Raw genomic sequence first — 236,425 nt, forward strand, 5'->3', positions numbered from 1 at the left:
CAAACACCAAATAACATCCCAAATATGGTCTATGGGAGAATGTTCTTTGTGCTGCTGCGCCCAGGCACATGGGCAGCCTATGCAGGGGGGCAGGGTGGTCATTGTACCCACCCCCATGTGCTTAGGCGCAGCCTGTGCTGCGGCACAGAAAACAGCACCCCATGGTTTATATATGACTTTTGGGAGATTGTTTTCTGTGTTGGGAGCGCAGGCTGTGCCCAAACACATGGGGGTAGGCAAAATGACCACCCTGCCCCTTGAATGGCAGGCCCATGTGTCTGGGCATTGGCTGTGCTGCGGCACAGAAAACATTTGGCCATGGCTTTTAAATGGTCTAGACAATTCTAATTCTAGATCGGGTTCTCGCCGGTTATTCAGTTCTGGAACCATTGGGATTCCCTGACCAATCTCGGCTCTAAATCCAAACCCATAATTGTCCCCATAAATTAATGTGTGAGACGATTCCGATATTCCTAGCAGGTCGGTTCCCGTCTGATTCCTAATTTTAGTACCAAATTTACACCTTTGTTTGGAGTATTAAATCCTTGGCATCTTTAAGGGTGAAGGAATTTCCTATCCCTCAGTTTGGTGACCTCAAGCATTTTTTAGAATAAGACTTACTCTCATTACTCCATTAGGAAATGGTTTTCTAGGTGATCCATTAAAGGAAGCCTTCCTCTGGGCTCTATTTCTACCACGCACAAGGTGGAACAGATGAAATTCAAATTTTATAAACAAATAAAGCAGAGCATTCACTATTTGAATTCAACCACAATGAAAATTTTGGATTGGTTTCCCAAATGGAAAGAATAATTAATGAAAGCTTGTTCATGACTTCTGGAAGCTCACTTGATATAATAAAACTCTAAAAATCCAAAAGAACATTAAAATTTGAAAAAAAAAAAAATGCATTGTTGAATGCAAAAGGAAAATGAAAATCATGAAAAGGATTGAGTTCTAATCTAAAATTTGTCATATAACCACATTGCACCCTTTCGTAAGGCAAAACTTGATGGATAACATGAAGTAAGTAAGGATTTATCCATTAGAAGTTTAATTGTGCATCTTGTTGTCATCAAATAAGTGAATTAGGAAGTTGTACCTTACCTAATTTGCTCCTTATTTTATTCTCAAAAAAATATAGTTATAATCTTGTTATAACCATCTTGATTGTAATAAGATTTTCAAGTTTAATATATTATGTATGAGATTTTCTTATTGACAACCCTTATTATCATTGGTGTTGTTGTTGTTGTTGTTGTTGTTGTCGGGTCTTTTAGCATATTATAACAATTTTTTTTCAATAGAAATAATGATGTCATTTCATGTATACTTGAAAAATGTGTATGACAATTACATCTTTTGGTAATAATGTAATGATATGTCATTTTAATTTATTTTCTTAAGATCTTATATGCCTCTATTGTAAAGGACTTTTGAGAATAAAAAGAAGGCGACAAAATTTTAAATGCGCCTATAGACTTCCATGCATTATGTATTTCCGGCCAATAACATATTGTCAATTTGGGAGTTGAGATGTGAAAATTGATTTGTAAAAAGGAAATGCGTATTTTTCCAATAAGAAAAAGATCCCCATGAGACCAGAGTGAGAATTTTTTTCCCATAATGACCCATAGAACCCAAATTGACACTCTTTCAACAAAATCAATTTGTGAGACCCTACAAAGTGGATCTGTCTCCTGCTATCTCATTGTTGGGGCTACCCACTCTATGTCTTGTGGGAAATGACTAAAGAAACAGAAGCTACTGTGGTTGTCAATTGTCATCTTCAGTTACAAATATTTACAGAAATACCCCTCAAATTCTTATATCAGATTCGATATTCAAATGTAAAATATTTTCCCTGATTTGAATATTATGCTTTATATTTTTATTTTCTCTCTTAATGCCACTTTTTCTACTAACTCCCTCTTTTAAAATTTAATAGAAAAAGACTAATCTCACTTTCTCAATTTAGCAATTAAGATAGTCAAGGTCTCCTTATTAATTTATACACTTAAAGACAATCAAAAGGACTAATATCACTCCCCACCACTCCCACCCCACTCAATGTTGGCTTTCGTAATTTTTATGTTTCTTAATGGGATTCGGGTAGAAATCACCTATAAAAGTTAATGGTTTTTTATAAATCTTTACTCATATTATTCACATCCAATGTGAGATCATTGCTTTTGTGTGAAACCTGAACTGTCGTGAACTAATAAGGTATTGATCTATGTACGTCAACCAACTACTTAATAACTACTTTTCACCTTATTGGAGAAAATGGATTCAATTTTCTTATATTTTTCTTCTCCCCATCACTCTTCCCAAGATTAGAAATCTTACTTACCAATGTGTTCTATTTTTTTTTTAAAGACAAATTTCATTAAAAGTAAACATTAAAGTTTTTGCAATGGAGAGTGAAGACTACTATCTAATATTCAAAAATTGTGAAAAAGTTGCAAGAAGTAAAATAGCTCAATTCGATCACTGAGTCATGACACAAATCATAGCTTCCTTGAATGGACTATTTAGAGAGTGGAAATCGTTCACAATTGATATTTTCACCATTTAGGGGAAAAAAAGCCTGAAAGGCAGCGTGGCCCGACACCCATATACAACGGGAATAAAATGACCATTTTACCTCTCGTGAAAGGCAGAATTCATGCCCTTGTTGATGCTTATGCGTGAATTCCCATTGGCCTCTGTGTTGACATAGAACCACAATGCCTTTTAGAGAACCCTCTCTCCCTTTCATTTATTCATATTATTAAAATAAGTAGATTTTGAGGTTGTAATTTCCAGTTTGACCCACCAACTAAACTTAATCCATAAGGTTTTTCTAGGATATGACGGCAGCATAATTAGTGGCAAAGAAAAAAATTATTAGCCTTCGGTCACAACTGTTCATCCATCTGTCATGACCTCAGTAGTGGAAACTAGGAGATAATGAAGTTTACTAATTTCTATTTGGGCAAGAGATAACTGTCAAGTAGTGTGGCCCTTGCACCAGCGTGGGGCCTAATGAGACTCTCAAGATAGAATATTTGATTTTATGGTGGCAGAACCATAATTTTGCCCGCTCCTATGTCTGGCGCAGGATCCACATGTACAAGCAGTAGCATTCTTTTTCCCTTTCAAGTTAACTTATTGGAAAAAAAAACTCTGTTCGGGAGTGTGTGTCTAGACACATGGGGAAAAATGACCACCCTGCCCCTCATGAAATATGTAATAACACCCCGTTTAATGTCCCACACATACAAAAACCATGCTCCCTGACAAAGAATACTTCCCCTTATTTTTTATAGGTGAGAGAACTCTACCTTAGCGCACACACAAGCAGTGATTTGGGAGGGATTTTCATTTTTCCAAGGGCAAGGCAATACTTTCCATGAGGACAAAATGGTACTGTGTCTAGACGTAGGAGCCATGCTGGCCACTCGACCAGATAGCATTCTTTTTCCCTTTATTTATTTATTTGCTACTCTATCTAGAAATTCTTGATCCCATGGTATAATTCCCGGAGAAGATGGTTTTGAATTTCCCAACTTGTACACTTAAACCTGCAAGGCTGCAAAACGGTAAGACCCAACCACAAACCTATTAGGCAGGTCCGGTCACCCACGACCCATCGACCTGCCCCATTGCAATCACAACCAGGATTGAGTCTGGATCAGTTCCCTTCATGCTACAATTAAAAAAGCATTTAGACCGACTTGTGCCGTTCATATTTAGTTTTAAAAATGCAGTATCGGATCGGATGTAACGATCAATTCATATCGGTTCCAATAACTGCCCGATCATATGTTGCTGGAACGTTTTGTGATAAATCTTTCTAAAAATTTATTTTTTTTAGGGGTGCTGTTCTCTGCTTGGGAGCGGGGGCGGGGCGCAGCGATCATTTTGGCCATCCGAGAGGTGATCATCTCACCCATCCCATGTGTTTAGGCTCATCTTGCATCCAGAGTGGCAGAGAACATTTCCCATTCTTTTTTAATAAAAAATGAGGGCAAAATCATCCGACCCATACAGATTGCCACAACAATTTATGAAATTATGAAATCTGCTTTCAAGTTTCTGATGCTTCAAAAGCAATCTCAGGAATGTGAATGGGCCCAGTTGGGTTGATGCTCCTACTTCAAGTGTAAGAACTAAGAACAAGTTCACATGGATTCTGAGGCTCAAACTAGACTCCCATGACCCTTAGGTGAGAGGTCTTCTTCTTCTAACCTCCAAATCCCAATCTCTCTCTCTCTCTCTCTCTCTCCATTGGAGTTTGAAGTATAAGCAAAGAAACTCCAAAGCCCATCATATATCTAATAGTCTCATTTCTTGTTTCATCTTTCACAATGATAATATTCACTAAGTCTCAACACCCCCACCCTTATTCAACCCTGCAAACACTCATGGAACCCTTATCCCCTCCTAGTGAGAAGAGAATCACTATTGATCACTCCAGCACCGTCGACACTTCTCGCCCTTTCCGGTCCGTCAAAGAGGCAGTCGTACTATTCAGTGAGAGGTTTCTAGCCGGTGACATCTACACTAACAAGGCTTACACCAGTTCTAGAGATGATGAACATGCACTAGGGAATACCTTGAAGAAGATAGAAGCTGAATTGGAGGAGACTAAGAGAGAATTGAAGTTATTAAAGGAGAAGGAATCAGAGACAGAGATAGCATTGGCTTCACTAAATGCTGAGCTTCACAAGAACATGTCTAAGATGGCCCAAGCAGAAGCAACCGCAGCGGCGGCCATGGCGAAGGCAGTTACAACAAGAACTCTAGTTGTTAGGGAGAATAGGGAAGATGACATCATTGAGGAGGAAGAGGAGAGGGAAAAGGACCCAATAGTGAGGACACAGAGCTCTGTAACAATAGCTCAACTACTGAGTCATGGGGAGCAAGAAAGTTATTACCATGGAATCACAAAGAAGCAAAAGAAGATGATGAAGAAGAAGCCTATAATTCCTCTTGTGGGAAATTTACTGTTCTCAAGGAAGAAAGGTTCCTCCACCACCCTCCACAATCCTCTCTATTCCTCCTCCATAGTATAGTTGAGTTTGTGTTCAATTTGTACCCATTTTTATCAATTAAGATTGTCAAATAATGGGCCAACTTCAATGACTGAAGATGGTTTCAAGATCAAGCTAACACAAGGTCTTCAACATCAGAATGGGAGGAAGGAAGAGTGTTTGGTGTGCTTGAGGTTAATAATTTTTGTTGTTGATAAAAGTAAGTTAAACCTTTGGTCTCTTTCATTATTTTCCCTAATGATAATGTCTTACAACGTATGCCCAAATCCGGGTTGGTGGAATGCATTCCTGCAACATGGAGAACCATCTAGCCATTCCAGCTGCTGAACAAGTAGGTGACCCTAATTAGCCATGTCATATTTGGTGATCCAACTCATCATATTACCAACAAGATATATTTTCCTTGTATTATCAGTCTTTCATTTTTTTTTTTTAAACATTGAATTTTGGGCATGGATTTTATTCATGCACGATCATGAACAAAACCATTGGATGATAGATGAGGGTCTACGATGCACCCCCTCAATCCCATCCGACGGTTGTGTGCATTGTCGGGCACCATGCACAACCTTTTGCTTTGATTTTTTTTATTACTTTTCGAAACTTAATTTTGTTACTTGGTGAAAACATACCAAGCTAGGTTTTTATTAGGATTCTAAACCTTTATTTTGTCACTTGGTGAATTCTTTCTTAACTGAAACTTACCAAAGAGGATAATGGCTCAAATAAACTGTGTATACAAAATTCTAGCTCAAGTTAAACTGGTAGGTTTCATCAATTTCTTCAATAGTCCTACAGATGAGAAAGTAACCTCTTGCCTAAAGAGGCTGAAGCATCAACATAAAATAATGCATCAAAGGAGCCATGGATAATAATGATATTTATATGAATCCTTTCCCTAAAATACTTCATGTGGGTATTTAAAGATTTTTATAGACTGCTGATCCCTTCCCTCTCCTCCATGAAAGGGTTTTTTTTCCCCCCTTATTGGGACTGTTCTTTCTGCCTTGGATTTGATTTTTTATTTATTTTTATTATGGATCTTCTATTTATGATTTTTTACACACCAAACCAATAAGGAGAAGCAAAAGAGAAGATTTCAATGGACGGCTCACATCTTTAATGAGAGTACTAATATTTGTGACAAAGGCGTGTAGGGCATGCCCTTCCTTTTCCCTTAACCAATATAGTGCCACAGGGGCAAATAAAGCTCTAGAAAATGTTGAAAATATCGATAAATCTTAATAAACTTTAGTTTATTCATTTCAAGTACCATTAATGATTAATATCCATGTGTGGAGTAGCTGTATGTGTACTTCCTTTAAAGACTGTTGTTAACCTGTTTAGGTCGTATATTTAATGAATTTCTATTTTTTCTTTTGGTAAAAATGAATTTCTATTTACATATAAAAAAAGGCAAGAGGACATTAACTAATCATGTAGCCCCTGCACCAACACAATAGCCAATGAAAGTGCCCCAGACACATTGCCTTGGATTCAATTCTCACTGGGGGCTGAATGGTTTTTACACATACGAAGCATTGGTTTATGTGCAGGTGCAGGAACAATGCGACTCGATCTTTTTCCCATAAAAAATATATGGGAAGTAGTTTTCTGTCCGGGAATGTGGCCTACGCCAACACTCCCATGTGTCTCTCTCTCTCCTCAAAACAAGAGGGTAGAAGTGTCTTTTCAAATGGAGAAGAGAGAGATAGACTCATGGAAGTGCTGGCATAGGCCACACTCTCGGACAGAGAACTTTCTCCCAAAATATATAGATAACTATGATTCAGTGCAAGTTCCAACCTTGTTTCAATGTTACTTTATCATGAAAAAATTTTCCACTATTTTGCAGGAAAAAAAAAAGGGCCTACAGGTTAGGAGAGACATTTCATGATTGGAAAATAAAGTACAATCATGGAACAAATAAAATTGATATAAAAAAATGATATCCAGGCCCCCTGGACACCTTCCACCTCTAAGGACAAGCTGCTGCAAAGTAAAAATAAAGAAAATACAGAAAATGTTAAAATGGCAGCTAGAACACAAAAAGACAACAATACGCACTGAATAGACAAAACTTCAAATAAATACACCCACTCCCCCCTTTTGACTAATCAGTGGATTACAGAATAAAACCTATCCACTGACATGGAATAAACATTAACTATGTGAGCAGAAAATGATGAACCAACAGGATTGTGATTTATGTCATTCTTATTAATACATACAACTCAATTGGGCAAAGAATATCTTCAGAGGCAGTTGAAGAGCCGCATATCTGGACTTTCTATCCCCTCTTCACTCTTGAACTCAGCTTCTCCTGTTTCCTAGTGTTTCTTGCATCTCTTAAATCAACAATGTTTCAATGAGGCCAGTCTTCAGCTTCCGGCTTGCACGAGGACCTATGATTGTAGCACCCCCAACAATTTTTTCCTAACCTAAAACTAGTTCAACTACACCATCCCAAGATGCAGAAAATAACATCATCAATAGAGATCTGAAGAAGACTGGAAACTATCACCAACAAAAAAAAAAAAAATCCCACCCATTGGCTGATTACCATTATACAAGATACTTCGATAACCGATCCTTCACCGGAGGATCCAAAGCAGACATGCACTGCTCCCATGCTCCATTACCAAGCATCTGTGAAAAATTGTAGCAATTACATTGTATTGACACCAAGTATAATCACCTTTCTCATTTTTGCTGCAAAATGGAATTAGAAAAAGAATCCACTTTGACAGAAGGGGGGGGGGGGATGATCATAATCAAATAATAAATAGCAATAAATTACGCTTTTGATATCTTTCAGAAGGAGAGCAAGGCAGTTAGTACAATTGCGCAAGGATAGGTCCCCAGCCCAGGCAGAAAGCTTGGGCACCGACATGTGGTAACTGTTTTTCTTTTGTGGGAGACATCGGGTAACTTTACCAACTCAACAAGCATCCTCTAGCTGAGTTGTCTTCTCCTTGGGTGATCCTGGCAAAGTGCTTACCCATTTTTGATAGGCTGCTGCCGCACAAGCATGAATTCTGGCCCAACTCCTACTTTGGGCTCAGTTAAAGCTAACTTTGGCCAATGATTAATGACTAGAAGATATATTATCTGATAGAATTTCTGGATCACCCAAATCATGCCTCTACATGATTGACATAGGAGTAGCCAAGAACAAGAAACATATTTAGGTCCAAAATGTAGAAAATATCCAGTGGTTTTCAACAAGATTATATAGATTTTTTTAATGGACTTGTTACATACACAAAGCTTAGTTAATATTTAATATAATTTCCTGGCTGACAGTAACCCACCCCCTCAAAAATAAAAAATAGACAAATAGTTTCCTTGCTGACACCATGTCACTAATCCATACATATACAATATATCAAAACCTTCAGTTTCCTTGCAATTAGCTGTAATTACAACCTCATACACAACACATGAAAAAAAGAGTTCAGGCTGGCCTAGCCCACCCCACCCCAAGTCAGTTATACATAGATGAGCTGGATTTGAGTTCAAAGGCTTGGGCAGAGATCAAGACTTGGCCCAATCGAAACCTGCAGGGAAAACAGGTAGGCTGGGCCCATCTCAGCCCAGCCAAACCCAACTAAGAAATTAAGTTGATTTTCGTTTTTGGGTCCTGATGGAAAATGAATTATTTTGATGACTATAACGAATTTTATCAAAATATGAATCTGTTGGATCTAGCCCAGTTACAGTTTCTACTCCAGAAGCTAGCAAAACTGAGCTCATGACAGCCACACGACCCACACCTGTAGATTGACAGTCAGCACCGTACTATATTACTACCTAAAAAAAAACCTTTTCTATCAAATACCAAAAGTTTTTAATGTTTTTCTTAAATTAGTAAGTGTTTCCTTCACAGCTCTATCTGCCATATCACAGCTGTGCTGGTTACCAAAATTTATGAAATGTTGCCCACCCAAAGCCAAAAGAAATTTTCCAGAAAAGCTTTGAAAAAATATTCAACTATTCAAAAGTCAACATTGTGGACTCCCTGGTATAACCACTGAAAACATAAGGGTGATACTTCAATACATCTCAGGCCACATGATTGGTGTGAGGCCCCGAAATTGCTCTTATAACGTAGAGGCTGCCCCATGGCCCCCACCTAATTAATTGTCAGATTGGAGAGATTAATACCCCATGTGGCCAAAACAGGTGCACCATGAAGGCAAGTTCGCATTCAAAGGGCCATGCCGACAATTTTTTCCACCTTGCAATTTACATGTTGATTTGACAGGCTAACGCATAAGAAGGCACTTCTAACTTTCTCATGCTAAAAGCTTCATCACCAAACTTGAGATATAAAATAATAAAAAGGAATATAAGTTGGTCCAAAAGAGTACTACGAATCAATTTCTTTTCACAAACCATTTATATCACAAGATTAAATGTCAATTCCCATTCTTTAGCCTGTTAAACCACCAACCCCCCCCCCCCCCTAATGTAAGACTAGAGTGCTAGTCCCAAAAAACCCACAAAATTCAAACAGGAACAGAACCAGAATTCGGAACTTAGGGTTATGATCAAACCATCCAAGTGGGGTTCACCCCACTTGGATCGAGTGTAGAGAACGGTAGGGAAAAGCTTGCCTCAAAAAATTGGTTCAATAATGATGGTTTGATGTAGAGATATCAAATAGTTACCAAAATAGAAGGTTTGGAGAAACCTTCCAAAAGAGTGTTGTTTTGGGCTTCCAGCAGTAACCGAGTGTAAGGCTTGGTGAATGAGGCCTGGTCTGCAAAATTGGACCAATTCTGATGGTTAGAATTGGAGATGGGCGGATGAGAATGAAAATAGAAAGTGAGGGAATTATGGAAATTCCAGGCAGTGGGATGGAGTGGAAGTGGCAATTGAGTGGAGGAAATGGAAGGGGGAGACTGAGTTTCAAAACCCAGCAGAGTTGGTATTGATTTGAAGGTGTTTTAGAATTAGAAGGTTGCAGCCAAAAGAGTTGCAGAGGTGCAGCACAACTCCAATCGATGGATCTCCCAGCAGCAGCAATCATAGTGAATGAGAGAAGTCTTCAGCCTTGAATATTGTTCGCCAGGAATGCAGCAACACACTCGAGTAGCTTTCTGGGCAGAGGGATGGTCACCCAGCAGTCCTGGCTCGATGGAAAAGAAAAAAGAATATACAAAGTGGCAGTGGAGGGGTTGGGATAGATGGATTTGGCTCTCTCAGCCAGGCTCTTTCAGCCCTTCAAGTCACACAAAACTTGAGAAGTAAAATCATACTTGCAGCAAAAAGCTTTTCTCATTCAACTAGTAAAATTGTGGGGAGTGGCAACAACAGCCTTACAATTAATAGAAGGCAAAACTTGCTTCTCAAGAAAATAAGACTACAGAAACTTGACTTATTAACTCAATCTAAAAATTAAAAACTACTCTAATTACTGACTGAACTAAAATAGGAATATAATAGATACTTCACTCCTTCAAGTGGGGACCACTATAAGTGAATATCGGCCCACACTTGAGGTTACAAAATATTGTCAATACTTTGACAATTATGCCCCCACGATTCTGGGTTTGAGAGACCCAGCAACTCTCAGCCCTATTGGCCTGGCCCAACTTAAAGTCAGTTGGCCCTATGGCCCATTGGGTTGGTCCAGCAGTTGGTGCAGTGAACCAGCCCTTCTCCCATGTGTCCCCTTGGAGTATTTCTTGCCAAACAACTTGGCTTCTGCATCACCCCACACCCCCCCCCCCCCGCCCCCAAAGTCTTTTTTTTTTGGCCCTGCACAAATTTGTTGAGCTTCAAAATTCCAACTATTGTTGCTAAAGCATCCCATCCTATATGAAGAAACTGCAATAATCTACTCATTAAAGGAAACTTTCTATGGGTGATTCTAATAGTCAGTTCCTGCCATATTATTACTTAATTTTGAAAGAAATCAGTTCCTGCCATTTTTTTTTTTTTTAATGAATTACTATAGGCTGTGAGTTCTAGAATATACACTAGGGGACACCTCACAACGAGGCCTACAGTAAGAACCCCAGCTTTTTAATATTTGCAACTTTGCCACTTATTCTTTCAAGAATTTCCAGGCACCCACCAAAGTTTCCATAAATGAAACATAAAAAAATAATATAAAAAGCAAAATGTATTACAATTAAAAACAAATTTAAACATTCAAGTTCTCAACTATAACACTATTACTTCTATAATCATATGCATAACTAAATTTTCTCTTCAACAAAAAAAATTTAAGAACGGTAATTCACAAAGCTCTCACAAAGACAAAAGTAATATTAAAAATAAGTTGCAGAGAGTAATGAACTTCCTACTGGAGCATATTGTTACTGAGGTAATATAGGAAGTTCAAACTTTCCTGAAGTAGAAAAGAAAACCACATTTGCCTGCTGCACAAAGAACAGATCTTACCTGTTTATACCCATTTAGCACCTGGCAAACTTCATTATGTAGATCCTGACTCCTTATTTCCTGAAAGACACATACAAAATAAAAAATAAAAAAACAAGAGGAAGGATGAAATCATTTAGAGAATAAATAAAAGTTTTTCGATATTCGTACATGCCAACTTGCAATAGCTTTGCACATATAAACAAGTGAGTTCAAAGCCCCTGATGGATTTGCTCTAACCTGCGACAGTGTGAATATGAACATGTAAGAAATTGCAGGTATTGACTGTCATCTACCTAAGAATCAAGCAACATCTATACCATTGCACATAGACCCCTGAAAGCATCCTCTTTCTCAATATCATCACGTATCCTGTCACATTTGATTCATCATGAGAAGCTGTTTATAGGATTTAGCCCATCTTTTCCAATATCAAATCTATATTTTGAACAAAAAAAGTAAACCCCAAAGCCACAAAAAGGTGCATAAAAACATATGCATACAGAAGACCCCAAAGATGTGAGCCTTAGTGCAGTTGTGATAAGTACCAAGGCTATCAGGCACATGGGGTGAGCTCCACGACATAAGAAAAAAGGCACGTGCCTAAGCACAGAGCCTTCATGGAGTTTCTCCCAGTTACAATGCCCAGATCATATAAACCAATAGACAGGAATAATTATTTATAAATGGATTAGGAGCATATTAGCCAGTACCAGTGCGATCCCAATCCTTGAAAGTGCCCTACATATGGTGCACATTGACAATTAGACTATAGAGAATATTTAAAACAAATTATATAGAAATCTTTCGCCCAAGTGGTCACAGGTTTGAGTCTGGAACAGCCTCTCTGAGAAAGCTGGGGTAAGGCTGCGTACATTATAACCCTCCCTAGACCCCGTAGTGGCAGGACCCTCGTGCACTGGGTACGCCCTATTTTTTATATAGAAAATTTTCGGCCAAAAGATCTCAGAGGCAGGAGACATCAAAATGTAATCACAATCCCTGAACAGGCACCACTTCTACCACTAGCCATTGATAAATCGACAAATTTATAACACCAAAACGAATACCTTCAGAATAACTAATCAAAAGCTTATTTAGTGAATGATCTTGACAATAAAAACCCATTTTTGGAGAAGGGAAGAAGAAAACCTTACATGGATAAAGCAATACACCATGCTTGCATGAAATGCTCCATATGCGGGGAAACAAGCTCTGGACATACCCAGGCAAGTCTTCCAAGAGTGATGGCACTATTTTCAATGAGCGACTTGTTGAGCCCCTGGGCAGAAGGAAGATGATAAAAACCCAGAAGAGAGAAGGACTGAGGATTAGATTGATGCAGGAAGATTACCTCCGCATGTTGGAGAATTGGGACCAAGCATGAAACAACAGTCATCACAATGGGAGATATTTCTTGATGAACCTGAGATTTTGCCAACACAGTCGCATGGTTCAATCATGAAATTAACAAAGTAGCAAAATAAACAGTAAGTACAGCAAACAATGTATATGCTCAAATAAAAAAAAATGGGCATGAGAAGCACTGCAAATGATTACAGATGCCGACAGTATGCTAACATTGCACATATATTTTTGAGAATTTACAGAATCCAAGGTCTTAAATCCATTGATATGAAGACAGATGACTATCCTGCCTATACAATAGTTACCTTTATCATCCAATTCACCATTCTGTTATTAGGTGTCAGTGCATACTTTTTCTTAGTTTATATTATTTTGACCAGCAGCATTTTATTATAAAAAAGAGAAACATATGAGATACAAACAAGGGAACTCCAAACCAAAAGAATCAAACAAACAAAGCTAATCAGGGATGGGGAATCCCCATTTACATAGAAACTTTATGTCCAATCCTCAAAAGGCCTGTCAACATGCACGTTTCCAGACCTTGGAGCCCACAGGAATCAGATATACAACACATTGGCCAGGTATCTATCATGCCTGATCAAGCACTGAAGACACGAGCAACCCTATCATTAGATGAAAACAGATAACAACTCTTGAGTCGCACTCAACAACCAGCCCTAAAGGTGAAAGCTAGCTCGAGACCCTGCTTCAGAATTTGCAACTCGGCCCCTGTAGAGTCAGCAACACTTATGGGGGCAGAAAAGAAAATTATGACCTCATCACTATAGTTTCTAATAATCTTCCCAACTCACTGCTTGCCGAAGGTTACCAAGGGAACAACTATAAAAAAATAAAAATAAAAAAGTCTAAACCAATCCCTAGTAGGGGGATCCGAAATTCTGCATACCTTAAAGCTGTGAGGTCATATGTTTGCTACATCTCTCTAATTTCTTATCACCATAGTTCGAGAACTCGTTTTGTTTCGGTATTTCGAGCTGACCGAAATATCCGAAATATTCGAAATTTCGGATATTACGGTCAAAATATTGTATTTTTTCTGGTATGTTTCGATAGGTCATTTTGGTGGGTTTTAGGCCAAGTTAAGGCCTGAAACTTCATGGAAACCCTATTTTAGGCTATATAAATACATTTAAATGTTCAAATTGCAAAAATAGTCACCCAAAATGGTGTTTTGGATGTGCACCATTGATTGGCAACGTACGGTCGAACCCTAATGTATAACTTAGTTAATTACACATTTACACATACACATTGTACATTAAACAAGTAAATTGACTTGGAACTAAGTTGGAAACATAATGACTCATAAGTTAAGTCATAAATCATAATATTAAGTACAAAAGACATCAAGTCGATAACAAGTTAACAAATAACAACTAAAGAGTTAAGATTTAAGAAGATGATATCAAACATTCCAAATCACAATATGTCAATATCCCCAATTGTCCCCTACAAGGCTATAAGTCAAGTAGTCAACTAGTCATCATTCATCTCAAATGTTTACAAATTTGCTAATAATAACTACTCCGCCGTCCAGGATCAACCCCACTCATGGTCCGCCGGAGCCGACGTGTATTGCTCTCCGACTGTAGGACAAATGCATGCCACGTCATAGTCTGGGAGAAGAAGCGAGTGTAGTCATCCACAGTGGCCATGTAAACTGCATCATCAACATGCTGAAGATAACCTATCCTAGGATATAGGTCACCAAACTGTGAAGAAGTACTACCCACTGATCCACTATGATATGAGTCATATGACGGCTCTGGGAGCATGTACGGGTTGTACGGCTACGGCTGGTGGGTTGGGTAGCCAGTGTAGGAAAAGAAGTCATCCACAAAAGACGATCCACTATATCCTTGTGAGTGGGAGTCATACTCAAAACTGGGAATGGATGGAGAAGATATAGGCTGCTGCCCCCAAGGGTACTGCCCAGGATGCCCTTCGCCACATGGATGTGAATGAGATGAACCATGTTCTGATTGTGCTGGAGATGGACTGCTGTCTACATGAAAAGATGGGGCACGGAAATACCCACTCGATCTACTGTCTCTATCGCTAATACTCAGTCCACCAACAGAGCCAGATAGGGCATCAATGTCCATAAGACTATTATTCAATGGTGTCTAACATATATTTAATTCATCACCATACAATATACTTAACCCCTATTATTTTTTTATTTTTGTTGTAAATAAATCCAATTTTTGAAGTAGAAAAATAAATAAATAATATATATACCAAAAAAAAATTTCGACACCGTGAAGTCGTAGATCGGCTTCCGGTGTCTTAACATATATTTATTTCATCACAAACAAACATGTTGATCAAGCATTTCCCTAAAAAAAATCAATTTTGAGAATATGGTTTTACCTGAAATAGTGGAAAGGCTTCACAAATGTGCTAAGAAGTTTGTTCTCCAAGTGATTCCGGCGTAGATGCGGCAAGGATTCAAGTGGGAAGTGGAAGATTAAAGAAGAAATAAGCTAAAACCTTCAAAAACCAAGCAAAAGAGGAAAAATGCTCTCTATTTCTCAGTCTCGGTCGAAACATGGTATTTTATATAAAGCATTTTCTCGAGATTTTCAAAATCTCGCGAGATTTTGAAAAAATCTCAAAATATCTCGAGAATTTTGATCGAAATTTAGTATTTTTTTTATTCGAGGGGTCATTTCGTTTTGAGCAGGTCGAAATTCTTGAAATCTCGATCAAGATTTCGCGAGATTTTGAACTATGCTTGTAACCATAGTTCGAGAACTCGTTTCGTTTCGGTATTTCGGTCAAAATATTGTATTTTTTTTGGTATGTTTCGATAGGTCATTTCGGTGGGTTTTAGGCCAAGTTAAGGCCTGAAACTTCATGGAAACCCTATTTTAGGCTATATAAACACATTTAAATGTTCAAATTGCAAAAATAGTCACCCAAAATGGTGTTTTGGATGTGCACCATTGATTGGCAACGTACGGTCGAACCCTAATGTATAACTTAGTTAATTACACATTTACACATACATATTGTACATTAAACAAGTAAATTGACTTGGAACTAAGTTGGAAACATAATGACTCATAAGTTAAGTCATAAATCATAATATTAAATACATAAGACATCAAGTCAATAACAAGTTAACAAATAACAACTTAAGAGTTAAGATTTAAGAAGATGATATCAAACATTCCAAATCACAATATGTCAATATCCCCAATTGTTCCCTACAAGGCTACAAGTCAAGTAGTCAACTAGTCATCATTCATCTCAAATGTTTACAAATTTGCTAATAATAACTACTCCGCCGTCCAGGATCAACCCCACTCATGGTCCGCCGGAGCCGACGTGTATTGCTCTCTGACTGTAGGGCAAATGCATGCCACGTCATAGTCTGGGAGAAGAAACGAGTGTAGTCATCCACAGTGGCCATGTAAACTGCATCATCAACATGCTGAAGGTAACCAATCCTAGGATATAGGTCACCAAACTGTGAAGAAGTACTACCCACTGATCCACTATGATATGAGTCATATGACGGCTCTGGGAGCATGTACGGTTTGTACGGCTGCGGCTGGTGGGTTGGGTAGCCAGTGTAGGAAAAGAAGTCATCCACAAAAGACGATCCACTATATCCTTGTGAGTGGGAGTCATACTCAAAACTGGGAATGGATGGAGAAGATATAGGCTGCTGCCCCCAAAGGTACTGCCCAGAATGCCTTCGCCATATGGATGTGAATGAGATGAAACATGCTCTGATTGTGCTGGAGATGGATTGTTGTCTACATGAAAAAATGGGGCACGGAAATGCCCACTCGATCTACTGTTTCTATTGCCAATACTCAGTCCACCAACAGAGCCAGATAGGGCATCAATGTCCATAAGACTATTATTCAATGGTGTCTAACATATATTTAATTCATCAACATACAATATACATAACCCCTATTATTTTTGATTTTTGTTGTAAATAAATCCAATTTTTGAAGTAGAAAAATAAATAAATAATATATATACCAAAAAAAAATTTCGACACCGTGAAGCCGTAGATCGGCTTCCGGTGTCTAACATATATTTATTTCATCACAAACAAACATGTTGATCAAGCATTTCCCTAAAAAAAATCAATTTTGAGAATATGGTTTTACCTGAAATAGTGGAAAGGCTTCACAGATGTGCTAAGAAGTTTGTTCTCCAAGTGATTCCGGCGTAGATGCGGCAAGGATTCAAGTGGGAAGTGGAAGATTGAAGAAGAAATAAGCAAAAACCTTCAAAAACCAAGCAAAAGAGGAAAAATGCTCTCTGTTTCTCAGTCTCGGTCGAAATTTCGACCGAGACTATCGAAACATGGTATTTTATATAAAGCATTTTCTCGAGATTTTCGAAATCTCGCGAGATTTTGAAAATATCTCGAAATATCTCGAAATCTCGAGAATTTCGATCGAAATTTAGTATTTTTTTTATTCGAGGGGTCATTTCGTTTTGAGGGGGTCGAAATTCTCGAAATCTCGAGATTTCGCGAGATTTTGAACTATGCTTATTACAGCCCCAATAGATACCCCTCTAAAGATAACAAAGTAGAGGCCCACAAAGCTGCCTGACAAATCATTGAATAAAACACCTGATTCATCTCTTTGTAGACATTAATTATGAAAGAGTATTGTTTCTTTCCATCCAAAGACCCCAATCCACTTAAAGGAGAAATTAGCTCCACAATAATCTTCATCTTTGGGACACAGGAGGTGGATGCCACTCCCTAATGAAGTCAGCAACATCTGGGGGCAAACATCAATATACCAAAAAGATCAAGAAATTAGTTCCAAACCTGTCTAGCAAAACTACTGTACAAGAACGGGAGAGAGACTCACTTACTCTCCCTCAAGCATATTAGACGCTGTTCAGTGTAGAGGATTGTTTGCTACCGTTTCATCTAAAAGCTCGAACTGTTAGGGAAGGGCAGCATCAATGTATACATCATCACTCCTCCGCACATGCAGGCCAAGATCCCATGATCCTTGCACGTGGAGCTCATGCAACATTTCCTTTGCATGGCACCGAGGGAGAAGAAATGTCGGGAATACTCTTCTGGTGCACTTCACAGGAGTCGAACACTTGACCTCCCTACTCTGACACCATGTTCACTACCATTTCACCTAAAAGCTCGAACTGTTGAGGAAGGGCAGCATCAATGTATACATCAACAAGGATAGATCCCATCTCTCAGAAAGGTTATCCTAAGAGTGCAAATTTTGAAGACTCCCCTCCCAAAGTAGAGGCTTATACTGGAGGGGAGCAGATATGCACCAGATTCTTCTAAAAGGGGAAAGTTGGGGAAGAATGGGTGGTCTGCCATCAGACAGGAAGATTTAATGAGAATATGAAAGTAAGCAGTGGCCTCTATTGAGAAGATACAATCATTTAACAATCTCAAATTCTCTAACGGATCTTCTAAAACCAAGCGACCATGACAGGCCACCAGCCCACCACTACTCAACAACACACAGTGCAGCTGTGGAAAAAATTACAAAAAGATTCCCCCCCCCCCCTCCAAAAAAAAAATAAATTTAAATCCTCCCAAAGCATCCCTCTCTCCCCATTGCCGACTTGAAACTTAAAGCACCTAACCATCTTTGGTCCACCACTAGAGATGCTTTTACAGAAACTAGATAAAGTGGCCCTCCAATTACAGACCATATCCCATCCATTCCCATTTCTGTCATGTCTCGCCTTAATGACTCTGCGCCAAAGGAATTAGGCTCTCTAGGGAACCTCCAAGCTCATTTGGCAAGAAAGATATCATTCCTCACCCTCAAATTGCCTGGTCAAACCCACTTCCTCCAGATCATTTCAGAGCCAACAAGGTGAAGCTCTTATGGACAGACTAAGGAAGGCTGTTTCCAACTGAAGATCATTCTCCTGCGACTAAGGAAGGATTGCAACAATTCCCCTTCCTTTCTGAAATTTGATTGGACTTATAAAGAAGTTCAATACCACCTGGTTGAGTCAGGTGTTTTAAAGAAGTTAATATCCAGCTGGTATGTGGAACATCTAGGGGTAAAAAAATACAGTGAAGTGAATTTGTTTGGTTTTTTTTTTTTTGTTGGGGGGGGGGGGTTTGGTGGGTTGGAGGATGAAAAACAAACAGTTAATCTATCATGGGTTTGGAAGTATGGTTAATTTGATTAAATAATTCTTCCACAGGAAAGTGACATGTTTAGGAATAAAAGCTAATAATAATGTCCCGTCTAGGAGATAATTCTATGTTAAAGAATCTGTTCAAGTCATAATTTTTTAACCTGGGAAGTGTTACATCTCTAGTAGTTTGTTTCAAGTAATCAAGTTGTTCATAAAAAGTTGTCTTCTGCCTTAGAAAATTGGAAAGGATAAGTGGATACTTTTAGGAGCTATTTGATGTTCTTTGGGACCAGCAATGGCAATATAGACGAGTTAGCCTTGTATTATGAGGTAGACAATGGAAATATGAAAATCTTCCATATCAAAAAAATAGAGAAGAAAACTTTTGATCAAATCGGATTCCACAATTGCCCATCGATCCCTGTCAAAAACAAACAATTTCAGTGGAAGGTCCACATCTTTTTTTTTTTAGAATTAGTCTGGTTTTCTCTCAAAGGAGACAGCAAGCCATCACTGCTTATATACGCCTAGTATTATGAGGTAGAGAATGGAAATCTGAAAATCTTCCCCATCCTTGAAGCGTGACTAATATTTGTATTATGAGGTAGGGAATGGAAATCTGAAAATCTTCCACATCCTTGAAGGGTGACTACTTTCTTTTCTTATCATCAACAATGAAATTCATTTCATTTGTTGTAATATCCTTTAAGCTTTTGGTCATAACTCAGCAGTTACAGCACTGAGAGACAGTTCGACACTACAGCTTTGTTTGACGGCAGTGTCAAAGCATGAACATACCTTAACTGCTAATTCCCCAATTGCCCAGCATGCATTGTTTGCCACCGAAACAGTCTTCTTCATCTCAGGGGTACTCTGCACAAATCACATACCTTGTCAGACAACCAACAATGATGTTTTGAAACATGAAAATAAATTCTGCATACCAGTTGCTTCACTGCAACATTGAGAAATTCTGCCAAATGTGGATGCAAATGTACAGCACAAACCTGGCCATTAATTATCACAATCCCACAGGTTATTTTACAAGCAAGTAAGAATATAACACTAAAATCATATCTAAGCCTAAAATTATAGATGTTTCAACTAACTCTTGCAAGGTCTCCTAGAAGAGCAAAGGCACTTTGCCGAACATCAAGAATGTCATCCATGCAACATTGTAGAAGTAGATCCATCAAATTGCAGTTTGCAACCTACAAAACAACTTCTATCAGAATGGGAGCACTTTTGTTGAGAGAGAATAAAGTGTGAAAAGAATAAGTACCACAATTTTCAGCACTCTTATCAAGGCGACCCAAGGCACCCGCTTAGGCGCATTAGGCTTAAAATATATGTGTTACCCTAAAACCCCTAAACCCCTGCATTTGCCTAAACCCCTAAACCCCTACATTTGAGTCAAATTACCCTAACATCCCTAAAAATGACTTAGACCCTTTAACCAAATGCTGAAGGAGGTACTGCTCACCTTCCCCAATCACAGCGGTCCCGCGAGCCAGTTAGCAGGCCGTGGGGGTCTAGGGGGCAGGCAGCCGCCCTGCGGGGGGGGTGTAAGGTGGCTGACGGAGCCCCTACAAAAAATTTTATGGACAATCAAAAGGGAGAAAAATATCCCAAAAACCAGCCTAATTGGCCCAAACTGGCCCAGAAAAGCTAAAAAATGCTTAGTGACGTCATGCCCAGAGCACAACGTCGTGGTAACCTATCACGGCACCATGCAAAAGGACAGATGTCAGCAAAGTGACATCATCCACGACACCATGTAAAACCCTTCCACGACGCCATGATCAGTGGATAACCACCTATAAATAGGGAGACCCCCCTCCATTTTGAAGCAAGAGATGACTAGGAAGAGGGTCCCAACCCGTTTTTTTTTGCCTCCATTCAAATCCCTTTGAGTGATTTTTGTGAGGTTTCTCTCAAGTTGCGGGAAGATCCTTCGATTACCTTATTTGAAGAGGGAGTGCTCCTGTTATACCCGCACCCGAGAGCCTATTTGTTTATTATTTATTCTTGTGGTGTGTAGACTATGCTGCCTTGTTTGTCGGTGAACCTTGCATTATGATGGTTAACTGATAAGTTACTAAACCTATTTTATTGCTTGTTTCCTTCCTCTCAAAGTCCAGGTAAACTAATTGTAACTATACAGATTTTACCACAGGTCATTTTATGCAGTTGATTCATGTAATTTGAATTAGCTCCATATTTTAACTTCTAACAGTTTATTATAATGACTTGGATGAAGTACTCTACCAAACCCCCCCCCAACGAGTCAGAGAATGTACCATATTGCCTCAATTCAGTGTCCACAAGGGCTTACCATATTGCCTCAATTCAGTGTCCACAAGGGCTTAACATGGTACTGGTTGCTACTATGGGTGAATAGGATAACTAATTTAGTGTTTTGTAATTTAATGATGTCTCCAGTCACAGAGGTAGAAGGCTTTTCCAAACAACTTCACTGTATCAGTGAACTGAATGCTATACCAATCTTGAATAATCTTAAACATGAATATTTCCGATACAGAGGAAAAAACGAAGGTCAAAATGGTTCAGTGAAGCTATATTTGCTCTCATTTCTATCATGTGTTAGCTCTGGATCTTGATCTGGCAGAGAAGAAACTTCCGGAAGCTTCTTAACTGAATGCTGAAGACAGAGCATCACGTGAGTCCACCTTCATCTGCAAACCAGAGAAAACAACAGAAATCTTATATACTTGCAGAAGATTAAGTTACATATGAATAAGAAACATGTTTAAAAAAAACATGAATGAAAGGAGCATATACTACTGTAAGATGGTTCAACCTTTAAGTGAACTGAAAGGTTGAACCATAGGTAGAAGGCTTTTCCAAACAACTACACTGTACCAGTGAACTGAATGCTATACCAATCTTGAATAATCTTAAACATGACCATTTCACCAGATTTCTACTAGAGTTCCATGAGCTATTTCCAATACAGTGGAAAAAACAAAGGTCAAAATGGTTCAACCTTTAAGTGAATCTATATTTGCTCTAATTTCTATCAAGTGTTAGCTCTGGATCTTGATCCAGCAAAGCAGAAACTTCCTGAAGCTGCTGAAGACAGGGCATCATGTGAGTCCACCTTCATCTGCAAACCAGAGAAAACAACAGAAATCTTATATAATTGCAGCAGACTAAGTTACATATGAATAACTTAAAAAATTTACCAGAAAAAGAATAACTTAAAAAAAAAAATGAATGAATGAAAGGAGCATATACTAGTGTGAGATGGTTCAATAGAGCTCCATGTAGCAGCTTCTTGAGTGTGTCACATTGATCATTCATCATTTGGCCTGCATTGCTCAACTCTTCCAGGTGGCACCACAGGCGCTCAACCGCTGTGTATGGGAACCAAACAGCAGATATCTTTTTCCGTTTAATTATATCTGCTGGTCTCTGTAAAGATTAATAGCAGCATCTTCCTTTAGTACATGTTGGAGAAACAGAGCCCATATAAAATGAAGAAGTAATAGAGATAAGAGAACAAGCAGAGAGTAAACATGTTTGCTTAGTAGTGAAGTAATAAAATCTTAGGTCTTTCACATTAACTTTTAGGGAAAATATCATCCCCCTCCCCTCTAAGTTTGCCTAATATCAATCCAGTACCCAAGTTTTGAAAAATATCTACCCCCTCCCCTACTTTATAAAGATTCTATCAACCGTACCCTAACCGTTAAAAAATGCCATTAAGGGATGATGTGGCATGTACAAAATTTGTAAAACCCCAAAATACCCTTAACCCAACCCTAACCTAACCTAACATTCTCTCTCCTCTCTCACTCCTCCCCATCCCTCGTTTCTCTTTCCTTCTTTCTTCTCCGATGAACACCACCACCTTCACACCTGCAACTCTTCTTCTTCAGCAAAACCAGTGAAAGAATCACATAATCAAAATAAATAGAAGCAAAGTGGAAGTCCTAGTTGCATTTGAAGGGCCTCTGAAGTAACTAGTTGCAGAAAATAAAAGTAAACGAAATTGAATTTTGAATAGTTAATTAATCCTCTATATCCAGTTCGTGGATATTCGACAATGAAATCTCAGGAGAAAAGTTAGACAGTGCAGAAAATCTATTGTTTTTTTTCCAGAATTTCTCCTCCGTTCTATAGTTCTATTACGAACAGTTGGATTTTCAGAGAAAGAAAGACTGTTCTTCCCTTTTTTTCTCTTACAAATAGTTTTTCTCTCCGTGGATTCCAGAGAAAGAAACTCTACCAAAACCCAAATGACCCAACTGGTACAACTCCATCCAGACACTTTCAGCTTCAATTCCCGCACAGAAATTTTCTTTCTGCTCTGTTTCATCATCAATTTGGAATTGACAGTTTCCCTCTTCCATTGCCCTTTCTTGCCTAAAATTTCCATTTCTCTCAATCAGTCCATCCCTTTCTCTCCCTTTCCTTCTCTCTTCCCTTTCAGATTTGTGACCCTTCTTTTTCTTTTTCTCTAACCCCAATCTTGTTCTACTTACAGGGGGTGGGAAAAAAAACATTCTTTTAAGTTCTAGTAAGTGTTGGTTGGGCTGTTAATCTAACTTTGTAGAGTGAACAAGAAGAGAAAGAAATATCAGGGATTCGTGAAACAAACCAATCAACAGTAGTCCTTCCATTGGATCCAGTATTGAAACATGAAGAAAATCCCAAGATCGGGATGACCACCATAGCTCCTCCTGCGGCTGATGAATTGGAATCCACCCCCGTCTTTGTCGACGGTGCTTCTGAAGAACAGTCATTGAAAGCCGCAGCTGTTGATCAGACGGGAAACATAGAGAATTATCAGAAGGAAGAGAGAAAAGAAAAGTTCTAGGTGTGACGGTGGTGGTGTTCGCCGGAGAAGAAAGAAGGAAAGAGAAACAAGGGATGGGGAGGAGTGAGAGAGGAGAGAGAATGTTAGGTTAGGGTAGGGTTAAGGGTATTTTGGGGTTTTACAAATTTTATAAATGCCACATCATCACTTAATGGCATTTTTTAACGGTTAGGGTACAGTTGATATAATCTTTATAAAGTAAGGGAGGGGGTAGATATTTTTCAAAACTTGGGTACTGGATTGATATTAGGCAAACTTAGAGGGGAGGGGGATGATATTTTCCCTAACTTTTATGTATTATTATGGACCTGCAACAGATTATGAAGGATTTGAATGAAAGAAAGTAGACTACTGTATAGTGCCTCACAAAATCGTTCAAGTAATCATGCAACTAAACTGACCTACATCAACAAAAATTCCTCATCACCCACCAAACACAGACCCCCAAAAACGACAACACCCCTCCCCTTCACCCAAAAAAGGGGGGGGGGGGGAAGTAACTCATCCCACCATGAGTAAAATATTCTCTTAGTGCAAATTAAGGTATTTAATCTTTTTTTTTGGTGGTTAAATAATAAACTACCAAAACGAGGAAAAGATAGGGGGGGGGGGGGGAATATACAAGGGGAAAGCAGAAAGGGAGGGGGGGGGAGAAAAAAGCCCCAAACCAAACTAAGAAAGGGCGTGGGACCGTAAAAGAGCACTATCTAAACCCTAGGAAACACCAATACGCCTGTTCCTTAGGGAGTCACAAAAGGCCTTATGGGGGAGAAGAGTCAACTTACAGGAAACATCCAAAGAGATGGCTTTCCAAATCTGATCATAGGACCGAGAACTGGAGGTCCATCTCTTAAGGTTCCTCTCCATCCAGATGTGGTACAGGGCAGCACCAAACACAAGCTTACCAACAATGTCGCAGACAGAACATCCAGGGAAGGTCATGACTATCCAGAGCCATTCTCTAGCGAAGGGGAGGGGTCTCCTGCTGCGAGGCCAAATAGAAGAAAAGGATTTTAGCCAGATGGTAGAAGAAAATGGGCAAGCAAAGAAAAGGTGGTCAATGTGTTCAGAACCGTTCCAACAAAGGATGCAAGAAGGGGAGACTGGGATTCTACGGTGAAGGAGAAAGACTTGGGTGGGAGGCAAAGGTTTAGGGTTCTCCAGGCTAAGAAGTTATGGCGAAGGGTGTAACCTTTGAACCAGACTAGCTTATGCCAAAGGAAAGAAGGGGCCTGAGTTCTAACAAAGTTCCAAGCGGATCTAAAGCTAAAAAGGCCGTTAGGGGAGGGGAGCCAAATAACCTTGTCTAATCGAGAAGGGGGGGGGGGAGGGGGGGACCAGGAGCCATGAGAGATAATGGAGGAAAGGGGAGCGGACTTGGGGATGTCGGTGGAGTAGATAGATCTAGCCCCAAAGAAGTTGTAGAGGATCCATTAGGGTGCCAGGGGTCAAGCCAGAGAGAGATGGAGGATCCATCAACAATAGAGGAGGAGGTGGCCCTAAGAGCCAAGGGCGGAGGAGGATCTTGCGCCAGACCCAGGAGGAATCATAAGGAGTGGAGATGGTCCAAATGGAGTCATTCTTGAGGAGATGGGAGTAGACCCAATGAACCCAAATGGAGTCAAAGGAGATTTTTCCAAATAAGCTTCAGAGTTCCAGGCATATTGGAGTCATGGATACGGCGGATGCTAAGGCCTCCTTCAGATTTGGGAAGGCAGATGGATTTCCAGCTAATTGGGTGGAGGAATTTGGAAGTTTCCTTCCCTTGCCAAAGGAAAACACATAAAAGGTTCTCCATGGCTTTGATGGTGGTTTTAGGGAGGCCAAAGATACCACACCAATAAATGTAGGAAGATTGAAGGACTGATCTAATGCATTTGAGCTTACCTGCATAGGAGAGAAGTTTGCCTTTCCAGAGTTGGAGGCGATTGTGGATATTGTCAAGCATGAGGGTGCAGTGGTGACCAGAGAGCCTAGCAAGGATGAGGGGGAGGCCTAGGTATTTCATTGGTAGGGAGCCCAGGGAAAAGCCTGTCAGGCGCAGAAGGTAGTCTTTATCGGAATTCGAGATCCCAGAGAGAAAGAGCTTGGATTTAAGGAGGTTGATTTGGAGGCCAGAAAGACTCTTAAAGAGATGAAGGGAAGACATGATGGCAGAGATAGAAGAGGGAGAGGCCTTGGAAAAGATCATTAAATCATCCGCAAATGCCAGGTGGATTTGATTGAGGTGCTTACACTTGGGAATAGGGGAGATGAGGTGGAGGTTAGTTTTGGCTTGGATGCTCCTCGTGAGGACTTCCAGGGCCAGAGAGAAGAGGAAGGGAGAGAGGGGGCAGCCTTAACGGATCCCGACTTGAGAGTGGAAAAAACCTGCGGGGGAGCCATTGACAATAATAGAGAAAGAGGGGGAGGAGATGTAGGCAAAGATCCACCTGATGAAAGCCTGGGGGGGAGGGGAAGCCCATTTTGGGCAAGCACATCGCAGATGAAGTCCCATATGAGGGAATCAAAAGCTTTGTGGAGGTCAATTTTCATAAGGGCAGCGGGCGAGTGGGATTTTCGATCAAAGCCGCGCACAATTTCAGAGCAGAGAACGATATTGTCCGCAATGCTCCTACCAGAGATGAAAGCCGATTGATTTGAGCTGACTAAGGAAGGGATGACAAGTTAGATTCGGTTAGCCAAGATCTTTGCAATGAACTTGTAAAGAAGATTGCAGAGAGAGATAGGCCGAAAATCAGATAGAGAGGAGGCTCCATCTTTTTTAGGGATGAGGCAGAGAAAAGTCTGATTAACCTGGGCAAACTGGCTAGGATTAAAGAAGAAGCTGCAGACAGCTTTGAAGAGGTCCTCTTTGATATGATCCCAGCAGCTTAGGAAGAACCCCATACTAAACCCATCAGGGCCCGAGACCTTGTTGGATTTATGGGAAAGGATGGCCTTGGAGATCTCAACGTCCGAAGGGAGGGCAAGGAGAGAGCTAGCCAAGGAGGGGACAAATTTGTTGATTAAGCCAGGGGGAAGGGGGGGGCTTAAAGAGGGAGGTGAAAAAGGAGGCAACCTCAGACTTTTTTTTTTTTGATGAATAAATATATTACCATACCCCAGGGGGGGCAGGGAGAAAAAAAGGGGGGGGGGAATGTACAAAGAAGAAGGAAGGAGAGAAGGGGGGGAGAAACAAACACCCAACCCAGCCTACGCAGAGGAGGGGGAGCGTAAAATAGACAAATCAAGACCCCAGGAGACAACAATATGCCTGTTCCTTGGGGAGTCCAAAACCGTACCCAAACGGCCGCAACTAATCTTTAGAAGAAACGTCAAAGAAGAAGGCTTTCCAAATCAGGTCAAAAGAACAAGAGTTGGAAGTCCATCTCCTAAGGTTCCTCTCCATCCAGATATGATAGATAGTAGCACAGAAGGTCAGCTTACCAATAGTGTCACAGACAGAATTCCCAGGAAAAGTAGAATTCAACCAGAGCCATTCATGATCAAAGTCCAGGTGTCTCCTACTTCTGGTCCAAATGAAGGTAAGGGCTTTTTCCCAGATGGTGGAGGAGAAGGGGCAAGCAAAGAAAAGGTGGGCTATGTCTTCAGCACCATTCCAACAGAGGGCGCAGGAGGGGGAGATAGGGATATTGCGGTGAAGCAAAAATGGTTGGGTAGGGAGGCTAAGCCTTAAGGATCTCCAAGCGATGAAACTGTGACGAGGGATATGGCCCTTGAACCAGATGATCTTGTGCCAGGGGACAGAAGGGCTAGGGTCTCTAATAAAATTCCAAGTTGATCTGGAGGAGAAATACCGGTGGGGGAGGGAAGCTAAATAACCTTATCAACTAAGGGGGGGGGGGGGGAGGAAGGAGGGGGAGGGGCGGGAGAGTCTGCCAAAAAAGGGGGAGGATAGAGGGGTTAAGATCAGTGGGAGGGGACCAGGAACCAGAGGCAATGAGGCAAGAAAGGGGAGCGGCTTTTGGGAGACCAGAAGAGTAAATTGCCCTAGGCCCGAGGAGATTGTAGAGGATCCCAAGGGGGTGCCAAGGGTCAAGCCAGAGAGAGATGGAGGAGCCATCAACAATGGAAGAAGAGGTGCCACAGAGGGCAAGAGGCCGAAGAAGGATGATTTTGCGCCAGATCCAGGAGCAGTCTGTGGGAATCTTGACAGTCCAAAAGGAATCCGATTTGAGAAGATGGGAGTATACCCAATTTACCTAGATTGAATCTTGACGGGAGGAGATTTTCCAAATAAGCTTAAGGATGCCCGCAGTGTTGGAATCGCGGATACGACGAATGCCCAAACCCCCTTCGGATTTGGGAAGGCAAATGGATTTCCAGCTAAAAGGATGGAGGAATTTGGATGAGTCAGAACCTTTCCAGAGGAAGGCACAGAAGAGACGCTCCATTGCCTTGATGGTGGCTTTAGGGATGCCGAAGATGCCACTCCAATAGATGTAAGAGGCTTGGAGGACAGACTTGATACATTCCAGTCTGCCAGCATAGGATAGGAGTTTACCCTTCCAAAGTTGGAGCCTTTTGCGAATGTTGTCAAGCATGGGAGCGCAGTGGTGGCTGGACAATCTTGCAGGAATAAGGGGAAGGCCAAGATAATTAACAAGGAGGGAGCCAATAGAAAACCCTGTCAGGTGTAGAAGAGACACTTTAACCGACTCAGGGATGCCAGTGAGGAAGATTTTGGATTTGAGGAGATTGATGCGGAGTCCCGACAGGGATTCAAAGAGGTAGAGAGAGTCCATGATGGCAGAGATAGAGGAGGGGGTGGTCTTTGAGAAGATCATCAGATCATCTGCAAAGGCCAGGTGGGTCAGATTTGAGTGCTTGCATTTGGGGATAGGGGAGATAAGGTGGAGATCCGTTTTGGATTGAAGGCTTTTAGAGAGGACTTCCAGAGCCAGAGAGAACAGGAAGGGCGACAAAGGGCAGCCTTGATGGATGCCCACTTTGGAATGAAAGAAACCGGCCAGAGAGCCATTGACGAGGATAGAGTAGGAGGGGGTAGAAATGCAAGCATAGATCCATCGGACAACAGCAGGGGGAAAGCCCATTTGGGCAAGCACATCACAAATAAAGTCCCAACGAAGGGAATCGAACGCCTTGTGGAGGTCAATTTTCATGAGGGCCACCGGGCAGTGAGTTTTGCGGTCAAAACCTCAAACAATTTCAGAGCAAAAGATGATATTGTCTGCAATGCTTCTGCCAGAGATGAAGGCGGACTGATTAAGGCTGACAAGGGAGGGGATGACTGCCTTAATCTTGTTAGCAAGGATCTTTGCAATGAATTTGTAAATGAGGTTGCAAAGGGAGATAGGTCTAAAGTCAGATAGGGAGGTAGCTCCATCATTTTTAGGGATGAGGCCGATAAAAGTCTGATTGACCTGAGCAAGCTGGCAGGGTCTGAAGAAGAAGCTACGAATGGCTTTAAGAAGATCACCTTTGATCTGATCCCAACAGCTAAGGAAAAAGCGCCTACTGAAACCATCAGGCTCCGGGGCCTTATTGGATTTATGGGAGAGGATTGCCTTAGTGATTTCGTCATCAGAGGGGATGGCAAGGAGCAAATCCGCAAGATGAGGGGGAACAAATTGGTTGATGAGGCCAGGGGGGAGGGGAGCAGGGGAGAAGGGAGGAGGATTGAACAGGTTTGAAAAGAAAGAACTGGAAGCCTCATTGATGTCAGTGACAAAGGTGAGAGGGGTCCCATCAGGGGAGAGCAAAAGAGCATAGTTAGAGAACTTGCGAGATCTCGCCGAGTTTCCCGGTTTTTGGAAAAGCCGAGCCGAGACTGCCTATGAGTCTCAAAAGTGTAATATCTCGGCAAGATCTCGGTGAGATCTCGGATCTTGGTTGGATCTCGGTTGGATCTCAGTTTCGACCCATTATTTTAACCCACCTACCACTTAAATACCTTACCTAATTGGACAAAACTCGACATATCTCGACGAGATCTCAGGTCCAGATCTCGGGTTGACCCAAAGTTGAGGCTTCGAGTTGAAAAAAAAAAATGCACCAACTCGGCGAGATCTCGACTCGTCTCGGTTTTTCCAAGAGTCGAGTTGGTACCGAGACCCGAGTTTTAGTACCTTGCAAAAGAATGATGGAGTTGGAGTTAAGCCTAGCTTTCAACGATCTATGGAAATAGGCAGAATTGGAATCTCCAAGATCCAGCCACTTGATGCGGGATTTTTTGCGCAAGTAGCTTTCCTCAAGGGAAGAGAGGGAGGAGAGCTCATCGGAGAGCTTCTTCTCCTCAAGAGCAAGCCCGGGGTTGAGGGGATCCGACTGGAGCCTAGATTGGACAAGGGAGAGATTGGACCTGTAGGAGGAGAGTTGGGAAGGGATGTTGCCAAAGGTGGAGGTATTCCAACTTTTAAGGGCGGACTTGGTGTGGCAGAGTTTCCTGGCGAGGGCAATAAGGGGAAGAGAGGGGGAAGAGAGTGGGATGTGCCAAGCTTTCTAGATGGTGGGGGGTATAGAGGGTGGGAGGTCCACAACCTAACCTCAGACTTGATGTCAAGGACAGAGGAAAGTTGGGATCCATCACGGGCAATGAGAAAGGTGATGGAATTGGAGCTCAATCTGGCTTTTAAAGAATGATGGAAGAAAGCTATGTTTGAATCTCCAAGCTCCAGCCACTTAATACAGGATTTTTGGTAGAGAAAACTTTCTTCATTAGAGGCGGGGGAAGAGAGTTCTTTAGAAAGCTTTTTCTCCTCAGCAGCGAGCGAGGGATTGAGTGGATCTGATTGAAGGCGAGATTACACACTGGCCAGGTCGGATCGGCAAGAGGAGACCTAGGAAGGGATATTGCCAAAGGTGGAAGAGTTCCAAGATTTGAGGGCAGATTTGGTAAGACGAAGCTTTTTGGCGAAAGCAATGAGAGGGAGGGAGGGACGGGAATTTAGTGGGGTTCTAGGCTTTGAGGATGGTCGGGAGGTAAAGGGGATGAGATGTATACATGTTGAAAAATTTAAAAGGCTTGGGGCCAAAGGAGTACTGTTGAATAAGGAGGTGACAAGGGCTGTGGTTAGACAGACCTTGAAGAAGAAAATTGGCATGGGAATGGGGAAAGGTGAGAGCCAAGCTTCATTGATGAGGAAGCGATCTAGCTTGCAAGCAATTTGGTCTGGGCCCCCTCTGTGATTGTACCAAGTTAGGGGGGCTCCAGACCATCTAAGATCATCAATACTAGCTTCCTCAATGCAGTCATTGAAAGCATTGACAGAAAGGGAATCAGGAGGGCGACCTCCAATTTTCTCAGATTGAAATCTGACGACATTGAAGTCACCCCCAATCCCCCAAGGAAGGGATCCGGATCTGGCTTTAAGGAGAACTAAGTCATCCCAAAGGGAAGAACGGTCAGCAGCACGGTTGAAGCCATAAACCACTGTGAGGAAGAAGGAGAGGGAGGAGTTAGGGATGGAGTAAAAGAAGTGAATAAACTGTGGGGAGGAGTGGGAAAAGGAGATATGGATCTTGGAGGGGTCCCAAAGGATCCAAATACGCCCATTAGGAGAGTGGTTGTAGTTGGAGATGAAGGACCAAGAGGGGGCTATGGAAGCGACAATGCGAGGGGCATTGGCTTAGAGGACACGAGTTTCAAGAAGGGCGCAAAAAGATGAATGACAAGACTTGAAAAGGGTTTTAATTCCATGATGTTTGGCCAGGGAATTGAGATCTCTGACATTCCAAAAGAATCCTGCAGACATGGAAAACTAAAGGGGGTAGGGCGCCGAAGTCCTAGGGGGGATACTTTTGTACCTCCTGCGAAAGTACGCAAGGGTAGGGCGATGACGGGCAATGATGATGGCGTCAGAGGAGTTGACCAGCTCACAATGGGAAAGCAAAGGGGGAGGGGAAGGAGAGATCTGACCAGAAACAGGGGGGAGGGGGCTCTCATCTAACAAGGCAAGAAGGGAAAAGGGGTTTGAACAGGCGAAGGGGGGGAGTCAACGGGTAAGTTAGTGTTAAAGTTGTGGGGAGAGAGTCGGGTTGGGTGTTGAGACCCGTTGATGGTGTTGGTGGAAGAGGTGGATGGGTTGGGGTTAAGGATACGGTTGGGATAAAGATATTTTGGGGGGGGGTAGGATGGGGAGATTATAGGTAAAAAAAGAAGGGGCAGGTTTGGGTAAAGGTTGGGCCAGGTTAAAAGGGGTTAGGATTAGGGAAGTCAAAGGAGTAGATCGGTCAGGGTGTGCTGTGGGACCAGGGTTAAGGTGGGACCCAAGGTTAAGTGGAGGATTAGGTAATAGGGGTGGTAGGTGAGATCTGGGGATTGAAGAGGGGTGGTCGTAACAGGTAGAGAAAGAGGGCCTAACTTCAGATTGGCTTCGCGTATTCTCGAGGCTCCCAGCTAGAGAGGAGCATCTGGGGTTAAGACAAAAATGATCCCTTTTAAGATCTGCGACCAAGGAAGCCAGGGGTGGCAGAGCTCTAATCGTCAAAACATCCAGGCATGGAGAGGATATCTCGCTGGCAGTAGGTTCAACTGTGGAAAACTCAGCATTGCGACAAGGCGAATTGATCAGCCGAGATTCAGGTTCTACCGTCAGAGAACTTGATCGAAAACAGGGAGCAATCGATCTTGAAGATCTTGAAGTAACTAGAGGAGCCAGCCCATGGAGACCAAGGATCGAAGTTCCATCGGGATTTGCAGACTGAGAAGGAGCATTGCAGGTTGTCAGCGTAGATTCAGGCACAGGAATCGAGACTTCCCTACGCAACGGAGACTCAGAAATTGGAGCACAGTGTCAGTGGCGACGTCGATGGCGGAGGCGCACCTTGACCCTTCCTCTGCTATGGGTTCTAGAAAATCCAGAAGATGGGGGAGGAGTAGGGTAACAGGCGGCACCAGGAGAGCGACCAGGAGATGGAGTGGCGAGAGACTGAGGTATATCCAAGGTAGCATCAGGCGAAGGTCTTGAAGATGATGGAGCTTGAACCGATGATGGTTGAACCGAAGGAGCCAGGGGACTTGTAGGGGTGTGAACAGTAGTATCTTGATCTGAATGAACCAAATCATCTTTAGGGGAGACAAGAGGAGCTTTGCCAGAGCAGTCACGAGAGTTGTATCCAAACACCTTGCAATGGAGGCAGTGAGGAGGTAACCCATCAAACTTGATAGGCTATTCAAAGCAAAACCCATCTTCTTCCACGATGGAGATGGAGGAAGGCGGTGGGCAAGCAACAGAGACACCAACGCAAATTCTTGCGAAAGAGAGTCAATCCATTTTGAGAGTGCATACGTTAGAGTAAAGGGGGTGTCCCAGGACTGAACCAATTCTACTGAGGCATTCTTGACTCCAGTAGTGAAACGGTAGACTTGGCAAGGTAATCCCCAAGGGAATGGAGCTGAGGTCGACCTTGTGGAGCTGGATGTAGGGGCCATTGGCGGAGGAAGATAGGCTTGGAACCGAATAGCCACGGAGCGCCGTTCAGAGCTCGAGCTTTTGTTTCCTCAGAGAAGAATTTGAAAACAAAGACACCATTGTCAAGTAGGAAGATATCAAGGGAGCCATGAGCTTTCCACTGCTTAGAGAGAGAAGCCTTGACAATGTTGAATGAAGGCCTTGAGCCAAGGAAGTGTCCCATAAGGCACGATTGCCATTTGGAAATTTCTGGAGAGAGCAGGTTACTAGGGCAAAGAGTAAAGGAAACACCATCTTCAACAGAGGGCTATACAAATTGGAGGGAGAGGCCTGAGCTCGAGGAGGGAGGGTGAGAGAGAAGGGATGACCAGGTTTTTGGACCACCGGGAGGGGGTTGCTAAGGTGGCGAGGGTGGTTGAGGTGCTGGCGATGGTGGTGGCGGAGTCTAAGTTGGTGGCGGGGATAGTTGTAGTGTTGGAGATGGTGGCGAAGTCTAAGTTGGTAGCGGGAGCCGAGGGGATGGTGGTGGAGAGAGTGGAGGGTTCGGTGATGGTAGAGGGGGTGTGGAGGTTGGAGGTGGAGGAGGAGGTGAGGAGCTCATGGAGGAGGTTTCGTCAGAGTTAAGGTATTTAATCTTCAATCCTCCTTATCCCAATCACCTAAAATCTATATCTTAAACCAGCAAGGATCTTAGATCTCTGCTCGTCTAAGAAAATCAATGAAAAACTCATTCCCTTCTGAAAAAAGAACCACCAACCTACTTCCCCACTTCATGTGTAGGCCAAACCTACTTGAGTAATTGTCCTTTCTCAAGGAAGTTTGCCTCCATATTCTCATTATGGTTCAAACTTTTCACCACCAGTTGCTTGAAACTATGTTGATAATAGGTAAGAATCGTTGTCTATTTGGCAACTCCTAAATCATTTAATAGAGAATGAATAAAACAAAGTACTATTTGCAGACATTGGGTAACAAAACAATGAAGGAGACTCTATGCATCCCATAGCCATCTAAAACACTAGGTTATGCCTCCATCTTATCATTCTGGCTCCTTAAGAGAGATTTGCTAGTACCCGAGAGTGGCTTTGGATGGTCATGACTTTCACTGGCGACACTACCTACAACACCATAGGCAAGCTTGTATTCGGTGCTACCCTCGACCACATTTGGATGGAGAGGAACCTTAGGAGATGGACTTCCAACTCTCGTTCTTTTGCCCTGATTTGGAAACCCATCTCTTTGGAGGTTTCCTCTAAGCTCAGCCTTTGCCCCTTAAGGCCTTTTTAGACTCCGCAAGGAACAGGCATATTGTTGTTTCCTGGAGCCTAGATAGCACTCTACTGCGCTCCCGTTAGTGGGGCCCGGAGCTTCCCCCCCCCCCCTTGTATCTTCCCCTCCCCTGCTTTTCCCTTTCGCCCACCTCGGGCTTTGGTAATATACATTTTATTCACCAAAAAAAAAAAAAACCCCATTGAAGTCTCTAATCTTCTTATCTTCAACATTGATAATAGGTAAGAATCAGCATCCTTTTGGTCCCTCCAAAATGATTTAATGGAGAATGAATAAAGTGAATGGGGACTTAACTGTGGAGATATTAACAGAAAAGTGGAGGAACCTATGTATCCCATAGCCATCTAAAGCAATAGGTTTTGCCATCAAACCTTGAAGCAAAGAACAATTCTCTTTATTCCAAATCAGAAGCATTCCATAGTATATTAAAAAAAAAAAAAAAAAAAAAAAAAAGAAGAGAAACTAATCACAAACACTAGTTTGTAACCCGCTGGAAACCAAGGGTCACTTCTACTCAAACTAGGAAATCTTGTTAGGACTTAGGAATCCAACTAAAGTAAAATAAAAGAAGAAAACTCAAATCCTAAATCCCATTTTGTCTCTTTAACCCATTCCTACTATATTTGGGACTGAACTTAACACTTAAATTCCTAAAACATATAATATTCTAATCCTAGTCCAACTAAAACCACAAAAAACTAAACTGTAAAAGCAATAGAAAGATGTCCCATATGTAGAAACCGCTAGCCAGAAATCTGTCCAAGAGTGGATAGAGTTTCTCTGGCCTTCATCACATTGATAAAGTTCAATTATTCAAGTTCATAGAATATTTGTTGAAGAGGTTAAAGTATTTCTCTGCATCATCAAGAAAACATCGACATATAAAATGAGAAGACTATAGGAGAAACATGATAGCGAAATCAAATTTATTGCAAACCACTCTTATTTTCCCCTATGCTAAGCAACAGTAAACAATGATTTGACTGGAAGCATAAAAGATGGTAGTTACAACTTACAAGAAATGCAAGGGACTCTATGAACTCAAGGACCAGATTTGTAGCTTCTGCATATCGGGCATAATCAACATATAGTCGAAATAAAGATGCAGGGTCTGCTTCCTGTCCAGTCATCCCCCAACAAGTTGCCTTTCTTCCACCCTGTTACATCACATGAGCAAAAAGTATAAATGATGAAACCAGAAAATACAATAGAGAGAGAAGGGTTTTTTTTTATTTTTTTTTAAAGTACAGAAATTGCACATTACTAAGGCAGCATTCATCACGTTCCTGCAAATCTGAAACATAATTTGGTTATGCAGATTCTAAGCAGAGAAATTTACCTTGAACATATGTACTAGCCAAAGAGGCAATTCAATCTGAGGGTCCGTTTGTAGAAGGGTTTCAGCAACAATGACAGGTAATCGTGGGTGCAACTTCTTATATTTTTCCTGAAAATAATGATTATCACAGTGAAAACAATTAAGAGTGCAACTTGCCAAAAAAAAAAAGCAGAAATAGATAAGAAAGTCCATAATTCCACCAACTAGAAGTTCCAAGTTAACCCCCTTTTTAATATATGATGATATCCAGAGTCATCTTATAATAAAGTAATAATTTTATGGTCAAAACCATCGACCAAGGGATGCTGACCAATGCAAGGTCACACTTAGATGTTAGTCCCTTAACTATTTGGGGTTTTTCAGTCTATGAACCACTGCATTACAATTTCATGCTTAGCCTTTCTTGATTGATTCAGAGGGCCTAACCATGTCGATTGCATGATAGGCCTCACCAGAACTGTAGATCGATATTATCAGTGATCACAAACTAAATAGGAATTTTGGATCATTACATAGAGTAACAAGGATTATGAGATTATCTAGCGATTCGTCAATGAAAAAAAGTCTCAGATTATAAAACCATTTTGGATCTTAAAATATGATAAATGTACGCTCAATATCAGTAATTAATATATAGTTATCATGCTTGACAGAAAACATTCTTAATAATTTCATCTATTACTGAAGTTAGCAAAGCGAGGTGGCATGATGATTGCACCGGTTGAACAATCAACCAGCCAAGAAGCCAGGCTGATTCACACATCCAAACAGTGTCCACCTGGTTTTGAAAGCCATCTAACATTTCTTTTAAAAAGGAGCATTTTTGGAAGAGAAAATCAGATACAACCTCTTCAATATCATGATTCTAATCTACACAACAATACTATAACAGAAGCTGTTACATATGACACATGAACAATGTAAATATCACCAAAACATGTGCGGAAACCGATCGATTACTTTCAATTAGACATACTTGTGGTCAGATTGGATGGCATGGACCTAGACCAAAACGTACGAATACATCGGAATCTATAACTATACTGTTACTTCATATTGCAAACTTTGGCATGACAAATCCATATACAAAATGGACCCCACACCAAGTCATAGACACATCTGTTAGTAGATGAAGTAACAGAATAATATCCACATCATATCCGACACAGTACTTGAAATGTCAACCTCTTGATAACATACTCAGAAGTCAGAGACATGAGGAGACATTTTGCAGCAAAAACTTTTTAAAGCCCAACCAGGAGTACTATGTTTCTTATTGAGGCTAAAGGCTTCAAATAATCCAACAGAGTAATCTGCAAGCTTACATTTGTAGATACTATTCCAGAGGCTGGAGTAAGTTTAATGTAAGGGTATCAACCGGTACGGTTTTGGTAATACGGTACGGTACAGAAAATAAGTACCAGATACCGATACTGTACCGTACCGCATAATATGTATATTTCTAATACCGATAGGTACGATATATATATATGGTATAGAAAACAGTATGGATTCGGTATCAAAAACGGTTTCAAATTCGGTATTGAAAAAGGATCGTTATTAGAAAAGGATCGGTATTAGAAATACATAACCTGGTGGCTTTTGAGCAACCCAGACAGAATATTTGCACTACAAACTGGTTAGACCAGCAACAAATGACTAAAGCAGACTAAGCAGCCTTTAAAGATTAAGCAATTTCGACTATAACATGAAAAAGGATCCAAACAACTAAAACAAATCCACCAAATAACAAGTAGAAGAAGGATTGAAAGGTAAACAGAAGCTTCATACATCAATATTCTGGGTTATAATCATACTCGCAGGCTTAGTCGTTCTGGTTATCTACCTCTCATTCAAGCCTCAAATCCTCCATTTCGACGTCTCAAGTGTCACCCTCAATGCAGCTTACATCGACACAGACTCTTCACTTAACGCTGATCTCACCCTCCTCACCAATTTCACCAATCCAAACAAGAAGGTAAACGTGGACTTCAATTATATGGTCCTTCAGCTATACTACGAAAACACCCTCATCACCACTCGAGCCATCGATCCTTTCTCCTCGTCAAGGACAGAGTCAAGGTTTCACACCGTCGAGATGATCTCTATCCAAGTTGTTCTGCGGTTCTGCCAATGGAAGTCATGCAGAAGCTGAGGAAATTGTATGAGAAAGGGATTAGCGGCAGAGATCAGAGTTCAGAGTTCAGAGAGAGAGATTGAGAGGAAAAGGGCACATCTTAGCCGCAGAGAGAGAGAGAGAGAGTCACAATGAGCCGAAAGGAAGGGGAAAGGCCAAAAGGATGATTCGATGATGGCATTAGGGTTTTGGTTTTCCACTTTTCCAGTTTTCCGTTTTCAATTTCATATCCCTTAAGTTATAATTTCAATTTTACAATCTTACCCTCCAATACGGTATGTGTAAAACGGACAGCATCGGTACATACCGACGGTTTCAGCTTAGAAACCGATACCGTACCATAGGGAGGACAATACCGTTTTCTCAAACCGTACCGTACCGAATTTGTAACAGTACGGTTTGGTACAGTTTTATGCGGTTGGTTTCGGTTTCAGTATACAGTTTCAGTTTCAAATTGACACCCTTAGTTTAATGACCCTCTTCAGTACCACGATTGTCCACACTCTGAGGAATTCAATGGATTTGGTATACCGCATCTCATTGCAACAATTCTAAGGTTGATATGGATTGACAGTGAGCATTGCAGAAATTTGAAAATGAGAAAATTATACTCGAATCAAATCAAGCCTTCGGCAGCACTGAAGTAGAGAAATATAATGGGCACGGAAAGGTGATGTAGTTCAAAAGAACAAGGCCAGCAGCAAACCAGGCCATCAAATTGGGCCAAGAATGGACTACTATGTTTAATTTTGAGTGTCCAATGGGATATATGGGCCATGGGTTTAATATTTTTGGGGTTTATTATTGTAATAAGCCAGAGGACGGGCCTTCGTGCAACGATTAAGATTGCTCCATTGTGACCAAGAGATCATGGGTTCGAGTCTGGAAACCATAGTTGTCACGGCGGTTAGGTGACCCAAGGCGGTGGAGAGGGTAAAAAAGCAACGCGACATCAAGTAGGCGAACTAGGCGTCCACTAGGCGACCAAGATGCCAAAGTCGACCAAAGTGCCTGGACACCTAGGCAGCGCAGCGCCTAGGCGACGCCTTGACAACTATGCTGGAAACAGCCTCTCTGCGAAAGTAGGGCTAAGGCTGCGTACATTATGACCCTCCCTAGACGCTGCAGTGGTGGGAGCCTCATGCACTGGATACGCTCTTTATTATTGTAATAAGCCAATTCTATAAGCCCAAATACGAGAGATTTGAGTGATATACGGAACTGTAACAAACCCATCTTCCTCCGCCAGTGAGAACCCTACCTGCAACTCCACAAGGTTGACCTCAGTTCTATTCTCCTGTGTGTTGCTCTGCCTGGTCTTCCCCTTCACTACTGGAGCCCTGAACAACAACGACAACAACAAACGCAGTCTTATCCTAACTTAATGGGGTCGGCTACATGGATCCAAACAAACCAAATAAGGAAAACTGAGTTCCAACCAAAAAAACAAAAAAAAATAAATAAATAAAGAAATGATGGGAAAGAGAAGAGAAATGAAAAAAGAAAGATGAAATGTCTAGGTACAATTGGTTCAGTCATCGGGTTTCCTCTCTACTTTGATATGCGCACTAAAAGGATGGATCGTCTCCCCTTTGCAAGGATTCGACATCTCTGCTGATTCCCCCCCTTGTCCATCACCATTATTGAAGATGATGGGTTTAGCTTTGAGCAACCCATTAGTTATGATTGGCTTCCCCATACTGCAAGACCTTCGGCCACTCCAAATCCTGCTCCGATAAGGCCCCACTTGCTTCACCAATTACAAAGGAAATCCCTGATGCCTCTGCTGAAGCCCAGCCTGATGTCTCTGCTGGTACTCAGCCTAATTCGCATCACTCCATTGGTACCCCTTGTTAATGCTGTCTCCCAGCTCTATACCCGTCGCCTCATCTCCCACCTGCCTCTTACCATTGTAGACCGGGTCCTCGTACGAGGTCGGTCTTTGGGAATAATTGGCAAGCATTGATAATTATGTCTTATATATTACCATTGTAGATCGGGTCCTCGTATGAGTTGTGTAGGAATAATTGGCAAGCATTGATAGAGCTACAACAACAAAGGGATCCTATACAAGACTGAAAGAGTTGCATCAGCATGCTCTCCAGTATTCGATAATTATGTCTCATTTATTAAGACTTTACAATCTTGGCCCCCCAAAACTGCCTGTTAAAGCACTACTAAGTTATTAAACTTTGAAGAAAATAAACTCCAAAACCATGGAATTCAGGTGAAAATATATCCTTAAGTTCTGCAGCCTTTCCCCCCCACCGTTTTTCTGGGACTGCTAACAACAGAATATTTTATTTCAAAGGAAGAGGGATTCAAGTATTCAAGCAGAGGGCAATAAAAAAGAATCAAGAGTACAGAACAACAGAAATAGGGCCACCCAACCCAACACTCATCATATAGAAACAAGGCCTACACAAAAAGGTAGATCTCAAGTGAAATATAATCCCACCATTGCATTCAAACTTATTTGTGAGCACCAAAATCCTCATTTTTTTAACCCTTATCACATGTTTGAATGCTCTCAGATGCACTACTATCCCATCCTTATCCCTTTCTTTTTTACTAGGCCTCTGTAACTCCGGCAACTACTCATACTAACTTTTGTTTTGTGCCAATATTATCATCATCTTTATTATTCCTTATTGCAACATGATGTTGAGAGGGAGACCTCGGCGCAACGGTAAGGTTGCTCCATTGCGACCTAGTGGATGCGAGTTCACGTCGGGAAACAGACTCTCCACGAAGAGGGGGTAAGGCTGAGTACATTATAACCATCCCCAGACCCCGCAGTGGCGGGAGCCTCGTGAACTGGGTACGCCCTCTTTATTATCATGATGATGACGATTTAAATTGTTGTTGTGACCTTTATTGGTACTACTCTACTACTAATGCTATTAACTACCTGCTGGATGGTTTTTCTTTTTCCTCAGAAAGCTGCTCTCTCATGAATGTAAATGAAACTTTGAGTGGTTAGTCCGCCCTATTGGTTGTTCTATAAGCATATTTTAGGATGGCGAAACTTCAATGAGACTACATTATTTACGCACCAGATAAACTTCAAGTGCTTCCCACTGACAGTTCACACTCAACTGATGAGTAGAATGGCTTGATACAAAAGGACTGTGAGTAAACGTTTCATCTTCTGATGATGCCAACAAAAGACCATGTGTTCTGATATCATTCCTGAACATGAGCACAAAAAATTCCAATTATTGTCATGATCCCTGCGGGCAACCTGGTTTCAAAAATATTTACTAAAAAAATTATTCAGATATGAACTGGCCAGACAGAGAGCATCAAACACACATGGAACCTCTTTCATACCCTTTATATGGGGAACCTACTCCATTTGGGCAACATTTTTTTGATATAGCAACGAAGACTCGTTCAAGCTCCCTGCATGAATCAATTATAAATTTCAGACATAGATAAAGTAAATAAACACTACAAAAGTAAGGCATGGACTTGTAAAGCTTGCACACTAAATTCAAACCTTTTCAATCCTGAACCCTTTCGAAACTTCAGAAGAACTGTAAATGCCATATCATATAAGTCTGTCTGGACTAGCATATCCACTACATCTGATGGAAGTACTTGATTTCCTGAAGGCACAGAAACGTTTAAAGCATTGTGGATTGAATAGTCAGAAATATTATGAAAGGAACCCCCTTTTTTTTTCCAGGTGGAGATTGAAAATTTTAAACGAACCTGTAAATGTTGATTTCATATTTGCATGACAAAGTAAATATTGGGCTGATGTCAACAAAAACTCCTTTTCCATCTTCTCAATATCGATATAATATTGCAGGCCCTGAGCTTGAAAACCATTGCTGTCCATCGCTGCAAATTTGTAACATAACAAATTCACACAATTGTGTGATGAAAAAATATTTTGAACCAATTAAAGAATAGTATATTATGGAGGCAACCAACATATTCCCATGGTGACTACTAGAACAATTATGGAATCAAAGAATGTTCACACTTACAGCTCTCGTCCACAAATTTTCTAGGTCTTTTACTTGGATGGTGCTCATCCAGGCAAGAGTAATCTTCAATCTGAGGGTCAATCCAAGAATATGCAATATGAACAAGATGCAGAGCATTGATAGCTGCAGAGAGTCCATTAAGCCTCTCCTGCAGAGCCATGGGAATCTGCTGGTGCGCTTTTAAGGTTGCTTCACTTCTCACACGGTCTGAATATCGGTGTATGTAACTAGCTGCCCTCCGAAAGTTGTTTCGATGCATTTCAAAAGCATAAAGCAATTTGTATGGGTTTGGGTTTGCAGCAGAATCCGAGCGCTCCGCCTGCAGAGTTAAAAAGATGTCCATAAGGCTTTCACGGGATTTAAAATAAGGGGACAAATAAACAGCACTAGGGCTTGTGAACTCTGTTGCAAGATTACAGACCTTAGACATATCACAGACATTGAAAACATGGGCAAACGAGGGTGGGTGATGCAGATTCCCCCTGCGGGCTTAGCCCTCAAAGCTGGCCAAGCCTAAGCCTGCGACTTTCTTTACTGGTGGGGCCCTCGTAGGCTAGCCCAAGAAGTCACTAGAATATTTTAATGTGTCTTTTAGTATTCCTAAGTCTTTATTTGTTTTTAGCACTTGTCTTTTCCAACTCCTAAGCTTAGTTATTGAGTTCTTTTGAGTTTCTAGGTGCGTTAAAGAGTCTTTTTCAGTTTTCTATGATAGTCAAAGAGTCCATGGCTAAGTAATTAATGTTTTATTGTGGCTAAGTAATTAATGCTTTATTGTTTTTAGTTTCTAGGCCTTTATTACTTCAAGAGTTACCTTTTCTTTAAATACTACCTTTGTAGCCAACAAAGGTAACATTGAGATTGAATTGAAGAAATGAAACTGAAGCCTTGCTGGCCCAGTTATGCGTTGAGCATCCCCTCCCCCTCTCATGTTTTGGTGAGTTCTGTCTGTCTCCTACCCTCTCTCTCTCCCGTATTTTCTTCCCCTTATCTTCTTTAACTTTCAACCCATCATCTTCTTCTTCTCTTCTTGAATTTGACACTCCATCTTCCACCTGACCCATCATCTTTCCTCATCCCTACGGCACCCCTTTGCTACCCCTAAACCAAAACCTGATCTATTTCAGATCTTAGCCTTTCAACCTGCGCCAGTGGGTCCAAGTGATAGAGGACCCTCAAATTTAAGCGCAAACAAGCTCATGGAGTTTAAAGTTTCATATAATTACAAAAAACACTACTTCATAATAATGGAATGAATTTAGTGAACTTCTTGTAACATATTCCATCACTTAGGGATACTTTCCCTACTTGTTTGGTGCTGAAACTAGACAAATAAGATGGGGGTGGCTTCCATCCAGGGGTAGAGCCAGTAATTTTTTGTTCCTTTGGGGGTGGAGGGGGGGGGTTCAACAAATGCTCATCAATTGGTTTAAGACCTATTCAAGTCTGGTTCAAATTTGAATTTGGGCTAGTATTTAATGTTATCTTTTGTTGGATTTGTTATATACTCTTACCATTCAAAGGGCTAATGCAATCAATCCAACCACTGGATGGATGGATAATTTACGGTCAAATATCTTTGTCCATCTCAACATGGTCAGATGGTCTACTATTTATTGGATTTTCTCCTGTTGTACTTTTAGTTAGTATTTCATGAATGGAGAGCCAATGTGACAATTGTTACCATTATATATAAATGAGATTCTGCTAGCTGGCAATGGAGTAAATTTCGAAGCCAAATCCATCATATGACCTACCAAGTATTGAAAATTACCCCTTGCTAAATTAGTTGTTGCGGAAACCTTGTCCAAAATTATGTGCCGCTTGTGCCATAAGGCGTAACACTTTCGGGTTGAACCTTAGTGAAGGTGATGCGGGCGACCTGCCTACAAATTGTGAAATCCAACTCTCTGTCCATGAGGCAAATAAAAGCATGCACTTACCTACTCTTGCAAGCAATATAGAAGCATGCCCTCTTGGGTGAGACCCTCCCCCCCTCTCCCCCTTTCGGTTGCAATCCCCCTGGCTCGTTGCTATCTTCTTACCTACTCTCGCAAGCGAAATAGAAGCATGCCCCCTCAGGTATCGCCGCTCAACCCCTTCTAGTTCTCCATGTGTGTAAGAATTATTTGGAATATCAGGGATCTTAATTCCTTGGCCAAACATGCTGAGATTCGCTCTCTCATTAAATCCAAAAATGCTTCTTTTTGTGCCCTTCTCGAAACTAGAGTCCTCCAAGAAAATGCCCCCCCGCATTGTTTCTTCCATCGCCCCCTCTTGGTCCTTCCTTTCCAACTATGATCACTCCCCTAATGGTTGTATTTGGATCCTTTGGGACCCTGCAAAAATTCACATCTCTTCCTCATTCTCCTCTTCCCAAATTCTGCACCTGCATTTCTCCCTCCTCAATCCCTCGTCCTCTCTCTTCCTCTCGGTGGTCGCCCCCTTGATCTCCCCTTGGTCAATGCCTTTAATGATTACATCGACGATCTTGGGATCAAGGTAGTAAAACTCGGGTCTCGGTACCAACTCGGCTCTTGGAAAAACCGAGTTGAGTGGAGATCTCGCCGAGTTGGTGCATTTTTTTTTCCGTCAAGTTAGGTAAATACATAGTAGATGGGTCATTTCCATGGGCCAACCTGAGATCCGAGATCTCACCGAGATATGTCGAGTTCTATCGAGTTAGGTGAGGTATTTAAGTGGTAGGTGGGTTAAAAAATGGGTCGAAACCGAGACCCGAACCGAGATCCGAGATCTCGACGAGATATTGCACTTTTGAGACTCGCAAGCAGTATCATCTTGGTTTTTTCAAAAACCGAGAAACTCGGCGAGATCTCGAACTATGCTTGGGATCAATGATCTTAGATGGTCGGGTTCTCCCTTTACCTGGCAGAATAAGAGAGTTGGACCAGATAGGATTGCATGTAAAATTGATCGTTTTCTCACTAATCATGCTTGACTTTCCCTTTTCCCGAACTCTCATGCCTCCTTCCTCCTTCCTGGTATGTCTGATGACAGCCCTTGTCACCGTCTCATTCAACCCTATACCTCCTTTGGCCCAAAGCCATTCAAATTCTTTGACATGTAGTCTTCCCATCCCCTCTTCCTCCCCTCCGTCAGTGAGGCCTGGTCCAAGCCTGTTCATTGCTTCTCTCTCCCTCTCCTTGCTTTTGCAAAAAAGCTTCGTAATACCAAAGCTGCTCTCAAAGTTTGGATTTCCTCCATCTTTGGCAACATCTCCTCCTGTCTTTCCTCTTGCCGTTCTGATCTCTCCCCTGTCCAATCCCAGCTCTAGCTGGACATGCTCAACCCTCTTCTCGCGGAGGAAGAGAAAAGGCTCTCATCTGAGCTGTCCTCTCTCTACACCCAAGAAGAGAGTTTTCTCTGCCAGAAATCCCACATTAAATGGCTTGAACTTGGAGACTCCAATACGGCTTACTTCCACCGTTCTCTGAAAGCCCGCTCCAATTATAACTCCATCACCATGCTCCTGGCTTCGGATGGCACCCCCATCACTAATGCCTTAGACATTACAAATCAAGCCATCTCATTTTTCTCCTCTCCTCTGCCCCCTCCCTCCTCCCTCCTCCCTCCTCCTCCCCCATCCCCCTAACCTCATCAATAAATTTGTCCCCTCTTCCTCTTCGGATCTCCTCCAATCCATTCCCTCGGATGAGGAAATCCTTGCTGCAGTCCTCTCGCATAAACCCAATCGAGCTCCAGGTCCTAATGGGTTTAGTATGGGTTTCTTCTCGGCTAGTTGGGACATCATCAAAGATGATCTCATTAAAGCCATCCACAACTTCTTCTATAATCCCAACCAGCTCCCCCATATTAACCAAACTTTTCTTTGCCTTATCCCCAAAAAAGAGGGAGCCTCTTCCCTGTCTAATTTCCGGCCTATCTCCCTTTGCAATCTTCTCTCTAAATTCATAGCCAAAATCTTGACCAACCGGCTTCAGTTGGTGTTTCCTTCTTTAGTTAGCCCGAACCAATCGGCCTTCATCTCGGGTAAAAGCATTGCCGACAATGTTCTGCTTTGTGCGGAGATTGTCCAGGGTTTTGACCGCAAATCTCACTCCCCCGCTGCCCACTTGAAAATTGACATCCATAAAGCCTTTGACTCCTATAGGTGGGATTTCATTTGTGATGTCATGACTCAGATGGCCTTTCCTCCTGTCTTTGTCCGCTGGATCCATTCCTGCATCTCTTCACCCTCCTTCTCGGTCATCGTCAATGGCTCCCCCGGGGTTTTTTTCCCCTCCAAAGTGGGAATCCGCCAAGGCTGCCCCCTTTCTCCTTTCCTCTTCTCCCTTGCTCTAGAGGTCCTCTCTAGAAGCATCGAAGCTAAAACTGACCAACACCTTATCTCCCCCATCCCCAAATGCAAAAGCCACCTTGCCTTTGCAGATGATCTTATGATCTTCTCCAAGGCTTCCCCCCTCCTCCATCTCTTCCATCATGTCTTCCCTCCACCTCTTTGAATCTCTCTCGGGTTTGCGCATTAACCTCTTAAAATCGCAAATCTTTTTTTCCGAGGTCTCCAATCAGGTCAAAGCCTCTCTCCTCGGCTTGTCTGGGTTTTTTCATGGTTCCCTTCCCATGAAGAACCTTGGCCTTCCCCTTATTCCTTCAAGATTGACCGGCCACCACTGCAACCCCATGTTAGCTCTCATCCGCAAGAGGCTTTAACTTTGGAAGGGCAAATTCCATTCCTATGAGGGTAGGATAGTTCTAATCAAATCCGGTCTCCAATCCTCCTACATCTACTGGTGTGGGATCTAGGGGCTTCCTCAATCCTCAATCGGAGATATGAAATCTCTTTTCTGTGGTTTCTTTTAATTCCTCCACACAATCAGCTGGGCAGCAATCTACCAACCCAAATCTGAAGGAGGCCTGTGCATCCGTCGTATTCGTGATTACAATATTGCAGGCCTCCTCAAGCTAATCTGGAAAATCTCCTCCAAGCAGGACTCTATTTGGGTTAATTGGGTTTACTCTGACCACCTCAAAAATGATTCAATCTGGACTGTTCCCCAGCCTGCGGACCCCTCTTGGGTCTGGTAAAAAATTCTTCTCCTTCGTCCCCTTGCCCTTAGTGCCACCTCCTCTATGATCGTTGATGGTACCTCCATCTCTCTCTGGCTTGATCCTTGGCATCTGGCTGGAGTCCTTTTCAACCTTCTTGGCATGATTTGGAAAGCCATCTTTTTTTATGTTAGCTCTAGGCTTCATTTGCTTCCCCATAGATCTCTTTTAGACTCCCCAAGGAACAGGCACACTGTTGTTTTTTTTTGGTGAATAAATAAATTATCGAACCCCAGGAGGGGGCAAGGAGGAGAAAGAGGGGGGGATATACAAGGGGAAGGAGGGGGGAGGGGGGGGGGAAGGAAACACAAAATCAGGCCATCCTTAATGAGGTAGGAGGCTGCGAAAGAGAGCTGTCTAAACCCCAGGTAACAACAATATGCATGTTCCTTGGGGTGCCAATAATGGAACGATAGGGGATAGAGCTTAGCTTGGAGGAGACATCAAAAGAGATGGCTTTCCAAATCAAGTCAAAGGAACGAGATTTGGAAGTCCATCTCCTAAGATTCCTTTCCATCCATATGTGGTAAACAATGGAGCCAAAAACAAGCTTTCCTACAGTGTCACAGAAAGTGCTACCTTTGAAGGTCTTGTCCGACCAGTGCCACTCTCGATCAAAGGGCAAGTGTCTCCTGCCACGGGGTCAAATGGACAAGAGGGCTTTTTTCCAGATGGTGGATGAAAAGGGGTAGGTAAGGAAAAGGTGGTTAGTGTCCTCAAAACCATTCCAACAAAAAATGCAAGAGAGGGGGGGGGGGGGAGGGGACAGAGATATGGCGATGCAGGAGGAAGGCTTGGGTTGGGAGGCAAAGGTTGAGGGATCTCCAGACCGTGAAGCTATGGTAGGGGATGAGGCCTTTGAACCAGACTAGATTGAGCCAAGGTACATGAGGGCAAGGGTTACGAGTAAAGTTCCAAGCTGAGCTAAAGCTAAAGCGGCCGTTGGGGGAGGGGAGCCAAATAACCTTATCCGCAAGAGCCGGGGGGGAGGTAAGCAGGGGGAGGGTTGACCAGATCTGGGAGAGTATAGGGATATGGGGGGAGGGGGGAGACCAGGAGCCAAGGGAGATGATGGAGGAGAGGGGGGCAAATTTGGGGATGCCAGAGGAGTAGATTGATCTAGCTCCAAAGACGTTGTAGAGAATTCCTAGGGGGTGCCAGGGATAGAGCCAAAGAGAGGTGGAGGATCCATCTGCAATAGATGTGGAGATGGCTCTAAGGGCAAGAGGCCGAAGGAGGAGAATCTTGCGCCAGACCTAAGAAGAGTCGGAGTGAGTGGGAACAGTCCAAATGGAATCATTTTTGAGAAGATGGGAGTAAACCCAGTTGACCCAGATGGAGTCATGCCTAGAGGAGATTTTCCAGATGAGCTTCAGGATTCCGGCGGTATTGGAATCGAAGATGCGGCGAATGCCTAAGGCCCCTTTAGCCTCGGGGAGGCAGATGGATTTCCAACTGATTGGATGCAGGAATTTGGAGGCTTCTTTCCCTTTCCAGACGAAGGCACATAAGAGGTTTTCCATGGCTTTGATAGTGGCATTGGGGAGCCCATAGATGCCACACTAGTAGAAGTAAGAAGATTGGAGAACCGATCTAATGCATTCAAGCCCATAGGCATATTGTTGTTACCTGGGGTTTAGATTCTTCTCTCCTTTGCTCTCCTAGCCAGGCCCTCTAGGTCTGTGGCTTTGTTTTGTATAGCTCACCCCCCCTCCTTTTCCCCCGTGTATTTCCCCCCCCCCTTCTTTCCCCTCCCTTGCCTTTGGAGTTTTGGTAATGAATTTTTATTCACCCCAAAAAAAAAAAAAAAACATGCACTTAGTGATATAGATATTCCACTTTAGGAGCTCTTCTAGACAACCACACCCTATGTTACTATAATATAGTTATATTACTCTAGGATCCACCAAACAAGCTTCTTTAATAACTCATAAGCTACATTAAACATTTTTCCCCTCATCTGACATCTGAGGGCATATTTTCAGTCCACTTACTATAATACAAAAAATTCCAAAATACTTTTTTTTTGGGGGGGGGGGGGGGTGGGGAGGGATACCTTTTAGGTTATAAATATGGGCCCCACCCTCCCACCACTACCCTATTATATCCTCTGAACTTGGGGGGCCATGGCTCCCCTTAGCCCCCTTGGCTCCACCCCTGTTTCATCATCACAAGGAGTCAAGGAGCCATCCCTATGTTGTAATGTGGCAAGTTGGCATAAGGCAAAGTTCACAAATCCTAGGACATTAAAAACCTTCCAAATAAATAATAGATCCAATAAGAGAAGCTCATAAAGGATACATAAAAACTTGTAACCTGGACATACCTTCCACACAAGCTCTTGTCTCACCTTTTCTGCTAACCCAATAAATGGTAGTTGACCATCACAAAGAGTCTGCAACAAATAAAAAATGCAGTGCTCTTACATGTCAAACTAGTAAACAAGGTTTGGTTCAACTTTTCATAATATATCGAAGGAATTAGTGGCAAGGCAATTAAATGGTATCCTTGTCACTAGACAAACTGTTTGAAACACAAACTCAGACGACATAGCAATCACAAATCTTCCCATGAAAAAAGAAGACATTCAGGTTGCTATAACAAATATACATTCAATTTGCAGGCACGTAAACACTACAGTCCTATTATAACCTGCAATGTCTGTTCCCACTTACTAATTTTTTTTCTTAAGGCAAAAAGAAAGTAAGAATTTTTCATTCAAAAGAATGAGTATAATTACAATTAATATTGGATCCACCAAACCCCAAGTACTTATAAATCATGAACTCAACTATAAAGAAGACGGAAAATCTAGAAAATCCCAATCATGCAGCAAAGAAGCCACCTGGAAGCAAAACTATTCCACAAGTTCTTTACATGTGGGAGCTTAATTGATTATATACACCTGTAAATAGCAGCAAGAATTCTGGAGGAATCTTTAGGTTCGTCTACAGAAACCATTCTATTCTCCTTGCATAGGCACCAAATCACACCTTCTTGTAAAAATTCAAGACACACTGCCTCTATCACCAAAGGGACTCTTTGGCCACCAAATGAACAACCTCTTAACACTTGCAGGCCAAGCCATAAGTACACCAAGAAAACATAAAGCATATATCCACATCTTTCATGGTACTTCTAAATAACAGATGTAGCATCTATTAGCTAGGTGCCGACACTTATTGAGGCTAACACGCAAGCAATGGACCAATAGTAGCTACTGTTGGAGGAGCTTTTTTTCTTCCAACCTGTTGGCAGTATCGTGGGTTAAAAAGAGAGAATGAGAGAATGAGAGAATGAGAGAATGAGAGAAAATAATGTGTTGTATTCATTGATAGGCAAGCCCCTCTATTTATAATCGAGGGGAAATTACAAAGAGACTAAACTAGGTGATGTGGGACTAAAACCCACATAGCCCACTTGCACTTAATAACATAAGAAGAATAAAACTACCCCAACAAGACCAGAATACCCCCACAGTTTTCTGGATTACATATTCCAACACTCCCCCTCAAGCTGGATTATACAAATAAGCAAAGAAAGAAGATCCAACTTGAACTAAAGCAAAAATAACTCCTAATAATGCGAACACTCCCCCTCAAGTTGGCGTATATAAAGTACTAATGCCCAACTTGAACAAAAAAAGGGGAAAAAACGAAGTTGTAGCAAAATCCAGCTTAACAGATGAATGCAGCTCCCAAATAAACCTACAAGAACTTGAAAAAAATAGGTCTTCAAAACCTGGGCAGACTTGAACAGCAAACTTTCACCAATCTTTAACAGCTGTCCAGTGATGAATCTCTGACTGATAATCTTGAAGATAAGCAACTAGGGCAGCAAGCAGATGAATCAAGCAGCAGAAAAGATCAAGCAGTGGAAAAAATCAACCCAACTGTAGAACCTCATATAGGCAGGCAATAACCAAACATCTTCAATACTTTAATACTTCAATCTCCCCCTTACGGCAAACTCAACCCAATAACAAAGTAGCTACCCATTGGCAATGGTGAAAACTTTGATCTTCTATGTTTTGCACCAAGTGTTTCTGCAAGTTCTGCTTCTACAATGTCTGCAGGTGTACTGTACATAATCCCCCCCTCACGTGTAGTACACGTGAACATAACAGAGATTGTGTAAGAGATAGGGCAAAAACATAATATTCCAGAATTTTCCAAGAGGTGCTAAAGGTAATGGAAAAGAAAGAAATGACAAATTAGAGAATACCATTAACTTCCAAAGGGGTTATAGGTATATGCTAAAGGTATGTTTTGGGAGGTAGTGAAGTGAAAAGAGCAGCAGGATAATGAACCATGGACAAAAACAATGCAACAAAGTAATCTTCAACCTTATTTAATCGATCCAACTAATTCCAAAACACCAATCTCTAATGATCATATCTGAATTATAAAAAAAACAGGTCTGATTTTTAAAAGGAGAAGGCACTATTCTTCAAAAACTTGATCGATCTTTACACAAGGAAAGTGTGCAAAACTCCAACTTATATACTCCCACATGCTAAATAGAACTGACGAAGATATCTGGACAGAATTGATGTAATAAACTTCAACAAAAACTTGGATCAGATCTTAATTAGTGAACAATGCTAGGATCAAGCTCCCAATGTAAGCCGGATATGAACCAAAAAAGCTTCACATAACTGAATAGGGTCGTAGTTGCAACCAATAACCTTGGAACACATTGTTGTAATACCAAATAAGCTGATCTCTAGGGTAGTAGATTCAAGTCTTCAATAATGAAAGAAATTTGATCTCCAATAGTAGGATACTCAGTTTCAATAATAGGGCAACAGTAGTCCACATGAAGGCAGCAGTAACATGTCAACCAGTCATGCTTACAGAAGCCAATCAATAGAACCAGCAAGGTAGGTAGTAAAGCTCAACAGAACCAGCAAATATAAGATAATCACTCAATAGATCCAATAGGTAGCTGAAGTAGCCAGCCACATAAAAACAAGGAAAATACATTGATAATTGGAAAAATCGAGCCATACGAATGAACCTGAATTTTTTTCCAAAAATAACTGATGAATGATGCTGAAATATGGGTTGAATACTCCTCTGATATGTATAAGACTCTCCTCAAAATATGAGCTTGCTAGGAAAACCCTAACCCTAAAATCGATTGTTGTCTAAAACCCCGAAATTGAGATCTATTTAGGGAAAGAGGGCTATAATTGTTGATGTAAACATGTAATAGATACTGACCAAGGCTGCTAGAATGGAACCTCCAAGGTGAACAATCAATCTCCAGTAAGAGTGAGACCTGATCTTCAAAGGGGAGAGACTCCAAAAAATCGCAGAAGTAGAGCAGGGCAGCATTACAACACTACACCAGCATAAAGGATCTTCTTCAAGCCTTGAACTGATGTAGGAGGTTCTCTTTTAATGTTAGAACCACCTCCAAAGCACTCAAACAGCAACAAACATCCCTAGCCCAAATCGATTTTTATCAGGGTTTTGGAAAACCCTAAAAAGAAGAGATCGATTAGGGTAGGGGTCTTCAAAAAACTTGGATAGGTGCAATATTGAGGTCGATTGGTCCTTCAAGTGGGAGTAATCAGCCCTCCAAAAATTAGCAGGTTAAGGACTTTTTGCTGTCGAAACAAATCCAGCCATCAGAAAGGGTCCAAACTTAGGTTGAGTAGGGCTTGTAGTAATAGGGAATCACCCCCAAAAGATCAACTGCATCTGAAAAAGGAAACACCAAAATCAATTGGAGTCAGGGTTTTGAAAAACCCTGACAAGTTGAGATCGATTAGGATATGGTGGCTGGACTTAATTAAAGCTTGGAGAAAAAGGAAATAGGGAATCAGGACAACGGAATAGGGTAGAAAGGGGCTGGAGAAGGGTGCATAGGGAGCTCCAATGGTGAAAGGTCAGCCTTCAATAGTAATAGGAAGTCGATCTCCAAAAAATTCTGGAAAACCCCAAATCGCAAAGATGATTCCTGCAGTATATTACTATAAAAAAATTAGATAAAATGGAGGAGGGCAGCAACTAAATCATTGGTCAGGGATTTTACCTCATTAGTGCTGCCCCCTTACAAGGAGAAGAAGAAGAAAACCAGAGAAAGAGAAGCCGAGAGAGAGAGAGAAGGAGAGGTCGATTGGAGAGATGGAATAGGGTTTTTTCTCTTTTTCTAACCGAGATCAAACCAGCTCTGATACCATGTTGGCAGAATCGTGGGTTAGAGAGAGAGCAAGAGAGAATGAGAGAAAATAATGTGTTGTATTCATTGATAGGTAAGCCCCTCTATTTATAATAGAGGGGAAATTACAAAGAGACTAAACTAGGCGATGTGGGACTAAAACCCACATAGCCCACTTATACTTAATAACATAAGAAGAATAAAACTACCCCAAAATGACCAGAATACCCCCACAGTATTCTGGATTACATATTCCAACACTCCCCCTCAAGTTGGATTATACAAATAAGCAAAGAAAGAAGATCCAACTTGAACTAAAGAAAAAACAACTCCTAATAATGCGAACACAAACCTACCCACATAAAATAGTTTTCTCTTTCTCATCCACGTCCCTAGTAAGAAATCTATAGTATGAAGCCACTGTAAAACATTCCCCAGACCCATCACCCTATATTCTTCCATCTTCTTCCCCAGTGTATCATCAATGGTGGAGAAAATTGATCTTCTATGTTTTGCACCAATGTTCCTTTAAGTTCTGCGTTTTGCAATGTCTGCAGGTGTATTGTACATAATCCCCCCCTCACGTGTAGTAGTACACGAGGACAAATAACAGAGATGATGTAAGAGATAGTGCAAAAGTATAAACTTCCAGAATTCTCCAAAAGTGCTATAGGTATGAAAAAAAATGAAGAAATGGCAAGTTAGAGTATACCATAAACTTCCAAAGGGGTTATGGATAAATGCCAAATGTATGGGATATGAAGGGAATTAGAATTATTACAATGGAATGGAGTTGGAAAAAGGATGGCATGGCTCTAATTTGGTTGAAATCCCTTTTTAAATACAAACCAAGCCAAAGGGCAAACTGGTAATAAACCAGAATTTTCAAGGGTCAATTGGGTAGTCAAATAGGGGAATGTATTAAAACGTAATGCCAGTTCCATAAATAACCAGAATTTTGCAAGGGATTTTTGGTAAACAAAAAGCAATGGGATGCAATAGGTAAAATAATGGCTATGGAGAGCGGCAATCTTGTAAATAATGTAAATTTAAAAACCCATTACGAAAATTGTAACAAAACAAGGATATAATGGGTATTAAATTCAAGAGGGAGTTTTGGAATTGAAACAATTAAATTGGGGTAAACAAAGTAACATCAGAAAAAGAAGGGGGTTTTGTGTGAATAAGACAATCGGCCCTTACTTGCAAATTGACAAACTTCCTTCTTCTTCAACCTTCGACAAAATTAGAAACCAGAAAAGAGCAGTAAACCCAAGGCTGTTCTAATCCTTCGAACTCCCTCTCTGGTTGTCCATTCGAAATGCAACTTTGGGAGAAAGATCGTTAATGAAACCCCTCTTGATTCCAACCAGCATTAGACCAGATTAACAAGCCCTAACTTCAAGAAAAATTCTGCAACCAGTTCTAAATCTGAGTTGTAACTCACCACCTATGAACTGATTGAAGCAGGGATCCAGGAGATAAATCGCCCTAAGAAAGAGAACCTGTGACTTGAATCTTAAGACCAATCGACCTGTGTTAATAATCTGGTGAAGTTTTCGCTGAATTTGAAGTACCGCCCAGAAAGAAGAACTCAGAAACCAGTATTATAATGGGGAGACAAGAAACGAACTCCACAAACTGAAGAAAAAACTTCAAATCTGAACAACCACGATCGATGAACCAAGAACTAGCAGCACCATCTCCAACCTCCAGCGTGAATCAGAGGCAGAAAATAGGGAATATAACAAAAGTAGAACCTCCAGCGACAAAAGTAGGTCGTAAGAGATGAACTAACTTGCAGAAATCGATCTTCAAGAGGGAAGAATCGATTCTTGATAAGGCAGAATAATCTTAAAAAAAAACTTGCTTTTAATCTCCCCAAAAGGGAAGAATCGATCTTCAAAACAACGAGAACTTGTAACAAATCGAATCAGCAACTCAATGTACGAAACCCTAGTTCTTCTTCTTCTTCGATGAACTAGGGTTTCTTTCAAAAAACAAGAAACCCTAAACGACTCTCAAAACGACAATCTTGGAGAGAATCAATCACTGGTTGCCTAGCTCTGATACCATGTAGAAAACCTAAGACCTGTAACCAGTAACTTCAGAGAAGAGAAAAGAGAGAAGAGAAGATGGAAGAAGACTATTGAGAGAACGAAATAGCTTAGTTTCATTGATAGGTAAGCCCCTCTATTTATAACAGAGGGGAAAGTTACAAAGGGACTGAAATAGGCGATGTGGGACTAAAACCCACATAGTCGACTTAAACTTAATAACATAAGAATAAAGTTTCCCCAAAAGGACTAGAATACCCTCACGGTATTCTGGATTACATATTCCAACATGGGAAGAGGTTAGCAACACTGAAATTTGGAATTTTTATGAGTCCCAGAGAAACCAGAGGCGGCTGTTTGGGTGGTGAGAGTAATTTGTGCAAAGGGACCAGGAAGGAGCAATAATGGAAACAATACGAGCAGCAGCATCATCTTTGATTCTAGTTTCAATGAGGCAGCAGAAGGTGGCATGTTGAGCTCTGATGTGAACGCAAAATTCAACATGTTTGGGAGAGAGATTAGAATTCAGATATTCCATAACACCCCATCATTCATCGAGAAGTGAGGGGGCCAGCAAGAACCTCATAGGGGTGGGGCTCAAAGAGAAAAGGTGAGATGAAGAAGAATTGATCTTGTCAAGCCTACGGTATTCACAGATTGGGGTGGAGTGTCCAACAATAGGGAGGGAAGGTTGGGGAAGCAGCACGACACTCTGCTGGAGGGTAGAAGGCCCCTACGCAGGCTCAGAAGCAGGAGAGGAAGCAGTGGGATCGGGCGGCAGAGAAGGTTGATATTGATGGGCTGGGTGGTAAATCAAAGTATCAAACATGGGTCCGAACCCACAATCAAGATGTGGATAGTGGGGAGGCTGGAAGGAGAGAGATGGGGACTGGTCCGGGGGGCTGGATGGACCAGCACAAGGGCAGTATGAAAGGGCAAAACTGGATGGGCCAAGCTAGATGCATTGGAGGTACTAAGTAAAAGTGGTATGGCCTGAGGGCGATGAGCAAAAGGAACTAATGAGGGTGCTAAGTCGGCTTAGCTGAGGAATAACTAAACAAGGCCATCAAGGGCAGCGGGACAAAGAGTCAGTGAAGAATTGAGATGAGAAGGCGACGTGTCCTTAGGGGGCCCCACCCCAAACTTTGAGGATGGAAGAGGTAAAAGGGGGAAGGGAGGGGCAAGAGACCAATAGATTTTGCTAGAGGGTTTTTGCCATGTACAAATGGGTGACCAGCAGAGAAGGAGCAGAGGGAGGATGGGAGGAGGGTTGCAGGAGCTGTCGAAGTCACAATAGGGATTATCAAAGGATGGCGACCATTCGAGAGGCAGGCAGGAGAGTTATTGACAGAACTACAACAGGGCCTGTCATCATCTCAGGAGGAGGGGCAATACTACCATTGACAGCCAGACTGTTGTCATGAGTTTGTAGGGAGGAGAACTAGTTGTTTCCAATGGTCCTAGTAAGGCGGGACTATTAACCGATGGTCGAGGTGGGAACAATGTCATGGCCAGGAGGGGACCTTGAGGCAAGTTGTTCATGAAGACGAATACGACGCCGATGACGGCTTTTCCGACGATGTCGGTTAGGGGAGCAATGTACAGGGGAGAAAAAAATTGCAAGGATGAGTTACAGAAGGTGGGGGAGGGGGTAGTAATGTAGTCTTAGATTGCTAGGAGACCAACTAGGAGCCAATTAACCATGATCTGTTATGAACAGGTGAATCGGCTAGGTCAAAAATAGGTTTTTGGTGAAATTAGGGTTAGGGTTTGATGTATGGGTTATGTCAAGTTGAGGTAGGGGAGTCTATCAGTGAAGGTCTGAGATGTTTTCATGGAGTTAGGTATGTAAACTTGAAACGGTAGCAAGGTTAGGGTTAGAGTTTTTTAACAGAGGAAAAGATGGATTTTTAGGATTTATGATGGTCTGATGAGGGAGCAACTTTGATCGAGTTTTCCTCATGGTGAGAGGAGAGCTCGATCAGAAAAAAAAAAAAGGAGAGATTTTGCTGGCTGGTTTGGTCTGGCAAGAATTTGGGTATTGGGAAAAGTGAAAACAAAAAGGGGGCAAGTTAGGGTTTTGTGGTTTAGAGGATTAGAAGAAGAAAGGTTAGGGTTGGGATGATTCAACCTTACTGTTGTCGCAAAATTCCCTTGGCAGCAGTTTGCTTGATTGAGAAACTTGAATAAAAATTCAATCTTTAACTAGAGTTTGAAGGAGATTTTCAAAGAACTTGAAGAGAGCTTCAAAAGAACCACCGGGCTTCACACCGCAAGGTGTCGATTGGATCAAACATCAATCCAACCAATGAACCACCCAGGATTCCCATCGAAAGGTGTCAATCGGATAAAACACCGATCCCACCAGCCTTGATCAAACACAAGACAAAAATCTTCAATGGAGAAGAAGAGCAGCAAAAACTTTTCATTAATATCAAAATTCGTGTTCCATACTTGCCCTCCTTACAACCTTATATAAAAGACTCAAAAATAGACTTCTACACTAAAAAGGAAAAGCCTAACCCAATCCTTAACCTATTAGGTTACCTAAACTGAAATAACAAAAGAAATAGACTCAAAACATGGCTGGACTTATAGAGTTTTAATCCAGCCCAACTTAAATAATCACATGACCACTTAAGTTGTCACATGACCACTTAACCAAGTCACACGATCACTTAAGTGATCACATGACCACTTGTTACATATAAATAAAACGAAGTAAATAATCCCGTATGCAACCTAATTACCCATATTTTAGGCCCATAAAAGTGACCTATTACATAGAAAACCCATCGGTTTAAAGGCCCAAGTGCCCAACACATATATAACCCAACCCTAGATTTATTCTTAATAAAAAAAGCTTATTTTGGTGATGAATCTGCATCAATGGTCCTCTACTTCTAGATCCTATGAGCAAATTTGGAAGTTCATTTCTTTTGAAGTCTCTAGCAACCTATTGTTGGTCTCTTCTCGTAGTGTAGTTCATTCCCCAAGGAAAAGGCTTAATGGTGTTTCCTGGGGTTTGCCGATTTCCTTATTGCAGTCCTCAGTCGCCACTCCTTAACGGTTTTTGGGTTTTGCTATCCTTTGCATAGCTTTCCTGTATTGTTTTTCTTTTCCCCTTCTTTAGGGCCTCCTTGTACCTTTTTCTCCTTTTGGTAATGAATTATTTATTCACCCAAAAAAAAAAATGTTACAACCCTGAATCTACCCTTATAACTCCAGCAGGAAAAAAGAGCCCTAACTGAATGTGCACCAACCATAAGAAGAAATGAACAACAAAAGAGAGAAGAGAAGAAAGGCTCAACGGGGGGAAAAAAGGAATCACTCTTCACCCCCCCCCCCGGGTCCTCAGCCCCTACCCTCACCCTAGAAGGTCAGATGTCTCCCGAAACACAAATGCATCAAGAAACACAAACATCATCCAATTCATGAGAAAAATACAATTTCAACAGCATACGAATATAGAAGAGAAGAGTGGTTTCTTATTATAACCTTAGTACCTTACAGGCAAAACGCTCACAAAGAACAATTATTAAACGCCTCAGACAGACGTATTTGCTATCTTCATCTGGGTTGGAAATAATCGCACAATATGCATCATGATAGTTGTTCAGATCTAATGTAAATTTGAAGATATTTGCCCAGAGCCTCCCTCTAATAGCAGTTGCAGGCTCAGAAAGATTGTCTTCAGAAGTATCATTACCCAATCTAAGTGCTTCATCAACTTGCTCCAGGGCAGCAAAAGCAAACTGGCAAGCACCCTCACTAAGATTATAGTGCTCAAAAGTCTGCATCGCCCATTGATAATAATGAAGCTTCCATGCTGCAGCAGAGTCACAACCTGATGAAATAGGAAAAGGAACAGAAAATAAATGTCATTTTCAAAAAGGAAAGAAGCACAATTCAAACAGTCACTCACTGAAACCAGGATGAAAGCCTGTTTGCAAGGACAGACTACGCAAGGCCCGGTAAGCCCCTTGTCCACACGAAGCTCTGAATTCAGAGATTATTATGATGATCAGAAACAGAAACGATAGAGTAGTACAGATGTGAATATGCACTTAGAAAAACAATGCAGTAATCAAAGTGAACACAGATTTCTGCAGTTAAACAAGAGTACAAATAGATTTCTTATCGAAATTCAGAATACTGATGCTAATGTAAAAGTAATCATGCAAGACCATTGGGCGGGAAAAAAAAGTGTTATTTCTACATTCTGGACAACTGACTCAATACCTAAAGAAACAGCGAACAGCTTCATGAATTTTCCTTTGTTTTGAACTTTCTTGTAATCCAAATTGTGCCCTTGCAAGAAGACAACATCCAAGGAGATGAAGATGCATACACCATTCACCATCGGCAGTCTGAACACTCTGGGATATCGTCTCTTTTCGTGAATGTGCCTCGATAATTGCAAGCAGGTTCTTAAAGTACACACAGCACACGTCATATTCTATTTAAAAGCTCAAATATGTAAAAAATATAATACAAGAATGAAAGAAGAAATAAACCTCGACAGCTTCACATTGGCCATGCCTAAGGAGTACAACCGCGAGTTCAGAAATACGGCTGAACATGGAAGTTTTTTGTTCTCCAGTCCTGCCCCATATAATCCAGCTGCAGAAGTTCCGCATTGAACTGATGATTTTTTCGGGGCTAGTAAAATATCTTGAAGAAATATAGCCATGCTCCTCAAAGGAACTACTGAAATTAGGTATGAGAATACAAGCTAGTGTAAAGTCGCAGGTACCAAGCATTTCGTTCCATGAATTTGTATCATTGTGGCTACCTGGAGAGATGAATTCTGATAAAGATAAATAGGATGCCATAATGTCTCGGTACTTTTTATTAAGACAAAGAAATCAAAGCCTCTGAGAACCTACAATATGGTTTGGTTGTATGCATGACTATGCAGATAATGTCCATTAATAAATCATAACATTAATAAATCATAACAATCTATGGAGATATCAGCATGATCATAACATTCTGTGATGATATCAGCATGATCTCACCAATGTGCAGTGATGAAAGTCGAGAACTGAAATCTTCCAAGGCTGGTGATTCTGAAGGAGTAGTTCCCAAGAAATAAAGGATAAGCCACTCAGCAAGAGTTTCATTTATCATTGGAATCAGTTCAAGTTGAATTCTGGAGATATCACTGTTTGACATGAGGACCTGCAATCAGAGAAGAGAGAAAATGAAGCAAATAACACTTGCCAAATCATGGAAATAACAACAAAACTAAGACACCTGGACAATTGCAAAACAAACTTATGATTAAAATTTAAGAAATCTCTAAAAAACAACCATACTGGAGAAGATAAATTCAGGTAAACCAAAATAACAACTTGCTTCTGCATCCCAAGAAATTTTCCATGTAAGATTGTCTAATGTACACCAGTCACTAGTGAACAGTGATAACCAGTGCATAAGAGGATTGCAAACTTCAGGTCCAACAACAGTAAATACTTCAATTGGTTCTCAGATTTGCAGGAAATTTCAGAACAATAAAATAAATAAATAAATCAAAGAAGGGAAGAAGAAGCTAGAGTAGTCTCTCTTAGACTCGGGTCTCTCACCCACAGCCTCTCACTGTATTTTGGTTTCTCAACAATGGCATCTCACCATACTCTCTCACAAAGCTATGTTTTTTTCTCAATCTCATTAATCAAATTTGTTGAAGTCTCGAGTATTAGGGGCAGAATTGTCCACTGCCCTTATTACTTATTTTATTCTCTGTTTTGTATTTTTTTTTTGGTATATGAATATATTACCGAACCCCAAGGGGGGGCAAGGAAAGAGAACCATATACAAGAAAGGAAAGCGGGGAACGAAGGGGGGGAAGGGGAAAGGACGACCACCCAGCCTACGCAGAGGAGGGAGGCCGCAAAAGGCCTACATCAAGGCCCCAATAGGACAAAATATGCCTGTTCCTGAGGTTATCCAAGGAATGCCTCTGACGGATACACCTGAGCTTGGAAGAAACATCAAAGGAGATGGCTTTCCAAATCACGTCAAAGGATCTAGATTTGGAAGTCCATCTCCTGAGATTTCTTTCCATCCAAATATGGTGAATAGCAGCGCTAAAAACCAGCTTCCCAATAGTGTCACAAATCGAGTTTCCCGGAAAAGTCTTAAGCAACCAAAGCCATTCTCGGTCAAAGCTTCGGGCCCTTCTGCTTCGCGGCCAAATGGAGGACAAGGCTTTGTTCCAGATGGTGGAGGTGAAGGTGCATTCTAAGAAAAGGTGGGGGGTATCTTCTCGGCCAATCCAGCAAAGGGTACAAGAGGGGGGAGCGGGGATGGTGCGGTGGATGAGAAAGGCTTGGGTAGGCAGGCAAAGTCTGAGGGCTCTCCAAACAATGAGGCTAGGGCGAGGGATGTGGCCAGTGAACCAGACTAAATTGTGCCAGGGAATAGAAGGGCTAGGGTCTCTGGAAAGGTTCCAAGCGGAAGAGGAGGTGAAAATACCAGTGGGGGAGTGAAGCCAGATAACCCTGACCGCACGAGAGGATGAGGTGGGCTGCAAGGGGGGGAGGGTAGTCCAGATCTGGGAGATGATGGAAGGGTTAAGCGAAGGGGGCGGGGACCAAGCACCAGAGGAGATAAGGGCAGAGACAGGAGCATACTTAGGAAGCCCAGAGGAATAGATGGCTCTGGGGCCAAGGAGGTTATAGAAGATTCCAAGAGGGTGCCAGGGGTCGAGCCAAAGGGAGGTGGAGGTGCCGTCGGCTATGGAAGAGGAGATCCCAAGAATAGCAAGGGGTCGAAGGGAGAGGATCTTACGTCAGATCCAAGAGGAGTCGGCAGGGGTTTTGACGGTCCAAATGGAGTCAGACTTAAGGAGGTAAGAATGGACCCAGGTAACCCACATAGAGTCCTGGTTGGAAGAGATTTTCCCGAGAAGCTTAAGAATGCCCGCCTTGTTGGAGTCGCGGATGCGACAGATGCCCAAACCGCCCTCGGATTTTGGGAGGCAAATAGATTTCCAGCTGGCAGGGTGTAGAAATCTGGGGGTGTCTTTTCCTTTCCAGAGGAAGGCACAGAGGATTCGCTCAATGGCCTTGATGGTTGAATTAGGTATGCAGAAGATACCTGTCCAGTATAAGTAGCAGGCCTGGAGGACAGAGCGGATACATTCCAGTCTGCCAGCATAGGATAAAAGCTTGCCTTTTCCAAAGCTGGAGGCGCTTGCGGATGTTGTCAAGCATAGGGGTGCAATGGTGGCTCGACAACCTGGCAGGAATCAGTGGAAGGCCAAGATAGGTGACTGGAAGGGTGCCAATGGAGAAGCCAGTGAGCTGGAGAAGGGTCTCTGTTTTGTATTAGTGTTTAAGTACAGGGGTAGTTCTGTACTTTTCATGTTTTTTTAGTTTTTAATATATTTAGGGAGAGGCAGACACAATAGAGATTAAGATCTCTTTACCGCAGGCTGCCTCCTCCCTTGGGATCGCAGCTCCATTTCTCCTCTTCTCTTTTCTGATGCAGGATGTTTGGGGGCTGCTCCTACTAGCCCTAGCCCAGGCCCAATTAGATACTCCAAGGAATACCATCGCAGAGGCCCAAGCCCAAGCCCTACCAGCCTTGCATTTAATTTATTTATGTTTTATCTTTTTATTTTTAGAGTTATTTGGCAGTTATTGCTGTAGAAGTAGTTATTAGGGGACAGTTATTGCTGTAGAAGTAGTTGTTAGGGAGTTTATTTTCTTCTCTTTTTTTATTGAGTTTTAAAAGACTGTATTTTGAGAAGGAAGAGAAGGAATGATGAACAGAATTGAATAAAGGAAGAATGAATTGAGTTTGTGGCTATGTGTGTGTGCACACTTCTCCCCCCCCCTCTCTTCTTCTTCTTCTTCTTCTTCTTCTTCTCATGGTTTCTTCTCTCCCCTCCCGTCCCCCCTGCAATTCTGATTTCTTTCTGGATTCTCTTTTCTCCTTTCCGGTCCCCCATCATTTTCTCTTGTCTTCTCTTTTCTTTAAGTCTGGTTATAGGATTCTGGTTCTCTAACATGGTATCAGAGCAACTGTAATCAGAATTTTCTTTTTCCTTCCACTCTGCTGGTCTTCTTCTTGGTTTCCTCTCCAGTGGTGTGCAGCCACCTACTGCTGTCTCTATCATGAAGTGAGCACTTCTCATATTATTCATGAAGTGCTATTTACCTATCTACTACAGTAACAATGTCTGGTGATTGAAGATTTTTCTATCAAAACCCTGAGACGGATTTTCATGAAAACCATGATAGTGAAATCGATATTTTGGTTTTTGTCTGGTTGATGACTAATGTGCCACGCTAAGTGGATCAACTTGTTGGTCTTTTTTTTGCTGCCTACTACACTATCTGAAGATTGAGGAGCCTCTCTTTCAAGTTCATCGATTTTTGGTGATTCTCTCAAAACCCTGACCAATCGATAATTGGAGGTTGATGCTATTCTTTTTGGATTCATTACTTTCTATTGCGGCTGCTTCTACTGGTTTTTCTGGCTCTTCATCTATTCGGGTTTCTTCTCCATCCTATCTGGTATTGGTTTTTGCTGCTGCTGTTGATTGGGTTTTTTGGTGATCTTATTTGGTCTTTTCTCTTACTCTGGACTCAAGCTGTCCGAATTTATATTATTGCCAAAGATAAGCTACGTTACTTTACTGCTGATCCTCTTGCTTCTGATTCAAAGGATTACAATGAGTGGGTCAAGGATATTGCTATTCTGCAGATTTGTTATGGAATAGTATGGAGCCAGATGTGGCTGCCAACGTCATGTTTCACACCACAGCCAAGGGTGTGTGGGATGATCTTAAGGAGATATACTCTCAGGAGAAGAATATGACCCCCATTTATGACCTGTATGAGAATATGTTCTCATTTCGACAATCGGACAAGTCTCTACAGGAATACTACAGTATCTTTAAGGGTATGAACGAGGAGCTGAATGTATTTCAGCCAATTACAACGGATGTTCAGAAACTCAAGTCTCAAAGGAATGAGTTCTATGTATCTCTCTTCCTTGCTGGTCTGAATCCTACTTTGAAGGCTGTAAAGGGCCACTTGTTAGCTGGAGAGACTGTTCCCACTCTTAATGACATTTCTCCTGGCTGCTTCGCATGGGTCCTCCTGCAAAATCCGAATCCTTACCTGAGGATAATTCTGCATTTAATGCTGGTCGTGATCGTGATCGTGGTTGTTCTTATGGTGGAGGCCATGGTCCAGGAGGGCGTAGTAATGATGGGCAGCAAGGTGATCATCCTCCTAGACAGTGCTCCTATTGTGGCAAGCCCAATCATACCATTGAGACTTGTTGGGCCAAGCATGGCAAACCCGAATGGGCTGAACAACTGGCCAATCATGCCTACTCTAAAGATGGTTCTGATATCGTACCTCCTAGTGACTCTAAGTCTGGTCCACCTACTAGTGATGGTTCTACCTCCAACCTTCGTGATGAGGTTCAGCAATTGATATGCCGTTTACAGAGTCTTGAGACGTCCACCTCCACATCCACTGGGGCATCTTCTTCCTCTGCTACTTTGGCCCATGCAGGTACACCGACTTTCCTCACTACTACTTCTACACCTTAGATCATTGATTCAGGTACCTCTACTCATATAACTGGTAAGTCTTCTTGTTTTAGTTCCCTTTCCCCTAATTCCTACGCTTCTCTCGTTATTCTTGCTGATGGTACCCCTACACCAGTCACTGGTCATGGTACAGTTTCCATTAACTCTTCTCTCAATCTCTCCTCTGTGTTGCATGTTCCTAAATTTCCGATTACCCTCTTGTTTGTTAGGCAGCTGACTAAGTCTCTCAACTGTTTAGTAACCTTTTTTCCTTCATATTGTGTTTTTCAGGATCTTCACATGAGGAAGACGATTGGTGGAGGGTGTGAAAAAGATGGATTGTACTACCTCTCTAGTGCTACCCCTACTGTTTCCACTGCTGCTACAACTGTTGATGGGGTGTTTGCCTTTCAGAGGCATTGTCGGTTAGGTCATTTGTCGTTATCTAGGTTAAAACTTTTGTTTCCGCATTTTAAGTATTTGGTTAGATTAGAGTGTGAGGGTTGTGAGTTGGGAAAGCACCATCGTGCTTCATTTCCCTCTCGCCATAGTTGTCATGCCGTCGCCTAGGAGTCCAGGCAGTTTTGTTGGGGCCTAGGCGACAACCGCCTTTTTGTAAGGCGCCTTGCACTGATTTTAATTGGTATCGAACCCGGTATTATTCCTTATTTATGCCAAATATCATGTAAGTAAATGTTTTACTTAAGATATTATTCATAAATAAGCAAATACCCCTTATTTGGAACCAATAAAAATAGTTAAAAATCAATTTCCAAACGGATAAAAAGTCAACCCCCCAAATCAAGAACAAAAACTGGATTTTCGACGGTAGGTGAAAATTTCAACTTTCAAATGTTGGGGTTTTTCTCAAATCTAAAAATTCTATAAATCTTAATATGGTAAAACATTGCTAAAAAAACAAAAGTATGGTAAAATATTCATTTTTCTTGATATATAAAACATTATTTTCATTCAGAGCAATTTTGACACACAAACCCAATAAGGGTTGATCGGAACATATCTTCTTCAATATAAATCAGATTTAAGCAATTTTGAATTTGTTGGAAAGCTGGTTTTGTGCTCTTACTAATACTAGTCTTCCTCGCGCTTGGTTCGAGAAATTTAATGCTACTGTGAGCGCATGTGGATTTTCTCCGTGCTATTCTGATCATTCGGTCTTTGTGTGCCGGCGTGTTAACAAGCTGATATTATCATTGTAATAGGCGATGATGACGTTGGCATTGTAGAAGTCAAGGTTTATTTACAACAACATTTTCAAACTAAGGATTTAGGCCAACTTCATTATTTTTTGGGTATTGAGGTGATCAGAAGCAAAAAGGGGATCAGCTTATCCCAAAGGAAGTACGTATTAGATCTACTGTCAGACACTGGTATGCTTGCTTCAAACCCAGTGGATGTTCCTATGGATCCTCATCAGAAATTGGACTTAATTATGGTGAACTTCTCAAGGACGTATACTCTTATAGGAGCTTGATTGGGAAGTTGATTTACCTGACCGTCACAAGACCGGACATATCCTTTGTTGTTGGGGTACTCAGTCAGTTTATGTAGTCTCCTCAGAAGGCATATTGGGAAGTTGTCGTTCATATTCTTCGTTACTTGAAAGGTGCTCCGGGTAAAGGACTTATTTATCGTCCTAATAGGCATATGGAGTTGGTGGCGTACTGTGATATTGATTGGGCTAGTTCGGCTAGTGATCATTGTTCTACTATAGGGTATCGTACCTTTGTAGGGAGTAACCTGGTTACATGGCGTAGTAAGAAACAAACTACCATTGCCAGGTCTAGTGCAGAAGTAGAGTACAGAGCAATAGCGCATACTACTGCTAAATTAATGTGAGTTCGCTCCTTACTTCTTGAGATGGGCCTTCCTATGCGAACACCAATGAAGATGTACTGTGATAACCAAGCAGCCACATATATTGCTAGTAACCCCGTCTTCCAAGAGAGGACTAACACATTAAAGTGAATTGTCATTTTGTTTGAGATGCTGTCTTCAAGAAGCTGGTCGAAACTCCTTTTGTATCTTCATCAGTTCAACTGGCGGACATGTTTACCAAGTCTTTGTTTGCTCCTACTTTTCGTGTGTCTTGTAACGAGCTAAGCATGGGTGATACATATGCTCCAGCTTGAGGGGGAGTGTTGAAGTCTCGATTATTAGGGGCAGAATTGTCCACTGCCCTTATTACTTATTTTATTCTCTTCTTATTCTCTGTTTTGTATTAGTGTTTAAGTATAGGGGTAGTTCTGTACTTTTCATGTATTTTTAGTTTCTAATATATTTAGGGAGAGGCAGCCATGATAGAGATTAAGATCTCTTTACCGCACGCTACCTCCTCCCTTGCGATCGCAGCTCCCTTTCTCCTCTTTTCTCTTTTCTCTTGTCTTCTCTTCTTCTCTTCTCTTTTCTTGGAGTCTGGTTACATGATTCAGGTTCTCTAAAAAAATTTCTGTACAGGCTGTACCCCTTACTGCCAAATTGCTGTCACTCCGTCTTGCTGCATCTGCTCGAATGCCATGGAAACAATTGACCATCTATTCTTTGCTTTCCCCCTCTCCTTGTCAATTTGGAAAGGGGTGCTAGCTAGATGATAGCCCCACCCTAGACGAATTTCACCCTTTCAAAGAGAATGGATTTGGATGTAAATGACTTTTCCCTGGTCATCTATTTGCAACACTGTGGGAAAGCTCACCTTTGCTGCCACCAGCACAAACAACAAATAAAAACTCAGCCTTATCCCAACTTAATGGGGTTGGCTACATGGACCCAAACAAACAAAGTAGGTAAAACTGAGGAGTGAAAAATGGACAATGACAAATGAACGATGGGAAATAAATGAAAAGTGAAAGATAAAAGTGATAGATAAAGTAAGAGGAAAGAGGTACAACCTAACAAGTGAGGAGTCAGCTAGATAGGGTCTGCTACATGGATCCTTGCCCTCCAATAGGCTCTGTCCGAGGTCATACTTGGTACAAGACCTAGACTATGCATGTCCTTCCACACTCTCCTACGGTCATTTTAGGCCTGCCCTTAGCTCTTTTAGCTCCTTCAATCGAGATCATATCACTCCTCCTTACTAGGGCATCCCTAGGCCTCCATTGGACGTGACCATACCCCCTCAAACAACTCTCTCGGAGCTTGTCATTGATTGAGGGAACTCCCAAGTCAGCTCTAATACTTTCATTCCTTGCTTTATCCTTCCTAGCTTTTCCGCAGATCCATCTTATAATCCTCATCTCAGCTACACATAGCTTCTCAATATGACATTTCTTAACTGCCCAACATTCTGCCACATACATCATAGCCGGTTGTACAACAGTCCTATAGAACTTTCCTTTAAGCTATAAAGAAATATGTCGGTCAAAAGCACTCAGGACGCACCTCTCCACTTCATCCATCCCAATTTAAGTCTCTGTGAAACATCATCCTCTATGTCACCTTCTTTATTTACGATCGACCCAATATATCTAAAATAGTCACTTTGTGTTATCTCTCTTTCCTCAATTCGTACCATGTCACTATGCTTTAGTCCACCTCAATACCTCAAATAGATCTCCTAATGATAGACAACATATAAGGCCAATTGTTTAACTTTATCATCAAAGATAAAAACTGTCCCTTCTTTCAAAATGCATCATGAGATGCCATAAGGGAACAGACTCCATAGCATTTTGGATATACGATTGAGATATATATGAGGCCAGTTGATTACAATCATCTCAATTTCAGGATAGGAAGTCCAATCCTTACTGAATAAACCAAGGAAGCATGACACCATATCCATGTCAACATAAACAAGTTCCCAATTGTCTCCATGTTGCAATTACATAAAAAATACCTGATAGGCAGTTTGAAACTTCTACGCTGAAGCACTTTTAGAGTCAAGACCGTATAAAGACTAAGAGCCCAAGTAAAAACAGATTCAAGGTGGAGCTTTAGATTTCCAAATTACTGCTCTGTCATGGAAATCAGGTCTTGGAAAGCATAAAGAATAATCACAAGCTTTTAAAAAGACATTCCTTTGACAGCATTTTTCTAAATTCTACGATCAGGGGACAGCACATTCATTGAGGAGTTTGAAATCAGTTTTAATAATTCTGCCACATGATCTATTTCCCAGTGCTCAGCTCATCTCAGCATAAAAAAAAACTGTCCAAATATTGCTGTATCAATGCATGTTTGCTCAGACCAGATTTTTAAAGTAAGGGAAAACCACAGCCAGGGGTAAGTCTCCAATACATTTATCTTCTCAAAACGTCATTTTCTATCATTCCCAAACTTTAAATGGTCAAATTTATTCTTGATATTCTTTCAAACACCTATACCATGTGAGACATGAAATTCGTAGAATCCCAACCTGAATTTTGATTCCTATGCTTACTTGCCACAACTGATCTCCAAAGAGAGCACTTCTGCACTAAACCTCCATAACCATTTAGCCAGTTGAGGCTTATTCTAATGCAGTTAAGGGTGTCCAAACGGGCCCATTGGTCCTTGGAATAATTTATTTTGGTCCATGCTCGGGCCTTGGGCATAATATTTTTCAGTTTTCTGTTTTAATTGTAATAGGCCACTGTTATAACTTATAAGTTCAAAAGTTAAGATTTAAGGAGGTACACGGGATTAAGTATATGGATCTTAGCAAGGATCCATGTAGGCAACCCCATTTAGTTGGGATAAGGCTCAGTCGTTGTTGTATAAGACAGTGCGAGTCCAATGTGCCATTCAAGTTAGTTTAAACTAAGAGTCGTTTTAAGTGTTCAAATTAGTTCAGGAAGGTCAGGAGTCATTAGTGGAATATTTTATTTCTGTTTTTATAAATATTAATGTAACCAACCCAACCCCTCCACGATTTGAATGGCATAAAAACCTGTTTAAATTTAATTGAAGTGAGATTGTGATCTCTCATCCCTCCTCTCTCACACCAGCGATCTAATTTCTCTTCCCTTCTTTCATTCCCTATCTTTCCTTACCGTCAACCTCCTCTTTTCCTCTTCTAGTCTTCCCTTCAATACCTACTTTTCTCTCCTATGATCTCTTCTTCTTCTCCCCATTATCCTTCCCTTCTCCTCTAACCAATAGCCGATGTTTCCCCTTTCTTTGCTGCTGCCAGGCGCTCTGAAAGCATAGTTATCAAGGCAGGAAGGCGACCACCTAGGCGCCCAAGGCATCCAAGGAGCCTGGACACTATGGCGTCGCCTTGATAACTATGTTTAAAATAGTACTAATCTGTTGTTTGTTTTCTCTCTAACAGCAGACCATCTTGACTTGATCTGCATTATTTGGTATCAGAGTCGAACTTGAAGCTCTTCACCTTGATGATTGATAAATGTATCTACAAACTATTACTTTTGGTGAGAGATGAAATTCGTACAATCCAAGAGAGTATGAAGAGACTGTTAATATTTGAATATTCAAGGCCAAGAACCATAGTTGAGTGTTATGATCCTAGTTCTCCTTATCTTGATCAACCCAATTATGATCCTAATGACGAGATTGAATCAGAGGAATTGATTAACGATCCGATAGTACATGTGAAGCCCCAAAAAACCGATCCCAATCGGAGAGACACAACTTGGCCTTTTTTATAAGGAGATCGAGACAGTTGATTCTTTTTTTCTCCTCAATTCTTGAGTATGAGAAAGACAAACAATGCTGATTTCGATCGTGAGATGTGTTGGATCATCGTACCATCAAAATAGCAATAATGGTTGTCGATCGAATGTTGATTCTCCCTACAATAAAACTCAAGAACCAGTTTTTTTTCGAACATTGGGGGAGTTGATGTAGTCAAGGGTGTCCAATCGGGCCTCAAAATAATTTATTTGGCCCATGGTTGGGTTCTGTGGCCTTGAACTTGCAATTTTTGAGTTTTTTTTCTTATAATGGGCCTCTTACGTTCTTTTATTCTCTACATTTTGTTCCCGTCTATCTCCTCTTTTCCTCTTCTCTTCCTTTCGATACTCTGCCTTTTCTCTCCTCCGAACTTTTCTTCTCCTCCCTATTATCCACCCTTTCTCCTCCAGCTGATAGCCTACTTTTCTCTTTTCTTTGCTGCTGTCAGTCTTTAAAATAGTGCTATACAGTTTCTAGTTTTCTCTGTAACAGCAAATCCATCTCTACTACATGATCTGCATTATGTTCAGTGTAACAGGTATGATTCCAAGGCCTCCCAGTTTTTCATGTCTAAATAACCATTTCCAATTCACAAATGAGAGTTTTCTCCTTTTATCTCCTGCGTCATCCCATCCCACAGAAAATTCCAGATAATTCTTTCCATCTTCCTAAAAACTTAGGCAGGAGCATGAAGGATAGACATTAAGATATGGAGATACTAACTAAAGTGTCATGAATCGAAGTCCGCCGGCCTCCCATAGACACATATCCTCTCTTCCAAACATCCAATCTTTTCTCAATGATAACAAAGGCAAATCTTTGAGGATGTGGCATCGCCTCGAATGAGAAAAAATGGGAACAGATATTTCCCAACAGTGGAAACAGGAAACCTAAGTATCATCAATTACCATAGGTAATATTTTACAAGGTGTCTCGTTCAAAGGGCTTTTGTTTTTTGCTTGGCATGAAAAAAAACACAATGTGATATCCCAAGAAAGAAGATGTTAATCTTGTGCTTGCTTTAAATCAGATGTACACGAAATTCCTCCTCCGCTTTTCCCTCTAATATCCAGTAACCATAGTTGTTAAGGCGCTTAGGCGAACTAAGGCGATGGAAGGAGCTAAAAACCAAGGTGACACCAACAAGCCGACAAGGCGACACCAGAAACCAAGGTGAGAGGAAGTCCCCTTGACAACTATGCCAGTAACAACAATGAAATTCAGTCAAGGGAACAAGACTGCAATGCATTTCAAAGAAGGGTAAACCAAAACTTTGGCAAGAAGAAAAAGAAATGCAAAAAAGTGAATAAATCAACAAACATCAAACCCACACCACCACCGGTGCCACCAACTCCAATAAAACAGCCAAATTAAAATAGAAAAACACCCTATCAAAATGGATTGTGCACAGCCACAGCAACTAGCAAAAGCACTTACCCCAATCCACCCTAGACAAACTGCACCAATCACTAAGCAAAAGACAAAAGTAGATAACTAAAAAAAATAGCAGTGTAGAGAGCGAAGTGTCTTGACAAAGAACCAGAGTTCGAAAATTCCACAGAGATCCTTGAAGCAGATCGAGACGGAAGAAAATGGCCTTGATGTGGATCATATGGAGTAGTTCCAGGCCAGAGTGATGGGACAAATCAAGCAGAGATTCGAGATATGGAGAGGAAATATCCTAATGTGGCTATTCTTCAGAGCTGATCTACTCTGTGTACGTCTCCAAGAAGATTGATCAACAATCGGGTTTCCTAAGCAAGAGGAACTCTCAATGTTGTCTCTCCTTCAAGAACTCAATATTGTTTTCTGATTTGAACCTCAATTCTAGTAGTAATTCAATAATACCCCCACAAGTTAGTCTTTTTTTTTTTGGGTGAATAAAAATGTATTACCTTACCCCCGGGGGGGGGGGGCAGGGAAAAGAAAGAATATACAAGGGAGAGGGGCGGAGGAAAACAACCAACCTACACAGAGGTGGCCGAAAAAAGGGAGGGCAGATCAAAGCCCCAGTAGACGGCAATGTGCCTATTCCTAGTAGTATCCCTGACAGCGCAAAGATGAGCACGGCTGGGCTTGGAAGAGACTTCAAAGGAGATGGCTTTCCAAATCAGATCAAAGGATCGAGAGTTGGAAGTCCATCTCCTAAGGTTGCGCTCCATCCAAATGTGGTGAATAGCAGCTCCAAAGACAAGCTTACCAATGGTGTCACAAATCGAGGACCCAAAGAAGGACTTAGCCACCCAAACACATTCTTTGTCAAAAGGAAGGGGTCTCCTGTTACGGTGCCAGATGGAGGAGAGGGTTTTTTTCCAGATGGAAGAGGTAAAAGGGCAGTCAAAGAAGAGGTGGGGGATATCCTCAAGACCATTCCAGCAAAGGGAGTAGGCACAGGAAACAGGGATGTGTCGGTGAATGAGGAAGGCTTGGGTGGGGAGGCAAAGGCGAAGGGCTCTCCAGAAAGTGAGGCTATGGTGGGGTGTGTGGCCTTTGAACCAGATTAGTTTGTGCCAAGGGACGGAGGGGGCGGTGGGACAGAAAGTTCTAGGCAAAGCTCGTACTAAAGTGGCCTTTGGGGGAGGGCAACCATAGAAATCTGTCACCAAGGGGGGGGGGGAGGGGAGGGAGAGCAGGCCAAATCCGAGAGACTATGGAGGGATTAAGGTAGGAGGGGGGGGACCAGGAACCAGAGGAAATGAGACAGGAAAGGGGGGCATTTTTTGGAAGACCAGAAGAGTATATAGACCTAGGACCGAGGACACAAAAAAGGATTCCAAAGGGGTGCCAAGGGTCGAGCCAGAGGGAAAAGGAGGTTCCACGAGCAATGGAGAAGGAGATACCACGGAGGGCCAGGGGACGGAGGGCAAGGATCTTTCTCCAAATCCAGGAGGCATCAGAGGGGGTGGAAACAGTCCATAAGGAGTCAGACTTGAGAAGGTGAGAGTAGACCCAGTTGACCCAGATGGAATCATGGCGGGAGGAGATTTTCCAGATCAACTAAAGAATGCCAGCAGTATTGTAATCTTTAATGCGGCGGATCAAAAGACCTCCCTTGGATTTAGGGAGACAGATGGACTTCCAGCTAACAGGGTGGAGGAATCTGGAAGTATCTGCCCCTTTCCAGAGGAAAGCACAGAAGAGGCGTTCTATTTCCTGGATAGTGGCTTTTGGCAAGCCAAAGATCCCGCACCAAATAGATGTAAGAAGCTTGGAGGACTAAGCGGATACAAACTAGGCGGCCAGCGTAGGAAAGGAGTTCGCTTTTCCAGAGCTAGAGGCGCTTGCGAATTTTATCCAGCATAGGAGTGCAGTGGTGCTTGGAGAGCCAAGCCGGAATGAGGGGAAGGCCAAGGTATTTGACTGGGAGGGAGCCAATGGAGAAGCTGGTCAGGTGCAGGAGGGAGTCTCACTCCTGGTCAGAGATACCAGAGAGGAAGATTTTGGATTTGAGGAGATTGATGCGAAGACCGGAGAGGGTCTCAAAGAGATGCAGGGAACCCAAAATAGCGAAGAGAGAGGAGTGAGAGGCCTTGGAGAAGATCATCAGATTGCCTGCAAAAGCGAGGTGGGTGAGATTGGTATGCTTACATTTAGGGATGGGAGAGACTAGGTGGAGGTACGTTTTGGATTGGAGGCTGCGGGAAAGGACTTCCAAGGCGATGAAGAAAAGGAGGGGGGAGAGGGGACAGCCTTGGTGGATACCCACTTTGGAGTAGAAGAATCCAGTCGGAGAACTATTGACCAGAACGGAGACGGAGGGGGAGGAAATGCAAGCGTGAATCTAGCGGACAAAGGCAGGGGGGAAGCCCATTTGAGAGAGCACGCCACAGATGAAGTCCCAACGGAAAGAGTCAAAAGCTTTATGGAGGTCGATTTTCATAAGGGCGGCAAGAGAGTGGGATTTGCGATCAAAACCCCGCACGATCTCGGAGCAAAGGATAATGTTATCCGCAATGCTATGCCCTGAAATGAAGGCGGATTGGTTGGGGCTAACCAGAGAAGGGATCACAGCCTTGATTCTGTTGGCAAAAATTTTGGCAATGAATTTGTAGATGAGGTTGCAGAGGGAAATGGGCCTGAAGTCCGAGAGGTAGGTGGCTCCCTCTTTTTTAGGGATAAGGCAGATGAAGGTCTGGTTGACCTGGGCCAGCTGACTAGGCTTATAAAAGAAGCTACGAATGGCTTTGAAGAGGTCTCCTCTGATGGAATCCCAGCAACTCAGGAAGAATCCCATACTAAACCCATCAAGACCCGGAGCCTTGTTGGATTTATGGGAGAGGATGGCCTTGGAGATCTCATCATCAGAGGGAATACTAATGAGGGATTCCGCAACAAGGGGGGCAGAAACTTATTGATGAGATCTGGGGGGATCGGGGGGGCAAAAAAGGAGGGGGATTGAACAAATCAGAGAAGAAAGAGATAGAGGCAGATTTGATGTCAGGGATTGAAGTGAGGGGGGATCCATCAGAGGAGTGCAGGAGAGTGATGGAATTGGAGTTTAGCCTAGCTTTCAAAGACCTGTGAAAGTAGGCAGAGTTGGAGTCGCCCAGCTCGAGCCACTTGATGCAGGCTTTTTGACGCAGAAAACTTTCCTCCAGAGAGGAGAGGGAATGCAATTCCTCAGAGAGGAGTTTTTCCTCAAAGGCAAGAGTAGGATTGAGAGGGTCAGCTTGAAGCCTGAACCGAACGGAAGAGAGGTTGGATTTGCAAGAGGAGAGTCTGGAGTTGATGTTTCCAAAGGTGGAGAGATTCCACCTTTTCTGGGCAGCTTTGGTATTGCGGAGTTCCCTGGTAAGGGCAGTGAGGGGGAGGGAAGGGGAGGAGACCAGGAGGCGCCAAGCCTTAAGGACGGTGGGGAGGTGAAGATGGTGAGAGGTCCACATGTCAAAAAATTTGAAAGGCTTAGGACCAAAGGAATAATAAGGATGGATAAGGATGTGACAAGGGCAATGGTCAGAGAGACCCTGAAGGAGGAAGTTGGCAAGAGAGTGGGGGAAGGAGGAGAGCCAAGCCTCGTTAGAGAGAAAGCGATCTAGCTTACAAGCGATGCGGTCAAAGCCAGCACGGCGTTTTCCAAGTGAGGGGGGAACCGGTCCAACGAAGATCCTCAAGGCCAAGATCTTCCAAACACTCATTAAAAGCAAGGACGGAAGGAGAGTAAATTGGTCTACCTCCCAGCTTCTCATCTTGGGAACGGACCACATTGAAGTCACCGCCTAGACCCCAAGGGACGGAGTCCAAAGAGGGCTTGAGGAGGGAGAGGTCATGCCAAAGAGACAAGCGGTCGGCAGCATGATTACAAGCATAGACAACCGTCAGGAGGAAAGAGGAATGGGAATTGGGAGTGGAAAGGCTAAGATGGAGGAATTGGGAGGAGGAGTGAAGAAGAGAAATATTGATTTTAGAAGGGTCTTAGAGAAACCAAATCCGACAGAGGGGGGAGTGATTGTAGTTAGAAAGAAGAGACCAGGAAGGGGCAATAGAGGCTGCAATGCGGGAGGCATTGTCTTGCAAGACACAGGTTTCAAGGAGGGCACAAAAGAAAGAATGGGTGGGCTGGATGAGAGATCGGATGTCCTGATGTTTGACCAGGGAGTTAAGACCCCTGACATTCCAAAGGAAACCAGCAGACATGAGCACTAAATGGGGAATGGCAGGGTGGCACCAGAGGGGTGCTGCAATAGCGACGACGAGAGAAGACAAGAGCCGGGCTGCGGACAAGAGGCCTGCAGGGGGGTGGGGGAGGGGGGAAGATGGAACCGGGGGAGGGTGGGGGACGGGGGAGGGTCCAAGAGGGAACGGGAAGAGGAGGACCTGGTGAGGGATTGGGAAGGGGGGCTGGGGAAAAGTTTATGGTATAGGTAGGCAGGGGGTTGACAGATAGGTAGGTTGTAGGTAAAAAAGGTTTAGGTTTGGGCTTGGGCTGGGGGGGGGGGGAGGGATAACAGGGGAGCATTGAGAGGGAGGAGCTGGGTGGGGGAGAATTGGGTAGAAATGGGGGCAGAGGGTAATACGGCCTGGGATGTGGTGGGTTGGGTTAAGAGGGGGACGGTGGTGAGAATTGGGCTATTGGGCCGAGAGAGGGGAAATAACTGGACCGGGGCCAGGGTTAAGAGAGGAGGGGGGAAATGGGCCGTGACGCTGGGCCTTCGGAGAAGAGGGGGGTCATGAGTAAGGGTAGTGGGCCCAAAGGGGTTAGAAGAAGGTTGGATCGGGAAGACAGCGCCGTTAAAGGAGGGTGAGGTGGAGGGACAAGAAGGGGTGGGGAGCAGGGGGGTAGAGAAGGTAAAAAGTTTGCAAAGTGGAGGGCAATAATGGAAACCCAGGGTAATTAAAGCGTAAGGGAGGGGCCAAAGAGGGGGGTGTCCAAAAGGGGTGATGAATCAGGCTAGGATGTCACGGAGGCAGGGAGAGAAGCAAGAGAAAGGAAAGGGGGGCAGGTCATCGTCAGGGATTCGACAGGGGCACCTTCAGAGGGACCGAGCTCGTCATTAGTTGGGGTTACATGGTCCTGTGGTCATAATTAATTGCAACGGACAGAGGGGAGGAATACACAGGGGAAAGAGGGGGGCTATACAAAAGTGGCCCTAGGAAGGGCCGGAAGGAAGAAGCAGAGAAACGGGAAAGCCCCAGGTAATAACAATATGCCTCTTCCTTGGGGAGTCTACAATAGATCTATGAGGTAACAAGTGAATCTTAGAGCTAACATAAAAAAAAAGATGGCTTTCCAAATCATGTCAAGGGAATGGGAGTTGGATGTCCATCTTCGAAGATTCTGCTCCATCCAAATATGAGATATAGCAGCACCGAACACAAGATTACTAACCACGACACAGACAGTACCTCTGGAGAACGTCATATCCATCAAAAGCCACCTCCTAGAAAAGGAGAGAGGTCTCCTCCAGCAGGACCAAAATGAGGCTAAGGCTTTTTTCCAAACTGAGCAGGCAAAAAGGCAAGAGAAGAAGAGGTGGTAGATGTCCTTAGTGCCATTCCAACAGAGGATACATGAGGGGGGGGGGGGGCAGAATGATGGCGGTGAAGGAGGAAAGCTTGGGTGGGGAGACAGTGATTAAAGACTCTCCATAGGGTCATGTCGGAGGAGATATGGGGGGGAGATGGGGAAGGGAGGCCCAAACCGAGGAGAGACTCGGGAGGAGGGAGAGAGGAGGACCAAGAGCCATGGGAGATAATGAAGTATACATTGGCAGATTTAGGGATATCCAAGCAGTAGACCGTGCGAGCTCCCACAACCAAGAAGAGAACTCCTAAGGGGTGCTAGTGATCGAACCAGAGGGAGTTTGAATTCCCATCGGCAATCTTAGGAATGGTAGCTCTAAGGGCAAGGGGGCGAAGGTGCAGAATTTTGCGCCAGACCCAAGAAAAGTCGGCAGGAATGAGGGCAGTCAAAATTGACTCCGATTTAAGGAGGTAGGAATAAAAACCCAAGTGACCCAGATGGAGTCATGCTTCGTGGAAATTTTCCCGAGCAACTTGAGAATTTCAATGATATTAGAATCACGGATTTTGCGGATGCCAAGACCACCCTCTCTTTTGGGCAGGTAGATGGATTTTTAACTAGGGGGGGGGGGGGAGAAGAAATTTGGAGCACTGTTTTCCTTTCCAGAGGAAGGCACAAAATAGGGATTCCACAACTTTAATAGAAGATTTAGGTGTCCATAAATACCACACTAGTAGATGTAGGAGGATTGGAGAACTGATCTAATCACCTCAACCCTCCCAGCATAGGAAAGGAGTTTTCCATTCTAGAGTCGAGCCTCTTGCGAATTAGGTCAAGCATGGGGGTGCAGAGGGCTTGTCAGCCTAGCGGTGCCACTGCACCCCAAGGAGAGTAGCCTTTTCAGCTTCAGAAATACCTAAAAGAAATATATGAGATTTCAAAAGATTAATTTTGAGACTCGAGGGATTCAAAATGGTCCAGGGAGGACATGATCGCAAGGAAGGAGGAAGGGGATGCCTTGGAGTAGATCATGTGATCGTCAACAAAAGCAAGGTGGGAGAGCTTCATGGCTTTGAATTTGGGAATGGGGGATGTAAGAAGTTGATCCGTTTTAGACTGAATACGTTTGGAGAGGACCTCAAGGGCAAGGGAGAAGAGAAGAGGAAACAGGGGACAGCCTTGACGAATGCCAATCTGAAAGGAGAAGAAACCCGTCGGGGATCCATTGAAGAAGACAAAGAAACGGGGGGAGGAGATGCAAGCATGGATCCAACGAATGAAGGGAGGTGGAAACCCCATATTGGTCAAGTCATCGGTTATGAAGTCCCAACGTTGGGAATCAACAGCTTTGTGGATGTTAGATATATGGCCAGAATACCGTGGGGGTATTCTGGACCTTTTCTTTGTTACTTTGTTAGTTTTTGTATTATGTGGTTTAGTCCCACATTGCTCATGTACATATTTTACTATTCAATTATTCTTATAAATAAGAATGTGCTTGGGATGGATTAATCATCCAAGCATCGAGGCCTTTGCAACCAGACGTGCCTTATATCGATCCACGAACCATCACCTACCGTTTGACCACGAAGACCCATCTACATCCAATCGGTTTCTTTCCCGGAGGAAGAGTCACAAGCTCCCATGTATTATTTTTATGTAGTGCTCTCATTTCTTCCAACATTGCGCTTGCCTTCCACTTTCCATCCGTAGATGCTTCCCGCAAGTTTTAGGAATCGAAAGAAGAAAGAGAGGATCAAAAGCACGAAAAGATGGAGAAAGAGAGCTATAAGAAACAACACGAGATATGGGATGTAAAGTACAAGTCCTAGTACTCTGGGTGAGCAATAGGTAGGTCGGATGAAGAGGGATTACCAGGAGATGGAGGATCCGGATCTGAGCCGGCAATTGGATGGGTATTGGTGCTAAAGGGGATTCGCAATCGCCTCTCTGTTGGTTCGCCCCTCGTGTAGGTGAGTATGTTGGAATTGTCAATTCTCTTCACGAAATGCACCAATAGTTCTGCTCGGATCGAGTCGCTCGAAGAGGAACATTAACAACACTATTTTCGATGGTCTCCCCCGAAAGGATTCCCATTAGGTGAGGGAGGAACAGCGGAGGAGTTGGGACATCATCCAAAGGAGGTTGGGCATCGATCAAGGAGGTGGGCAGGCGACGCAGAGGAACCTCTAGTGGAGGAATCTCAAAGGGCACATCTTCACTAGAACTCTCCCCTCAAGAGGTGGTGAAGAATAATAAGAAAGGGTCTCATGGAAAACAACATCCATACTACCAAGGCACGACGGGAAGGGGGATGGTAACACTTATAACCCTTCTGGGTTGGAGAATAACCCAAGAAAATACAACGGAGCCCACGAGGCTCAAGCTGCCTGGAGATCTGGTATCCTAAGCATAACACCGCACCCAAATACTTTGGGAGGGACAATAAAGGAGGAATGACCCAAAAAAATATCGGAGGGGGTACGGGAATTAAGAACCCGAGAAGGGAGCCTATTGATAAGATAGGCGGCGGTGAGAACCGCATCCCCGATATTGAAGGAACATTCCTCCCAAACATCAAAGCCCGGCCATTTCCAACAAATGACGGTTTTTCCTTTCGCCACACCATTCGGGCGGGGGTATCAACACAACTAGTTTGGTGAATGATGCCATGATCAGCCAAATATTTTGAAATTGTGATTGATAGAACTTCGGTTCCATTATCACTTCTCAATATTGGAGAGTAGCCCGAACGAGTTTGAATCGAAACTTTATGAAAATCTTCGAAAACATGAGAAAACCTGATTTTTAGTGTAAAAAGATATACCCAAGTGTTCCGAGAATGACAATTTCAGCCTCCACAGTCATTTTCCAGGCCTCATATCATCTTATCGATTTCAGCAATTTCGGTTTTTTTCAAAACCACGAAAATATCGATCTCAAGGTTTTCTCACTGCTTGTTGCGATTCTTGGAGACACTTATTCCTTTATTATTAGAGGGCTTTCATCCTTGTTTCAGCCCTTAACTTGAGGTGTTCTTGGCTTTCTCTTCACAACAGCCCTCTTCTCCGATTGGGATTCTTGCTGTCTCCATGGGTGACTCTATGGATTCGATCGCTACTTATGTTGGTGATGGAAACAGCAGAGCAGTATCATACTTTCTCTCCAAATCCAATCAAGTTGGATGGCACCAATTACCTACTTTGGTCTGAAGTCGCCTCCTTTGCCATTGCGGCCGTGGCCTTCTGGTCATATTAGGGGATCCACTCCTATGCCACTCGAGGTTGGGCTGCTCAAGACAAGTGGCTTGCCAACAATGGAGTTCTTATGTCCTACTTGATTGGTTCTATGGTTACGAGATCTACAACACAATTTTCTTCTTCTTGATCGACCTCGAGAAATTTGGGCTGCTTGCAGGAGACTTATGGACAACTTGCGCAATGATGCCCGGTATATGAAATCGGGAAGAAGGTCCTTCACACTACTCGGGGGAGAATTGTGGTCTCAAATACTATGCTACCTTGCGCAGCCTTTGGCAACAATTGGACCATTTTTCCGATTTTCACCCAAGCACACCGAGATATTACTTCTTATAAGCAACACATGGACAAGATCGGGGTTTATGATTTCTTGGCGGGATTAAATATGGAGTATGATCAGATTCGGGTTCAAGTGTTGGGTCACAAGCCTTTTCCCACACTTGAACAGTCCTATGCCCTCGTCTCCTCGAAGAAAACCGTAGGGCTGCCATGTTGCACCCTCCTATGCATCGTGATCGCTCTCCAAGCGCTGCCCCGCCACTCCTACACCTAGTGGCATTGCTTCTCTTGGTGATTCTACTACGAGTGCGTTGTTTGTGAGCTCGTCACAAACCTTACCACACCAAGGAGAAGTGTTGGAAACTTCATGGGAAACCCGCTGATTTTGAAACTAAAAGGGCTGCCAAGACAAAGATAAAGACAAAGACCAAGGCCCATCGGACCGAGATCCATCGCAACTGCAAGCTCGACACTCTGTGCCTGGTCTATCCCAGGATGATCTACAGGCCCTCCTTCGTATGCTCAGGACTTCACGCTGCTTGCCGCCTACTACATCGCTCATCGCCAATTCCTCAGCTCCTTCGAGTTCACACTTTGCCCGGTCAGGTATTCCATTTGTAGGTCATTGTGCTTCGTGGCTTCCCATCCTTGGATCATAGATTCCGGAGCTACAGATCATATGACCGGTTCCTCTAGTCCATTTCCTCAGATATTCTCCCACTCGGGAAAGATAAGGTCAAAGTGGTGATGGGTCCCTTTCTTAATATCCGGAAAAGGACTCATCAACTCGCACTTCCTCTCTTCCTTTGTCTTCTGTTTTACATATTCCTAATTTTACTACTAACCTTCTTTCCATTAGTAGTATTACTCGTGATCTTAACTCGCAAAGTCACTTTTTTCCCTCTCATTGTGTGTTTCGAGGATCGGCCTCTGGGAAGACGATTGGATTGGGTAAAGTGCATGGTGGCTTGTACGCTTGATGACGGTCGCTTCTCTCCACCACCTTTGCCTTCTCCATTGCATCGAACTCCTTGGTCTCTTCGAACTTTACCAGTGGCACTCTCGGTTAGGTCACTTCCCCCTTTAGGAATTTTAGCTCATTTATTTCCTCGTTTGGTCACCCTACATACTAAGGATGACTTTTTTGTGAGGCTTGTGTTCTCGGCCAAAGCAGACACGTTCAAATTATCCTATTTCAAATAAAAGGAGTTCTTCTTGCTTTAATTTGGTACATTCGATGTTTGGGGCCCTAGATCGCGAAGCCCTCTATTACGGTCATATTGGTTTGTCTCTTTTATTGATTGTCATCCTTCGGATACTCCTATGGAAGCTACTACAAAACTTAGGAGAAAGAGGGTGAGCTTTGTGTGACAAGGTATTTATCGGTTAGTGGGCAAGTTAATCTACCTTTCTCACACACGACGACATTGCGATTCTTTGTGAGTTTGGTGAGCGATTCATCACATGATCCCTATTCCTCTCATATGGATGCGATCCGTCGTATTTTGAGATATTTGAAGTCCGCTCCCGGAAAGGGAATCCTTACATCTCCCACGGGTCACCTTAATATTGAGGCCTATCGATGCCGATTGGCTGGTTCTCCGAGGAAATCTATCTCGTTCTTGTTCCTTTGTTGGTGGGAACCTTGTCACGCATGGCGTAAAAGAAGCGAGAATGTTGTGGCGAGTCAAGCTTGAAGCGAGTTTCGTCACGATGGCCGAAGGAATTTGTGAACTTCGTGGCTTAGAGGATTATTACAGGATATCGGTATCCTTATTCATCTTCCCACGATGCTTTATTGTGACAATAAAGCAGACCATTAGCATTGCTCATAACCCCGTCAGCATGATCGTACTAAACACGTGGAGGTTGCCGACATTTCATCGAGGAGAAGCTTGAGGCGGCCTCATTTGTGTTCCTTTGTGAAGTCTCTTGATCAACCGGTGATGTGTTCACCGAGGTGAAGTAGCAAGTTGTTTCATCCTATCTTAGTCAAGTTGGGCATGCATGATATATATGCTCCAACTTGAGGGGAGTGTTAGATATATGGCGGAATACCGTGGGGGTATTCGGACCTTATCTTTGTTACTTTGTTAGTTTTTGTATTATGTGGTTTAGTCCACATTGCTTTCGTGTACATATTTTACTATTCAATTATTCTTATAAATAAGAATGTGCTTGGGATGGATTAATCATCCAAGCATCGAGTTCTAAATCTGGTCCTCTTAACAGTGGATGTCTATTTTCATGTGGGCAGCTAGGGATCGAGATTTACGGTCAAAGCCTCGAACTATTTCAGAGCAAAGGAGGATGTTGTCCGAAATACTTCTTCCCGAAATGAAAGCCAACTGATTGGGGCTTACGAGGGAAGGTATCACCTACTAGAAACGATTGGCCAAATTTTTGGAAATGAATTTGTAGAGAAGGTTGCACAAAGAGATTGGGTAAAAGTCGGACAAGCAGGAAGCCCCATCTTTGAAATACCCCAGAATTTTGAAAGCCTGAAAGTGTTGATATATAATTAATTATCTATGCCCAGAGGTATTTTCACAATTTCACACATCAGGGGCATTTTCATAATTCATAATTTGTAATTTTTCCTTGCTACCATTGTGTGTAGAATTTAATTCTAGAGGTAACCTACATAATGATATTTAAGAATTAAAGAGTGCCTTAGTTCTTTATTTAAAGGGTTAAATACACATGCTCCCCTAAAATGTACCCAATATTCCTCATGCACCCGTAAGGTTTTGACATTCCCCCGACTTTTCAACCTAAAGTCATTTAAGTCCACACTGTTAATTTCAGACGTTAAATGCTAACGGATCTGAAATTGAAGAATGTAATGTACAGTTATACCCTTGCTAGGGCATAATTACCAAACTGCCCTCATCTTCCCCAAATAGTTTAGGGTTTGAGACCCTTCAATCCTCTCTTCAAACTCTTCTGGCATCCACCTCTGTTCACCCTCATCCTTCGATCTCACAACCCAAATGAATGGTTAACCTAAAGCCCCATCACCACCAACGCCGCTGCCGAAAGGCAGTATCCGTGAAGCCACAGGCTGGAAATAAGTCTTCGAAATCCCTCAGCACTTTCGCCTCCTCAGGCTCTTAGCTCATTCCTCTTCAATATGGGTTGTGCTTTCTTCTTCCCATAAGTTCCTTACAGTGACGAGAGAAGAGACAAGGCTCGTGGTTCTTCCGCTAGATTTCTTTCGGTGACAAGCAAAGAACTCTTGTGCATATTCCCTTGCTGACAACGTACCAGCACTCGGTAATTCTGCATTGGAGATACTGATAGGTCTGCTTCATTCCTTTCTCTAATTTTTTGTTGGTCTGGCTGAACTTAATCAGGAATCTAATTTGTTTTGGTTATGCTTAGAGGTTTCTATTGCTTCTAAATTTATTTATTTTTTAATCTGATTGTTTATTCTATTCCTTGCTTTTCTGTGTTGAATCATTTTTTTTTGGGTGAATAAAAATTTCATTACTAAAAGAAGAACAGCCCTCAAATAGGAGGGAGGAAAACAAGAACCAGCAGCAGAGGCTCAAACAGGGGAGCCCGCTGGAATAAGGGAGATAGAGGAAAGGCCCCAGGATACAACAATGAGTCTGTTCCTTGGGGTGTCAATACAAGTAGAGGGAGCAACTAAACTAAGTTTAGAATTGATTTCGAAGGAGATGGAATTCCAAATCTGGTTGGAAGATCTAGATTTGGAGGTCCACATCTGAAGGTTGCGCTCCATCCAAATGTGGTTGATGGCCGCAGAGAAAGCCATTCTCCCAATCACATCACAATGAGTAGAACCACCAAAGGTCATATCAACCCAAATCCATTCTCGTTCAAAAGGAAGGATCCTCCTGTTTCTCAGCCAGCATTTGTAAAGGATACCCTTCCAGATAGAGCGGGCGAAGGGGCAGTCAAAGAAAAGATAATTTGCATCCTCAATCCCAATCCAACAAAGGCCACAATTGGGAGAGACCATGATGTGGCGGTGTCTGAGGAAAGCTTGCGTTGGGAGGCAGTTGGAGAAGACTCTCCAGACCGTGAAGCAATTGGGAGAGACCATGATGTGGTGCTTGCACCAGACAAGTTTCCTCCAAGGAACAAGCGGGAGGCTAGTTCTAACAAGATCCCAAGCTGATTTAGTGCTGAACTTTCCCAAAGTGCTAGGCAGCCAAGAGACACAATCGTCCCTAGTGAAAGGTCTTCTGGAAATAGATGGCAGTAAAGTCCAGATAGAAGTAAGAGCAGGGTTAGAGGAATCAGGGGGATCCCAACCATCGGCATTAAGACTATCAACCACCAAGGCATTTCTAGGCAGCCCTGAGTCATAGATCATTCTAAGGCTGACATGGTGAAGCAGAATACCCAAAGGATGCCAGTGATCTAACCAGAGCAGGGTGGAGTTCCCATTACCAATGTGAGATTGGATAGATCCAAGAACCAATGATCTATTATCAAGAATCTTGCGCCAGGTCCAAGAAGCATCCGAAGCTATGTGGACAGTCCGAATAGAGTTCGAACGGAGAAGGCCCGAATATATCCAGTCCACCAAAATACTTTTAGCCTTTGACACAATCTTCCATAATAATTTGATAATGCCAGCTGAATTCACATCTTTTATCCTTCTGATACCAAAGCCTCCTTCCACTAATGGATGACAAACTGAGCTCCAACTAATAGGTCGGAGGAATCTTGTGGCATCAGAGCCTTTCCAAAGGAAAGAAGACATGAGGGACTCCAAAGACTTAATGATGGACAAAGGCAACCTGTAGATACCGGACTAGTAGATGTAGGAGGCTTGGAGAACAAACTTGACAAGCACCAAGCGACCTACATAAGAGAGAAGTTTGCATTTCCAAAGTTGAAGATGTTTCCTGATAAGATTCAGCATAGGAGTGCAGTGATGAGCCGATAATCTTGCTGGGATCAAAGGAAGGCCCAAATATTTCACAAGAAGCTGACCAATACTGAAGCCACATATACCCTTCAAAGCAGCCTCAACATCATCAGGAACCCCGGCTAGGAAGAGAAGAGATTGAGGGGGTTGATGTGAAGCCCCAATAAAGCTTGAAAGTGCTGCAAACAGTTCCTGATAGACTCAAAAGAGGTGATGGAGGCCTTGGAGAAGATCATGAGATCATAAGCGAACGCCAAATGAGAAAGCTTGAGGGCTTTGCATTTGGGAATAGGGGAGATGAGGTGCTGATATGTGCATAATTGAATTTCCCTAGATAGGATTTCCAAAGCTAACATGAAAAGGTAGGGGGAAAGAGGGCAGCCTTGACGCACACCTACAATAGAGCCAAAGTAGCCTGCTGGGCTGCCATTAACAAGCACAGAGAACCTGGGCGTGGAGATACAGCAATGAATCCAATGAATGAAGACTGAAGGAAACCTCATTTTGATCAAGACTTTGGCTATAAAATCCCATCTCAGAGAATCGAAGGCTTTGCGGATGGCAATCTTCATAAGAGCAGCCGGGGAATGGTTATCCCTTTCAAAGCCTCTTACAATCTCATTGCACAAGAGGATATTGTCACAAATACTTCTACCCGGGATAAAGGCAGACTGGTTTTCACTGACTAGAAGATCCACCATAGTCTTGAGCCTGGAAGCAAGGATCTTAGCTATGAACTTGTAGATCAGGTTGCAAAGGGCAATGAGCCTGAAATCAGTCATCACAGAGGCTCCCTCCTTCTTAGGAATGAGGCAAAGAAAAGTGTGGTCCACCTCGGAGATCTGGCTAGGGTTGAAGAAAAACTTCTGATTGCTTTGATGCGGTCATCCTTGATGATATCCCAAGCTACTAAGAAGAACCCCATATTGAATCCATCTGGCCCAGGTGCCCGATTCAGCTTAATAGAGTGAATTGCAGCAATAATTTCCTCCTCATTGGGAATAGCACTAAAAGACTGAATGAGCTCATTTGGGATGAACTTGTTGAGCACATTATCAGGGATTTGATCAGCCTCATCCAATGGACCCGAGAAGAGATTCTTAAAGTAGTTCACAGCCATATCTTGGATATCATTCACATTAGTAACTGGAGAACCATCAGGAGCTTCCAACCGAAGAATGGAGTTGTAGTTGGTTCTAGATTTCAAGGAGCGATCGAAGTAGGCTGAATTAGAATCCCCTAGTTCTAGCCACTTGATCCTGGACTTTTGCTTCAGGAAACTTTCTTCTTGGTTGAGGAGCAGAGTTAATTCAAGAGCAGTAGCTTTTTCATCGACAGCCAATTGGGTATTGCGATTGTCCAATTGAATTTGCAGCTGAATATTTGCAAGCTTTTCCTTGCAGTCCTTTACATTTTGAGAGACATTGCCAAATGTGCTAGAATTCCAGACTTTGAGGGCAGATTTCACATTCCTAAGCTTTCTTGCCAAAGTAGGGAGTGGGGAGGAGAAAGCATGGACAGGTTTGTCCCAAGCATCCTTGACAGTAGTCAGAAAAGAGGGGTGGGTAGACCACATGTGAAAGTATTTAAATGGTTTTGGACCAAAGGAGTTATAAGGTTGAATGGATAAAGCTATGGGGCTGTGATCAGATATACCAGGGGTGTCAAAATTGGCAAAGGAGGATGGAAAGGAGGACAGCCAAGTTTCATTAACTAAAACCCGATCCAATTTGCAGGCTATTCTGGAAAGACCAGCCCTTTTATTGCTCCAGGAGAAAGGGGGACCTGTCCATCGGAGATCATCCAAACCCAAGTCATCGATGCATTCATTGAAATCAGCCATTGAATCAAGGTCCAAGTGGTCACCTCCCTGTTTTTCAAACCCAAATCTGATGACATTAAAATCACCACCAATACCCCAGGGGAGAGAGTCTATGGGGCCAGCAAGGTTACGAAGATCTGACCAAAGAGACTGCCTTAGCACAGGACAATTGAAAGCATAAGTAACACTAAAGAAGAAGGAAATTTGGTTTAAGCAATCCGAGAAGTTTAGGTGGATGAATTGGGCTGAAGAGGATACCAAGGAAATTTTGATTTTAGTGGGATCCCAAAGCACCCATATACGGCCATCAGGGTGGTGAGAAAAATTGGATAAGAAAGACCAGCCGGGGGCAATGGAGTTGGAGATTCTAGCAGCATTTGGCTCTTTGACATGGGTCTCAAGCAAGCAGCAAAAAGAAGCTTGAAGTTGGCGGATATGGGAACGAACAGCAGCGTGTTTACAAGGGGAATTGAGACCCTGAGTATTCCACATAATGCCAAGATTCATTAAGGAAGATTTGAGGATTGCAACTCAGTCCCAAGAAGCCGGGACAAGACACTAGCGCTACGAGAAGCAGAGGAGCTGCGGTGCCTTCGGTTATAAGAGGAGGCAGGGGGATTAAACTTTGCAGAGACCAAAGGAACAGGGGAGTTGCAGGGGATACTGGTAGGAGGGGAAGCGGGTAGGGACGAAGGGGAAGTGAAACAATTAGAATTTGAAACTGGATAAGGTAAGCAAGTACCCGACCCAGATAGGTTAAGAGAAGAGTTGGGCGAGAGAGAGGAGTGGGTCCCAGAGAAGGAGACAGACGACTTTCTACTTTTCTTTTTCTTCTCTTTCGCTTTCTTATCTTTCTTTTTGGATTTGCCTTTTTTAGTGGAGGGCACAATGGGTATTTCGGTATTAAGAGATGGGGAAAGGGACAAAAGAGTGGACTGGTCCGTCAAGAGAAAAGGAGGAGGATTATCATTAGAAAGGGAATTTTCGGGAAGAGGAGGGGAAAGAAGGGAAGCAGAGGGGCAAACCAGAGGGGAGGCGAGATCCTTCTCAAAGGAGGGCAGACCAGAATCAAGTTGCAGAACCTGCAAAGCCATCGACAGAGTGCCTAGAGGAGGCTCTTCCTCAGAGATGGTAGGGCAGATATCTCCAACTATCGAAGACATGCAAGAACGACTTCGAGGAATAGCAGAATCGATGATCTGCTCAGAGCAAGTGCCAGTATCAGTAGGGATGTCATCACGTAAAGCTGCAAATCGATTTTGACAGCTGGATAAAGGGGGGGAGCCAAGAATGCTGCCATGATTGACCTGAACATTCCGGTGCTGGCGAGCTCTCGATCGGGTGCGACCTCTAGAATGAAAAAATTCCGAGCGTTGGGGGTGCTCAGAACTTGGCTCCGGCACAATCTCCGATGGGTGAGAAGGGACAGTTGGAGCACAAAGTGATGATTCATGCCCAAATTTCTTGCAGAACAAGCATTGGGGAGGCTTCCAATCAAAGTGAACTTCCTGTTCGAACGAGTGTTCCTCCCCATCATTCATGGTGATAAAAGTTGGCAGGGGTTCATCAACGGAAACTTCAACACAAATGCGAGCGTAAGCTAGGCGCAACTTCCTCATAGTTCGCATATCCGAGAACAATGGTTTCCCCAGCACCGATCCTACTGCACTAAGACCATCAATGCACCAGAAGTGAAGGGGGAGCCTAGGGAGAGACACCCAGAGAGGGATGGAAGAGAGGTCAACTCGGCGTAGCTATAAGTGACGATGCCACTGCCATAGAAAGATGGGCTTCTTCCTTACTTGCCATGGCCCACCTTCAAGAACACGATTCTTATCATTTTCATCAGAGAACTTGAAAATGAAGAAACCAATATCCAGAAGGTAGATATCAAGAGTGCCAAGGGTTTGTCGAGAAAGGGAGGATTTGACAATATGGAAGGAGGGTCTGGAGCCCAGAAAATGGCCCACTAAACAAGATTCCCAGATCTTGGCTTCATTGTCCAGGGCACCAGAGAAGCAAGAAGCTAGTTTGGAAGACCCAACAACTAAAGGAGCAACAAATGTAGAGGGAGATGTGGGCATGATTTTCTCAGATTCTTCAAATTTGTTGAAAATGGAAAGCTTCCACGAACCATTTGAAGGGGTCATTAATGATTTCAAGGGAAGAATGTCATTCTACAAGAAAGATTGGACTTCTGGACTTGGTTCATTCCAGATATTTGCTCCGACTACCTACATTTTCTTTCCTTCTACTCCCTCACAGTATCGAGTAGATATCCGGGCGCTTGTACATTATCAGAATTTCTGGGGGCCTTGAGTTCCAGGTCATCTTCAATTAGACCAAAAATCTGGGGTGGGTTTGAGATTTTGGTTGTGGAAAGCTTGATAAAACCATTAATGGATTGGAGTGGATTTGCAAGTTTGGGGAAGATGAGTTGCAGGTTAAACCAATTAGGGAAGATGAGGGTTGGGCAAAAAGGTCTTTTCAAATTACAGGGGTGGTTAGAAGAAAGGGTAGTTTGGTCAATAAAAAAGATTTAACGTCTAACACCTGAAATTAACGGCGTGGACTTAAATGGCTTTAAGTTGAAAAGTAGGGGGTGTACGTGGAATTTTCAAAGGGTGCATGTGGAATTGTACAAACCTTAGGGGTGCATGAGGAATATTTGGTACATTTTAAGGAGGTATATGTATTTAACCCTTATTTAAATTTGACTTGGGAAATTAAGAAACAAATGACCATCTAGCCTAGTGGTTGAGACACTAATTTATTAATAAGTCCCAAGTTCAAATCTTATAAGCATTAATAAGGGGAGTATTTTATTTATATTCTTTTCTTATTGGATCTAAGTCAATGGTGGCCCCACCCTATCAAATAGATCGTGTAAAACGAGGGGGGGGAGGATTTCTGATTTGCCCAAGAATGGGCTAATACACCCATAAGTGGAAGAGTTGGATTGTTAGTCAATCTAAATTAGCAACTAGAGATTAAATAGGAGACTATGCTTGAACTTTGAAGATAAAAATAAAAATAAAAAGGGAGGGGGGCAGAATAGAATTGTGGGAGCTAGAGAGGGAGAGAGAGAGATAAAAGGGACAGAGAACGAGAGAAAGAGATAGAGGTAAAAAAAAAAAGAGAAAGAAAATAAAAAACGTGAGAGAGAGAAGAAGAACACAAAAAAAAAAGAGTGGGAAACAGCAAACCGAGAAGAAGAGAAGGGGAACTTGCGAGTTGCTGCAACGGCTGAAGATTAAACTCAGTGCTGCCAAGGATGTTTTGTCCTTTTCTCTGCTGCAATTCCAGCCAACTATTCTGGGCTTATCCTAGTAATTTTCTTCAACCTGATTTGATTAAAATCACTAGTGTTTTATGCTTGTAAGCATCCAATCTGTTACCCATTTTTCTCTTGGTTCCCCCACATTACCCATTGTTCTCTTGGTACCCCCACATTGAATTTCTTGCAAGGTTCTAAAACTCGGATCTCGGAACCAACTCGGTTTTGGGAAAAACCGAGTTGAGTCGAGATCTCGGCGAGTTGGAGCCTTTTTTTTTTTTCCGACTCGAAGCCTCATCTCGGTGAGTCAGTGGGTTTTAGACCTAGCTTGGGTTTGACTTGGTATTAAGCCTATTTTAGGTCATTTAAACACAATGGCACTATCAGATTTTGCAAAAACAAATTCCAAATATGAGTTTAACTTCGGACCATAGGTTAGTAGGCGTCGAGGGTGACGACGTACTAAAATACCCTACTCTACAAATAGTTTATTAATAGAAAGCAATCAAAACATTCAATGTAAAACAACTTAAATAAGCATTAGAAATGTTAAAGTGTACAATACATCAATCTTTAAACAAATGTTACATAAAATGTGATATGTTAATGTATTCAACGTTCTAAAACTCGGACCTCGGAACTTATGTGGGCATTAAAATGGTAGATGGGCCATTGAAAGGGTAGATGGGCCATTAAAAGGGTAGATGGGAATTAGAATGGATCAAACCGAGATATCGACCCGAGATCCGATCAGCGAGATATGGACAAGATGCCTCATAAAAATGGTTCAAAACGAGATCTCAGATCTCGGTGAGATCTCACACTTTTGGGACTCGCCTAAGGTCTCGTCTCGCTTTTTCCAAAAACCGAGAAACTCGGTGAGATTTGGCGAGTTCTCGAACTATGCTTTTCACATGTGAGTTTTTCTTGAAAAAAGAAAAAAAAGGGGTGATTGTATGTGAGTATGATTTTAAAAGGTGAAACAAACGGAGATTTTGGGGGTAAATAGGCTACCCCGGACCAGCACCAGAGAGATTGTGTATTCCGTGGAGCCGCAGAAGCATATCCACCGTACACATAAGAGTTGTCGGTGGCATATGATAATAATTGGAGACAATTGGAGATTGGTCGTGTTTCTCTCTCGTGTTATGGGCGGTGGCAGCCTGTTTCCTTCAGTGTCGGCTAAAGAATGATAAAAAGGAGATGATTTTTTTTTATGACAATAGTTTATTGAAAGTTTTATTTGAGGATAACTAAAAATATTTGTTCTAACTATTGATTTTGGTTGATGGTTGTTCTGTGTTGTACTTTTATTATATTTTGTCTTACTGGGCTGTTTAGCTCACCCCATTTTTACATCACAGAGGATTGAGACAGAGGTATGCTTTTGGTGGAGAGTTCGAGGGTAACTCGAAGATTTATTTTCATTACTCACTATTTTATTTCATTAGATGGATGTAATAGAAAGCAATTTGAGAGGTAAACTCTGATAGATTGGAATCTAAGATTTTTAGTTTGGACAACCTTTAGACTGCCACCAGTAGGAGTTTTTATGGGATTTAAGGCTGTTCTTTGAATATTTTGTGCTTGAGCTTTGAATTTGATGATTTTTTTTGAATGACTCCGCATGATTTTAGAGATCGTTTGATTAGCACCTGTGAGGGCTGTACCTTTACATGCATCTGGATTTGGGTCATGACAATCTTTTTTAGGGATGAGGCAGAGAAAAGTGTGGTTGATCCTAGAGATCTGGCTTATAACCCCTTCCTTCCGGTCTTTCCATTGAATTAGGCCCTATCATCATCAACTTGATAGGAGTAGGGGCTTTCCCGACCAGCACATCTATCTTTGATCGTCTCGCCGCTGGAAAAACAAAGATTCCATTTCACTTTCTTCTCCTGGCTCTGCTTTTTCCTCGGACTTTGCCATTTTATCCCCCCTTCGTGGATTTTTTTCTTGTTGTTTGGGGTGTGGTGACCAGCTTTGAAACCTACTATTCTTCACGATGGTTTGACCCATTTCTTGGGGCCCATGAGCTCTACCTGCATCACACACAATGATGCGACAGGAAGAAATAACGTTAGAAGAATGTACTTCAGAATACCGTGGGGGTACTCTGGTCCTTTGGGGTTATTTTTATGTTATTTAGTGTTATTAGCTTATGTCGGCTATGTGAGTTTTAGTCCCACATCGCCTAGCTTCTATTATTTGTAACTTCCCCTCTATTATAAATAGAAGGGCCTTTCCCTCATTAATACAAGCAATTCCATTATTTTCTTCCCCCTCTCTAACCATGGTTCAACCAACATGGTATCAGAGCCGGTCTGATCAAGGTTAGAGAGAAAAACCCTAATTTCTCCCTCCTTTCCTTCCAATCGATCTCTCCTCTTCTTCTCCCTTTTCTCGTTTTTTCCTACTCCTGTTTTTCTGTTTTTCAGCCCAAAAACAGGGGCAGCACTAATGAGGTAAACATCATATCCATGATTTAGTACTGCCCCCTTTCTCTCCTATCGTTTTTTATTAAAAAACAGCTGGAAGCCTCTTCTACGATTTTGGGGTTCCTCGTTCTTTGAGATCAGATCTCGATAAACCTGATCCTCTAATAGAGGAACACCCTATGCAGCCTTTTTCCAGCCCTATGTTACCCTATTCCTACACCTAACTTCCCTCTTTTCTTTCTCTCCATTAATTATTATTTTTTCCAGCCTAAATCCTAATCGATCTCAACTTGTCAGGGTTTTTCAAAACCCTGACTCCAATCGATTTTGGTGTTTCCTTTTTCAGATGCAGCTAATTTTTTGGGGGTGATTCCCTATTACTACAAGCCCTACTCGACCTAAGTTTGGACCCTTTCTGATGGCTGGATTTGTTTCTACAACAAAAATTCCTTAACCTGCTAATTTGGTTACCTGCCAAAAACCCTGACTTTCAGGTTTCAGTTTTTGCTAATTTTTTTAGGGCTGATTACTCCTACTTCAAGGACCAATCGACCTCAATATTGCACCTATCCAAGTTTTTTGAAGACCCCTACCCCAATCGATCCTTCTTTTCAGAGTTTTTTTAAAAACCCTGCCCATATCAATTTTGGGTTAGGGTTGTTTGCTGCTTTTGGAATTTTTTGTTGGTGTTTCTACCAGCACGAAGGACATTCTACTTCAACTATTTATGGCTTGAAGAACGTCTACTACCCAAGATAGCTGCTGCCCTCATTATCTGCGATTTTTAGGTATTTCTCCCATGTGAAGATCAAGTCTCAATTACCAAAGAGATTGGTCATTCGAACTGGAGATCCATTCCAGCAGTTTTTGGTCAGCAAGTATTACAATAAGCAAGCACCTTTGACATGTCAGCCTCACCTTTGTTGAAGACCCCTTCCCTACAATCGATATTCACTTTCAGGGTTTTTTACAAAACCCTGGCTATAATCGATCCAAGGGGTAGGGCAGTCCACAGTTGCTAATTGTTTGAGGAGAGTTTTATCAACATCAGAGGAGTATACAGCCCATTATTCAGCATCTTACAACAGGTTTTTTAATAAAAAAAATTTCCAGTTCATTCTGTTGGCTTGGTTTCTTCAATTATCAAGCTGTTTTTCTTGTTCCTATATGGCTGGCTGCTTCAACTACCTAGGGATTTGTCTGGTTATTTATCTTATTTGGCTGGTTATTATGAGCTTCACTAGCTACCTGGCTGGTGTTATTGATTGGCTTCTTTAAGCATGACTGGTTGATGTGTTACTGTTGCCTTCATGTGGAATACTGCTGCCCTATAATTGTGGCTGTGTTTCCTCTTATTGGAGATCGAATTTCTTTCATTATTGAAGACTCGAATCTGCTACCCTGGAGATCAGCCTATTTGGGATTACACCAGTGTTTCACGATTTTTTGGTTGCACCTACAAACTTATTCAGTTATGTGAAGCTTCTCTGGTTCAAATCCAGCATACTTTGGAGCTTGAATACTAGCATTGTTACTGATTCAGATCTGATCCAGTTTTGTTGAGGCTACTTCCATTCATTGCTGTCCGGATATCTTCTTAGTACTGTCTAGCATGTGGGAGTTTCTACCATGAAATCTTTTGCACAATTGCTCCTCCCTGTTTGAAGATTGAACAAGCCTTGACAATTGGAGCATTTCCTTACTTTGAATCAAATCTGTATATTTTTCAGATCTGAATTTTGGAGTTAGGAGTTTCTCCCCCGTAGGGGTTTCCATTCAAAGTGTTTGGTTGATTGATGGAAGATGGTTGGAGCTTTCTATGTTACCCAAGTTAATCCTACTCCATTATCCCACTGCTGTTTTTCTTTCACCACCTCCCAAAACATACCTTTGGCATTACCCATAACACCCTTGGAAGTTAATGGTATTCTCTTCTTTACCATTTCTTCTTTTTCCATTACACTTGGCAGCCATTGAACCATTCTGGAATGTTATGTTTGGCCCTATCTCAAACCTAATCTCTCTTATGTCCACGTGCACTACACGTGAGGGGAGGATTATATACAGTATACCTGCAGCCATTGCAGAGAGCAGAACATGTAGGGACACTTGGTGCAAAACATAGAAGGTCAAAGGTTTCACCATTGCCAATAAGTATCTACCTTGTTATTCGGTTACGTTTTCCTTAAGGGGGAGGCTGGTGTTAAAAGTTTTGAAGATGTTTGGTTATTGCCTGCCCATATGAGATCCTACAGTTTGGTTGTTTCCGCTGCTTGATCTTTATTGCTGCCTGACTCATCTGCTTGCTACCCTAGTTACTTACCTTCAAGATCATCCGTCAGAGATTCACCCCTAGACAATTGTTGAAGTTTGGTAACAATTGATCAAGTCTGCCCAAGTTTGAAGGTCTATTTTTTTTCAAGTTCTTGAAGGTCTATTTGGGAGCTGCATTCCTTTTGGAGCTGGATTCTGCTACAACTTATTTTTCCCACTTTTCATTCAAGTTGGGCATTAGTACCTAGTATGCGCCAACTTAAGGGGGAGTGTTAGCATTGTTATGGAGAGTGTTTTTTCTTTTAGAGTTTTTTTCTTCTTTTAGTCCAAGTTGGATCTTCCTCTTTCTTATTTGTACAATCCAACTTGAGGGGGAGTGTTAGAAGAATGTACTCCAGAATATCGGGGGGGTATTCTGGTCCTTTTAGGGTTATTTTTATGTTATTAAGTGTTATTAGCTTATTTCGGCTATGTGGATTTTAGTCTCACATCGCCTAGCTTCTATTATTTGTAACTTCCCCTCTATTATAAATAGAGGGGCCTTTCTCTCATTAATACAAGCAATTCTATTATTTTCTTCCCTCTCTCTAACCACGGTTCAACCAACAAATAATATTGGTTCAATTGCGCTTAATGTTCAGGTTCCTTGGGTTGTATACTCTTTTTCAACTTTGAGGTTTCATACGAGGGGAGAGAAGCTTATTTGAAAACGTTAGTAAACAAGTAAAGAAACTTCCATGCGAATACTGGTTCCCTAATTTTGGACTGCTTTGCAACCACAAAAGAGTTTGTACAGTTCAAAAAGCTAGATGTTTGAATGTTTTAACATCCAAGCTGTATGAAGGTTATGGACAATACATAAATAAATGAAAAGTTATACAGAATTCAAACAGTCTCATTGTCCTTGAAAATAATCAAATCGAAACAGAACCCATAGGAGCATTAACATACTACTTCATGATATGTTAACAAAAACACGAAGATCTAACCTTCGACTACACTGTTTGACTGCATACATCAGATAATGACAGTTGAGACAAATTTGTTGTCACCCCAACCACTAAATTAATATGGTATTACAAACTTTTATATCTAAGGAAGAAAAAGAGAGAGAGAACTGACCTGCCCGTTGGTGTTCACCAGATAGCCCAGCAATAGAAGTATGTCAAAAGCAGATTCAAACATCACATTTGCAACTTGCGAAGTAGCCTGAACCAACATTGATGTGTTGACACTGAAGGCTGCCTTTGAATCCAATCTATCCATGGTTTTACGAGGGACAAGAAACTTAAGGTAGTTCTCTATCACATCCAATACTTTGCCCCCAGAGGTAGCCTTATTGCACAAAGCATGAAGTGACAATAACATGTCAATGGAGAATTGCCTCTGATTTTTGTGATCTGATAGTTTCTTTCCCCAAGATCTATTGATTCCAAGTTGTGATCTATGGGCAGCTTTCATTGATGCACTGTATCCAGTTTCCAGAACCTTCAGTAAGAAAGCAACAATTTCTTCGGACGAGATAGTAGATGTACTGACAAGTGATTCATAGAATATAGCAACAGCAGCTTTCCCTAGTTGCTGCCTGATACTACTAGCTAATCTTAGCACTTCAAAAAGAACTTCACGATCAAGATCATCATCTGGCAAATCCAAGCCAGAGGTTACAAAATCACTGTGTTCATCAGAAACTGCTCCCCCCCCCCCCCCGGAAAAAAAAAGTATTAAAAGACAATTTTTTTTAAATATAAGAAAATCATAGTCAATAAATGGGGATCTGGCAAAGATTCTACTGAAGACCATGATCAAACATACCATTTATTAAGAGCTCGATATCCTCCAAACAACGGAACATGGATATTGAGTTTTTCCTTATTAGACCAACTGCTCCTGTTGATGAATCAACCAGAAAACCATATGGTCTACTGTTTTTACACCAATAATGGAAGTAGCGAGTGCAAAGCTTTTTCCAGCAATAAATAACTGACATTGGATATTCAGCAACTGCCTGACAACACAAGCAAAAAAAAAATCAGTTAATACAAATATGAAAATACTGAGAGTGAGTGACCGGGGAAGGCCAGGGCAGATAAGATCAAAACAAAGGCATTATGAGAAACCTAACAGCAGCCCCACAAGGAGAAGAGAGAAGGGAAGGCTGACTTATGGTTTGTTCTTTGGTCATGTGAACTAAGACCATTGACAGTAAGAGTAAGGAGCAAGTAGGTACAGGTTCAAGGATATAGAAAGATAGGGATGACAATGGATGTCTGCTAAGGTAGTGAGAGAAAATTGAAGGCCCCTGGCATAACCAGATGATTGGCCCCATGTAATTGTTGAATAATGTACACCAGAATACCGTGGGGGTATTCTGGTCTTTTTGGGACTTCTTTTTATGTACTGCCAACTCTCTTAGTAGAGCCGGCTAGAGTAGGGACAATTCTGTCCTATATTTTATAATCTCTTTTCTTATAAATACAAGGGCTTGCCTGATCAAACCGATCATTGAAGCATTCCATTAATTCTGTTCAGTTTACATGGCATCAGAGCCAATTCTCTGATCTTAGTTTTAAGAACAACCCCCCCCCCCCCCATAGTCTCTACTTTTTTCCTCCCTCCCTCTTCTTCTTGATCTCCTCTCTCTCTCTCTCTCCCTTTTTTCCCCTTGGTTCTCCTCATCCACATTAGGGCAGCACTAATGAGGTGATCGCATGATCTAGTTGCTGCCTTTTATTCCACCTCTTCAGCTAATGTTCTACAAGGTTTCAAGTCGATAGCTGCTGCCTCTCCTCTCTGCGATTTTTGGATTTCTCATGTTCTTGAAGATCAAGCCTCTTTATGTGTTGAAGGTTGATCTTTCCTTGTTGGAGATCCATTCTAGCAGCCTTGGACAGCACCTATCACAGGTTTACACCAACAATTGAAGACATCTCCCTATATCGATCTCATTTTTAGGGTTTTTCAAAACCCTGACTCTCATCGATTTTGGGGTTTCAGGCTTCTGCCCTTGCTGATTTTTTTAGGGCTCTTTATTCAACTTCAAGGAGTGCTCGACCCTGCTGGACAATCATCCAATTGAAGATTATTCAAGTTTTTAAGATTTCTCCTTCAAGGATCGATTTCTGCCCCTATCAAATTTTTTTCTGGTTTTGGTTCTTGGCTGGCTGCATCGATTCATTGCTGATTTGTTTGTGTCAGTATGTCTGGTTCTGATATTACTACTGCTACCTTCGGCATGGAAGGACAGCAAGGAATGAATATCTCCCTTTCGCTGCTGCTATTAAACTTGATGGGACAAATCATTTGATGTGGTCCAGATCTACATATCTGATTGCTGCTGGTCGCGGTCTTACAGGACACCTCATTGGCACTGCTACAAAGCCATATGCCCCTGATCCTCTTCAAAACCGATGGATTTCTAATGATGCTATGGTGATGTCTTTCTTGCGGCATTCCATGCAATCACACCTCTCCAGTGGTTATTTATTATTGGACACTGCACATAAGATTTGGGCTATTGCAAAGAAGACTTATGGACAGGTTGGGAATGATGCTCAGGTGTTTGAAATCAAGAAGAAGGTCCATGACACCACTCAAAAGGAACTCTCTATATCCCAATACTATGCTGCCCTCAAGGGTTTATGGCAACAGTTAGATCACTATTCTGATTTTAAGCCTACGAATCCCACTGACATTGCTGCCTATAGAAAGCATGTTGATAAAATTCGGGTATATAATTTTTTGGCAAGTCTGAACATGGAGTATGATCCTATCCATGTGCAAGTTCTTAGTAGATCTCCTTTCCCTAGACTGGAGCAGTCCTATGCTTTGGTACATACTAAGGAGACTCGTCGAGCTGCTATCCTGCGTACTTCTACCGTAGATTGGTCTGCTCTTCAAGCTGGTTGCAGCCCTATTCCCATAAATGATGGCTCTCCTAAAACTAATACTTCCTTCAAGGAACCTGTTAAGTGTGAACATTGCAACAAACCCTATCACACTAAGGCTACTTGCTGGAAACTACATGGGAACCTGCTGATTTTGAAGCCAAATGTGGTCGTGGTAAAACTAAAAACAAGGCTAATCACACCGAAAGTGTAGCTACAGCCCTCACTACTGAAAATGGTCTCTCCTATGAAGAATTACAAGCTTTCAGGCGTATGTTATAGGAAACTGCTGCATCTACTACATCACTTCCCACTTCTTCCACTCCATCAAGTTCCCACTTTGCCCATTCAGGTATTTCAATTACTGGTCATTGTGCATCGGTTGTCTCCACACCATGGATTATAGACTCCGGTGCCCCTGATCACATGACAGGTTCCTCCAGTCTCTTTCACAAGTATTCTCCCACTTCTAGCAAGGATAAAGTTAGGGTGACTGATGGCTTCCTCTCATCTGTTTCTGGAAAGGGATCCATTAGTTGCTCACCTTCCATTACATTGTCTACCGTTTTACATATTCCCAACTTTACTAATAATCTTTTTTCCATTAGTAGTCTTACTAAAGATCTGAATTGCAAAGTAACCTTTCTTTCCAACTCATTGTGTTTTTCAGGAACTGGTAACGGGGAAAACAATTGGATGTGGTAAAGTGCATGGTAGATGGTACCTGCTTGATGATGGTCGTCTACCTCCAACAGAATTACTTTCTCAATTGTGTCAGACTTCCTCATTCTCCTCTGAACTACACCAATGGCATTTTAGATTAAGACACCCCCCCTTAGGAACTTTATCCCATTTATTTCCAGCATTAGTTAAAAATGTAATAAAGAAGAATTTTTTTGTGAGGCTTGTGTCTTGGCCAAACAGACAAGTTCAACTTATCCTATTTCTAATAAAAGATGTTCTTCCTCTTTTCATTTGGTTCATACTGATGTGTGGGGACCTAATGGCAAAGTTTCTCTATCCAGCCATCGATGGTTTGTCTCCTTTATAGATTGTCACTCTAGGACCACTTGTGTCTGCCTGATGCACACTAAAAATGAAGTTTTTTCATGTTTTCAGAACTTTCATAAGATGGTTCAGACCCAGTTTGAAGCCACTCTCAAAATTTTGAGGGACAATGGGATAGAATATATGGAAGGTCAGTTCCAAAAAATACCTTGATGCCCATGGGATTATACATCAAACCAGTTGTGTTGATACTCCAGCCCAAAATGGTGTGGTTGAGAGAAAAAATTGTTGTAACTAGAGCCCTACTGTTTGCTCGAAATGTTCCCTCTCATTGTTGAGGGGGGAAGGGGGGGGGAGGGAGATGCTGTCCTCACTACAACCTATTTCATTAATAGGATGCCTACTCGGGTCCTTGACTCTTGCAGTCCCGGTCCCCAACTAAACTCTTACATGGTTCCTCCTCCTTTGTCGTTCCCCCTAGAGTGTTTAATTGTGTTTGTTATGTCAGAGACACTAGATCCCCTGGTAAACTTGAACCCTGTGGCTTCCGCTGCATCTTCTTAGCTTACTCTGCCACCCAAAAGGGGTCCAAGTGTTATTATCCGGTGTTATTATCCTCCTACCAGACGTACTACGGTCAGTATGGATGTCGTTTTTCATGAGCATCTTTCATATTATTTGTCCCCACCTCTTCAGGGGGGGAGAGTTTTAGTGAAGATGTACTGACTATAGAACCCCCTCTTCAGTATGTGCATGATGAGTCTGTTCCTCCTCCTCATGTGCATGATGAGTCTGTTCCTGCTCATGTTCCCCCTTTTCAGTATATCCTAGATTTTTGACAGAAATTAGTTTGTTAGGATGTCACCCTTCAGATACTCCTATGGATGCTAATGTTCGTCTCAAAGAAAAGGAGGGTGAACCTGTTGTTAAAGGCCGGTACCGAAGGTTGGTAGGGAAGTTGATTTATCTCTCATACACACGTCCAGACATTGCTACAGTAGTGAGTACTGTGAGTCAGTTTATGCATTATCTCTACTCTTCCCATATGGAGGTTGTTCTTCATTTCCTTCACTACTTGAAGTCAGCTCCAGGGAAAGGCATTCTCTCCTGTCTCCTCATGATCACCTACGGATAGAAGCCTACACTGATGCTGATTGGGTGGGTTCTCCTGACCGCAAGTCTATCTCTAGGTACTATACTTTTGTACATTGCAATCTTGTCACTTGGCGTAGCAAGAAGCAAAATGTGTTAGCTCGATCTAGTGCTGAAACAGAGTTTCGTGCTATGGCACAAGGTATTTGCAAGCTACTATGGCTGAAGAGTTGATTACAAGACCTTGGTGTTTCTATTCGTCTCCCTATGATGTTGTACTAGGACAACAAGGTTGCATTCAGCATTGCACATAATCTAGCACAACATGATCGTACCAAGCATGTTGAGGTGGATAGGCATTTCATCAAGGAAAAGTTGGAAAAAGGTCTAATTTGTGTTCCCTTTATGAAATCTGCCGATCAGCTTGCTGATATTGTCACCAAGGAGTTATCTGGAAAGTTGTTTCATCCTGCTTTAGTCAAGTTGGGCATGTTTGACATTTATGCTCCAACTTGAGGGGGAGTGTTGAATAATGTACACCAGAATACCGTACGGGTATTCTGGTCTTTTTGGGACTTCTTTTTATGTACTACCGTCGGCTAGAGTAGGGACAATTCTGTCCTATATTTTGTAATCTTTTTTTTTTTATAAATACAAGGGCTTGCCTGATCAAACCGATCATTCAAGCATTCCATTAATTTTGTTCTGTTTACAGTAATGTAGAATGGCAGAGCAGAATTGTGTAGACAAAAAAAAAACAGTTTGCATAAGACTGCTGATAATGAAATAATTAATCACGAGACAAAGCAAAGCATCATCAAACCATACTTCACTCTCAATAAGATAAAGGATCTCCTTTTTCAAGTCATCAACAGTTAAGGATTGAAACTCAGAATCAGTCCAGTGCTTGTTATACTCTTGCATTGTTTCACGCAGAACAACACTTTGATGCACACCAGGATAAAGCAGCCTACGTAAGAAAATAGATGATACAAACGGCACAACTTGGTCCTGCAAAACAGGTTACTTTGTAAGTTGTGATAAAGCGCATACCTCTCGCATAAGAGGTCCTCAAAACGGAAGCACAATTTGGTGAAAATACAAGAGAAATTAAACTCGAACTCAATAAGCAACAAATTTGTAAGGAAAATGACTAGAAAGTAAAACAAGCAGGTAGGCAGAAGCATGGAATGATAAAATCCAAACAACAGTGCATAGGAATGATACCCAAAACACTAATGTCTGTATGCTACCTTTCGTAACTTCCATGATAACTTCATTTCAAATTTCTTTTGATTCAATCCAATTTCTATAGGGATTACAGGACTATAATCAGATATGTTCGATCACAGATCCATCAATTGAATGAAATAAAAAGTTCCCTTTATTAAAAGCAAAAATAAATAGGAGAAACCACAGCAAAAATTAAATACCAAAAGAATGAAAGCAAATTACTAGAATTAGCAAAAGAACCTACTCTTTTAAAGAAAAAAGGCACTCCAGAGCCCTAGGCAAGTACCTGAAACTTTGTTGAGAGTGGAATTATTATGTTAGATTATTTTTTTTTGGTAAATAAATATATTACTGAACCCCAAGGGAGGGCAGGGAAGAGCGAACCAAAGAATCAATGTACAAGAAGGAGAAGAGGGAAGAAAAAGGGGGGGGGGGGAACGGTCTACCAGCCTACGCAGAGGAGGAGGACCGCAAAAGGGCAGAATCAAGGCCCCAAAAAGTCAAGATGTGCCTATTTCTATGGCTGTCCTGGCAATGTCTCTGGTGGATGTTACTGAGCTTGGTGGACACATCAAAGGAGATGGCTTTCCAAATCACATCAAACGATCTAGAGTTGGAAGTCCATTCGCGGTCAAAGCTTCTGATCCTTCTGCTACGCGGCCAGAAGGAGGATAAAGCCTTGTGCCAAATGGTGGAGGTAAAGGTGCAGTCAAAAAACAGGTGGGGGATGTCTTCTCGGCCAATCCAACAGAGGTTGCAAGAGGGGGAAGCTGCGCTATTGCGGTGGATCAAAAAAGCTTGGGTGGCCAAGTAGAGTCGTAGGGCTCTCCAAACAGTTAGGCTGTGACGGGGGATGTGGCCGTTGAACCAGATTAGCTTGTGCCAGGGGACAGAGGGATACGGGTCCCTAAAAAAGGTTCTAGGCAGTGGAGGAAGAGAAGTGCCGCTCTGGGAAGGAAGTCAAGTGACCTTATCCGCACGAATGGGGGGATATAGAGGCAGCGGGGGAAGGGAAGACCAAATGAGAGTGAGATGGCAGGGTTGAGGGAAGGGTTAGGGGACCAAGAGCCAGAGGAGATGAGGGAGGAGACAGTGGCAGCCTTGGGGAGGCCGGAGATTATGTTAGATTATTACAAGGGTAGTTTGGGTATTCATATGAGTTGCTAAGGGTTTATATGTAATGACATATATATATATATATATATACATATATATATAGTTGGTGGTGGGATGATGAGGTTCAAACAGCCATTAAGACAAAGAAAGTTAGTTTTAAGACATGGCAAAGGACTAAGGATGTATAGGATCTATAAAGGTATATATTTTCCAGAAATGAAGCTAGGAAAATTGTGGGAAACGCAAGGGCGAAGAAATAAGATCTTTATAACAATCTAAGCACAAAGGAAGAGAAAAACCTATTTAGAAGACAGCTAAAGTGAGGGAAAGGAAGAGTAGAGATCCCGACCATGTTAGAAGTATCAAAAGTAAAGATGGTAAAGTACTAATAAGGGATGAGGACATTGAAGATATGGGAAGGTTATTTCTGGAGCCTATATGAAGATACTTCGAGAAATAGAATTCCATAATATTGCATTAACCTCAAGACACCACATGTAGTAAATATATACAAATAATTAGGGTGCTTGAAGAAAAAGAAGCTTTAAGGAGGATGAAAGTAGGCAAGGCACAAGGCCCGGATGAGATCCCAATAGAAGTGTGGAAGAACTTAGGCATATGAGGTTTATCTTGCCCAACCAAGTTGTTTATTAAGATTATAAATGCTAGATGAATGGAGGAACAGCATCATGGTTCCTATTTACAAAAAATAAAGGTGATATTCAAAGCTGCCAGAAGGCCCAGAACTATAGAGGCATAAAACTAATGAGTCATACTAAGAAATTATGGGAGAGGGTTATTGAAACCCACATGAGACAAGAAACTACTATTAAGGAGTACCAATCATGTTTTATGCCAGGAAGATCCACGACAGGAGCTATATACCTAATTAGGAGACTTATTGAAAGATTTAGAAATTGCAAGAAGGATCTTCATATGGTTTTTTTTTTTTTTTTTTGTGAATAACAAATCTATTACCAAAGCCCGAGGGGGGCGAGAGGGAAAGAGGGGGGGAATATAGAAAGGACAGAGAGAGAGAGAGAGGGGGGGCAAAATAGACCCCAGACCCAACTAAGAAGGGGTATAGGACCGTAAAAGAGCACTATCTAAACCCCAGGATACAACAATGTGCCTGTTCCTTGGGGAATCCAAAAAAGTCTTATGAGGCGAAAAAACTAAGCTTAGAGGAGACATCCAAAAAGATGGTTTTCCAAATCAAGTCAAAGGAACGAGAGTTGGAGGTCCATCTCCTAAGGCTCCTCTCCATCCAAATGTGGTAAAGAGCTGCGCCAAACACAAGCTTGCCAATAGTGTCACAGATAGAGCAGCGAAGCTAAGTCATGGCCAGCCAGAGCCACTCTCAAGCAAAAGGGAGGGGTCTCCTGCTGCGAGGCCAAATAAACGAAAGGGCTTTTTTCCAGATGCTAGAGGTAAACGGGCAAGCAAAGAAGAAGTGGTCAATGTCTACGGATCCACTCCAACAAAAGGTACAAGAAGGGAGGCCAAGGATTCTTCGATGGAGGAGGAAGGCTTGGGTTGGAAGGCCATGGTTAGGGGTCCTCCAAGCCAGGAAGCTATGGTGAGGGATGTGACCTTTGAACCAGACTAGTTAGTGCAATCAAGGTTCGAAAACTCGGGTCTCGGCGCCAACTCCGATCCTTGAAAAACCGAGTCGAGTCGAGATCTCGTCGAGTTGGTGCACTTTTTTTTTTTTTCGACTCGAAGCCTCATCTCGGTGGGTTTTAGACCTAGTTTGGGTCTGAAACTTGGTATTTAACCTATTTTAGGTTATTTAAACACAATGGCACTATCAGATTTTGCAAAAACAAAGTCCAAATAGAAGTTTCACTTAGTGGGAAAGCAGGACAAACACTTAGGCTAGAAACCAGGACAGATACAAGACAAACACATCGAATTAAGTTTGACTGGTACATAACTCCTTCAATATAAATCAAATTTAAGCAATCTTTGACTTGTTGCAAAGCTTTCTTTTGAAAGCTTTCCAACAAGTCCAAGATTGCTAAAATCTGATTTATATTGAAAGAGTTATGTGCCGGTCAAACTTAATTCGGTGTGTGTGAATGCTGTCAAAATCGCTCTGGATGAAAATAGTTTTTTGGACATCAAAACAAATGAATATTTTACTGCACTTTTGGTTTTTAGCAATGTTTTACCATAATAAAATTTATGGAATTTTTAGATTTCAGAAAAACCCCAACGTTAGAAAGTTGAAAATTGCACCTACCGCTAAAAATCCATATTTTGTTCTTAAACTGAGGGGTTGACTATTTTTCCTTTTGGAATTTTATTTTTTAACTATTTTTATTGGATTCAAATAGGGGGTATTTGCTTATTTATGAATAATATCTAAAGTAAATGAAATACAAAAACATTTACTTAAATGATATTAGGCATAAATAAGTGTCGGTCTTGTCTGTCTTGGTTCCTGGCATAGATAGGTGTCTGTATACCAAGATTTTCCAACAAGATCTCGACATCTGGCACTCATATAAAGGACCTAAATGGGCATTTTCCTAGGTCAAACCGAAATCTCGGCAAGATATTGACATTTTGAGACTCGTAGGCAGTCTCGTCTCGGAATTTCGAAAAACCGAGAAACTTTCCGAGATCTCGCGAGTTCTCGAACTATGTGTGCAATAGGACAGTAGGGACATGGGTCCTAACTAGGTTCCAGGCAGATTTAAAGCTAAAAGGCCGTTTGTGGAGGGGAACCAAATAACCTTGTCTGCATGAGCTAGAGGGGAATAGGGGAAGGGAATTCGAGCTCAAGGAGAGGATGGGGGGGTCTAAGATCCATGAGAGATGATGGAGGATAGGGGGGCTGACTTGGGAATGCCGGAGGAGTAAATTGCTCTAAACCTAAAGAAGTTATAGAGGACTCCATTGGGGTGCCAGGGGTCAAGCCAGAGGGAGATGGAGGACCCATCAGCAATAGAAGAGGAGGTGGCTCTAAGTGCCAACGGGAGAAGGAGGAGGATCTTGCGCCAAACCCAGGAGGAATCTAAAGGGATGGAGACGGTCCAAATGGAGTCATTTTTAAGGAGATGGGAGTAAACCTAATGGACCCAAATGGAGTCATGCTTAGAGGAGATTTTCCAAATAAGCTTCCGAATTCCTGCAGTATTGGAGTTACGGATACGGCGGATGCCAAGGCCTCCTTCAGATTTGGGAAGGCAGATGGATTTCCAGCTGACTGGATGGAGGAATTTGGAGGTTTCCTTCCCTTTCCAGAGGAAAGCACAAAAGAGGGTTTCCATTGCTTTGATGGTGGCTTTAGGAAGCCCAAAGATGCCACACCAATAAATGTAAGAAGATCGGACAACCGATCTAATGCATTCGAGCCTACCCGCATAGGAAAGAAGTCTGCCTTTCCAGAGTTGAGACGCTTGCGGAAATTGTCAAGCATGGGAGTACAATGATGACTAGAGAGCCTAGCAGGGATAAGGGGAAAGCCCAGGTATTTCACTGGGAGGGAACCCAAGGAAAAGCCCGTAAGGCGGTAGAGGGTGTCTCTGTTGAAATCCGAGACACCAGAGAGAAAGAGTTTGGATTTAAAGAGGTTGATATGGAGGCCAGAGAGACTCTCGAAGAGGTGAAGGGAAGACATGATGGTAGAGATGGAAGAGGGGGAGGCTTTGGAGAAAATCATACGATTGTCCATAAAGGCCAAGTGGGTGAGGTTTAGCCGTTTAGGTGCTTGCATTTGGGAATGGGGGAGATAAGGTGAAGGTCCATTTTGGCTTGGATGCTCCTTGAAAGGACTTCCAGGGCCAGAGAGAAAAGGAAAGGGGAGAGAGGGCATCCCTGGCGAATCCCAACTTTAGAGTGGAAGAAGCCGGCAGGGTAACCATTGACAATAACGGAGGAGTGGGAGGAGATACAAGCCAGAATCTAGCGGATGAAGGCAGGGGGGAAAGCCCATCTGGGAAAGCACATCGCATATGAAGTCCCATATGAGGGAATCAAAAGCTTTATGAAGGTCAATCTTCATAAGGGCAGCAAGCGAGTGGGATTTTCGGTCGAAGCCACACACAATTTCAGAACAGAGGATGATGTTATCCGCAATGCTTCTGCCAGAGATGAAGGCAGATTGATTGGGGCTGAACAAGGATGGGATGACAAGTTGGATTCTGTTTGTCAAGACTTTGGCAATGAACTTGTAAAGGAGATTGCAAAAAGAAATAGGTCTGAAATCAGATAGAGAGGAGGCTCCATCTTTGTTAGGGATGAGGCAAAGAAAAGTCTGATTGACCTGGGCAAGCTGGCTGGGATTAAAGAAGAAGCTGCGGACAGCTTTGATGAGGTCCCTTTAATCTGGTCCCAGCAGCTAAGCTAAAATCCCATGCTGAAACCATCTGACACAAGGGCCTTATTGGATTTATGGGACAAGATAGCCTTGGTAATCTCCTCATTAGAAAGAATGGCAAGGAGCGAGCTAGCCAGAGTGGAGGTGACAAATTTGTATATGAGGCCAGGAGGAAGGGGAGGGTTAAAAAGGGAGGAGAAAAAGGATGCAGCCTCGGACTTAATATCAAGGACAGAGGAAAGCGGGGTTCCATCCTTAGCAATGAGCAAGGTGATGGAGTTGGAGCTCAACCTGGCTTTTAAAGAACGATGAAAGAAAGCCGTGTTTAAGTCACCAAGCTCCAGCCATTTAATACGGGATTTATGGAGGAGAAAGCTTTCTTCCAGAGTGGCTAGGGAAGAGAGCTTTTCAGAAAGCTTTCTCTCTTCCTCAACCAGTAAGGGGTTGAGCGGATCCGATTGAAGACGGGATTGCACAGAGGGAAGGTCGGATCGGCAGGAGGATACCCGGGTGGGGATATTACCAAAGGTGGCAAAGTTTCATGTTTTGAGGGCAAATTTGGTGAGATGGAGCTTTTTGGCAAAGGCAATGAGAGGAAGGGAGGGGCAATGGACGGGAGAGCTCCAAGATTTAAGAATGGTAGGGAGGTACAGAGGATGGGAGGTCCACATGTCAAAGAACTTAAAAAGCTTGGGGCCAAAGGAGGAATATTGTTGAATAAGGAGATGGTAAGGGTAGTGCTAAGACAAGCCTTGTAGGAGGAAATTAGCATGGGAGTGAAGAAAGGTGGAGAGCCAGGTTCATTGATGAGGAAGCGATCCAGCTTGCAAGCAATCAGGTCATTTCCCCCTCTCCGATTGTGCCAAGTGAGGGGGGATCCTGTCCATCTAAGATCATCAATACAAATATCCTCGATACAATCATTGAAGGCATTAACGGACTGGGTATCAAGGGGGCGACCTCCAATTTTCTCAGATTGGAATCTGACAACATTGAAATCTCCCCACACCCCCCAGGGAAGGGATCCTGTCCCGGCTTTAATGAGAGCCAAATCATCCAAAGAGAGGTGCAGTCTGCAGCCCGGTTGAAGGTATAAACCACCGTGAGGTAAAAGGAAATGGGGGAATTAGGGAGAGAGAGAGAAGGAGATGAATAAGTTGGGGGGAGGAGTGAGAAACAGAGATGTTGATTTTGGATGGTCCCAAAGGATCCAAATACGACCATTAGGAGAATGGTTATAATTGGAGAGGAAGGGCCAAGAAGGGGCAATGGATGTTGTAATGTGAGAGGCATTTTCTTAGGACTCGAATTTTCAGGAGGGTGCAGAAGCAGGAATGAGAAGACTTAATGAGGGCTCTAATGTCATGATGCTTGGCCAGGGAATTAAGTCCCCAGACATTGAAAATAAATCCAGCAAACATGGAAAGCTAGAGGGTGTAGGGGATCGAAGTCCTAGGGGGGACACTCTCATACCTCCTACGGCGGTAAGCAATGGTAGGGAAATGGAGGGAACTAATAGTAGCAACAAGGGAGCTGTCGGTTCCACTAGGGAAAACAAAGGGGGAGGGGGAGGGGGCACTCAGCAGACAAGGCACGGGGTGAAAAGGAGTTAGAACAAAGGAGGGGGGAAGGGGAGGGGGCGGGAAAAAGAGAAATGGCGCAAGGTGAGTGTGGGGGATATGGGGTCAGTGATGGGGATGGAGGAGCGGTTGGGGTAAGTTGATCGGGGAATGGGTCGGGTTAGGGGAGAAGAGATGGATGGGTCTTGGTTTAGGATAGTGTTACGGTATAAATGGGTTGGACGAGGTAGAATGCGAAGATTGTAAGTGAAAAAGGATGGGAATTGGTTTAATGAAAACGGTTTGGATAGAGGTTGAGCCGGGTTAGGATTAGGAGGGGGTTAGTTTAAAGTAGACAAGGGTAAACTAGGAACAAGCCAAGAAGTGGAGCCAGGGGTTAGGTAGGAGGAGGGAGTACGGGTATAGACAAAAGGGGATTACCTTGAGAAAAGGGGGAAAAGGGTTCATTTGTTCGGCCTCACATAGGAGCGAGACTATCATCAAGAGAGGAGCTTTTGGGGAACTAATCCCCGGTCTGATCTGCTACAGAGAAAGCCAACGATGACAGGGCCCAATTCTTTGATGCATCCAGGTTTGAAGAGGAACAGCCGAGGATTTTAGGTGCCATTTTGGAGAATCAGCCTTTGTGCGCTCTGTTCTGCTGGGAGCTCAGAGCAAAAGTGGATGTCGATTCTGTCATCCGAGGAACTGATGGACCATTGGGAGCAACAGAGATCGAAAAAGCTAAGGCAGCCACCCGATTGGGACCAAGGAGCGAGGTTCCAGCTTGGTTTGTAAGCAAAGCCTGAGCATCAATAGCGGCGTAAGAGTTCAGCGTAATATCAGGCCCAAGACCCGAGGAGTTTTCCCTACGAGGAGGAGAACCAAAAACCTAAAAGTCTCGGCGGCAATATTTATGGCGGTGGCGCACTTTGGCCCGACCTTAGTAGGTGTTTTGGATAAATTAGAAGACCTTGGAGAAGTAAATTCCCTAGAGGACCCAGGTAGGCGACCAGTAACAGAGGGAGCAAGATCCGAAGGGTCTCTCGAGCTGGCAGGCCCAACTGGAGTACACGTCAGGCCTAACAGAGACGAAGAGGGAGCTGCCGAATCAGATGGAGTCGTTGAGGGAGCCAAAGAATCTTTAGGTGTGGCGGTTGGAGCTTTGCCGAAGAAGTCACGAGAGTGATGTCCAAAAATCTTGCAGTGTAAGCAATGAGGAGGGAGCCATTCAAATTTGACAGGTTGCTCGAAGCAAAACCCATCATCTTCCACAATGGTAATGGAGGATGGCGGAGGGCGGTCAGCAAGGACATCGATATATAGCCGAGAGAAGGATAGCCTACCCATTTTCAGCATGCGAGCATCTGAGTACAAAGGATGGCCCAAGACTGATCCTATTCAGCTGAGCCAATCTTGAGTCCAATACTAAAAAGGGAGACCAGGGAGGGTAATCCACAAGGGAATGGAGCTAAGGTAGACCTTGTGGAGCTGGATGTAGGGATCCCACTGTCGAAGGAAGATAGGTTTGGAGCCGCAAAGCCAAGGAGCACCGTCCAGGGCTCGAGTCTTGGCATCCTCAGAGAAGAACTTGAAGACGAAGACTCCGATGTCGAGGAGGAAGATGTCTAAGGAGCCTTGAGCTTTCCATTGCTTAGAGAGGGAAACCTTGATAGTGTTGATTGCGGGACTAGTGCCGAGGAAGTGACCCAGAAGGCAATATTTCCATTTGGAAATTTCAGGCAAGAGCAAGTTGTTGGGGCAGAGAGCAAAGGGTGAACCATCGTTGGACGAGGGTTTGACATAGTGGAGGGAGTGGCCAGAGCTTGAGGATGAGGATGATGATGATTTTGAGAAAAGAGAGGACTAGGAATTTGGTTCAGGGATGGCGGTGGCGGTGGCGGTGACGGTGGCGGTGGGGGTAGGGATGGTGTTGGCGGTGGAGGTGGGAATGGTGGTGATAGTGGAAGTACTGGAGATGGTATCGGAGGTGGCCAGGGGGGTAAAGATGGTGGTGGAGGGAAAGGGGGATAAGGTGGTGTTGGTGGAGCTGCTGGAGATGGCGGTGGCGAGGGTGGAGAGTGAAATGGAGGTGGAAAAGATGGTGGTCGTCAGAGAAGGTAGAGTAGGACGGCTCATCCAAGCCTTTGCTGTAGAACCTTGTGTTGTATACGACCAATTTTTGTGTATATCCACCCAGAATTCGTTCTTTGCCCATATGGTCTTTATTGACCAAGAAAAACTTTATGACAAATTCCCTAGAGAATTAATCTGGCAAGTACTACAGAAGAGAAGTGTCTCAATTAAATATGTGGACATAATTAAAGATATGTATGATGATGTGGTCACTAGTGTGAAAATTGTGGATGGCCAAGGTAGTGAAATTCTCAATTCCAATTGGGTTACATCAACGATCAACTTTAAGCTCTTATTTGTTTGCGCTTATCGTGAATGATTTAACCAGAGACATTCAAGATGAGGTTCCTTGGTGTATGTTTTTTGTTGATGATATTGTTTTGGTGAATGAGATAAAACCAAGGATTAAGGAATCAAAGACATTCAAAATGAGGTTACAATTGGGTTACATTAATTTTCAGCTTCAAGCCCTTGTTTGTTTGTGCTTATCATGGATGATTTAACTAGAGACATTCAAGATGAAGTTACTTGGTGTATGCTTTTTACTGATGATATTGTTTTGGTGGATGAGACAAAACCAAGGATTAACGCCAAGTTGGATTATGGAGTTCAACCTTGGAATCAAAAGATTTTACGATAAGTAGAACGAAAACGGAGTATATGATGTGCAACTTTAGTTACACTAGGACGGATAATAAGGTAGTGAAAATTGATGAGAGGGATATTCCGCAAAGTGATTGTTTTAGGTATCTGGACTCAATCATGAATAAAGAAGGTGTGTAAAGAGGATGATGTTTCTCAGAGAAATAAAATAGGATGGATAAAGTAGAGAAATGCATCCGGAGTGTTGTGTGATCAACGTATTCCTTTAAAACAAAACAAAATTTTATAAGACAATCATACGACCAGTTTTGATTCAGATTGAAAGAACTATGAGCCAGGGGCAGACATAAAATGACCTCAGTATAAGTGGTAAGGAAAGACATGCATAGCTTAGGTCTTGTATCAAATATGACCTCGAATAGAGCTTACTGGAGGGCAAGGATCCATGTAGCCGACCCCATTTAATTGGGATAAGGCTGATTTGTTGTTGTTATTGCTGTATATATGTTTTGGGTTTCACGGTTTGGCAATCTAATCAGAACCGTGAGGCTCTTTTCCTTCCGGTTCGCTGTTGGAGTAAGACAAAATAAAAAGAGTTCAACAACAATGAGAGCAAAAAAGTAGGTAGAGAGATTTAACCTACTTACTGAAAAGACATGCATCATCGTTGAGAAGAATCTCATTTCAATGAAATCATAAGTGATGGGCTACTAAGGGCCTATATCGCAACTGTCCAAAAATTTCTTCTATTATTTTTTTAATTTTTTTTAAACGAACTAGCCAAAAAACAAGTTTTGGGTGTCGTACGAGAAACATCTAGAGGAAGGTCTGAAAAAACAGAAATAAAAGTTAATGATAAAAGCTCTGGACTCATAAACCTCTCACGACTCATCTCCTTCATCATCTTAAACCTCAACCGCCAAAGGAGTTCTCCGCTCACGTCATTGTTGCTTACTACCAACCTAGGGTCCAAAGCCAAGTACCATTTTGTATGTGGTTTTACAACCTAAGGGTTCTACTACGCATAGTTCAAAATCTCGCGAAATCTCGATCGAGATTTCGAGAATTTCGACCCCCTCGAAACAAAATGACCCCTCGAATCAAAAAAATACTAAATTTCGATCGAAATTCTTGATATTTCGAGATTTTTTCAAAATCTCGCGAGATTTCAAAAATCTTGAGAAAATGCTTTATATAAAATACCATGTTTCGATAGTCTCGGTCGAAATTTCGACCGAGACTGAGAAACAGAGCATTTTTCCTCTTTTGCTTGGTTTTTTAAGGTTTTTGCTTATTTCTTCTTCAATCTTCCACTTCCCACTTGAATCCTTGCCACATCTACGCCGGAATCACTTGGAGAACAAACTTCTTAGCACATCTGTGAAGCCTTTCCACTATTGCAGGTAAAACCATATTCTCAAAATTGATTTTTTTTAGGGAAATGCTTGATCAACATGTCTGTTTGTGATGAAATAAATATATGTTAGACACCGGAAGCCGATCTACGACTTCACGGTGTCGAAATTTTTTTTTGGTATATATATTATTTATTTATTTTTCTACTTCAAAAATTGGATTTATTTACAACAAAAATCAAAAAATAATAGGGGTTATGTATATTGTATGGTGATGAATTAAATATACCACCATTGGCCGATCTATGGCCTCATGGTGTCAAAAATATTTTTCTGCCAATAATTAATTATTTTAATTTTTAAAAATTATAAAAAATATTTAAAAAATTCAAAAAAATAGCAAAAAATAAGAAATAATATGAGGTTTTTGTTTTAAAATTACTGAAAAATATAAAAGTAAATTGTACATACTTCTTATTTGCTGCCCATTTACATATCTTTTCGATTTTGTTGTGCTAGGCCAATATTTATTTGAAAAATATTTTTAAAAATTGTTTTTAAATATGAGAAAAATATGAGGGTTAGGGGAAAAATACTAAATAGTTATATACTTATATACTTGTGTTAGTGCTCTTAAATCTTAATTCTTAAACATTTAAAATTTTAAACTAAAAGAATTGATGTGCTTCAGTGATTAATGAATTGTCTTTTATTCATGCAACAGTAAACTAGTCTGATTATGACGAACCGTGGTAAACGACAGAGCCAGAGGCAAGAGGGGCAGAGGCAGCCGGCCCAGACCCAGGAGGAGGGGAGCACACCCAGGCGCACTAGGGGTGACATTGCATGGTTGCATGGCACTCCAATTGATGGGGATAAAAGAAAATCCCAATGCAACTATTGTCACATGCAGTTTTTGGGAGGTGGTGCCACTAGACTCAAACAACATCTAGCTGGGAATTCTCCTGAAGTGGTCGCATGTCATATGGTCCCTGTGGAGGTATCTAGGGCTGTCATTGATTACATGAAGGGAGGGAGTAAGAGGAAGGCTCGAGAGGGAGAAGGTGAAGTAGATCTTGAGGAAGCAATGAGGTGTACAAGGGGAGGCCAATCAAGCCATCGTGATGATGATGATGATGACAATGATGATGTCTATGTTCCCGATGATATAGAGACCGAGCAAGAGGCTAGGGATTGGAGACGAGCCCGATGATGAGCAGAGCGTTATCATGAGGATCGGAGAGAGTCGAGAGACAGAGAGTAGGTGGTAGTGGAGGAGCTAGTACCTCTAGAGCTGGTGCTAATGGTAGTGGAGGAGCAGGTACAAGTGGAGGAGGTGGGTTGCCTAATCCCTTTAGGAGATCACAGAGTACGAGGGCAGCTCCCCCTCCGCCTCCACCACCACAAGATGACCCAGCACTTCACCAAGCACCTGGTGTTTATAGAAAGAAAGGCAACAAACAACCAAAAATCAAGGGAGCATGGAAAAATCTGAAGGGGATGGTGAAGGAATCTATAGCTAAGTGGATGTTATACCATACCATCCCAGCAAACACAGCACAAGGCCCCTTTTATCAGACCATGATAGATTCCATTGCTGAGGCTGGCCCAGGGTATAAGGGACCCACCCCATATGAAATTATCAATGTGTATTTGCCCCAACAGAAGAGAGAGCTTGAAGACTACATCAATGAAATAAGGGGGCTGTGGGAGAACTATGGGGTGACCATAATGTGTGATGGTTGGACTGGTCCTACAAGAAAGTCCATCATCAACTTTATGGTGTATTGTGATGGGAGGACAGTCTTTCTGAAGTCTGTTGATGCATCCAAGGAGAAAAAGGATGCAAAGTATATCTACAAATTACTGAAGGAAGTGGTAGAAGATGTAGGAGTGGGGAACGTTGTCCAAATTGTAACGAACGGAAGCACCTACAAGAGTGCCGGTGAGAGATTGATGCAAGACAATAAGTACCGGTTGTTTTGGACTCCATGTGCTGCCCATTGTATACACCTCATGTTGGAGGACATGGGAAAGATCAAATTGGTGCAATATGTCGTGGAAAAGGCAAGGCAAATGACCAACTTTGTCTACAACCATGGGTTTGCACTAAACCTCTTGGGGGAGAAGTGTGGGGGTGACTTAGTGAGGCCAGGCATAACTAAATTCGCCACCAACTACATTGCACTCAAGAGTTTAGAAACCAAGAAGTCTGGACTGAGATCAATGTTTGCTTCTGAAGATTGGTTCAATTGGAATGGGTCCAATACCCATGGTGGTAGGGAAGCACAAGCTACAATTTCATCAGATGACTTTTGGTCTAAGTTGCATAAAGTGGTACAACTTCTGGACCCAGTGGTCAAGGTTTTGCATATAGTTGATTCTGCTATCAAGGAACCAACCATGCCACATCTATATGCTGCCATAGATTTGATGAATGAAGGTGTTTACAATGCAAATCCACGAGGTAGCAAACACTTTCTCAAAATTATCAAGGAGCGCTGGGAAAATCAACTTATGCATCCACTGCATAAGGTTGGTGAGTGTAGACACTTTGTTTTTTATGCAATTACATCTTTTAAAGTTAATTTGAAGGATATATTACTAACTAGTCAATATGTAATGTCAATTTCAGCATATTATTTGAACCCCAAGTACCAATACAGTCATAGGCTTGGGTTGAATAATAGTTTTATTGACGCAGTCAAAGAAGTAGTTGCCAAGTTGGAGCCGAATAGTAAATTACAGGCGATATGCAACAATGAGGTGAGTCTTATAAGTTATAATTCATTTGGAATTACTCAATTCAATACTAAATAGTAACGAGTCATTACTAATTTTAAATATTTTCCAAATGATTATAGTTGAAGACTTTTAGGGATGCATTGGGAAGTTTTGGAACCGAAGCTGCACAGCAAGGCCGGACACGCGGTGATGCCGGTACTCATTAGTCATTACTTCATTAGTCATTACTCAATTCAATATCTTATTCTTTTGAAATGAAGGTGACATGTTTCTTTTGTTGTAATGCAGCTGAATGGTGGGTGTTGTATGGGGGTTCGGCAAACAATTTAAGAAAAATAGCAATCAAGGTTCTCTCCCAGACATGTTCAGCATCTGGCTGTGACCGGAATTGGAGTACATTTTCTCTCATCCACTCCAAGAGGAGAAATAGATTGGGTTCTGAACGTCTCTCTGACTTGGTGTATGTGCATTATAATTTGAGGTTGAAGATGCAACACATACGCATGGGACAAGAGGGTATCAGGGAAAATATCGATCTCGCCGACATTTTCCAGGTGGAGTCATATGATGAAGATCCTATTGTTGATTAGGTGAGGGATAGAGGTGAGCCAGTGTTAGATCAGCCTGGAGGTAGACCTGACCACATGATAGCTGAACACATAGAAGCTGATGTGGATGACTTCATGGCTGCAGAGGGTGAGGTACATGCACGGGACGCGTCACCCATACCGTTCCAGTCTACTGGTGGTGTTGATGAGGATGAAGATTGGTCTATGTCATCTGGTGGAGATGGTAGTGGTGGAGATGGTGATGGTGGAGATGGTGGTGGTGGTCCTGGTGGAGATGGTGATGATGGAAATGATGATGAAGGTAATGATGGACGTGATGATGATGGTGATGGTGGTCAAGCATATGAGGGAACTCGAGTCCCGTTTGTGGTACAAGAGCAGCAAGAGGCAATCCGTTTCCCCACCGGCCCCACATCAGCCACACAGCCCACATCGTCCACCTCGACCTACTCGAGAAAGCAGCATGGCCAGTCCCGTCCTGGTGGTCGTGGTAGTGATACTAGTAGGCAGGCTGAGCTTATAGACATTGATGCCCTATCTGGCTCTGTTGGTGGACTGAGTATTGGCGATAGAGACAGTAGATCGAGTGGGCATTTCCGTGCCCCATCTTTTCATGTAGACAGCAGTCCATCTCTAACACAATCAGAGCATGGTTCATCTCATTCACATCCATGTGGCGAAGGGCATTCTGGGCAGTACCCTTGGGGACAGCAGTCTATATCTTCTCCATCCATTCCTAGTTTTGAGTATGACTCCCACTCACAAGGATATAGTGGATCGTCTTTTGTGCATGACTTCTTTTCCTACACTGGCTACCCAACCCACCAGCCGCAGCCGTACAACCCATACATGCTCCCAGAGCCGTCATATGACTCATATCATAGTGGATCAGTGGGTAGTACTTCTTCACAGTTTGGTGACCTATATCCTAGGATAGGTTACCTTCAGCATGTTGATGATGCAGTTTACATGGCCACTGTGGATGACTACACTCGCTTCTTCTCCAAGATTATGACGTGGCATGCATTTGTCCTACAGTCGGAGAGCAATACACGTCCGCGCCAGCGGGCCATGAGTGGGGTTGATCCTGGACGGCGGAGTAGTTATTATTAGCAAATTTGTAACATTTGAGATGAATGATGACTAGTTGACTACTTGACTCATAGCCTTGTAGGGAACAATTGGGGATATGCCATATTGTGATTTGGAATGTTTGATATCATCTTCTTAAATCTTAACTCTTAAGTTGTTATTTGTTAACTTGTTATTGGCTTGATGTCTTATGTACTTAATATTATGATTTATGACTTAACTTATGAGTCATTAGTTCCAAGTCAATTTACTTGTTTAATGTACAATGTGTATGTGTAAATGTGTAACTAACTAAGTTATACACTTATACATTAGGGTTCGACCGTACGTTGCCAATCAATGGTGCATATCCAAAACACCATTTTGGGTGACTATTTTTGCAATTTGAACATTTAAATGTGTTTATATAGCCTAAAATAGGGTTTCCATGAAGTTTCAGGCCTTAACTTGGCCTAAAACCCACCGAAATGACCGATCGAAACATACCAGAAAAAATACAATATTTCGACCGAAATATCCGAAATTTCGAATATTTCGGTCAGCTTGAAATACCAAAACGAAACGAGACTATGCTGCTACGTTCAAGGGGACTAAAATATTGTTTCCTAGAAGTTTTGGGAACTAATTTAACCATTTGAGCCTCAATATCATCAATCGAAACCAGCAACCGAAACCTTCCAAGTTTCTACCGAAATTTCACGGTTTCGGGAAATATTTAGACTTCGAGCCTGGTCGAAATAAAGGTTCAAAAACTCATCTTGACTCGGTGTCTTGACCCGGTCGATACGACCAAGATCTCGGCGAGACAATGCATATTATTTTTTTTCCGGTTTGATGTTTCGGTAGACAAATGGCCATAGTTAACTTTGAAACTTTAAAGAAAGCTTGTTTTAGGCATAATAAGCATATTTAAATCTTCAAATTGTTAAAAAAAAAAAAAACAACCAATTAGGTGTTTTGGATTTGCACCCTTGGTTGGCAGTAAACGTCAAACCCTTAATGTAATATTGCATATTCTACACATTGTTAGAGTGCTATGAGACCTAATTGGCAAGTAAAACATGTAAATTATGCAATAATGGATGAAGACACATAACATTGAATAATTATTTAAGAAATAGTTAAAGACAGTTTCTACTACAAACTACAAAGTAAAGTGAAGTCTGAACAATGCATATTACATAGACACCCAACCCAAGTAGAGTGAACAATTCATAAGGCATAGATACCGTCCACGTCCCAACAATACAATACTACAAGTATGTGACTGCCTACTAATATGAACTAAGACGTGCTGAATCGAGTCCACTCATGGTCTAATAGAGCCGACATTCATTGTCCTTTGTCTCCATGACATATGAATGCCACGTCAATGTGTTCGAGAAGAAACGAGGGTATTTTCTTTATTTTTCATTTTTCTTTTTGAATTTTTTAGATATTTTTCATAATTTTGGAAATTTAAAATAATTATTTACTTGCTGAAAATAATTTCCCACACTGTAAGGCTGTAAATTGGCCAACAATAATTAACATATATATAATTGAGCCCATCCAGTTTGTATTATTAACCCTAATTTTTTCACATTTTTGTTGTAGGAAAATTGGATTTTTTTACTAGAAAAATAAAAAATAGAAAAAAGAAATTCGACATCGTGAGCACGTAGATCGGCCTCCGGTGTCTGCATATAAATATCTACCTCCATACACACAATTACTTGTCCCCAAAAAAAAGTTATTAGGAATAATAACTTTACCTGAAATAGTTGAATTGAATAGGCAAATTTTCCAAAGTAAGAAGCAATCGATCTCTTCATAGTAATGTGGCAACACCCTATAGTGTATCGCAATAGTATTGAGTGATGATGCGGTATAAAAATAAAGATCCAAGCTTTTTCCCCCTTCTCTAGGTTGAAACCCACGAAACTAGCAAGTTTTGTTCGAAATTTCAAACTTGGGGTCGAGTTGCAGACTATTTATAAGGTGTTTTGTACCATCTTAGGGAGATGATACAAAAGTACCGAAATCTCACCAAAATTTCGGTCGTGTTTTCCGAAACAATGTAGACTTTATGAGATCTCGTCTCGACCAGGTCGAGATTCTCGAATTTTCCGACATCTCGGCGAGTTTTAGAACTATGGTCGAAACCATGCTCGAAACTGAAATCTTGAACCTTGCCCTCATCTAGATTTTAACTTTGTAAGGGATGCTTGGGCCAAGCTAGTTCATGCTTATTCGTCCCCCTATATCTCCTTTTCCCAAAAGCTTCAGAATGTGAAGAGTGCCCTTAAAGCTACGAACTCCTCAACTTTAGGGAACATCTCCTCTTTCGTTTCTGATTGTCGGTCAAATCTTACTAACATCCAGCTGAGACTTCAATCGGATATCCGTTATGCTCCTCTAGCCAAAAAAGAGAAATTTGATTCCTCAAATCTCCATTCCTTAGTCTCCCAACAGGTGAGTTTCCTAAGGCAGATGTCCAGAGTCAAATGGCTGGATCTTGGAAATTTAACATTGTATCCATGAAGGCTAGAACTAGTTCTAATTCCATCACTATGCTTTTGGTTGGCGACAATTCCTCCCTCACAAAAGCCGAAGATATCAAGTTAAAGGTTGTTCACTACTTTATGAATATTTTCAAGCCTTCTTCCATTGCCTCTTCCAAAGCTATTCCGGATTGAACTAATTCATCCCCTTATACCCTCTAAGGATAAAATCCTTGCCGTTATCCGCTATCATGAGGCTAACAAAGCCCCTGGCCTGGATGGCTTTAGTATGGGATTTTTTCTGCTTTTTGGGACATATCAAAGTAGACCTCATTAAGGCTCTGTAGAGTTTCTTCTACAACCCCAGCCAGATTAAAGGGATAAATCATACTTTCCTTTGTCTAATCCCCAAGAAAGAGGGTGCTTCCTCATGACGGACTTCAAGCCTATCTCCCTGTGCAACATTGCTCTACAAGTTTATTACTAAAGTTCTTGCAAATAGGCTCAAGTTGGTGGTTGATTCTCTGGTCAGCAACAAGACAACAACCAATCTACTTTCATCCGTAGAAAAAGTACTTTTTACAACATCCTTCTATGCAACGAGATCCTTGATTCCTTAAAGGCTTTGATAGAAATCCCAGCCCCTTGAGGCCCTCATGAAGATTGAAATCCATAAAGCCTTCGACTCTTTGAGATGGGACTTCATTGTAAATGTCAGGCTCAAGATGTCCTCCCACTCCCCCTTTGTCAACTAGATCTTCCGCAGCATTTCCTCTCTTCACTTCTCGGTGCTCATCAATAGTAGCCCTGCCAGCTACTTTGTCTCTTGCATTGGCATTCCCCAAGGCGGTCCGCTTCCCCCCTACACCTTTACTTTGCCCCTTGAAGCCCTTTCCAGGAGCATCCAGTCAAGCATGGACCAGCAGCTCATTTCTCTCGTGCCGAAATGCAAGGCCCTTAAGATTTCTCATTTGGCCTCTGCCAACGGCCTCATGATCTTCTCCAAAGCCAATCTCTCTTGGTTGAGGCTACTATAACTTGTCTACATCAGTTTGAAGGTTTTTCGGGCCTCTGTATCAACCATACGAAATTTCTCTTGTTTTTTACAAGTGTCTATGAGGTTGAGAAGTTTTACCTGAAGCAGAAAACTAGGTTCTCCTTAGGTCACCTTCCGGTCAAGTATCTAGGCTAGCCTTAGATATCCTCCAAGTTGTCTGCTCATCACTATAACCCAATTCTGAATCTCATGGGTAAGAGGAAACAGCTTTGGAATGGCAAGCCCCTCTCCTATGTCGGTCACCTTAAATTGATCAAATTTGTGCTTTTTTTTCCAGTCCTCTTATATTTTTGGTCTGGTATCTTCGGGCTGCCGCAGTCCACTATCAAGAAGTTCGAATCCCACATGTATGCCTTCCCCTGGTTGGATCTAATTCCTCGAACTTCCTCCATCCTCTCAATTGGGGCCTCTGTTTGCCTTCCCAAAGATGAGGGAGGCTTGCTTGAGAAGAAATAAAGATGTTAAAGTACTAATAAGAGATGAGGAAATTAACAAGAGATGGGAAGATTATTTCTGTAGCCTACTAAATGAAGACGCTTCGAGTAATAGTGTTCCAAAAGACTACATTACCCATCAAGTCACATGTCGTACATGTATACGAATAATTAGAGTGTTTGAGGTAAAAGAAGCTTTGAGGATGAACGTAGGCAAGACAATGCCCAAAAGAGGTCCCAAGAGAAGTGTGGAAGAGCTAAGACCGCGTTTGGTTGAAGGATTCTTAGGAGTCAGATTCGACGAAATCCGGATTCCGTAATTTTTTGCGTGTTTGGTTTCTCGGAACCCGGTTTCGTGTTGGATTCCAAGAATCCATGAAAATCCACTTTTCAGTGTAAATTTGGGAATCCACAAGAATTCGCCCCTTGGGGTGAATTCCAAATCGAGTCCTGGATTCTAGGCCCTCATATATATGGCATGGATTCTTGTGGACTCCAAAAATCGGGATTGAAACGAAGTTCGATTGCTAGGGTTTGGGCTTCAGCCTTCTCATTTTCTTCTCCAAAGAACCGAAGAAGAAGACAGTGAGAAACAAAGGTTCTTCACAACTGAAACTCTCGTTTTCTGCAACTCTCTTTCTCTCTCTGGTCTGCAACGAAGGTTCTTCACGACTGAAACTCTCGTTTTCTCGTTTTCTGCAACTCTCTTTCTCTCTCTGGTCTGAAACGAAGGTTTTGGAATCTCTGGTCTTCAGTCATCTCGAAACAAAAACGAATCTTCAACTCCGGAAGCGAAGACGAATCTGCAACTCCAAGAAGGAAGCGAAGGTTCTTCTTCACAACTCTCTTTCTCTCTCTCTCTCTCTATCTCTATCGTTGTCTCTGTCTCTCTCACATTATCTCTTTCTCTCTCTCTGTGTCTATGTATCTCTCTGTCTCTCTCTTTATCATTCTCGTTCGATTGTAGTTAGGGTTTTTTTTTTAAAATTGGATTACTGATTGCTAATTTATTTTTCTCTCCATTTCAGGTTGTAGGAAGTTGAACAGGGTCATTTTGAAAATCTCCAGTGGAAGGAACATCTTGGATAACACAGGTATGGCACATTTCTTCGCTCTCTCCCTTATCTCAGACAGCTGCTTATATTCTTTCTTATAAACAGTGTTACCATTTCTCTAGGCAACCTTATCCATCTCAAATAGTATAGTACTGGGGATGTCCATGGATTTCTCATATATAGCCTCTAGGTATATGCTTATAGCAATTAAGGAATATTAAATGATCACTAAGCTATGGCTTTAGTAATATGATGCAAGGAACTATAAAGATCTGTGATTGTGGATGTCCATCTTGTTCTGTTTTATTACCAGGTTCAGGAATAGACCAAAACTAGTAGTTATCTCTTGTGTGGGCGCATAGATATGACTAAGATCTTTATTACTTTATATGCTGCTGGAATATTGTGTGGAGGCTCTGTTAGCAAGTTTTTATTTTGTGTTAGGAGTTGTTTCTAATTTAAGTTGGTATATCTTTAGCAGTTGCTGCTTTGGGAACTTCCTATTTTGTAGACTTTCTATTCTGTTGTTACTTAGTTGTCTAGGATATCTCAATACATGGACAGTTTCCTATTTTTAATGTAGCAATCACTTTTTATAAATAAAGAGAGGGATAGCAGCAGCCTGCCATGATTTGGCTATTGATCATTTGGTGTCTTCTTCAATGGAGAAGCAGCTCTTGTGGTGAAACAAGTGCATCCCAAGGTGGTGAAGCCAACCCATATTCTTCTGTCAAAGTTCCAGCAATCATCTTTGCTTCTATCGTGGTCATCAGTAGCCATTGGATAGGCTTCATACTTTAACCAAATATGCTCGCTAGGACTTCTACTTCGACCAGAATTGGAGGTCCATCAGACTTCTGATCCAACCATTGGATCAGCTTGATATTTGGAGGCCTCAAACTTTAACCAAATATACTCCCTTAGGACTTCTTCCTTCGACCAGAACTGGAGGTCCATCAGACTTCTCATCCAACCATTGGATCAGCTTGATATTTGAAGGGGTTAAACAACCTGTTTAGAGGACTACTTGATTCTAATTTCACCTTCATGCGGCCGCTAGATTCTGAGATAACATAGTTTCTATACCTGTGAAGTTGTGTTCACTAATCTGTCCTACAGGTTATTGTTCCTCAAAATCTAATCTCGTGGATTGAGGATGCAAACTGTTAGACAAATGTATATCGCTTTAGAAAATAATAAGGTCCCCTGTATGGTTTCTTTCTTTTTAACTGTGTGCAAAGAATTAATTTCAGAATTTTCATTTCTATTCTTGTCATTCTGAATTCAAAATAATTGAAAAGAAAATAGGGCAGGTAACTGTAAACTATTCATTGTTTCCTTATTTATTGCACCATTAGTATATCTGTATATTAGTAATAGAATGTTGTTCAATATATGTTTTGGGAAGAGTGGTAACACATTAGTCAGGCACTGGTGCTGGCACAAAAATCTTAGTAGTTAGTTCTAATCCATTGACTTGAACCATTTTCAATTCATGACTGTAAGTTCTGTTTGACCATAGGTAATAGCTGGTAAATTGTTCGCCAAAGTAGAGTTTGTAAATCTGACAGCTGGTATATTTTAGCGGGAGATTCCTTCTGACCTTCATCCCCCTCAGAAAATGATTCAACTCCATTTCTGTCCAAACTCCTGGAACTTCACCACCAGGCTCCATCCAACCAACCCTTGGATTTGAAATTGGTTTATCAAAATCTCACAAAATGGATTCAGAAAATGATTGTAATACATGACCTTTTCAGTTTCCACTGATATGTTTCTTTTACATAGTCCATCATAACTAATTATTCCAACATGTTACCACACCTCTATCCCAGCCCTTAGTATCTAACTGGAGCATCGGAGTTCAAATGCAACAATAATGTTAGTGATGTAGTTCAAAAGAACAAGAAGGCCAACAGCAAATTAGGCCATCAAACTGGACCAAGATTTGTTTAATTTTGAGTGTCCAATGTATAGGTTCAAGGGATTTCATCACACAAAAAAAGGAAGGACAAATAATTAAGGAAGCTAGTTCATGATTCATCTTCTTTGCTGTCTCAGTCCCTTCTCCTTTTGACATGCATGTCTTCCTACCACCCTGTGACCATGTTGCATCAGATTTTCCGTTGTGACCCAGGCTGCTCTTATTGGATGAACTATGGTAATTGATCATTGAAAACAGGTTCAGCTATAACTTTGTATAACTCCTTGAAGCAGTAGGGCGACCAATTAGATGAATGGTTGATGTATGTAGGGAGTAAACTCAGAAATCAAAGTAAAAAAAATTGGAAGTTTCCTTGCTCATTTGGAAACTCTTTATAGGCAACTCTACAGGACAGTTCCACATAGTTAATGGAATCATCTTGCATGAGTTGCAGAGTTTGGGCCTTAGAAGCAATTCAGTTCTGTTTTAGCATTTGGATTGGCAACATGTTGAATGACCACCTCACCAGGTTAGATATATCCACAGATGTGGGTTTGAGATTTACACAAGTCATGAAGGGCCTCACTAGCTATCAAGTATCATCTGATAATGGAGCATTCAAGTGTTCTAGAAAGTTCTTTCATAGCTTTGTGATGATATTTTGATTAGTTTTGCAAGACTGCCCTGATTATTTTAAGTTTAATTGGAAAATGATGTAGGTGATGACCACTGGATTCAAGAATCAGTTTTTCTTTTATTTTTTGCTACCAGCAATAGTTCTGAAAATGATTTTAGTTGTTTCTAGTGGGAGAGTCAAGTTGCACAACAATCCCAAAAAAAAAATTTCACCCCATGGGATGTCTTCTCTCCAAATAATATCCAAAATTGGTGTTGGATGGGGAGCTCAGGTATGGTAGTTCTTTATCTCACATTCATTGTCATCTTGGTCCATTCCTATCAGCCTTGAGAGCTCATTAGACTAGAAAGCAATATACTATCAGTCTTGGAATGTCATGTCCTCTTAGTTAGTGGTTCTATTTGTTGTTGATTAAATTCCAAGCTCCACTTGATGGGTCTTTAGCTCAAATTGGTAGAGCACTTGGAACATGAGCATGTTCCAGGGATGGTGGGTCAAATCCACCAAGGCCCTTTTTATTCAACTGTTCATAGCATAGTCAGTTATGACACTAATCCACACAAGAACCCCAATTTAATGGCATCTTTGAAATTTGACAAAAATTTTATATGTATGTATTAAAATTAAATAGATATGGGCTTTTTACCATATGTAGAGATCTCTGTTGTTTGAAAATGCCCGTACTATGAGTTTTGCTTTGTTGAAGTAGCATAACACCACTTAGTGCTAATTTTGTAATTTTTATGGACACATGAAAATTTGGGAAAGATTTTCTTTTGAGAATTTTAATCCAATTTTTTTATTATCTTTTTTTTTTTTTTTTTATAAAGTCATATTAAATGTATGCATATGTTGTATAACAAAACAAGATTAAAATATTTTTTTAGACAAAATTCAAGTAGAATCTAACTGACAGACTCAAGGTAACCAAACAGTCTTACATATGGATTCAGAAGGATTCCACCTGACAGATCCAGGGCAACCAAACAGTTTTTCAGCTGGATTCCACCTGACAGACCCAGGGTAACCAAACAGGTTTTTTTATCAGAATCCAAATCCACATGAACCAGATTCTTAACAACCTGATCCAATGTAAGAATCCGACTCCTCTGACACCTTCAACCAAACGCGCTCTAAGGAATCTATGGTCTATCTTGGATAACTAAGATGTTTAATAAGATTATGAGCACAAAGAAAATACCAGATGAATGGAGGAGAAGCATCGTGGTTCCGATTAACAAGATAAAAGATACATTCAGAGCTGCAATAACTATAGAGGCATAAAACTAATGAGTCATATTATGAAATAAAGTGAAAGTGTTATTGAAACACACTAGAGACAAGCAACTCCAATTATGGAAAACCAATTTGGTTTTATGCAATCTATAAATCTTTCCATGAGTATCTAGAGAGTTAATCTGGCAAGTACTAGAGATGAGGAGTGTTTCAAGTAAATATGTGGACATTATTAAAGATATGTGTTAGAAGTATAGAGGGTAAAATGGGAATGATGGGTCTCAGTAATAGCGTCAGCCTATATGGCGCTAGGTTTGTTTCGGTTTGTTTTCTGCATTTTCATTTCCTATTTTACCCCTGTAAAGTCTCCTTTATATTAATGAATATACCTGGCCTCTCTAACATAAGAGATCACAGCTTTCCTCTCATTCTTCTTCTTCTTCTTCTTCTTCCTCTTCTATTTTCCTGCTGTTTACATGGTATCAGAACTGGTCTGATCAGGGCAAGCTTCCATCTCCTTCTTCATCTTATTTCTTACTTCTCCCACTCAAAGAAGAAGGTGGAATAAACCCTATCAGATTTTGAAGACCTCTTAGGGATCCTCTCTGTCGTAGGGGGTAGTTCACCCCATTGTTGAAGCCTAGAAGGTGTTTGATAGATTGCAGCAATGGTTTGAAGGCATCATCTCTTACTCTAATCAGGTTCAGTGATTCTTACAATGGTTTAAGAGTGTTGTGGGATGCATTTAAGGTATATACTTGTTATCTTTTTATTGTTGCAATCCTTCTTTTGGATTAGTTTGTTGTTGGAGTGGCCTTAGGATGGCACTCGTTGTTTGAATGAAGGTTTTTGGTGCTGTATTTTGGTTATTCTAATGCTGTTCAGTTACTGGTTTGCTTGCTGTGAGCCTTTTGACTGTGTTCTTTGGTGATTATACTTGTTCATTGAGCTGCTGTTGCAAGCTATTGTTTGCTGCCTATTCTGGAATGCATTTTTGAATGCTTCTTTGGTAAAGATTGTGGGTCATTTGTGCTGCCACTGTTGATGGTTTGAGTTCAGACCTGTTGGTACTTGTTGGTGTTCTTCTTTGTAGTCATTATGGGAAAGAATGTGACATCGACGGACACCAAGGTTGTGACTGAGGTTGTATCCTCTTCACCTAATTTTTTTACCTCTAAAAAGCTAGAGGGTAGTCAGCATTATCAACAATGGCACAACATTGTGACCGTAGTTCTCACAGGAAGGGGTGAGAAGTATCATCTGACTGGCACGAAACCTTCCACTATGACTGCTGATGCTTGGGAGGTTGCTGATGCTCGCATCTTGGGTCAGATGCTCAACTCTATGGACAGCAATATTGTAGATCTTGTGACCCATATTGACACTGTTAAGGATCTATGGGAGTATCTGGTCGTACTGTACTCTGGACACAACAACCTCTCTAGGATTTATGAGGAGTTGAATGCTTTGCTGCCCATTACCTCTGATGTTACTCAAATGCACCAACAGCGTGAGCAACTAGCAGTTATGAGTTTCTTGGGCAGTCTGGGCCCTGACTTTGACTCAGTCTGATCTCAGATCCTTGGGGGTGCTACAGTTCCATCTCTTGCAGACACTTATTCTCAAGTTCTTCTTGTATCTCGTGATACTACTCGAGTCATTTCCGGTGAAAGTTCAGCTCTTGTGAGTAGTGGCCGCAGTGGGGGTCGTCAATATACCAAGACTCCCCCAACTGCACCTTCTGCTAATACCCATGACTTGTCTGAGAAGTCTGAGAGATCTAGTCACATTCAACGTTACTGTTGGCTAACACGGCCAGTGTCGATCCTGCAGCCCCACTTGTACCGATTGAAGAGCGTCGTGTGACCTTGACTATGACAGAGGAGGAGTATGCTCGCTACAGCCAAGGCAAGGCTGCTCAAGACATTTCCTCCACTGCTACTTTTGTCCAGAAAGGTAATGCCACTGCATGTCTCTCCACTTCTAGACCTTGGATCATTGATTCAGGGGCCTCAGATCATATGTCTGGCATCTCAGGTATCTTTTCCTCATACATCCAAAGCAAAAATCATACCACTACACCAAATGCCCACCGACGGGTATCTTTTCTTCTTTGCAACCTTCTCATTCAAGTGTCACTTTGGCTGATGGTTCCTGCGCAACCGTCAAAGGCATTTGTACTGTTAAGACCACTTCTTCCTTGTTCTTATCCTCTGTTTTATATTTACCTAAATTTCATTTTAATCTCGTGTTTGTTCATCAACTTACCAATGCCTACAACTGTTCTATAACATTCTTTCCTGATTCTTGTGTCTTTCAGGATTTGCGGACGAAGAGGACGATTAGTAGAGGAAAGGTCTCGGGGGGGCTCTATCTTCCTGAGGACACATCTTCTATTGCTTGTTCTGGCACAGCCACCCCACATCAGCTTCATTGTCGCCTTGGTCATCCATCTTTACAGAGTTTACAAAAACTATTTCCTAGTTTGCGTTCTCTTTCGGTTTTAGATTGTGAGTCATGTTAGTTTGGGAAACTCCACCGTGTGAGTTATCCTCCTTGTGTCAATAAACGGGCTTTACAACCTTTTTCTTTAGTTCACTTAGATGTATGAGGTCCTTGTCGTGTGTCTTTTAAGTTGGGTTTTGCATATTTTGTTACTTTTGTTGATGACTACTCTCGTGTGACATGGTTATATTTAATGAAAACTCGTTATGAGTTGTTTTCTGTCTTTTCCTCCTTTGTTGCTGAAATTAAGAATCAATTTGGGTTTTATATTAAGGTGTTGCACAGTGATAATGCACGTGAGTATTTTTCTGCTCCTTTTTCTGACTTTATGACCACTCGTGGGATCATCCATCAGTCTTCATGTTCCAACACACCCCAACAAAATGGTGTGACTGAATGGAAGAACCATTACTTGATGGAAGTGACTCGGTCCCTTCTCTTTGAAATGAAGGTGGACAAATCTTTCTGGGCTGATGCAGTGTTGACTGCTTGTTATCTTATCAATCGAATGCCCTCCTCTATTCTAGGTGGGGGCATTCCTCATGCTTTGCCCTTTCCTTCTGAGTCTTTATTCCCATTGCCCCCACGTGTCTTTGGGTGTGTCCGCTTTATTCGTGACCATACTCCTAGATTATCGAACTTAGACCCCGAAGCCATCAAATGTATTTTTATGGGTAATTCTCGTGTTCAAAAAGGGTATCGCTGCTATTCTCCTGTACTTCGCAAGTATTTTGTTACTGCTGATGTTTCTTTCTTTGAATCTCAATCTTATGTGCATGAGCCTGTTGAGGATCCTTCCTTGGATGAGGATCTTCCTCTTTGTGTTATTCAGCCTCTTGTTGCCCCATCTCCTGTGCAGCCCCTTGTTCAGCCTCCCATCATTCATGTGTATCACCATGAACCTCGTTGAAGAGAAGACGTTGCTGCCCCTATTGATGATCCGCCTGCTGCCACGTCTTTGCCGTCTGTGGATCCTACCCCTGATCCTCCCTTTTCTGATTTGGATCAGCCCATTGCTCATCGGAAAGGTACTCGTCGGTGTGTTACACACCCCATTTCTTTTCATGTTTCCTATTTTGGTTTGTCATCTAGCTTTCAAACCTGTCTGTCCACTGTTGCATCTCATCCTATTCCTAAGAACATTGCAGAGGCAATATATGTTCCTGGTTGGAGGACAGCTATGGAGGAAGAGCTTCCACTGCCACCTGGGAAGTCTGCCATTAGTTGTTGGTGGGTCTATGTGGTCAATGTTCATGTTGATGGTTCTCTTACTCACCTGAAAGCCCGATTGGTAACCAAAGGCTATGCACAGGTGTATGGTGTCGATTACTTGGATACCTTTTCTACAGTTGCCAAGCTCTCCTCTGTTCGAGTATTAATCTCTCTTACCGCCTCTCATGGGTGGCCCTTGCATCAGCTCAATGTTAAGAATGCCTTCCTCCATGGCAATCTCCAAGAGGAAGTGTATATGGAGCAATCTCCGGGATTTGTTGCTCAGGGGGAGTGTGGCTTAGTTTGCAGATTGAAGAAATCTCTGTATGGACTGAAATAGTCTCCACGGGCCTGGTTTGGCCGATTTACAGAGGTGGTTCTTGAGTTTGGTTTGTCACGATGCAATAGTGACTACTCTTTCTTCTACCGTTGGACAAGTGCTGGAAGTATCTTTCTGATTGTATATGTTGATGACAGTGTAATTACTGGTGATGACTCTACAGGAATCGATAATTTGAAAGCTCATCTTCAACAGAGATTTAAAACTAAAGATTTGGGAAAGCTGAATTATTTCTTAGGAGTCGAAGTGGCTCGATCCAGCAAGGGCATATCTCTCTCACAAAGGAAGTATACCCTTGACTTGCTTATGGAGTGTAGGATGCTAGGGTGTAAACCTCTTGAGAACCCAATGGATCCCAATATCAAACTTGTTGCAGATGAAGGGGATCCCCTTGATGATCCAAAAAGGTACAGAAGGTTGATTGGAAAGCTGAATTACTTGACATTCACTCGACCTGATATTTCATTTCCGGTGAGTGTTGTAAGTTAATTCATGTCATCTCCTAGGATACCTCATTGGGATGCTGTCATTCGGATTTTAAGATATCCCAAGAAGGCTCCTGGATGAGGGTTAGTGTACAATGATCATGGTCATACTCAAGTTGAGGGATTTTCTGATGCAGATTGGGCTGGATCTCCAATTGATCGGAGGTCAACTATAGGCTATTGTATATTTGTTGGAGGAAGCCTTGTTTCCTAGAAAAGTAAGAAACAGAGTGTTGTGGCTAGATCGAGTGCCGAATCCGAGTATCGAGCCATGACACATGCTACTTGTGAGCTGGTTTGGTTGAAGATGTTGTTGACTGAACTAGGGTTTGATAGCTCTACACCAATGCAATTGTGGTGTGACAACCAGGCGGCTATACATATTGCCTCAAACCCCGTATTCTATGAGAGAACCAAACACATTGAGGTGGATTATCACTTTGTAAGAGAGAAACTCCAACAAGGTGTCATCTCTATTTTACAAGTATGTCAAGACTGGAGAACAACTTGCTGATATTTTTACTAAGTCTCTAGTTAGTGGGAGGGGTGATTACATTTGTAACAAGCTGGGCATAATTGATATCTATGCTCCAGCTTGAGGGGGAGTGTTAGAAGTATAGAAGGAAAAATGGGAATGATGGGTCTCAGTAATAGCGTCAGCCTATATGGCGCTAGGTTTGTTTAGGTTTGTTTTCTGCTTTTTCATTTCCTATTTTACCCCTGTAAAGTCTCCTTTATATTAATGAATATAGCTGGCCTCTCTAACGTAAGAGATCACAGCTTCCCTCTCTTCTTCTTCTTCTTCCTCTTCTTCCTCTTCTATTTTTCTGCTGTTTACAATATGTATATGGTACAGTGAGAAGTCTAAGAACTGTAGGGGGCCTAAGTAGTGAATTCTCAATTACAATTAAGTTACATCAAGGTTCAGCTTTAAGCTCTTATTTGTTTGTGCTTATCATGGATGATTTAAGCAGAGACATTCAAGATGAAGCTCCTTGGTGTATGCTTTTTGCTGATGATATTGTTTTGGTGGCTGAGACAAAACCAGGGATTAACGCCAAGTTGGAGTTATGGAGAACATAATGTAAGACTAGAACCTGAATAGGTCTAATCCCAAGCAAGATAAAAATAAAAAAATAAAAAAAATCTCCAAAGAACAAGAAAGAGAGCAATGGAAACAAAATCATATGAGGGAACCAAGAGAACAATAGACACTCAAATGAGGGAACAATTTCCTTGGTTGAAGTAACAAATAAAAAACCACAAATTTGTAACCTGTTGAAGCAGCAATGATCTTGATGTAATAATCTTCAAGAAATCGATGTGACAATCAGCCGAAAGAAATCCCAGCAACTTGTAGCACTCTTAAACTCAATTAGGATTTGGAATCAAGAACCGATGGAAGGGGATGGGGGAAGGGAATGGCTATCTCAGCCTGGGCATCTCACCCAACCTATCTCAGGATTTTTGGAAAGGCTAAAGCCAATATTTCATTAATCAAATTCGTGTTCAATGCTGGCCTCCCTTAAAAACTTAAATAGAAGACTCAAAATAGACTTAGACACTAAAAAGGAAAGGTTTAACCCAATCCTTTACTAATAAGGTAACCTAAATTGACTAAGGAAGTGAAATAATAAAGAAAACAAACTCAAAATAGAACTCCAACTAAACTACGGAAGTAAATCCCGTTTTTCCTATTTTCTACCCATAGTTTAGGTCCATTAAATTGGTCAATTACAAAATAAACCCTTGGGATCAAAAGCCCAACACATATATAACCCAACCCAAAGCTTATTTCCACTAACATAAGCCCTAAGTGACTTATTTACATTAGAACAACATTGGAATCAAAAGGTTTTAAGATAAGTAGAACAAAAACAAAGTATATGGTGAGTAACTTTAATTACACTATGATGGATAATGAGGTGGTGAAAATTGATGAGGGAGAACCCGCAAAGTGATTATTTTAGGTATCTGGGCTCAATCACAAATAAAGGTGATCTAAAGGATGATGTTTCATAGAGAATTAAAATAGGATGGATGAAGTGGAGAAATGCATCCGGAATGCTGTGTGATCGGCGTTTTCCTTTAAACCTTAAAAGGAAAATTTTATTAGACAGTCATATGACAGGCTATGATGTATGGTATGGTATGGAATGTTGGCAGTTAAGAAGCAACATATAGATAAACTCAGTGTAGCGGAGATGAGGATGTTGAGATGGATGAGTGGCAAAACTAGGAAGGATAAAGTAAGGAATGGTCATATTATAGATGGTCTAGGAGTAGCTCTGATAAATGATAAGCTACGAAAAAGTCATTTGAGGTGGCATGGCCATGTTCAACGGAGGCCTTTGGATGCTCCAGTACGGAGGAGTGATGTGATTCACATTGAAGAGACTAAAAGAACCAAAGGCAGACCTAAAATGACCTTAGGCGAAGTGGTGAGGAAAGACATTCATGGGCCTTGAATCAAGTATGACCTCGAATAGAGCTGGAGGGCAAGGACCCATGTAGTCGACCCCATTAAGTTGGGATAAATCTAAGTTGTTGTTGTTTTGGTTGTTTTGGTCTGTTTTGGTTATTTTTTGTTTATTTCGGTGATTTCGTCCCAAATGCATACCAGTTGTGGAGTAGAAATATTCAGGGAATGATATTTTATTAGTTTATTGCAGACCCTCCCTCCCTCTCTTTCTTTCTCTGATTTTCCTCTATCTTCCAAATTTCAGCCTCTTTCTCTCCCTGAATTTTTCCAAGGTTGAACCTCCCAACAAGATTCAAGGGTAAAAGAACTTCTTTATTAATTATTTTATAATATATTTATATATTGAATCGCAAATCCACTTGGATGGGTTGGCCAGCAATTGAGTCACATTTTCGAGTTTTAAATTTATGGCTAAGAATGTTGCTAAAGGAATTGAAATTTCTTACTTATGAAGCTAAGAAACTGAATTGTGATAACAAAGCAACCATCAACATTGCTCACAATCCCGTCGAACATGATTGAACTAAAAGTGGAAACACATTTTATTCAGGAGAAGCTGAGAAATTGTTATTATTTGTATTTCCATTTGTGAAGCCCGAAGATCAACTAGTTAATATTCTGATAAAAGAATAGGTCACACCCATTTTCACAGCATCTTAGGCAAGTGGCAAGAATCAAATCCATGCACCAGTTAGAGGGGATGTTAACCACACTTGTATTGGGGGTATTGTTGCCTTTTTTGGGCCTACACTTGCTTTATATTATTACTAGGGGTGTCTGGTCAAACCAAGTAACATATTAATAACATGAAGTAATTCTATAAGTCCAACAGTATTATTCCAACTTAGACTACAATTTTTTCAACTTCAAGATCTCACTGGGTACCAGCACAAAGACTCAACCCAAATAAGCATTTTCCATCAAAATGGGGACAGCTATGTGGATCCTCTTTCCCCGTTCATCTCTATTCAGGCCATGTTTATGGCCAACCCAAAGCCATCCATATCTTCTTAATGCAAAAGTCAACCTCGAACCAGTGAGAAACCAGTAGGAGATCGATTGCAGCCAGGATCAACACAATAAGGAAGAACAAATTAACTAGCTGAAACTTTTATTGCTTTTTCTTTTCTGTTTATATATGAAAGAAGAACATAGAAAATGATAAGAAGAAGAAGAAGAGGATATAGAAGAGAAGAAAGGGGTAGGGGAATGGCTATCTCAGCCTGGGTTTCTCACCCACAGCTATCCCAGCTGTTGAAACATGGAATTTCTCCCATAACCGATGGCAACAAGGCCTGAAAATTCTTTTCTCCAAATCTGATCATTCCTTACAATAGGGAGCCTATTAATAGCTTAGGCAAGCTTACAAAATAGAAGGTAGAAAATAGAAACTTCCTAAAACCAAAATAGAAGGTAGGAAAATAGCAACTAATGAAAAATAGAAAACTACTAAGGCTTTATAGACCCAGCCTTCTAAACAAGCAAGGAAACAAAAAACAGAAACTAATAGATTTAGTAACTAGGTACTACTAAGAGATTAGTAACAAAATAAAATCAGATCTTCACACCAGTTGCCCGTATCAGTCCAAATCACTGTTCACATGAACAGTAACTTTTATTCCTTTTTTGAAAACTTTGTCTATCTTCTTCATGCTTCTCTCTGGGCTGGGGCTGCCTTAGGTGATACTCCATTGAACCAACAAAAACTTGCTACATCATCAGGCCAGGCTGCTTCTCACAGCAGTCGAATCCACAACCTTGCTGGGCTGGTTTTGGGGCTTGTTCCTGCGGGTACATATGGATTTGTGATCTACATCACTTCTCTCGAATATGGTTCGAAAACTCGTCTAGACTCGGTGTCTTGACTTGGTCAAAACGACCAAGATCTCAAGATCTCTTTAAGTTTGTGTTTTCTTTTCTTTTTTTTCTCTCTTTTTTTTTCTCAGTATGATGGTTCGTTGGACAAATGGCCACAGTTGGCTCCGAAACTATAAGAGAAGCTTGTTTTAGACTTAATAAACATATTTAAATCTTCAAATTATTAAAAAAAAAAAATTTTGATGTTTTGGATTTGCACCCTCCTTGGTTGCCAGTAAACTTAGAACCCTTAATATAATATTGCCTATTCTACACATTGTTTGAGTGATATGAGACATAATTGCCAAGTTAAACAAGTAAATTATGCAATAGTGATGTGGCAACCCCTAATAGTGTATCCCAGTAGCATTGAGTGATGATGTGGCAAAAAATCAAGAATCAAGGTTTTTCCCCCTTCTCTATCGACTTTACTTCGAAATTTCGAAGTCTGGGTCAAGATTGTGTCTTTTTGTATGGTACGTTGTACCATTTCGGTGGGACGGTAAAAAAGTACTGAATACTCGCCGAATTTTCGTTGAGTTTTTCGAGTGACATTTTGAGACATAGGCCTAAATCTTGCCTCGACCAGCTCGAGTTTCTCGAGTATTTCAAGATCTCACCGAGATTTAGAACTATGCTCTCAAGACTACTGCCCAAATAATTTTGGTACACCCGTTGGTCTTTTAACTCCTCAAATTTGGATCATATCACTCCCCCCTACCAGTGAGCTCAAAGGGCTTAAGTAACAAAAAAAAAAAAAGGTAAATATTCCTAGATGAGCTCCACATCGCTCTTATATAAATCTATCATGAAAAACTAGCACTTTTGCAGTTTTAAAATACTCAGCATTTGTTCCCAGGTTAAGACCCGAACTTCTTCAACCTAACTAGTCAAAATCTGAAAACAAAAGATTAACAAAGAGCAAATAACAATATAAAATATTTCAAAGAACATACAAAATTTTACCATTAAAAATAATTGAAGTACCTTCAATGCAGAAATTAATGAATGACTAAACCAGATCAAGTCATCAGCAGAATGTTCAACATCTTGGAATAGCTGATCAGCAACAAAGGTATCCTGCAAACCATAACTGAATGCTTCCACCCTGGAAAGAAAATTAATGGACAAACATTCATTAAAAAAGCACTAATGAAGTTCAAACAACTAAACTTCAGATAAACATTTAGAAGAATAACATAGGACATTGAACTAAAACAAGGGATTGCAAAGTTCAACAAAGTTTGACAATAGCGTTGAACTGAATTGAATCAAAGACATCATGGCTATACTGCTAAACATGTCAGGTCACATCATCAGTGTTCAACAAGGTCATTAAACACAGAAACGAGCAAGGGTCCTGCACAACCTGATATTTATGAAAAACACATCCTCAAGTCTGAGAGATGCAACAACAGTAGCCAGGGGACCAGGATCACCAGTCAAACTGATCATGCTGGTCCTGGTTCTGTAACAATGGATAGAAAATTCATCAAATGGTCAGAGAACTTCAATAAAAACAACCAATGAAATAGGGAAAAAATTGGAGCTTAAGTTAATTTTTTTTTTTAATGTATTTGTGGGTAATACCTTGAGCCATGTATTGATTTGGGGTTCACGGATGTTGTGATTAACTGTGATTCAGAGGAAACTGTTAGAGCAGTCAATCAGAGGAGGGGTAACTTATGGGAAGGATGGTATCACTACAAGGAGATTCATGAATTATTAGCTTATACTCGGGCCAACATTACTTTTGCCTACCGGGAGAGCAACAGAGCGGCTGATTGGTTGACCAAGCACTCTTGTCTTGCGATGACTTCTATTGTTTATCAACCAGAGAGCTTGCCGGGTGGTCCCTTTCAGGCCATTCTCCGTGAGGACAAGGCTGGCCTTCCTGTCCTACGAAGCTAATGGCTTGGTTGTTTTTACTCTTGTATGGGGTGGCTGTTCATTGAGAGGTGTGATGTTGTCTTGGGAAGGGGTTAGGCGGAATGTCCCCCCCTGTATTCTTCATTATTTGCTTATTGATTTTAATAAAGGTTTAGGGGCCAACCCAGGTCCGAGGTAATATTCGGGTTATAAAAAAAAAAATGTATTGATATGTGGGCAATACCTCGAAGCAGGTATTCACATGTGGGCCTGTAGTTTAAATTTTATCTTTCGTTCCTTGAACTGCAGGATTTAGTTAATTGACCAGGGTATTTTTAACAGTAACTGATTAAGCAACCACATCATCGAAAAGTCAATAAAAAATTCTTCATTCAGAAAAACATAGATGTTGACCTTAAAGCATGTGTGAATGAAGAGAAAACGAGACAATTTGACACAAGAGAGAATGGCCAAGGCACACAAGAAAATCCAGAAACGATATTTTATGAGCTAGGATATGAATAAATATAGTTGTCAAGGCATCCAGGAAGATTTCTAGGGGCCTAGGTGACTGTCACATTAGTGCAGGATGCCTTGCACTAATTTAATTAGCAACGGACCAGTTCTGGCACTTATTTATGCCAAGTAAATGTTTTTATATTTGTTATTTCATTTACTTGAGATATTATTTATAAATAAGCAAATACCCCCCTTTTTTAATCAAATAAAAATAGTTAAAAAAATCAAATTTCAAAAGGATAAAAAGTGAAACCCCCCCCCCCCCCAGTTCAAGAACAAAAATTGGATTTTTGGCGGAAGGTGAAATTTTCAACTTTCTAATGCTGGGGTTTTTCTTAAATCTAAAACTTCCATAAATTTTTTTTTTGGGTGAATAAAAAAATTCCATAAATCTTTTTTTTTTGGGTGAATAAAAATTTCATTACCAAAAGAGAGAAGAAAGGAGAAATACAAAGGGCCCCACAACAGGAGGGCCAAACCAGCCAGCCTAAGCAATTGCCGGAGCAACCAAGGAAATATTGGAGAGACCCCAGGACTGAACAATGGTCCTGTTCCTAGGGGAGTCTATACAAGAAGAGGGGGGAAGAAGAGATAACTTTGCTTTAATTTCAAAGGAGATGGAGTCCCAAATCTTCTGGTAAGTCCGAGAGTTGGAAGTCCATTTTCTCAAATTTCGCTCCATCCAGATATGGTTGAGGGTAGCACAAAAGGCCAACTTCCCGACCGCGTCACAAGTGGTGGACCCAGCAAAAGTCATATCAATCCAAATCCATTCTCTGGAGAAGGGAAGGATGCGTCTTCTGGCAGGCCAGCATTTGTGAAGGACTCCCTTCCAAATTGCAGTAGCAGTTGGGCATTCAAAGAAGAGGTGGTTCAGGTCTTCATCGTTGTTCCAGCAGAGGCAGCAAGCACGAGAGACTAAGATCTGGCGGCTGCGAAGAAAAGCTTGAGTAGGGAGACAGTTGTTGAAGACTCTCCAGGCTGTGAAGCAGTGCCTAGGAATGTGGTGCCTGAACCAAAGAAGTCTGTGCCAAGAAACCAAAGGGCCTTTCAGACGAATAAGATCCCAGGCAGCCTTTGAAGAGAAGGAGCAAGAGCTGTTAGAGGACCAAGTAACACAATCTCCTCTAGAAGCAGCCCTTCAAGTAACCGAGTGAAGCTCATTCCAGAAAGGGGTGAGGATGGGGCCAGATGTTGGAGGAGCCCACCCATTGTGATGAAGAATATCGGCCACCAAAGAAAGTCTATGAAGGCCTGAGGAGTAAATGGATCCTGGAGTAACCCGGTGAAGGAGAATTCCCATAGGATGCCAGTTGTCAAGCCAGAGGTAAGTAGATTGACCATCACCAATGCTGGAGCGAACGACTTGAAGGACCAAGGGCCGGCTGGCAAGGATTTTCCTCCAGACCCAAGAAGCATCAGGAAGAGTGGGAGCAGTCCATATGGAATTGTGGCGAAGGGGCCCCGAGTAGATCCAATCCACCCAAATGCTCTTTTTTTTTTAGGCTATCTTCCATAGAAGCTTGATGATGCCAGCTGAGTTCACTTCTTTAATACGCCGAATACCCAACCCTCCTTCCTTCTTGGGAAGGCACACAGCAGCCCAGCTCAAGGGATGAAGGAACCTTGTGGCGTCAGAGCCCTTCCAAAGGAAGGAAGCCATAAGAGCTTCCATAGCCTTGATAGTAGACTGGGGAAGACCATAGATACCCGACCAGTAGATATAAGAGGCTTCCAAAACAGATCTGATGAGGACTATAAATCTTAATATGGTAAAATTTGCTGAAAACCAAAAGTGCGGTTAAAATATTCATTTGTTTTGATATCTTAAAAAAATATTTCCATTCAGAGCGATATTAATAGCAATCGCACACACCAAATAAGGTTTGACCTAGACATAATTCCTCCGATACAAATCAGATTTAAGCAATCTTTGATTTGTTGGAAAGTTGGTTTTGTGCTCTACCTTATACAAAAAATCTCATGTAAAAATAAAATCATTTGATCAGTCAAACTTCTTAGAGAACAAGATCATTTCTCTAAATCGAGAGCAGTTTAATTACTTATGGATAATATCATATTTTCTACGAACAGTATAAACCAAATGTGAGATTAGGTATATCTGTACAAAGACAATTTCAAGAACAGTATAAACCAAATGTATGTTTTGATTGTTTCAAACTTCAAATAGCTTGCTTCTTCAGTTCTGCTGTCTTCTAGTTCTATGTTGATTTTTGATGACTTGATGTGGCTTAATATTGATTTTTTAGGACTTTAAATGACTTAATGTTGATATTTGATGACTTGATGTGGCTTAATGTTGATTTTTTATGACTTAATGTGGCTTAATATTGATTTATTTTTTTTCTTGTTCGCCCAAAAAATAATAATAAAAAAAAAAACTCGGGCACCTAGGCAGGCGCCTAGTCACCTAAGCACTTAGACACCCCTTCACCGACTTAGGTCGCCTTGCCGCCGTGACAACTATGTGAATAATACAAACAATACCTTGCTCAATAAGTCACAATCCATGTGTTTTGAGTTTACTATATTAAACCTTCCCGCATTCAATAATTTTGCTGTCACTGGAAAGCTCTACGTTTTACAATAGATGTCATAAGAAAGGTATTCATACGCCAATTGGATGCAATTTGACCAAGTTAGAGTGAACTTACAATGTATGTGTTTGTAATGGGAATTACAGTCTTCTATTCTCATAAGCACCTCACTATATTTGCTTGCATCCGTAGCACGTGGAGCATCAAAAAAGCTACAATATTCAACCCTCAGATTTTCTATAAACCTCTTTTTTTTTGGGTGCGAGACTAAGATAAGAGATGTATTAATTTCTCAAAAGAAGCAACATGTACAGAATACACAGGATGCTATACAGCTATATACAATCCACAATAGGACTCGCTACAAAAAGAAATCCAAAACTCCCACAAAACCATTACAGCATTTCCCCACCAGTCCCAAATTCCGGAAGTGTTCACATCCCTAAAACCAGTTACCAATGACAACCATGCAAATACTAGCTTCTTGATCTTCCTTGCAACTCTATGCATAACCTCCTCTCCTTTCCTTCAAACATTCTTGAATATCTCTCTATCCAAATAGTCTAGCAAATAGAGGAAACTGCAAAACGGATCATTCTCCATGCAATCTGTGCCCTCCCCCTCCAAAGGGTCCTTACCTAGACACCCTAATCATAGACAGACTTACACTGACCTCAACATAAAAGGATGATCCTGATCTGTCTAATTTGTATACATTGGCTTAACTCACTCCTAACCTCCGTAGACACTGCATCAAGTTGAACACCCCCCCCCCAAAAAAAAAAAAAACAAAACAGTGATTCTATCAATCATGTACATAGGTAAGATCCTCCATTTTGATAGTTGAATAAATAATTTAGTACCAAAAGGGGAAAGAGATACTAGAAGCCCCTAAAGAGGGGAAGAACAACAATAACAGAACTAAAATACAAACAAAGCAAAACAGGAGAAAGAGGGCTGCAGAAGTGAGAGGGGAAGACCCCAGAACACAACAATATGCATGTTCCTTGGGTAATCAACACAACGAGAGGAGACCGAAGCAAGCTTGCTTATGAGACCAAAGGAGATGGAGTCTCAAATTTTCTGGAAGGATCTGGAACTAGAGGACCATTTTCTGAGATTATGCTTCATCCAAATGTGATTTTATATAGGCACCAAATGCAATCTTACCCACAAAATCACAAGGAGATGTATCGACAAAGGACATATCCACCCAGATCCATTCCCCTCGCAAAAGGAAAAATCCTCCGGCTTCTTGGCCAACGTTTTCATTGGAGCCCTTTCCAGATAGAAGAGGAAAAAAGGCAAGCCAACAAGAGATGATCCACATCTTCTAGAGCATTCCAACACAGGCAGCAAGAAAGAGAGACTGGAATCAGCAGGTGAATGAGGAAAGACTGTGTTGGCTGGCAATTGGAGAGGGCTAGCCAGACAGTGAAATTGTGGAGAGGGCTATGAAACTTGAACAAAAACTAACTTGCACCAAAGAGACAATGGCCCGTGAGATCTGATGAAGTCCCAAGTCGCTTGGGAGCTAAAAAGGCCCGAAGAAGATGCAAACCTAAGTCTCTTGAGCATCTTGATATCTCCAGTTTAATGCTCTTGGCTCAAGGACACACTTCTAAATTCTTGGAACCTATATACTCGTTAAAGCAAATAGCTTTTTCACACACAAAAAAAATCTAATCACCAAAACATATAAACCATTTAAAATCATAGTTTGTTTACATAGCAGCCTTTGCCTCAAAATCATCAATACACTCATTGAAGGCATCAACTGAGGACCCATCAAGCGAATCATCACCTTGCTTTTCATGACCATACAGAACAACATTGTAGTCACCATCCAATCCCCCAGGAAGAGATACAACCTGCAAGGCACGATGAAGATCACCCCAAAGAGAGGCTCTTTCAGAGGGGCAATTAGAAGAATGTAGCGGTAAAAAGGAAGCATGAATTCCCTAAAAGGAGAATATTTTGAGATGAATGAGCTGGGAGATGAAGGATATTATCAAAATATGGATTTTGGAGGGGCACAAAGAAACCACAGAAGACCATTAAGGTAGTGGGAGTAGTTGGAGAAGAGGGAGCAAGCAAAGACAATGGAAGAGGCTATATGGGTAACATTGGATTCTTTGACTCACCAGAATCTTTGTAGCCTCAGGGTGTTGGGATGAGACAAAGATTCATTGATCCTAGTTTCTATAATAAGGCAACAAAAAACAGAGGGGAGAAGCTAAATACAAAACCGAACCTTGACGTGCTTGGAGGGGGAGTTAAGGTCAGGGAGTACTAGATAAGGCTCTAGATCATTAGGAAGCATGAGAAGGATGCAACAAGAGCCCCACAGTGGTAGGACTGGTTGGACACTGGAGGAACAAAGAAGGTATATTCCGGTGGCAATTACAGTAAGCATGAATTGGGGGAGTGTAGTCAATAGAAGGGGGGAGACACTGAAGACGAGAACTGAGAGGGGGAATGCATCTCAGGAAGACAAGGGTGGGAAAGGGAGATGTCATTGACAAAACCTGGGACACTAGGACGAAGTGTGGGACAAAAGAGCAATGCAATGGGAGTTGGGCGAAGTAGGATGAGTTAGGTAATGGGTCGGGTGGGTGAAGGTAGAGTCCACATCCAAGGTCGAGTGAAGAGGTTGGGTTGGGTAATGGATCGTGTGGGTGAAGGTAGGGCCCAAATCCAAGGTAGAGGGAAGAGGGGAGGCGGGGGGTATATATGAGTGATTATTGAAGGGGCCTAGGCCAAAGGGGTTTAAAGAAGTGATTTGTGAGCCCAAGGCAAAGGAATACTAATGAACGTGGGAAGGGTGAGGTTTGAAGGGCGCATGAGAACCATGGATGGTACTAGATGGGCCAGGGTTCAAGGGTTAGAAAGTGGAAGGTCAAAAAGGCATGGTCAGGTGAGAGAAGGGCTGGGTCAAGAAATAGTGCCGAGAGGGATACAGGGCCCCACCCAAGGGCAAACAAAGGAAGGATAAAAGGGGGGAAGGGGACAGTTGCAGCAATTGTAACCTTTGGGAGCAGAAGGAAACGGAGAGTTGATGGCGATGGGGGTTGATTCATAGAAGTTGCAGAGGGATGCAGCGTCGAACAAGCTGCAGGGTATTCCTGGTGAAAGTGACTACTCCTGGGAAAGTCTAAATCGAGATTGCAGAGGACAGGATCAGTCACAGGCACGTAAACAGCATTGGGAGAGAACCAATTGTCATTGTCGGTCATAAAAGGGCTATGGACTAGCAGTAGGGACAGATCGCCAACAACATGCCCCGAGGTGAGCAAAAGGCAGATTTCTCAAGGAGACAAGAGCCCCAAAGAAGGTGACATCTATGTCGGCCACGACTAGGAAGGCGATGACCAGTAGACGACTTCGGGCCATGATGGAGGAGAAAGAAATTTGGAGAGGGGTAAAAGGAGGGATAATGTTTGTTAGGTGCGGGATGGCGGTATCAAAAGTGATTGGGTGGTCATTGTGGTCAGCATTAGAGGTAGATGTAGGAGAGCAAAGAGTCAAGCCCAAACACTTTGCATACGAGGCAGTGAGGAGGACTCCATTTGAAGACAACTTCCTGCTAGAATGAATAACCTTCATCGTAACTCGTAAGTGACTGTGAGAGGATGGCAAGGGTCCTCAGCGAAGACCTCGATACAGATACGAGCGAAAGCAAGGCGATCCTTCCTCAATTCCTCATGGTTCTAGCATCTGAGTAGAGGGGTTACCCCAGCACCGAACCGACAACACCGAGTCTATCTGTACACCAGAAGTGGAGGGAGAGACAAGGCAGCAAGATCAACAAAGGGATGGTACTCAGGTAAACTCAATGAACTTGGAGATGACGATCCCATTGTCAGAGGAAGATTGGTTTCCAGCCAAATTAGCATGCAGCACCCTCCAGCGCACGCAACTTATTGTTTTCTTCGGAGAACTTGAAGATAAAAAATCCGTTGTTCAGCAAGTAAGTATCAGCATTCCCTTGCAGCCTCCATTGCTTGGTGAGCAAGAGTTTGATAATATTAAACGTAGGTCGACTACCAATGGAATGGCTGACCAAGGAATTGAGCCAGAGACTTGCTTCATTGTCCAACCAGCCAGCTGGACAATGTGTAAATTTGGATCTCCCAACAAAGGAAGGAGCGACAAAGTGAAGAAAGAGGCCTGACAGAAGAGATCACTCCACGCCCTACCAAGCAACGGAGGGGGGAACGGGATGGATGTCAGGTTGAGGGAACAGAGGATGGGAAGGAAAGGGGCCTGGGTGGTGACGACACCACATGGCCAGCTCTCACGGGAAGGCTCTCACGATGTATAATAGTTTATAGGTTATACAATGAACACCTGCGTAGAGGGGTTTCCCCAGCACCAAACCAATCAATAGTTCAATACTGAGTCCATCGGTACACCAAAAGTGGAGTGGAGCATGGAGTTTAATAACTCTTATGGCTGAAGAAATTGGTTCAAGAATTAGGGGTTCAAGATTAATAACTCCAAGAGACTATATTGTGATAACAAGGATGCTATTAGCATTGCCCATAATGCTGGCCAGCATAACCATATGAAATGCATAGAGGTTGATCGACATTTCATAAAGGACAAAATTGACTCTGTGTGTATTTGCACACCCTATGTGAAGTCATGGGATCAATTGGCTTAAGTATTAACAAAAGGAATCAATTCTCCATAGTTCCACAACCACTTGGGAAAGTTGGGCATGCTTGATATCAATAACCTAACTTGAGAGGAGGTGTTAGAATACTACTTATAAGGATACAATGGAACTGTACGTACATCTTATGGGGGAATATATTTGTGAGGGGATACTGGGAACTTCAGTTTAAATTATTAATAATACTGTATGGAGAAGGGATCGACTGAATCTCTCCCTGTTTCTCCCACGACCTCTTCGCTTTCTCTTATTCTTCTTCTCCTACCTTCCACATTTTTATCTCATTACCTGAAGTCAGGAACCAACCAGAACCAGAAGGCGTCGCAACTAACACCCAACAATATTTAGGTTCGTCCACAAAGCTATGGAGTCACCACATTTAAAATGAATATTTCAGTGCTCCAATTAAATAGAAAGAAAACAAAATTGAAATAAAAGAAAAAGAACCAAAAACTGAGACAGGTTTAGCCTTTTCATATTTTACAGCAAGTAGGGCAACAATGATCACAAAATTAAAATAATCATAACCGCAAAAAAATTTCGAATTGCAAAAGAAGTCAGTATACTTACTTAGAATCACTTGTACAAAACATATTATATAACATCAGTCCATCATCTTTAAGAATCCAAAGCTTTTTGCATGAAATAACAAAGTCAATGATTCGTCCCTGATAGAAGAACCCAATAATTAGTTGAATTGAAGAAATTTACAGGTCTACAACCAAATAATGGACACACAATTGCGTACCTCCAAAGGGATAGTTGTTATTGAAGGCTCAAGTGACAAATTGATTTTTTCACCCAGGGTAAAAGAAAGATTTAAAGTTGCAACCAAATTCGCATCCAGTTCCTTCAAATATCCACAAAGAGCTCGGATAAAATCACCATTAACCAAGTGAAGAAAAGAACAAAAAGTTCATTTACTTTAATTTTTCTTGTGATGAACAAGAAGAAGGTAACAAAGAGCTAATGAATTTCCAGACATTGTTACACAAATAAATTCCCCAAATTGCATAAATGATGTGCAAAAATAAAAAAGATGCGATCTTAATTCTTATATAAGAGCTGCAACTGAAAAGAAAAATGATGACTTCTTAAAAAATATGGATAGAGAATAAAATATTATATGCATCAGCCCAGTTCAACAAACATACAAATGAAAATGGAGTAGAAATGAGAATTGAGTAGAAATGAGAATTAAGCATATAAATCACAAACATTTCGCAAAAATGAATAAAGCTCCGTTGAAATTATTGCTCTTTGTACGTAAACATACCATAGTACTATATAAGATTGCAAGAGAAATTAGGCTGGTATTGTCGGCATCACCCACACGTAACTTTGTAGCTGAAACTCCTACAAAAACACAACAAAAAAGTTCCTTCTAAACATTGACTACAGACATCAAGCATTTAAGAATGTTAAATATATCTTTTAAGAGGTGCTCATTGCTCAAACAAATAATCAAATTTATATTTTACAGGGATGCTCAAACAACTAAGTTGTATATATAGATTATAAATAGAAATAAATATCTAACATAAATGAACTCTGAAATATAATGTTTGTTAAGGAGCTGGGAAAAAAAAGAATAAAAAGGCTAACTATTAACATTTAATAAAGACATGATAGAAAGATATTCAAATAAATCTAAGGTATTAAATTTCAATTCTGGTGACCTTTTCTGACTTTATGGAAACGGAAATGTTTTGTACAAAGGTTTCAACCTTATGAAGGAAAAATTAGCATAATATGTTTTGTTGAAACTTTAGGAAATACTAGAATAAAAATTGAGCACGAATAAGAATTAAAAGATAACAAAGAAAAGCATCCATAAGGGTCTAGCAAGCTAAATTAATTAATATATGTCAAACAACAATTATACAATTATTAAAAAAATGGGTAAAAAATAGAAATAAAAAACCATAAATAAGCGTTGAGTGTAGTGTATATTATGTTAGGATCATGACAGAGTAGGACTAGGGACCACAGCCAAGACCATCGACCCTTGCAAAACCATTTCTTTAGAATCTTTAAAAGTGAAGTAAAGAGAGAGAGATTCTAGATCAGTGTTCTTGTTCAGGTTCCGTAACTTTAGTTTTCGTTCCACCAAAAAAAAAAACTTTAGTTTTCGACCTTGGGTAATGCAGGAGCATGATCACAGTTCTGGTTTTGGGTCAATTTTCTGGTTCACAACTGAGCCCATGGTTCAAGTTTTGGTTCAGATCTGAATGTGAGCCAGATGAGGCGTATCCAATCTCTACAGTGCATGCAGTTCCGAGAATTTCAGATATTTTTTAAAATCTTTTCTTCTCCAAATTGTGGGTAGGTTTAGGCGATTAGTTTCTTTATTTTAATATTGTTAGGTTGTTGGGTCAGGCTGGGATATATCTGTTTTAAAAGATTTTCTTACTTTATTAAGAGTTGTAATAGCATTAGGATGTCTTCAAAGCAGCTGTCGGCAGGTTTAGAAAAGGTTCAGTTGTTGAGTCACTTTGGGAATCCACCAAAGCACCTGCGTGGGGGAGGTTTCCTTTTCAGTTAAATACCATTTTTCTTATTATTTTATTCAGTTAGGTGACTGCCAACTAAGCCAACCAATTGCCAAGCTTAGAATCCTATTTTGTATCAGTTTTATAGCAATTTTATAAATGGCTGTAAAGGATAACAGTCCCATACAAATTGATGAATGGAATAAAAAGATTTTTTTTTTAATTGAGGTTCTTGCCTATTCCTTCTCTCTCCTCTCTTCCCTCTCCTCCCCCACAGTTGTGATTCTGCTATCTTTTCTCTCTCCCCACAGTCTAGTTCCTCTCTTCTCTCATACCTGAGATCTGAAAACCCACCATCAGCAGATCCATCTCTCTGATCTGCATCATTGGGTCTATTATGTCACATCATTAAGGTTTTCTATAATAAAAGTAAAGAGAGGGAGAGATGGAGTTGCAAACTTGCAGGCTGTGGCATAAGATTGTTGAAGGAATTTTATACTTCAAATGGAGAGAGAATGACAGAGCGAAATCAGGAAGACTTTTGCACCCCCTTCTCTTTTACCTCTATACCCTCCTCCACCACCTCTACCTTCTTCCACCCAAACCCCCAAACCCTCTGTGCTTTCATGTTGACAAATGGAAATCCATCTAAATGAAAATGAACAGTTGCAGAAAGAAAAAATGAAGGGTAATTGAAATTGCCTGTCATTGTCGGAATGGTAATAGTATGACTGAGAAGCCTAACATGACTTAAAAGATCCCATACTCGTAAGCTCCCATCAGCATGAAGCACAAAAAGTAATTTTCTTCCATGCACCTCTGATATTACTAGATCCAGCACAGCTCCAGTACTCTTGACCCTAGACATCATGTTAGAAATATTGAGCACATAAAAAATGAATAAGTTACAATGAGAAAGGTTAACAATAAGAAATTACAGCATGAGATTAACTGCATTACTTAACAAATAATAGATTACCTGTTACAATAGTTTACGATCAAAACTAAGAAATGTTAAAATATGGACATATGGTAATTCCTGATTAGAGTGTCACTGTCCAACAAAGTACAATTGATTTTGGAAGGAAGGGTTCCTTCTGACATTCTTTCCTCCCCGCTCCCTATTGATGAATCCGATCAGCAACCCCTGATTTGTGTGCTACCCCACCTGGCTATGACAGAGAACAAGAGCCCTAATATTATTTTAGGGTTTGATTTGAGTCTACAGCTTCAGTATTGTTTCAGGTTACTGTAGGTTATCAAAATCTTGTGTTCAAACATAGTTTTGAACTGTTTATTTCATTTGGGAAATTAAACTTGAGTCTAGGCACTGCAAAGGTTTCAAATTTCAATTTCAACTAGGGATTCCAACCCTTGTTGAAACCGAAATATAACGCTGAAATCTACGAAATAAGCACGAAATTTGGTCCATTTCATAGTTTAACTCGACATGGCCATTTTGGTGGCCAAATGAAGGAATTTTTCCTTGAAACTTTTGTAGTGCCTATTTAAGCATTTTACACATGTTTGAATCATTAGATTGGGGGGAAATCCCAAAGTGGTAGTTTGGAATCGGGCCTTGGTTGTCAATGTACGCTGTAGCCTATTGTATCCTTTTCCTTGTATAGCCTATTCTACACATAATTTAATCTTATAATATACAGCATTCAATATAAATAATTGAAGGAAAAAATAACTCTGTCAGGGAGTTTGCACCCTGTGCTCAGACACATGGGGGGAGAAATAACTACCCCGCCTCCCATGAAATGTACAATGGCACCTGACTTGATGCCCCTGTATGCTCTCCAATTGGTGCTCGCACACATGCAGGAACCGCCCTCCCGGACAGAAAACACTTTACCATAATTGAAATACGCAAGAGGAATGAAGAACCATAAAATTGAAAAACATTAGACAATTTTGACCATTTCGTCTGAAACCTGGTAAACCTGTCAAGTTATTCGTGGTTTGGCTTTGATCAATGTCGAAACCTTGAGCAAACCGAGATAAACCATCAAAATTTTCGTATTTCGATGGTCGAACTATGGGCACTATTCCTATAACTTTTCTTACTTTTCTTTAGACCAATCTTTTAGGGTTCAAGACTTGGCCTGTTTTTCTAAAATTTCAAGATATCTTTTTCTTTGTTCGTTTTTATCAGTAAAAGAAATATAAATGGGTAAGGGGGAAAAAAGATACACAAGACCATAAAAAAAATAATATCAAAATAAAACCCACCCAAACGACCAAATCCAACAAGAACCACATCCTGAAGTTCCCTAACCCATAACCCAAATCAACACCACCCCTACCCCCAAAAAAACTTCGAGGGCTCCGAAAACAAAAGAAAAACAAGAAACATAAAAGAAACAGATCCAGCTTAAGAAACCTTTCCTGAATGGAGAAGAATTGTCCCAACTAAACATGAACTTTTTGAGGTAAAGGCCACCCCTTCAAGCTTCCAATCTACCTTCTACTCAAAAAGCAGAAAGATTTCAGGCCTTCCGAAGATTTCTTCCGGTACTCCTCTACAGCAGGAGCAAATAAACCCAGTTACTTATGCACACTTCTTACTGAACTCCATTTCTTTCTTCTCAATCTCATTGGCAGCAGGAGACGACTCATTATTTGGCCCCCACCTACACCTCTCTATCCTCAACACAAATTCAATCAAAGGAGGAGGGGAAGAACCCACTAAAAGAAGGCTGCTACATCACAAACTCAAATCAGGTTAATCCCATATCAGCAGCTTTCCAGTTACTGAATTCCCTACAAAGAGAATCTCAAAGAAAATAACAACTTCCAAAGCTTTACTGCCCAATGGACTGGCTGCAAGTAGTTCTTTAATTTCCCATTGGAAGCTAGCCACAAGCTCCAAATAACCGCTTCCAGACTGACAGATAATAATTTCTTCTCCCTTCTGCTGATCCCTAAAATACACCAGCCTTTCAGAAGATCAGGAAGATGGGTCCAGAGCGTACCTAAAAGTAAAAAAAATTCCCCTGCCCCCCACCCCCCAACATCACCACAGCAAAAAGGCATTGAACCTTATGCATATAGCAGGCATGTAGCATGATAAGTGCCCTGTTTCTGGAATGATTTAAGAGTCAAGATGCTATTCAAGCAAGCAGCCCACACATAAACAGAAGCTTAGAAAGTTAAACATTCACCCAAATTGCATTACCAGAACAAATCTGGCAAACCACTCCCATGTTGTCTTCTAATCTCTCCCATTACATTCCTTCCATCCCATTAAACTACATAAAGGATCACTTCGGAGTTCAAGATTATTCACCGCTCGTTCCACACATGATCTTCCAAACAATTCCAAAAACTCGTTCGTTACATATTTTTAACTTACTTGGAAGTCCAGCTGCCTTCCCAAATCTGAGGGAGGTCTTGGGATTCGCCGCATCAAAGACTCCAACACTACTGGCATCCTCAAGTTGATCTGGAAAATCTCCTCCCGTCAGGATTCCATCCGGGTCAACTGGGTCTATTCCCACCTTCTCTAGTCCGACTCCTTATGGACTGTCCCTACCCCCTTTGATGCCTCCTGGATTTGGAGAAAGATCCTTGCCCTCTGTCCCCTGGCCCTTCGTGGAATCTCTACCTCCATTGCTCGAGGCTCTTCCACCTCCCTCTGGCTTGACCCTTGGCACCCTCTTGGTATCCTGTACTGCATTCTCGGTCCCAGGTCCTTCTACTCCTCTGGTTTCCCAAAAACGCCCCCCTTTCCAATCTCATTTCCTTTGGATCCTGGTCCGTCCCCCCCTCTTCTCAATCCCTCTATTGTCGATCGGATTTGGCCTGCTCTCCCCCCCTTCCCCCCCCCCTTCTGTTGACAAACTTCTGTGGTTGCCTTCTCCCAATGGCCGCTTCACCTCTTTCTCTGCTTGGAACTTCGTTCGCCACTCCGCCCCCTTTATCCCTTGGCACAACCTTGTCTGGTTCAAAGGCCACATTCCCCGCCATAGCCTCACCATCTGGAGAGCCCTCCGCCTTTGCCTCCCAACCCAAGCCTTCCTTATTCACCGTCACATCCATGTTTCCCCTACCTGCTCCCTTTGCTGGAACGGTCTCGAAGACATCCCCCACCTCTTCTTTGACTGCCCTTTCACCTCTACCATCTGGAAAAAAGCCCTTTCATCCATTTGGCACCGTAGCAGAAGACCCCTCCCTTTCGACAGAGAATGGCCCTGGGTGGCTAAGTCCTTCTCAGGGACCTCGATCTGCGACATCATTGGCAAGCTAATCTTTGGAGCTGCTGTTCACCACATTTGGATGGAGCGTAACATTAGGAGATGGACTTCCAACTCTCGATCCTTTGATCTGATTTGGAAAGCCATCTCCATTGATGTCTCTTCCAAGCTCAGCCATAGCCCTCTTCGTGCTATCAGAGACACCCCTAGAAATAGGCACATTGCAGTTTTTTGGGGTCTTGATCTGACCTCCCTTTTTATTGCCACCTCTGCGTAGGTCGGCTTTGTTTCTCCCCTCCCCCCTCTTCCCTTGGATATTCCTTTCTCTCTTTTCCCTGCCCCCCCCTGGGGTATGGTAATACATATTTATTCACCCAAAAAAAAATATCAGAACAAGTATTGAACAGAAATGGAGCCCCATTCTAGCTTTGCCCAGTTCCATCCGGCCAAATCGAGAGTTAAAAAGTATATAAATATATATATATTATTTTTTTGGAAAATTATAAACAAATTTAAGAAAAAAATACTATACCATTATACTACAAGAAGTGCGTAGTGGCAAAGTTGTTGGTGCATTTCCACTCCAACAGATTTTTTTTCCATATAAGCAGCAGAAAAATTTTATTAGATAGCAAGACAAAGAGCAGTTTACAACCCACATTTCCCACCTGATGCATGTAGGTTCAGGAACAGATAACCACAGAAACCACCCACAAGGTATAACTGCAGGGTGTACAGCATAAGAGCAGAATAGTGAAATAGCAATAAATTTCAAATCAGAACTCAGAGGGGAATGAGGAATCAGAACTAGTATAGGTGAACAATCCCTCAAAATACGGCAGTAATCCAACGGATAGATTAGGAAATATGAGCAGAGTACAGATATTAGTAAGTTCAGAAATTAGTCACTTACTAATATCCAGCAAACTAACAAGTAGATGGGTTGATCCAGCAAATCTTATGCTCGACGGCTAGAATTGATCAGATCAGTCCTCCAGTCCTCTTACATCAATTGGAGCGGTGTTTTTGGTCTCCCCCGGTCAACTATCCAGGCTATCGAAACCATTATGTGCATTTTCCTTTGGAAAGGAACTTATTCCTTGAGATTCCTTTATCCAATCAGTTGGGTAACAGTATGCCTACCTAAAGAGGGGGAGGCTTGGAATGAGAAGGATCAAAGAAGCCAACAATGCAGGTATACTTAAACTGATCTTGAAGCTCGTGGTAAAACAAGACGGCATATGAGTCAACTGGGTATATTCCGGCTTTCTCCGTAAGGATTCTATTTGTGTGGTTCCATTTCACTCTGATGCTTCTTGGATTTGGCATAGAATCCTTAGCCTCCGCCCATCAGCTATCAAGGCCATTTCTTCCAAGGTGGTGCACAAAGAATTCACCTCCCTTTGGCTTGATAACTGCCACCCAATGGGTGTCCTTCATTCTATAGTGGAGCACCGTGAAATCTATACCTCGGGCATCTGTAAGTTCTCCCCTATTGCCTCCATCATATCCCAAAGTGTTTAGTCTCCCCTTCTCTCCCCCTCCCCAACTCTTGCCACTGTTTGGAATGCCCTGTCCCCCCCCCATTCCGGCTTTCTCTGTAAGGATTCTATTTTTACAGGGTATACTTCAGCTTTCTTCGTAAGGATTCTATTTGTACGGTTCCATTTCACTCTGATGCTTCATGGATTTGGCACAGAATCCTTAGCCTCCGCCCATTAGCTATCGATGCCATTTCTTCCAAGGTTGTGGACAGAAATTCCACCTCCCTTTGGCTTGATAATTGCCACCCGATGGATGTCCTTCACGCTATAGTGGGGGACCGTGAAATCTATACCTCGGGCATCTGTAAGTTCTCCCCTGTTGCCTCCATCATATCCCAAGGTGTTTGGTCTCCCCTTTCCTCCCCCTCCCCGGCTCTTGCTACTGTTTGGAATGCCCTGTCCCCCCCCCCTCTCCCTCTTGGTTCGCGTTTTGGAGGAAATTCAGTTGTTTGGCTTCCTTTAACGGATCTTTTAGTTCCCTTTCAGCTTGGAACCATGTCAGTACTCGTGGTTCCCTTTCCCCTTGGAGTAGGATTGTTTGGTTTAAAGGTCATATTCCTCATCACAGTTTCACCGTTTGGCGAGCTCTCTCGTATTGCCTCCCTACCATGTCCTTCCTCTTTTATTTACATATCATTGTGTCTCTGGCTTGTGTTCTACATTGGAATGGCGTGGAAGATGTTGACCATCTTTCCTTCTCTTGCCCTTTCTCCTCCGCCATTTGGAAGAAAGTTTTGTGTATGTGTTGGCCCCTCAACAGAAAAATTCTTCCTCTTATTAGGGACTAGGGAGTGGGTATGGGTGGATATGACTTTCGCTCTGAACTCGATATATGATATTGCCGGCAAGCTTGCCTTCAGTGCTACAATTAACCACATCCGGGTGGAGTGCAATCTCCGAAGATGGACATCCAACTCCCGCTCTTTTGATAATATTTATGTAGAATTCAATGAATACTGGCTTGAGTCAGAGTGACTGTAGCCATCTTTATTATAATAATGAGAAGAACATTCTGGAATGAGTACAAGGACAAAAATACCCTCAGGACAATTCTATCCTTGAACCCATATTACAACACTCCCCCTCAAGTTGGTGCATACATATCAAACATGCTCAACTTGCTAATTATAGGAAAAAATAACTTATTACTGATTCCTTTGGTAAGGATATCAGCCAATTGTTTACTAGACTGGATAAACGGAATACAAATTATTCCCTATTCCAATTTCTCTTTGATAAAGTGCCGGCCAATCTCAACATGTTTGGTACGATCATGTTGGATCGGGTTGTGAGCAATGCTGATTGCTGACTTGCTGTCACCATAGAGCCGCATTGGAAGATCAGCATTCATATCAAAATCTTGAAGAAGCCCCTTGAGCCAGAGAAGTTCACAAATGCCCTGTGTCATAGCTTGAAATTCAACTTCAGCACTAGATCGAGCTACAACAGCTTGTTTTTTGCTTTTCCAAGTAGTTAGGTTTCCTCCAACAAATGTGCAATACCCGGATGTTGGCTTCCTATCATCAGGACTGCCAGCCCAATCTGCATTGGTGTATGCTTCTATCCGGAGATGGTTATGTGGAGAATACAAGACTCCTTTTCCAGGAGAGACTTGAGGTAACGGATGTATTCTGCACGCTGCTTCCAACTGAGAAGAGTGAGGATCATGCATGTATTGACTGACAACACTCACAATAAATGTGATATCTGGACAGGTATGTGAGAGGTATATCAATCAGCCAACTAACCTCTGATAGCTACCCTTGTCCACTGGGTTACCTTCCTTACTCTTCAAATGTGTGTTAGGCTCAAGAGAGGTATCTGCTGGTTTACACCCAAGCATCCTTGTTTCACTCAATAAGTCCAGGGTATATTTTCTTTGAGAAAGAGATATGCCCTTAGCTGAATAGGCAACCTCATCCCTAAGAAATACCTTAATCTGCCCAAATCTGTGCCTAAATAAGTCTTCAGCTTCTGGATTTCCTATGCATCACTGCCCGTGATTACTATGTCATCAACATAGACAACCAAAATGGTCACTTGTCCCATCCTTTTAATAGACAATGTATGATTAGCATTGCTATGCTTATATCCATAAGCAAACCATAGCGTTATGGAATCGGCCAAACCAAGCCCTTGGTGACTACTTCAGACCATACAGAGCCTTCTTCAACTTGCATACCTTTCCCTGAGTCTCTAAAGAGGTAAAACCAAGAGGTATCTTCATGTAAACATCTTTTTCCAAGTCTCCATGCAGGAAGGCATTCTTCACGTCTAGTTGTTGGAGTTCCCATCCTTGATTAACAGACAAGAAATAATAACCCGCACAGTATTCATCTTTGCTACAGGAGCAAAGGTCACTTGATAATAAATTCCTTGGGCTTGAGTAAACCCTTTGGCGACCAATCTTGCTTTGTATCTTTCCACTGAGCCATTAGCCTTGTGCTTCACAGCAAAGACCCATTTACAACCAACAGGTCTCTTTCCTAGTGGAGGACTCACCAAATCTCAGGTCTGATTCTTCTCAAGGGCAAGCATTTCTTCATTCATCGCATCCTTCCATTTCTGTTCGGCTATTGCTTCCTACCAATTGTTAGGGATGGAAACAAATGATAAAGAAAATACGAAGCCATGGAAAGCAAGAGTTAGAGAGTTGTATGACACAAAGTTGGAAATAGGGTGTTGTGTACAACTCCTCTTTGGTTTTCGAATAGCAATGGGTAAATCAAGACTGGGATCAAGAGGAAGCTTACCAGAAATATGACTAGGAGAAAGGCTTGGAGCAGGAACAGATGACGATTGTGTAGGATCAGTGGTGGTGGTCTCTTTGTATCGAGGGCCATCTAAAGGAAAATCAGTTCCCCGAGAGTAAGTCTTCACATTGTTCTCCCCCTGGGCCTGTTGTTGCTGATCAGTCTGTCCCACTTCTTGTTCCTGACTTGCAACTCCATCTTCTGGTTCAACGAAAACATCCTCTATAGTAGGTATCTCAATGTCCAAACGAGCAATCAGCAGGACCTCTTCACCACTTATCCCCTACAAGGTACCGGCTGTTTAAAGTAAGCCTTGGACTCCCAGAACACATCATCCATAGCGATAAACACCTTTCGTGTAGGAGGATGAAAGCATTTATACCCTTTCTGGGTAGCTGAGTAACCAAGAAAAATGCATCGTAGTCCTTTAGGATCAAACTTGCGTGTACATGGTGATTCTTGGCAAGCACGACACACCCGAAGACCTTGGGAGACACAACAAAAGTAGACTTCCCACACAGCATATCCAAGGGATAGCGACCACCTAAGACACGGGAGGGAAGCCGATTGATAAGATATGTAGCTGTAACTTGTAAGGACAGCATCACCCCAGAAACAAGGAGGAACAGCCATAGTAAACATTAGAGAACGAACAACCTCCAATAGATGTATGTTCTTGCGTTCAACCACTCTATTTTGAGCAGGAGTGTCAACACAAGAAGTCTTAAGGATGATTCCATGGCTGTCCAAATATGAGCGAAAAGCACCATCCATATACTCCTTGCCATTATCAGATCGAAGAATCTTGACCTTGGCATCGAACTGTGTCTCGACCATTTTATGAAATAAAGTGAAACAGGTGAAGACATCACTTTTACTATGTGTCAAATACACCCAAGTTGTCCTGCTAAACCAGTCAATGAAAGTGAAAAACCATCTAAACCCAGAGGTAAAAACACATTGGGCAGGGCCCCACACATCAAAATGTATCAAACCAAATGGACTAAAACTTCTATTATCAGAAATAGGAAAAATGCTTCGAGTTTGCTTTGCCAAAGTGCAAGCATCACAAGAAAATTTTGTTTATTACACCTTTTCACTAAACTAGGAAATAAACCAGATAAAACTCCAATCGGAGGATGGCCCAAACGACAATGCCAATTATTCAACTCAAATAGTGCAGAATCAAAATCAAAAGATGCAGGCTGAGATGTCAAAGCTGCCCGGGAACTGTCAAGCACGTATAGACCACCAACCACTTTACCACACGCAATCGTACTGTCCGTTGCCAAGTCCTAAAACAAACAATGGGTTGGGAAAAAGATTATTGTGCAGTTTAAATCCTTAGTTAGGCTTAGTGTAACCTTCGGAACATGTAACACAGATGAAAGGCTAAGAGTGGGAGTGCACTGCACAGATCCCTTCCCTGAAATAGGAGAAAGAGACCCATCAGCCATATTAAGACTAGATATAGGAAAATATTGGGAAAAAATTGATGAAGAACCTATCATATGGTCGGTTGCCCCTGAGTCAATTACCCAAGAATCGGGCATGACCGAGGTGCAATTCCCACCAAATGAAATACCTATGGAAGAAGGTGTATTTGAAGTGGTAGACAGAGACAGAGCTGAGGCAGCTGTGGAAGGAGATATTGATGCCGAAGAAGATTTTTCCAAGCGATTCACCATATCCCGTAGATTTTGCAATTCAGCCACAACTTGGGAAAGAGATTGATCAGGCTGTTCTTCAATAGCTGCCTGATGAGCACAGGTGTTGCCAGGCCGATTGGAACCAGTCTTCCCATGCCCATGAGTGTCTGCAGGGCGACCATGAAGCTTCCAACACCGGTCTTTGGTATGCCATTCCTTCCCACAGTGATCACATTTAATGGGAGGTCGATCTCCAGATGTCCGATCAGTACTAGCTGGACGGGAAGAATTTCCATGGGAAGATTGGGAACCAGAAATAAGAGCTGATCGTTCCTGAGTAACAGGATGAACCATGGTTGCACGTCGACTGTCCTCAGCCGAAAGAATTGCACAGGCTTGCTCCTGAGTTGGAAGTAGGTCTCGATTAAAAATGTTGGCACGGATCTAATCAAACTCAATATTGAGGCAAATCAAAAAATCAAAGACACGTAAATCATCCTCCCATTTCTGGAAGGTCGTGGCATCAACATCACAGGTGGCAGTGAACGTGCCCAGAAAATCCAACTACTACCACATGGTGCACATGGTATTGTAATACTTAGGGGTGTCAATAATGCCCGGCTGGCCCGAACCCGCCCGACTGCCAGCCCAAAGGGTCGGGTTTAGGATAAGACCCCTGCTTAGCCCGGCCCGGCTCGGACCCGACCCTGTATTAGTTATAGGCATATATATTTGTAATAATGTATTATATTATAAGGGAAAAGACAAAAATGCCCATAAGAGATGGGTAAACTAGTAAACCCTAAATCCCATTTCATTTTTCACTCTTCATTCACATCCCTTGAGGAAAGCCGCCGCTCGACGCTCGTGCCTGACTGCCTTCCTCTTCCTCGGTTCCTCCTTCCCTGCTTCGATTCACTTGACGATCAAGGCATCAAGCTTCAGTCTCTTGACACGGGTATGTTCGTCTTCCTCTTCTGTTGTGCCCCTTTCCATCTTCTTCAATTTCAATCTCTTCCATCTCTCCTCCAACAGCAAACCCTAACCCCTTCTTCTGCTGTGCCCCTTTGCTTGGCCGAACTCAACTCTAAACCAAAATTGTCCAAAACCAACATTTTCCCATCTGATTTCTAAGCTCTAACCCAGAACCGATACCACCATTTTCCCATTTTCTCTTCCATCTACCCCAATTGACACTCTCTCACTTTATCTTTCATTTTCTGAAACCTCAAACAAAATTCATCTTCATTTCACTCTCTTTCCCAACATCCTAACCCTGGCCACCATCCCCTTACTTCTCCTATTTGAATTTATTGGTTCGGCCAAGCTACTGCTCTTGACCTACTACTCCGATTTCACTCTCTTTTGGATTGGTGACGATAGTATCTCGTCTCCCATGTTCTGCCATTGGTAAAAACTCAAGCTTTATTATCCAACCCCCTGTTCTACCATTGAAAAAAACTCAAGCTTTTGGTAATGTGTTATGTCACTGATTTAGCGACCAATTTGATTCTTCTATTAGAAAAAAATTCTCCCCCCCCCCTCTCTGTCTCTCTCTCCAAGTGGAAATTACCAGAGAGACTTCATTATTATTATTATGCAGCTGCCAGCTTTTGGTAATGGGTATTTCATCAATTAGTGAATTCATACTTGGGATTTGGGCTCCATTAATAGTGATTCACTTCCTGATGGGGAACTGCTGGGCAGAGGGAGTTCCAACTTCGTTTATCTTTGGGGATTCCCTGGTTGATGATGGAAACAATAACTACATTGTTTCGTTGTCAAAAGCAAATTACTTCCCCAGGTGGGATTGATTTTGGCCAGCCATTGAAAAGGGCTGGTAGATCGTTCTTTTGTTCAATTGTGCCACAAAAACTTGGTTAGAGTGATGGGTATGCAATCAGAGTACACTGAGAGCCATTATAACAGAGTGGATAGATGGGGAGAACAGAGATGCAGGTTCAATTTTGTGAAGAATGAGAATGGAAGAGAAAGAGATGGTGAATGATACAATTAGGTTTTAGAAGAAGATGAGATGGAAACCAAAAAAATTGGCCGAACTCAACTCTGGAAAAACAGATCTAAACCCATCTCTTTACTATTTTACCCCATTAAATCTAGAGAGCTTATTAAAGTCACTTGTGTCTTAATGGACACACAACTTCACTGTTAGAGACTCACAGATTTGTTCTGTGGATTTTGGATCTTATTGAAAGGGAAAGTTAAAGAAGACAAAATAAAAAGTAAGGGAATTTTTCCCATCTTGTGTTCACAAGTTCCGAGGTGAGGGGTTTCATGCTTTGAGCTTTCATTCTTTTGTTGACCATTGTTGACCTCAAATTCCAAATCCTTTGGGGGGTACCATGTGCAGCAATAGACCTAAGTAGCTTCTATCACCAAAGTGGAGATCATATGAAAGAGCATCTAGATTCTAATAGTGCATCCTTACCACCTTTAAGATCACTAGCAGAAATATCTAAGAACCTTCATGCATGTGAATGATCTTATCCAAATGACCCACTGATTAATTTGTATATTTTATGAAATCCTTCTAAAAGGACAAAAAAATAGCCCTTATTAAAGTCACTTGTGATCTTCTTTGACATTATTTGTTTGTGTTTGTTGAAAAGTGAGGTTAGCATTAATTGGTTCTTAGTGTGACCTTGCATGCAAAAAAGGAATAAGATGTTTTTTTCTAATTGAGATCATTCATTTGAAGTATAGTTATTGATATTTGATAAGGTTAACTCTCCACTATTTTCTTCAACTTATTGCTTCAAAGATCTTACACATGTCTGGATTTTTGAATTTGTACAGATCTCGATGGAGGAAAACTCAAATCAAAGTCAGCCAAACTCAAATTCAAGTCAACCAAATTCAAATCCAGCTCAATCATGCTCTAAGGATCCTGTGACAAGCTCTACAAAGGCACAACCAAACTCTAATGCTTCCGAGATATCTTCTAATCTCCTCAATATAGGGTCATCTAGTGTTTGGAATCACTTCACTAAAATTATACCTCCCAATGGTTCAAGAGCTACTAGGTGTACATGCAAGTATTGCCACAAGGAATTTGGTTGTGCACGTGAACATGGTACTAGTTCACTAAAACAACATTTGGATAGATGTCTTCTGTGTCCATATAGTGAAAAAGATAAGAAACAAAAACTTTTGGATTTTAAAGTTGAGGTGAGTGATGGTAAGAGTACAATCACTAGTATCTTAGTTTGGAAATTTGACCCTGAATTGTGTAGAAAGGAGCTTGCTCGCATGATTATTATGGATGAATTGCCATTCATATTTGTAGAGCGGGAGGGGTTTAGATATTTTTGTAAGGCTTTACAGCCTAAGTTTAATACTTTGACCTGAAACACTGTGGCAAAACATTGCCTTCAATTGTATCTGGAAGAGAAAAAGAAGCTGCAAGATGTGTTTAAGAGAACTGCTCAGCGGGTATCCCTCACCACAGATATGTGGACTTCTATCCAAAATCTTGGTTAATTGTAACTCACAGCACATTACATTGACCAAAATTGGAAATTGCAAAAGAAAATCATTAACTTTTGCGTAGTCCCATCACCACATACTGGTGAAGCAATAAGTAATGCCCTTGAGCTGTGTTTGATTGATTGGGGGTTGGATAAATTGTGTAGTATTACTATGGACAATGCAAGCAGTAACGATGTTGCAATTCAAAATTTAAAGAGAAGATTTAATAAGAAAAATGGGTTGTTGTTGGGTAGTGAGTTTTTTCATATGAGATGTACTACCCATATTTTGAATTTGATTGTCAAGAAAGGTCTTGAGGAATGTGGAGATGTTGTAAGTAGAGTTCGTTCTGTAGTGAAGTATGTAAGGAGTTCACCATCAAGGTCACAACAGTTTAGATTATGTTGTGAGTAAGAAAAGATTGAGCCTAAGAAAGCTTTGAGTTTAGATGTTTCTACTCGTTGGAACTCTACATATCTTATGTTGCAAACTGCTTTGGAGTTTCAAAAAGCTTTAAAGTGCGTAGAAGATAGAGACCCAAACTTTAGTATGGAGTGCAAGGATAGAGTCTCAACTACTCGAGATTGGGAGAGAGCTAAAGTTTTATGCAAGATGTTGGAGTTTTTTACAATACAACTACAAGATTGTCTGGGTCTCTTTTTACTACTTCAAATCTTTACTTCAAAGAGATTAGTGTGATTGAATCACAGTTGAACAGGTGGTCAAGAAGTGAAGATGACATGATTCGGGATATGTCATTGGCAATGAAAGAAAATTTTGACAAATATTGGGGTAGTACTGACAAAATGAATATGATGTTGGTTGTTGCTCGTGTTCTTGATCCACGATTTAAGTTGAGATATGTGAGATATTGTTATTCAAAAATATATTCTCAACTTGAGGTTGAAGAGAAAATTAAGAGGATTAAAAATGTCATGGATCGTCTCTTGAGATATTACCAAATGCATGGGTCGACAAGTAGTACATTGAGAGTCGATTCATCAACAACAACTTTTGATGGTTCATCAATAGATAGATGATGATGACAGTGAATTTTCAGAAAGGGGATTTCATACTGCATTAGAAGAGGAGGAGCGTTTCCATGTTACATCTGACTTAGACAAATATTTGTTGGAAGGTATTAAGAAGGATGATGACCTCAGTTCTTTTGACATCTTGAATTGGTGGAAGGTCAATAGTACAAGATTTGTGATTCTAAGTAAGATGGCAAGGGATGTTTTGGCAATTCCTGTGTCAAGTGTTGCTTCAGAGTGTGCTTTTAGCACTGGTGGTAGGATTTTAGACCAGTTTCGTAGCTCTTTGACATCTAAGATGGTAGAGGCATTGGTATTTGCACAAGATTGGCTACGACAGGCACCGGTTTCAATTGATGTTGAAGAGAACTTAATTGACCTGGAGAAGATCGAATCAGGTAACAACCTTTTAAATTCCCTTGTATCATTTAATTACAATATTAATAATAACATTATGAATGATGATTAAGTTTATTGATTTGTTCATTTGTTAAATGTGTTTTTTTCCAGCTACTAATAATGATGGCGGTGATACAACTATAACTTTGATTTGATGGATGATAATGCATACTTATTTGGCCTAAACAAGTAAGGACACGTACCCAAACAATAGTTCTTATTAGCTAATATTTTCTTTGACATCTGCTTGTTATTAATAGAGTTTTCCCTTCATTTTGGGCGTTATTTTTTTTCAGGAATCCCGGATTCAAGCATATCATAGAGATGGATGTTGCTGTGATTGATGGTTGATTGTGGCAGTATTTTTATGGATGTTTGTGGCAGTATTTATATAGATGTTTGTAGTAGATTACTATGGATGATTGTGGCAGTATTTTTATTCATAGATGATTGTGGCAATAGTATTTTTTTGGATGTTTGTGGCAGTATTTATATGGATGTTTGTGGTAGATTACTATGGATGATTGTGGCAGTATTTTTATTCATGGATGATTGTGGCAATAGTATTTTTATGGATGTTTGTGGCAGTATTTATATGGATGTTTGTGGTAGATTACTATGGATGATTGTGGCAGTATTTTTATAAATGTTTGTGGAAGTATTTTTATTTATGGATGTTTATGGCAGTATTTTTATTTATGGATGCTTATGGTAGTATTTGTATAGATGTTTGAGGCAGATTACTATGGATGATTGTGGCAGTATTTTCTATGGATGTTTGTGACAGTATTTTTATTTATGGATGTTTATGGCAGTATTTTTATTTATGGATTTTTATAGATGTTTGTGGATTATTTTTATTTAAATTTACAAGTCCCTCTCTCCCTCTCTCTCCTTCCCCTCTTATTCCTCTTCTTTAAAGAATTTTTCGGGTTTTTTTAGATATATCTTTGATATGGATTTATCATTTATATGGATTCATTCTCACTCCTATCAATCAAGGTCAAGACAGGATCAAGACAGGGTCAACCCGACCCTGCCCGACCATATCAGGGTCAATCAGGGTCGGGTCGGGTTAGGGAAAACCCTGGCAGGGTCGGATTGGGTTGAGGTTTCTTAGGCCCTGCCAGGGTAGGGTTGGGTTAGGGTTTAGGTTATGGTCCCTAGGGTTGGGTTAGGGTTTAGGGCAGGCCCGGCCCAACCCGACCTATTGACACCCCTAGTAATACTGAGAAAGGGACAACTCTAACTGTCAGGTAGAATGAATCTTCTGACGAAGCTCATAACATTGGGCGGCATTCCCAACCTGAGAATAAGTGTCCTTGGTTGTCTTCCAAAATTTCGCAGCCAAATCAAGGAGATAGCGCCCGGCAATTTCTTGTTCCATGGAATTAACCAGATATGACATAACCAAGAAATTGAAGTTCATCCATCTATCCTGTGCAGAACTAGTCTCAACAGGCCTGACCTAAGTGCCCGTGGTGTAGCCAAAGTGACAACGGGAACCAATTGCAAACAAGCATGAGCAAGACCATAACAGATAATTACTGCCATTCAACTTGATGGGATTCACAGGAAACGAAATGAAGTCACGTACTCACGTTGCGATGAACCATCAGAACCAGATGAGACAGAAGAGATCTCAGAATTGTCAGGCATGGTGACCGGTAAAAAATGCAGAAATAAAAACCCAAAAAAAAAAATTAGATCATAAGGAGGATAGATAAAAAAAAACCCTCGTAGGGAGTCAACTCACCACCAAGGGTGGGTAAAAAATGGCGGCAAAGGAGGGGAAAGCCTCTCGCGAGAGAAAAGGAGGGCGAGAGGCCTGCGGGGCTGGAGGGAGTGGCGGAAGGTGGTCGAGAGGCTGGCGGAGCCTAGCGGAGGTGATGGAGGGACTGGTGGAGGCTGGCGGAGGTGGCAGTAGGTGGTGGGGGGCTGTTTAGGGTAGGCGGAGGCGGCGGTAGATGGTGGAGGAGGGCCTGCGGTGGCTGTCATTAGGGCAGAAACACAATGGAGAAGAGAGAAATAGAGAAACAAGAAAAAAAGGAAAAAAATTTAATTCCCATATCCCCGGAATATTTTTGGCTTTGATGCAATGTAGAATTCAGTGAATACTGGCTTGAGTCAGAGTGACTACAGCCATCTTTATTTATAATAAAGCGAAGAACATTCTGGAATGAGTACAACGACAAAAATACCCTTAGGACAATTCTACCCTTGAACCCATATTACAACAATTTGGAATTCCATCCCCTTTGATTTTAGCTCCAAGCTTCACTTATTGCCCCATGGCAATGTATTGGATACCTCAAGGAACAGGCTCATTGTTGTTTCCTGGGGTCTTCCCTCGTCTATTTTGCAACTGTCTACCCCTACCTCTTGAGTTGGGTGCTGCTGGTTCTTTCTTCTTTTCCTCTTGTACTTTCTTTCCCCTTTTTGAGGCCTCTTGAATTATTTTATTCATCCAAAAAAAAAAACAAGTAGATGGGATTCAATTATTGGCCGATGGTAGGGTAGTAAAAGTAGAATAACACTTCAAAATTTCTTGGAGAACAAATGGCCAGACTGAAATTTATATGTAGATAAAAGTTATTGCAGAACAGGTTGCCACAAGATATGCTGAGGGATCCATCAGGCCTTGAATTCACCAACAACCACCCTACTACAATATACAGCAGGGCAGAGATCTATATTCCAAAATAGACCTTTAGACAGCTTTAATAGGGTTAGGAGTGCAAGAGACTATGGCAAAGAAGGAAAGAAGGGGATAAATGGGGGATATGCCCAAGGCCTCTCACCTATGGCCTAGATCAGTCTCTCACTAACCAATGGGGCATCTCACCACACAACTCCATCCAACAGCAAACAAAGGCAAAGTCAATACTCTTTTATTATCAAAATCGTTGGTGAGGCTCTGTGGCTCTTACAATATAAAGAGGAGTCTACTACCACCAATTACAAAAAGGAAAGTAACAAATAGAAACTACTAAAAATAGGCTCACATATGTAATTGTGGTGCCTTTACATCAAGGAAATAAAATCAGCAAAACGCTAAGGACCCTCTGTATAGCTCCACGCCAAGCAATAATACTAGCAAATTCACCCTCGACAAGAATATTATTAAACTCTTCGCACAATACAAACTATAACCCCATCCTGTGTGAAAGAAGCTCGACTCTAATGGAATTCTCAACTCTAATAGGATCTTAATATGCCCCCAAAACTTCCAATGGGATGATCTGATAAAGCCACCCACACTTGAGGGGCCCAGGTTGCCGAGGGACGGCAAGGCGACAAGGGGCCCGCCTAGGTGTTGCTTAGGCACCGAAGGCATGCAGTATATGGATATATGTCATATTAATATAACAATAATACTTCTATATGCAACACAAAATCTATATCAATACAATATGATATAATTATGCTAGTAATGGCCTAATATGAGAAAACCAACATATGATAAACAAAGCATAGAATATAATATAAGCATATTCATCCAAAAACAAAGCAATAAACATAAATCAGCATAAACTCATGAAGTGTCAACAAGCACATTCATCAAAAAATCAAAAAACAAAGCAATAAACATAAATCAACGTAAACTCCTGATGTGTCAACGAGGTGTGCGATTGCCTTGAACCCAAGAAAGACGCTGGACGTCTAGGTAACGTTTTGACAACTATGGCCAAGAGATGAGCCATCGAAATTGAACTTAGGAAGCCTATCCTTGGGAGGATTACTTTAACAGAAGGTTTTTTGATCGAGTCTCCATCAACGTATTGATCATTACCTAAGCAAAGCACCAAACTGGACCAGCAGGTTTTTTGAAAATTGGTGAGTTTATTTCTGCTTTTGGCCTTAAGCGGTTCTGTGTCCAGAGTCCAGACATAACTAATGAAGGAAGGCGGTTCTGATTTACCCCAGTCCAACTGCCAGTCTGGTACGGTTTTAAAACTATGATTCCACATAATATTAGAATACCACAATCAATAAAATATGAAATATAGTCTCCTCATCGTAAAAGCAAAGAACAAACCTACTGGCTAGCTTAATGCCCTAATATTTGATCCCCATAAATCAGCAACTAACCTTAATGAAAGCATTCTTTTTTCCCTTGATGAAAAGCTAGACTTAAATAAAAACTTCAATTCCAGTCCTCTAGAACACCAACCTGCCTTGTATATGCTCAGGTAGGATTCTGGACTCAAAGTACAACATAAAGGATAACCAAGCCCTAAACATTCTAATACACCCCGTAAATGATATATTTCAGCTGTTCCAACTCTCCCAGAAATAGATTGGTTGTTGATGCTTGGGGACTTTCCCCTTCTATTGTTTTGGCCCCTTGACTCCCCCTTTTTTGTAAAGCCAGGACCCTGTAAGTTGTATTTTCCTCTCTTCTTAGTAATGAACTTCTTATTTATCCAAAAATAATAATAATTTATTTCAGCACTTCTAATGATTGAACGGAAGAGGAGACTTTGTTAATATTCCCAGCGTCCATCCTACTTCTAATCTGTAACAAAGAAGAATTTATATCTTTCACTTGCCTCAACAGGACAGCTCTTAGCCGAGTTGATCTGCAGTGCAACATTTAAAAAGCACAACATGTTGGGAGCATCTTTAGAGTTTGCAAGTGCATTTCTGCATATTTTTGCATGATTATATTATTTCTATTGTATTAATTTTATCTACATATTTATTAAGGAAGATGCTTTTCTCCTACAACAACACCATAGCCTTATCATCACTTACAAAGCTCTGTGCTGAAGAGAAATGGGTATTGGGCAAGATGACAGGGCCATGGTCACTTAATTTCTCATGATGTATAGTAATTTGTTAAGGGAAACCAGGACCGTCGCCTGGAGAAGGAATCGACTGACATTCTCTACTAGACCTAGTTGGAGATTCTTCAACCTCATTTTTTATTGGGCAATCAACTCTTCAACCTTATTGCAAAGTTCTTTCCCAGTAAAGTGCATTTCTTAATTTTAGCTCCGATGGTCTGAAAAGTAAGAGAAAATAAGAAATGAAGACAGAAGAGATGAGAAGTACGAAAAGAGAAATGAAAGAGAAGCGAGGGTAAATGAAAGTAAATGAAAGTAAGAGGAAATAGGCCCAGCCCAGGAAGTAAAGGAAATCTCAGCAATATGGGGTCGGCAACATGGATCTTTGCCCTCCAAAAGGCTCTATCCGAGGTCATAACTGGTACAAGACCCAGACAACGCATGTAATTTCTCACAACCTCTCCTATGTTCATTTTCAGCCAGCCCCTAGCTCTTTTAGTTCCTTCAATCAGAATCAGGTCACTTCTCCATACTGGTGCATCGTCAGGCCTTCGTTGAACATGGCCATACCACCTCAAACGGCATTCTCGCAGCTTGTCCTTAATCGGGGTAACTCCCAAATCAGCTCTAATACGCTCATTCCTTACTTTATCCTTCATAGTCTTTCCGCACATAATTATATCAAACTATCATTGTTATATGAAATATAGTTATATACTACACACCTAGGCGGCCACCTTGAAGCCTAAGAGCCCCTCCAAAGCCTTGGGTCGCCTACTCACCTTAACAATAATGAATTAGAGAAAAAGATGATAAAGAATGCAGGAAACACCTATTTGTACCTTGACAACAATGTATTAGAGCAAGTAGTTTGTAGTGGCCAGTTCCAATGCAGAAGCAAAATTTCGTGAAATCGTGCAATCTTCTACAGTTAAAGAACCTAGAGGGGTGTAGAATTTCTCACATCAAGTCCAACGCATCTCTAAGACAATTATTTATAAAGCTCACAATCCAATTCAACATGATCAAACAGAGCACATTGAAGTGGATCTATCAGCCTCATTGTTCCATCATAAACTGAAGCCAGTCTAGGACTTGAACTTAGAAATTGTCAAACAAAGGTAGAAAATATAACTAAGATCAAAGAGACGAAAGTGAAAATAAGTGTGATGGATCAAGGACGTTAGCATATTCTGCAACAGGTTGCTATCCTTTTTCCTCTCATTAATGAAATTAAATTACCTTTGTTCACAAAAGAACAAAGGTAGGATTGCATCAGAGATGCAACTAAAATCCAAATAAAATGACATTCAGGAAGCTTTTAGGAAAGCATAGCAGTTTTCTAATGGCTAAAACTTATTGAGCAGAAAGTGGTCAAGAAATTACAGATATTTTGTAAAACATGATTAAGTGTTTTAGAAAGCTTCAAGTAAGAAGAATTATTTCTTTAACATTCTATCTTTTCATTAATGGTCACTGATTCATTATTAAAGAGAATTTTTCATGAACTTTCTGAAGAGTATATGTGGTATTCTTTTGCTAAATAAAAAGTTCCATTAAGAGTGAACAAAAGGGGTTCACCTCCGAACTTTTTCCCATTTCGGGATGGGGGGGAGCCTTCTACACTGTACACAGCCAAAGTAAAAAAACTACTATAAAATAAAAGTCGCCTCAGTTAGCATATCTATCCCTGACTGTCCAATTCTCGAAATCTTCACTTCCAAAGCCATAAGAGGCAATCTTACAAGCTGGAAGGATACAGTTTCAAAAAACCTTACAATTACGAGCCCACCAAATGCTCCACAATTTTTTAAATACAAATAACAACTTCATCAGAAATAGTCGTCAAGGCATCGCCAAGGCATCCAGTTGCCTTGGTCGCCTGGGCGAGCGCCTTGTTGGTTTCTCCTTGTGTCTAGGCCCCTGCAACGCCTTGCATCGCCTAGACGGCATGACAACTATGTTAGAAAATATGTAATAGAAATACAATCCCAAAAGGCAGGCCCAAAGGCCCCCTTGACAGAGAGGAAAAAAGGAAACACCAATATGCTCCATAGTTGCGACACTTTTTCTAGCTAAAAAATCAATGACTACTCCAACCCTGGAAAACATAAAGCAGTGCTTCAATTATAGCACTTTTTTTTTTGTTATTAAAATCTGTATTTTCCTATCATACATTGTTTCTTCCTCAAGACTTTCTGTAGCAATCATGCACAATTTTAACAACATAAAACTTCTAAGCAACAATGCCCTACATTTAAACAAGACAAGAAACAAATACCTTGCCATTAGTCCCCAGAATCGACCAATCCCAACATCATCTCGCAGTTCGTGCATGAGATCTGTTCATCACTAGAATGTCAAGTGAAGCACAAAATTGTTACTAATAACAAATATTTCAATAAAAAGTCGTAAGTTATACAACCACAAGCTGTACTGCTGGGGCCATGGCTGGGCACAATTCAATCTACTAACTCAGTAACTCCTGGCGATGGGTATCAGTTCCCGCCGTTTTAGGTGTATAAATGGAGGCATCATGGCCTTAACTCCATTGCTCCATTGCTAATTGGCACAACTACAAATATGAACTATGAGGAGCCCATTGGGGCAGGAAATTATTGGAATTTCAACTTGCTGTTTTGCATTAAGGGTGTTTCTGGAATTTGGATGGGGCGTATTTTTGCAATTTTCTGTTAAGGGAATTTTCTATCAAGGACATTTTTTATATTCCAAACCATGGGGTATTTTCATCCATTAGTTGTTGGGTTTTATTTCTTCAAAGCTAAGTTAGAATTACTATGGGGAGATTCTGAACCATGGGGTATTTTCGTCCATTAGTTGCTGGGTTTTTTTTCTTCAAAGCTAAGATAGAATCACAATGGGGTATTTTCGTCCATTAGTTGTTGGGTAGTTCCAAGTTTTATTTCTTCAAAGCTAAGTTACATAGAGCCCAAGTTTCAATATATACATATATATAATCTTGGCGAGGCGAAATCTCGTTTCTTTTTTCCGCTAATATTAAGCCTACCAAAACGAAATGGTAGGCAAAAGTAAAACAGGAGTCATTTCGCTGGTTTCGGCAAAATTTCATTATCTTTCGTATCGTTTCGATGAAACAAGTCAAACGACACATTCCAGCTTACTTAAATACTCAATCTTGTTCAGAACTCAAAAAAAATCACCTATTTCGCCTTGGAGAGGGAGAAAACACCTCATTTGCTTGGATTTTTGCCACACCACCTTCAAAGAGATCCATTGCTGCTTATTAGAGAGGATTTGGTCACATTCAACAGATGTAGGTAAAGAACTTTTTCCCAAACAAAAATTTTTTTGCAAAAAATATGAAAAATACCTGTTGTTGTTTGGTGATAAAATTTTTATATGACATCGGAGGTCAATCTACAACCTCACGAATCTTTTTTTTTGTGTATAAATGTTTTTATTTTTCAGGCTTAAAAATCAGACTTTCTTAAAAGTTTAAACAAAAAAGTGAAAAAAATTAGGGTTAATATATAAACTGGATGGGGCTCAATATATATATTAGACACCATCAGACGATCTACGGCCTTATGGAGTAGGATTTTTTTCTAACAGTAAATAATTATTTTGAATTTTCAAAATTATGATAACTATTATTAAAAAAATATAGGAAAAATGTTCTGTTATGGTTTCAAAAACAAAGAAAAGTTATGAAAGTAATTTTAGCATGTTTTGAAGTGCATATGAGGCTTATTATGTTGTACCACATTGCTTTTGATGTTTCAGGCCAATCTTTTATTGAAAAAATTATGCAAAAATATTTTTAATTAAGAGAAGAATATAAGGGTTAGGGGAAAAATAATAAGTAGCTACATAGTTGTTTAAGTGGTCTCAGTTGATGTGCCTCAATTAAAAATGGCTCGTTTTCTTTATGCAACAATATTGTTGTGAAATAATGGCTGGCAGGGGAGGGGACAGGGAGGAGGGAGGGGACGTGACTACTGCCACAAGAGATTATGGGAGAGGGAGCCACAAGACTGAAACAACATTTGGTTGGGAATGCCAAAGATTTAGCTACATGCCCCATGGTTCCTATGGAGATTTCTAGGGCCATAGCTGCACACATGAGGGGAGGGAATAGGAGGAAGGCAGAAAAAGAGAAAGTGAGGATAGAATTTGAGGGAGTTCATGCGACCCAGGGGATTATGACAGTGATGATGACATTGGTGACCCTGTGTATGTGCCTAATGATGTGCAAACAGAGGTAGAGGCTAGAGATTTTCGGCGGGCACAGGTGAGGAGCAAAGCCACTATTCATGAAGACCAGGATAGACACAGAGCTTCTAGGGAGGAGCTGATCCGTATAAAAGTAAGATCAATCTCCACATGCTTCGTCCTATCATGCTGAACTGGAATATAAGCAATGCTAATGGCTGATTTACTGTCGCAATAGAGCATCATTGGGAGCTGGATGGGAACACCTAGGTCCTTTAGAAGACTTTGCAGCCACAGTAATTAACCAATACCATTGGCTATAGCACAGAACTCTGCTTCTGCAATAGACCTAGCAACCATGGCTTGTTTCTTGCTTTGCCAAGTAACAAGATTGCCACAAACTAAGGTACCTTAGCTGGTCGTAGACCTCCAGTCATTAGGTGAAACTGCCCAATCCGCACCTGTAAAAGTCTCAATTAGTAGATGATTATGAGAGAAATGCACACCTTTCCCTGGAGTAGACTTTAAGTAGCGTAAGATATGAAACACAGACTCCAAGTGTGTGGAATAGGGATCATGCATGTATTGACTGACCAGACACATGGCATATGCTATGCCCGCCAAGTATGCGAGAGGTATATCAATCCCCCAACCAACCTCTGATATCTGCCTCTATCAACTGATTCACCATCCTTGCTCTCGAGATAAGTGTTAGCTCCATAGGAGTATCTGTAGGCCGCCATCCTAGCATCCCAATCTCAGATAAGAGATCAAGGATATACTTCCCTTGAGAGAGAAAAATATCTCTTGGGGAACGAGCAACTTCAATGCCAAGGAAGTATCATAACTTTCATAAATCCTTAATCTCAACTCCTTTTCCAAATAGGCCTTCAGTAGGGATATTTCAGCGGAGTCACTCACAGTGACGCCAATGTCATCAACATATACTTATAAGAATTGTAATATGATCACCTGAGCTCTTGATGAACGACTTATGATCAGCATTATTTTGTTTGTATCCCATCAACCCATATAGCGCCTGTTTCAGTTTGCAAACTTTCCCTTGAGTTTTCTTGCATGAAAAACCAAGGGCAATCTCCATATATACCTCCTTCTCAAATTCCCCATGAAGAAATGTGTTCTTGACATCAAGTTCTTGCAGTTCCCATCCTAGGTTAACTGCACACGAAAGGATGACCCGAATAGTATTCATTTCCTCGACTGGGGAAAAGGTCTCCTAGTAATCGATCCCATAGGTCTGAGTGAATTCCCTGGCAACAAGCCTGGCTTTATATTTGTCCATTGTTCCATCCATTTTCTGTTTAACTGTGAAACCCACTCGCAACTTACAAGTTTCTTATTTCGAGGAAGAGACACCAACTCCCAAGTGTCATTATTCCCAAGTGCCTTCATCTCTTCTATCATAGCTTCTTTCCATTGTGGATCAGCCAGAGCCTCCTACCAGTTCTGCAGAATAGAAACAAAAGACAAGGAAGACAGAAAAGTACGATGGGAAGGGGAGAGAGAGAAACAACATGACAGATAGGTTATTGGGTACAAGTCCTATTTTATTTTTGGACAGCAATAGGTAAATTATGAGAAGGATCATTAGATTTAGGCGGGAAAAAATTACCAAATGGAGTGGATCCTTGATTGAGGATGGCAGTTGGCTGGGCAGAGTAGGCACGGTGGTGGCGGTGGTATCAACTTGTTGTCTCCGAGAACGAACATAAACCTGTAGTAGTCGAGTACTTGTCTCCCTTTCATTTGTCTATCCCTGAACTAAAAGGTCCTCTTTCTCAACAGAAGAATCCTCCTGCAATGGTGGATTGTCAACAGGTAAGACAATCGACACTTCTTCCCCAGGTGTAACAATCTCTCCATGAAGAGGTGCCGATGATGAGTAATAGGCCTCAGAATCATGAAAAACCACGTCCATGGTTACCAACACACGACGAGCATAGTTCGAGATCTCGGCGAGTTTCTCGGTTTTTTGAGAAACCGAGACGAGATGGGATACGATACAAAATAATACAAGATCTCGGGTTGGCCCATGGAAATGACCCATCTACAATGTATTTACTTACCGAACTCGACAGAACTCGACATATCTCGGCGAGATCTCGGATCTCGGGTTAACCCATGGAAATGACCCATCTACTATGTATTTACTTACCAAACTCGACAAAACTCTTATATGCTTGTTGTGGAGCACTATGTGCAACATTATAGCAACACTATGTCATGGGAAGACAATGTGACACTAGTGGGGTCTGAATACTTGATTCAAAATCATTTTATGTGATGATAGGTGTAACACAGTTAAACAATTTGAAGTATCACTTTAACATTTCTAATTCTTTTTTTTTTGGATGAATGAAAATAAAAATTACGAAGAAAGAAGAGGGAATGTACAAGCCCAAGGGCCAACAAAACTGAAGCTAGCAACTAGCTGGGACACAAAATGGAAGTAGGAAGACCCCAGGAGACAACAATCAGCCTGTTCCTTGGGGTATCTTTTACACTACCAGGGGGAAGGGAGCCTGCTTTAGATGACACATCAAATAAGATGGCCTTCCAAATCCTGTTAAAAGAGCGGGATTTGGAAGTCCATCTTCTAAGATTGCGTTCCATCCAAATGTGGGAGATAGTAGCGCAAAAGGCGAGCTTGCCCACAATGTCACAAATCGAGTTCCTCCCAAAAGTCATATCTATCCAAATCCATTCCCTAGAGAGGGGTAATGGTCTTCTTCGAGCCGGCCAGCAATAAAGGAGAACCTGATTCCAAATGGAGGCTGCAAAAGGGCAAGTGAAGAACAAGTGGTCTGTGTCTTCATGCCCATTCCAACAGAGGCAGCAATTGGGAGAGACTTGCATGTGCCGACGGATGAGAAAGGATTGTGTGGGGAGGCAATCTGCCAAGGCACGCCAAGCGGTGAAACTCTGGCGAGGGATGTGCCCTTTGAACCAAGTTACCTTATGCCAAGGACAGGGCGTCCCTCTATGTCTAACCATGTCCCAAGCGGAGTGGGAGCTGAAGATACCCGATGGGGATGGGAGCCATATAGTGGTGTCACCTCTGCCATTTGTGACCCGGGGGGGATAGAGGGGAGGGATCTCCAAAGATCAGCAAGGGAGGGGGGGGAGGGGGGAGGTGACCACGAGCCTCTGGAGATGATGGAGGCCACAGGGGCAAGTCTGTCCAAGCCTGAGGCATATATGACGCGGGGGCTGACTATAGAGGCAAGGACACCTGAAGGGTGCCACTGATCAAGTCAAAGGTAGATCTGCTGCCCATCATCAATCCTGCATGATATAGCACCCCTGACAGTATGTCTTACTCGAAGAATGCTGCGCCAGGTCCAAGAGGAGTCTGGGGTAGGACTGACAGTCCAGATAGAGTCTCTGCACAGAGGCCCTACATACACCCAGGAAGTCCAGATACTGGTCTTGTTGGTGAGAAGCTTCCATAGCAAAATGATTGAACCAGCCATGTTGACATCCTTGATCCTTCTGAGACCGAGACCCCCTTCGGCTTTGGGGAGGCACGTGGAGGACCGGCTCAAGGGATGAAGAAACCTGGTAGAGTCCACTCCTTTCCAAAGAAAAGTACACATAATAGACTCAGCAGTCTTTATGGTAGCTTTGGGGAGGCCAAATACACCACTCCAATAGATGTAACAAGACTGGATCCGATCTTATGAGCTTGAGGCAGCCTGCGTAAGATAAGAGTTTGGCTTTCCAAAGCTGAAGTTTCTTTCGGAGGAGGTCAAGGATAGGGTTACAATGATGGGCTGAGAGTCTGGCTGGGATGAGGGGGAGGCCAAGGTAACGAACCGGGAGGATGCCAGGAGAAAAGCCCATGATGGCTAAAAGGGATGCTATGGTGTTTTCAGGGACCCCGGCTAAGAAGATTTGGGATTTAAGGAGGTTAATGCGGAGACCAGAGAGCTCCCGGAAAAGGTGAAGGGAGGCCATAATGGACTGGAGGGAGGTTGGTTCAGCCTTAGAGAATATCATGAGGTCATCAGCAAAGGCAAGGTGAGTTAGCTTGGTGGGTTTACATTTGGGAATGGGGGAGCTGAGGTCAAGGTCCGTTTTGGACTGGATAATGCGGGAGAGGACCTCGAGGGAAAGACAAAAAAGGAAGGGAGAGAGAGGACAGCCCTGACGAATACCAACAGAGGAGGAGAAGAAGCCGGCGGGGCTGCCGTTGAGAAGAACAGAGAAGCGAGGGGTGGATATACAGAAATGGATCCAATTGACAAAAGCAGGGGGAAAGGACATCTTAAGAAGAGCTTGGGAAATGAAGTCCCAACGGATGGAGTCAAAAGCCTTGTGGATGTCAATCTTCAGAAGGGCAGATGGGGAGATGGATTTTCGGTGAAACCCTCGAACTATTTCCTGGCAAAGGATGATATTATCAGAGATGCTTCTACCGGAAATGAAGGTTGATTGATTGGAGCTGACCAGCGAGTCAATGACAAGTTGGAGGCGATTGGCAAGAATTTTGGCAATGAATTTGTAGAGGAGGTGGCAGAGGGAGATGGGTCTGAAGTCAGTCATGGAGGAGGCTCCGAGGGATTTGGGAATGAGGCAGAGGAAGGTGTGGTTGATGTTAGTGATCTGGTGGGGGTTGAAGAAGAAGCTTCTGATGGCACAAGTAAGCTCAGGGCCGATGATGTCCCAACAAGTGGTGAAGAACCCCATACTGAAGCCATCGGGGCCAAGCGCTTTGCTAGCCTTGTGAGATCTAACAGCCGAGAGGATTTCCTCATCAGAGGGGATGGAGCAAAGAGAGGGGAGCATGTTTTGAGGAATGAATTTGTTGATGAGGCCGTCCGGGATGAGGGGTTGGAGGGGGGAAGGGGGGTTAAAAATGCCGTTTAGGTAAGACACAGCTTCAGACTTGATGGCATTAACAGAGGAGAGGACCTCACCATTGAAAGAGGTGAGAGAGAGGATGGAGTTGGAGTTGGTTCTGGCTTTAAGGGACTTGTGGAAGAAAGCGGAGTTCGAATCGCCAAGCTCAAGCCATTTGATCCGAGATTTTTGCTTGAGGAAGCTCTCCTCAACAGATAGGGCGGAGGCTAACTCGGAGGCGGCAAGGGTCTCTTCTGCAGCTAGAGAGGAGTTGAGAGGGTCAGACTAGAGGCGGAGGTGGATAGAGGAGAGGGAATCACGACACAAGGAAACACGGGAGGAGATGTTTCCAAAAGTGAGGAATTCCAAGATTTGAGGGCAAATTTGACATTCTTAAGCTTTTTAGTGAAGGCAAGGAGGGGAGAGGAGAAAGAGTGGATAGGTATGGCCCAGGCCGCCAGGACAATGGGAAGGAAACCATCATGGGAGGACCACATGTCAAAGTACCTGAAGGGTTTGGGGCCAAAGGAGAGATAGGGAAGGACAAAAAGAGAGATGGGAGAGTCATCAGAGAGGCCGGGGAGATTAAAAACAGAATAAGAGGAAGGAAGGGAGGAGAGCCAGTGGTCATTGACAAGTACGCGGTCAAGCTTACAAGCTACTCTGTCAGGGCCAGATCGCTTGTTGTGCCAAGTAAGCTCAGCACCAAACCATCTAAGGTCGTTGAGACCAGCATTCTCAAGGCAGGAGTTGAAAGCTTCAACCGCTTGTTGGTCGATGGGGGAACCACCCAACTTCTCGTGGCTGTAGCGGACGACATTGAAGTCGCCACCAATGCCCCACGGAGCAGAACCTATGGATAGAGAGATGGAGCAGATGTCGTCCCAAAGAGGAAGACGGTCCAGAGGACGATTAAAGGCGTAAACCATAGTGAAGAAGAAGAGGTGACTGTGCAGATGATCAAAGATGCTGAGATGAAGAAATTGAGGGGAGGCAGAGGAGACCGAGATATGGAATTTGGAGGGATCCCAAAGGACCCAGATGCGGCCGTTTGGGGAGTGGATGTAATTTGATAGGAAGGACCAAGAGGGAGCAAGAGAATGAGCAATGCGGGATGAGTTTGGTTCAAGAACCTTCGTTTCAAGCAGGCAACAAAGGGAGGACTTGGAGGATTTGTTACAATCACGAACCTCGACCTGTTTAGCCGGGGCGTTAAGGCCACAGACATTCCAAATGGTCCAAGGGATCATGAGAAAGGGGGGGGGAGGGGGCAACCATCCGGCAGTGGAGCTAACTCGAGACCCCGGGGGGACACTACGGGGCCTCAACCTATATTCCCGAAGAGGGGGGAAGCAAACCAGGGGGGAAGGGGGAGGGGTAGAGGGCAAAATGGTCCCTGGTTCAAAGAGGGTGGAGGAGTCAGCCAAGTAACCGGGGTCAGATCTGCTTTGGTTCGGCCTTGGGTTGATGGCATAAGAGGGGGAGGATAAAAGGGTGTTTGGGCAGAGTTGCTAATGGGCCTGGGTGGGTGGCTATAGAGGGTGAGTGGGCTGGGTTGATGGGCCTGGGTGGATGGGTTGAGTTAAGTGGGTAGTGGATTGCTGGGTCAGATCTGATAAAAGGGTATTTGGGCTGAGATGATGATGGGCCTGGATGGGTTTCTGAAGAGTGTGAGAGGGGGCTGAGTTGATGGGCCGGGGTGGGTGGGTTGATTTAAGTGGGTATTGAATTGATGGGTCGGGTTGAGGGGGTAAGTGATTTTAGGTGGGACAAAGGGTGGGATGCGAAGGTTAAGTGGGACAAAAGGGGGTTTGGTGGAAGGGAGGTTCGTACTAGGTGGGGGGATTTTGGTGAAAAGGGATGAAAGGTTTTGGGTGTCAGGGGGAAGATCAGAAATTGGAAAGCCAAAAGGGGAAGGGGAGCAGGGCGAGGTCTCGACAAGATCAAGGGGAGCCTGCAGATCTGATTCTCCGTGCAAGCAACCAGCGAGAGGAGCCGGCAAGGCTGCAGCGTCACCATCTTCATCGTGATCGAGGGTCTGCAGTATCGCAAACCTATTGTGATCTACCTCTGGGGATCTGCGTGGTAAGTGGGCAACGGGAGACACGCCATGACAGGGGATTTCACCGAGGACCAAGGATTTTTTCCGGCGTCGGTTTCTGAATGTTTTCCGGCCGCGAGGAGGGTGCAAGTGATCTTCCTACTCCACTGCATTTTGCGCCAAAGCTTGGACCTCGACCAGAGTTAGGGCAGCAGTGTCTTCGTCGTCGGCATCTATCATATCGGTTTCCTTCGGCACCTCTGGTACACCATCAGATAAATCGCCGTATAGAACTTTGCAGGTCAAGGATTTGCTTGCAGTATCTGCCGCTGGGGCAGCTTCCATTTCCTTCAGGTCGGGGGGGCTAGAGAGGCACTGTTTTGATGGATGGCCAAAGATTTTACAAACTGCGCAGTAGTAAGGTAGCCAATCGTAGGTGACTCTCTGCGTGAAGGAGTGGCCATCCTCTTCTTGGATGGTGACAAACTCAGGAGGAGGCACATCTGCAGAAATCTCTACACATATTCGAGCAAAAGAGAGGCGATCCATCTTCTTAGTGCGCTCATCCGAGAAGAGAGGTTTGCCAATGGTTGATCCAACAATGCTAAGACCCAAGGCACACCAGTAGTGAAAGGGAAACCAGGCAAGTTGACCCAGATGGGGATGTTCCTGAGATCAATTTTGCTGAGAGAGGATCGCTGATCCCATTGCCTGAGGAAAATTGGTTTCTTTCCAACCAGCCAGGGACCACCCTCCAAGGCCTGAGATTTGTCTGAATCGTCGGAGAATCTGAAGATGAAGATGCCACAGTTGAGGAGGTAAGTGAAGACTGCTCCAGAGACATGCCATTGTTTAAGAAGAGAGGATTTTACAACATGAAAGGGTGTCGAGCTCCAAGGAAGTGCTCCACGAGGCAGCACTGCCACTTGGAAATTTTGACATGAAGCAATCCCTGTGGACAGAAGCCGATTCTGGAGTCATCAATAAGGGAAGGGGGGACAAAGTGCAGCGAGTGTCTATCAGTGGATGGGGGTGTGGCGGTGGATAGGAGAGAGCTCCAGGAAGGGGGTATTGGGTTGCTTTGGTCAAGGCTGGGGTTGGGAGGGGTGTTCGAGGGAGAAGCAGGGTTGGAGGTTATGGTAGTGGGGGAAACAGAGGGGAGGGAGACTGGAATGTGGTGTGGAGAGGAATCTTTGCGAGCTGGGAGAGGGGAGGGTGGGGTGGAGAGGGGAGCGGGGGGTAGAGATGGAGCAGACTGGATTGTTGAGGGTGAGGGAGACATCATTCAAAGTTGCCGGAGGTCCATCTTCCTTCCAGATTTGTTTAATTCTTCCCTCCACTATCACATTTCTAATTCTTATTTAAGTTGTTTAGCTATTAATTGAATGTTTTGCTTGTTTTCTATTACTAAATTATGTGTAGTGTTGGGTATTTTAGTACGTCATCGCCTACCAACCTATAGTCCGAATTGAAACACATATTTGGACTTTGTTTTCGCAAAATCTGATAATACCATTGTGTTTAAATGGCATACCAAGTTTCAGACCCAAACTAGGTCTAAAACCCACCGAGTTGAGGCTTCGAGTCGGGAAAAAAAAAATGCACCAACTTGGTGAGATCTCGACTCAACTCGGTTTTTCCAAGGGCTGAGTTGGTACCGAGACCCGAGTTTTAATAACTTAACGACGAGAGGATGGATGGTATCACTAATATCTTTTTTGTGTAGCTGAGTAACCAACAAAAATGCACTTGAGACACTTGGGTTCAAATTTGCCATGATGACGATGATTCCTGGCAAAGCAAATACAACCAAAGTTTTCTAGAGTGACAATGAAGGAAGAAGAACCTTGGAGCACATAAAGGGGAGAACAAAAATCTAGGACCCCTTTTGGCAACTTGTTGATGAGATAGGCAGCTGTAAGTATGGCCTTACTCCAATAATGGGCATGGACATTCATCTAGATCCTGAAGGAGCAAGCAACTTCCAACAGGTGACAATTCTTTTGTTCCTCCACAACATTTTGAGCAGGATTGTCAACACAACTGGTTTGGTGTAAAATACCCTGATCAATAAGATAGGAATGGAAAGGCCCTTCCATATATTCTTTACCATTGTCACTATGAAGAATCTTAATTTTAGCATCAAATTGAGTCTTAACCATGCCGTGAAACATTTGAAAGCATTGAAAAACCTCATTTTTATGGTGCAGCAACTAAACCTAAGTAGTTTGTGTGTAGCAGTCAATAAAGGTGACAAACCAGTGATAACAAGAAACAGAGACACAACAGGGCAAGGCAGGGCCCAAAACATCAGAATGAATCAAAAGAAACAGAGCAGTGCTTTTATTATTTGAACTGGATTAAACAGTACGGGTTTGCTTGGCAACGACACAAGATCACAGAAAAAAAATTATTGGTATTTCATCTCTGAAATAAAGTACGACAACCTGTAGCTAAAGTTCCAAGGGGACGGTGACCCAAATACCGATGCCACTGATGTAACCATAGTTGTCATGGCGTCCCCATATCGACGCCATGGCGTCATATCGCTGGAGAAGTGAGCATATCGACCACCGATATGGATGATGTAAGAATATCAACCAATATGGCCTCCATGTCGTCGCCATGGACGCCATACCACAACATATGGCCATATCAAGCGACATGGTTGTTTTAAATTATAAAACTTAACTTTTTAACAATTATTTTTTTTAACCATTTTTTATTTTAATGCTTTTTCCTTAACATTAAAAAAAAAAAAAATTTAAAAACATCAAACAGAAAACACTAATACACAATCACATATTCACATCAGCAATTTTTTTTTTATGTAGATGGGTTGTTTATTAGCTTTATTCACTCAATATAAATTACATTCTTGTAATTGTTTTTCTGTTTTGTTAACTTTTGTAGTCACTTTCATATGAATCATATCTCAACTCTCATGATTTTTCAACTTTAATATCAGCAAGACTATTGCTATCAATTATTTGATAATCCATGATTTCATATACACTAATGGATATTACACTTTCATGAATTAAACCCATAGTTCGAGAACTCGCGAGATCTCGCCGAGTTTCTCGGTTTTAGGAAAAGCCGAGACAAGACTGCCTACGAGTCTCAAAAGTGCAATATCTCGGCGAGATCTCGAATCTCGGTTGGATCTCGGTTTCGCCCCATTATTTTAACCCACCTACCACTTAAACCTTGCCTAATTGGACAAAACTCGACATATCTCGGCGAGATCTCGGATCTCGGGTCGACCCAAAGTTGAGGCTTCGAGTTGAAAAAAAAAACAATCCACCAACTCGGCGAGATCTCGACTCATCTCGGTTTTTCCAAGAGTCAAGTTGATACCGAGACCCGAGTTTTAGTACCTTGATAAAACCATAGTACATTAGTAGTACATTTTCATGTTAATTTTTTATGTTATAGGGTATATATTATAGCATACTAAATGACATTAAAAATAGAGAAAATAAAAAATAAAACATGGTCGATATGATTGCCATGGCGGGCGACATGTCGATATATCAACATGAGACCCCTCCACCGACTTGGATCGCTGTGACGACGTGACAACCATGGATGTAACTCAGGTAATGCGGATTGAGTAGAATCCGTCTGATGTGTCTGATTAGTGGTCTCTGACTTTAAAGGAAGAGTCTTCTAGCAAGTATAAACCATCGTGCACTCTACCACTGCCAATCATTTTTCCAATCACCAAGTCCAGAAAGACACAATGGGTTGGAAAAAACGTGACTTCACAATTCAAATTCTTAGTGAGACTACTAATAGAAAGAAGATTAGTAGAGAAATTAGGAATATGTACCAAAGAGGATAAAGATAAGAAGGAGGAACAACGAATAGAGGTCTTTCCAGACACAGAGGAGAGTGAACCATCAGCCACCCAGACTCTATCTTAACCCGAACATGGAGAATACTAAAAGAATAAACTGGTGGAACTAATCATATGGTCAGTAGCGCCTGAGTCAATTATCGAAGGAAGGGATACAACCGAGGCACAGTGACCACCAAAAGGAATACCTGAGTGAGCAACGTTGGAATCAAAAGTGGTTGGTGCAGAGGCAGGAGACAATGGAGAGGATGATGAAGGCTCTAACTTGATCATCAGACGACTGAGAGTCAGCAGCTCGTCCTATGATAGAGGGGCACCCATGGGTGCAAAATAAGATATCTCAATGTGGTGTGCATGAACCTGGTTTGATCAACCACGACCACATGAAGTTGTTGGTCGTCCATGAAGTTTCCAGCACTGTTCCTTTGTATGAGACTCTTAATCACAATAATCGCACTAGACAGGTTCCCATTCAGAAGTGGAACGAGCACTAAAGCGTGTTAAACCACCCCGACACTAAGAACTAGAGCCAGAGTACAGTGTCGAATGTTGTTGTGAGATAGGGTGCAACATTGCGATACGACGACTGTCTTCTAACTGAATCCGAGAGTAGGATTGCTCCAAAGATGGAAAGGGATCACGGCTAAGTACCTGGGTACAAATCTGATCGTACTCAATATTAAGACCAAACAAAAAATCATATACCCTGAGCTTCTCCTCACACTTATTGAAGCTGGCGGCATTTGTAGAACGCATAGCTTGAAAGTCCTCATAAAAATCCAACTCCTGCCACAGACTACGTAACTCAAAATAATACTATGACAAGGTCATTTCCTTTTGTACGGTTTCATGAATCTTCTTGCGCAATTCATAGACATGAGCATCATTCCCAACCTGAGAGTATATCTCTTTGGCAGCTTTCCGGATCTGTGTAGTAGTATCCAACTAAGTAAACCCGTGCAATGTTCGGTTGCATAGAGATGATGACGAAGGACATAACCAGGGACTTATCAAAACTCCATTTTTTCTGAGATGAACCAACAGTAGTGGGCTTTTCAGTTTTCCCTGCAAAGTATCTGGCATACCTACGGGCCTACGGCAATCAATAGATAAGAAGCAAGATCGAGACCACATCAAATAGTTGCTCCCATCCATAGTTGTCACGGCGTCTCGGCGAACCAAGGCGATGAAGAGGGTTCAAAATCCAGGCGACACTAACTAGGCGAGCAAGACGTCCTAGGCACCCGCCTAGGCGACCAAGGCGGCTGGACGCCTAGGTGTCGCCTAGTCGATCCCTAGGCGACGCCTTGATAACTATGCTCCCATCCAACTTTAAATAGCTGACAGAGAATGAAGCAAAATCATTACAAGTCCCATGACTCACTCCTTCAGTTCCAGTAGATGCAGAGCTGAGATCTAACATTGGAACTGTAGCACATGCTACAGCAAGGAAGAAACTCAAGTATGGGCTGAAACATAGCATCAAGAGGTCTAAGAAATGTGTTGCAGCAGTAGATCTTCACAGAAGCAAACCATAATCAAGGATTAATTCTCTAGACCATATGGCTAGATAACAGAGAGAAAAAAGGTGAAAGACACACAAGGCCCTCGGTGAATTAGATCATAACCACTGAGGGCAGCAATGACGAGAAGCTGAGAGAGAGAGAGGGGGAGGCAAGAGGAAGAGAGATGGCGGCAGCAGTAGGGTATTAAGTTTTGGATCCCAAGGAGGATCCTTGCTCTGATACCATAATGTTATTTGGGTAATATTGGCTTATGACAATATGACAACAGCCACTCTTTATTTATAATAGAGAATAGTACAAGTACAAGTATACCCTTATAGGACGAATATACCCTTACACCATTATTACAAGAATGTGTGATGGTCGGACTATGCCCACGGGAAGTCCATCATCAACTTTATGGTGTACTATGGTGGGAGGACCGTATTCCTAATATATATGGATGCATCCAAAGTGAAAAAGGATGCAAAATACATTTATAAGTTGCTGAAAGAGGTGGTTCAGGAGGTGGGACTGTGGGAGTGGAGAAAGTTGTGCAACTAGTGACGGACAACGGAAGCAACTTCAAAAAGGCCAATTAAAAGTAGGTGAGTAACAGTAAGTACCGGCTCTTCTGGACCCCTTGTGCAACCCATTGCACTGACCTCATGTTGAAGGACATGGAGAAGATAAAATTGGCACAAAGTATGGTTGAGAGAGTGAGACAGGTGAGCACCTTTGCCTATAACCATGGGTTTGCACTAAACCTTCTGAGGGAGAAGTGTGAGGGAAACTTGCTCAGGCCCGGCCTCACTAGATTCACCACAAACTACGTTAAACTGAAGAGCTTTAAGGTGAAGAAGACAGGACTCTAGTCTATGCTTGCATTTGAGGAATGGTTTGGGAGGAGAGAGTCGAGTTCCCCTAGTGGTAGGGCAGCACAAGCAACCATTTTATATAAGAAGTTTTGGCACCACCTAAGAAAGGTAGTGAGTTTTGGCCCAGTGGTTAAAGTCTTGAGGATGGTGGACTCTGCTTTCAAGCCCACCATACAACACGTGTATGTTGTTGTGAACATGATGAAGGACCAAGTCTACAATGCAATGCCATGTGGCAGCAAGACCTTCCTCAAGATTATCAAGGATCACTGGGAGGTTCAACTTATGAATCCATTGCATAAGGCTGGTGAGTGCTTTCTTTAATGTACCTAATTCGCAATGCATTTTTTAATTTATAAAATGTATTACTATACATTGACAATCTCAATATGTCAATTTTCAACATACAATATAAACCCCAAGTTCAATATTGCCATAGACTTAGGTTGAAGGCCAACAGAGGATTGAAGAAAGCTTTCAGCCGAAGACATTGAGTGAAAAGATAGACAGAGCAATCTCCAGATGGTTCCACAGTTCTACGATTCCACCTCACAATGCCAAAGGTCCCCACTTCAAGGCTATGATAAAGGAAATTCAACGTTGTGACTCTAATGTTAAGCAACCCACGTCTTATGAGATTGATTGGCCTTACTTAAATGACATTTGGCCTTACTTAAATGACATTGTAAGAGATGTGAATGAGAATATTGAGAGGTTCAAGGAGAAGTGGCCTCTATATGGAGTGAAAATCATGTGTGATGGGTGGAGTGGACCGACAAATTGTCCATCTTCAACTTTTTTTTTTTGGGGGTGAATAAATAATTCATTACCAAAAGCCCGAAACCGGGGGGAAAGGGGGGAGGTGATGCAGAAACAAGGGTGTACTCAAGGAAGAAAAAGAAGAAGGTTGCTGCCTACCTTGGCAGCCAGCCACGAGTTTGAGAAGGCTGCTGCCCAGCAGCAGGCCACGATTTTGACTGGGTTGTGTTATGTTTTATTTTTTAGTCTTGTAATAAACCAGTGAACCGGTTGGTTCAGTTGGTCTACTTTAAGTGGCGGTCCCATAGTTTAGTTAGACTAAGTCTTTTAATTTTGTCTCAGTTAGTTCACATCAGCTTTCGATGGTAGAGTCTTCTATCTCAAGTAAGGTCCAAGGTTGGAAGTTTCTAATTTTGGGACTTCCCAATTTTAAGTCCTTGCTAATACTCTTTTATTCTAATCTATAAAAGCAACCCAGAGTGGCTACAATAGCCCATGATTTCTACCATTACTGCTGCTGTTATGCAAGTTTTGCTTCCTTGAAGCTTTTCCTTGGTGTTTGATCCATGGAAAACGGAGCAGGTGTCTGATCCTGCCGACTCCTTGCGGTGGGAAGCCCAGGAGGTCCCTTGTTCATGATATTCTTGATCTTCTTCTAGCTTTCAAGTCTTTAGAAGACCTCTCTACTGCAACCGAGAGTTACTGCTGCCTTCTCCTTGCTGCTGCACCTGGTTTGAGCCTATTTTTCAATACTTTCCGATTCCACTCCCCCTCTCTCCTGCACTATCCAGCCATTAGTTTTCTTCAAGTTTTTCAGCAAACCTTCCACACTCTAAGACCTCCACTCGATCTTTGTTTCATCCTATTCTACCCAGTTTTTCAGCCAACCTTCCCCCCCCCCTCTAAAACCAAGTTTCTCAGGACTAAAGTGGACAACATTGAAATACCCACCCACACACCAAGGGTGTGAATCGACCCTAGATCTGAGAAGAGAGATGTCTGCCCACAAAGGGAGCCTATCCACAGCTCGGTTATGAGCATAAATAATGGAGAGAAAGAAGTAGGAGGGGCAGTTGGGGAGGGAGAATTGAAGGTGGAGGAGTTGGGGCGAAGAAAAGAAAATGGAAATGTGAATTTGTGGGGTCCCAGAGAATCAAATACGACCATTAGGAGAATGGTCATAGTAGGAAAGGAAGGACCAAGAAGGGGCAATCGAGGAGGCAATGCGGGAAGCATTCTCCTGGGTAACAAGAGTTTCTAAGAGGCTGTAGAAGGCACAATGGGAAGATTTGATGAGAACCCGAATGTCAACATGCTTTGTCAGGGAATTAAGACTCCTGACATTCCAGATAAATGCAGCAGTCATAGGGAACAAAGATGAGTGCACAGACCCAGGGGGGAGGCTTTTATGCCTGCGTGAATATTCAACCAGTGGAGAGCGGGGGGAAGGTTCAACCAAGGGCCTGCGCAAGAGGGTCCCAACCAAGTCCCCAGCAAAGGGGTGTGGAGCCATCAGGGAGGGGATACCAAGGAGGGGGACCTCGTCGAGTGGAGCGAACCAGGGGGAGCTCTCCAGGGGCAGGGCCTCAGTAGACAGGGAGACATGCGGAGGGGAAGGAGAAACGGGTGGGTTAGGTCTCAAGGGAAGGGATGGATAAGGGTAACCCAACAAGAGAAGGAGGGTTTGACCCCGGATGCAAAGGAGAAGGGGACTGGGTATGGGCTGGGGGTTACGTGGGAACCAGTTCAGAGGTGGGGCGTGGTTATGAACAGGGTCAATAAAGGAAAGAGTTGGGTTAAGGATGAGTTGAGGGTTATGTAGAGGACTAGAGGGGGGTTAAAATGAGTTGAATCAGTTTGGTGATTAGTGGTACCCAAGTTTTGGGAGAGGCTCAAGGGAGGACCATGGTCAGATGGAGGGTTAAAAATAGAGGGGTCAAGGTTAAAGGATGGGTTAGGGAGGAGAGCAGAAGCTCGAGAAAAAGGGGGGTTACGGAGACGGGGCGGGAGGGGATGGCGAGAGGACATCAAAGTCGAGAGAGAGGAAGAAAGGAGGGGTACTGTGGCAGGGGGAGGCCAATGGGGGTTAGTTGTAGGGGACTGAACAGAAGAAAGGGAACAACAGAAGGGTTCAGAGGTTGAAGGAGGCAGACCAGGGGAAAGGGGTCAGAGTAGGGATTACCAGCTAGGGAGTGACTTCGGCACTTGAATCGAGACCGCTTCAGACCATCGGTAGTTGCAGAGGAGCTTGTGCATCAAGGGGAGATTGAAGATCTTGCGAGACTGACGGACCAAGAGGAGCTTAAGAAACCATCGGATCCAGAGAACAAGGTAGGTGATTTGAAGCAGCAACATAGGAGGTCATGTCCATCTCGGTAGACGAGCTGGCAGCGAAGGAGTGATGGGGGCAACCAGGAGGGGAGCCAGAAGCAAGCTGTTCCCGGAGGCGATGGTGGCAGCGGTGAGATTTCTTCCGACCACGACTTGGGTGGCGGGAGGTGGCAGGAGGAAGCGGTAGAGCAAACACCGGAAGTGGAGACCACTAGGGAAGCAGAGATGGCGGAGACGGGGCTTATGACAGTCGTAGCAGCGGGCATGTGTGCAGATTGCACAAGGAGAGCCAGGGGAAGAATGTCAGACCCTCTTAAGTAGTTGATCAGAGAGAGAGAGATCACAGACCAGAGACTTCTGGTGTAGATACACTTTTTGTGTAAGATGTAGTTTTGATTATGTCTTTTGATGAATTTGACAGTAGGTTACAGAATTGATGTAACAGATGATTCATGATACAGTATTAGATGGTTGAGCTCAGATGTTTTAGATGTTCTGTACAGAGTATTTACACTATTCAGTTCTGATATTGAAATGTCTCAAATGCATGTTTTTAGTTTCGTACATAGTAGTTCATAGATTTAACAGTTACTTAACAGCAGTCCATGAGGGTCTGCACCATATCCTTAACCCAGATTTGGGGCGTTACAATAAATGAATGCAATCTTTCCAAAAAAAAATGTACTCAGTAGTATAGGGTAACTAACTCATATGCAACTCAACTGAACCTTATACAACACATACAAAAACACAGAGCTAGCAAACACCAGACACTCCAATATCAAAATAAGAGCCAAAAAGAGGAAAAAGAAAGGGAGAGGGAGGAGAAACAAAAATGATGTGCACTAACCATGGGCACACACATGCAAAGGAATATATGCCAAGTCAAAAGCATACCAAGAGGAGTTTGATCGAATGCACCAAGTCGGAAGCAGCTAATTGATCCATCCTGTCTCCCAAGAACAAGGCAACCCACTGTAGCTGCTACGGCAGTTACTGCTCCAACTTGTGGATCGGTTTGAACATTGACTTCTACAAGCTCACTCCGTGGGAAAAGGGAGCAAGATACATAAGTACAAATATTCCTTAGTTTAAGAATGTAAGCAACTCCTGAGACTTCTAATGCATAAAGCAGGTATGAGTTCCCAACCGTGCTTTTAGCCTACAATACAAAACAACCCCATTTAGACCACCAGAAAAGGTTTAAAAGTGATCAACCAAACCAATAAATGGAACTGCTGCTGAACCAAAGGCAGCTGATAATGTCAATGATATATCATCAATTATTAATTAAAAGATATAGTATCAAAGATATATGGAAAAAGAAAAATAAGAGGGGGGCAAAAGAAGGAAACCTCATTTTTGCATATAAAAGCAAATGGACTTAGTGCATGGGGGAAACTCAGACGCAGTCCAATCCTGGGGAATTCTTTGCATGCAGAGATTTCAATCAATTCAACTACATGGGGTAAATTCTCATGAATTCTCCTGGTGCATGGAAATCAATGTTAGTGATAAATTTCAGCACATCAACATAATAGCAAATGAATCATTCTCAAACTTATGAAGCATTGCCTAGTTCATTTAGTCAAACCACATGGTTTCATTCAATGCATTAAACCCTGGCTGACTTCCGGTGAGCACCAAACCCATGCTAAACTCAGCGAGCTCTTAAGCAAAGAATAATCTCTCCCAATCCCATCCCACAGAGGGAGACAAGTTAGTTAAGAAATATGAATGGAGTTATATTGCATCATGACTTAGAAAAATATTCGAAACCTAACGTTAGCATTTAAAGAGATGAGGGGGAAAGGTGAGCAATGTGGCTTTAAAGCTTAAAATTATTTGCGAAGTAATAGAAATGATTGAGGAATGACTGTCAAGACTTGTGCTAGAATAGCTGAAACTGAAATAACACGAGCGTGTAAATAATATTCAAATGAACTGTTGAACGAAAAACTGCCACGCAAACAGACCACACAAGACAACACTAATAGCGCCGAACCAAAGAACTGGTAAGAGAACTAATATTACGATAGCCAGCATAAAACATGAATTCAAAGGGAATACACAAGGAAATGTAAGTGAAACAAGTAACCAAGTACCATATTATATATTGGGATGAATCTCCGATAATATGGCAAGACGCAGCATCCTTTGTAAGGGGAGCGCAAGGTTGCGAAGAGGAAACAACAGCAGTAGCAGCAGGAAGATATGACGAAGGAACAGATACCTCAATCCACTTCACGTCGTTGCTACCAATCAAGGGAACCTCCATTCCAGCCAACAATCGACTTTCCATGTGAAGAAACATACACCAGCACGCAAGTGTGCACAAGCATAATAAAATCACACCGTGCTGGCAGCTGCAAAAAAAACGAGAAACTGTGGCTGGTGAATAGACAGAGTGAGGTAACACTGTAACACAGCTTACAATATAAGAATTACAACACTGGGTGTATATCATAGTTAGTAGGTTCCGGATCAGCAAAAAAAGGGTTACGGATACGTATGGGTATTAAATGGACGTAGACTTCAACAATACTTTAAAAATTGGTATAAAAAACACGCATGGCAATAATAAGGTACATATTTAATGTGTGGTTAATACAATTCCTCTGTAAAAATCCAGGAGCAAAAATACAGGCATATTTTCACAATGCAATACGCATGTATATCATTCAACAAACAGAATAATAGCATGTAGCATAGTTGTCACGTCGTCACGGCGATCCCAGTCGGTGGAGGGGGTGTCTAATTGATATATCGACATGTCGTCGTTGCCATGGCAATCATGTCGACCATGTTTTATTTTTCATTTTTCTATTTTTAATGTCATTTAGTATGCTATATTATATACCCTATAACATCAAAAATCAACAGGAAAGTGTACTACTAATCTACTATGGTTTAATTCATGAAAGTGTAATATTTATTAGTGTATATGAATTATGAAAATTTTGCTGATGTGAATATGTGCTTGCAGCTGTTGGTTTTGCTTTACCAAACAAAAAAAAATTGCTCTCTCCCTCTCTATCTCTCTCTGTGTGTGTGTGAGTGGTGAACTACTGAGTACTGACTATTGACTTTAATAAATCCCTCCCCCCCCCCCCCATTTCTGTCTCTCGACTCTCTCCCTCTGTCTCTCTGTGTATGTGTCTGTGTGCAAGGGAAGAAGAAAGAAAACAGAGTGGCATTGCTGTAATCAAATAAAATCTTCAATGGCTCAAGCTGCTACAGCCTACAAGAGGAGGAAAACAGCGGCAATTTGAAGAAGAACAGGGGATGGATAAGAGAAACCAGAAGGAAGAAGAAGAAACAAAGAAGAGAGAGAATTTTAGTGAAGCCTGCAAATCTGCAAGGCAAGAAGAACAAAGGAAAAAAAAAAAACACTCTGTCACTCTCTGCGCGTGTGTCGAGTGTCGAGTGTTGACTGTGAGAGCAGAGACTTGTGTTACGTATAAAAAAATTTAAAAAAAAAAAAAGAGAGGAGGAGACGCCGGAAGTGAAGAAGACGACTCTCTCTCTCTCTCTTTGTCTCTCGCTGGAGGACTGGGAGAAGAACTGAAGAAATAGAACTACCAAATAAAATAAAATAAAATTACTTACCTGCTGGAAGAACTCGCCGGAGCTAAGGAAAACTTGCCAGAGCAGACGCAGGAGAGCCACTTTGAGTCGCTGGACTGCTGGAGTCTGGAGGGGTTCGAAGTCTCGCACTCTCGCCTGTTTTTCTTCTAACGAATCTCTCCTTCTGTGTTGAGTGAGACAGTCTTTTCATTTCTATTGGGATTTAGGGTATTGGCTATGCATTAGTCAATTGTTTTAAGGAAATTAATGAAACAGCTCCTGAAAATGGGCCGATACTCAGATCACCCTCTCATATATGAAAATACTCAAATCACTCCCTGCACTAGAGCCCTATACTCAAATTAGACTCTACCGTTAATTAACTGATAAAGTCAGCTAGTTAAGTTTTTTGAAAACCCTAAACTACCCTTGATAAGAGTATAATTTCTATTTTACCCTTAGATCTAAAAACCTAACATGTATTCCTTTTTTTTTCTTAATTAACATAAAGAATTAGAGAGGGAATATTCCCTCTCCTTCTTCCCCAAATATAGAGTTACTATTTTACCCTTAAACCTAAAACCCCCAATATCCATCTTATTCCTCACATGACCTGCAACTTAATCTTTGCAACTTATAGGGTTTCAAAATTACAGGTAGAAACCGGCAAATCGTGGTTAACCGGAGTGGCCACCTACTCTACAACTCCCGACGAAGGGATAAACTCATATGGAGTCCAGTGTGCCAGCGAAGGATACCGGAAAAAAACCCTTGTGGTTTACCGGAGTTGCCACCTGCTCTCTCTCTCTCTCTCTCTCTCTCTCTCTCTCTCGTAACTCTCGGAGACAACAATGGCGGTGGCGGTGGTTCAAGTCTTCTTTAATTGCAGCACCTATGCTGCCTCTATTCGGTTTACAAATCCATCAACCAATAAAACCCTAAAATCAAAACATGGGTAAAAAAACAAAATCAGTAAGATCTGAATCCAATAATGATGAATTGATAATCTACAGTTTCTAAATCCTGATACGTGGCCCTTCACTTGCTTCTGGAGCTCTAAAACATAATTAATAAAACAAAATCAAGAAACGATTTTTACCAATCCAAACACATCCAGGTCAAAGCTTTGACATACTAACCTACGCACAAGGTTGGTGAAAGAAACCTTTGGTTTACAAATCCATCTGAAAAATTGGGGAAAAAAACATTCGGTTTACAAATCCATCTAAAAATTGGGGAAATAAACATTCGATTTACAATTCCATATGAAAAATTGGGGAAAGAAACCTTCAGTTTACAAATCCATCTGAAAATTGGGGAAAGAAACATTCGGTTTACAAATCCATCTAAAGATTTCAGAAACGAGAATAGACGAATGGTCGTCTCGCAGTGACTTCGCCTGAGAAACCCACCTCCGGGAGTTACAAGAGAGAGATAGAAGAGAGATGGAGAGGGTAGAACATAACCATTGAAGATGCAGATTGGTCGGAGATGGAGAAGGAGAAGATATGGCTCTGGTGCCGGTGGTGGAGAAGGTGAAACACTTTAGTCCTTCATCCCACTTGATTTTGGGGTTAAAATTGTCTTTAAAATAGTCATTTTACACCAATAACTAACAACACACTAACATCGTTAGCGTAGAGGGGGTGATCTGAGTATTGGCCCATTTTTCGGAGGTGTTTCATAAATTTCCCATTGTTTTTTGGATAACTTATATATACTATCCATGAGGTTTGACGAAAGTATAATTTTATCATCCAGTTTTGAATAATTTTGCATACCCCCCCTGAGATTTACAAACGTTAACACTTAAACCCAGTTGATCCCTAACAACATTAAAAATATGACATAAACCGACAAAATTGCCCCTGACAATTGGGTTTCAAAACCCTTTCAATCGTTTAGGAGTTTAGGGTTTGGATTTGGGGAAAAATCCCAAATCATAATCATTTGCGCACCAGCAACTCTTCTTCCTCCCCAATCGTGACCACGGCGTTGATTGTTTATAGCTTTGTAATATCCAACCCTTATGTTCCACAGTTCTGTATCTTTTCTGAACATTTCTTTTGTGATTCGGCTCACACTTCCGTTGCTAATTCTCAGAGAAATTGCATTCAATCTCTGTGGCCATTTAACCAGTTGACCTCCGGCGACTTCGCTAATGTCAGAAACTTCTGTTAATGGGGTTATGCAAGTCTCCAATTTGGTGTACCTGTAGCAAAGATTGAAGCTTTGTAAGTTTTTTTTTTTTCTTTTTTGTCATTTAAGCATGAAAGATTAGATGGGTTAGATTTGAAACAATAGTACAACATACCAAGCCTTGTCAGGGTTTTGTGACGCCTTGAAGAATTGTGGCTTTCCGACGACCTTGCGATTCTTTTTACAATGGATGTGGCTAGTGGGTTTCTGGCAGATAGCAATGTCACCCTTCTAGACAAGTTTGTTCCAACAAAGGCTCTTGGTTACAACTTCGATCCGAGATTGCTCTGCATTAAGGTCCTATTTTGTTCTCTCCCAGCCTTTCCAATGTTTTTGCTAGTTGATTTGTGGCCCTGACAGAATCTAGTAACCACCAGGGCGGAGAACTCTATCCACTTTAATCAGGTATAGCCCATCTGGTTTCCAAGCCCAATTGGGGACGACAATGAGAATCAATTAAGAAAAATAAAATCAGAAATGTGAGAGAGAGAAAGAGAAAGCGAGAACTACCATATTGACCCCAGGGGATGAGACAACGAGAGCAGTGAGCCATGTCGAATGCCCTGGATGGGTAAGGAAGTCTGATGGAAGCCATTAGTCCGATCAACGCCGGAACACCTCGCTGGAGTGCGAATTGCACTTGACCTTCATGGGTGTCTCTTGGTGCAAACGATATTATCAAGATGTTACGTGATAGAAGGTAAGGTCCCCAGGTTGCAACCTGCTAAAGATTCAATCAAGGCAAATCTAAATCCCATCCATAATCACAAAACCGTGATTTGGAATTTCCCCCCAATTTTAACGGCGTGGTAGATGGTAAGCTCCCCAGATTGCAACCTGCGAAACCCAATTATCAAGGGCAATTTTGTCAGTTTACATTGTATTTTTAATTTTGTTAGTGATCAACTGACGGAATGGGTTTAAGTGATAACGTTTGTAAACTTTAGGGGTACAGAGATTTATCCAAAATTGAGGGATAAAATTATACTTTCGTCAAACCTTAGGGGTGGTATGTGTAAATTATCTTTCTTCTTTTTTTAATTTTTGGAAAATTTATGTCTCTACCCATGTATTTTCAAACAATTATATCAATACCCCTAAAATTATAAAATTATATTTATACCCCTGAGTGCTAACTTTGTTATTTTTATTTTGAAAAGACAATTTTGCTCTTTTTATTTGTTATAAGAAAATTTACATTTACCACCCATCTGTTTCAAATAATTATGTTTACCACCCAAAAAATTTCATCTATTTCATAAACCACCCCTATATTTTGAAAGATTCTTACAAATGTACCCCTGCCGTTAGATGAGAACAGTGAAGTGATGATGTCATTACCCAAATATTAACTAAATGAGCGTAATACCCTTAATGAATGTGCTTTTACATATTTACCCCCATTTGTTTGAAACACCATCGTCTCAAAATGGTAAGTCGTCGCCCACACATCCTCCGTAAAGCCCCCTTCATCCCAATCCATCGCCCCACCTCCACCCTTGCAACCCAGCCCCACCCCACGCTATCACCATTTCACAGAAGAAGACAACAAAGATGATAACCATTTTCAGAGCCCACAAAACCTGGGGCTAGTGGTGGTCGATAGGGAATAGGGAATTAGATCTCAGCAACATAAGAGTCCTTTCGTGGAATGACATTGATTTAGAGGTTGAATCAAGTTGAAACTCGGTGACACGAGGGAGGATGATATGCCAGATGATTAAGGAGATAGCACCCATGATGACGATTACCGCGATGATTGTGATTGTCAGGATGCAGAGGAAGGTGTCGTGTTGCTGCCGTTACTGGTCGTCTAAGGACGGACCTGGGTATGGGTTGTAGTATGAGCTTGGGACTGGCGGCGGAGCTGCGTATGGGTTGTAGTATGAGCCTGGGACTAGCGGTGGAGTTGCATATAGGTAGGCTCTGCCACCGGAGGTGTTGGGGTAGATTGGGTGCTATTCTTGCTTGGTATTATTGTACAATCATGGTTTCAGAGATGCGACCACAAATTTGTTGCTTTGATTTGATCAGTGGTGCATAAGGTAGGATTAGAGACCCATTTGGGAAAAGCTTAGTGATAAACCCAAAATTACCCCTGGCCACTCCGGGATCGCCATGTGTCCTAGCCCAGGAAGGAGGACCAGCTCAGGACCAAGACCGAATAGGCGCAGACCACGACGGACAGGCGCCGATCAAACAGGGGCGGACCTGGACGGGCGTCGATCAAGGCACAAGCGCAGACCGCGAACCTTGGGCGCGGACCACAGACTTCGGGCACGGATTGCAGACCCTGGGCAGGGACAAACCCCAGGCGCGAATAGCCCTGGGCGCGGACTGCCTGGGCGCGGGCCGAGGGCACAGACTGCCTGGGCATGGATCGAACCTAGGGAGTGAATTGCTTGGGCGCGGACTGAAGACCTCGGGTGCGGATCTCGTAGGGCGCAGTCATCCCTGGACAACGATGACCACCGCCATCGACAAGACAGGTCACGAAGGACTCTAGGCCACTGGCTATCAGTCACGTAGTCTGAATGGACTCGTACACCGGGAACCTCATCTACCACGTAGATGGGTCTATCCACCAAGGAAACCAAGTCTATCAAGACACTACGTCTCACGGGAATACAACCAATCAGAGATGAACCCTGCTACTCAGGGACTTTGTCAACTACGAAGACTACTCACCATCAACCAGGACTCTCCACACCGCCATGCTCTACTATAAAAGGAAAGGTACTCAACCCCATCAAGGGACATCTTAACTCATATTGAATACGATTAGTCGTCTGTTTGCTCAGGATATCTAACTTTGGCATCGGAGAGTCCTAGGCCGGAACCACACGGGTTCTCTTCTTTGTCATCCCCTGGTCCTTTTGCAGGTTATGGCACTCGAAGGATCGCCTGACGATTTCTTGACAATGGGGTCGGCGAGGTCCGAGGAGATCAGAAGAAAGCAAGGGAGTGCTACGCGACCTTCATCAAGAAAAGCAATGGTAACACCCGTGGGATGGCACTATGCATAGAGAACCTGGTCAGCGACCAGAGAGATGAATTGACAGAAAGAAGAGGAAGGCCAGTGGAGGACCTCGTCCCATGGCCACTCAGCAAGGACGACCCCTCCAAGGTCGTACAGGTTGGCTCACTGTTGAGCAACGAGCAGAAAGATGAGCTTGGATGTCTACTCAAAGCAAATATAGATGTCTTCGCATGGTCGACCACTGACATGCCAGGCATACCACGGTCCATAGCAGAACACTGGCTACATGTCGATCCAACCAAGAAGCCCATCCAACAGAAGCAGCGTATCAAGGAAGAGGTCGAGAAGTTGGGCCAATCAGGGTTCATCAGAGAAGAGAAGTTCCCTACCTGGCTCGCCAATGTAGTCATGGTACCCAAGCCCAATAGAAAGTGGAGAATATGCGTCGACTACACCGATTTAAACAAGGCATGCCCAAAGGATGAGTACCCGTTGCCCAGGATAGACCTATTGATCGATGCTACTACTGGCCATGAGATGCTGAGTTTCATGGACGCCTACTCTGGATACAATCAGATCCTCATGCATGAGGATGATGAGTCTTACACTGCATTCTGAACGGACAAGGAGAACTACTACTATCGTGTCATGCCATTCGGACTGAATAATGCAGGGGCCACCTACCAAAGGTTGGTCAATAAGATGTTCAAGGAACAGATCGGGCGTAACATGGAGGTGTACGTGGATGACATGCTCGTGAAAAGCGTCCAAGCCCACCAACACCTATCCGACCTAGAGGAAGCATTCACAGTACTGAGAAGGAACCAGATGAGGCTAAACCCTACAAAGTACGCTTTCGACGTAACGTCAGGAAAATTCTTAGGGTTCATGGTCTCAGTATGCGTAATAGAAGCCAACCCATCCAAGATCAAAGCCATTCAAGAGATGGCACCCCCTCGGACGATCAAAGAAGTGCAAAGGCTTAATGGAAGGGTCGCAGCCCTTTCAAGGTTCGTGTCATGATCAGGAGACAAGTGCCTACCATTCTTCAAGACTTTGAAGAACCTCCGAAGTCCAAAGGACTTTGCATGGACAGAGGAGTGCCAGAAGGCCTTCGAAGAACTGAAGGAGTACCTGAAGAGCCCACCACTGCTTGGGCGACCAGAGCCCAATAAAGAGCTACAGGTCTACCTAGCTGCCACCCCAGTCGTTGTAAGCACCGTACTGTTGAAAGAAGAGGGTAAGGTCCAGAGACCCATCTACTATGTCAGCCATGTTCTGATCGATGCAGAGACGAGGTACACAAGGATTGAGAAGGTGGCCTATGCACTGGTAATCACAGCTAGGAAGCTAATACCATATTTTCAGTCCCACACTATCACAGTACTCACCGACCTACCACTAAAGAAAGTACTTCACAAGCCAGACGTCTTCGGACGACTTATAGCCTGGGCGGTAGAGTTGAGTGAGCATGACATCAGATTCCAACCACGGGTGGCCATCAAAGGCCAAGCATTGACGGACTTTGTCGTTGAATGCACCCTATCTGAGGTCGAACCAGAAGCAGAACTAGAGGAGCATGATTGAGGATCGTGGGAGATGTTCGTGGATGGCTCGAGCAATGCAGCAGGAAGTGGGGCTGGCTTCATACTCACCGAGATTTCGAATCCAGGATGCTCTTAGATTCACCTTCCAAGCATCTAATAATGAAGCAGAGTATGAAGCACTACTAGCTGGACTCCGGGTAACTAAGGCCATCCAAGTAACACACCTATCCGTTTGGAGTGACTCTCAGCTTATAGTGAACCAGGTGAATGGAGAGTATGAGGCGAAGGATGAGCGAATGGCGTCATACCTAGCACACGCCCAAGCGTTGATCGAGGGGTTCGTGAAGTTCAAGATGGTTCGAGTCCCCAGGATCGAGAATGCCACCACCGATGCCCTATCAAGGCTAGCCAATGACGAGCTCCAAAACTTGGCTAATGCAGTCTACATTGAGATCTAATATGAGCCAATGTATCGGGAGAAATAGGTCAATGTGATTGAGGAAGGGCCTAGCTGAATGGACCCTATACTCAACTACCTACAGAACGACGTCTTACCAGAAGACAAGGTCGAGGCAAGGAAGATAAGGATGAGAGCTGCAAAGTACAAGAGGGGGGTCATAGCACCACTACTCCGATGCCTAGGACCCAAGGGGGCCGAGAACGCCCTGGCAGAGGTCCATGAGGGGATTTGTGGAAGCCACATAGGAGGATTCGCCCTAGCCTACAAAGTCCTCTGCCAGGGGCTCTACTGTCCACAAATGCAAGAGGAAGCAATACAATATGCCAAGAAGTGCGAGCAATGTGAGTTGTTCACCCCAGTACCCCATCTACCCGCCACCAAACTGACATCAATCATCAACCCCATCCCCTTTGCCATGTGGGGGGTGGACATCCTAGTCGATTTCACTGCAACATCAGTGAACAGGAAGTACCTGGTTGTCGCTATAAACTACTTCACCAAATGGATCGAGGCTAAGCCACTGGCCAAAATAACAGAGAATGAAATGGAGAAGTTTATCTACGATGACGTCATCTACAAGTTTGGGGTGCCAAAGATCCTAGTCTCAGACAACAGCCAGCAATTCAACAACCCCAAATTTAGAGCATTCTGTCAGAGCTACAACATTGACTATCAGCCTGTCTCAGTAGCATACCCACAGGCCAATGGTTAGGTGGAGGTGACCAACAGAACACTGCTAGAAGGGGTCAAGAAAATGCTAGAAGCAACCAAGGGGAAGTGGGTCGAGGAACTATCAAACGTTCTGTGGGCTTACCGAACTGTTGTAAGGACACCCACAGGAGAAAGCCCATTCCGCCTAGCATACGGTACGGAGGCACTAGCAGTAGTAGAGGTCCTCGCCATGTCCAACAGAATACTACACTTTAACGAGCGCACCTATGTCGATGGGCTAAGGGCGAACCTAAACTTCATAGATGAGGTCCGAGAGAAGGCACTCCAAAGGGACGTAGCATACCAGCAATGCACTGCCAAGTACTACAATGCCGGAGTGAGAGAGAGGCTATTCCACCAAGGAGACATAGTCCTAAGAAGGGTAAGTGCATCGCAGCCACGGAAGAAAGGGAAGTTATCTGTTAACTGGGAAGGACCGTACATAATTTCCAAGCAGATACATTCAGGGACATACCGCTTGAAAACTTCGAGGGGCAAGAAGGTAGACCGTACCTGGAACTTAGAACACCTGAAGAAGTACTACCAGTAAGAGGAGTAGCAGTAGCAGTAGCATAGTCGGTTGTCAACCACAGTACACAGTAAGTCACATTACAATTACAGTTTTCAAGGATAATTTGAAAAAATTTATTTTGGGATACATTCGTCTACTCCTACCCATCAATCGGATCGCTTCTACCACATCAAGGTCCGTAGACCACCAAGGCTCAATGCCACCAAGGTCCGTAGACCACCGAGGCGCAATGCCACCAAGGTTCGTAGACCACCAAGGCGCAATGCCACCAAGGTCCGTAGACCAACAAAGATCGAGAACTATCAAGGCGCAAGGCCATCAAGGTTGAACGACTACCAGGGCCTATCGGCCACATACGAGGGATGAGGAACAACACCCAGAAGGAAGACTACTTACTTGGGTGGTACTTCCCCAATCTCAAGCCGGTGACCCGGGAGAAAGGAAAGCAAGCTACAATGACCAACAAGCAAACCTAGGAAAAAAGGTACCCAAAAAAAAAAAAATGCCCCGGCCAAGGGCCGTAGACGACAGGCCATGGACATAGGCGAGGCTCGAGGTTTGAGGTTGAGGTCCCAGAACGAGGTTCGAGGTTGAGGTTCGAGGTCTGAGGTTCGAGGTCAAAGTTCGCAACGGGTTGAGGTCAAGGTTCGAGTAAACACGTGTCTATGGCCAAAGACCAATTTGACTCGATACAAAAAAGAAAAAAAGAGAGGGTGCCAACAGGCGCGGACGAGGAAGCGAATAAGAATAGTGATTGAGGTCGTGTGCACGAGACTATGAGTAGAACCAAGCCTTAAGAGGCACCATGCCAAATGGAAGCCAAGCCAAGAGAAGAGAATGAGTCCATACCAGCCGCAGATCGCGGGCGTTGATCAAACAAGCGTAAATTGAAGGAGCGCTGATCACCAGGCGTCAATCGATGAGCGTTGCCAGGCGCGGATCTAATGGGCGTCAAAAGGCGCAGATCAGGATCGAATGGGTGTCACCAGGCGTCGATCGAAGGGGCGTCAATGGGCCCGGATCTAACGAGGGCACCACCAATGGGCGTCGACTCTTAAGGAAAAAAAAAAAGGGCCAAGAGGCCACGGCCAAGAGACCACAGCTTATGGGCGCCAACCCCTTAGGCATGGAGATGAATAAGAAAAAAAAAAAAAAAACATGGGTCCACGCCCAAAAAGCCATGGGCACGGACTCTTGAGTGAAAGCAAAGGTAGGAGAGAGAATGAGAGTGAAAAGAAGAAGAAAAAAAATCTGTCAATGGGCGTGGACACTTGGGCGAGAAAACAAGGAGAGAGAAGAGATAAAAGAAGAGGGAAAGGATAAAGTAGGAGAGAGAAAAAAGAAAAAGTAGGAGAGAGGGAAGAAGAAAAAGGAGCAAAGAAAAATAAAGAGAAAAAAGGGGGGTTTTTGGCCATGGCCAAGTATCAACCACCGATCAATGGGCGTGGACCTACATAGGCGCAGATTGAATGAGGGTGCGATTCGATCTGGCGTCACCAGGCGTGGATTGAGTGCACAGGTGCTAACCTCACAAGAGCTGGGATAAGACAGAAGCAAAGAAGTGCGGAGGTAGGCACAAGGCTAGCCAAGCCATCAAAGCAAGACTAATTGCCAAGAGAGATCAAGCACGCATGCAGGAGGCACCACGATTCATTGCCTCCCAAAAGCAAACACTTGGGGGCACCAAAAAGCAAAGACCAAGTTCAAAAGAGGTTCGAGGCCAGCAGACCCGCAAGCTGGGCATGTTCGAGGTTCGAAGATCGAGGTTTGAGGTTCGAGATCAGAGTTCATGAATGTTCGAGGTTCGAGGTTAGGCCCTAGTCATGGACAAGGTTCGAGGTTCGAGGATCCGAGGATCGAGGTCTGAGGTCAGAGTTCACGAAGGTTCGAGGTCGTGGTTCGAGCAAAGATGTGTCTATGGCCAAAGACCAATTCGAGTAAAAAAAAAAAAAAGAGGGAAGTACGAGACGTCATATTTGTCGCGAGGTCGAGGTTTAGAAGCAGAGTTCGAGATGGTTCGAACATCAAGGTCCGTAGACCACCAAGGTGCAATGCCACCAAGGCCCGTTGGCCACCAAGGCGTAATGCCACCAAGGCGCAATGCCACTGAGGCCCATTGGCAACCAAAGCTCAATGCCACCAAGGCCCGTTGGCCATCAGGGTCCGTTGGCCATCAAGGTCCATAGACCACCAAGGCCCGTTGGCCACCAAGATCCGTAGACCACTAAGGCCCGTTGGCCACCAAGGTCCGTAGACCACCAAGGCACAATGCCACTAAGGTTCTTAGACCACCAAGGCGCAATGTCACCAAGGTCCGCAGACCACTAAGGCACAATGCCACCAAGGTGCAATGCCACCAAGATCCGCAGACTACCAAGGCGCAATGCCACCAAGGTCCGCAGACCTCCAAGGCTAGGCAAGCCATCAAGAAGGCCAAGGGCCAATAACCAAGAAAGGAAGAGACTAGAGGACAGCAAGGGAGACAAAGCTTCAAAACAAAAAAACGCAAGTCTACTCTCTTGAGCACTCTGTCCCAAGAGAGTGGGGGGTAAATGATAAACCCAAAATTACCCCTGGCTACTCGGGGATCGCCATGTGTCCTAGCCCAAAAAGGAGGACCAGCTTGGGACCAAGATCGAACAGGTGGGGATCACGGTGGGCGGGCCCCGATAGAACAGGCACGGACCTGGATGGGAGCCGATCAAGGCACAAGCGCGGACCGCAGACTCTGGGCGCGGATTGTAGACCCTGGGCAGGGACAAACCCCGGGCACGGACCGAGGGCATGGACTACCTGGGAGTGGACCGAGGGTGTGGACTGCCTGGGTGGGGACCGAACCCCAGGCACGAACTGCCTGGGCGGGATTTAAGACCCCGGGCGCGGATCTCCTTGGGCGCAGTCATCCCTGGACGACGACGACCACCGCCATCTACAGAACAGGCCACGAAGGACTCTAGGCCACCGCCTATCAGTCACGTAGTCTGAACGGACTCATACATCGGGAACCTCATCTACCACGTAGATGGGTCTATCAACCAAGGAAACCAAGTCTATCAGGACACTACGTCTCATGGGAAGACAACCAATCAGAGATGAACTCTGCTACTCAGAGACTTTGTCAACTACGAAGACTACTCACCATCAACCAGGACTCTCCACACTTCCATGCTCTACTATAAAAGGAAAGGTACTCAACCGCATCAAGGGATGTCTTAACTCATATTGAATACGATTATTCGTCTCTTTGCTTAGGAGATCTAACTTTGGCATTGGAGAGCCGTAGGCTGAAACCACACCAGTTCTCTTCTTTGTCATCCCCTGGTCCTTTTGCAGGTTACGACACTCGAAGGACCGCCTGACGATTTCTTGACGCAACACTTAGAAAGACCAAAATTAGATATTGAAACATTAGAGAATAACATGGTAGGGATTATGAATACAGTTACTAGGATTTTAGGTAGAAAGACTTCGATTTCAACAATACGTAATGAGAAAAACCTAACTTTCTTATCTTGTTGCAGGTTAAGATCGAATAGCTTAACTGGAGCTCTGTTCACTGCGATATTGTGGCGTAGGTACTCACTTGGCTCAACACAGCTGAAATCCATATATTCAAGAACTCAGAAATCTAGCATAGCACTTCCGTCGGAGCAGGAGGTAGTCACAAAATGGAAGGTCGTCGGCTCCCAACCCTTGTTGCTCCGGATAACAAGGTATGTAATGTTAACAAGGGTGGATGGGGTGGGTTTATTAATAACAAATAAGAAAGGGTAAAATTGTCTTTTCAAAATAAAACTAACAGAGTTAGCACTTAGGGGTACAGACATAATTTTTAAAATTCTAGGGGTGGTAGACATAAATTTCTCTTATTTAAAGCACCTTCATTAAGGATATTATGGGCATTTAGTTAATATTTGGCCGATGACATCATCACTTAACTGTTCTCATCTAACGGTAGGGATACGTTTGTAAGAATCTTTCAAAATACAGGAGAGGTTTATGAAATTCCAGAGGTGGAAGACGTAATTGTTTGAAACCACAGGGGTGGTAAACGTAAATTTTCCTTTTTTCTTTTGGTTTTTTTGGTGAAACTTTTTTTTTTTTTTGTTAAAATGTGTATTGCAGGTGTAACTTGAAAAGTTTTATTTTTTTGGTAGAAAAGTTACACCTCCAATACACATTAAGATAAAAGCCTTATCTATAAAAGGTTAAATAAAATAAAAATTATTAAAAACTAGTGTTTTTACACTTGAACAAGAATATCGGCCGATATGGCCATATATTGTGGTATGGCATCCATGTCAGTGCCATGGAGGTCATATCTGTTGGATTTATGTGTCCATAAAACCCGATTCGGTCCGGTTCAATCCGGTTTTACTTTGTATTGAACCTTTTATATATTTTGGTTTAATATTATCACATGTGATATAAACTTTTTGAGCATTATATGTCCATAAGTATCACAACTAGGGTTTGGGTTGGGTACCCTTATCATATGGTCGTCGCATTGGGTATGCCTAGACATGTGATGTCAGGGTACGAATGCAAGTACTCACATGATCGATGTGTGTATTGGCGAAGAATCTATTTTGTCGATTCCCTCATGTATTACTGCCAGATGTACGAAGGGATAGACATGTGTCACCGAGACCCTGTACCTGAGGGAACCCTATCACTGCAAAGTGTGACCGCATTCTTTGGCTCATCAATGGCTGAGACTCAAGTGAGTCAAAGCCGATGTTTTAGGAATGCGCGAACACTTTGTGAGTGAAGGAGTTACTCAACATGGTCACCACTGCCCGATTGGGGAACATCAAGATAGAGATTGTCTGTGAATGGTCGGATCAGAATCTGAATCCAGTGCTGTTTTGGAAATGGTTTTTGCAAAACCTATTTTACATAAAATGATAGATTATATATAGTTATTTGATTAAAGTGTTTTATCGAGTAATGCGGGACCCGGACCCAATCAGATACGCAGACACTCTTATATGGACAGGTACTATGGAATGGGGTTTGACAGTACAAGTGTACATGCCCTAGATTCCATAATGATGGTGTTGATTAGTGGGGGTTGTACATGATAATTTATTATCTTGTAGGGAGTTATTTAGAATTTGTTAAAATAATTAGTTATTTGTTTAATTAATGGATATGGTGCTAATTACAATTATCCATAAATTAATATAATTAATTATTATATCATTCCCTATTAGATTCTGCTTCTTCACCAATTAGAAGCACTTAAGGAGAGAGAGAGTCAGACTCTAACTGGGATTTTTCCCATCTTAGGTTTTAGAAACCCTAGCATTATAAAACACCAAAAAACGCAAAAGGCGGGCAGAGCTCCCCGTTTTTGGCTGCCCCCCCCCCTTTGGACGATTTTTGGGTCTCCTCCTCTTTCTCTTGTGATCTCTTCTTCTCCTTCTTCTTGCTCTCTATTATTTAAGGGTTAGGGTTTTGGAAACCCAGATCTATGCTTGAAGAACTGAAGAGAATCTAGAATTGGCTTGAAGAACCTTGGCTGCACCATTGGAGGTTCATATCTGTTTACTTAGAGTGCTCATTGGAGGAAGAACCATTGTCTATTGGAGGAGCAACAGTTAAGGCTCATCAGGTTAACAATTCTATGTTAATTTATGTTGATTTAATTGTATTGATTATTCATGTGATGTGAAAGTAACCCGAATCGATTATTTTCCGCTGCGCATTAGGGTATGGGATGGATTCCTCTATCCATGGGATGGATCCCTCTATCCATGGGATGGAATAGGGATGAATTTTCTCTATGACATGGATCCCAATATTTTTATGGGACATGAAAGAGACGGACTGGGCATTGGTTTGTCATACCAAACCCTAATAGGGTTCTAGTAGGGCACCATGGGCGACCATGGAAAACCCTAAAATTGAAAATAGGATGCTCAAGCCAGATTGGGGTGCCCTAGGGCAACCCTAGGGACAACCTTGAAGATCCCAAGAGTTGGGAACTCGGAACTTATATTAATATTGGTTTCCTAAGGTGAACCACCATGATCCCATGGATCGTAGCATCCTGCCTACAATATCAGTCGGTATTCTTAAATATACCATGTTAACCAACGATATGTCCACTTTTTCCATCGGTGTGACGCCATGACAACTATGGCATGTAGAGTACAAGTTTACTAAAAATAAACCTTATAATTAAAAGGGAGTAAGTTCTTTGTTTGGGAGTGTGGCCTACGCTAGCACTCCCATGAGTCTATCTCTCTCCTCCCCATATGAAAAGACACCTTTGTCCCCTTGTTTCAAGGAGGAGAGAGATAGACATAAGGGAGTGCTAGTGTAGGCCACACTCCTGGACAAAAAACTAATTCCCTAATTAAAATAAGGGTCCTTCTAGGCATCACCCCCATGCCTAGTAAAGTATAATGCTTCACTATTTGCTAGATGGCAGTACATGGGTACATCCTTGTAAGGACCAGACAAGCATCTTATTGGTATAATATCAGCTTAAAATGAGTAGAGGAAGTAGCTAAAATTACAAAAGATTCATTTTGTATTTTAAATTAATTCCATCTTATAGCATTTTGGTCATTTTACTAAAACTTTAAACTAGAATTTAAGGCAAATTCCTTACTAATTTTGGCTAAAATTTGACAATTAAGATGTAAGTGGGGTCTTCTATAACATGAACTAACCTATGTATTGCCAAGTGGCAAATAGTGAAGCAATATACTTCACTAGGCATGGTAAACAGAATCAAGGTTGTAAAACTCAGGTTTCGACCAGGTGTCATCCAGACAGAAACCGAGATATGGTCGAAACCAATATTTTTTTCCAACCAACTCGAGTAGGTGGTTTCGAGACCCATAAATGCTTTTTTTTTTTATATGGTTTGTTGCATTCAACCTATTTTTGACATTCTAATCACAATGCATGAACTATTTTCACACACACAAAAAAAAGCCTCAAAATGGTACTTGTGGTTTTTGACCCAAGTTTGGTAGTGTATATTGTTCTTGGACATTGGCTGAAAACCAGGATAGATACTTATTTATACACTATCATTTAAGTAAATGGTTTTATATTGAGAAAATTACTTGGACACCCCCTAGACTATTGCCCATTTTCTTACTATCTCCCCTTTTTCAAACAAATACTTGAACACCCCCTGCATTTTACCATTTCTTTCAAGTAGGTCTTGTCTATTAGTTAGTCACAGTTTAGTGATGACATCATGGATTAGAAAAATTCTAAATACCTAAAGTGCCCTTTAAAGGTAGTGAAGTGACCCTTTTACTCCCTTCTTCTTCTTCTTGCAACCCCACCGCCCCTACCCCCTATTGCATTGCATCTACAATACGAGGAATGAAAATACTTCAAATCCCCAAAGATGGATCCTTTTTCCAAATACTTCAACATAGGGGTGTCAAAAAAGCCCGCTCAGCCCGAACCCGCCCTGACCCCGGCCCTGACCCAACCTTGATTTTTCAGCCCCAAGGGCGGGTTAGGGTTTAGAAATAGCTTGACCCTGGCAGGGTCGGGTCGGGTCAGGTTTAGGCCTCGGGTTGAGCCCGGCCCGGCCCTACCCGACCCTGTATTGTTTTATAAGCATATATATATATAATATACATATATATATATATACTTTTATATATACAATATTTAATTATATTATGTAAATATTATATAAAATAAAAACACTCAAAACGTCAAAACCCTAAAAGTGATTAAACATTTAACTCAACGTCTCAACCCCTTCTCTTTCCCTACAAAATAGCAAAAGTCGAAACCCCATCTCTTTCCCTGCGGACTGCGATGTCTGAAGACTCTGGATTAGCCTCATCTATCGTTCTTGTTTGGACTTTGGAGAAGGCTGACGAGGAGAATTGCAAGGGAGCTTGGACTAACTAGGTATGTGCGATTCTTCTTCTTCTTCCATATCTTGCTCTTGGTTCTGTCTCTCGCTCTCTTCTCTTTGCTATTTCTCTTCTTTTTTTTTCCTTCACTGGGTCGAACCCTAGAAGGGGTTAATCAAAGTTTCAGAGGAAAAAAGGGGGTGGTGGGCATTTTCGCTGGGAATCGACAGTGATTTTTTTTTTTTAAAGTCAAATGGGTGGGGTGATTTTAAATGAAAATTGAAGAGGTTATCTGGTTTGGGGTAAGGAATTGGATGGGAATGACTTTCTTAGTGAACATGAATCATGAATGGAGTGTTGATTTCAGTCTGGTTTGCAGACTTGTAGTACATGGTATGGAGTATTGTGGTCTCGCTGCCTCTGATTTGCTTCTTGAGTTTGCTGATGTTAAATCAGTTTGCTAAAAGGGTTTTTTGTTGGGTCTGAGAAGAAGACCTGCCACTCCACCATGCTTGCTGGTGCTATTGCTGAAAATCCTACGATTTGGGGATTCATATGCTGTCGCTTGATTCTCTGCTGATTCGTTGTGTGGATTTGTCTTTTTTTTTTTTTTTTTTGATGAAACTGTTGTGTGAATTTGATAGCTATCGGTTTAATTATAAGTTTAATTAGTGTTTTTTTTTTGCTGTCTTTAGATTCATTTGCTAGAATATTTCATTTGATTGAAGAATTTTTATGCTTTAGTTGAAGATTAAAGGCAAGGTCAGGTCAGGGACAGGGTCAATCAGGGTCAATCAGGGCCAACCCGACCCTGCCAGGGTCGGGTCAGGGTTGAGGGTTTCTTGGCCCTGCCAGGGTTGGGTCAGGGTCAGGGTTTAGGTTAAGGCCTCTAGGGTCAGGATCAGGGTTTAGGCAGGCCCGGCCCAACCCGACCCATTGACACCCCTACTTCAACAGCTGTATAGATGGATCATTTTTCCAAATACTTCAAATCCCCAAAGCATTCATAGCTTATAACCAAAGTTTCTATGTGGATCTCGTTTTTAATTTGGTCAACCTCGATGATCAAAGTCTGAAACCCTTAAATCACTCACTTATCTCTTTCTTAATTCATTCTCATGGATTACCACATAGATCACCCAATCAGAAATTTGCTGTTACGGTGCCCTTTAAATGTCAATCTATTTCATGAAACATCACATGGTCTGATGGTAAGGATTCTTGAAGCTCCAGCCCTACCTCATTCCGTATTTCTTATTGTAATTCTTATATTTTAAAGCTATTAAGGATTCTTACCAAAAGAAACAAAAAAAACTATTAAGGATTTATTTACACAAAATGGAAATGAACAATGGCTACTAAAAGCAGAGTAGAGAAGGCAATCTTCTGGCTCTCTCTCGCTATGCTCATTTCCTTGCCTTCTCTTCTCTTCTTTGTGCTATTTCCCTCTTTTCTTGCTTTAGTGAACAGCACCCATTTCAAAAGAAAACCCAATACCATCTCTTTTTATTGAAGACCCAACACCAAAATGGCGCTCTGAATATCCCCGAAATCCGGTCCCCACCAATCCAAAATTAGAAACCCAGTACACTCTCCCCACTTCTCTCGGACTCTCTTCCCCCTTCGTAACCGACCATATTCTCTTTGTCTCTCTCCCACGAAGAGGTTGTCTCCATTACCTCCCTAACCCACAAATCCCACAAACTACGCTACTCACCCCTTAAACTCCTTGTTGTTCCTTGTTTCCATCTCCATCTCTGCCTCTGTCCAGGGACTACCTCCCATTATAATCTCTCTCTTATGGAACCTTATACCTAATGAATATCTGTAGGTGATTCTCTCTCTCAAATTTTTGGTGAACCTTGCTGGAAATTTCAATCGATTTGAGTCATTTAGGGTTTTTTAAGGTTAAAACAATGAAAGGGCATCATAGTAATTTACACTTAACAAGTTTCAATAGAAATGGTTACAAGGGTAAAATTAAAATTTCCATTTAAACACTAACTATAGACTAACACCATCAGGTTTCAGGGGTGTTTAGTAATTGCTTGAAAAGTTGGGTATATTAAGAAAACGGGCATAAATAAGTGTTTGTCTTGGTTTCTGGCCTAGTTTCTGGCATAAATAAGTGTTCGTCCTGGTTTCGAGCTAGGTTTACCCAAGTTTCGATGGACATAAGTGTCGAAACTTACAAAATTACCAACATCTCGATCGAAATCATTCGAAACCATGCATTTTATCAAGTACTTAAGTTGGCGAAACCAAGATTTGTTTCCATGAACAGAATATAATAGCTAAATGCTTAATCCCTCATACATAAAAAGTATCACAAAGCATAGTCATCATCTTGTCAAACATAATGCACATATCATACTATCAATACAAGCAATATTCGGTATACATTATACAAGCGATACTCAATATACAAGAATCTTAACAAGCAATACAAAATCTGATCTTTCTACAATCTATAGACCAAATAATTGAAAACCAAATAGAACTGGCACAACCAGAAGCAGGAAGGGAAATTCAGGGAGTGAGAGAAAGAGAGAAATTATTTTTTTTTTATTTTTTGGGTGATACAAAGGGGGATCGAGGGGGACACAAAGGGGGGACAAGAGTCACAAGACAAGGTGAGGAATAGTGATTTCGGAGTGAGAAAGGCGGAGTTTTCTTTTGTTTATGTAAGTATCGCGGTCCTCTTGAGGGGGGTTTCCTCGGCCTTATGGCGACAGGATTTGCCTTTCATAGATTATCACATATCATTTTGATACATCATTATGGGGGATTGAGATCATGTTTCATAGAAATGGAGTTGCCACCTAGGATTAGGGCATAGGACCCAATGGGTGTAGCCTCATCCAGGGTTAACGGAAAGGGCTACGTGATTCCATATGGTCTGGTCAGAGATTATGGGTAAGTGGTCAAGTTATGAGCGTTGGAAGGTATTAGCACCCCATCTCGCTCGGTTAAACCGGTCTTTCTACTAGATGCAAGGTTTCGAAAATTATCCCTTTATAATATGTACTATATCAACATGCAAGACTAGATTATGATGCACTAAACATGACAAAGAAAAAAGAAATCATCTACTATGTACATTAAAACGAGTTACTTTAATGGTCTACATTACGTCAAAATAAAAAGGAAAGAGACAAATACCTGTCAAGAAATAAAAAAAATAAAGAGAAATATACAAAGAGAGAAATATGTAATGTCTCACGGTTCAGGTGGAGACGGATGATCGGCTTGCCTCTCTCTTGTCGGACAGAGTAAGGGCTATATGAGATCAGTTTCGTTACTCGAACTTTGGGTAGAGAAATGGCTGTATAAGGGGTTTTCGTTGTCCGTATGTGATGAGCGCATTTATGTGTGAAATCTTAGGGCATAAAGCATACATTTTACCACATTGGACAGAGTTACTCAGTGTTTTCTTGTGCTTTTCAGGTTTTAGGTGAATTCTTGTGAAAATGGAGGAGATGATGTTAAGGAAATATTTTTAAGATGTTTAGAGCTGTTAATGACTTGGATACGTAGCCCATCGAGTCAGCTTCGTAACGGTTCAAACGAAACTTGATTCCGAGTTGAAACGAAGAAGTTACGGCCGTTTCCATAACGAAGAGCGAAAATGGTCTGTAGGAGTTTATTTGTAATTATTGACAGTCGGCCGGGGACAAAGTGAAGCGAAAGTTTGGATTCTAGGGGCTTTAACGAAATAATCAAAAGTTATATTTCCTGTACCCAAAAGATTCCATTTGGAGGGCTCTGGACAATCCAACTTCAACTTGAGATATCTTGGGCTCCCGAACTCCAAATTGGACGAAATTTTGGTCTATTTTGGGTGATTTTTCGCAAGGAACACAATGGTGAGGCCTATATAAGCACCCCATGCTCCACATTTTTTGAAAGACAAAATAGGTATTTTATTTATTCTTGAAGGAATCCTAGTCATCACCCTTACTCTCTCTCTCCTCCAACTTCTCAAGGGCACTTCTGAAATTTTACTTGGGATAGATTTATTTTGAAAGATATTCTCTCACCTATGGAAGTTGAAAAGTCAAAGATGCTTTGATTTTATTGCTTGGAGAAGATATCTACAAAGAAAATGAAGCACTTGTTAGAAGTGGAAGTTTACTTTTCTAGAAATAGAAGGTCTATGTAAACAATCTTCTCTTCTTCTTCTTTCTATTTTTTTCTTTTTTCTTAGGATTCAAGGCATTGTAAAAGAGGAAGGAGAAGAGAATATTCTCTTTTCTTAGGGAATATTTCTCCCACACTTCCCTCTTCTCTCTTCTCCTCTCTTCCCCCTATAAATACCCCTTGCCCTTTGGCTTGTAACAAGTTAGTTTTTTAGTTAAGTTTTTAGTTAGATTCTAGTTCAATTTTAATTCAGTTTTTTTAGTGTAATTTTTACTTCATTCACTTAGTGAATTTTTCTCTTCTTTTCCTATTTTTGGCTTAAGTTCTTAGTTTTGATTTCAAGTTCTTAGTTTTGATTTCATAAGTCTAGTTTAATGGTTGTAATAGTTGTAGTTTAAAGCTTCCTAGTCTAAGTTCCTATGTTGATGACAAAACATGAAGATTTAGAAGAGGAAGCCATGGTGAGTTTATTCAAGTATTCAAGCACATCAAGGTATCTCATTCTCTAAACGCTTAATCTCATTCTCCCTCTCCTCTATCTCTCTTTATCTTCTTCTTCTTCTCCCTCTATTTCTTTTATTTTTTTTTATATGGTTGTGGTTTGTGGATGCACTTTTATTCCCTTATTCCTTTTTATGTGGTTATTATGTGTGGTTGCATTTTTATTCCTTTCAATTTGCGTTAGTTTGATAAGTTAGATGCTCATGTGTTAGGACGCCAATTTAATCCCTTAATTTTGTTAAATGCTTATGAGTTAGGATGCATTAATTTTCATTAATTTAATTAGTTTAATTTAACACTTTAATTTGGTTTGCTTTGCATTACTTTTAAGTTAGTTAAATAGAGTGGCGTATATCTCCTCGTGTTCGACCCGTAGCTACGATTGACCCATACGCTTGCGGTATTATTTTAACTCAAACAGTATGCAGACAGTATAACGGCTTAACCTGAGATGGGAGCTGTCACACCCCTATCCCAACAAGGGATAAAATACAATGAAAGGTGTAACTAGGACGACACACGTCATCCCAATAAGCTACCAAGATCACAGATACAATGTCCCAACCCACAGTCATAAACCAATATTAAAATACAATAATATCAGAGTACGAAAGACAAAGGAATATTACATTCCAAGATAGGTTAGAGTTTACGGAAGCATAATTAAATAATTATAAGATGTTCATTGGCTAATGATAATAAGTAGCATAGTTACAAAATTCTTGTGACCATTAAGTAGCTACCAAAAAGGTAATGCGTAAAAGTTTATACAAAACACAAGGCTCTAATAAAAATAAAACGGGATCGATCCCAAGTAACAGTATGGCTCGTAGGCACAATTATCACAGGGGCAACCATCACCATGATCCTTTGTCACAGCCTTTGGTTCTTCAGTACCAAAATCATCTGCAGCACAATCTAAAAAGAATGTGTACACGAGGGTTAGCTCCACTGAGCTAGTGAGAGAGAAAAAGGGATGCACAATCACACAATCACAAATAGTCCATGATGCATATCATTATTAATTCATCTACCACCTAATACACAATGCTAAGTTAATGGGTATATGTTACTGCAATAACTCGGGAAGACAATGTGGATCTTTCCATGTTCACCACAATGCAACCTCAATTATTACCATGGGGCTCGCGCCGATCGTAGCCATCACCATCCAGAGGTAGACCCTGATAACCATTACTACCCCTGGTCTGGCCTCTCTAACTCTCCACAGGCATCAGGTGCTCTGGTTACCCAACACCTAAACCCCTGTTGGTAAGGGTTGTAGCATAGGGAACGAAGTCCTAACCACAGTTATACTACATGCTTCCTATCATGTTGAGAGGTATTCCGGGTGTCTCAACGTCCCATTCCATCTAACACTCATGTACCAGCACAACACGGTGCTTACAGGCCATCATGGCATACAATGTAAGTTCAGATACATTTTTGGGGTCTGGTGTCGGTATTTTTTGGCACCGTCATCCGATACAAAGATGAAGCATAATTCTCAACATCATCATATCATTCCATAATCAAAGTGAATAATGCAATTATGCAGCATATTTAATGATGATGCAAGTAGCACAATATACATATGCTTATATGAAATACCTATTATAACATCATCATATAAATCCACAATCAAGATAAGTAATGTAATTATGCAACATGTTCAATGATGATACAAGTGGTATAATAAAGATACACTTAGTATAAACAAACCAAACAATCACCCAAAACCCACTCAACCATTACTTGTAATAGAATTTGTATAAGCGCAACGATTCCCGCTGAAACTCACTCCCTTGTACGTGTGTTGATGCCCAAGGAAGTGAGTAAGAGTGTGAGAGAGTGTAGGGAGGGTCTCATAAAGAAGCCCCGGCAAATTACATAAGTTATAGGCTTTAAAACAGCATCGGAAGCAACATCGCATGCATCCGATCTTGCATCCGACCTTTCCTACAGGCTTAGGTCTCATCGGATTTAACATCGAATTCAACATCGCATGCATCCGACCTTGTATCCGACCTTCCCTGCAGGCTCAGGCCTCATCGGATTCAATATCGCATGCATTCGACCTTCCTTGTAGGCTCAGGCCTCATCGGATTTAACATTGGATTCAACATCGCATGCATCCGACCTTGCATCCGATGCAACCTAGGTGCGATTTTAAGGTTCTTAACAGCCCATATTTGGCCCATTTGGTTCTTTAAGTTACAAGTGACTAGGGAAGGGGTGTCCTATAGTCTATTAAGGTCTTAGAAGTACCCATCATCAAAAGATTGAGGGATTTAAATGATCAATTGTTCAAAATCCAGATTTGGGGTTTCTTTTGGTGGTTGAAACTCTAGAATCAAATAGATTCAGCAGGAGGTCAAAATAGAGGTCCTAATAGGACTGTACTACATTAATGGAGTCCCAAAAACACTGCTTAGACTAAACCATTTGGTTCCAAGAGGAAACCCAAGCTCAAGACTGAAATTATGTGAGTCATCCAAGCTAAAAACTGAACATGGAGGGCCTTCCAAGCTCAACCGAAAAGAGAAAAGAGAAGGGAGAGACAAGAGTGTTATTGGACTACCTGATTTGATGTACACAAGTGGTCCTCCAAGTAGGTCCAAGCTCAAGCAGCCGATCCCACCTTCTTCTCCTTCTTCTCCTTCTTGCCGCCTTTTCTATTCAAAGCTCTCCTCCTTTTCACGTTTAGGTTAGGAAAGAAGTGAGAAAATGGCTAAGGGATAGCCCTAGCTATCCTATATATAAAAATACCCACTAGGCCCTATTTGGGTAGGGTCTTTTAATTGTATACTTAGGGCCTGCTTGGGTGAGGTCCTTTAATTGCCTAAGTACATTAACTTTAAAAGCATGACTTGGGCCCTATAGGCCCATTCAAGAGGTCACCAAAATAAAGGGAGGCTAGGGTAGTAGTCAACCATGACAGGGCACCAACAGCACCCTCGACAAAGGGCATGTGGGTCCCACAAAAGGTCTCACTCAACACAGCCACGACAACAGCATCAGATGCAGGGTCGGATGCACGCAGGACCCTGCATCCTATGCAACAAAAAGGGCAGATAAAGTATCAAAAATGTCCGGGCTTGCGTGGCTCCTGCAGCAGTGCAGGGATCAATGAGAGCGCATGCAAGGCCATTAACATAAAAAAAAAAACATAAATGGGATTTTTTCACGGGGTTGGGGTGGTAATTTTTTGTGCTCCTTTCTAGGCACAGGGCCACACGACTAGGAGCCCTTTTTCCTTTATAAATAATATGATGCAAAATTTGATGTTAAAATATATAAAAGGATAAATTAAATGTCACCCCCAAGTTTTCAAACCAAACTTAGATCATCCCCTGGTTTTTGAAAAACTCAAGTCATCCCCTGGTTTAGACCCCAATATGACAAATTAGTCCCTATCGTTAGTTTTATGCTGTTAAGTGATGATGTTAGCCAGTTAAATAAATTTAAATCCCTAAACTACTCTTGACCAATGTTGAAGATGAAGGAAGGGTAGTAATGTAAATTTAATTCTAATATTTTAGTACAAGGGTAAAATAGTCCTTTCACATCATTAACTAACAGCAGACTAACATCGTTATTGTAGAGGGGTTATTTGAGTTTTTTTCAAAAAGCAAGAGGTGATCTGAGTTTCGTTTGAAAACCAGGGGTGACGTGTAATTTACCCTATATAAAAAAAAATGTATACCCTCGACTCCCTGAGTCCTTGCTATTTAGGCATGCATGTAAGGAATTTAGTTCCTAGCTAGCTATTGCATTGAATTCTATGCATGGAAGCATTTGATTCTATGGATTATATTTAGAAATTGCTCATAGCAGAATTTGTAGACAGGTTACAGGAGATGGGGAGAACAAATTAGGTAGGGTTTACCTTAGGAATTCAGATACAAGAAGGTAACCAAGCCCCTCTTTCTTCTTTCTTCCCCTCCCTTCTTTGTTTTGAACAGTATTCCATTTCTGAGTTTTTGTTGGTTTATATAGGTAGTGCCCCTAGGGACTGTTTGGCTAGGGCCAGCCCTATGGAAAAACACTTTATTACTCCAATTTTCACGTATACGGGACGATACACAAGTCCCGTTTAGTCTCAATGTTGGGGGAATACTTCTACTATGTATTTGGGACATAGTGAGGTGATCCTCGATGCGAGACACTAGGCCCCACACTACTGGAGTGAAAAACACACAGTTGAACAACTCAGGTCGATTGGAATGGCCCTTCCAAATGGACCAGAATGGATCGACCAAAGACTGAAACTGCAGCATTTCAAAGGGAAAAACAGAGATTTTTTCTTGGGTTGAAGTGAAATTTCAGCTTACTTAGAGTCATAATTGGACAATGGTTCCTCATAATAAAATAAAGCTTTATGGGTCTAGTTTCTAACAAAACAAGAATTAAAGCAATTGAAGCTTGGATGATGAAGTTATGTTATTTTAACTAAATAGGGGTCAACCTGCCAGATTAGAAGAATTTGATTTTTGATAGCAACTTGAAGTGAAATTTTAGCTCACTTAGGGGTAGAATTGGACATATTCTATTTCTATACGAATTAAATCCCTATGAGTCTATTTTCTAAAAAATAAAGAATCAATGCAATTGAAGTTCGGATGATGAAGTTATGTCATTTTAACTAAACAGGAGTCAATCTGCCATAATAGAAGAATTTGATTTTTGAGTTGGTATTTAACATGCATATATGGAATTGAATTCTCATCATCAAATCAAACATGCAAGCCGATGCTTGGTCTGCAAATGCTCTAATTCAAGCATTTAAGGTGATGAAGGTCAACATTAGTTTAACCTAGAACTAGGATTAGGTCCTATGGTTGAGTTTAAGCATGCATGCAAAAGAATTGAATTTATAATTTAATCAATTCTTGTCATCCCAAACATGCATGATGATAAAAAGGCTCATTACTAGTTATCCTAACATCTAAACTAAATTTTGTGTCTAGGAAAGAATATAAGAAAGAAATCAGATGTGAAATTAGGGTATGCATGTATGGTATTGACTTTCCCAATTGTATCTACTTGGACAGATTTAACATGCATGACCAATGATGGTTCAATTCAGCCTAAAACATAATCGTGCATGATGCTAGGTCTAGGTAAAAGGGTTAGAAGGAGAACTAAAGTAGGTTTAGAAATTCTTACCTATGCTTAGCAACTTGGATAATCAATTCTCTTCTTTCTCCTCTTCTCTTTTTTTTCCTTGCTGGAATCACTCTGATTGTTAATGCCTTTGCATATTAACCATCCCTACATGTTTCATAGGCCTAATGTATCATGTATTCAGGTAGGGCCTTAGAAATCAAGAAATGATACCTACCTTAGGTTGTACATTTGGTAGTGAACTGTACAGTTGCAAGGAGTTGGTGTTTACCTTCTTAACGGAATGTAGGTCCTCATCAACGGGTCTACCTCGTTAAATTCAACCACGGGTTAATGCACCACAGTGTAATGGTAGCTTTGACCTCGGGTTTCAGATCTACCACAAAAAACTCAAATTAGCCCGGATTTTTTGGCACGGGTATGACATAAATAATCCCATTCCAGGCTTTCATAAGCTTTAGACATGTCCAATTTTAAAGCAAACCATCCTCGTTTTAACTTATACCTTCTAAATTAAGGGAATATTTCTTGATCAATAACAATGTTATCTATTAATTTTCCTACCTTTCATAATTGCATCTTGATAGGGGAAATAAATATATTTAACAAAGTTTCGAGTCTATTAAAAAGTAATTCATATTATCTTACATGAAACAATGCATAGGTTAATTTGTCTAATTTCATCCACTCTACTAGTTTCCTCATTTTTTTAGAAATCACAGATATAATATAGCAAATGAGATACATTGTTACGTTCATGCAATACAACTGCCTCACCCTCCTAACAACCTTATCGATTTCATTGGATTGCCTATACTAATGTATGTGTGTGATTTTAGTTCAATTTTTTTTAAACCCAATGTAATTATTAGATATAATTTAGTTACTAGATGTTTGAGTTCATGGGCATTATGTGCAAACATGTACTAAGTGTGTATCGATACACTGATCGTCTACATGCCCTACATGATACATACTTCATAATTGGAGGATTGATGTTCGGAAGGTTGTGGGGGTAGTTAGGGTAGTGGGGCATATGATGCATTTGTCACGCCCCTATTCTAATAAGGAATAAAATACATTAAAGGGGTGACTAAGGACGACACGTGCCATCCCAATAAGCTACCAGGATCACAAATGCAGTGTCCTGATACACAATCATTAACTAACATTAATATACATTAATATCAGATTGCGGAAGATAAGAAATATTACATATCCAAATCAGATCAGTATTGCGGAAGCATATAATTAAATAGTTACAAAATGTTTACTAGCTAATGATAATAAGTAATGTATCTTACACATCTCCTATGACCATCAAGTAACTAGAAAATTTGTATAATAGTAATGTTTATAGAAGGGCATGATGCCCCCAAAATAAGTAAAAGAATGGGAACAAGTCCCAATTCAACAGTACGGCCCATAGGCACAATCATTGCAAGGGCATCCGTCGCCGTGCTCCTCAGTTACAGCTTCTAGATCCTCGGTGCCAATATCATCATACCCCGAGGTCTGAACCTTGAGACCAGCGAAGTAACCACCATCTGCGTCATAATCTAAAAAGTGTGTACACAAGGGGGTTAGCTCCACTGAGCTAGTGAGGGGATGAGGAGTGCACATACAAACAATTCACATAGTCCATGATGCATGTAATTATTGTTCATTTACCACCCCTAACACACAAATCTAAGTCAATGGTATATACTATTATAACAACTCGGGAGACACCGTGGGTCACTTATATTATCACCACAGTGAAACCTCAATTGTTACGAGGGGCTCGTGCCGACCGTAGCCCGTCACTTATATTATCACCATAGTGAAATCTCAAAACGAGGGGGTCCGCACTAGCCGTAACCCCATTACCACCTAGAGGCAGACCCCGATAACCAATGACTACCCCTGGCCTGGCCTCTCTCCCCCACAAGTGACAGGTGCCCTGGTTACCCAACACCTAAACCCCTGTTGGTAAGGGTCGTAGCATAAGAAAAGTAAAACCTAACTGTAGTTATACTACATGTAAATCCTATAATCTCGAGAGGTATTCCGGGTGCATCAAAATCCCATACCATCTAGCACCCAGGTACTAACACGACACGGCGCTTACCGGCCAATATTTCAAACAATAGCAATTTATTCTATAGGGTTCTGGTACCGGCACACCTGGCACCGTAATCCGACATAAGTAATGAAATATAATTCACAACTAATATCATATAATCCATCAATCAAGAATATAATGCAAGTATGCAACATGCTTGAATGCAATTCAATATAATAATGGATATGCATAAATATAGTCAAACTCAAACAATCACCCAAACCCACTCACCATGGCTAAAATCTAGTTGTTCGAAGGATTGTCGGCTCTCAATGGGGCTTTGATACGGGTCGTCGGACAAGTTGTTAAAGCCTAAAGTTAATTAAATCAAAAGCAATCATCAATAAGTGTTTAAATAGTTAAGGAGTCCAGGGGTACCCTTAGTCTAAGTTTTAAACCAAGGCCAGACTCAAAACTGGAAAGACAGCAACAGTGGTTGATCCAAGTGGTCAATCCAATCAACCAGTAGTGCTGGCAGCAGCAAAACTGAAAGGGACAAATGGAATTTTACATGGTTTCTCACCACAGGGATTTCAGATGATAATCGAAGAGATCCTACATGGTTTGGTCAAGGTTTCAATCAAGGGCTTGCACTGGTTGTTTGAACTGGTTGATCTAATCAACCCGTTGCCCAAAGGTAGCAATAGGACATGGTTTCCTGTTTGGTTTACATAAATGGCCTCTCATATGATGTTTCAAGCCATAGGGTTGATCAGGTTCAGATCTGGTTCAAGTTTATTGTAGTGGTCGATTGGTACTGGTCCATCCAATCGACCAGTACTGTACAACTCGAGAAATTTTACAAGCATTCAGTGTTTTGGCTTGGTTTTACTGATAATGATGATTAAGGACCACATGTAAGCTACATCTATGACAAATTTCATAATCCAAAGGTAAGATTGAACATGCATGGGGATAAATGGAATTTTACATGGTTTCTCACCACAAGGCTTTCAGATGATAATCCAAGAGATCCTACATGGTTTGGACAAGGTTTCAATTAAGGGCTTGCACTGGTTGATTGAACTGGTTGATCTGATCAACCCAAGTGAATTAACCTGTTGCCCAAAGGTAGCAACAGGGCATGATTTCCTATTTGGTTTACATCAATGGCCTCTCTCATATGATGTTTCAGGCCATAGGGTTGATCAGGTTCAGATCTGGTTTAAGTTTCTTGTAGTGGTTGATTAGTACTGGTCCATCCAATTGACTAGTACTGTATAACTCGAGAAATTTTACAAGCAATCAGTGTTTTGGCTTGGTTTTACTGATCTAACACTGATAAAGATGATCAAGGACCACAGGTAAGCTACATTGATGACAAATTTCATAATCCAAAGGGAAGATTGAACATGCATGGGGGTTTGGTGAATCACATCTTTATGGTTTAAAATCTTGGTTGATCATCTAGAAGTGTAAGAGAATTTAGAAGGTAGAGAAATTGATTATTTAAGGGGAACCCAGCACATAAATGAAGTTCAACAGTTGATCAAGTAACCCAAGGAAGGTAGCAAGCAAGCATGTAAAGGAATGAGTCCTGTCTTACAAATCTAAGGTTTATACACATCAATTTACATGTTAGATGGTCATTTCCATGGCTGCCATTAGGTATTCCTGATGCTTTTAGGTTCTGGAAGTTTTAAAAGAAACAATCAAAGAGGGGTTTGGCTTGCATGCTTAGGAATCAAGGTCCAAGTGCTCCAAAGCCTTCTCTTCTTCTTCTTCTCCTCTTCTTCCTACCTCCTTGCTCTTCTTTCTCTCCTTCCTCTCTCAACGATTTCTTTTGGCTGAAGAAAAGAATTCAAAAAATAGGGTTGGGTTTATATAGGGGTTAGGTTTAAGGCTTGTTTGGCTTGTGTAGGTTTTTAAGAAAAGAATGAATTCTATAGTTAATTTTATAGCCTATAGGCCTATAAGTGGGCCCCACATGGTTACATTATCGGGGCAATATTTCCACGGGTTAGTTAGAATGCGGGGAGGTGATTCAGGGTGTGAGACACTGGGCCCCACACAACAGAAGTGAAAAATACATACAACAGTAGCACTGGTTGATTGGACTAGTTGATCCGAATCGACGAGTGTTGATCGACCAGAGACATCAACAATAGGAAAGTTTCGATTTAAAGTGGAATTTCAGATCACTAGGAGGGAGAATTGGAAAATGGTTTCTTTTAACAATTAGAAGTCCTATGAGTCTAGTTTCTAACAAAACAAGAATCAAGAAAAACGAGGTTCAAATGATGGAGTTATGTCATTTTAACTGAATAGGGGTCAATCTGCCAGAATAGAAGAATTTCACCTATAACAGCAACTTGAAGTGAAATTACAGATCACCTGGAAGAAGAATTGGACAAAGGTTCCTTTCAATAAAATGAATATTTATGAATCTAGTTTCTAACAAAATTGGAATCAAGGCAAATGATGTTTGGATGATGAAGTTATGCCATTTTGATTAAACAAGGGTCAATCTGCCAGAGTAGCAGAATTTGACCAGTGGGCTTACGTCCTTATCTCGACCACTCTGTCAAAGCTCCACAGGCTGGCCCGGACCTCCAGAACTACGAGAGGGTAGTAATAATTAGTAAATAGGTTCAGTAGCTTACCCCTCGCCCGTCATAGTGTGTCCTCCGTGACCCCAAAGAGTTTTCTCAAAGTGATGCTAACTTCATCGAGAGACAATGTGTCGATATGGCACGATACGGGGTGTTGCTTTCGGTACTCTTCGCTCTTAGGGCTTGTACTGGGAGGATAGTCGATAAAGTCGCCATCAACAAATTTCCCCCATTCCCGGTTGAGGAACCTCTCCTCGATGGGCAAACCCGTGTTAAAGTCAACGATCTTGTAGTTGGGTTTGACCATCATTGAGAACAGCTCACCAGCATACGTGACAACACCATCTACACGTCACGAGGTTAGAGACAAACCATTAGAATCTCGGGTGTTGATGTAACGGCATTTGTGTCAACCCATTCAATATGGGTTCTACATAATTCAATAAGATATTGATGGAGACAACTTTTTTATCGCAGACAAAGTTGGAAGCTATTTTGAAAGGGGTTAAGGTAGTGGCAAAGGTGGCATTGAATATGAACTAACCCCTTGATGAGGCTAATCATGTGGAGTCACCGACTGGTATGTATAGGTTAGCAACATGGGATAAACCAATGTTTCAGAGATTGATTTAATTCCCAATTATTGGACCTACCATAGGATGTTTGAATTGGGTAAGGAGAGGCATCCTAGGAACGTTTGTTGCCTAACGAGATAGAATTGATGCAACATCTACAGAAGGGAAGGATACAACAAGAAGAAATGTCCTAATGTATGACATGTGACAAATTTGGTAATGTTGTGTACAATTACAATTTGAAAATATGATTGGCAAAAATGGTCTTGGATTTATGTAGTTGGAATTGGAAATGTAATCTTAGTAGGGAAAGAAGGGGGAATATTGTACTTGATAGGTACAAATTAAGGTAAGAGAAATTCCTAGATTAAAATCTAAGTCACCCTAAAACTCATTGTAATCCAAATACGATCATTATGATTGTATAAAAAGTCAACAAATCTCTACCAAAGTGCTTTGTAGGAGATATAAAAAAACAAGCATACGTCAAAATTTAAAAAAAAAATTTGTGTGCTAGTAACAAGAGTTTAAAATGTATCCTCATAAGGGAAAAATATAGAATTATGTACTTGGTTCGTCGAGAACAAGGTAAGTGGAATGCTTGATTTAAGTTCTATGTCACGCTAAACGGGATGAGATTGAAGAAAATTAATAATTTCAATGTGTGCCACCTTCTTATATAGTAAAGCTTTTAATCATTAGGAGTGCTCTGCAATAGACACGTTCATAAATTTGTAGTTAAATGTAGTTTTTTGTAGGTATTGTCATAAATCGCCAGTGGCATACCTTCAGAGATTTAATGTCATCTATTAAAAGCTTGTGGTGCATTAGTTAGCAAAAGAATTGTAAAATCTCTTTGCAAGTGAAATGTCAATTATTATTATTTTTTTTTTGTCGAAAAAATGTAAGTATTTAAAATGGGGGAAAAGACCACTTCCGCGTGGTTGTTTTTCACCTTTATTCTTCATCTTCTAAGACCAAACCCCTTTCTTCTTCTCATACCAAAATCAAAGTAAAATGGAACTTCTCTTCCATCGTACGAAGAAAGCAAGTCACCAAGAACGTAGGAGGCCATCATTTTTGCACTTATGAATAGTAATATTTAAGGATTGAAGAAGACATAAACGAGTTGAAGGGTTTTACAGTGTTAGATGAAATTTCCAAGTAAGTTGATGAAAACATCCTCCACTCCATGCATTTTTCAAATAGATCTAGAGCGAACCTTCTTATAGGTCACTATGGGTTGCAAAATAAGACAGTTGTATTGATTTTGTTAATGAACATTAATTTGAATAAAAACACTTTTTCAAAACATGAGTAATCATTGTTCATAGTTACCATGTCGTGCAAAAAATGAGTATTTTATTCTTATTTTATGCCAATGCCTGTTGTTTTTCAATGATCTCTTTGTTATTTGTGGATTTGTATGTGTGGTTGGATGTTTGGTTCTTTATGTGTCGATCTATGTGAGAGTAGATGTGTGTGGTTATTTGTGCGTGGATCATTGTGAGTGGGTAGTGAGTGATCCATGTGTGCATTGGGGTATGTATGGTTGGGTTTGGTTTCTAAGTTAGGGTCTATGCGTGTGGGTGTTTCTCACACCCCGGCCCGGTTAATAAGGGCCAAGTGTGATTGGATGTCTCAGACACCCAATCAACCCACCAAGATCGTAAGTGCAATGTTCTATTCGCAATTTCATTCACAATAATCAGAATTTAAATGCAGCGGAAGCAAATAATTAGAGCGATAAGACAATAATAAAAAAGAACTAGTGAAAACATTATATTATATGAACAGTTATGTACAAAAGAGTTACATTGGTGATCCACAAAAAAGTAACTCCAAAGCCTAAAAAGTTATAACTACTACAAAAGTGTTATAAACAAAAAGGTGAGGAAGAGCCTGATCATTTTGGAGGATCAGGAGAATGCGCAGGCATCACAGGAATACGAAGCATCGTGCTCAACCAAGATAGGAGTATCAGCTCCATAAGCAGCAGGAGAGTCCTGAGAAGGAGGAATCCCCACAGAAAAACTAGCAGTATCGAGAGCAGCTTCATCTGTAAGAAAAAGTAAGGATCCACAGGGGTGAGCTCTCCACTGAGCCCAGTAAAGGAATGCATGCATACAAACACAGTAAATTCATGATGCATGTCTTAATCTAGTATGCTCCTAGCACAGATGCTAAGTCTCATGAGGTCTAAGTACTACTAGTGGTAGATGCTAACCTCGGTCCCGAAACTAACCCTTCGGTCACCCGAGTGAAACCATTCTACCATGGTGAGGACCCACCAGTCCCGGAACTAACACATTGGACCTCGACATACCCCCAAAGACCAACCCTGACTGTTTATTCCCACAGCGGTGTATACACGCTAACATGGGACAGAAGATGGCACCCCGGCATTATCCCTTCAGCTGTACCATGGGTTGTCCAACACCTCTCCCCCTGTTGGTATAGGACGTAATACTGGATAATGAATAATAACCTAACCCAGTGCAGTCTATTTATGGTGATATAAGCATGTTCAGCTGAGTTACAGAGTACCAAATTCCACCATCAACAATTCAAAATAGTAATAATATCAATATAATGCAATGCAGCACGCTAATGTGCAACCTAAATCATATGCATTCTAATGCATCAAACACAAGCTAAGAAACTATATGCATCGGAGTAGTTTCAATGATGCATGATATGGCATTCAGCATAACATCAAATTAAGATGACAAACACGCCCAAATTAAATCCAAAGTTCCCTTACCTGTAGTGATAAGCTAGCCTAGCCAAATATTTCCAAAGATCCAGACAAGATAGAGAAAATACAGGAATTACAGCCCTAAATCACATACAGATAACATCCATTAGGTTCAGATAAAAGCTAAGGGCAATCCCCATAATACTAGGGCAGCAGGGGCACAAAAAGGAGCAGCTGGATTCAAAGGGATATAGGGTCGGACGACTGGCCCTAAGCCTGCAACTGCATCCAGCCCTGAGGTCGAATTTGGTGATTTAGCTTAAAATGGCCAGATCTTGACATGCATGGCCCTAATTTGGTGTTTTAAGTCAAAACTAAGGTGGGTCAATCTAATTGGGGTTTCAATTTCATGGTTGGCTTCCTAATTTAGGGATTTTATCAATTAACCCTAAATTAGTTGGCTTAGGGTTTATCCCATAGTCAACAGTTTTAGCAACTAAGGTCAGATTAGGGTTAATCCTACAATTTCAGGTTTAATTAGACTGGGACTGATCCAAAACAATCCAATTCATAGTAAAATTTCGATATTCAAGCTTAGCCTTGAAGCTTTAATGGTGGTAAGCTTATTTAGGTGAATTTAGGTTGGAGAAGAAGGGAAGCAAAGGGAAAATCAGCAAGTTTCCATGGCTTACCTTAGTGTAGAAGCAGAAACAAGGTGTAGGCAGCCTTTAATTATGCAATTCAGTCCCAATTGGAGGTTCTAAGCTCAATTCCAGGTGTGGAGTCCAAGCTTCTTGAACAACTTCTTCTCTTCTCTCATTCCTCTCTATTCTTCTTTCTTCTTCTTTCTTGTTCTCCAAGACAAAATTCGCTTCCTTTAGATTGTAAATGTGATCTGTAAATAGTGTAAGAGGTTATATATATATATGGTATTTAAGCACTAAGGGGCAGTATGGTCTTTTGGGCATAAATCATTTCTAAAACTGATTTTCAAAGCTGTTTATAACCTAAATCTTATTTTTATTACTTTATCCTAACCATAAAGTGATGTCGGACGACATCAGAGATCATCCGAACATGGGTAACTGTTGGGAACGGGATTCCCTACTGGGGATGTAGGTCCTACAGAGCCAATTTGACTAAAATACCCTTCTAACCCTATTTGGTCGTACAAAACATTATATAAACACATTTAAATTATACTTACAATAATTATAATTGAGGGAGAGCTTTTGCATAGCCTCCAGGCAGCAGATCCGGCACAGGTAACTCTGGTGCGGGGTTTCACAGGGGTCCTCTGACTCCAAAAGAGCAAATTGGGAAGGATCCTCGGAGTCCTCCATAGGTGTGTCGAGTATTTCATCTGTGTCCTCAACCGATGCAGCCCATAGCATTGATGCCACCATAGGCGGAGAGCTGGAACCTGAAATCACACAAGTTCCAAAAGTTCAAATTTATTCAGAAAGTCTTATGTGGGGAGACTGGTGCTGCAATAGATCTAGAAGGTTTGCTGAATTTGTTGTATCCCCTATCATAGAACGGGGCTGTCCGCTTACCAGATGATTGACCAACATGATAAGCTTCCCTCTGCTTATCCTCAATTTTCTTCGCGGTCTACACAATTTCTGAGTACCCTTGGGTCGGTCTGATGGCCATTATAGAGGCAATTTGTGGCGTCAACCCGTCTTCGAACTTTTGTGCCTTAGCTTCATCAGTGCCCATGTGTGGAGGAGCGATGAAGAATAACTCTTCAAATTTCTGCTAGTATTCCAGCACTAACTTTGGTCCTTGAGTCAACTCGGCCAGTTCAACTTCTTTTCTCTTCTTCACACTGGTGGGAAAGTAGTTTCCAAAAAAGCTTGCTTGAATAGCTCCCATGTTAAGACCGGATGTGCTGCTTGTAAAATAAGCTTAGTGGTTTCCCACCAAGCCTATGCTTCGTACTGGAGTCTATATCCAGCACAGGTGAGTTTCTGCTATTCATTACAACCAAGGAAGTTGAAGGCTTTTTCCATCTCGTTCACCCATTTGACAGGCAACAGGGTGTCCTTGCTGATCCCAACAAAAGTGAGAGGCTGCATTTTGAGGAACCTTTCTATCATTCGGCCTTCAGTGTCATTTTGGTGTACACAAGGAGGAGGGACAGCAGGAGCTGCAGGGGCTGCCTATGGAGCTTGTATGTTTCTGATGGCTGCTTGGAACTGATCACCCATGTCAGTGATCATCTGATGCATCTGTTGTTGCTGTCCTTCCATTATAGTTCTTCTAAGACTAGCCATACCAGGTGTAGTCATGTCAGGAGGAGGAGGATTTGTCTGTGTGCCCCTTAGCTGGAGGATCATTACGGGCAGGGTTAGAAGATGAGGCTGCCTGTGCACGTCCCTCAACGGTACGCCTCTGATAAGTGTTAGGAGGCCGTGGATCCATAATGATCAGCTAAGAAAGAAAGAAAGATAGACATCAAACTATCAGCATATGCATCAGTTTGATAAAATGGAGTGCACAGTCTTATAAAGTAGTAGAACAGCAAAGCATGATTCATCATACTTATCAAAGTTCAAGGAAGCCCTTGAAGCTTGTCCGCCCATCTGTGAAGGATGGATTCGATGCGAGTGGTGTGAAATTGAAGGTATTCCACCCTTCGATCGATGATATAGAAGTCCCTGGTCATCAAGGACTTGCCGTCATTCCAGAGGATTAATTGAAGATACAGGCGGTCATTGACAAGTAGCTCGAGGGCTCTATTCAACTCGTCGATGTTTTTGGGGTTGTAGGCATATTCCTCGATTGGTCTTAACACATAACTCATCTCGAATCGTGGTTGTGTGTTAAGCCAACGGTTCGGATACCTAAAAGAAACAGTACAATATTTAATAATATATATAACACATATATGTATATAATGCGATAATTACATAAGTAACTCTTACATTATATTATATTATAAATACAAAAAAAGTGCTTACATATTACACAGCACATAATATGTCTATGGAATAAGATAAAATGTATTATAAATATATGTATATTTCATATGTATATATGTTTTATTATATATGTTTTTATAATTCACATATACATATATTTTTATAAATATTAGTACACCATTACATATATTTTCCAAAACAGTATTTATATAAGTATAACATATGCTATAATACATATTAATATCTATATACTATAGTTACATTACATTACACCTTTGATATGACTTATAGTCCATATATATATCCTTATTATTTTTTTTCTTTTTTTTTGAACCTATTAATATAACTATTGTATTTAAATAATATGTATAATAATTATAATATAAAACTATAATTTATTAAATTATTTTAAATTTTTTTTGTAATTCTATTGGATAGGGTTGGACGCAGACTTAAAATGTGCTGGATTCACAGACAATCAAGCCAGATCATCCGCCTGTGGAGTCAGTGGCTTCATAAGATTTTTGCCCCAGCTGGATGCACAAGCCGGATTCACACTCGAACCAAGCCAAGTCGAGTCGGTCGACCGGCTGGCGGTACTGGGCCATATATAAATACTTCAGGTCCCACTAAATAGGGTCCCAAACTCACTTCTCTCTCTCCTAAATTCACTCGAAGGGTTTCCTAAGGTTTTTCTAGGGTTTTAGCACTCAAACTTGGCTTTGATTCTTGGATTTGCTCCTCAAATCAACAAGTACTCTAATTCATGAAAATTTATTGTTTTTCTGGTTCTTACACTATTCTAAGTCTGTTTTCACTATTTTTCTCTAGTTCCATCCTAGCTGTAGTGAATTGGGAGAGTCCCAAGACTGTAACTGAAATCAGGAGTTTTCTGGGTTTAACTGGTTATTATAGAAGGTCCATAGAAAACTTCTCCAAGATAGCTATGCCTATGACACAGCTTACCAGGAAAGGTGTTAAATTTGAATGGAATGAAGACTGTGAGAACAACTTTCAATAATTGAAGAAAAGATTGGTGACAACCCCAGTTCTTGTTCTTCCTGAAGGAACTGAGGGGATGGTGGTGTACACTGATGCCTCTAAGACAGGTTTAGGCTGTGTGTTGATGCAAAATGGGAAAGTTATTGCCTATGGTTTGAGACAGTTGAAGGACCATGAGAAGAACTACCCTACAGACGACCTGGAACTGGCAGCAGTTGTCTTTGCATTGAAATTGTGGAGACACTACTTGTATGGTGAGAAAATTAAGATCTTCACAGACCATAAAAGTTTGAAATACTTCTTCACTCATAAGGAGTTGAATATGAGACAGAGAAGATGGTTGGAACTCATTAATGATTATGAGTTTGATATTTTATATCATCCAAAGAAAACCAATGTTGTGGCTGATGCACTCAGCAGAAAGTTCTCTAATTGGGCAGAAGGTGTAATGGTAGTTAATGATGAGATTCTGAAGGACTTGCACGCATTGGAAGTGGAGTTTATATTTGGTGAAACTAACAATTTAGTTTCATTTCTGACAATGCAACCATCACTGAGAGTCCAAATCATATCAGCCCAGTTTTCTGATGAAGAATTCCTAAACATTGTGAATGGTGTTCATGCTGGGACAGAAAAGGATACAGACTTCACGGTGATAGCTGATGGAATTCTTATGTTCAGGGACAGACTATGTGTACCTGATGATAGTCACTTGAAGGATTTGGTTTTACAAGAGGCACATCATTCTCAATTTTCTATACATCCAGGAGGTACAAAGATGTATCGAGATTTGAAACAATATTTCTGGTGGAGTGGTATGAAACATGATATAGCAACATTTGTTTCTAAGTGTGCTATTTGCCAACAAGTCAAGGCGATTAGACATATACCACAGGGACTTCTGCAACCACTAGCCATACTAGAGTGGAAATGAGAGAACATCACGATGGACTTTGTCACAAGCCTTCCTCGCACTAGGAAGGGAATGGATACAATCTGGGTAATTATAGATAGATTGACCAAAACAGCCCATTTCATTCCTATGAAGATCACTCATTCAATGGATCAGTTGGCAAAGCTTTATGTAGATATTATTGTTAGAGTACATGGAGTGCCAGTGAATATAGTATCTGACAGAGATCCCAGATTTACTTCAAGATTCTGGAGGAGTCTACAAAGGACTATGGGTACTGAGTTGAGCCATAGTTCAGCACATCATCCTGAGACGAATAGACAGTTTGAGAGGACAATTCAGACTTTGGAGGATATGCTCAGGGCATGTGTGCTTGAGATGAGTGGCAGTTGGGATGAACATTTGTCCTTGATTGAATTTGCTTATAATAACAGCTACCACGTATCTATCGACATGACTCCGTTCAAGGCCCTGTATGGTAAGACATGTCGTACTCCACTATATTGGGATGAAGTTGGAGAGCGATGCATTTTGGGCCCTAAACTGATCCAGAAGACCTGTGAGAAGGTAGACCTGATAAGAGAAAAGATCAAGGCAGCACAGTCCAGGCAGAAGAGCTATGCAGATAGAAGAAGGTAGCACATACAGTTAAAAGTTGGAGAAAAAGCATTCTTGAAGGTGTCTCCAATTAAGGGTGTTGTCAGATTTGGGAAGAGAGGGAAGTTGAATCCTAGATATATCAGCCTGTTCAAGATTGTAGCCAGAGTTGGTGCAGTGGCTTATCAGCTTGCACTGCCCCCATCACTTGCCGTTGTACATGATGTATTCCATGTCTCTATGTTGAAACAATACATCCCTGACTCATCACATCTGCTGCCTCAACAACCAGCCGAGCTCATTGCTGATCTGACTTATGAAGAGGTACCATAAGAGATTGTTGATGTTAAAGAACACAACCTGAGAAATCGAACCATCTCTTTTATGAAAGTCAGGTGGAGTAACCACTCCGCTGCTGAAGCATCTTGGGAAAGAGAAGACTTGATGAGACAGAGATATCCTTACCTCTTCGATCTCTTAGGTACGTCAATTTCGAGGACAAAATTTTAATAAGGGGGGTGGAGTGTGAAACCCGGACAAATTTTCAAATAAATTTGAACTTTTGGAACTTGTGTGATTTCAGGTTCCAGCTCTCTGCCTATGGTGGCATCGATGTTATGGGCTGCATCGGTCGAGGACACAGATGAAATACTCGATACACCTATGGAGGACTCCGAGGATCCTTCCCAATTTGCTCTTTTGGAGTCAAAGGACCCCTGTGAAACCCCGCACCAGAGTTACCTGTGCCGGATCTGCTGCTTGGAGGCTATGCAGAAGCTCTCCCTCAATTAGAATTATTGTAAGTATAATTTAAATGTGTTTATATAATATTTTGTACGACCAAATAGGGTTAGAAGGGTATTTTAGTCAAATTGGCTCTGTGGGACCCACATCCCCAGTGGGAAATCCCATTCCCAAAAGTTACCCATGTTCGGATGATCTCTGATGTCGTCCGACATCACTTTATGGTTAGAATAAAGTAATAAAAATAGGATTTAGGTTATAAATAGCTTTGAAAATCAGTTTTAGAAATGATTTATGCCCAAAAGACCATAGTGCCCCTTAGTGCTTAAATACCATTTATATATATATATAACCTCTTACACTATTTACAAATCACATTTACAATCTAAGGCAAACGAATTCTGTCTTGGAGAACAAGAAAGAAGACAAAAGAAGCATAGAGAGGAATGAGAGAAGAGAAGAAGTTGTTCTTGAAGCTTGGACTCCATACCTGGAATTGAGCTTAGAACCTCCAATTGGGACTGAATTGCATAATTAAAGGCTGCCTACACCTTGTTTCTGCTTCTACACTAAGGTAAGCCATGGAAACTTGCTGATTTTCCCTTTGCTTCCCTTCTTCTCCAACCTAAATTCACCTAAATAAGCTTACCACCATTAAAGCTTCAAGGCTAAGCTTGAATATTGAAATTTTACTATGAATTGGATTGTTTTGGATCAGTCCCAGTCTAATTAAACCTGAAATTGTAGGATTAACCCTAATCTGACATTAGTTGCTGAAACTGTTGACTATGGGATAAACCCTAAGCCAACTAATTTAGGGTTAATTGATAAAATCCCTAAATTAGGAAGCCAACCATGAAATTGAAACCCCAATTAGACTGACCCACCTTAGTTTTGACTTAAAACACCAAATTAGGGCCATGCATGTCAAGATCTGGCCATTTTAAGCTAAATCCCCAAATTCGGCCACAGGGCCGAATGCAGTTGCAGGCCTAGGGCTGGTCGTCCGGCCCTATATCCCTCTGAATCCGGCTGCTCCTTTTTGTGCCCCTGCTGCCCTAGTATTCTGGGGATTGCCCTTAGCTTTTATCTGAACCTAATGGATGTTATCTGTATGTGATTTAGGGCTGTAATTCCTGTATTTTCTCTATCTTGTCTTGATCTTTGGAAATATTTGGCTAAGCTAGCTTATCACTACAGGTAAGCGAACTTTGGATTTAATTTGGGCGTGTTTGTCATCTTAATTTTGATGTCATGCTGAATGCCATCTCATGCATCATTGAAACTACTCTGACGCATATAGTTTCTTAGCTTGTGTTTTGATGGATTAGAATGCATATGATTTAGGCTGCACATTAGCATGCTGCATTGCATTGATATTATTACTATTTTGAATTGTTGATGGTGGAATTTAGTACTCTATAACTTAGCTGAACATGCTTGTATCATCATAAATATACCGCACTGGGTTAGGTTATTATTCATTATCCAGTGCTACGCACTTTACCAATAGGGGGAGAGGTGTTGGACAACCCGTGGTATAGCCGAAGGGATAATGCCGGGGTGCCATCTTCTGTCCCATGTTAGCGTGTGTACTCCGCTGTGGGAATAAATAGTCAAGGTTGGTCTTTGGGGGTCTGTCGGGATCCGATGTGTTAGTTCCGGGACCGATGTTAGCATTTACCACCAGTAGTACTTACACCCCATGAGACTTAGCATCTGTGCTAGGAGCATACTAGATTAGGACATGCATCATGAATTTACTGTATTTGTATGCATGCATTCCCTTACTAGGCTCAGTGGAGAGCTCACCCCTGTGGATCCTTACTTTTTCTTACAGATGAAGCTGCTCTCGATACTACTAGTTTTTCTATGGGGATTCCTCCTTCTCAGGACTCTCCCGCTGCTTATGGAGCTGATACTCCTATCTTGGTTGAGCACGATGCTTCGTGTTCCTGTGATGCCTGCGCGTTCTCCTGATCCTCCAAAATGATCAGGCTCTTCCTCCCCTTTTTGTTTATAACACTTTTGTAGTAGTTATAGTTATAACTTTTTGGGCTTTGGAGTTACTTTTTTGTGAATCACCAATGTAACTCTTTTGTACATAACTGTTTATATAATATAATGCTATCATTAGTTCTTCTTTATTATTGTCTTATCGCTCTAATTATTTGCTTCTGTTGCGTTTAAATTCTGATTATTGTGAATGAAATTGCGAATAGAACACTACACTTGCGATCTTGGTGGGTTGATTGGGTGTCTGAGACATCCAGTCACACTTGGCCCTTATTAATCGGGCCGGGGTGTGACATTTAAGTGGTATCAGATGTCTAAGTTAGGGTCTATGTGTGTGGGTGTTGGTCTATTCTAAGTGTGGGTTTATGTGAGATATGTGTGTATATTGGGTTAAATGTATGAGTGATTATTTCTTAGGCTTTGTATGGCAACATTTCTATTTCAAACAAACTGGTTTCGAATTAGAAACAACTTTTATGTTTTTGGATTTTTGGAATAATTATGTACCAACAAATGTTGTTGGGTAAACCTAGTAAAAAGTTGTTTCTACTGTTGCAGAGAAACAGAAAAATATATGGAATGTCATATTAATATAAATAGTTTTCTGTTTTAATTATATCAAATTACATAAAAATTTCACCACTTAACACAAATGAATGAGAACATATATTCTAGACACATTGGGAAGATTAGTCCATTAATATTGACTTAAATAGTCCAAACACTGATTTAAAGTTGCTAATTCAAACTTCCCTATTAGGAAAAAAGTTATTGCACATCACTTATTAATCTCAAAACAATAGGTAAATAATAGCAATAGAAACAACAATATGCCACATGACCATGAAATTTTTAATATCAAACACTAGTAGTGTTGATAGTTGTCCCTAGGTGGTTGATATCTAGGTGCATGATTAGGGGCAATATCACGAACAAGAGTGGAGGATGAAGATTCATCGGGCTTGTGGTAGCTCACCCACATGAAGGATTCTTGATGATCCTCGTTTGCAAGGCTTTTATAAAACCACTGACCGCAATTTGACCGCAATTACTTTCAGTATGTGCAATGTTCAAATCATGCTTTATTCTTCGGTACCGACCAATTTAGAACCCGAAATACGTTAAGATCGAGATGAAAAGAAGACCATGGATGGAGGTGTATTGGTCTTTAACGACAATGCTTCAGCTTTATCAGACAAAACATGGGATGAACATGGCCTTCCTATATTTTCAATGTCTCTGTCTCTTTGACCCAATCGATGGAATGTTTCATCTTGCTCAACACAATAGTAAATGATTAGAAGTAAACACTACTACTGGAATTGGATGGCACTGCATTGTGCATTATAGTGCTGCAAACGTAGTAATTCCTTCATTGCTTTCCCTTTGGTGACAGAAACCAATGTTTTTTCCGATCAATTCTCATAGGGCTTCCCATTGAATTGGTTGAGAAAATATTGGGTTTTAACTTTTAAGTTTAGCATCAATAGCAGGTGCACACACCATCAAACTCACACACAAACTTCTACCAATTACCACCGATCAACATCAATAGCAAGCGCACACACCGTCAAACCTACACATATCAAACTTGTAATAAGGTACGTGAATTTGCAAGATCAGCAGTTGAAGTTCAGTCAAAAGCTAAATAATTCAGATGATGATTTCACCGAAAGGCTCATGAACAAGGTCAACTATTAGACAAACCATGCCCAAACTTGCAAATGAATCATACAACTCTCCATCATAAGCAATCGAAGGAGTTCTAAACAAGCAAATTTTAGCCTCTGAGAATGGGGAAGAAGAAGAAGATTTCTAGGGCATTTTTTGCTTAAAAAATAAAACCCCCCAATTTTTAAGGTATTTTTCGTTTCAGAAGAAGGAGAAGAAGGGTACCTGAGGCTTCGGTGAGAACAACAGATTCTTTGGCTTCAATCAGGCGAGAATGACAGTTTCAGTTGGAGCCTTCGATCGTAGGCGAGGCGAGAACGACATATGCTTCTATTGTAGGAGCCTTTGATTGTGTAATAGAAATGTAAGAAGCAAGGGTTTCAGACGGGTACGAGGAGAAGAAGAAGAAGAAAAAAAAGAAGATGATGCAGCGGCAGGGTTTGTATATGTGAGATGCAAGGGCTTCCACGGGGTTAGAACTATAGCACTTTGGGTGAGCTATGCCAAAGAAATGAACTCATTGCATTAACAC

General features: G+C 41.8%; 3 protein-coding genes across 4 annotated transcripts; 1 reads left to right on the forward strand and 2 right to left on the reverse strand.

The window, feature by feature from the left end:
• Positions 1 to 4,368: 4,368 nt before the first annotated feature.
• On the forward strand, positions 4,369 to 5,071 carry LOC122662325 (WEB family protein At1g75720-like). The gene has a single exon (XM_043857923.1). The coding sequence runs from the start codon at positions 4,410 to 4,412 to the stop codon at positions 5,058 to 5,060; it is 651 nt and encodes a 216-aa protein (XP_043713858.1). The 5' UTR covers positions 4,369 to 4,409; the 3' UTR covers positions 5,061 to 5,071.
• A 1,824-nt stretch (positions 5,072 to 6,895) lies between these two features.
• On the reverse strand, positions 6,896 to 20,195 carry LOC122662323 (transportin-1-like). The gene is made up of 9 exons (XM_043857921.1): positions 20,054 to 20,195; positions 19,889 to 19,951; positions 19,743 to 19,817; positions 12,787 to 12,858; positions 12,590 to 12,714; positions 11,753 to 11,804; positions 11,604 to 11,672; positions 11,454 to 11,513; positions 6,896 to 7,688 (listed from the first exon to the last, which is right to left on the reverse strand). The coding sequence occupies exons 1-9, from the start codon at positions 20,135 to 20,137 to the stop codon at positions 7,605 to 7,607; spliced, it is 684 nt and encodes a 227-aa protein (XP_043713856.1). The 5' UTR covers positions 20,138 to 20,195; the 3' UTR covers positions 6,896 to 7,604.
• Positions 20,196 to 21,485: 1,290 nt separating this feature from the next.
• LOC122661514 (nuclear pore complex protein NUP160) lies at positions 21,486 to 190,863 on the reverse strand. 2 transcript variants are annotated; one of them, XM_043856926.1, is made up of 27 exons: positions 190,592 to 190,863; positions 189,842 to 189,974; positions 189,384 to 189,648; positions 170,335 to 170,395; positions 148,896 to 149,053; positions 146,978 to 147,057; positions 146,450 to 146,551; positions 146,272 to 146,369; positions 137,065 to 137,185; positions 102,464 to 102,646; positions 97,464 to 97,656; positions 96,771 to 97,339; positions 60,260 to 60,422; positions 59,756 to 60,033; positions 59,481 to 59,668; positions 59,164 to 59,237; positions 58,745 to 59,085; positions 49,340 to 49,408; positions 41,929 to 42,247; positions 41,648 to 41,779; positions 41,433 to 41,541; positions 41,264 to 41,335; positions 40,987 to 41,122; positions 35,794 to 35,901; positions 35,471 to 35,611; positions 22,203 to 22,379; positions 21,486 to 21,640 (listed from the first exon to the last, which is right to left on the reverse strand). In XM_043856926.1, the coding sequence occupies exons 1-27, from the start codon at positions 190,798 to 190,800 to the stop codon at positions 21,596 to 21,598; spliced, it is 4,524 nt and encodes a 1,507-aa protein (XP_043712861.1). In that variant the 5' UTR covers positions 190,801 to 190,863; the 3' UTR covers positions 21,486 to 21,595. The 2 variants fall into 2 exon arrangements, with proteins under 2 accessions (XP_043712861.1, XP_043712860.1); XM_043856925.1 differs by lacking the exon at positions 21,486 to 21,640 and adding an exon at positions 21,860 to 22,071.
• Positions 190,864 to 236,425: the final 45,562 nt, after the last annotated feature.

Source organism: Telopea speciosissima, chromosome 5 (assembly GCF_018873765.1).
Source record: "Telopea speciosissima isolate NSW1024214 ecotype Mountain lineage chromosome 5, Tspe_v1, whole genome shotgun sequence".
Lineage (NCBI taxonomy): Eukaryota > Viridiplantae > Streptophyta > Magnoliopsida > Proteales > Proteaceae > Telopea > Telopea speciosissima.

Bases quoted from the DNA above. Each gene is read 5' to 3' on its own strand.
- LOC122662325 (XM_043857923.1), top strand. From the start codon at position 4,410: ATGGAACCCTTATCCCCTCCTAGTGAGAAGAGAATCACTATTGATCAC.
- LOC122662323 (XM_043857921.1), bottom strand. From the start codon at position 20,137: ATGGATCTACTTCTACAATGTTGCATGGATGACATTCTTGATGTTCGG. The intron at 11,673-11,752 runs GTATAGATGTTG...ACACTGTCGCAG, and splicing joins TCAGGGGTCTATGTGCAATG to GTTAGAGCAAATCCATCAGG. The intron at 7,689-11,453 runs GTAAGATCTGTT...AATTTTTCACAG, and splicing joins TGCTAAATGGGTATAAACAG to ATGCTTGGTAATGGAGCATG.
- LOC122661514 (XM_043856925.1), bottom strand. From the start codon at position 190,800: ATGTTTCTTCACATGGAAAGTCGATTGTTGGCTGGAATGGAGGTTCCC. The intron at 170,396-189,383 runs GTATGCTTTTGA...AGTGATGAACAG, and splicing joins ATTCGATCAAACTCCTCTTG to ATCTCATGCACGAACTGCGA. The intron at 22,380-35,470 runs GTAAGTTGTAAC...TAATCTTTACAG, and splicing joins TAGAGTCCCTTGCATTTCTT to AGACCAGCAGATATAATTAA.